The sequence below is a fragment of the Haliotis asinina genome, chromosome 3 (genome assembly GCF_037392515.1).
Source record: "Haliotis asinina isolate JCU_RB_2024 chromosome 3, JCU_Hal_asi_v2, whole genome shotgun sequence".
Lineage (NCBI taxonomy): Eukaryota > Metazoa > Mollusca > Gastropoda > Lepetellida > Haliotidae > Haliotis > Haliotis asinina.
This window is the reverse complement of record NC_090282.1, coordinates 66,335,725-66,588,771: the sequence shown is the minus strand read 5'-3', so window position 1 is coordinate 66,588,771 and position 253,047 is coordinate 66,335,725. Positions and strand designations below refer to the sequence as shown.

The window sequence follows — 253,047 nt, the reverse complement described above, 5'->3', positions numbered from 1 at the left end:
CCTTCACTCAAGTTGAGAAACTTATACTACATGATACCTGCTGGTTTGAGAGTCAGCCAAATCCACAGGATAAACCAAGACCGTGTTACAAAAACTTCACTGAAGTTGAACCCAAGACCACTGTAGCCCTAACCTATGGTGAAACCTCGACACAGTCTTCCGAGACTACCCGCACACTGGTATCATCAGTCATCGGGATGATGGGAGCAGTCGTTGAAACGCCACCCACTGTAACTACTATTGCACCCGAAATCTACCTGGAAGATGCAGATAGACTGTGTTCATTATATATGTACCCTGTAAAGGATGAGATCTCTGCGATGTACCAAAATGCACACTGTGCGTTAAGTGTGCTTGAAAGGGTGACTCTTGACACTCCAATCAGATGTGCATCACCGCCAGTCGCTTCTCAACTCGATACATCCACGAGGACATCCACAAATGGTATTGATCCTTCTGTATTGACGACGACGCCTGACCTAAGAGGAAATGCCAGTGTCGCCACTTTCAGCACGCTGTTTAATTTTGGGGAGAATGACATGAGTTTCACATTAAATGGCCGTGTGGTGAGGACTGAGACCAGGTTATGTCTCAGAGAAGATGAGGTGTTCAACATTTATTCTCACAAGTGTGTGACCTTGCTGTGTGACGGGATGGACATGCGACCAGTCAACGGGACCTGCATCCTAACGGCCAAGCGAGTGGTGAACGGAACTGGACAGCTCTATCCTCACGGTGCTCACACCTTTACCCTCACTTTCAGTGCTCTGGGGGGTGAGGTAAAAATGAATTATTTTGAGAGAGGGGAAGTGCAAGTTTTTTACGATTGGCTTCTTAGGAGAAGAAACGATATTAGTGATAGCATGATGGTGAACATTACAAACGTGATGCAAAGAGAAGCGTCTAGTGCAGTAATGAGTAGTGTCAGTATGGACAAACACGTTACATACACTTTTACAGTTAACATGGAATCTAACGTCCCAGTAGGTATACTCATTAATGCAACTGGGTACATGTTCATGTTAATGGTTTCAAGTTATTCAGATCATAATGTTAAAACATTTAACATTTCCGTGAATAACTTAAAAGTCAACAATGGCTCTGTGAATCAGGATATTTGGGAATATCATGATTATATCAGCAACTCCTCAGAGGCTTGTCCCGATGAACATGTTCCCAAAATATTTCAAGATGTTGAGTTGATCACAGCCAGGGATTCTTACTATGCCAGAATAAATAGGACATACTTCAGGTTAGATAACATCGGGTTTGAAATGCATTATGAAGACAATGGAAGAATACCCAGTCTGATTGACATTATTATCTGTGTTCCTGATCTGGGTAATGTCTCTCTGTATTGTCCAAATGGAAAGTTGTCTATTCATCGATCTGAATTCAGTCTCGTCAGTGACTCCCTGCTATATATTCCCAGTGGAGTCACGCTACCTCCAGGGAACTTCAGTCTCACGAAACATGGTGCTATCATCTGTTCCCAGTTCTCACGGAGTCACACTGACCAGGTGCTTTTCTTTGACTACACCAACGTCCAGATTGTTCTGACCATTGTGGCATCATCAGTGTCCATGATCTCTCTTGTTGGGGTGCTGCTTGTTTATAGCCTTCTTCCCCAACTCAGAAATCTTCCTGGTAAAATCGTAATGTCTTTGTCAGCAACTCTCCTTGTGGCACAGGGACTTCAACTCATGACCAGAGTCCCAACTGGGAAGACGTGCGTAGCAGTTGCCTCACTTGTCCACATGATGTGGCTGTCCACGTTCCTGTGGATGAGTTTGCTGTCTATAGATCTAGCTCGTTCTCTGAGAAGCATGTCACTATTATCAGAAACCGAGAGTCGCAACAAACTGTTTTGTCTTTACGCATTCCTTGGTTGGGGAATCCCCTTCCTTTTGGATGGCATTTGCCTCGGGATCGATCGTTTCAATGTGTGGGGAATAAGCATTGGCTATGGGTCTGATCACTTGTGTTGGATAGCTAATCCCAAAGCTTCTCTCTACGTCTTTGGCCTTCCCATTGCTCTGACCCTGCTTATCAATGCAGCCTGTTTCATTTTGACTCTGATCAGCATCGAGAGGACGGGCTCCAATCTCGCTTCACATTCCAAAAGCTGCAAGAACGAGAAGAAACGCCTGGGCATATATGTCCGTCTATCGTTCATCATGGGCCTCTCCTGGATCGTTTGTTTCATTGCTGCCTTCACCCATGTGTCCCTTCTGTGGTATTTCCAGATCGTTCTGAACGGCCTTCAGGGTTTCTACATCTTCGTGTGTTTCGTCTGTAAGTGGAGGAACTTCGATCTGTTGAAAGAAAAGATCTATTGTTTACAGAGGACGACCCATACCACAACCTCCCGCACCACATAGACAAAAGTTTAAGAACCAAAAGGATAACACGTGCATTTAATTTTCCTTTGAAATGCCATAAGAAACTAGCTTACATTCTGAGATATCTGTAAATATTCATTTAGTTAATGTTGGCGACTGAAAGGAACACTTGTACATTTCCTTATCCTTGGAAATACTGCCGGAAAATGGCTTCGCCATACATATCAGATTTGTGCATGATCTAACTATTCAGTTAGAGAATGTTGACTGCATGTTGTATTGCTCCACCTTACTCACAATAAACACATTGATATAGTGTTTCCAGCACTCACCACATTACTGTGAGATCCTGTAACCATGAAACATTTAGAAACTGATATATGTGTTCGATCCTTAGGTTTAGTTTCAACGACTTCATAAACATGTTGTAAAGAGTTATGTGTTATGTTGCTCCATATTGCTGATCTGATTTTTTTAAAACTATATCAATAAAGTACTTTCCCGCTTTTGGTATGAGCTTTTGATAAAGTTTTCTGCAGTCGTTGAACTGGGCATTGTGGCACAAAGTTATCTGCAGGGTCGCAATTCTCAGTGACTTCGTGACTGAAGCATGAAGTCAGATCGTCAAATGACTTGGCAAGTTGTGTGTGTCTATTGCGTAAAGTCGCACTCAGCAATATTAAAATCTCTAGATACTCGAGTCTGGACCAAATAATCCAGTGGCTGACAGCAAGAGCATCGATCTACGAAACTTGGATACGATGACATGCATACATTAATCCTCTCAATGCTCCTGTCAAACACATTACACGGAAGAGCAGCTTAATGATCTCCCAAAATAAAACTTCCAATAATTATTGGCCAAGCGGGATTTACATTTACATTTCATTTGAATTATGTATGAAATGCATGAATGCTCATCTTTCTAAAGTAGTTTATATCTTTCAAAACGACAAGCCCGGGAATTGAAAATGTATTTGCCACATTTCTCGGCACACAGCCATAAACAACGACCAGTGTTGACGTCAGGCACTTCACTTCGAGTGGTGCTCAGTCAAATATTTTCTTCATAAAAAAATTATTATTTTATGATTGGATTAATTTTTTTGTTCTTTGGTGAAGAGAAAGACTTAAGCTTCCTATTTTCTAAAAATAAATAGAAACTTTCGGTTTTATTAGTTATGAAAAACACAACAACAAACAAAAAACAATGTCAATTTCACATCACCGACTGGATGAATAACAGCGACCATGGCATGGTAAACCAACATCTCCACATGCATAGTGATACCGAAAAAAATATTATTGTCATCTTTTCAATATGCCCAACTAATTTTGCTTGAATTGATTATATGACCCGATAACAAAACTGTTAATATCTTTTAAACCAATATTGGAATTTATTCGAGTTTTAACGATTTTGTTTATAACCTTCCGACATTGATATTGTTGACAGCGGCAGGTGACACGTTAGGACGTGGCTTAATGATTCTTAAGGTGATAAGACACCATGAATGTTTTTAAGAGCACGTTCATAAGCAGAATCAGCACGTTCGGCATCGCGCACATTGAGGTAGAATATCCGCAAGCTACCCGATCTATCTTTTTCTAAAAAAATCACATTCTCTTGAAATGCAAAGTATATTGTATACGATTCATCTGTGACTCGGGATGTTTTGGAATACGACGAATATGTGGGCAACTCGGCAGCGGTTTGTCCGGATGAACACATTCCAAAGATGATGAACTGATTAGGTTCAGGGATTCTCACCACGCCAGATTGAACAGGACATACGTCAGGTTAGATAACATCGCGTTTCAGTTGCATTACGAAAACATTGCAGCAGTACACAGTCCTGGGCCCAAACTCCCAGAACACAGTCCTGGGCCAAAACTCCCAGTACACAGACCTGGGCCAAAACTCCAAGTACACAGTCCTGGGCCAAAACTCCCAGTACACAGACCTGGGCCAAAACTCCAAGTACACAGACCTGGGACAAAACTCGAAGTACACAGACCTGGGGCAAAACTCCCTCCACTGTTCAAAAGGAAAGTTGTCCATTCATCGATCTGAGTTCAATCTCGTCAATGACTCCCTGCTATATATTCCCAGTGTAGTCATGCTACCTCCAGGGAACTTCAGTCTCACGAAACATGGTGCTATCATCTGTTCAGTCTCGTCAATGACTCCCTGCTTTATAACTCGCAATAACTCACCTTGTGGCCGATCGAGGGATCTGGGAAACATGTCATTATCTGGTATTGAGAGTCACAACAAACTGTTCTGTCTTTACGTATTCCTTGGTTGGGGGATCCCCATCCTTCTCATTGGCACTTGTGTTTTGATCGATTGTTTCCATGGGTGGGAAATAAGTATTAGCTGTGGATCTGATCGTTTGTATTGGATAGCCAATCCCCAAGCTTCTCTCTACGCATCCGGCCTATCCATGTCTCTAACCCTTCTGATCAATGTAACCTGTTTCATTTTGGCTCAGATGAGCATCGAAAATACGAACTTAAATGTCGCCTCACATTCCAAAACCCGCGACCCGTGAAGGTCCCGGGGTAGAATAGGCTATCAGCAACCCATGCTTGCCATAAAGGTGACTGTGCTTGTCGTAAGAGGCGACTAACGGGATCAGGTGGTCAGACTCGTTGACGTGGTTGACACATGTCATTGGTTCCCAACTGTGTAGATCGATGCTCATGTTGTTGATCACTGGATTGTCTGGTCCAGACTCGATTATTTACAGACCGCCGCCATATAGCAGGAATGTTGCTGAGCGCGGCGTAAAACTAAACTCACTCACTCACCAAAACCCGCAAGCAACTGCTCAGTCATTACCGCAACCAATAACACGACGGTTTGAGAGCTGAAAGGAAAATCTGAATATTACCTAATCGTTGGAAATAGTCTGAGATACCAAAAAGTGCCTTCGACATGGTGTAAATATTCAGTCAGAAAATGTTGACTGCATGTTGTATTGCTCTACCCTGTTTACAAAAAACCCGTGGTGTAGAAATCTGCATGCGCTATCTACATTACAGTGTGGATTCTACTAGTGAACATGCATTCGAGTAGGTTCAATTTCATAGACATCATCAGCTGCTCAAAGAGTTGTGTGTTATGCTGCTTTGGTGTTCCTGATGTGAAGCTTAATTGAAAACATACGCATTGCAATCACCTATTTTCCGTTTTCTGTATAGTCGTCAGACAGGGCATTTTGGCACAAAGTTATCTACAGGGTCGCAAATGGCAGTGAATGAATTTCATACAGTGTAACTGAAGCTGCATGGGTGTTGTGTAAAAATGGTCTCACCAATACATGTAGACAATCGCGTCTGGGACAGACAATCCAGTGATTGGGCATCGATCTACTCCACTGTGATACCATGGCATGCATCTGTTAATCCTCTCAGTGCTGCTGTCGAACACATACAACGGGAGAGCAGGATATAGAAATTCCCCAAAACTTGCTATAACTATTTACATTCCAACCTGCAAGCTACTTTACTCGAGTAATGGCGTATATTGCCCCTTTAGAGGATCAGGGGGTACAGGGGTATGAGGAGGATCTGGCTGGCTGTCACATGGGGGTACACTCAGTATTGACCTTGGCTCAAGTAACACACGGAAAAGGACATTTTACACTTCACATTCATCAATAAATTAAACCTTGAACATTTCAGGTCCATACCAGTACAGTCTTGGTTTTCTATGAAACTCAGTGTTTTTGGTGAGGAATTATCATCATACAATCAACATGAATTCCAACCATTTTGTCGCTTTTAAAAAGTCACAGGGGTCATTAAAACTCGTGTCGTTCCAGTTGTAACTCGTGAGTTGTAAATGACCAAACGAAAAGCTCTCGGAAAACAGAATGTATCCACCAAATTCCTCGGCACTCAGTCACGGCCATTGTTCACGTCATGCACTTCACGTCGAGTGGTACTTTGTCAAATATTGTTTTCATGATAATCTTTGTTTAACAATTTGATCAATATTTCTGTTCTTCTTAAAGAGATAACAGTGAGGTTCCCAATTTTCTAAAGATTAGCAAAGACAGCCCGTCTGCATACTTTCTCCTGCTTAGAATGAATTTGCAGTTCCTCGACGCAGCACACATAAAGTCAGCGTTCCTTAAAGCACAGGCAAACTGTGGCGCAAATGGGTTGCGCAGCATAGAGAAAATGACCAGTTTCTTACATACGAGCGAAGCCATTTGTAACTACTCGCCGCTTTCCGTAACCTGCATTCGTAACTACTCGCCTCTTTCCGTAACCTGCAAGAAGGCCGGAATGACACGAGCAGTTACGAATGGAGCGAAGCGAGCAAAGGTTGGCAACCTACTTTCCTCGCAGTTCGAAAAATTGTTCATGTCAAAATAAAATATCACCATCAAAAGTATATACCTACTTCTTCACTTGGGTGTGGTCTCACATTTCAAACCCCATGTTGAACAATTACTCACGTGAAATATTTTTTATTCAACATTTTATTCATCTGGCATTTTGAGATGAAAAATATTTTTCGATCCGAAGTGAGGAAAGTACGTTGCCAACCTTTGCTCGTTCCGTTCGCACATATGAAGACCTATCATATTCTCTATGCTGCGCAACCTCATTTGCGCTACAGTTTGCCTGTGATCAAAGAAAGACCGCAGGCTGTGACGCCGGGTCTGTTCGCCCTGTACGACCATTTCGAATCTAAATGGATTCAAAGCAGCGTGTGGAACGTGGCAAATAGGAGCGTCTTTGGGTCTGCTATATGCACGAACAATGACTTAGTTGGCAAAAGCACCTGAATCGGCCCCCAGGAGGGCGTCATTAATTTGCCATTCTACAGGTTGACCCCTCTCATCTTCCTTCAAACTGACCTTATGTCCCTCCAAATTCGCCTTGTGACAGAAAGCAGCTAGAAGGAAGACAACATGCTTTTCATAGGATCAAGTCGGACAATTTCTTCAAGCTAAGGGACTTCCAGCCCCCATGGCACGAAACAACCTTAACTATGGTCAACCTTAAGTTAAGGTTGATAACCATAAGGATTGGTCTTTGTCACCAGTACCGACTGTCTAGACAAAACGAAACGAAGGATATTGGGCATGAGAACGAACGCTGTGCTCGAAAGACTGTGCGTTTTAAATGTAAACAGAGAAAAAATCCGATTTTACACTGCGTAGCATTTTCGGAGATTTTCCGACATCCAGTCGTCTAATCATTGCTTACAATCGCTCAATACGCTTAGTATATTCAGGGGAAGAGTATCGCAGCAGGAAATAGCAAATTAAAAATAGATACAATGCAATCATTTAATAGATCTAATGACGCCATGACTGACGCAAAATCACGCAGAACATTTACAATGTAAACGATAAAAACATATAACAATACACAGATAGTCAGAATAATTCTGATTACTTACATCTCACATTTATGTACAAAAAATCCCTGAATTAAGGAAAGAGTCCTCGCAAAATCCTATCTGTACCCTTGTCAGCGAAACCGCCATTTTGAAAGGAATCTGTCATCGGTAGTGATGTCACAAGTCAACATTATTGCACATGTTAGGCAATTTCTTAGCCATCATTCCGATTGCACTTTCAGTATTATATATTTTGCGTATCGTTCAGATATTTTTTCATGAAACTAATTTCCGTGTCTGCATAATCCTTATTCAACATATATGTTTTATTCTCTGAAAGCTCTTGATTGTTTGAATAATAATATTGAATAATATGGGAAATTGACTCAGTAAGTGTACTATACCACATTTTAAGCCTCTACACAAGAGTTAGGAGATAAAACGTTGCCATTACTGCAACATGTGCTTTAGTTCCTGTGATGCACAGCATTCAGTACGTTTGGACAAGTATTGCAGTTCCATAAGAGCAGGTTAATAAACAGCGATTTAATTCAAACTTATAAGTAAAGCTGATAATATTAATGAACATGATTTGTACATCTTATGAAATATATAGGCACACATATTTAAAGGAATTGTCTTGTTCATTGCATTGGTTTGTGTCGTATTTATAGACACAAAAATGACATTGATTGACCAGGTGCGAGTTTGCCAAAAATGTTTTGAAACGTATTTTGATGGCAGGATCAAACTCAAACAATATTTATACGAAAACTGCTTAAGAATATATAAACCAGGTCATGTCCTAATTTGGACAAACCTTACGTCCATATTCTAATAGTCCCACACTAAAAGAGCGATCAATTTGTGCTTTTCATTGCATACTTATGAAGAAAAATAACATAATCATAAGAAGAAATGTTATATCCCAAATGAATATTGAGGTGTTGTGAAATTTACATTTACCCAAAGTTGATGCCAGACATGTGCGCGTGTTGCTCACAATAAGATACGTAGTAAAAACGTCTAATTGTTGATATATTCAGGACTCTATTTCAATGGTAAAACCATTCGTTTTACATTTTGTCTACAGTGTGTTGAATTCTGACATAGAAGCCGAGACCTTTGACATATTCAGTGGAAATTACGTGAGATATATACTAATCAGCAAACCAGTGTCGTCTTTTTCCGACGTCACAAAATGCACAAAACATGCCATGACGTCATTTAACATTCCGCATTATTTTCAGTTATGATGAAATTACATTTGAAGATGTGTCTGTTACTCCGTTAACAGTGATGCAAAATGTATCAAAATACATCAACACAAATAGGAGAATATGGGAGTCTAAGAACTACATTATGTATCCGATATTGCTATCCAAATCGCTTTCTCATGTAGTACATAAGCGGTATCTTTCCTTGTAAACTATGAAACTACCAAAAGGTATCGGTTCACATTGGGAAACAACTTTGTATTGGAATAGTTTGGTTTACTATGAACAAACATAACGATAATATATTGTCCGTATTCACAGCAAATTCTCTCCATGTGACCTGAGTTACATTGACCTGATGTAAAGCATTGCGGAGTTATGCCCCCTCATCTTCATACGTGCATCAGCTCCCTGTCGACGTTTGACGTCATAGAAGAGAATCCATTTTTGACATTTATTGCGGACCATTTTAATGTTGAGCGTATAACGTTGTGCATTAGCACATAAATCCAGGTAATATACACTTATGTCGTTCTGACATCAGGCTGTATTTTCTTCGCTCACACTTTTCGTAAAGATGATAAATTTAAAAATCGTAGCTGTTATTGGTGCACAATGAAAAACGGAGAAAGTTAATGATTTCTAACGCACACAAACGTTGTGGACAACATGTAGCAGTGTCTATTTCTCAAACCCCTGAGGTTGTCGCAGTTATATTTATACCAACGGATAGGAATTAAATATTCTACATTTCTGTGTAATTTTATAGCCGTTCATAGGCCCACGCTAGTGTGATTCTCGCACAACGTTCTCATTTCAAACCTTACGAAAATGTGTGCCTGAAAAAGGACTCGGCATCCACGGGGTTAGGTTACGGCTAAGGTTGGAGTCTTAAGGTTCTTAAGGTGATCGTAACTCTAACCTTAGTGCTTAAGTTTGATCTTAGCTAAGGTTGTTTTGAACGGAACACAGTCCTCTAATCTCACTCTGCCCCAGCTGCTGAGACAGGCTTCAAACCTGAATGGACCGATAATAACTGAGTGAAACGAGCTGTTATGTGGTATCTGTTGGCAACATCTTATCTGTTATTATTGTTTATCAAACTGTTCCTAAACTTTGTGACCCGTGAATGTCCTGTTTAGAATATTGGCCTTCAGTAACCCATGTTCGTCGTAAGAGGTGACTAACGGGATCGGTTGGTCAGGCTCACTGACTTGTTTGACACATGTCATCAGTTCCCAATTGTGCAGATCTATGCTCATGGATGTTGATCACTGGATTGTATGGTCCAGACTCGATTATTTACCGCCATCAAGGAGCTGGAATATTGCTGAGTGCGGCGTAAAACTAAACTCACTCATTCACTCAGCGTGATGTGATACGCAGTCCCCAAGAGGAATTCACATTCATCCCTCAGTAGTTGCCGTGAGTATTTCAGTGGTTCATCTAATCTTAAGAAGGGGCTGAATTGATCCATGTCATCATAATGCAGTTGTGTAGATCTGTTAACACGATCACTAAATTGTCTGGTCCAGACTCGATTATTTACATACACCCTCAATATAGCTGGAACATTGCTGAGTGCAGCGTAAAACTTAAGTCACTCACTCACTGTCTCACTCACTTCTGAACCTTGTTGAATAGTTTTCATTACGATCGTTTTGGACTTGTGTCTGTGAATGTAAAAGGAATAATTTACCAATAAATGTACGTTTGCAGTACATTAAAGTCTGTTACGTAATGTTACTGTCTATAAATATATGAAATTATTAAATGATCTCTCTTGATCTTGCCATCTCACACTGGTCTGTCTCTTTTTATATTTTACGACGCTTCATCTTAATTCCACCATGGAACACACGGTGACAATAGTTTCGTATCACAAAACAAAAGAACAACACAAGCCCTGCATTATCACATGATTGTTGACAAATGAATTTTATAAACAAAGCCAAATACATTTATACAATAATCGAGATATTGGGAAAATATGCGGTCACCCTTCATCCACACCTTTCTAATACTTAGCCGTCCTTAGTTTCGTATCACTGAAACCAAAGCATAACAACTTCGGGATACACAATCCTAGTGATTACCAAAACTAATATGTTTGCAAAATACTGTTGTTCCATTATTTATGCACGTCTACGAAATCACCGTCTACGAACCAGTGTGTGTTACGAATCCACCGCGTCTACGAACTCGTTCAGCACACAAAAGCACCGTCCCCCCTCTCAACAGCCGTCAATCAGCTCAACAACAAGACTACAGACTGTGGTTACTATAGACATTTAGTTAACATTTTAGAATTGAGACTCAGTAGTAAGTAACTGGCATTCATTGTAAACTTGTTAATTGTTTATTCAATATGTTATTGAGAATAATACACATGTCTGTGTTCTACTTTGCTAGTTTACAGAGGACTCACAAATCCTTTCTATATCGTAACAGTTATAAACAGTGTTTGATGAACAGGAACGAACATGTGAAAGGCGGTCAACAAACAATTCTACAAGAAATTGTGATCTCTCCAAAAAGCTAGTGTCGTCCTTTTAATATACGTCCAAATACTTTTGCTGAAATTAATTACATAACCCGCTTATTAACTGTTAATATCTTTGTAAAAAAAACATACTCATCGATTTTATGATGATTTTTGTTCATAAACCTTCCAACACAGACATTGTTGACAGTTCGTCACATATGACAGTTCGTCACATATATCGGAGGTATATTTTAAGTTAGATATTGCATGGAAGCAAAATACACAAAATAGTATGATACATGGATCCATATATTTTGTTGTATAGTTGCATTGAATAAATACGTCAGATGGTTACTTGTCCACATCACTAATATTCAGATGAAAGACTGTTACTGAAGATGTGTTATTTACACTTGGCCAATACATTGCTTAATTCCTTCAGTCTTTACCCAGGACCATCTGAGACAGAATAAGACTAATGATGTTATTAGTAACAAACATGCTCCCCGTTGTTCTCGGTCTTGGCTTGGTACCTCCTGATCTTTTGGTGCTGATAAACAGAGAATAGAGTGCCCGCGTTCTCTACAATCAGCAGAGACCTCCTGACTCTGGACAATGCAAAATATTACAGTGTTTATATTCTCTGGAAAGTTATTGGTGGGTTCGACTTGGCAGCGTTTCCTGAGAGAAGTCCCATTCGCTGTCAGGGCCCCGATGTGATAACGAGACTTACCAGCCTGTGCCAGGATCATTCGAACAATCGCTATAAAATGGCAGGACCAACATCTTATGGCGGTTTAGAGAGTGTGCCAGATTAGACAGGTACTGATGTGGCAGGTTTCACTGTAATATTAGAACACAATTATTACATCACCAATAATTGATATTTTAGTATATGATTTAAAATATATGCATCATGCATGATAGATACCAATAAACTTGTCTGTGGAGTTTTGATCAAGTACTGTGTTACGGGACCATGCAAAGTCAAACAGGATCTGTGATATCCGATATATATTTACCCTGTCAGCTGTGATTAATTACGCTAAATATCCATTAGTGTTGAATTTGTGAACAGGAAATAAAGAGAGATTTTGCACTTACTAGAAAACTGAACTGAACTGGAATGCAACATCGGTTTATGTGGGCTACTGTCGAATTGATGAATCATAATTAAAATTAGGACTGCCTATTATTCATAAGTCAAATATCACGTAGTATGTTTTGCATTTGACATGACACGTTGGAATAAACCAGACAGTGTCATTTGAACAAAAGATGACATTAAAAATACATTTATGAACGTTTTCAAATATCAGTTTTTAGAAGTTTCCTTCGCGCTGGCACTTGCCGATACGGATATGAGAAATTCTACTCAATAAAATAAGAGGTCTCGGAGATAGGAATATTGAAATCAATCTGCTAATTGATTAAACATGTTGTACAGGCTCTTAATATGACTTGCTTTTCATTGTCACTCAGTTAATTTAGGTCATTTCAAGCCATGTATGTTTACTTTGGTCTTAAGTTCTAAATGAATTGATATATCACATATTTGTCTATCTGTGTAGTATTAATGTCTATATGTTTGGTTCGGTTGTCCCTTTTTTTATTGCCATACCACCAATTTGACTTCACTCAGCTTCTTAACAACGCCTTATGCTGAAATGAATTCCACAAGCAAAAGATTAAGACAACCTTTTCACCCTTGATGATTAGGTTACTTTGGTAATGAGGTGTGAACTCAAATACTCTGTTAGGTTTAAATACGTTAGCAATGGGGTGTTTTAGCATCTCACGTTGCAAGACTACACTACCCTCCATTCCTCTATCCCTATCGTATCACACTGATTTTAGTAGCTCTCACCACATTGTTCTTACATGACACAAATGACAAAATGTTGTGTCTTGATGCTAAGGTGTTTTCTATACCATTGGAACCTATTATTGGTACCTCTAGCAAATCATTGTATCGTAATACGATAAGCCTGCAAATATGCCGAGTCCATGAGCCATTTGTAGTAATCCACTGAAGGGGCTTGGTAGTTTTCTTGAGAACAGAATCCTCAAATCCTGTAAGGTCTTCAGTGATTGGTTTTACAAGAACTAGCTAGTTATGACAGAGTAATAGTATTCGGGACACAAGTTACACACTTCAAACATCTGATACCTTGAACCACTACCTTTCAAGCATATCATATCTTTAACCGCTGTCCTTCATATCACTGCTGACTCTCAAACTGCGTGTATCGTATGCACATGTGATGCCTAAACTCGTTTACCCCTTTTCTAATATTTCCATTCTTATGATGAAAAATACCGTCATCGTGTCTCCATACAATTAAAGCAAGCGAATTCTGCACGACATCATCAACAAAATATGTTTGAACACAATATCACATTCTTACCGTGGTTCCACTGTCCTTGGCAACACATGTGTGACTCCGGAGAGTATCTGTCCGGTGGAATTAGTTTTGATAGTTTCTATCATGATCTACTTATCGCTTTCCATTTTCCCTCCCACCAAAGCTACAGTTTGTACACTCCAGTTGGTCTCACAGAGACGGTTGTGAGGCGAATGTCTCAGATTGGAGAAGTACACCCTTTTCATGATTCCTTGGATTTGGAGACTGGGTAAGATTGCAAATATTTCTTCTGAAACAGGACATATATGTGTACATAAGAACATCTAATGTAAGCGAACACATATATATTTTGCACAATGATAGGTGATTATCAAGAATTCAGTTTCGACTGAACTTTTGAGAACACAACAGAAATCTTTCATTTCAGGCAGATGAGTCGTGGCGATTTCCTGGAGTTTGCCTTGTTTGTTGTTGCTTCATTCTTAAAGCTAACATATCTGTATTTGCTTGTATCACTATATAAAATTTTTTGCGAGAGACTTTGTTCGCTCTCGGCATTGCCGATAGCTCTGATTTCAGCATACAAGGCGCAGCTGAAGAGCTTTTGTTTGGTTGGTTGGTTGTTGTTTTACCCAGTGGATTGCAGGGGAACAGAGGGGCTGGCATGCCTCGCCCCCTTGACCGTCAGTGTAGAATAGGTCTTCAACAACCCACGCTTGCCATAAAAGGCGACTATGCTTGAAGAGGCGACGAACGGGATCGGGTGGTGAGGCTCGCTGACGTGGTTGACACATGTCATCGGTTCCGATTTGTGCAGATCGATGCTTATGGTGTTGATCACTGGATTGTCTGGTCCAGAATCGATTATTTACAGGCCAAATAGCCGTAATACTGCTGAGTGCGGCGTGAAACTTTACTCACTCACTCACTCACTCATTGACCGTCACTTTTAAGTCGATTTAAATTTAACATACTACACAGATACACTTGTCAGTTTTGAATTTTGTAGGATATTATGTTATAGCTATACGTGTGACGGCCCCGCTACCCTGAAATATGACAAAATGGAGAGCAGGTGAAACGAGGCTTAAACTCCTTGCTGGGTTCATGGATCTACCTGTAGTGTTGAAAGCCCCCAGGATGCCAACTGATTCAGCGAATCCGATGGCTAGTCGGACCTCTCCAAAGGTAATAGTGTAACAGTTTCTCATTGGGGTAGACTTTTTCTCAATGTTTGGGGAAATTCTTCTAACAAAATGTTAAAATTCGGCTTGTCCATACGGAGAAATTTTGTCAGGGACCTTTGATCTTTATGTTCAAGCTCTCGAGCCGTGTTCCGACTAAGAATCCAGCCACGGACCCACACCGAACCCATTTCTCTTCCTTTGTTTTAGCGACTTGAATATGTGCACCGACACTCGACGAATCCATGTTGCCGGGAGAGAATATCGCGAGATACGAGTTGTATGCAACTTGAAAGTACACAAATAACAATGTCTTTACGAATTTTTTTCGTTTCTGTTACTACAAGTCGTAAGCTACAAGTTGTTACTACAAGATGGGGGTGAGGTGAGGACGCACGTTTACTGCCGCAACTAATTTATACGCCACAGTCGCAGGGAACTCTGGGTTGGGGAATAGTTATCATCAAGTCCTCAACTTCACTCTCGGGCGCGTTCAAAACTACTCGTGTCATTCCGGCAAGCCGGATGGCGTTTGAATTTACATGACATGTGATCAAACTTTTCGCTTGTTTGTAAACAAATATGTTTATAAATTTAAGTCAGAAGAGGCAGACCTAATGCAAGCTTTCCGGTGCGCACTCGTTATTATTTGGCATAGCTATATGGACGTTTTTGCAACAGTGGGGTGTGGAAAATGCATATTTATTCATCAAAGTGACTCCAAAGCTATACTGAATGCTAGTCCCATGGCTGTATGTTACGTCTGTCCTTTATTTCGGGATCCCAGAGGGACACATATGTTCAGCTCAACCCTTACTTTGATATCCAATAAAATTCTAAAGATATGATGCACACAAATACATGTCACAGTTTCGAACCCTGGGGGAAATTTCCTGTTTCTCAATAACATCCACTATTTTTGTAAGCAAAGCTTAAAACAGAAAAACAATATAGAAATTTTAAGAATTGATTTACATATTGGATAGGGCCATCCAGTGTTTTTAAAGAGGGCATCCTGCGACTATCTTAACGCTAGGAGAGCTTCGAAAATCTAGGCCCAGGCCGGTGTCGAGTGACGTCGTTAGTGCCAGTTATCATTGTTTAGACAGTATGGGTCGACTCACTATTTCAGTGACTTTAGTTCACCACTTACTGTATACATTGAGTTTCAGTTTTCCACTTTAGTTTAAAAGACATGCTCACCACTTTATGAATTTACCCTGGAAACATTTTCAACAAAGGGTATAAAGGAATGATGCAATGACTAAAGCATGCAGTCCCCACAATAGCTCACACACAGATAGATCTTAAGCTTAAAATGATGTGTGTAATGTGCATGCATGAGTGAGTGAGTTAATATTTAACGTCACATCGGCAGTTTTTCAGCCACAGTGTGCCGACAACAATTTATAAATTAAACCAAAATAAATCTATACCATATAAACCTTTTGCCGAAGGTCATTCAAATATACGGATATCTGCTTTTAAATTTGTATGTTGTAATAAAATCCATTACTGCCGAAAACAATACAATATAAATACAGGCTACTGATCGCCAGCAGCTGAAGGTAGATCACTATACATGTACCATGGACCATGGACATTACGTTTGCTTCCTGCATGGACCTCAGTTGGATTTACACCATCCCCTTAGGTTTTATCCATATTTCTTAAATTTAGCCGATCATTAAAAGAATAAATATTGTACTGTTAAAAATATGGTAGATATAAACACACTTTGTGTACCTTTTCAGGGGCACAACAGTTTTACGGTATTGCAACCACCGTCGAAGGTACAGCCACAATCAATCTCTGTTAGTAATTATATCCTACCAAGTTATAAAATACATCATTGTGTACATCAAAATTTCTGAATTAAGTCTATTTCTTTTAATAATTCCAAGATTAAGTGAGAATGAACGTTATTTCTTCTTTTAAAAAAACGTTTAATATGCATTGTAACATATATCCCTTGCGATGGAAAAATCCATACAGCCAAGCAGGACTCTAATCACAGCTAAATACTGAGTCAAGAAAGAAACTGCACAAAATGTTGGGTTTTTTATAAATAATGAATACGTTTTCTCTGATGATACATCTATGTATCCGAAAAGGGATCCCTATCTTTCGAAAAACGTTAGCCAAACCCACTCAAACCCATCCATGCGTCGTGCAAATGATTTTAGTGCCAAATCAGGTTTTGCACGTGCAGTCGATCGTGTGATCTTCGCATCGAAGTTTTCTTCATTTGCACGTGTTTGCATTGGCCTCAAGAGTAGAAAAAACACTTCTGAGCCACAGTTCTATCGGTACTTTAAATGCCCGAGATTCTCAAATGTGAAACGTGAACGTGCCACTGGTGTGTTGCAAGCGGGAACATCAGTTATATTGATGTCGCAAGAGCAATGGGATGCAGCTGTCGTACTGTGTATGACTTGCTAAATCGTCTACAACAAACTGACACCACTTCTGATCGCTCGAGGTCGGGTCGTCCACCTATGACATCACGAACAGAAGAGCGTCAAATCGTCCTACGTCACGTATGTGGCAGATTTCTACCGTCTACACGAACCAGGGCTGAGATGTTTAGAGATCGACTGTCCCCACAGACCATTCGAAATCGGTTGCGGGCTGCCAATCTCCATTTTCGACGTCCATATTGTAACTTGGCACTCTGTGTAGCCATGTTTTTTCTCACGGTGGTGTAGCCCATCGAGTGCACCACACAGATCTCAGCAATGAAATAATAACAATTTAACCATCTTACCATCTCTTGATCTTTTATAGTGCCCTGAAGAAAGAATGTGAAGTTTCTTTTTTGACTCAATATGTATAATTAGTCATGTTCCATGTTAATGTCTAGGAAAGACACATTGCATCGTCTTGAATCGGGACTGTTCCAATGACATGGAAATATACATAGAATAGTATCGGGCTATGATGGGAAAGTGGGTTGTTCGGACTGAAAACGTCTCAGTTTTCCCTGATTATTCTCGTTCCATCGCGCCATATTATTATTGAGCGAGTGAATGACTTAATATTTAACGTCACATCGGTAATGTCTCTGCTGTATAAAGCAAATTTATATAACACACAATGCAAACATTTTGAAGAGTGAAGTCTGTGGACGATGGACAGTAAAAACACAAGGGTATCTCAGACTTGAATATCAAACTAGTATATAAAACATTTTAGTTAAAGAAGACAAAACAATATAAAACACGGAGTACAGATCGATAACAGATGAAGGTAGCTGACCATACTAGGGACCATGACGATTTTATTTACTTTGCTACCTGCATGGACCCTAGATGGATTTACACCATCCCTTCAGCCGCTAGAGGTTTAGACCAAAATCAAAATAACAAAAATACTACGATTAAAAAGTATGGTTCGGTTAAACGGACACTGTGTAACCATAAACTGACTTTGAAAGTTCAATATTATTGACAGAGGCCAAAAAGTCAAGACTGTTTAGCGATCATTCATTTCGTACAGCAAAACAAATATGTTTTTTTCCTTATCACTAGAGATAAGTGGTTTCTGATTCTTTCCATCGGCCGACATAAACAATATTTGTTTCATTGTTTTTTATAATTCATTTATTCCGTTATAATATTTATATTCCAATCGAGGTTGTATTAACTTAATGACCAGCATTGTTTCCCAATATCCTGTCGTGGCCACCAGATGTACGAGCGTATACATTGGTCAAAGCATTCGGGAGACAAAGTCACGCTTTAGAAACTTCTAGCGTTTGATACCTTAAACACCGATCCTTCTTGCATCTTCAACTATCGAATCATTGTTAAATCTAAAACCGCGTACTCACGTGAAGCCCATTCGTTTGTTGTCTTTTCTCACATTCTTCATGTTTGTAATGAAAAATACACAGTCATTGTAACTTCAAGTAATTAAGGTAAACATATTCTGCATGACATTAATAGAATGTTTTTGTTTTATTCTAAAGTTCAATCACAGAACACAAAAGATCAAAGCATACTTCTAATGCCCTTGGAATGCCTGGCTCAAGAAATTGTTTTTTCCAGTGGAATACACTTTGATTGTTTCTATCACGATATATTCTTCGTTTACCACTGGCAATTCATCACACCGTAGCTGCCATTTGTACAGTCCAGCTGGTCTCACAGAGACGGTTGTGAGGCGAATGTCTCAGGATGGAGAAGTACATCCTTTTCATGATTTCTTGGATTTGGAGACTGGGTAAGATTGCAAATATTTCTTTCGGTATGGGACTTATAGGCCTACAAATTAAGTGAACACGAGTGGATTCCGCAAAATAATATGGACAATATCAGGAGTCATCGTATTACAAAGTTCTGATCGAACCATTGAAAAAAAATGAAATCTCTTGTTGAAAGAAATTGATCAGGGTGGGTCAGCTGATAAGTGTATAGTGAGTGTCAAACCTTTATGTAGCTGCTGTGTAACTCCATGAATGCCAGATGGACATATGTCTACACAAACACGTGCAGATCTTTCTTTTCTTTTGTATCCAGAAAATATGAAACATACACAGCGAGATCATTTCTTAATAACTATGTGGATGTTGAATCCAAAATGCATGCAATAGCGACAAAGAACAACAAAGAGAATAACACAGATAAAAGTAGGCAGACTAAAATGTAAGATATATATGTCTTTTATGTGACATTATTAACCCAACTGGTATACATGTGTTTCAGATGCTGCCTCCTTGGCCAACGACACTTCCTACATCAATATAGCCGGTTATCCATGGACCCCTAACTGCCACTACGAGTCATGCCAGAACTCAGACCAGTGTGGGTCTACTCCAGTCAGAATGCATTCACACCGTATCTATCCCGTGTTCCACTGTTACTGTGACAGCATCTGCATCCTCTACGGCGATTGCTGCTTTGACTACTTTGAGAATTGTCTTGGTTCCAACATATCTGACTTTTCCCAAAGCGATGAATATAAGAATATAGAGAGTACTTTGTTGAGAGAACGAAAGGTACTCCAGCACAAAACGTGTTCAGAAACTGGAACAGGAAATCTGTTTTGGACAATCAGTAGTTGTTCCAGAGATAGTGTAACAGATGAAGATGTCCTAGATTGCGAGGTGGGAGGACGGAATGCTATTGGTGGAGTGCCTGTAACGCTAATTCAAAATCCAACCATAACATTTGCCAACTATTTCTGTGCAAAATGTCACGGGTTTGAGAGGAACAAGGTGCGTTTCTGGGGCACATTGTTAGTATGTAAACTTGGTAATATTACGAAAAACATATCCTTCACTCACGTTGAGAAACTATACTACTTGGTACCTGCTGGTTTGAGAGTCAGCCAAATCCAGAGGATAAACCAAGATCGTGTTACAAGAACTTCACTGAAGTTGAGCCCAAGACCACTGTAGCCCTAACATATGGTGAAACCTCGACACAGTCTTCCGAGACTACCCGCACACTGGTATCATCAGTCATAGAGATGATGGGAGCAGTCGTTGAAACGCCACCCACTGTAACTACTATTGCACCCGAAATCTACCTGGAAGATGCAGATAGACTGTGTTCATTATATATGTACCCTGTAAAGGATGAGATCTCTGCGATGTACCAAAATGCACACTGTACGTTAAGTGTGCGTGAAAGGGTGACTCTTGACACTCCAATCAGATGTGCATCACCGCCAGTCGCTTCTCAACTCGATACATCCACGAGGACATCCACAAATGGTATTGATCCTTCTGTATTGACAACGACGCCTGACCTAAGAGGAAATGCCAGTATCGCCACCTTTAGCATGCTGTTTAATTTTGGGGAGAATGAGATGAGTTTCACATTAAATGGCCGTGTGGTGAGGACTGAGACCAGGTTATGTCTCAGAGAAGATGAGGTGTTCAACATTTACTCTCAAAAGTGTGCGACCCTGCTGTGTGACGGTATGGACATGCGACCCGTCAACGGGACCTGCATTCTAACGGCCAAGCGAGTGGTGAACGGAACTGGACAGCTCTATCCTCACGGTGCTCACACCTTTACCCTCACTTTCAGTGCTCTGGCGAGTGAGTTAAAAATGAGTTATTTTGAGAGAGGGCTTCTTAGGAGAAGAAACGATATTAGTGATAGCATGATGGTGAACATTACAAACGTGATGCAAAGAGAAGCTTCTGGTGCAGTAATGAGTAGTGTCAGTATGGACAAACACGTTACATACACTTTTACAGTTAACATGGAATCTAATGTCCCAGTAAGTATCCTCATTAATGCAACTGGATATATGTTCATGTTAATGGCTTCAAGTTATTCAGATCATAATATTAAAACATTTAACATTTCCGTGAATAACTTAAAATTTAACAATGGCTCTGTGACTCAGGATATTTCGGAATATCATGATTATATCAGCAACTCCACAGAGGCTTGTCCCGATGAACATGTTCCCAAAATGTTTCAAGATATTGACTGGATCACGGCCAGGAATTCTTACTATGTCAGAATAAATAGGACATACTTCAGGTTAGACAACATCGGGTTTGAAATGCATTATGAAGACAATGGAACAATACCCAGTCTGACTGACATTATTGTCTGTGTTCCTGATCTGGGTGATGTCTCTCTGTATTGTCCAAATGGAAAGTTGTCTATTCATCGATCTGAGTTCAATCTCCTCAATGACTCCCTGCTATATATTCCCAGTGGAGTCACGCTACCTCCAGGGAACTTCAGTCTCACGAATCATGGTGCTCTCATCTGAGTCACACTGACCAGGTGGTTTTCTTTGACTACACCAACGTCCAGAGTGTTCTGACCCTTGTGGCATCATCAGTGTCCATGACCTCCCTTATTGGGGTGCTGCTGGTTAATAGCCTTCTTCCCCAACTCAGAAATCTTCCTGGTAAATCGTAATGTCTTTGTCAGCAACTCTCCTTGTGGCACAGGGACTTCAACTCATGACCAGAGTACCAACTGGGAAGATGTGCGTAGCAGTTGCCTCCCTTGTCCACATGATGTGGCTGTCCACGTTCCTGTGGATGAGTTTGCTGTCTATAGATCTAGCTCGTTCTCTGAGAAGCATGTCACTATTATCAGAAACCGAGAGTCGCAACAAACTGTTTTGTCTTTACGCATTCCTTGGTTGGGGAATCCCCTTCCTTTTGGTTGGCATTTGCCTCGGGATTGATCGTTTCAATGTGTGGGGAATAAGCATTGGCTATGGGTCTGATCACTTGTGTTGGATAGCTAATCCCAAAGCTTCTCTCTACGTCTTTGGCCTTCCCATTGCTCTGACCCTGCTTATCAATGCAGCCTGTTTCATTTTGACTCTGATCAGCATCGAGAGGACGGGCTCCAATCTCGCTTCACATTCCAAAAGCTGCAAGAACGAGAAGAAACGCCTGGGCATATATGTCCGTCTATCGTTCATCATGGGCCTCTCCTGGATCGTCTGTTTCATTGCTGCCTTCACCCATGTGTCCCTTCTGTGGTATTTCCAGATCGTTCTGAACGGCCTTCAGGGTTTCTACATCTTCGTGTGTTTCGTCTGTAAGTGGATGAACTTCAATCTGTTGAAAGAAAAGATCTATTGTTTACAGAGGACGACCCATACGACGGATATTACCACAATCTCCCGCACCACATAGACAAAAGTATGAGAGCCAAAAGGATAACACGTGCATTTAATTTTCCTTTGAAATGCCATAAGAAACTAGCTTACATTCTGAGATATCTGTGAATATTCATTTAGTTAATGTTGGCGACTGAAAGGAACACTTGTACATTTCCTTATCCTTGGAAATACTGCCGGAAAATGGTTTCGCCATAGACATCAGATTTGTGCTTGATCTAACTATTCAGTTAGAGAATGTTGACTGCATGTTGTATTGCTCTACCTTACTCACAATAAACACATTGATATAGTGTTTCCCGCACTAACCACATTACTGTGAGATTCTGTAACTATAAAACATTTAGAAACTGATATATGTGTTCGATCCTTAGGTTTAGTTTCAACGACTTCATCAACATGTTACAAAGAGTTATGTGTTATGTTGCTCCATATTGCTGATCTGATTTTTTTTAAACTATATCAATAAAGTACTTTTCCGCTTTTGGTATGAGCTTTTGATAAAGTTTTCTGCAGTCGTTGAACTGGGCATTGTGGCACAAAGTTATCTGCAGGGTCGCAATTCTCAGTGACTTCGTGACTGAAGCATGAAGTCAGATCGTCAAATGACTTGGCAAGTTGTGTGTGTCTATTGCATAGAGTCGCACTCAGCAATATTGAAATCTCTAGATACTCGAGTCTGGACCAAATAATCCAGTGGCTGACAGCAAGATCATCGATCTACGAAACTTGGATACGATGACATGCATACATTAATCCTCTCAATGCTCTTGTCAAACACATTCCACGGAAGAGCAGCTTAATGATCTCCCAAAATAAAACTTCCAATAATTATTGGCCAAGCGGGATTTACATTTACATTTCATTTGAATTATGTATGAAATGCATGAATGCTCATCTTTCTAAAGTAGTTTATATCTTTCAAAACGACAAGCCCGGGAATTGAAAATGTATTTGCCACATTTCTCGGCACACAGCCATAAACAACGACCAGTGTTGACGTCAGGCACTTCACTTCGAGTGGTGCTCAGTCAAATATTTTCTTCATAATAAAATTATTATTTTATGATTGGATTAATATTTTTGTTCTTTGGTGAAGAGAAAGACTTAAGCTTCCTATTTTCTAAAAATAAATAGAAACTTTCGGTTTTATTAGTTATGAAAAACACAACAACAAACAAAAAACAATGTCAATTTCACATCACCGACTGGATGAATAACAGCGACCATGGCATGGTAAACCAACATCTCCACATGCATAGTGATACCGAAAAAAATATTATGGTCATCTTTTCAATATGCCCAATTACTTTTGCTTGAATTGATTATATGACCCGATAACAAAACTGTTAATATCTTTTAAACCAATATATGAATTTATTCGAGTTTTAACGATTTTGTTTGTAAACCTTCCGACACTGATATTGTTGACAGCGGCAGTTGACACGTTAGGACGTGGCTTAATGATTCTTAAGGTGATAAGACACCATGAATGTTTTTAAGAACGCGTTCACAAGCAGAATCAGCACGTTCGGCATCGCGCACATTGAGGTAGAATATCCGCAAGCTACCCGATCTATCTTTCTCTAAAAAAAATCACATTCTCTTGAAATGCAAAGTATATTGTATACGATTCATCTGTGACTCGGAATGTTTTGGAATACGACGAATATGTGGGCAACTCGGCAGCGGTTTGTCCGGATGAACACATTCCAAAGATGATGAACTGATTAGGTTCAGGGATTCCCACCACGCCAGATTAAACAGGACATACGTCAGGTTAGATAACATCGCGTTTCAGTTACATTACGAAAACATTGCAGCAGTACACAGTCCTGGGCCCAAACTCCCAGTACACAGTCCTGGGCCAAAACTCCCAGTACACAGACCTGGGCCAAAACTCCCAGTACATAGTCCTGGGCCACAACTCCCAGTACACAGACCTGGGCCAAAACTCCCAGTACACAGTCCTGGGCTCAAACTCCCAGTACACAGTCCTGGGCCCAAACTCCCAGTACATAGTCCTGGGCCCAAACTCCCAATACACAGACCTGGGCCAAAACTCCCAGTACACAGTCCTGGGCCAAAACTCCCAGTACACAGTCCTGGGCCAAAACTCCCAGTACACAGACCTGGGACAAAACTCCCAGTGCACAGTCTTGGGCCAAAACTCCCAGTACACAGTCCTGGGCCAAAACTCCCAGTACACAGACCTGGGCCAAAACTCCCTGCACTGTTCAAAAGGAAAGTTGTCCATTCATCGATCTGAGTTCAATCTCGTCAATAACTCTCCTTGTGGCCGATCGAGGGATCTGGGAAACATGTCATTGTCTGGTATTTAGAGTCACAACAAACTGTTCTGTCTTTACGTATTCCTTGGCTGTGGATCTGAGCATTTGTTTTGGATAGCCAATCCCCAAGCTTCTCTCTACGCATCCGGCCTTCCCATGTCTCTGACCCTTCTTATCAATGTAACCTGTTTCATTTTGGCTCAGATGAGCATCGAAAACACAACCTTCAATGTCGCCTCACATTCCAAAACCCGCGACCCGTGAAGGTCCCGGGGTAGAATAGACTATCAGCAACCCATGCTTGCCATAAAAGGTGACTGTGCTTGTCCTAAGAGGCGACTAACGGGATCGGGTGGTGAGACTCATTGACTTCGTTGACACATGTCATCGGTTCCCGATTGCGTAGATCGATGCTCATGTTGTTGATCACTGGATTGTCTGGTCCAGACTCGATTATTTACAGACCGCCGCCATATAGCTTGAATATTGCTGAGTGCGGCGTAAAACTAAGCTCACTCACTCACCAAACCCCGCAAGCACGAGTAGAAACGCTTGGGCATATATGTTGGAAAGGCGCATCTCTTTAAAGCAGAGGGCTCAGTCATTACCGCAACCAATAACACGACGGTTTGAGAGCTGAAAGGAAAATCTGAATATTACCTTATGTTGGAAATAGTCTGAGATACCAAAAATGTGGCTTCGACATGGTGTAAATATTCAGTCAGAAAATGTTGACTGTATGTTGTATTGCTCTACCCTGTTTACAAAAACAACCGTGGTATAGAAATCTGCATGCGCTATCTACATTACAGTGTGGATTCTACTAGTGAACATGCATTCGAGTAGGTTCAATTTCATAGACTTCATCAGCTGCTCAAAGAGTTGTGTGTTATGCTGCTTTGGTGTTCCTGATGTGAAGCTTACTTGAAAACATACGCATTGCAGTCACCTATTTTACGTTTTCTGTATAGCCGTTAGACAGGGCATTTTGGCACAAAATTATCTACAGGGTCGCAAATGGCAGTGAATGAATTTCATACAGTGTAACTGAAGCTGCATGGGTGTTGTGTAAAAATGGTCTCACCAATATATCTAGACAATCGCGTCTAGGACAGACAATCCAGTGATTGGCTATCAATCTACTCCACTGTGATACCATGGCATGCATCTTTTAATCCTCTCAGTGCTGCTGTCGAACACATACAACGGGAGAGCAGGATAAAGAAATTCCCCAAAACTTGCTATAACTATTTACATTCCATTTGAATTATGTATGGAATGCCTGAATGCCCATCTTTCTAAATATACACAGAGAAGTTACTTAAGCAACCCCTGACATGTCTAACAGTTGAATAAGGCCAGGTTGTCATGTGCAGCAAAGGGATCCTCCTGTGCAGAACCTGCAACCTGCAAGCTACTTTACTCGAGTAATGGCGTATATTGCCCCTTTAGAGGATCAGGGGGCTGACAGGGGTATGATCTGGCTGGCTGTCACATGGAGGTACACTGGGTATTGACCTTGACTCAAGTAACACACGGAAAAGGACATTTTACATTTTACATTCACCAATAAATTAAACCTTGAACATTTCAGGTCCATACCAGTACAGTCTTGGTTTTCTATGAAACTCAGTGTTTTTGGTGAGCAATTATCATCATACAATCAACATGAATTTCAGCCATTTTGTCGCTTTTAAAGAGTCATAGGGGTCATTAAAACCCATGTCGTTCCAGTTGTAACTCGTGAGTTGTAAATGACCAAACGAAAAGCTCTCGAAAAAAAGTATGTATCCACCAAATTCCTCGGCACTCAGTCACGGCCATTGTTCACGTCATGCACTTCACGTCGAGTGGTACTTTGTCAAATATTGTTTTCATGATAATCTTTGTTTAACAATTTGATCAATATTTCTGTTCTTCTTAAAGAGATAACAGTCAGGTTCCCAATTTTCTAAAGATTAGCAAAGACAGCCCGTCTGCATACTTTCTCCTGCTTAGAATGAATTTGCAGTTCCTCGATGCAGCACACAAGTCAGCGTTCCTTAAAGCACAGGCAAACTGTAGTGCAAATGGGTTGCGCAGCATAGAGAAAATGACCAGTTTCTTACATACGAACGAAGCCATTTGTAACTACTCGCCGCTTTCCGTAACCTGCATTCGTAACTACTCGCCTCTTTCCGTAACCTGCAAGAAGGCTGGAATGACACGAGTTGTTGCGAATGGAGCGAAGCGAGCAAAGGTTGGCAACCTACTTTCCTCGCAGTTGGAAAAATTGTTCATGTCAAAATAAAATATCACCACCATCAAAAGTATATACCTACTTCTTCACTTGGTTGTGCTCTCACATTTCAAACCCCATGTTGAAGAATTACTCACGTGAAATATTTTTTATTCAACATTTTAAGCGCCAAACTAAAAGTTGTTTCAAAGGCATTTTAGAAGTTGGAGGAATCAAACTAAAAGTGCTTTATGGTTCAACTTCTTTATTATACAAGGTCACAACGTTTCGAGACAGATTCTAGTCTCTTCTTCGGGTGAGGTGAGGAAAAAACTGAAGGGTTGTAGTATATATACACATAACAGTTGACCGATAACAATGGGTAACAAGATATACAGGTTTGTATTGATTGATGTACAGGCTTCGATTGATTGATGTACAGGCTTCAACTTATGTACAGGCTTCAACTGATTGGTGTGCAGGCTTGTGTTGATTAGGTTAACGAGTTACAGGTAAAGATGTTTGGATAAAGATTAGTCACTGAGGATAAGGTGGTTCCATGCATTGGGTAAGTAAACACCTCCGTCTCTGTTGACTGAGGGCTTGTTCCGCTTGATTGCAATGGCTTCTAGGAGCTTCCGTTTTTTTTAAGTCACTGGCGTTCCTAACTAATGTCCTGGTGATGTCCCAAACAATCTTGTGATTGGGGTTGTGCATGATGTGTTCACATACGGCAGACTTCTGATCCAAATTTTGAACTGATGTTTTGTGCTCTTTTAACCTGATAGTCAGTGGTCGACCAGTTTCACCAATATATGTCTCTTTACAACTACATTGGATCTGGTAGATGCATCCTGCTGGATTGTTGCATTTAGGTGTTGTTGGACCGCGTCCATTAGCTGATAGTAGCGTTTTCAGGTTGGTGTCGCTACGGAAGGTGACGTCTATTCCTGTTGTTTTCTTGATGAGACGGCTGATGCGATGATTATCTGGCCATGGTATGGTATGTTAATTCTGATGGGGGAAGGTTCTGGTTTAGTTGACTTGGGAGTTTCTTTCAGGGTCTTGGTGATGGTGATGCTGACTAGATGGGGTGGGTACTCGTTAAGGTCTTGGAAGGTTGATTTCAGGTGTTTTAATTCGCTGTGGAGGTTGTCAGGACTGCAGACTGCTTTTGCTCAGGGTAGCTACTATGCCTTTCTTGATCTGGGGATGATGGTTGGACTGGTGATGAATGTACTGATCTGTATGTGTTGGTTTACGGTAAACACTGGTGGCTATGGATTGTTGATGGCGATGGAGAAGAATATCCAGGAAGGGAAGCTGTTGGTGTGTCTCTTCTTCCATTGTAAACTGAATTCTTGGGTGTTGGGAATTCAAATGTTGCATCAGGGCCTCTGGATCTTGGTTGTCGTCGAGGAGGGCAAGGACATCATCTGCTTTGCGGAACCAATGCTTTGGGATGAATGGTGCAGTTTTCAGGGCAGTTTCTTCAAAGGCAATCATGTATATTTCTGTCAATAGGTGGTGATAGAGGAGATCCCATTGTCAATCCATGGATCTGTTGGAAGAGCTGGCCATTCCAGTTGAAATATGAAGTCTCAAAGCATTTACTTACGAGATCGACGATGCTTTGGACTGAGAGTTTGGTGCCTAGGTCTGGTAGAGATGTTTCCAGTCTAGTAGATAGGATGTGAATGGCTTCTTTGACGGGTATATTGGTAAATAGGTCTACCACGTCCTAGCTGACTAACTTTTTTGTGCCACTGGTGTTTCTCAGTTGCTGTACGAGGGATGCCGAATCTTTCACGAAGGAGCTGTCAGTTTTTCCCCAGTGGGGCTAGGATGCGGGATAGATGTTGGGCCGTGTTGTAGTAGACGGATCCTCTAGAGCACACAAGGATTCTAGTCTTTACAGGGTTCTTATGGATTTTGACGGTGGCACGGGCATATGGCGGTTGGGAGTTGTTGGGATTGAAGTGGTTGAATATGGAATCACTGATTTCTCGGTTGGTATGGAGGGTCTTCAGAGTTTTCTTTAGCTATCTCTCTAGTTTGGCAGTAGGGTCTTTCTTTAGTGGTTTGTAAGTTGTGGGAACTTTCAAGGTCTTGTCTACTAGCTGTGTGAATTCTGGAGTGTCCATGATAACGGTGGCTTTCCCTTTGTTTGCAGCCGTGATGGTGATCCCCTTGTCCTTTCTGCGCCACTGGCATTTTGAGCTGAAAAATATTTTTCAATCCGAAGAGAGGAAAGTACGTTGCCAACCTTTGCTCGTTTCGTTCGCACATATGAAGACCTATCATATTCTCTGTGCTGCGCAACCTCATTTACGCTACAGTTTGCCTGTGATCAAAGAAAGACTGCAGGCTGTGACACTGGATCTGTTCGCCCTGCACGACCATTTCGAATCTAAATGGATTCAAAGCAGCGTGTGGAACGTGGCAAATAGGAGCGTCTTTTGGACTGCTGTATGCACGAACAATGACTTAGTTGGCAAAAGCACCTGAATCAGCCCTCAGGAGAGCGTCATTAATTTGCCATTCTACAGGTTGACCCCTCTCATCTTCATACAAACTGACCCTATGTCCCTCCAAATGTGACAGAAAGCAGCTGGAAAGAAGACAACATGCTTTTCAAAGGATCAAGTCGGACAATTTCTTCAAGCTAAGGGATGACTTCCAGCCCCCATGGCACGAAACAACCTTAACTATGGTCAACCTTAAGTTAAGGTTGATAACCATAAGGTTGGTCTTTGTCACCAATACCGACTGTCTAGACAAAACGAAACGAAGGATATTGGGCATGAGAACGAACGCTGTGCTCGAAAGACTGCGTTTTAAATGTAAACAGAGAAAAAATCCGATTTTACACTGTGTAGCATTTTCGGAGACTTTCCGACATCCAGTCGTCTAATCATTGCTTACAATCGCTCAATACGCTTAGAATATTCAGGGGAACAGTATCGCGGCAGGAAATAGCAAATTAAAAATAGATACAATGTAATCATTCAATAGATCTAATTCATAAGAAACTGTCAAAGTTTCCATGTAGTGTGACGCAATGACTGACAACGGTACGTATCGGCATTTCTGACTGCTTCCGTCATTTACAATGTAAACGATAAAAACATATAACAATACACAGACAGTCGGAATAATGCTGATTACTTACATCACATATTTATGCACAAAAGATCCCTGAATTAAGGAAAGATACACAATATTCAGTACGTTGGAACAAATGTTGCAGTTTCATAAGAGCAGGTTAATAAACAGCGATTTAATTCAACCTTATAGGTAAAATTGATAATATCAATGGACATGATTTGCACATCTTATAAAATGTATAGCCACATATATTTAAAGGAACTGTCTTGTTCATTGCATTGGTTTGTGTCGTCTTTATAGACACAACAATGAAATTGACTGACCAGGTGCGAGTTTGTCAAAAATGTTTTGAAACATATTTTGATGGCAGGATCAAACTCAAACAATATTTATGCGAAAACTGCTTAAGAATATATAAACCAGGTCATGTCTTAATTTGGACAAACCTTACGTCCATATTCTAATAGTCCCACACTAAAAGAGCGATCAATTTGTGCTTTTCATTGCATACTTATGAAGAAAAATAACATAATCAAAAGAAGAAATGTTATATCCCAAATGAATATTGAGGTGTTGTAAAATTTACATTTACCCTAAGTTGATGCCAGACATGTGCGCGTGTTGCTCACAATAAGATACGTAGTAAAAACGTCTAATTGTTGATATATTCAGGACTCTATTTCAATGGTAAAACCATTCGTTTTACTTTTTATCTACAGTGTGTTGGATTCTGACATAGAAGCCGAGACCTTTGACATATTCAGTGGAAATTAGGTGAGATATATACTAATCAGCAAACCAGTGTCCTCTTTTTCCGACGTCACAATATGCACAAAACATGCCATGACGTTAGCTAAAATGTCACATTATTTTCAGTTATGTTGCAATTACATTTGAAGATGTGTCTGTTACTCCGTTAATAGTGATGCAAAATGTATCAAAATACATCTACACAAACAGGAGAATATGGGAATCTACGAACTAAATTACGTATCGGATATTGCCATCCAAATCGCTTTCTCATGTAGTACATTGGTGGTATCTTTCCTTATAAACTGTCTAACTACCAAAAGGTATCAGTTCACATTGGGGAACTTTGTATCCATATATGTTGTTGTATAGTTGCATTGAATAAATATGTCAGATGGTTACTTGTCAACATCACTGATATTCAGATGAAAGACTGTTACTGAAGATGTGTTATTTACACTTGGCCAATACATTGATAGATTCGTACTGTCTTTACCCAGGACCATTTGAGACAGAATAAGACTAATGATGTTATTATGACTAATGTCTTGGCTTGGTACCTCCTGATCGTTTGCCGCTGATGAACAGATGAATCGAGTGCCCGCATTCTCCACAGAGAGCACAGACCTTCTGACACTGGATAAAGCAAAAGGTTACAGTGTTTATATTCTCCGGGAAGTTATTGGTGGGTTCCACCTGCCAGCGTTTCCTGGGAGAAGTCCCATTCGCTATCAGGGCCCCGAGGTGATAACGAGACTTACCAGTCTGTGACAGGATCGCCCCAACCCTCTCAGTTGCATAGCATCTTTAACCTTAAACCTCATGAAGATATCTGAAAATGTTGAAAGCTGGTAACAGCTGTTAAACATGAACCATCATAAATCTGTCATCCAAATTCGCCAAGGATTTCTATTTCATTAATTACTGTTCTGAAATTAGACGTATAATGTGTAAACGTACCGGATTAGACAGTGTTTTAGTGATAATAATATCGTTGTAAAATGACGGGACCAACATTTTATGGCGGTTTAGAGAGTGTGCCAGATTAGACAGATGCTGATGTGCCAGGTTTCACTGTCATATGAAAGCACAATTATTACATCGTCAATAATTCCTACCATATTTTAGTATATGATATAAAATATATGCAGCATGCATGATAGATACCAATAATCTTGTCGGTGGAGTTTTGATCAAGTGCTGTTTCTGTGTTACGGGACCATGCAAAGTCAAACAGGATCAAAATATATTTACCCTATGAGCTATGATTAATCACACTAAATATCCATTTGTGTTAAATTTGAGTTTGAAGTATCTCCAAATTTACTGTTAACAGGAAATAAAGAAAGATTTTGCACTTACTAGAAAACTGAACTGAACCGGAATGCAACATCGGTTTATGTGGGCTACTGTCGAAAATGATGAACCATAATACTTGTAATTAGGACTGGCTATTATTCATAAGTCAAATATCACGTATAATGTTTTGCATTTGACATGACACGTTGGAAAAAACCCGACAGTGTCATTTGAATAAAAGATGACATTGAAAATATATTTATGAACGTTTTCAAATATCAGTTTTCAGAAGTTTCCGTCGCGCTGGCACTTGCCGATACGGATATGAGAAATTCTACTCAATAAAATTAGATATCTCAAAGATAACAATATTGAAGAATATTGCCTGCTAATTGATTAAACATGTTGTACAGGCTCTTAATAGGGCTTGCTTTTCATTGTCACTCTGTTAATTTGGGTAATTTCAAGACATATTTATGTTTACTTTGGCCTTAAGTTCTAAATGAATTAATATATCACATATTTGTCTATCTATGTAGTATTAATGTCTATTTTTGGTTCGGTTGTCCATTACTTATTGCCATACCACCAATTTGATTTCACCCACCCTCTTAACAACGCCTTATGGTGAAATTAATTCAACAAGCAAAAGATTAAGACAGCCTTTTCACCCTTGATGATTAGGTTACATTGGTAATGAGGTGTGAACTCAAGTACTCTGTTAGGTGTAAATACGTTAGCAATGACGTGTTTTACCATGTCACGTTGCAAGACTACACTATCCTCCATTCCTCTATCCCCACTGCATCACATTCATTTTAGTAGCTCTGACCACATTGTTCTTACATGACAGAAACGGCAAAATGTCGTGTCTTGATGCTAAGGTGTTTTCTATACCAGTGGAACCTATTATTGGTACCTCTAGCATATCAGTGTATCGTAATACATGAGTCCATGAGCCATTTGTAGTAATCCACTTACGTTTCTTGGTAGTTTTCTTGAGAACAGAATCCTCAAATCCTGTTTGGTCTTCAGTGGTTGGTTTTAGAAGAACTAGCTAGCTATGACAGAGTAATAGTATTCGGGACACAAGTTACACACTTCAAACATCTGATACCATGAACCACTATCTTTCAAGCATATCATATCTTTAACCGCTGTCCTTCATATCACTGCTGACTCTCAAACTGCGTGTATCGTATGCACATGTGATGTCTAACCGCCTTTACCCTTTTTCTAATATTTCCATCTTATGATGAAAAAATACTGTAAGTATGACTTCATACAATGAAATCTTCATAGAAATCTTTCATTTCAGGCAGATGAGTCGCGGCGATTTCCTGGTGTTTGCCATGTTTGTTTTTGTTTCATTATTAAAGCTAACATATCTGTTTTTGCTTGTATCACTGTATAAAAAAATTATTGCGACAGCCTTTGCTCGCTCACGGCGATTTCAGCACACAAGGCGCAGCTGAAGAACTCATAGTCGGGATCGAACTTTTGGTTGGTTGGTTGGTTGTTGTTTTACTCCCTGGATTGCAGGGGAACGGAGGGACTGGCATGCCTCGCCCCCTTGACCGTCAGTGTAGAATAGGTCTTCAGCAACCCGGGCTTGCCATAAAAGGCGACTATGCTTGTAAGAGGCGACTAACTGAATCGGGTGGTCAGGCTCGCTGTCGGTTCCGATTTGTGCAGATCGATGCTCATGATGTTGATCACTGGATTTTCTGGTCCAGAATCGATTATTTACAGACCGTCGCCAAATAGCCGTAATACTGCTGAGTGCGGCGTGAAACTTTACTCACTCACTCATCGGCCGTCACTTTCAAGTCGATTTAAATTTAACATACTACACAGTTACACTTGTCAGTTTTGAATTCTGTAGAATATTATATTATAGCTAAACGTGTGACGGCCCCACTACCCTGAAATATGACAAAATGGAGAGCGGGTGAAACGAGGCTTAAACTCCTTGCTGGGTTCATGGATCTACCTGTAGTGTTGAAAGCTCCCAGGATACCAACTGATTCAGTGAATCCGATGGCTAGTCGGATCTCTCCAAAGGGAATACTGTTTCTCATGGGGGTAGACTTCTTCTCAATGTGTGGGGAAATTCTGTTTAAAAAATGTTAAAATTCGCCTTGTCCATACGGAGAAAAATTGTCAGGAACCTTAGATCTTTATGTTCAAGCACTCGGGCCGTGTTCCCCCTAAGAATCCAGCAACGGACACACCCCGAACCGATTTTTCTGCTTTTTTAGCGACCTGAATATGTCCACCGACACTCGACGAATCCATGTTGCCGGGTCATACATGAGAATATCGCGAGATACGAGTTGTATGCAACTTGAAAGTACACAAATAACAATGTCGTTACGAATTTTTTTTGGTTTTGTTTTAAATACAAGTCGTAAGCTACAAGTTGTTACTACAAATCGCAAGGCAACTAATTTATATGCCACAGTCGCAGGGAACTCTGGGTAGGGGAATGGTTATCAATGGTTAGCAAGTCCTCAACTTCACACTCGGGCACGTTCGAAACTACTCGTGTCATTCTGGCAAGCCGGATGGCGTTTGTATTTACATGACATGTGATCAAACTTTTCGCTTGTTTGTAAACAAATATGCTTATAAATTGAAGTCAGAAGAGGCAGACCTAATGCAAGCTTTCCGGTGCGCACTTGTTATTATTTGGCATAGTTATATGGACGTTTTTGCAACAGTGGGGTGTGGAAAATGCATATTTATTCATCAAAGTGACTCCAAAGCTATACTGAATGCTAGTCCCATGGCTGTATGTTACTTCTGTCCTTTACTACGAGATGCCAGAGGGACACATATGTTCTTCAACTCAACCATTACTTTGAAATCCAATTCTAAAGGTATGATGCACACAAATACATGTCACTGTTTCGAACCCTGCGGGAAATTTCCTGTTTCTCAATAACATCCACTATTATTGTAAACAAAGCTTAAAACAGAAAAAAATATTGAAAATTTATGAATTAATTAAAATATATGGCTAGGACCATCCAGTGTTTTTAAAGAGGGCGTCCTACGAGACCGGTATTTCTACCAAATAAACACGCAGAGCAATGCACCTGGCCTGTGTGACGTCATTAGTGTCAGTTATCATTGTTTAGACAGTATGGGTCGACTCACTGTTTCAGTGACTTTAGTTCACCACTTATTATATACATTAAGTGTAAGTTTTCCACTTTAGTTTAAAAGACATGCTCACCACTTTATGAATTTACCCTGGAAACATTTTCAACAAAGGGTATAAAGGAATGATGCAATGACTAAAGCATGCAGTCCCCACAATAGCTCACACACAGATAGATCTTAAGCTTAAAATGATGTGTGTAATGTGCAAGCATGAGTGAGTGAGTTAATATTTAACGTCACATCGGCAGTTTTCCAGCCACAGTGTGCCGAGAACAATTTATAAATTAAACCAAACTAAATCTATACCATATAAACCTGTTGCCGAAGGTCATTTAAATATACGGATATCACATATTTGGTTTTAAACTTGTATGTTGTAATAAAATCCATTACTGCCGAAAACAATACAATATAAATACAGGCTACTGATCATCGCCAGCAGCTGAAGGTAGATCACTATATACATGCATCATGGACCATGGACAGTACTTTTGCTTCCTGCATGGACCCCAGTTGGATTTACACCATCCCCTTAAGTTTTATCCATGTTTCGGAAATTTAGCCGATCATTAACAGAATAAATATTCTACTGTTAAAAAGATGGTAGGTATAAACACACTTTGTGTACCCTTTCGGGGCACAATAGTTTTACGGTACTGCAACCCCCGTCGAGGGTACAGCTACAATCAATCTCTGTTAGTAATTATATCCTACCAAGTTAAAAAAATATATCATTGTGTACATCAAAATTTATGAATTTAGGCTATTTCTTGTATTAATTAATTAAGTGAGAATGAACGTTATTTTTAAAAACCCGTTTTATTTGCATTGTAGCATGTATCCCTTGCGATGGAAAAGCCCATACAGCCAAGCAGGACTCTCTGTTCACAGCTAAATACTGAGTCAAGAAAGAAACTCACAAAACGTAATTTTAAAAAATAATGAATAAGTTTTCTCTGATGATACATCTATGTATCCGAAAAGGGATCCCTATCTTTCTACTCTTTAGCAAAACATTAGCAAAACCAACTCAAACCCATACATTCGTCGTGCAAATGACGTTAGTGCCAAATCGGGTTTTGCACGTGCAGTCGATCACGTGATCTTCGCATCGAAGTTTCCTTCATTTGCACGTGTTTGCATTGGCCTCAAGAGTAGAAAATACACTTTTAAACCACAGTTCTAACGGTACTTTAAATGCCACGATTGTCAAATGTGCAACGTGAACGATTCGCTGGCGTGTTGCAAGCGGGAAAATCAGTTATTGACGTCGCAAGAGCAATGGGATGCAGCCGTCGTACTGTGTATGACTTGTGAGGTCGTCTACAACAAACTGGCACCACTTCTGATCGCCCAAGTTTGGGTCGTCCACCTGCAACGTCACGAGCAGGAGAATCGTCCTACGTCACCTACGTGACAGATTTCTGCCGGCTACACGAACCAGGGCTGAGATGTTTAGAGGTCGACTCTGTCCCCACAGACCATTTGTAATTGGTTGCGGGCTGCCAGTCTCCATTTGGGACGTCCATATTGTGACTTGACATTCTGTATACCCATGGTTTGAAATGGCGGTGTAGTCTAATGGAACTGATTGTAGCACTGTCAGTGTATCGACTACATCACACAGATCTCAGCAATGAAATAATAACAATTTAACCATCTTACCTTCTCTTGATCTTTTATAGTGGCCTGAAGAAAGAATGTGAAGTTTCTTTTTTGACTCAGTATATATAAATTAGTCATGTTCCATGTTAATGTCTAGGAAAGACACATTGCATCGTCTTGAATCGGGACTGTTCCAATGACATGGAAATATACATAGAATAGTATCGGGCTATGATGGGAAAGTTGGCTGTTCGGACTGAAAACGTCTGTTTTCCCTCATTATTTTCGTTCCATCGCGCCATATTATTTTTGAGCGAGTGAATGACTTAATATTTAACGTCACATCGGTAATGTCCGTTATATAGAGCAATTTATATACTAGTAATACACGATGAAAACATTTTGCAGAGTGAAGTCTGTGGACGATGGACGATAAAAACACAAGTGTATCTCAGACTTGAATGTATAACTAGCATATAAAACATTTTAGTTAAAGAACACAATACAGTATAAAACACGGACTATATGTTACAGCTGATTAGGGCGCCAAGAATCACATGAATCGCTGTAGGGGGGTGAGATGTGGTTTATTCAGAATTTATGTCATATTGGTAAGCCCTGGAATGATACAACATTCTCATTAACATTTGCACAATACATAATGTTTGGCTTAGGCAGCACACGCAGTTTGTCTCAATAAATTCTGTAATCTAACAATTACACACGTAAGTTATACAACATTATAACTGAGCAAAGGAAACAATCACATGACACATTGGCTGTACCATCAAGGACAATAATTCATGGTCCAGTAACCTAGTTTGCCCCCAAAAAACTCTTAAACTTAGCAATGTGTACATATATATTGACAGGCAATAAAGTTCACAATTATAAAGACATACAACCAGATAAATATTTGGTAACCCTTCGTAGATACTAGAAAGCTGTACATAAAAATAGACATATATGGGCAAATGATAATACATCTTACCCATTTGTGGAATCGAACCTAATATGTGATCCTGATGATGTGTTCACATGTGACCTGCCAAATGCAAACATCATTCATGATTGTGACAAGACATTCACCATCACTGACAATGTCCATTCACAAAATGCAAAGAAACCCATTGCATGCATAAACCCGGGCAAAGCTGAGCACAATGGATGCAGATACAAATCATTCAGCAATATGAAAACGCTTTCATCAGTATCTCTGCTCTCCACTCCCAAAACAAACAATAAACCCATTGTACATATATACATCTAGACAACTGTGAACCATGGTTGTGAAAAAATGGAACAATACTTGCAATACTATGTGATTGTACACAAGAGCTATAGTACAATACGACATGAACTTTGGACTTAAGCATAAGTTATCAACTTTGTCTAGTTTACATCTTTATCATATGTAACAAATTACCAGACAAGACAGACAGTTTATTTGTATATGTGGCCCTAAGGCCAATAGTACACCTGAGAGAAAATATGAAAATACGTATGAAAATTCGTATTTATCCTAGTGCCCCATATTTCAGAACCACACAGCAAAATTGGTTGAATTTTCCCATCAAACAGTTTAAAACTTGCGTGGATCGGTAGTTCTTTGTATTTACATATCAATTTCTTTATGACATGTAGGGCTCGTTCGGCTTGCATCGATAACGTTTCACAAACTCTGGAAAATATATTTCTCCAAGAAAATATGATACCTAAATATTTATAATCTGATACCACCTCCGATGTTTGGCCGCTGCGAAACTATTTTTCACTATTGGGAATTTTACCTCCATTTTTGAAAACCATTACTTTAGTTTTACTCATATTTATCTCGAGGCCCCATTTCAGACAATATTCATTTAAAGTATCTGTCTTACATTGTAACTGGACAACAGAATCAGCAAGGATCACGACATCATCTACAAATAGCAGCACTACAAGATCTCTGATATGTTCGTTAATAAATACACCTCTCGTATCATTTGATAACAGTTCCTTAACAAGTTCTTCGACATATAACAAGAAAAGAACCGATGATAGAATGCAGCCTTCGTTCCATTAACAGAATCAAACGCTTTCTTAAAGTCTAAGAAAAGGCAATAAAAATTTCCCACTTTCTTCCGTAGGTATTTATGAATAATACTATTAAGAGTCAATATGTGGTCCATAGTTGAATATTCTTCTCGAAATCCTGCTTGGCACTCCGTTAGAAGTTCACGTGTAGACACCCAAAACTTAATGCGATTATCTATTACAGTGGTAAATATTTTATTTAGTGTAGTCAGTAATGTAATTCCTCTATAGGTTTTTGGGTCACTACTTTCTCCCGACTTACGCAGAGGTACTATCGGTCCTACATTCCAGACATCTGGAAAACATCAAGCTACTGGGCATGTAAAAGATTGTGATACACTTTCTGTGTCTGTTACTTCCTCAATGTGATATAAAGCAAAATGGCAAGAAGACTTTCTGAAGCCTTGAGCTGGCAGATTGTTGGCATGCACGCAGCAGGCATGTCCTTCAAAGCCATTGGACGACAACTGGGGTATTGCCACTCAGTAATCAGTCGGCTTGTTCGAAAACATCAAGCTACTGGACATGTAAAAGATCGTCCTAGGTCTGGACAACACAGAAAGACAACACCTCGAAATGACCGCAATCTGGCACGTCTGGTAAATAGAGAACCCTTTGCAACAAGTACGGTTTTGAAACACCTATGGTTACCCCACACACCTCTATCCACCAGAACAGTCAGAAGACGCCTTAGGGCACTTGGTATGAAGTCCAGAAGAGTAATCAAACGTCCTACTCTATCTGATCGTCATAAACGACATCGCCTGCAGTGGTGTATGGTTCGTCAACAGTGGAACTTGAGGTCATGGAGGAGGGTTCACTGGTCAGACGAGAGCAGGTTCCTCCTCCACGTCACAGATGGTCACATGAGAGTCTGGAGGCATAGAAACACAGCTTACGTGCCCAGAAATGTTCATCCAACTGTTCCTTATGGTGGAGGATCAGTTATGGCCTCTCCCATGACTGTAAATTGCAAATGGTGACTGTCCATGGAAATCTCATTGGTCAACAGTACATCCAGGATATTCTCCGTCCAGTTCTGGTACCTCAATTTGATAATCATCCATTGGCTACACGCCCATTATTCATGGATGACAATGCCCGGCCACATCGTTCACGTGCAGTGACGGTATATCTTCAGAATAAGGCCACATCACCACATTACCATGGCCAGCTATGAGCCCGGATTTAAATCCTTTAGAGCATATCTGGGACTTTCTTGGACGTCGTGTGAGGTTGAGGCAACCTCCTGTACAGAATCCTGCACAACTGGAAGCTGCTTTACATGATGAACGGCAGCGATTGATACGTGATCGCATCAGGAGGTTTACAAACAGTATGAGGAGGAGAGTACAAGCTGTCATCCGAGCACGTGGTGGATACACAAAATACTGATGCTAAACTTTTGAGATGGTAACAAATGACCTTTCCTGATTATTAATTTGTCAGACAGTTGGCCATTGATGTTGCCTCAACTATACTTTTTCATTGTTTAATTTCAGCAAGAAAACAGTGTTGTCAAATGTCAAATTATCATTTGTCTTTGAAATTAATGAACAGGAATTCACTCAATTTTCCTTTTTCATTTGCCAAAAGATGGTGTGTGTGTGTGTGTGTGTGTGTGTGTGTGTGTGTGTGTGTGTGTGTGTGTGTGTGTGTGTGTGTGTGTGTGTGTGTGTGTGTGTGTGTTTAATTAAAGTCCAGGTGTATAGTTCCTTCCTTGTTAACACGCGGTTAGTTTGGAACCAAATATCATTTATCCTTAGTTTCACATTGACCTTAAAATGCAATAATTCTTGTAAGTAAACATCCAGCACTATGTTAACGATTTCACGATTTTGGTATTACTATGATTTGAAAATGGCTCGCCTTAACCGCGTCGTTTCTGTTTTAAATTATCGTTCACGGAACTAATGACGAAACTGCATTTGTAAGAAATGTTTTATTCTAATTATGGGAATGCCAAGTTGCGAACAACGACATATCAGTGAAATGCGTAAATACATTAACGAAAGCAACCGATTTGGGGAAGGTCAGCCATGTTTAACGATCGTAAATATTGTGAACGTCTAGCTAAAATCTGTAATATTTCTAGTTGTTTCCAATTCATAGACTTGTTACACAATAACATATTATTTCTTAAATACTTGTAGAACATTTGACAAGAGAAGAATGTAAATATATATGTACCTACATTGTCTTAGAAACATGAAAGAGGACATAGAAAAAAAAATATTTGTTCATTATACCCACAAAACATCTGTAACGTGGGTTGAGACACCTGATGCATTGTTCCTTATGAATGGTGCCACAGTATCCATTCTCGCAGTGTCTAATCACTCTTTGGCTAGCGTACAAATTATTCGAATCCCGATTCTGGTTGAAATATGGAAAAATGTAGGTGTGGGTGTTCATGTTTTTAAGATTTTAATCATGAATCTGAAAATAAAATATTCATATGTACATAGATAGATACATAGATACATGGATACACAGATAGATGCATAGGTACATACACAGATACATAGATACATAGATACATACATAAAACATACATAGATACATAGATACATACAGAGATATAAAGATACATAGATAGATACATAGATACATAGCTACATAGATAGATACACAGATACATGCATAGATACACACATACAGAGATACATACATAGATACATACACAGATACATACATACATACACAGATAGATACATGATACATAGATACATATATAGGTACATAGATAAATGGATACATAGATACCTAGGTACATACATAGATAAATGGATACATAGATACCTACATAGATACAGAGATACATACATAAATATATATACATTGATACATAGATAAATAGATACATAGATAGATACACAGATACATGCATAGATACATACATACAGAGAATCATACAGAGATACATACATATATAAATGGATACATAGATACAGAGATACATACATAAATACGTACATAGATACATACATAAATATATAGATACATAGATACATACACTGGAACATAGATACCTAGGTACATACATAGATAAATGGATACATAGATACCTACAGAGATACATACATAGATACATACATACGTACACAGATAGATACATGATACATAGATACATACATAGGTACATACCTAGATAAATGGATACATAGATACCTAGGTACATACATAGATAAATGGATACATAGATACCTACATAGATACCTACATACATACATACATACATACATACATACATACATACATACATACATACATAGACAGATATATAGATAAATTGATAGATACAGAGATGCATACATATATATACAGATATATATACATACAGAGATATATACATACATACATACATACAGACAGACAGACAGACAGACAGACAGACAGACACACACACACACACATACATACATACATACATGTTGCCGTCGTCATGGTGACATTTAGAGACTAAGCGTTAGCGTAGGTGAGTACAACCACAGACAAACTGTCAATTACCAAATAACATTTATGTTGTAATTAATTTAATGAAGTTATAAAAAAATCCAATGCACTTGAACTTAACATCATCTAAAAGTATTAAACTGACCTGTTTCATGTAAACTGTATGCCTGGGGACCTTCTTCCTTCTTGCTATACTGTGCTATACTGAATTATTGTTAGATGGGAATTTTTAAATTAGCCAATTAGGAGCTATAAATTAGGGTCAGGTGATAAACAATATTCCAAAGTGAGACAATACTCTTGATCCAGCACTTTTCTGAACCACAAATGCAATAGGAAACGTTTCAGATGAATGAAATGCATCTGAAATACTTGCCATACCTTACTTAATGTCAATATGATTGACATATACATAAAACCACAAACTTAAGAACATTTCCACCAACCTTCAATATTTTTAGTGACCTTTTTTTTACTTATAAAATATTTTTTTCTTATTTTCCTTGTAAAGAATAAAACACTGTAACGCCAATTTATTAAGATAGCTATAAAATAGTTCAAAGCAAACAAACCAAACTGATTTATGAAAAACATGAAAATATCTCTGCTACATATATATATATGACAGATGGAGATAGTTCTTCATACTAGGGACTATGACGATTTTAATTACTTTGCTACCTCCATGGACCCTAGATGGATTTACACCATCCCTTCAGCCGTTAGAGATTTAGACCAAAATTGAAATAACAAAAATACCGCGATTAAAAAGTATGGTTGGATTAAACGGACTTTGAAATTGACACTGTGTAATCATAAGCTGACTTTGAAAGTTTAACATTATTGACAGAGGTCAAAAAGTCAAGACTGTTTAGCGATCATTCATTTCGTATAGCAAAACAGATATGTTTTTTCGTTAACACTAGATGTAAGTGATTTCTGATTCTTCCCATCGGCCGACATAAACAATATTTGTTTCATTGGTTTTTTTTATAATTCATTTGTTGTTCCGTTATAATATTTATATTCCAATCGAGGTTGTATCCACTTAATGACCAGCATTCTTTCCCAATATCCTGTCGTGGCTGACCAGATGTACGAGCGCATACATTGGACAAAGCATTCGTGAGACAAAGTCACTCTTTAGAAACTTCTAGCGTTTGACACCTTAAACACTAATCCGTCTTTCATCTTTAACTATTATCCCCCGGGCTCAATCCAGCCGTACACACGTGATGCCCATTCGTTTGTTGTCTTTTCTTACATTCTACATCTTTGTAATGAAAAATACACAGTCATTGTAACTTCAAGTAATTAAGGTAAACATATTCTGCACGACATTAATGGAAATTTGTTGTTTTATTTTAAAGTTTAATCACAGAACACAAAAGATCAAAGCATACTTCTTATGTCCATGGAATGGCTGTCTCAAGAAATTGTTTTTTCCGGTGGAATACATTTTGATTGTTTCTATCACGATATATTCTTAGTTTACCACTGACAATTAATCACACGGAAGCTGCGGTTTGTACACTCCAGTTGGTCTCACAGAGACGGTTGTGAGGCGAATGTCTCAGGATGGAGAAGTACATCCTTTTCATGATTTCTTTGATTTGGAGACTGGGTAAGATTGCAAATATTTCTTTCGGTATGGGACTTATAGGCCTACAAATTAAGTGAACACGAATGTATTTCGCAAAATAATATGCCCAATATCAAGAGTCATCGTATTACAAAGTTCTGATCGAACCATTGATAAAAAAATTGAAATCTCATGTTGAAAGAAATTGATCAGGGTGGGTCAGCTGATCATCATAAGTGTATAGTGAGTGTCAAACCTTTATGAAGCTGCTGTATAACTCCATGAATGCCAGATGGACATACGTCTACACAAAGACGTGTAGATTTGTCTTTTATTTTGTATCCAGAAAATATGAAACATACACAGCGAGATCATTTCTTGGTAAATATGGATATTTTGAAACCATAACACAGACTAAAATGCAGGCAATTGCGGTAGAGAACAACAAAAAGAATAACAAAGATCAGCAACGAACATCAAAATAGATTGAATCAGTTGTTACCGTCAGCAAGTTAGGCATCTCGGCCATCGAAAACTCTTCTTTAATACATCATATTCTATCCATAAGGGAAATGTAGGAAACAAGAGGGTTAATACCCAGTGCTCAGCATTCTGATTTTCATTTTTCTGATTTTTGTTTTAGTTGGCAGATTTAACTAAAATGTAAGATATTTATAATGAAAATAAAATATAAGATATAAAGAAATAGTTATTACAAACTATACATAGGACATATACGGACAGGTACGTGTCTATTATGTGACATTATTAACCCCACTGGTATACATGTGTTTCAGATGCTGCCTCCTTGTCCAACGACACTTTCTACATCAATATCGCCGGCTATCCATGGACCCCTAACTGCCACTACGAGTCATGTCACAACTCAGACCAGTGTGGGTCTACTCCAGTCAGAATGCATTCACACCGTATCTATCCCATGTTCCACTGTTACTGTGACAGCATCTGCGTACTCTACGGCGATTGCTGCTTTGACTACTTTCAGAATTGTCTTGGTTCAAACATATCTGACTTTTCCCAAAGCGATGAATATAAGAATGTAGAGAGTACTTTGTTCAGAGAAAGAAAGGTACTCCAGCACAAAACGTGTTCAGAAACTGGAACAGGAAATCTGTTTTGGACAATCAGTAGTTGTTCCAGAGATGGTGTACCAGATGAAGATGTCCTAGATTGCGAGGTGGGAGGACAAAATGCTTTTGGTGTTGTGCCTGTAACGCTAATTGAAAATCCAACCATAACATTTGCCAACTATTTCTGTGCAAAATGTCACGGGTTTGAGAGGAACAAGGTGCGTTTCTGGGGCACATTGTTAGTATGTAAACTTGGTACAAATTTCAAAAACATATCCTTCACTCAAGTTGAGAAACTTATACTACTTGGTACCTGCTGGTTTGAGAGTCAGCCAAATCCGGAGGATAAACCAAGACCGTGTTACAAGAACTTCACTGAAGTTGAGCCCAAGACCACTGTGGCTCTAACCTATGGTGAAACCTCGACACAGTCTTCCGAGACTACCCGCACACTGGTATCATCAGTCATAGAGATGATGGGAGCAGTCGTTGAAACGCCACCCACTGTAACTACTGTTGCACCCGAAATCTACCTGGAAGATGCAGATAGACTGTGTTCATTATATATGTATCCTGTAAAGGATGAGATATCCGCGATGTACCAAAATGCACACTGTGCGTTAAGTGTCCTTGAAAGGGTGACTCTTGACACTCCAATCAGATGTGCATCACCGCCAGTTGCCTCTAAACTCGACACATCCACGGGGACATCCATCTTGTATGCGACAAATGGCAGTGATCCTTCTGTATTGTCGACGACGCCTGACATGAGAGGAAATGCCAGTATCATCAGTTTCAGCATGTTGTTTAATTTTGGCGAGAATGACATGAGTTTCGAATTCAATGGCCGAGTGGTGAGGACTGAGACCAGGTTATGTCTCAGAGAAGATCAGGTGTTCAACATTTACTCTCACAAGTGTGTGACCCTGCTGTGTGACGGGATGGATATGCGACCCGTCAACGGAACCTGCATCCTAAAGATCAAGCACATGGTGGACGGAACTGGACAGCTCTATCCTCACGGTGCTCACATCTTTACCCTCACTTTCAGTGCTCGAGCAAGTGAGGAAGACATGAGGTATTTTAAAAGAGAGAAATTGCAACAATATTTCGATTGGCTTCTTAGAAAAAGGAACGATATTAGTGATAACATGATGGTGAACATTACAAATGTGATGCAAAGAGTACCTTCTAGTGCAGTAATGAGTAGTGTCAGGATGGACAAACACGTTACATACACTTACACAGCTAACATCGAATCTAATGTCCCAGTAAGTATCCTCGTGAATGAAACTGGACATCTGTTCATGTTAATGTTTTCAAGTCATTCAAATCGTTTTCATAATATGAAAACATTTAACATTTCCTTGAATAATTTAAAAGCCAACAATTGTTCTGTGACTCAGGATATTTCGGAATATCATGATTATATCAGCAACTACACAGAGGCTTGTCCCGATGAACATGTTCCCAAAATTTTCCAAGATGTTGAGCTGATCACAGTCAGAGATTCTTATGCCAGAGTAAACAGGACACACTTCAAGTTAGATAACATCGGGTTTGAAATGCATTATAAAGACAATGGAACAATACCCAGTCTAATTGACATTATTGTCTGTGTTCCTGATCTGGGTAATGTCTCTCTGTATTGTCCAAATGGAAAGTTGTCTATTCATCGATCTGAGTTCAATCTCGTCAATGACTCCCTGCTATATATTCCCAGTGGAGTCACGCTACCTCCAGGGAACTTCAGTTTCACGAAACATGGTGCTATCATCTGTTCCCTCCTCTCACGGAGTCACACTGACCAGGTGGTTTTCTTTGACTACACCAACGTCCAGATTGTTCTCACCATTGTGGCATCATCGGTGTCCATGACCTCCCTTGTTGGGGTGCTGCTGGTTTATAGCCTTCTTCCCCAACTCAGAAATCTTCCTGGTAAAATCGTAATGTCTTTGTCAGCAACCCTCCTTATGGCACAGGGACTTCAACTCATGACCAGAGTACCAACTGGGAAGATGTGCGTAGCAGTTGCCTCACTTGTCCACATGATGTGGCTGTCCACGTTCCTGTGGATGAGTTTGCTGTCTATAGATCTAGCTCGTTCTCTGAGAAGTATGTCACTATTATCAGAAACCGAGACTCGCAACAAACTGTTTTGTCTTTACGCATTCCTTGGTTGGGGAATCCCCTTCCTTTTGGTTGGCATTTGTCTCGGGATCGATCGTTTCCATGTGTTGGGAATAAGCATTGGCTATGGATCTGATCACTTGTGTTGGATAGCCAATCCCAAAGCGTCTCTCTACGTCTTTGGCCTTCCCATTGCTCTGACCCTGCTTATCAATGCAGCCTGTTTCATTTTGACTCTGATCAGCATCGAGAGGACGGGCTCCAATCTCGCTTCACATTCCAAAAGCTGCAAGAACGAGGAGAAACGCCTGGGCATATATGTCCGTCTATCGTTCATCATGGGCCTCTCCTGGATCGTCTGTTTCATTGCTGCCTTCACCCACGTGTCCCTTGTGTGGTATTTCCAGATCGTCCTGAACGGCCTTCAAGGTTTCTATATCTTCGTGTGTTTCGTATGTAAGTGGAGGAACTTCAATCTGTTGAAGGAAAAGATCTACTGCTTACACAAGAAGACCCATACGACGGATATTACCACAACCTCCCGCACCACGTAGACCAAAAGTTTGAGAGCCAAAAGAATAACACGTGCATTTCATTTTCTTTTGAAATGCCATAAGAAACTAGCTTACATTCTGAGATATCTGTAAATATTCATTTACATAATGTTGGCGACTCAAAGGAAAACTCGTACATTTCCTTATCCTTGGAAATACTGCCGGAAAGTGGCTTCGACATTGATATCAGATTTGCGCATGGTCTAAATGTTCAGAATGTTGTCTGCATGTTGTATTGCTCTACCTTGCTTACAATAAACACATAGATATAGTGTTTCCCGCACTAACTACATTACTGTGAGATTCTGTAACTATAAAACATTTAGAAACTGATATATGTGAACGATCCTAAGGTCTAGTTTCAACGACTTCATCAACATGTTGCAAAGAGTTATGTGTTATGTTGCTCCATATTGCTGATTTGATTTATTTGAAACAATATCAATAAAGTACTTTTCCGCTTTTGGTATGAGCTTTTGATACAGTTTACTGCCGTCGTTGAACTGGGCATTGTGGCACAAAGTTATCTGCAGGCTCGCAACTCTCAGTGACTTCGTGACTGAAGAATGTAGTCAGATCGTCAAATGACTTGGCAAGTTGTGTGTGTCTATTGTGTAATGTCGCACTCAGCAATATTAAAATCGCTAGTTACTCGAGTCTGAATCCAATAATCCAGTGGCAGACATCAAGAGCATCGATCTACGCAACTTGGATACGATGACATGCATACATTGATCCTCTCAATGCTGCTGTCAAGCAGTATACGTATTATACACATTTTCTATGAAATGCATGAATGCTCATCTTTCTAAAGTAGTTTATATCTTTCAAAACGAAAAGCCCGGGAATTGAAAATGTATTTGCCACATTTCTCGGCACACACCAACAAACAACGACCAGTGTTGACGTCAGGCACTTCACTTCGAGTGGTGCTCAGTCAAATATTTTCTTCATAATAAAATTATTACTTTATGATTGGATTAATATTTTTGGTTCTTTGGTGAAGAGAAAGACTTAAGTTTCCTATTTTCTAAAAATAAATAGAAACTTTCGGTTTTATCAGTTATGAAAAAAAAACCAACCAAACAAACAAAAAACAATGTCAAATTGGCATCACCGACTGGATGAATAAGAACGACCATGGCATGGCAAGCAAACAACTCCACATGCACAGTGATACAAAAAAATATTATTGTCATCTTGCTGGAATTGATTATATGAATTGATTACAAAACTGTTAATATCTTTGTAAACCAATATAGGAAATTATTCGAGTTTATAATGATTTTGTTTGTAAACCTTCCGACATTGTTATTGTTGACAGCGGCAGGTGATGCGTTAGGACGTGGCTTAACGATTCTTAAGGTGATAAGACACCATGAACGTTTTTAAGAGCACGTTCATAAGCAGAATCAGCACGTTCGGCATCGCGCACATTGAGGTAGAATATGCGCAAGTTGGCATGCTACTGTAGATATCTTTTTCTAAAAAATCACATTTTCTTGAAATGCAAAGTATATTGCATACGATTCATCTGTGACTCAGAATGTTTTGGAATACGACGAATATGTGAGCAACTCGACAGCGGTTTGTCCGGATGAACATATTCCAAAATGTTCCAAGATGTAAACCTGATTAAGTTCAGGGATTCTTACTACGCCAGATTAAACAGGACATACTTCAGGTTAGATAACATCGAGTTTGAGATACATTATGAAAACTTAGCAGCAGTACACAGTCAGACAGACATCATTGTCAGTGTTCCTGATCTGAGCTAAAACTCCCTGCACTGTTCAAAAAAGATGGTTGGCCATTCATCGATCTATCTCGTCAATGACTCCCTGTTTTATAACTCGCAATAACACTCCTTGTGGCCGATCGAGGGATCTGAGAAACATGTCATTATCTGGTATTGACAGTCACAACAAACACTTGTGTTGTGATCGATCGTTTCCATGTGTGGGGAATAAGCATTGGCTATGGATCTGATCATTTGTGCTGGATAGCCAATCCCCAAGCTTCTCTCTACGCATTCGGTCTTCTCATGTCTCTGACCCTTCTTATGAATGTAACTTGTTTCCTTTTGGCTCAGATGAGCATCGAGAGAACGACCGTCAATGTCGCCTCACATTCCAAAATCCGCAAGAACGAGAAGAAACGCTTGGGCATATATGTTGGAAAGGCGCATCTCTTTACATCAGAGGGCTCAGCCATTACCGCAACCAATAACACGACGGTTTGAGAGCTGAAAGGAAAATCTGAATATTAACTTATCGTTGGAAATAGTCTGAGATACCAAAAAGTGCCTTCGACATGGTGTAAATATTCAGTCAGAGAATGTTGACTGCATGTTGTATTGCTCTACCCTGTTTAAAAAAAACCCAGTGGTATAGAAATTTGCATGCGCTATCTACATTAGAGTGTGGATTCTGCGAGTGAACATGCATTCGAGTACGTTCAGTTTCATAGACTTCATCAGCTGTTCAAAGAGTTGTGTGTTATGCTGCTTTGGTGTTCTTGAAAACATACGCATTGCAATCACCTATTTTCCGTTTTCTGTATAGCCGTTAGACAGGGCATTGTGGTACAAAGTTATCTACAGGGTCGCAACTGGCAGTGAATGAATTTCATACAGTGTAACTGAATTTGCATGGGTGTTGTGTAAAGAAGGTCTCACCAATATATCTAGACAATCGCGTCTGGGACAGACAATCCAGTTATTGACTATCGATCTACTCCACTGTGATACCATGGCATGCATCTATTAATCCTCTCAGTACTGCTGGCGAACACATACGACGGGAGAGCATGCTAAAGACTATTACTATTTACATTCCATTTGAATTATGTATGGAATGCCTGAATGCCCATCTTTCTAAATATACACAGAGAAGTTACTTAAGCACCCCCTGACATGTCTCACAGTTGAATAAGGCCACGTTGTCATGTGCAACAAAGGGGTCCTCCTGTGCTAAACCTGCAACCTGCAAGCTACTTTACTCGAGTAATGGCGTATATTGCCCCTTCAGAGGATCAGGGGGCTGACAGGGGTATGAGGAGGATCTGGCTGGCTGTTACATGGAGGTACACTCGGTATTGACCTTGACTCGAGTAACACACGGAAAAGGACATTTTACACTTCACTTTCACCAATAAATTAAACATTGAACATTTCAGGTCCATACTAGTATAGTCTTGGTTTTCTATGAAAATCAGTGTTTTGGTGAGGAATTATCATCATAAAATCAACATGGATTCCAACCATTTTGTCGTTTATAATGAGTCAAAGAGCCATAGGGGTCATAAAAAGCTCATGTCGTTCCAAAGTTGTCACCACGATTAGTTTGAACTACGTCTTGGAAACCTATCACTGCAAAAATATAGGGGAACTAATTAAGTGTACGAATAAACTATGAGAGTTGTAAATGACCAAACAAAAAGCTCTTGAATAAAAAAAAAATGTATCCACCAAATTCCTCGGCACTCAGTCACGGCCATTGTTCACGTCATGCTCTTCACATCGAGTGGTACTTGTCAAATATCGTTTTCATGATAATTTTAGTTTAACAATTTTATCAATATTTTTGTTCTTCTTAAAGAGACAACAGTGAGGTTCACCATTTTCTAAAGATTAGCAACGACAGCTCGTCTACATACTTTCTCCGGCTTACAGTGAATTTGTAGTTCCTCGGTGCAGCACATATAAAGTCAGCATTCATCAAAGCACAGGCAAACTGTAGCGCAAATGGGTTGTGCAGCAGAGAGAAAATGACCAGTCTTCTTACATACGTGTGAAGCGAGCAAAGGTTGGCAACGTACTTTCTTCGCTTCAGTGCGAAAAATATTTTTGATGTCGAAATAAAATATCGCCACCATCAAAGGTATATACTTACTTCTTCACTTGGTTGTGTTCTCACATTTCAAACCCCATGTTGAACAATTACTCACGTGAAATATTTTTTATTCAACATTTGGCCTACCTTTAGAATACAGCACCACAAACTTCAAAGACACGTCATAATACTATTTTACGTAATTGCAGGTGATTTTGTTCAAAAGCACGTTCTTGAAACAATGCTCTATGACGCTAGCATAGCAACAAGGTCGCCAAGCTCAGCGAGTGCGTATAAGCTCCGCTCACTGATGTTTCATCTCTACCAGCCATGTCATTACAGAAACCCACAATGTTGCGAGTTTCCAGTAGTAGTTCCCTGCGGATGCGCAATTTTTCGCAAGCACCAGTCTCAAATATTTTTTTTCAAACGTAACTATTTGGATCAAATGAATTATTACTGTAAATTAATACACATATATATCTTTGTCATTCAGTAATTTACACCATTACAAGGAAATATTTATTTTTTGAAGCGGTAAGAATTCATTACACTGGATACGTCAGCCATTTTAATTCGTGCCGGTTCGGTGAGCGTATTCTATTTATTGGAATTATACCAAGGGTTAGGGTTAGGGTTAGGGTTCAGGGATAGGGTAAGGGACCTAATCCAATATAGTATGCATGAGTACCAGTTGTTTTCGTTTTCCATTTTTAATACTTTGTTCACAAAGAAAAACGGGAGACCACAAACCTCAAAAGTTAAATAAACGATGAAGTGGTTTAATGTCGAAATTTTGGGCTGATGGAAATCGGCCTCCAGCAACTTCACCTCTAGATATACATATTTTCAATAATGATTCGAAGTCTAACTCACCTTCGTGCCGTCACCAAACATGCCCATGTCTCATTCATTCCTTAGCGCGATCTACATTGTCCTTACTGTGTTCCCTACAACACTTTTCTGTCACGAAAGCACACAGTGATGTTTATACAAGCACGTCCTTCATGCATCCACCGTGAAATCAACGTCTGACGCCTGACGTCAACAACCGTTTTCAGTTCGAACCATATCGGCTCCTTTAACACAACATGCTATCTTGTAGATTACGGAATAGGACAATCGTGCAAAATGATATCGGGACCATTCCGCAACCGTCAGTAGATTGAAAGCACGAGAAAATGACCAGTCTTCTTACATGCGAGCGAAGCGAGCAAAGGTTAGCAAACGTACTTCCCTCGCTTCGGTTTCGAAAAATATTTTTCATTTCAAAATAAAACATCCTCATCAGCAAAAGTGTACTCCCTTTCCTCACCTGGTTTTGCTCTCAAATTTCCCACCCCATGCTGAACAATTACTCACGTGAACCATTTTTTATTCAACATTTTAAGTGCAACTCGTGGAAGATCAGACCGTTCTTCGCCACCATTACCCATTCCAGCTTCCGGTTAAAAGGAGTGAAGGAACAAGAGGCTATTATTCCACATGGAATGCATACAGTTACCTCCCCTGCTTCATTCGCCCATTACTCCAGAAGTGTTTCTATGTAGAATAAATGTTACGAAAATTCGAATAATAACGACGACAGATAAGACAAATAAACCCCAAACAGTTTCATGAAAACATTAGGCAATATGGTATTTCTTTTCCATTTCTGCTTATTCTTGTTCCGTTACTCCGTTCAATCGGAAAATTGCAGGGGTAATGGAGGCGAAGAACGATCAGAATACCACGAGTGACGCTTAAAATGTTGAATAAAACATATTTCACGTGAGTAATTATAAAACATGAGGTAGGAAATGTGAGAGCACTACCATGTGAGGAAACGGGAGTGTACCTTCGATGGTGGTGATATTTTATTTTGAGATGAAAATTATTTTTCGATCCGAAGCGAGGAAAGTACGTTGCCAACTTTTGCTCGCTTCTCTCGCATATATGAAGACATGCTTAGTCATGTTCTCTATGCTGCGCAGCGCGGTTGCGCTACAGTTTGTCTGTTTTCGCATTATGGGATATCTTTATTGTATAACTTTTAATTAACAAGGATATTGTTAACATTTGGTCTGCTCTCTAAGTATCTAGTTGTAGTTAGGTGATTGTTATGGTTCTATTTTCAACCTTGTTGAGATCCGGATTCATTCCGGCAGATTCATTCGGGCAGATTCATTTCCGGCAGATTCATTTCCGGCAGATTCATTCCGACGGATTATGCTTGGCTTACGGGAATCAGGTGTACAGATTACAGATACAGATACAGATACAGATACACTCATAGTCACAGTTGTTCATCGCAAGTCAAGTATGATTTATCGCCAGTAGGAAATATTACAGTTTAATTTTATTTTGACAGTCGCTGATTGTCTTCGCGAAGCGGGTGGTCCAATGTCAGTCCGACATGCTATGTCGACCTTATCAAGTTACAGCCTCTGCTGAGTGTTTCCTACACAGGGAACTATTGGAATCATCTAAAGACTTATGTTTTTCAGTGCACGTTTTAATTGGGATTTAGCATCATTCTTACTTGTATCGCATTTTGACAGCTGTCGGAGGTGTGGCCTCCTTGTCATTCATTCCGGATCACGTGACTTCCGGAATACGTTGTTTGCATTATCTGGATCAAGTTCCAGTTGCTGCAAATTCATACACTTTCCAGTTCCAAGGTTTATTGTACAGTTTAATTCATTTAACCGCCAGGAGTCTCAATCAAGACTGCCATACAGCATTGCAAGACTTCTACAACCACGAAGACACGGTTTGACAAGCAAGATATTCAATCCTGATGACAGTCCAGGTGACAGTTTCGAAATCGTGTATTTTCAGTTTAGTGCTCATTACATAAAATCGTTATAGAAACTTTATCTACTTGTTGTGTGATCCTTCTGCATATCGCCAGTTTCTTCATTCTTTATCTGTTAGGTCCTTGTGATATATTTTCACTGAACTTCGTCTCCGAACTCTGGTATTTTGTCTCATTTTGTGACTGGTAGCAGCATCCATTATATTTGTGCAGTTTGTCTACTAGTATTTTGATCAGTCCTTTTCCCTTCCGCTACAATACTAAAACATATAAACACCTGAGTTAGATAAAAACAATTTACAACAAACTCTTTCATATAGATCACTAAGTCTTCAATGGTTTGCAGCAAGCATTTTGAAACAACAGCCTATAAATGGACACATGCATATGTGAAGCGGATGTTGAAGTCAGGAGCCATTCCATCAAAGTTTTATAGGTCCAAAGAAGTAAAGAGACGACCAGGAGTTGCTACGATAAGACAACAGTTGGTGACACACATACCAGAGACAGCAGTCAATACTATTAAGGATCCTATGGAGATGGAATCTGAAGCTGATTGTGCTGAAACTTCACATGACACAAAATTCGAGGGTGATGAAACCGGTGAACTACAGGACATGTTGAAAAGATGTAGTGAGGAAAATGAGAAACTTCAAGCAGAAAATCAATTGCTGAGAGAAAAATTGGAAATTAGTCATTTTGGCATCAATCGTTTCTCATGTGACGATTCAAAAACAAGGTTTTATACGGGATTTATCTCATATCAGGTTTTCATTGCTTTCTTCAATTGGATCCAGCCAATAGGATCAAACATGACAGGTATGTACTATCTGCTGGCTAGTGAGAACACATCTCTTGCAGGGAGGAAACGGAACATGCTATTGATTTATGAACTATTCATGTTTCTGTGTCGCATGAGGTTGGGACTGCTAGAAGAAGATCTATCAGATCTATTTAAGTGTTTAACTGTGCAAACGGTCAGTCGTAAAATTCTAACATTGCTGAATTACTTCTACTTTCGTTTTGGGAAGCATTCCAATGTGACTTTCAAGGCAACAAATAGACTCTCCGATGCCTGAAGATTTCAAGACAAAGTATTTTTCAACCAGGGTTGTTGTACAGAAATGTCAAATCCCTTCATCAATGGTATTGAATACCCAAGCGTATTCAATTTTCAAGGACATAACAACTTTTGAATCTCTGATTGGCGTAACCCCACGTGGTGCCTTGACATTCTTATCACCTTTATACACTGGGTGCATGTCAGACAATGAAATTGTGAAATTATGTGGTATTAGAGATTTACTTGAGGAAGGAGACAGTCTTATGGCAGAAAAGGGGTTTAGACTCGGAAAATATTTTGCAGAGAAGAACATTGGTCTAAACATGCCACCATTTTTAACAAGTGATAATGGACAATTCACACATGAGCAGGTGGAACTGAATGAGGAAATTGCCATTCTACGTGTGCATGTGGAACGATTCAACAGACGTGTGAAAGAAAATCACATATTTGACAATAATCTACCAATGTCAATGGTTGGTTCTATGAATCAATTGTGGTCAGTTGCATGTATTCTTGCCAATTTTCAGGGACCATTAATTGTAAAATGAGATATTGCATACTTTGGTCATTCAGAGTTATTATGGACTTAGATATACATGTCATTTAAATAATCATCAAATGCAATAATGCTATACACATGTTTGGGGGATTACACTATCTTCAAAAGTACCAATTCTAATAGGTGTCCCTCCCCAGATTCGAACAAACACCCTCACAGACAGGCACTAACTGCCAGCACTGAATGTCCCAACACCTTATCCACTCAGCCACCAGGAGTAAATCATGAATTTTCAGGTGAATTCTCAGAGCATGACATGAAAACCTTGGTACATGTCACTTAGCTTCAAAACTAATAAACATAGCATACTCAGTGAAATGTTGATCATAATCAGAACATCATTCCAACTCTGTGAGGTTTTTGCAAAATATTTTTCCTTAAAATGAAAAAGTTGGTTAACAATCTATCATTAAAATAGTGACACAGTTCACTATTTGGTATGAGGGAGGATGAGGAGGGGATAACAATGCTAACAGGATAAATGTTTGCTCCACCAAGTACCCGACTGTATCTATCAATAGCAGTTGGTTCACTTGCTAGTCACTGTTGCCATGGCCTGTGTTTGTATTGTGCTTTTTCGCAGATCTGCAGCTAGTCTTTCACAGTTGTCTCTTCTTGTAAGTACGCTGCGCATTTTTGAAGCACCACGACGATCTTTCTGTGTTTATACCACAGACTACAGTCGCTCTGAAGCCTGTTTTCTTTCTCAAATATATGTATTTCTTCAACAGTGCACGTTAAGGACTCCCATTTCAACTGCTTTTCCTTTGTCAGTGGAAACACAACCATATTGTTTTCTATCTTGTTGGATACTGGTAATGGCTGATACTTAAAATTGTCAAAAATGGAAATGGTATAGTGGGGATTCAATTTCTGATGCACAGCGATAACAGACCCCTTCTGAAATTTACCAATTTTCAACCAATTGAACTGACAACAATTTACCAAATTTTCAACCATTGGGACTGACCCACTTACTCTAGGGATGGGATAATCATAGCAGATGGTGAAACTTTAGCTAGAGATGCACAGAGTTCACCATGATCTGGCATATCAGTCCTGAGAGGGTTCTATAATGTTGATTTCACCATCCCCTTAGATGCGTCCATGGGACTGCGTTGTTGTAACAGCAGCATCTTGCACTTCCACTCCAGATATTTTCTCCCCTCTAGGTTTATGCCATGTCTGTGGCTGAGATGTTTTCACATGACCTGTTGGAATCACCTTCTTTCCCAGTTTCTTCAAGTGACAAATGTCATACAGGAGAGCTCCAATATGGCTACACCTTTGGGACAGTCACACTTTGCATCTTCAACGAGGCCACCAGTCACACAAGTCACACCAACAAAACTCAACAAATATGATGAAAGACAAAATGTACATATCAACAGTTATTATCAAATTGCATTTTAGTCCACACAGAAAATAATTTGCTGGGAAGCAAGCTCTGCAAAAAATATGCGACTGTATATCTTTCATGATAAACTGAAGTACTTTCTTTATTTGGGCATCTGATTTTAAAGAATCCTTAAATACACCCACTGTTCAGTAAATCAACATAGACTCCGCATGAATGAATGAATGAATGAATGAATGAATGAATATGAACTTTAATAGTGCCTTAATTATTTGTAGTCATGTTGCTGTAGTCTGCTCAGTTATGTCCAACAAAGACAAACTATATCATTGATATATATCTAATTCTAAAAAATACTGATTATTTACATCAAAGCATTTCAAAGAGAAGAAAGAAGTGTTAATTGTAATGCTTGCAAACAGTTTTAAAGGAGATCATTCATGTTTATCACCGTTTGTTAAAGGAGTTCAATCAATATATCAATCATATATAATGTGAATTTTAGGTTGCAAACATGAACAGGCTCCTATAAGTTAACACACCTTGGCATGATAAAAAATAAGAGATAGCTTAAAAAGTAAAAAGTTCTTAATCAGTAAATGAACAAACATTACTCAATATGAACGCTTTCAGATAAGCATGCAATTTTTCATTTACCCATAAGGAATATACTTTATTTCTCTGTGAAGCATAGCACTTGGCAGACAATCTAAACCCTGTTGAACATGACAGTGACAAATTTATAATTTTAAAATAATCAATTCTGTATTCATTCTTGACACATATAGAATAAATTAAATGTACTGATCTTACATACATTCTGAGATATGTATAATTCTATTAAACTGGTTCAGAAAACATACTGTACCGATCCTGATATCATATCCCGGTGGGCCTATAATCAGAAACCATATAATTTATGTTCTCTGCTATAATATACAGTTAGGGATATTTCAATGTATGCAACACCAGGATTTTAATAAAGAAAGTATATACTTCTTTTCGACTAGATCAGAATATATTATGAAATAGGGTACGGCATCCAGTTCGGTACGTTTCCCAAATAGACTTTATAATAGTGATACACGCGATATGTTTACCAGCAGATGTTTACTTACTTTGTTTGTTTCCCAAGTACTTCTCGTGGAAGTACTTGTATGCTTTGTGCATGTGATTCTTTCCTGATGCCTTGGATCTTGACTGTAGGTAATTATAAACAAAATCTTGAGATAGAAGACCCTCTGGCAGCAAAGACAAATCCCCCAAACTGTAGAGGACCGCTGACGACGCCATGTCTCTCGCAAAGGATTCCCTTCTCTTGCTCACTCAAACCTCGTTTTGGATATTTATGCTATTTTTAGCTACCTAGTTTAGGAAAGGCCTAGGTGTACCCTTCTCAGCGCATGGGCAAAGTTTAGCGCAAATAGGGTTGCGCAGCGTAGAGAATATGACCAGTCTTCATATATGCGAGCGAAGCGAACAAAGTTTGGCAACGAACTTCCCACGCTTCTGTTCAAAAAATATTTTTCATGTCAAAATAAAATATCGCCACCGCCAAAGGTACACTCTCATATCCTCACTAGGTTGTGCTCTCACATTTCCAACCCCATAGTTAGTAATTGCTCACGTGAAATATGTTTTATTCAACATTTTAAGCGCCACTCGTCGTATTCAGATCGCTCTTCGCCTCCATTACCCCTGCCAGCTTCTGGTTCAGTGGAGTGAAGGAACGAGCATGAGCAGAAATTAAAAAGAAATACCATATTGCCTAATTTTATCATGAACATGTTGGCGTTTATTTTCTTAAGTGTCGTCGTTATTGTAACACTTATTCTACAATAAAAACCATTTCTGGTGTAGTGGGCGTATGAAGCAGGGGAGATAACTCTTTATGTATTCCATTCGCAATAATAACCTGTTTCTTCACGGCGTTGAACCGGAAGCTGGCAGGGTTAATGGAGGCGAAGAAGGGTCCGATGTACAAGTTGCGCTTAAAATATTGAATAAAACATACTTCACGTGAGTAATTATTAAATATGGGGTTGGAAATCTGGGAGCACAACCTAGTGATAAAATGGGCGTGTACCTTTGATGGTGGCAATATTTTATTTTGACATGAAAAATATTTTTTTCAACCGAAGCGAGGAAAGTTCGTTGCCAACCTTTGCTCGCTTCGCGCGCATATATGAAGACTGGTCATTTTCTCTACGCTGCGCTAAATTTGCGCTAAAGTTTGTCTGTGCTTAGACTGGTTCCCCTGCCCTATTCCGCGCTGCGCTATCGCTGCACTTTGTGTAGCCAGCTTGTTGAGCGTAGCATAGGCAGAGTACCAGTCTAGTCTGTACTCAGCGAAACCGCCATTTTGAAAGGAATCTGTCAACTGTAGTGATGTCACACGTCAACATTGTGCACATATTAGGCAATTTCTTTGCGGTGAAGTTCGGTTGAACAAGAGTAAACACAACGGCCATATCATTCCGATTGCACTTTCAGTGTTGTGATGTATATTTTGCGTATCGTTCAGGTATTTTTTTCATGAAACTAATTTCCGTGTCTACATGTACCCTTATTCAACATATCATATGTGGATATAGGGTATGCGGTTTTATTCTTCGGTTTTGGGAACCGATGACATGTGTCAACCAAGTCAGCGAGCCTGACGATCCGATCCCGTTAGTCGCCTCTTACGACAAGCATGGGTTGCTGAAGGCCTATTCTACCCCGGGACCTTCACGGGTTTGCAGTTTCATATGAACAGGTTAATAAACAGCGATTTAATTCAAATTTATAAGTAAAACTCATAATATTAATGAAAACGATTTGTACATCTTATGAAATGTATAGGCGCACATATTTAAAGGAATCGTCTTGTTCATTGCATTGGTTTGTGTCGTTTTTATAGACACGACAATGAAATTGATTGACCAGGTGCGAGTTTGTCAAAAATGTTTTAAAACATATTTTGCTGGCAGGATCAAACTCAAACAATATTTATACGAAAACGTCTTAAGAATAAATAAACCAGGTCATGTCTTAATTTTGACAAACATTACGTCCACATTCTAATAGTTCCACACTAAAAGAGCATACTTGTGAAGAAAAATAACATAATCATAAGAAGAAATGTTTATATCCTAAATAAATATTCAGGTATTGTGAAATTTTCATTTACGCTAAACTGATGCGAGACAGGTGCGCGTGTTGCTCACAATAAGACACGTAGTAAAACAATGTAATTGTTGATATATTCAGGACTCTATTTCAGTGGTAAAACCATTCGTTTTACATTTTGTCTACAGTGTGTTGAATTCTGACATAGAAGTCGAGACCTTTGACATTCAGTGGAAATTAGGTAAGATATATACTAATCAGCAAACCAGTGTCGTCTTTTTCCGATGTCACAAAAGGCACAAAACATGCCATGACGTCAACTAAAATGTCGCATTATTTTAACACAAACAGGAGAATATGGGAGTCTAAGAACTACATTATGTATCCGATATTGCTATCCAAATCGCTTTCTCATGTAGTACATAAGCGGTATCTTTCCTTGTAAACTATGAAACTACCAAAAGGTATCGGTTCACATTGGGAAACAACTTTGTATTGGAATAGTTTGGTTTACTATGAACAAACATAACGATAATATATTGTCCGTATTCACAGCAAATTCTCTCCATGTGATCTGAGTTACATTGACCTGATGTAAAGCATTGCGGAGTTATGCCCCCTCATCTTCATACGTGCATCAGCTCCCTGTCGACGTTTTTTCCATTTTTGACATTTATTGCGGACCATTTTAATGTTGAGCGTATAACGTTGTGCATTAGCACATAAATCCAGGTAATATACACTTATGTCGTTCTGACATCAGGTTGCATTTTCTTCGCTCACACTTTTCGTAAAGATGATAAATTAAAGAAATCGTAGCTGTTATTGGTGCACGATGAAAAACGGAGAAATTTAATGATTTTTTAACGCACACAAAAGTTTTGGACAACATTTAGCAGTGTCCATTTCTTAAACCAGTGAGGTTCAAAACTGGTATCTGTGGTATCTGTTGGCAACATCTTATCTGTTACTATTGTTTATCAAACTGTTCCTAAACTTTGTGACCCGTGAATGTCCTGTTTAGAATATTGGCTTTCAGTAACCCATGTTCGTCGTAAGAGGTGACTAACGGGATCGGTTGGTCAGGCTCACTGACTTGTTTGACACATGTCATCAGTTCCCATTTGCGCAGATCTATGCTCATGGATGTTGATCACTGGATTGTATGGTCCAGACTCGATTATTTACCGCCATCAAGGAGCTGGAATATTGCTGAGTGCGGCGTAAAGCTAAACTCACTCATTCACTCAGCGTGATGTGATACGCAGTTCCCAAGTGGAATTCACATTCATCCCTCAGTAGTGGTCGTGAGTATTTCAGTGGTTCATCTAATCTTAAGAAGGGGCTGAATTGATCCATGTCATCATAATGCAGTTGTGTAGATCTGTTAACACGATCACTAAACTGTCTGGTCCAGACTCGATTATTTACATACACCCTCAATATAGTTGGAACATTGCTTAGTGCAGCGTAAAACTCACTGACTCACTTCTAAATCTTGTTTTCATTATGATCACTTTGGACTTGTGTCTGTGAATGTAAAAGGAATAATTTATCAGTAACTGTACGTTTGCAGTACATTAAATTCTATTACTTATTGTTACTGTCCATGAATACCTGGGATTATTAAATGATCTCTCTTGATCTTGTCATCTCACATTAGTCTGTCTCTTTTTATATTTTACGACGCTTCATCTTATCTCCGCCACTGAACACACATTGACAATATTTTCGTATCACAAAACAAAACACAAAAAAACACAAGCCCTGCATTATCACATAATTACTGACAAAACAATTTTATTAATAAATCAAATACATTTAAACAATAATCGAGATATGGGAAAATATGCGGTCCTTGTTAGACCTCCTCGCTCAGCAATGCATGCCTGAATACGCCTAGGCACACTACCCATCAAAGTTTGTAGGTAATCGTGTGACAGGGTATCCCAATATTGGACCACCTCGGCCTTCATATCTTCAATATTTCTCAGTACCTTTTGGCTTATTCTGTCCTTCATGACTCCCCACACATTCTCAATTGGGTTTAGGTCTGGGCTGTAACTGGGCCAGTCTAAAACTTGAACATTTTCGCCCGACAACCACTGTTTTGTGTAGCGCACAGTGTGTTTTGGGTCATTATCATGCTGGGAAATCCAATCATCTACATACAATGTTTGTGCTGTCGGAAGAAGGTGACCATCTTTCTTTTGTCAAGTTTCCCGTGAAAACACACAATGGCGTCACTCCGCGAGCCGATATGCCACCCCATATGTGAAACTTCGGGCTATGTTTTGGTCGCTGGTAGATAGGTTTGACAGTATCTTTGGTCCAAATTTTCACACAATTAGGGAAAACCCAAACAGAACTTTCATCCGAAAAGAAAACATTATCCCAATCTTGATTTTCATGAGCCCGACACCAGTTTACACGTTTTTCCTTTTGTGCATCTTTCATCAACGGCGAGGGAATTCCACGTTTTTTCACCCAATTAAGTCTCTGTAATTCCTGCCTAACTGTTTCATTGCATACCTGAGGACTTCCTCTGCTAATCATTTCATTTCTGATGTTCTCAACACTTTTCAGTTTGCCCCTACTCACAATCTGCCCAAGTCTTCGGCGATCCACAACACTGAATTTCCTAGGCCGACCTGCCCCTGCTTTGTGCTCTATCCCGGTTCCTGTTTGAATATTCTTCAAAGTTCTGTATACTGTAGACAGAGGAATACCATGTCTACAAGCTAACACTTTAGCATCAGCCTCACCCCTTTCAAAATCATCTAGAATGAGCTTTCTTTTCTCTCTTGCTGTAAATTGAGCCATGTCAACACAGGAAGCCGTCTGCTCAGACAAGGGAGATAACTCTTGACGTAATGAGCTGCCTTCTAAGCCTTCAAGAGTTGTCTCCCTTATTTAGTATGCTTAGTGCATAGTGAAAGCCCTTTTTCCAATCATAGCATCATTAGAAAAAAAACAATCATTTTCTCAATAATTTCTGGGAACACTGTACATGTCTACGAAATCACCGTCTACGAACCACCGTGTGTGTTCCGAATCCACCGCGTCGACGCGTCTACGAGCTGGTTCAGCGTACAAAACCACCGTCTCCCCTCTCACCAACCGTCAACAACCGTTTACTTAACATTTTAGAATTGAGACGCAATAGTAAGTAACAGGCATTCATTGTAAACTTGTTCATTGTTTATTGAATGTGTTATTGAGAATCATAGACATGTCTGTGTTCTATTTTGCTAGTTTACAGAGGACTCACAAATCTTTTGTCCCTGCAGTTTCTAAACCGTAACAGTTATAAACAGTGTTTGATGAACAGGAACGATCACGTGAACGGCGGTAAACAAACAATTCTACAAGAAATCGTGATCTCTCAAAAAATGCTAGTGTCATCCTTATACTTTTGCTGAAATTAATTAGTAATACATAACCCGCTTATTAACTGTTAATGTCTTTGTGAAATAAACATCGATTTTATAATGGTTTTTGTATGTACACCTTCCGACACAGACATTGTTGACAGTTCGTCACATATGGATCCGGGGTATATTTTAAGTTAGATTTTCCATGGAAGCAAAATACACAAAACAGTATGACACATGTATCCATATATGTTGTTGTATAGTTGCATTGAATGTCAGGTGGTTACTTGTCCACATCACTGATATTCAGATGAAAGACTGTTACTGAAGATGTGTTATTTACACTTGGCCAATACATTGATAGATTCCTACAGTCTTTACCCAGGACCATTTGAGACAGAATAAGACTAATGATGTTATTAGTAACAACATGCTCTCCGTTGTTCTCGGTCTTGGCTTGGTACCACCTGATCTTTTGGTACTGATGAACAGAGAATAAATAGACAGGCCGCGTTCTCCACAGAGAGCACAGACCTTCTGACACTGGATAATGCAAAAGGTTACAGTGTTTATATTCTCCGGGAAGTTATTGGTGGGTTCGACTTGCCAGTGTTTCCTGGGAGAAGTCCCATTCGCTATCAGGGCCCCGATGTGATAACGAGACTTTGTAGCCTCTGACAGGATCACCCGAACCCTTTCTGCTGCATAGCATTTTTAACCTTAAACCACATGAAAATATCTGAAAATGTTGAAAGCTGATAACAGCTATTAAACATGAACCATCATAAATCTGTCATCCAAATTCGCCAAGGATTTCTATTTCATTAATTACTGTTCTGAAATTAGACGTATAATGTGTAAACGTACCGGATTAGACAGTGTTTTAGTGATAATAATATCGTTGTAAAATGACGGGACCAACATTTTATGGCGGTTTAGAGAGTGTGCCAGATTAGACAGATGCTGATGTGCCAGGTTTCACTGTCATATGAAAGCACACTTATTACATCGTCAATAATTCCTACCATATTTTAGTATATGATATAAAATATATGCAGCATGCATGATAGATACCAATAATCTTGTCGGTGGAGTTTTGATCAAGTGCTGTTTCTGTGTTACGGGACCATGCAAAGTCAAACAGGATCAAAATATATTTACCCTATGAGCTATGATTAATCACACTAAATATCCATTTGTGTTCAATTTGAGTTTGAAGTATCTCCAAATTTACTGTTAACAGGAAATAAAGAAAGATTTTGCACTTACTAGAAAACTGAACTGAACCGGAATGCAACATCGGTGTATGTGGGCTACTGTCGAAAATGATGAACCATAATACTTAAAATTAGGACTGGCTATTATTCATAAGTCAAATATCACGTATTATGTTTTGCATGACATGACACGTTGGAATAAACCCGACAATGTCATTTGAATAAAAGATGACATTGAAAATACATTTATGAACGTTTTCCAATATCAGTTTTTAGAAGTTTCCGTCGCGCTGGCACTTGCCGATACGGGCATGAGAAATTCTACGCAATGAAATATGCAATCTCGGAGATAAGAATATTGAAATTGATCTGCTAATTGATTAAACAAGCTATGGATGCTCTTAATAGGACTTGCTTTTCATTGTCACCCAGTTAATTTAGGTAATTTCAAGACACATTTATGTTTACTTTGGCCTTAAGTTCTTAATGAATTAATATATCACATATCTGTCTCTCTGTGTAGTATTAATGTCTAGTATATTTTTGGTTCGGTTGTCCCTTATTTATTGCCATACCACGAATCTGATTTCACCCACCCTCTTAACAATGCCTTATGGTGAACTTAATTCAACAAGCAAAACATTAAGACAACCTTTTCACCCTTGATGGTTAGGATACTTTGGTAATGAGGTGTGAACTCAAAAAGTCTGTTAGGTGTAAATACGTTAGCAATGAGGTGTTTTACCATGCCACGTTGCAAGACTACACTACCCTCCATTCCTCTATCCCTACTGCATCTCATTGATTTTATTAATTCTCACCACATTGTTCTTACATGACACAGACGGCAAAATGTTGTGTCTTGATGCTAAGGTGTTTTCTGTACCACTTGAAACTGTTGTTGGTACCTCTAGCAAATCGATATATCGTAAGACGATAAGCCTGCAAATATGCCGAGTCCATGAGCCATTTGTAGTAATCCACTGAAGGGGCTTGATAGTTTTCTTGAGAACAGAATCCTCAAATCCTGCTTGGTCTTCAGTGATTGGTTTTACAAGAACTAGCTAGTTATGACAGAGTAATAGTATTTGGAACACACACTTCAAACATTTGATACCATGAACCACTACCTTTCAAGCATTTCATGTCTTTAACCGCTGTCCTTATCAATGTTGACTCTCAAACTGCGTGTATCGTATGCACGTGTGATGCCTAACCGCCTTTGCCCCTCTTCCAATATTTCCTTTCCTATGATGAAAAAATACCGTCATCATGACTCCATACAATGAAAGCAAACAAATTCTGCACGACATCATCAACAGAAAATGTTTGCACTTAGAGATATTCCGACATAATATCACATTCCTACTGCAGCTCCACTTTCCTTGGCAACCCCGGAGAGTACTTGTCCAGCGGACTTCGTTCTGATAGATTCTATCACGATCTACTCATCGCTTTCCATTTTTTCTCCCACCGAAGCTGCAGTTTGTACACACCAGTTGCTTTTACAGAGACGGTTGTGAAGGCGGATGGTCTCAGGATGGAGAAGTACATCCTTTTCATGATTCTTTGGATTTGGAGACTGGGTAAGATTTTATACATTCTATATGTGTACATAACAACATGTAATGTAAGCGAACACATATGAACTTTGCACAGTGATAAATCAGTATCGAGAATTCAGCTTTGACTGAACCTTTGAGAACACAATAATTGAAATCTTACATTTCAGACAGATAAGTCGCAGTGAATTCCTGGAGTTTGCCTTTGTTTTGTTAAGTTTTTTTTGTTTTGTTTTGTTTTGTTTTTTGGGTTTGTTTTGGGGGGGTTTTTTTGTTTTTCTTTTTGTATTTTGTTTGTTTTGTTTGTATGTTTTTTTGTTTGTTTGGGATTTTTTTTTTATTTTTTATTCTTTGCTTGCTGTTGTTGTTTCATTATTAAAGGTAACATATTTACACTTGCTTTTATCCCCGTATTACTGCGAAAGTCCTTGCTCGCTCACGGCGACCCCGATAGCTCGCTCTGGCTCTGGTTTCAGCCTACAAGGCGCAGCTGAAGAACTCATAGTCGGGATCGAACGTTTGTTTGGTTCGTTGGTTGTTGTTTAAATCCCTGGATTGCAGAGGGACAGAGGGACTGACATGTCTCCGCCCCCTTCGACCGTCACTGCAGAATAGGTCTTCAGCAACCCAAAGGGTCATAAAGGCTTGCCATAAAAGGCGGCTATGCTTTTCGTAATACGGCACTAACGGGATCGGGTGGTCAGGCTCGCTGACTTGGTTGACACATGTCATCGGTTTTCAGTGCAGATCGATGCTCATGATGATGGATTGTCTGGTCCAGACTCGATTATTTACAGACCCGCCGCCATATAGTTGGAATATTTCTGAACGCGGCCTAAAACTAAACTCACTCACTCGCTCATCGACCGTCACTTTTAAGGCGATTTAAACTTGACGTATTGCACAGATACACTTGTCAGTTTTGAATTCCGTGGGATATTATATATAACAGCTAATCGTGTGACACCCCCGCCACCCTGAAACATTAGAAAATGGAGAGCCAGGGGAAACGAGCCTTAATTTAGCATCGGTGTGATCGTGTACCCGTCATCGACAGGTATTCCCCAGGGGATAATCTACAAATAAGTTAACTTACCACTATGCATAATATTTACCACAGTTCGAAAACAAGCTATAAAGTCTATGCGAAAGTTGTTCCCAGGCTGCCATCTGTCAAATCCTAAGCCCGTACCGCAATTTGATCGCATCACTCCCATACTTTAACATGAACTAACGTCAGCCGAAGCGCTAAGTTTGACTTGTGGAACGAGAACGGTATGAAGTTTTGATTCATTTGTTTCATCACTCATCCTTTTCAGTACTATGCAGTTGTTGCCTGTTACAGATGAATGAGTGATTGAGTTGACATTTTCGGTCACATCGGCAGTATTTCAGCCTTATTGTGACCAAATCGAGTTATAGTTATACAATAATTAAATGTGAATTATAAACTCCTGTCAACGAAGGGAGTAAAACAACTAAATTATCACAGGTACAGATATGAATCTAGTAATTAAATCTAAAACAGTTTAACTATGGAAGACGATACAATATATAAACAGACTGTAGATCGTCAACATATGTAGCGAGGTCACCATACATTGGACATTGCCTTTGCTAGCTACATGGACTAAAGCTGGATTTGCACAATTCTTTCAGCCACTGGTGACTGTAGGAATATTTAGCCATAATTTTATGGCACAAAAATATGACACTACGTTTTAAAAAAGTTGGTATCCTCTCTGGATAAAACAGTACTTTAACCACATTGATGATACAGTCACTCAGCTGTGAATTTAAAGTACCAATAATTTACACACACACACACACACACACACACACACATATATATATATATATATATATGTATATATATATATATATCCAAAACATAACAATCATAATTATTAATTAGTTCAATTTCATTTAAAATAATTACATTAAATATGAATAATTAAATGATATCATTGCTAAAAAGACCGGTACCCTTAACTGGTTTTGCTCTGACATATTCTTCCCGTGTGATGTACAAGGAAATGAATCCAGTCTTCATGAACACTGTCAATAATCGCTCTGATTTGACATTAATGATTTAGCATCTAATTTAAGAAGAATGGATTTCGGCGAGTTTGGCTGTTTTCAGTTGTATGCACCATGTATTATCTTAGTTTGAATGGTATCAGAAAATCATTTTCTGTCGTTTTCTGTTCTGTCAGTCAATAAACAGGAACTTTAAATTTTAAAAAGTAAATAAATAAATACTCAGCATTCGGGGGATCAGTAAACCAAAGAGTAAAAATAGATACTGACTTTTTTCTCATATCAACCCAATAAAATTCCGAATGCGTCAAATCAACATTGTTGACAATAAATGTGATAATCTTGTGAAGTCAATATCCTTTACACTTTACCTTATTTCTGGTAAGTCAGATATGAAGCTACTAGGACTCTTAGGAAGCTGCGGTATGTAAGGAAGGGATGTGTGGAGTAGATCACATTTTAAGAATTCCTGATGCTGTCTCATTACCACACTGAAACAACTTAGCATTTATCTCGTTGTTATCGCGCTATAAAGTAGACATAAACAATGTCAAATTTTCATTTGACTATCTTGTGTCAATACTTTAACAATTATGACCGGAGGACCATCGGTGCATGGTATGAATGAGGTTGCGATTAAAATATCAATTAATGGAGGTGCAAACTAGGCTATATCATGCAACTTATGGCATATTTCGGATTTCACTTTCTTAGTAAAGTACAAATTTTAGTAGTTTTTTGGGGGGTTGAATCCCATCCCGGGATTCGTTCGAACCCGCACCCTCAGACTCGGGCACCTAATCGCCATCACACAAAGTCATCCGCCTAGCCTGCTAACCCACCCCTCAAATAAAGGTCCAATAATTCCGAATGCGATTTAGTCCGTATTTAGTACATTTGTTTTATGATATGTATGGTATTTATACGTGTGCAAACAGTTATGATTATGCGTAAACGTATCTCATTACTGATACAATGGGTACGTGTTATGGATTTTATAATCTATAAGTCAACGTTGGCCCAATGTTACACTATGGATGGATCTGTCAAGATTTTATGGCTGTTTGTGCAACTGCTGTGTAACCTACAAATAATCTCTCTCTCTCTCTCTCTCTCTCTCTCTCTCTCTCTCTCTCTCTCTCTCTCTCTCTCTCTCTCTCTCTCTCTCTCTCTCTCTCTCTCTCTCTCTCTCTCTCTCTCTCTCTCTCTCTCTCTCTCACGCACACACATGACGTTATTAAACCCTCTCCCGTATGTTTCAGATGCTGCCTCTGTGTTCAACTTAAACCCTTTCTACATCAATATAGCCGGCTATCCATGGACCCCTAACTGTCACTACGAGTCATGTCACAACTCAGACCAGTGTGGGTCTACTCCAGTCAGAATGCATCCACACCGTATCTATCCCATGTTCCACTGTTACTGTGACAGCATCTGCGTCCTCTACAGCGATTGCTGCTTTGACTACTTTCAGAATTGTCTTGGTTCCAACATATCTGACTTTCCCCAAAGCGATGAATATAAGAATACAGAGAGTACTTTGTTCAAAGAAAGAAAAGTACTCCAGCACAAAACGTGTTCAGAAACTGGAACAGGAAATCTGTTTTGGACAATCCGTAGTTGTTCCAGGGTTGGTGTACCAGATGAAGATGTCCTAGATTGCGAGGTGGGAGGACGAAATGCTATTGGTGGGGTGCCTGTAACGCTAATTGAAAATCCAACCATAACATTTGCCAACTATTTCTGTGCAAAATGTCACGGATTTGAGAGGAAAATGGTGCGTTTCTGGCGTACACATGTAATATGTAATAACGGAAAAAACCTTACCGGCATCTCCTTCACTCAAGTTGAGAAACTTATACTATTTGGTACCTGTTGGGTTCAGAGTCAGCCAAATCCGGAGGATAAACCAAGACCGTGTTACAAGAACTTCACGAAAGTTGAACCCAAGACCACTGTAGCCCTAACCTATGGTGACACCTCGACACAGTCTTCTGACAATACCCACATACTGATATCATTAATTACCCGCTTGATGGGACCGACATTTGTAACACCACCCATTGTAAGTACAACTGCAACTGAAGTCTACCTGAAAGACGCAGATAAACTGTGTTCATTATATATGTACCCAGTGGTAGATGAAAAGTCAACGATATACCAAAATGCACACTGTGCGTTACATGTACTTGGCAGAGGGGTTCTAGACATCCCCCTCAGATGTGGCGGACATAGGCTACCAGGACCTTTCCAATCTACTACAACGTGGACCTTCCCTGCAAAAACTGCTATTTACCCTACTTCTGCTGGGACAAGACCTACTCCTAATGCTCCTGTCTTTTTACCTGGTGGATCAAATGGATCTTTAAACAACGGACTTGTTGGTAATGTCAACAGTTTCAGCGTACTCTTTAATTTTGGGGAGAATGACATGAGTTTGGAAATCAATGGTCGAGTGGTGAGGTCTGAGACCAGGTTATGTCTCAGAGAAGATGAGGTGTTCAACATTTATTCTCACAAATGTGTGATCCTGTTGTGTGACGGGATGGATATGCGACCCGTCAACGGGACCTGCATTCTCAAGGACAAGCAGGTGGTGGACGGAACTGGACAGCTCTATCCTCACGGTTCTCACACCTTTACCATCACTCTCAGTGTTAGTGGGAAGGGCACGTTACTGAGGAAGTTTCTGAGGAAGAAAATGAAACGTTACTTCGAACGGTTTCTCAGTGGCAGAAGCAACATAAGTCATAACACGAGTGTCAGCCTTACAAATCTGATGCTAAGCGTACACCCGTTTGCAGTCACGAATAATGTCAGAGTGAACAAACACGCTGCATACAGTTACACAGCTAAGGTAGAATCTACAGCCCCAGTAGATAATCTCATTAACACAACCGGATATCTGTTCAGGGAGATATCTTCAAAACTTTCACAACATTATGTTAAAGCGTTTAACTTTTCTTTGAATAACTTAAAAACCAACAAATCATCTGGGACACAGGATACTTCGGCATGCGATGAATATATCAGCAACTCCACAGAGGGTTGTGCTGATGAACACGTTCCTAAAATGTTCCAAGATGTTGCGCTGATCACAGTCAGGGATTCTTACTATGCCAGAATAAATAGGACATACTTCAGGTTAGATAACATCGGGTTTGAAATGCACTATAACGACAACGGAGCAGTACCCAGTCTTGTGGACATTATTGTCTGTGTACCTGATCTGGGTGATGACACTCTGCATTGTCTAAATGGAAAGTTGTTCATTCATCAATCTGAGTTCAGTCTCGTCAATGATTCCCTGCTATATATTCCCAGTGGAGTCATGCTACCTCCAGGGAACTTCAGTCTCACTAAACATGGTGCTATCATCTGTTCCCACTTCTCACGCAGTCACACTGACCAGGTGTTTTTCTTTCACTACACCAGCGTCCAGATTGTTCTGACCATTGTGGCATCATCAGTGTCCATGACCTCTCTTGTTGGGGTGCTGCTGGTTTATAGCCTTCTTCCCCAACTCAGAAATGTTCCTGGTAAGATTGTAATGTCTTTGTCAGCAACTCTCCTCGTGGCACAGGGACTACAACTTATGACCAAAGTACCAACTGGGAAAACGTGCGTTGTAGTTGCCTCCCTTGTCCACATGATGTGGCTGTCCACGTTCCTGTGGATGAGTTTGCTGTCGATAGATCTAGCTCGGTCTCTGAGAAGCATGTCACCATTATCTCGAATTGAGAGTCACAATAAACTGTTTTGTCTTTACGCATTCCTTGGTTGGGGGATCCCCATCGTTCTCGTTGCAAGTTGTGTTTTGATCGATCGTTTCCATGTGTTGGGAATAAGCATTGGCTATGGATCTGATCACTTGTGTTGGATAGCCAATCCCAAAGCGTCTCTCTACGTCTTCGGCCTTCCCATTGCTCTCACCCTCCTTATCAATGTAACCTGTTTCATTTTGACTCTGATCAGCATCGAGAAGACGACCTCTAAAGTGGCTTCGCATTCCAAAAGCTGTAAGAACGAGAAGAAACGCCTGGGGATATATGTCCGTCTGTCATTCATCATGGGTTTCTCATGGACCTTCTGTTTCATTGCTGCCTTCGCCCACGTGTCCATTCTGTGGTATTTCCAGATCGTTCTGAACGGCCTTCAGGGTTTCTACATCTTTGTGTGCTTCGTCTGTAAGTCGAGGAACTTCAAACTGTTTGTGGAAAAGCTCCACTGCTTACACATGAAGACTCACACGAAAGACACGACCTCAACGGCAACTGCCAGCACACGCTAAACAACGGTTTGAGAACCGAACGACGACGTGTACATTTCATTTTCGTTAGAAATACCACCAGAAAGTGGCTTCGACACTGATACGTGATTTATGCTTTGTTCAATTATAGGTTTAGTTAATGTTGACTGCATGTTATATTACTCAACCTTGCACTAGATACATTACTCCCTGGTCCTGTAATTAGAGAAACGGTTGCTTCTTGTATTCGATGCTAACCTTCAGTTTCATCTTGTTGCAACGTTTTGTGTACTACTTTGATATTCCTTATGTAAAGCACAATTGAAAATATATGCCACGCACTCGTTTCTTTTCTGTTTTCTGCATGATCCTTTTATACAGTTACTACAGTCTTTGCACACCGTGTTTGTGGCATTCAGTTGCAGTGTTGAAATCGTAAGTGATTTGGTTACCTCGGTACTTTGGTATTGAAGTATGAATTCAGATACTCGAATGATCTGGCAATTTGTGTTTCTTAGCAAAATTATTATATATAGATACTCGAGTCTGGGTTCAAATTTCGCTATAGTAGTAAGGTTTAACTATTAAGGAATGTCCCTCTGGATTACGGGATTACATGTTATTATGAATTATAAAATTACAAAGTTCAAGCACTTGGAAGAAAGACATGCCAGAGACATTCCTTACCATTGTTTCTTTGTGAATATTTCTGTGGAAGCTTTGAACCATTTACTTTTCTCGATAAGGAAACATTTATATCGATCAGGTAACAATCAACACGTGGTGTTTGTGTGAATCATGCTTCATGCTTCACCTTCCAGGGATGGTTGCCCAGAGTAGTGGTTAGCACTATCACTCGTCACCTCGAAGATCCAAGTTAGATTTCCCACTTAAGGACAATTTGTAAAGCCCATTTCCTTTGCCCCACACCGTCTCCAACGGTAAATTAGAAAGATTTTCCCAAGTCATTTTAAATTTTAATCAAATGATGGGTAAGTTTTCAAATAGCATGGAAATGGATTATTCTTGCTATGTACACAACACATTTAAAGCTGTCACAAATAATTATGGACAATAAGTTACGTAGGTATTGTGTCGGTATAGTCATGTGGCAGTGTACTCACTTTTTAGTCGAGCACTTCTCGTAAATTACACTTCTGTCTCTGCTCCAAGTGAAACAATTTTATCTTGCCTCACAATAATATGTACTCATATCATGGAAGCCAGGGGAATACCTACAGCCATACTGCTAAAGACATGCTGTATAATTGCGAGTCTCGTTTCGTGTTAGCATCTGAGCATGCGCATGTGTATATATGTGATCTATCGACCCACCGGCTGTACATATGTCAAACATTGATTTTAGTACCTCTCACCACATCGTTCTAACATGACAACACATCAAACATTGTGTCTTGATGCTATGTTGTTTGGGCTTTTAAAACTAGTTTGGATTTACGTTTTGAATGAACTGTTTTAGCATCAGATGCTTTTAAATTAAACCATTTCAAAATTTTCTCAGTGTAATAAATATTTTGCTTAGAGTCCTAATGTCCAGAAGGTGGAGGCTCATGTGCCAACTTGGTAGGATCAATCTTCTCAAGATAATATTCTGCATTAGTATTCCTTCCTGGTATGTCTGTTGTCTGTTGGAGATCCACAGACGTAAGACATCGTTCTTGATGACCCTCCACGGTAGGTGGGGACGTAGGAGGGCAAATCATATACGTTTCTACAATGGCACTCCCTCCAAACGAAAACGTCCCGATGATTCGCTCTCGCCGGAGCATGAGGTTCCTGACGCTTCCATCAAAACTGAAGATTGTTCCGTTTCGTTTCGTGTCATGTCAGCACCCAATGGTGATCCTCTAAGGTTATCTCCATTTGCCGTAGCAATTGCTATAGACAGTCTAGCTGGTAAAGTTCTGCGATCTGGTTCTCAGTTACATGAGTGTCAGAAGCAGGTGATACTCTCAACCAGATGTTCCTGTTGATGTCTTTTCTCACAGACAACTTAAACCTAGTAAAGACAATTTTCGTGTCATTGCACACTGCCTTTCCCAAATGACAGAGTGTCACATTGTGAAAGAATTATGATCGCAAGGGGTTTCTAGTAACAAACATGTCATAGTACAGATGAATGATGATATCACAAAAGCCAAAACGTATATATATACGATAACCTTCCGCCTTGCTATTCATCCAAATCTTTGAAGTTGGGTACATAAAATGCAACTTTAGGGTGGATACTTTTGTCCTTAATATTTCTATACCTGCCAAAGATATGGCTACGGCTCTAAATAATTACGTACATTTTGAAGAAATTGTTTTGTAAACTGATCAGTGATAGATTAAATACATTTGTTAGTGGTTGTATCCTCAAAGGAGGTGAGAGTATTGTAACTGTCTTGAAAGGGTGTCTAAGAGCACATCTTTAAAAGTATATTTAATCTTACCATATTTATAATATTAGAATATATATTCATTTGAATAAATGGCTAAAATTGCCCAAATTGCCAACAGCTGAAGGGGAGGTGTGAAGTTTGTTTTTATTCATGCATAAATTTACCACTCTCATAGTCACGATATCGCTGAAATACTGCCAATCTTACTTAAATTGTAACTCACTAACTCATTAGAATACTTTCCGTAAATACTCTCATGGCCGGGATACTGGAAAATATACACAGCTTTTTTCAACACTAATTCGTTTATAGTTAAACAATTCGTTAAATCTTAAAACATTGCGGGTTTTAACATAATGGTTTGGAATACAGTCTCGTTAATCCGGACGCTTCTGTTTTTCATCAAAAACGTTCGGATAGTGAAACGTACGGACTACTGAAACGAGCTTTTATGAACAGAACTAATGTTGTCCCTTTGACATAGCAATACAAAAACATATGAACGTATACAAGTTTCAAAAGACTTTATTACAGTTTCTAGACATAATAACTTGAATATTCATATAATAACCAATCAATGCATACAATCATGTCTGGATAGATTATACATACACGTAACAAAACTCACTTGTGAAAGAAATCTACATGACGGTAACAGTTCTGAATGGTGGAGCTTTTTACTTCTCAGTGCTTCACGGAGATTAAGCGTCTGTGGCCGGTCGACACACTGGATGAAATGCTTGATGAGATATTTCTTGTAGTGGGCCTTGAAAGTTCTCATGATGTCAGCATCCATTGGCTGAATGTGCGATGTGGTGTTTGGACGCAAGAAATTAACTTTCACATTGGTCAATTTGACATTGGCACACTTGTGACTGGCAGCATTGTCACGAAGTAAGATCACGTGTCAACCACGGGATTGCATCTGTCTGTCAAATTATCATAGCCAATCACAAAACATATCCTATGTCCGAAATTGTGCTCTTGGCGATAGAATGTCCGAATTCTTGACCAAATGTTTACACATAAGATCAAAATTGGCTTTAGGGTTTTCTCTTTTTTTGTGTGTGCGGCAGTAATTTCACATCTTTTACGCCTAGGGGCGGGACTTGCCATTATGACTGACAAGCGTCAGGTGATCTCATTTTGACACGATCAGTGTTTTATACAGGAAGTAAGCATGACAGGTGTTACTCCAACTAACCAAAAGTGAGACCTACTAATTGATCAAAATCACAAACTAACGGCATCTTCAACTCGCAAGTGTCACTTAACAATTACTTAACAATTTTCCGATGATGTTTGAAGAAGGGAAGAGAAAAATGTAGTGAAATTCATTGTCATCATCACACCTGCCGCAGAGGTTATAGATTAGAGGAATTAGAAATATGTGCGAGGCATGTTTGGATTGCTATATCATGTAAACGTAAGGCGATAATAGTTTAATTTCATTGGGAAAAACAACTTGCCAGCTATAGACAGTTTCATTGAAAATGGTTTCTACAGATTTTATTCATTGGCTGATTTTATACAAGCTCCATTATATAACATTTTGTATAAGATCCTTGACCGCTTTCGTTCTTTGCCAGTTAGTAGTCTCGCCCAGGAACATACTGTAAGACATTTGATAGATACCTGTTTAGGCGTAGCCCTCCAAATTCTCCATATAGCATTGTAATGATGTGCTTCTCTTAACAGGAAGTAATTTGCATAAGAAGTTAACATGAACGGATTCTGTAGATTTACAGTTTTCAAAATACCAGATTTCGTAGCCGAATAACAGAAATGACTTAACTAAGGCCTCAGTGGGTTATAGTGGGCATTTTATGGATAGCTTAAATATGTTACCTTTCCGCAGAATGAAATACAGTATTTAGTAGCAGATTTGCAAAGGGTGTTATGGAGGTTTTAAAAGAACTCTTGTTTGTAAAATGGACTCCAAGATAATTACGGTCTTGAAACCCATATTCGATGGGTGTATCATTTATTAGTACCTGTTTACTCATTTTATTCACTCTTTTTGTACCGCCGGAAAAAAACTTCCTTGCTAGAGTTGATGATCATTCTCCACGTGTTGCAGTAAAGGGTAAATGCGTCAAAAATGTTTTGCAAATTTTGATGGTTGAAGAATAATAGTGTTGTCGGCTTAGAGAAGGCCGAATAGCTCGATGGACGTATCTAACAATCCATCGAGTGACTTTGACGCACCAGAGAGACTGGGACAAATGTAAAGTTGAGCGAGAATAGCATTGGGGAGATACTGTCCCCATGGCGTACTCCGATTAGACAGGGAAACTGAAAAAGTAACATCAGAACACACATGATTGACTGCCATCGTACATGTAACCAACAGTTCGATTTAACTTGCCATCAATACCTTGTACTTGTAATTTGTCCATAAACCAATGCCCCAACACCGTCAAAAGCCTTCTGAAAATCAATAAAACAACGGTACGATTCGTTTCATTCTCTTTTTATATCGCTCAAAACAATCTATAGACTAAGAAATATGGTCGTCAGTGGAGTAACCGTGTCAAAAACGTGCCTGTGATTCTGATAAAATAGCATTACATTCAACATAATTGTTTATCCTTTCATTGAGAGGTGAGGTAAACAATTTACCAAAAGCAACAAAGAATACTTGTAGGTTGGAAATTTCCAGGGTTATCTGTACTTCTTTTGCCTTTGTAGATAGGATGGATAAATACCGTTTAACCACTGTTCTGGGGAAACCTCAGTGTCAAATTGTAAAGTGAATAGTTTAACATTGAAGGGTAAAAGAAAAACCTGAAGATGTGATATATTCCTTAATAATGTCATCCTGACCACATGCCTTATTATTTCATAACAGCTGTATGGCGCATAGTATTTCATGTTCACTTATCTCATTGTGGCTGAAATATTGCCGAGGTTACGTTAACTCACTTATCTCACCGTGCACATTTGTGCCTCATGGTCGTTTTTCCTTTCTAATATTTCTGTTGTTATATTAATAAACCACCGTGGCTTCATGCAATAAAAGAAAACACATTCTACACGACATCATCAGGAAATATTTGTTAGTGCTTAGCTATAATCCAACACAATATCACATTCTTACCGTCCTTCCATTTTCCTAGGTAACAAGTGTATGACTTCAGAGGGTCTGTCCGGTGAAATTAATTTTGATTGTTTCTGTCACGATCTACTCATCGTTTTCCACCAACAGTCCCTCACACCAAAGCTACAGTTTGTACACACCAGTTGATCTCACAGAGACAGTTGTGCGGCGGATGGTCTAAGGATGGAGAAGTACATCCTTTTCATGATTCCTTGGATTTGGAGGCTGGGTAAGATTGCAAACATTTCTTCTGGAACAGGATATATAGGTGCATAGAACAACATTCAATTTGAGTGAGCATGTATATGTGTTTCCCAAAATGATATACCATTATCAAGAACTTTTGAAAACACATCTGATATCTTAGTTCTAAGACAAATGAATCACGGTGATTTCTTCAGGTTTGTCATCTTTGTTGTTTTTGTCTTGTTTTTATATTTTGGGGTTGCATGGGTGTGTGGGTTCGTTATAAATGATAACATGTCTGTACTAGTTTGTATGCGTGAATTACTGCGATATGACCTTGCTCGATCATGGTGACCCCGAGAGCACTGATTTCAGTATACCGGGCGCACTTGAAGTACACCATTTAGGGTTTGAACTTTCGTTTGTTTATCGGTTGTAGTTAATCCCTGGATTCCAAAGCGACGTATTTGTTGGAATGGCTACACTCGACTCCAATCCGAGCAAGTGGTTCCCTCTCTGATAAAACAGTCCTGGACGATTGTTAGGGTTACTCCTTTGGATCCATAAGTCACCATACATCTTAATTTTCAGACACATTTTTGTGAGTTTTGTATGGTTTAGCTGTTAGAAAATTTACAGTGTCATTTAACGACAATCCGTCTTTTTCAAGTTTCACGAGAAACTAACTACTATGTACAGTGTTCCCAGAAATTATTGAGAAAATCTTTGTTTTTTTTCCTAATGATGCTAAGATTGGAAAAAGGGCTTTCACTATGCACTAAGCATACTAAATAAGGGAGACAACTCTTGAAGGCTTAGAAGGCAGCTCATTACGTCAAGAGTTATCTCCCTTGTCTGAGCAGACGGCTTCCTGTGTTGACATGGCAGAATTTACAGCAAGAGAGAAAAGAAAGCTCTTTCTAGATGATTTTGAAAGGGGTGAGGCTGATGCTAAAGTGTTAGCTTGTAGACATGGTATTCCTCTGTCTACAGTATACTGAACTTTGAAGAATATTCAAACAGGAACCGGGATAGAGCACAAAGCAGGGGCAGGTCGGCCTAGGAAATTCAGTGTTGTGGATCGCCGAAGCCTTGGGCAGATTGTGAGTAGGGGCAAATTGAAAAGTGTTGAGAACATCAGAAATGAAATGATTAGCAGAGGAAGTCCTCAGGTATGCAATGAAACAGTTAGGCAGGAATTACAGAGACTTAATTGGGTGAAAAAACGTGGAATTCCCTCGCCGTTGATGAAAGATGCACAAAAGGAAAAACGTTTAAACTGGTGTCGGGCTCATGAAAATCAAGATTGGGATAATGTTTTCTTTTCGGATGAAAGTTCTGTTTGGCTTTTCCCTAATTGTGTGAAAATTTGGACTAAAGATACTGTCAAACCTATCTACCAGCGACCAAAACATAGCCCGAAGTTTCACATTTGGGGTGGCATATCGGCTCGCGGAGTGACGCCATTGTGTGTTTTCACGGGAAACTTGACAAAAGAAAGATACGTTGACATTCTAAATGGTCACCTTCTTCCGACAGCACAAACATTGTATGAAGATGATTGGATTTTCCAGCATGATAATGACCCAAAACACACTGCGCGCTACACAAAACAGTGGTTGTCGGGCGAAAATGTTCAAGTTTTAGACTGGCCCAGTTACAGCCCAGACCTAAACCCAATTGAGAATGTGTGGGGAGTCATGAAGGACAGAATAAACCAAAAGGGACTGAGAAATATTGAAGATATGAAGGCCGAGGTGGTCCAATATTGGGATACCCTGTCACACGATTACCTACAAACTTTGATGGGTTGTGTGCCTAGGCGTATTCAGGCATGCATTGCTGAGCGAGGAGGTCTAACAAAGTACTAAAACAAGACTGAGACTGTAAAAGGATGATGTTTTAACATGTTTATGTAAGTAAAACGCAAGAAGTTAATAAACGTAATGAGTTACATGACGCAACATGATTCTCAATAATTTCTGGGAATACTATACATCCATACTGTTAGACAGTCGGTCAATTAAAGCTCGGTATGTGTCCCGTGGTATAGCGTTTGTTTATTAGATTCGCTCAAACAGTAAAATTGACAGAGCGAGTTTGATCCTGCACTCTGCGCTATTCGTAACCTGAAAGGCTGCTGCTGCTGTTTACTAGTTTTAAATTCGAAAATGTGATACTCCCTCTCTTTCTCACACTCACACACACACACTCTCTCACACACACACACACATACTCTCTCTCACACACACATACACAATCTCTCACACACACATACTCACTCTCTCTCACACACACATACTCACTCTTTCTCTCTCTCTTTCTCTCACACATACTCTCACACACATATGCCCTCTCTCTTTCTTTCTCTCGTTCTCTCTCTTACTCTCACTCTCCTCGCTCTCTCACACACACATACTCTCTGATCTCTCTCTCTCACACACACACGCACTCTCTCACAGCCACACCCACACTTACCCCCTCTCTGAAACACACATACACATACTCTCTCACACACACATACTCTCTCTTTCTCTTTCTTTCTCTCTATCACACATACTCACACACACTCCATCTCTCACTCTTTCTCTCTTTCTCTCTCTCTTACTCTCACTCTCCTATTCGCTCTCACACACATACTCTCACACCCACACATACTGTCTCTCTCTCTCACACACATACTCTCTCTCGTTCTCTTTCTCTCTCACACACACATACTCTCACACACACACAAACATACTCTCTCTTTCTCTCCCTCTTTCTCTCTCTTTCTCTCTCTCTCTCTCTCTCTCTGTCACGCACACAACATGACGTTATTAAACCCCCTCCCGTATGTTTCAGATGGTGCCTCTGTGTTCAACTTAAACCCTTTCTACATCAATATAGCCGGCTATCCAGGGGCTCCTAACTGCCACTACGAGTCATGCCACAATTCAGACCGGTGTGGGTCTACTCCGGTCAGAATGGATCCAAACTTCACCTACGCCATGTCCCTATGTTATTGTGACAGTGTCTGCCTCCTCTACAGCGACTGCTGCTTTGACTACTTTGAGAACTGTCTTGGTTCCAACATATCTGACTTTTCCAAAAGTGGTGAATATAAGAATGTGGAGAGCACACTGGTGAGAGGAAAAGAAGTACTCCAATATAAAACGTGTTCAGAAACTGGAACAGGAAATCTGTTTTGGGTAATCCGTAGTTGTTCCAGAGTTGGTGTACCAGATGAAGATGTCCTAGACTGTGAGGTGGGAGGACGGAATCCTATTGGTGGAGTGCCTGTAACGCTAATTGAAAATCCAACCATAACATTTGCCAACTATTACTGTGCAAAATGTCACGGATTTGAGAGGAACATGGTGCGTTTCTGGCGTACACGTGCAATATGTTATAACGGAAAAAATAATAGCAGCATATCATTCACTCAAGTTGAGAAACTTATACTACTTGGTACCTGCTGGGTTCGGAGTACGCCAAATCCGGAGGATAAACCAAGACTGTGTTACAAGAACTTAACGAAAGTTGAACCCAAGACCACTGTAGCCCAAACCTATGATGAAACCTCAACACAGTCTTCTGACACGCTAAAACCAACCATTACCCATTTGATGAGACCAACACTTCCAGCACCACCCATTGTAAATACAATTGCACCTGAAGTCTACCTGGAAGACGCCGACAAACTCTGTTCACTATATGTGTACCCAGTGCAAGATCAGAACTCCATAATGTACCAAAATGCACACTGTGCATTAAGTGTACTTGGAAAGGGGGTTTTACACATTCCCCTCAGATGTGAAGGACTAAAACCACCAGGTTTTTACCAGCCTGCGATAGTATCGGGGAGCACCTTGACTGCAACAACTACTCAGTATGTTCCTGTTGTTGAGTCAAAAGAACCTTTTCATCAATTACCTACATCACCGCCTGGTGGTAACGTCAACAGTTTCAGCATGCTGTTTAATTTTGGGGAGAATGACATGAGTTTGGAAATCAATGGTCGAGTGGTGAGGTCTGAGACCAGGTTATGTCTCAGAGAAGATGAGGTGTTCAACATTTACTCTCACAAGTGTGTGATCCTGTTGTGTGACGGGATGGATATGCGACCCGTCAACGGGACCTGCATTCTCAAGGACAAGCAGGTGGTGGACGGAACTGGACAGCTCTATCCTCACGGTGCTCACATCTTTACCATCACTCTCAGTGTTAGTGGGAAGGGCACGTTACTGAGGAAGTTTCTGAGGAAGAAAATGAAACATTATTTCGAACGGTTTCTCTCTGACGATAACAGTCACAATGTGTGTGGGAACCTGACAAATCTCATGCGAAGAGTACACCCATTTGCAGTAATGAATGATGTCAGTGTGAACAAACACGCTACATACACTTACACAGCTAAGGTAGAATCTAACGCTTCAGTAAGTACCTTCATTAATGCAACTGGAAATCTGTTCGGACAGATTTCAGTTCATCTCAGTCATCATAACGTTAAAGTCTTTAACTTTTCCTTGAGTAATTTTAAGAAAAGCAATGCTTATGCATCATTTGATACATCTGAACATGACATGAGTAACTCGACAGAGGTTTGTCCCGATGAACATGTTCCCAAACTGTTCCAAGATGTTGAGCTGATCACAGTCAGGGATGCTTACTATGCCAGAGTAAACAGGACATACTTCAGGTTAGATAACATCGGGTTTGAGATTCATTATGAAGACAATGGAGCAGCGCACAATCAGACAGACATCATTGTCTGTGTTCCTGATTTGGATGATGACTCTCTGCACTGTCCACATGGAAAGTTGTCCATTGATCGATCTGAGTTCAGTCTCGTCAATGACTCCCTGCTATATATTTCCAGTGGAGTCACGCTACCTCCAGGGAACTTCAGTCTCACTAAACATGGTGCTATCATCTGTTCCCACTTCTCACGCAGTCACACTGACCAGGTGTTTTTCTTTGACTACACCAGCGTCCAGATTGTTCTGACCATTGTGGCATCATCGGTGTCCATGACCTCTCTTGTTGGGGTGCTGCTGGTTTATAGCCTTCTTCCCCAACTCAGAAATGTTCCTGGTAAGATTGTAATGTCTTTGTCAGCAACTCTCCTCGTGGCACAGGGACTTCAACTCATGACCAAAGTACCAACTGGGAAGATGTGCGTTGTAGTTGCCTCCCTTGTCCACATGATGTGGCTGTCCACGTTCCTGTGGATGAGTTTGCTGTCTATAGACTTAGCCAGGTCTCTGAGAAGCATGTCACCATTATCTCGAATTGAGAGTCACAACAAGCTGTTTTGTCTTTATGCAATGCTTGGTTGGGGAATCCCCATCGTTCTCGTTGGCACTTGTGTCGGGATCGATCGTTTCCATGTGTTGGGAATAAGCATTGGCTATGGATCTGATCACCTGTGTTGGATAGCCAATCCCAAAGCTTCTCTCTACGTCTTCGGCCTTCCCATTGCTCTCACCCTCCTCATCAATGTAACCTGTTTCATTTTGACTCTGATCAGCATCGAAAGGACGGCTTCCAAAGTGATTTCGCATTCCAAAAGCTGCAAGAACGAGAAGAAACGCCTGGGCATATATGTCCGTTTGTCATTCATCATGGGTTTCTCATGGATCTTCTGTTTCATTGCCGCCTTCACCCACGTTTCCCTTCTTTGGTATATCCAGATCGTTCTAAACGGCCTTCAGGGTTTCTACATCTTTGTGTGCTTCGTCTGTAAGTTGAGGAACTTCAATCTGTTGGTGGAAAAATTCCATTGCTTTCACAAGAAGGCTCAAATGAGAGGCATGACCGCAACCAGTACTACCTAGGCAATGGTTGGCTCTGGAAAGAAAACACGTTTTTTTTTTAAAATACCACCAGAGCGTGGCGTCCATATTGATGCCTGATTATTTGCTATTGTAAATATTTGTTGTGTTTGACTGCAAATAGTTGTTCCTGACGTGGACCGAAATTGCTAATAAATGCAACGCAGTACCTTCCTTTGCGTTATTGCTGCTTATGATATGAACCATGTATGCTTATCGTCCATTTTTGGGGACGGGCACTTCAAAACCTCATTTCTCCCATGTTGCATTTTTGACATGAATGAAGCTGAGTAAATTGTTTAGTAGTTGAAGTTGATTGGCTTTTTTCCTTACGCGGTTTTCCACTTAGTACCGTCCTATAAATAGGACAAAATATGCAGATAAGTGGACCTAAATTAGGTACGATATTAGGCTTAAGTGGTGGGAGATCAACCCCTTAAATTAGGTAAGATATTAGGCTTACGTGGTGGGAGATCAACCCCTTAAATTAGGTAAGATATAAGGTTTAAGTGGTGGGAGATCAACCCCTTCAATTAGGTAAGATATTAGGCTTAAGTGGTGGGAGATCAACCCCTTAAATTAGGTAAGATATAAGGTTTGAGTGGTGGGAGATCAACCCCTTAAATTAGGTAAGATACTAGGCTTACGTGGTGGGAGATCAACCCCTTAAATTAGGTAAAATATAAGGTTTAAGTGGTGGGAAATCAACCCCTTCAATTAGGTAAGACATTAGGCTTAAGTGGTGGGAGATCAACCCCTTAAATTAGGTAAGATATTAGGCTTTCGTGGTGGGAGATCAACCCCTTAAATTAGGTAAGATATAAGGTTTACGTGGTGGGAGATCAACCCCTTCAATTAGGTAAGATATTAGGCTTAAGTGGTGGGAGAACAACCCCTTCAATTAGGTAAGATATAAGGTTCAAGTGGTGGGAGATCAACCCCTTAAATTAGGTAAGATATAAGGTTTAAGTGGTGGGAGATCAACCCCTTCAATTAGGTAAGATATTAGGCTTACGTGGTGGGAGATCAACCCCTTAAATTAGGTAAGATATAAGGTTTAAGTGGTGGGAGATCAACCCCTTCAATTAGGTAAGATATTAGGCTTAAGTGGTGGGAGATCAACCCCTTAAATTAGGTAAGATATTAGGTTTAAGTGGTGGGAGATCAACCCCTTAAATTAGGTACGATATAAGGTTTAAATGGTGGGAGATCAACCCCTTAAATTAGGTAAGATATTAGGTTTAAGTGGTGGGAGATCAACCCCTTAAATTAGGTAAAATATAAGGTTTAAATGGTGGGAAATCAACCCCTTAAATTAGGTAAGATATTAGGCTTACGTGGTGGGAGATCAACCCCTAAAATTAGGTAAAATATAAGGTTTAAGTGGTGGGAAATCAACCCCTTCAATTAGGTAAGATATTAGGCTTTCGTGGTGGGAGATCAACCCCTTCAATTAGGTAAGATATAAGGTTTAAGTGGTGGGAGATCAACCCCTTAAATTAGGTAAGATATTAGGCTTAAGTGGTGTAAGATCAACCCCTTCAATTAGGTAAGATATTAGGCTTACGTGGTGGGAGATCAATCTCTTTAATTAGGTAAGATATTAAGTTTAAGTGGTGGGAGGTCGACCTCTTAAATTAGCTAAGATATTAGGCTTACGTGGTTGGAGGTCGACCTCTTAAATTAGGTAAGATATTAGGCTTACGTGGTGGGAGATCAACCCCTTAAATTAGGTAAGATATAAGGTTTAAGTGGTGGGAGATCAACCCCTTCAATTAGGTAAGATATTAGGCTTAAGTGGTGGGAGGTCGACCTCTTAAAAGTGTTTCATGGAATACAACCAAACCGGGCATTCCTGATCCCATAAAATGTTTTCTGATGAACGAAACATCATAGCTGGTGAATGTATTCCAAAGTCCTCTATTGTGGAAGATTATAATGACAGGTTTTCTATTCATCAGCTACATAAAGCTCATGAAGCACTTACAGAATCTTGTTTTGATAGTATTTAGACGCCAGTGGAATTTTTATTCTTCATATGGTGATGTTCCAATTCCTTAACCCGGACGTGACCAAATCGATCCTTCGAATTATCGACAAATTTCACTAACTACTTGCGTTATCACAACCATGGATCGCATGATCAGTAATTGATTAGTTTGGAATTTAGAAACCAATAATCTGCTTACTGGTCAACAAGGTAGATTATGTAAGAAACAATCAGATGTACAGATATACATGATTTAGTATGACATACTAAGAAATACTTACCGTTCACTTCCACTAGGTGTGTGTATGAATGCACCTACCTGACACTGTAAAATAACCTTGTACCCATGGTTTTCATATGTGAGAAATAGCAGGTGACTTTGAGTGAGTGAATGAGTTTAGTTTTACACCGCACTCAGCAACATTCCAGCCATATGGCGGCGGTCTGTAAATCGGTCTGTACAAAAGTCTGGACCAGACAATCCAGTGATCAACAACATGAGCATCGATGTGCGCAATCGGGAACCGATGACATGTGTCAACGAAGTCAGCAAGTCTGACCACCCGATCCCGTTAGTCGCCTCTTACGACATCCTCGCCTTTTATGGCAACAGAGGACTTTGGGACACATTCATCAACTATGATCTTTAGTTCAACAGAAACCATTTTATAGGACCAAGAATGTCCATGAAATGTTCAGGTTTCAATTTGTTAATACACATTGATTCATCTAAAAGCCAGCTTGGCTGGTTCCATGAAAGTACTTTACATTATAAGAGCCAATTTGAGATATCACACCAGCTAAACGTTATAAATTACATAATGAAGTTCATTTATCTGCATACTGTCCCATTTGTGGGACGCGCTTTTGTAGTGTAAAACAAAGTAGGGAAAAATACATTTACTGGCAAAATAACACCTCATTCCTTTCATTACTTGCCCCCTAAAAAAAGCTCTGTGCATACATGGGATAATTTAATGCAGTCATTGGACGCTGACTTTGAGGCAAACAATTAAAGTGAGTGAGTTTAGTTTTACGTCGCACTCAGCAACATTCCAGCCATATGGTGGAGGTCTATAAATAATCGAGTCTGGACCAGATAATCCAGTGATCAACAACTTGAGGATCGATCTGCGTAATTGGGAACCGATGACATGTGTCAACGAAGTCAGCGAGTCTGACCACGCGATCTCGTTAGTCGCCTCTTACGACAACCATTGTCGCCTTTTATGGGTTGCTGGAGGCCTGTTCTACCCCGGGACCTTCACGTGTTGCAAACTATTAAATAGGGTCGCAACCCTCAGTGTACATTCCACTTGTGTCCTGTAGTATATATCAGAAACTAGGATATCTTAGCATGTTTTGTTTGTTGTCAGGAATATCAAGGCCTCTAGGTAATCATATCTGGACGAGATAATCCGGTGGTGGCGTGTTAATAGATCTGCACAACTGCATTATGATGACATGCATCAATTAAGTCGGGTTTTTTTAGTTTAGATGTATCACATCACACTGAGTGAGTGAGTATAGTTTTATGCCACACAATGTTCCAGCTACATGGCGGCGGTCTGTAAATAATCGAGTCTGCACCAGACAATCCAGTGATCGAAAGCATGAGTATCGATCTACACAATGGGGGATACACGTGTCAAGCAAGTCAACGAACCTGACCACCCGATCCGGTTAGCGGTCTTTCACGGCAAGCATGGGTTACTGAAGATCAATTCATTAAGGATTGGATTTGTCTGTTGTCGAGTGCCTCTCTACAAGCTTCTTGTAACAAGTCAAAGGGCAAAAAAGGAAGACATGCTCATCTCTGGCACGGCTCATGAATCTTCAATCTCAGCATCTTCAATCTTGATTTGACTTAACGACTATGTATTTAGTCTGCTTTTAATCAGTCTTGGAATAGACAGTCTACTGTATATGTTTTGGGCTGGTTTCTGGATTGATCTTTTCGTCTTGGGTGAGGGAGGGTGTCATTAAGTGCAGGACCAACAGACTGTAATATGTTGTTTTAAGACTGCAGGCACATTGGGACTACACCAGAATTCATACATGAAGGATATTTGACATATGTCATATTTGGGATTTCACTTTCTTAGTAAAGTACAAATTCTAGTACTTTTTTCGGTTGAGTCCCATCCGGGATTCGAACCCGCACCCTCAGAGTCAGGCATCTAATCGCCAGCACACAAAATCAGCCGCCTAGCCCGCTCAGCCACCGCGACTTCCACAAAAATGAAAGTCGGACAACTGGTAGTCTAGACATCGTGTAATCATTTTTGTGGAAGTCGCGGTGGCTGAGCGGGCTAGGCGGCTGATTTTGTGTGCTGGCGATTAGGTGCCTGACTCTGAGGGTGCGGGTTCGAATCCCGGATGGGACTCAACCGAAAAAAGTACTAGAATTTGTACTTTACTAAGAAAGTGAAATCCCAAATATGACATATGTTGCATTTGACCACTTTCTAAATGGCATCGTGTAATCAAAGGATATTTGACTTTACACGATTGAACAGGTTGATGTACATTGTGATCGCATTACTCTATTACTGTGCCGAGAGCGACTATCAAATAACAGACGCACTCTTAGAAGTTCAGTTCTAAATAACATTGTTTCAAGGAGGATCGTTTAAGGCATCACTGTTGGTGTCCGATGTTCCTTGGTAACGAAACTTCCTTGGGCTGAAAAACAGTATTCTGGTGGTTACTTTCAACGGATATTGATTCTGAAGTTTTACTGTTATGTTAATTGCAAACAATACTGCACAATGGGTTACATACACTAAGGAGAGGTGAAACGACATGAAGTTTGTTTTTAAGTGTCATTACCCAAGCCCTTACGCTCGCTGAACAATAGATTTTACCAATACCAGACTCATTACCAGCACAGCCGTAAGCGTTCGAGCTCTCTTACAATAGAATAGTAATTGACGATGCTTTTGACTTCAGCTTGATTGACTGTTAGTCAATGGCAAGTGTGAAAGAGGCTTAATATGGACGACACGATTGTTGATATGTGACCATGGCAACGACAGTTGTCAGCGTCCCTGACAACGGGACTGGTATAAATGAGCGGGAGGTATAAGCGGTGCCACACATTCGAGATCTCACAGCGACCTGTCACTGTCCGAGTGAGCTATCGTTAAGTCGGCAACGAACCGTAACAACCTTTACCAGGAATCATGGTGAGTAATTTATATATTATCTTACGTATGATTTATAATATACTTCCTTTCTAAAGTTTAGGCTCACTTAAACCACTGTTCATATATAGGGTTTCATCGAAGATTGATTTCTCCACTAACTTGGGGGAAGCAACTGCAAGCCTTATGCATAGGAACCGCACTAGGATCATGCATCAAATCAAAGTTTTCGCCAATATTCACTGGTTTGGTTCAATTATTGAACTCATGACAATAAATTGAACTCATGACAACAATCGCATCAACATTACGAATTACATCAGTTCATATGTAAACTGTAACTTAGAACAGGATGTAATATTTTGCAAAATTTAGTTCAGAACAGTTGCCTGAATCAAGTGGCTTTCTTTCCATTAGTGAGTCTAAACTTTTAAAAAAAGCATGAAGGAAGCATGTAAAACGGTGTATGATCAGATGGTACGACTTGGTACATGAAACATCTCATCTAAATGCTTTTCTGTTAAAATATCCATAAAGAACCGATTTGTGAACAACAGTAAATATGTTTCATTATCATTAAAATGTATCTTAGAAATCTTATCAAGGTGCCCCTCCTTGTATAATGAATATATTATAACCACACTTGGATTTGTCTATGGAAAGTAATATCATAGTTTTATATATTAAATTTAAAGATTGTAAGATTCGAGAACATACTATAATGCTATACGGGAGAAGCTACTTGATGTGACAGGCCAAGTAACACTGGCAAGTTTTATTCATTGAAAATACACGTTTTGCATGCAGCTTCAATTACTATTTTCCCAGAATCTAAAACTGAATAATCATCTTAATTACACAGAAACTATGTCAGAAACTAGTTCAAACAAATGGAAAAGGTGGGGAACTTCGGGTGTCACCTTCTGTATAATTAGGAACACCATTTAACGGAGTGAATTCTGACTCCATGTGATCTCGTATATCATCTATGTTCCTCGTAAATCCACAATTCTTAATTACATTTTAAAATTATACCTCATGGTACCCTAATACTCCAACACAAGATCCTTAGGAAAATGAGGAGACAGAATGGGCCATATATTACGGAAAATAGTTCCTCTTTGACTACCGTTACTGGTACCGAAAATCAATATCCAGGAGATTAAAATCGCGTTACACCGAGGCGATACCAGTCATTAACGTTATAGACAGTTTGACAGCCGTTCTATAGCCCTGCCGAATTAACCAATACCAGGCATCTAGTTACAGTGGCTTCAACGGCATGATAGTATGGATTTAAGGCCATTACGAAACTGTGATTTGTGCTTTGTGGCTCATGAGTAACAATAGCGTCAGAAATCTACAACAACTTCAGACAACTACCGTGCATGTTAAATTAAGGAATGAATCTGATATTGAATCCCTGGTCAGGCTAATATATTAAAGATTATTACCCCGGCACGAGAATTATCTAACCCAGGGATGGATCACAGGAGAGGAAACGTCATTGTTCGTGTTCATGTGACCATGGCTACCAATAATCTACAAAGAGTTATTTAGAAAGATATCGGAGTGCATTTTAACCCAAACCCGAACACATCAGGTGCAGGGTGTGTTCTGCGGCTTTTCGGTCCTACATTGTGTCCATGGCTGTCGTTACTGATCGATGACGTTTACATCACGTGACTCTCATGTGATGGCTCAGTGGTTGAAGTGTTCGTCATCACCCCGAAGGCCCGGTTCCAATACCTACTCACTCACTCACTCACTCACTCACTTACATGCCATGAGCTGAAGTATTTTAAACTTAAAGGCAAACTATCACGCGACACCCTCTCCACAAATCAATATTGCATTTCTGTCATTTATACCGCCATCATTCGCCCCCAGCGAAGCTACTAGATAATTTATTCCCAAGAAATACGTACTAAGAATACCACATGAAAGTAAAAAGTTCGAATGAATTCATGCAACGTTGCCTTAAATCGACCCTCGCGCCCTCTACCGACCGAAATTTATTTCAAGCGAACCCCACGGATTTATGTCCCTTGGAACGCTCTTTACGAATATTCTAAAACACAACCTGAAATTGAGGCCACCGACAGCACCGCGCGCGTCAGTATTAGATGTAAGGAGCAATCGTTTGCATTCCATTTATGTCAAGTGTTGCCTGTCTGGAAGCTGTTCGCCTCAAAGTTTCATTTATCTATTCCAGCCAAGTCGTAAGGAATAATAAGTTTGTTAGTTCATCAATAGGAAGCTAAAGTGAAAGCATAAGCCTCAATACATATACAATAGACCAAATTTTTGTCGAAAATGCGTGACAATGTGGATTTAAAATTCAAAAACTGCCGTAGAGTAAAAGTACGGGGAACCAAACAATAATTGGATATGTGTGATAGTGCGGCCATTGTGACCAGTTAGTTGAGCAAAATTAGTCAGTCGACAATATTGTCATAAATAGTTTACTCGTCATAAATTAATCGAATTTATGTACATCACAATACATTCAACACTCATTGGTCCAGATTTGCATGTGAAGAGACATTATGTAAGCATTAAAGATATTATTACATTACTGGAAGATCTACATACGAGACATCAAGTAATCTAATAAAGACTGTTATATCAGGAAGTCGATGTCGTTTCTGGACACTGAGTGCTTTATGAAGCCAACTGATCGTCATAAACATAAGGTTCTATATTCTCTATTCCTGACAATGAAACTTGTTGTTCCAGAGGGAATGCATCTCCGTCCACGTCGGCCAGGCCGGAGTCCAGATGGGCAATGCATGCTGGGAACTGTACTGTCTGGAGCACGGCATCCAGCCTGACGGTCAAATGCCCTCAGACAAAACCATCGGAGGTGGGGACGACTCCTTCAACACCTTCTTTAGCGAGACCGGGGCCGGGAAGCACGTCCCCCGTGCCGTCTTCGTTGACCTCGAGCCCACAGTTGTTGGTAAGTGAAATCGACCGTGTTTATTTCATTTCTATCGAAACTAAAAAGTGCCATCGACAGGGTGAGTGAGTTTGTTTTCCGCCACTTCAAATGGTATATTTTTTTATTCACCTCCGACTAGACTGGTCTGGACGGAAAGGATTGGAAAGGTGTCGTAGATCGTAGGTGTTCATTACTTTGGTAAAGCTTACAATAACGAATGTTGTGTTACAAAAAACAAGGATTATACACAGGTTGGTTCCCTGAGTCATGGTTACGATAAGGAACAACCCAGCACAGCGAATTGCAGCACTATAGGCTACAGACACAAACAATGGTGGCGTATATTGGGATGACTTTATCTCATATATTTCTCCAAGTGTACAAAATGTAGATATGTATGATTTTTACATTATTGTATCACTAATGCCTTTCTTCTTTTTCAGATGAGGTCCGCACGGGCACCTACCGCCAGCTGTTCCACCCCGAGCAGCTTATCACCGGCAAGGAGGACGCCGCCAACAACTACGCCCGTGGCCACTACACCATCGGCAAGGAGATCGTCGACCTTGTCCTTGACCGAGTCAGGAAGTTGGCTGACCAGTGCACTGGTCTCCAAGGTTTCCTAATCTTCCACAGCTTCGGCGGTGGTACTGGCTCTGGCTTCACCTCTCTGTTGATGGAGAGATTGTCTGTGGACTATGGCAAGAAATCCAAGTTGGAGTTTTCCATCTATCCCGCGCCCCAGATTTCTACCGCAGTCGTGGAGCCTTACAACTCTATCCTGACCACCCACACCACACTGGAGCACTCTGACTGCGCCTTTATGGTCGATAATGAGGCCATCTACGACATCTGTCGTCGTAACCTGGACATTGAGCGTCCCACCTACACTAATCTGAACCGTCTCATTGGCCAGATCGTCAGCTCCATCACTGCTTCCCTGCGATTTGACGGTGCCTTGAACGTGGATCTGACAGAGTTCCAGACCAACCTGGTGCCCTACCCACGGATCCACTTCCCCCTGGCTACCTACGCCCCTGTCATCTCCGCTGAGAAGGCCTACCATGAGCAGCTGTCTGTGGCTGAGATCACCAACGCTACATTCGAGCCCGCCAACCAGATGGTTAAGTGTGACCCCCGTCACGGCAAGTACATGGCCTGCTGCATGTTGTATCGTGGTGATGTAGTCCCCAAAGACGTCAACGCTGCCATCGCCACTATCAAGACCAAGAGGACCATCCAGTTCGTCGACTGGTGTCCCACTGGGTTCAAGGTCGGCATCAACTACCAGCCGCCAACAGTTGTTCCCGGCGGTGACTTGGCCAAGGTCCAGAGAGCTGTCTGCATGCTGAGCAACACTACAGCCATCGCTGAAGCATGGGCTCGTCTTGACCACAAGTTCGACCTGATGTACGCCAAGCGAGCCTTCGTCCACTGGTACGTGGGTGAGGGTATGGAGGAGGGAGAGTTTTCCGAGGCCCGTGAGGACTTGGCTGCCCTGGAGAAGGACTACGAGGAGGTTGGAGTCGATTCTGTTGAGGGCGAGGGAGAGGAAGAGGGCGAGGAATACTAACCGTTACCTCCCTTACATCCAAAATGTTGTTCTGTTGCTATGCCAGCTGTCTGAATAAAAAATGATACCATTCTCTGTCTATGTTCATTTATATCACACTCTGCGACTGACAAAAGGAAAGCTATTTAGCACGAGCCTCAAAGATTTCTGTGATTAATTGATTGTTGGTTCGCTCCGAAGTCAATTTCAGACTGAGTTTATATCAGTGCTATCGAGAAAAATCAACGTTTTAAGATGCATTATTGATGTTCCAAAAAGAGTCGTGTGCGATGGATCAAGCATGGCATCAAAACCTGAATCCATTGTGAACTATATCCCTTTCAGTGTAGATACATACTTAACTTAACATACGGCTGGTGGTCAGTTTAGTGGTTAGATGTATGCCTCGAACACTAGAAGACCTATTGTTACTATGCCTTGCGTCCGGCGTTACGTGGATAGAACAAGGACTTGTAGACAATATAGTGTATCTGAATTCGGTACCCATGTGTTACAGTTATATACCTCTCTGGCAACCACTGTAACACGACTCGACTGGCTTTATAACACTCATTACCAACGGAATAGGTGTCTGGACTGGTACAATGACGCTGGTATATGTCTGGCATTAAAACGCCGGGGTATGTCTGACCTGATACAATAACGCCGGGAAATGTCTGACATGACACTAGAGCGACGGGATATGTCTAGTCTGGCACTATAACGCCGGGATAGGTGTGACATGGCGCTGTAACGCCGAGATATGTCTAGACTGGCACTATGACACCGAGATATATCTAGACTGGTACAATAACGTCGAGATATGTCTGACATGACACTGTAACGCCGGGGTGTCTCTGGTCTGGCACTATGCCGAGATATGTCTGGACTGCCACTATAACGTCGAGATATGTTTCTAGGGCGACCTTGCGCCTTAAAAGGCCTACATGCGCCCAACACTCAACAAACTGTTATATTTTTGTTCAGTTAAATTACATCTTACTTATGCGTTTTAATACAGATCTTCGTATGCAACCATACATGGCATTATCGAGAGATACTGCGTTCAATGTAGAAGTATTTCAGGTTTTGTTGAGTACAGTGTCTGAAGAGAATTACTTTGGTTTTCATGAGCTGTACATTCAATGAGGTAGTGCTGAAATGTTTCTGGGCAGTGTAAGGCAGCATTCACACAGAGCAGACGGGTCTTTATCTAAAATATTTCTATAAGCCTTTAATCCACAATGTCCTAGCCTAAGGCGAGTTAATACAACTTCATTTTAAAATTTTGAAGAGGCATTTATTGACGAAGAAATGACAAACCAGAAATCTCTTGGAGTGGACTTAATTGAGTGAATATCTCTCTGTGGTCTGTTGCAAGCCATCTTAGCAAGTGTGTCAACTACTTCGTTCCCAGCTACACCAACATGTGCAGAAATCCAAACAATATCACAGGTGGTATGCATGGAGTTTAGAACAGTATCAAGATACAAGATGTCGTATAGAATGTCACTCCATGGACCTTTGGAACCTGATTGAATAGCTGACAACGAATCAGTAAGAAATATTGCTTCGTGTACATTATACTTTACCCATTTTAAAGTTTGAAGTATACCTGCCATTTCTGCTGCAAACACAGACAGATGACCAGCAACCTAAATCTTTTGAAAAAAACAAGACCAGGAATATACAATGGTCCACTAACATGACCATTTCTGTGATCCTTTGAAGCATCAGTGTAAATATGAGTAAAACTGCTATATTTGATGTGAATGTAATGTTGGGTTCAGATTTTAATAATGCTTGGTGGCATTTGTTTGATATCTGGAGCTCTGCTATCTTATTTCTTTTCCATGTCTAAAATTACACACATCATATACTCATGGTTTTCTAGTGCTTTTTGTGCCTCATTTTGTGGTCGAACTAGGTGATCTATGCAAGAACGAGTTTTCCTAAACCCACACTGTCGCCTCGATAACAGTTCATATGATTCTGACCCGTCAAGGTCCGAGGTAGAACAGGCCTTCAGCAACCCATACTTGCCATAAAAGGCGACTATGCATATGTTTGTCGTAAGAGGCGACAAGCATAGTCGGCTGGTCAGGCTCGCTGACTTGGTTGACACATGTCATCGGTTCCAAATTGCTGTTAATCACTGGATCGTCTTGTCCAGACCGCCACCATATAGCTGCAATATTGGTGAGTGCGGCGTAAAAATAAAGTCATTTAATTTCAAATTAGAAGCTCAAACGATTTGTGACCGACCTTTCCATGATTTTACATAGGTTAGACGTTAAGGCTATTGGTCTGTAAACAGGCCGAGATGGATCTATACCAGGTTTAGGATCAGAGATTACAACAGAGTGTATCTGGATAACTTCCCATATATCCAGCTTTGATTTATGATATTAAGTTTGACTTCTAAAGTAGAATCTGACATATGTTTAAAGTGTTCGCAGCACAATTCATCGGCACCAGGATATGTATTCTTAACTTTTGATGATGCTGATTTTAATTCTCCCAGGTGGAAGGATAAACGAAAATGTGCATTGCACGGAAAGCTTGCCCCTGATCTTGGCACGTGCATATCTGAAATCAATATATGGTGCTCCCGAAGGGTGAAAATAACCATACAAACAAAACAGTGAGCGAGTGAGTTCAGTTTTACGGCGCTTTTAGCAATGTTTCAGCAACATCACGGCAGGGAACACAAGAAAATATGGGCTTCGGACGCTGTACCCATATGGGGACTCGAACCCGGATTTTGGCGTGACGAACGAACGTTCTAACCACTGGGCTACCGCCCTTAGAACAAAACATGAATATAATATAAACATAACTGGATGTATGGGTGTTAAGAATCACAGATCTAGTGAAACATGTTTCATATGTATATGTAAAGTTCGTATTCCATCACTATTTGTCAAAATGCCTTTTTGCAAAGTTCGACAATTATAGGTTACTTTACCATTTGTATCAGAAACAATAAGAACATCTTCCTGACTTTGGGTTCCGCCTGAGCAAATTGTGTTTTGCAAATAGTTATCCTTGCTGCTCTTTAACTATAAGAAAAGTGGAAATTATATATGTGAAAATAACAGTATATTTGATTTCCACTCGAGAGTCTACAGCATGACCAGTTGTTGCAAGTGTGAACTAGCTATACCCACTTTAAAAACGTTTGGCTTTTGGACATCTGCAATGACAATGATAGATGATAATTTCACAAGCACCAGTTTGTTTGACCCGAAATGGACATATATGAGCATACTGCTGAAATATCGTGAGGTGTGATTAAAAACAACTATTGAACAAACAAACATAATGTGGAAGGAAATAGTTGAATCTTCTTGTATAATCTCACAAATCACGTTCGTGAACTGAATGTTTAACACACATAAATACAAACACTGAGAAACTCCATCATAAGATGACACTTGTCTGAAACAAAGAAACATACAGAGTAATCACAAATTATTTATCCAGGATATTGAGTATACGGGTGGTTGCGGCGGTGTGTGGTCCTGTGCATAGAGCTCAGGTCACGAATCAGCTGTTGCTAAGCAACATGAAACTTGGAGTGTCCTTGGATGGGTGACCGTGTGTAGCAGCTTGACTCAGCCCCACATTATGTAAACGTTTATTTTATCTTTCGCATATATATTTGAAAAAAGGGCAGTGAATTACGGTACGCAATACAGGGTGAATGGATTTTTGTCTTTTTTTCTGCAAAGAGGTGTGTTGTAATCCACGTCCTCATCTGATCTTGCTACGCTGGTATCCATAGATACAGACTGTTTTGATAAAACCGTATGTCGAAAACAGTGAACAAACAAGAACTGTTTTGCTCAACAAAGCTAAGAATTTAAAGGTTAGTCGTTAACGCTTCGGAAAAGTGCGAAGGTTTCTATGGCAACAATATGCGACTTTGGGCCGGCATGGGGTAGAGCTGGCAGTTTACTTTATGCCAGCATGAGTTGCTGGTGCTGTTTACGAGCTGAGGGACCCGGCGAGGGTGTAACTATAGGTAAGAAAGTTTATCTTAACTCTCAAGTAACATCCAGATCACGGAATTTATAAATAATAATTTTAAGAGTACTCTTTGTAATTACTTGAGTAGTTTAGTTTCTATTACCTTCTTATGTGGTCCATCCATTTCTTTGCAATACCGGGGCTTTTGGGGCTTGGGATATATTACAAGGCAATAAGTTATATGATTTCGAAATTTGATTATGGAAATCACATAAATTGATTACAGAAAATACTGAAAAGCAAAAGAAACGTAATTTTCGAAAACTAAAAATCTCCTAAAAGTAAACGTTCATGTCTTACATGACAAAGAGCCAGAGTTGCGTTTCTTTTGCTGATCAGAATATGTCCTGGTCTGCCGATACCACCCAGATATTGCACAGTCTGCATTAAAATATGATTATCAAGGACGGATACAGCTTTTTGACAAAGGGAAGGGGCACAGTCCATTTTCAACCGCTTTCACGAGAGTTCCAATGGCCTAATAAACCCTCAGAACAAATGAGGGATGCACACCACCGCAATCCAGTAAGGATCAGATAGTGATTATCGGTTTGTTCCATGACGCTGCAACAATATAACTAAAGTAGAGATTGAGCTCATATTTCTAATATCGCCTATTTCGTTTGTTTCCAGAGAGACTAGAGTTTGATCCCACGCATGAACAAATGATAGACGAGTTTGTCGCCTCCGTGTTTGCAGATTCAGTTACAAAAGTATCCCAAGAACATGGCTTTACTTCTGAAAGCTTACAAGACGATGTATTTGCTGACAACAGCTCTGAAATCACGCGAGATTTTAACCACCTCGTAGGTAAAGCCGGTTCGAGGTCTGCATCAGCTGAAACTGATGATGGGTTGGGTGACGAACAGCGCATCACCAAACAGGAAATCAGCCAAATCCTTGACATGGGAATAATTCAACCTGGCCTATCCAGAAATAGCGCCGATACATACGACGACACAACTTCGGAACCGGACTCGGAGTCGGGAGTTTCCATGACAGGATCGTCCATAGTGAAATTATCAAACGAGACAGGCACTGGTAGCCATTTTGAAAGAGACGGGAGTCGAAGGTCGAGGCAGAAGGTCAGCGTTCTCTCCAATCCTTACGTATCCCACAACAATGAGTCATCGCTCAAAAAGACGAAACTACGACGTCACGTGTCTTGGCACGATGGAGGTGACCCCGACACTCAAGGTCAGTCCATCATTGACATCATTCAAGGGGACGCAAGCAAACGACGCAATGATTTGATTCGATATGAACCCAGCTCAATCCCACCCCTGACATCAACTGGGATTTCAACACATTTCCTCGATAACGTCGTTTAATGTCATGTGCAGTGAACCTATTCCTGTATAATGACCTTAATTCCGCGGCGTAAGTGGCGTGTCGATGTTCTCTGTGCTGTATGTATAGTGTAGAAGTGACCCTTACAAATATATATATATATATAGATAGATAGATAGATAGATATATATATAGATATATATATAGATAGATATATAGATAGATATAGATATAGATATAGATATATAGATAGATATATAGAGAGAGAGATAGATAGATAGATATATATAGATATATATATATATATATATATATATATATATATATATCTCGATATCGATATATATCTCTCTCTCTCTCTCTCTCTCTCTATATATATATATATACTGAAATACATACCTATACATACATACATACATACATACATACATACATACATACATACATACATACATACATACATACATACATACATACATACATACATACATACATACATACATACATACATACATACATACATACATACATACATACATACATTGACTGCAGTCCATATCTGGTGTTCCCCTCCGTGATATTGCTGGAATATTGCTGACGGCGTAAAAACAACACTCACATACCAGGAATTGTAGTGTCTTCTGAGATTGGTGAACATTTACACATTGGTGATTCTTGTACAGACAGTCTATATATTTGTTGTAAATCCATATATTTCAGACACATTGCCAATTCTCAGTTGTAGTGTTCTGAGAGGAATTCTTTGTAGATTTGTTTCCATGTCTCTGGATCTTAGAGGATGAATGCCTATATTCCTAAAGGGGAAAATAGCAAATTGACGGCATATGCTGGAACTGTAAGTAATATAGAAAAGTCAATATTCGGAAGTTTTAAATTCCAATGAATGATACAGTGATGTATTGGCCACACTATTACATGTGAACGTATAGGAATAAAACACATATTGTGCAAATAGTGTTGTCTTTTGTGTAGTGACCGGCGCCAAAACAAAACAACCCTTATTGGGAGCATTAGGCATAAGCGGTGGATTATTGTCCATTGTAAGTGTATCTACCTCAGCCAGTTTGTAAATGGTTTTCCCAGAAATTACTGAGAAAGTTGTTTCGGCAAATGTCATATGCATGTACATATATATATATAGCCTGTAGATGGTTTACCTGAATGAATATGTTTAGATATGATTCTCTTACCGTTTGCGTGTTTTTTTCAGTAATTTGTGAGCCCCCCTTGCCCAGCACTGAATGCGCCTTGGTACACTACCGATTACATTTTGTAGGAAATAGTGTGACAGCGTACCCCAGTATTCGACCACATCTTCCTTCCTTCTTCCTTCCACACAGCTGGAGCATTGTTGAGTGCGGAGTAAAACTAAACTCACCGACTCTTTATTCATATCCTCAATATTTCTGATTCCTTTTTGGATTATTCCGGCCTTCATTAGTCCCCACACATTCTCAGTAAGGTTGATATGTGGACTGCAGCTGGGACTGTCCAACATTTTCATGTAGCCCGCAGCTTGTGTTTTTGGTTGTTCTAGTGAAGACCAAATTCCTTCATACAGTGTTCAAACCGTTCGAAGGATGTCAACATAATTTTACTGTTCCTTCGTCAAATTTCCAGAGAAAATACGCAACGGTGTCTCTCCACGTGATGATAACCACCCAACATGTAAAATTTCAGGGCATGTTTTGAGTGTTGGTATAGATAGGTTTCATGACAGATATTTTGCCCGAATTTTGACCGAGTTTGGAAAAAGCCACACTCAACTTTGGTTAGAAAAAAACCCCAACATTATCCCACTCTTGATTCTCACGCTTATATTTCATCAGTGGTGGATAAATTATGCACTTTTCCACCCAGTTAAGTCCTTCTATTTTTTTAAATCTTTCTAATTTTTAAGGATATCATTAACACCTGAGGACTTATTCTGTTAATCATCTCATTTCCGATATTCCCAACGCTTTTCAATTTTACTCCATTCAAAATCTGACATAGTCGCTGGCGATCCGCAGTACTGAACGGCCTCCCTGCCCCTGTCCCAACTCCTGACAGAATTCCAGAGGAATATCGTGTCTACCAGCTACCTCTTTTGCATTAGTCACACTCAAAATCATCTAGAACCAGCTTTCCTTTCTCTGCTGCTGTCAAATCCGCCATATTAACAAAGGAGCCGTCTACTATATCAGGGGAGAAAACTCTTGATATAGTAAGGTTCATTCTTAAGCCTCCCATATGATAATTGCTGGGGAAACTGTATATGCAACAAAGGAACATGCTAGTCACACAGTTCAGCCAGTTAATGAACGACGCGCTGCGTGTCGCTTTGAATAATCATATGCTGCATGCCAGCTGAACGTGCCGAACATATGACCTGAGAGGATCATTGTTGGAATGAATGGTCTTCATCAACCCATGCTTGTCCTAAGACAAGGAGCATGTGGTCAGGTTCGATAACTTGGCTGGCACATGTCATCCTATCACAAATGCGTAGAACATGTTGATCACTGGATTGTCTTGTCCAGGCTCAATTATTTACACACAGCCGCCAAAAAGTTGGAATATCGCTGAATGCGGCGTAAAACAACAATCACTCAGTCAATGTTCGGTCTAATATAACTTATCAGTGTTAAAGTCATGTGAAGACTGATGGCTGTTTTACACAACTCCCTATAAAGATTTTCCTCAATTGTTTGGAATTAAACGAGAATGTTATGTTCGTTCTAGTCCTGGCAATACGAAAGCTGCTCAACCAAACATTACATGACTTCTTTGAGAAGAATATACAAGTTGGAGTACTAACTAAGGATAATATACATGGATGAACAAAATATTCATTTGCAGTGAGGAGCGACGTTGTGGTTAAGATACTAACACTTGCTTGATAATGCTGTAGAATCCTCCACCTGGTGGATAGACGTTCGCCCTTCACGCCGAGGACCCGGATTCGCTTTCCCACATGGGTACCAAGTGTCAAGCCCATTTCTGGTGATGTTGCTGGAATAGTGAAACTAAACTCAATCACTCACTCATCCATATATCTTATCCTTAGTTCTCTGGCACCAAAGACTTGTGTAATCTCTAACACGCAATACCACAAGACAAGGAATTGTATGTTTCTTCATGAAGTTGCGACCCGTGAAGGTCTCGGGATGGAATAGGCCTTCAGCAACCCATGCTTGCCATAAAAGGCGACTGTGCTTGTCGTAAGAGGCGACTAACGGGAACGGGTGGTCAGCCTCGCTGACTTGGTTAACACATGTCATCGGTTCCCATTTGCGCAGATCGATGCTCATGTTGTTGATCACTGTATTGTCTGGTCCAGACTCGATCATTTACAGACCGCTGTCATATGGCTGGAATATTGCCGAGTGCGGCGTAAAACTAAACTTACTCACTCACTCATATTCGCCACATAGTGTATTTGTTGCAGCCTTAATGTGAACGTTACACTTAAGCAAAGTGCGTGTTGCTGCACAGTGAAAACCAATATATGGCATGATACTGCGAGTACGAAAGTGCCGCCTTTAGGCCGAATTATCGAAACACACCATCGAAAATATACAGAAGATTCAAACCCAATATCAAAACAAAATTTCCGTTTTCTTGCCTAGTGTCAAACGAACCAGGTCCCGAAAAGCAGAATTCAGGGGTTTGGGGACTCGTTTACTTTATCATATGCATTCACTAAAAGTAAATGCGAGCATTATACTCCATTTTATATATGGATGGTAGCATATTAAGTGGGTATCATTAAAAACTTCAAAACATAATCCGTCTCAATATAATTTATGTGCTGGTAGTAGCGGTTAAGGTCGTGTCTCTCGTCTGATTTTTCTTCGATACGCAGTGTAGTTTTTCTTTCAACAATTTGAAGTTCCTCAACTTACAGACGAAACACAGAAAGATGTAGAAACCCTGAAGGCCGTTCAGGACGATCTGGAAATACCACAGAAGGGACACGTGGGTGAAGGCGGCAATGAAACAGAAGATCCATGAGAAACCCATGATGAATGACAAACGGACATATATGCCCAGGCGTTTCTTCTCGTTCTTGCAGCTTTTGGAATGCGAAGCGGCTTTGGAGGTCGTCCTCTCGATGCTGATCAGAGTCAAAACGAAACAGGTTACATTGATGAGGAGGGTGAGAGCAATGGGAAGGCCGAAGACGTACAGAGAAGCTTTGGGATTGGCTATCCAACACAGGTGATCAGATCCATAGCCAATGTTTATTCCCCACACATGGAAACGATCTATCAAAACAGAAGTGACAACCAAAAGGAAGGGGATTCCCCAACCAAGGAATGCATAAAGACAAAACAGTTTGGTGTGACTCTCAATTCGAGATAATGGTGACATGCTTCTCAGAGACCGAGCTAGATCTATAGACAGCAGACTCGTCCACAGGAACGTGGACAGCCACATCATGTGGACAAGGGAGGCAACTACTACGCACGTCTTCCCAGTTGGGACTTTGGTTATGAGTTGAAGTCCCTGTGCCACAAGGAGAGTTGCTGACAAAGACATTACAATCTTACCAGGAACATTTCTGAGTTGGGGGAGAAGGCTATAAACCAGCAGCACCCCAACAAGGGAGGTCATGGACACCGATGATGCCACAATGGTCAGAACAATCTGGACGTTGGTGTAGTCAAAGAAAACCACCTGGTCAGTGTGACTCCGTGAGAAGTGGGAACAGATGATGGCACCATGTTTCGTGAGACTGAAGTTCCCTGGAGGTAGCGTGACTCCACTGGGAATATATAGCAGGGAGTCATTGACGAGACTGAACTCAGATTGATGAATGAACAACTTTCCATTTGGACAATACAGAGAGACATCACCCAGATCAGGAACACAGACAATAATGTCCACAAGACTGGGTACTGCTCCATTGTCTTTATAGTGCATTTCAAATCCGATGTTATCTAACCTAAAGTATGTCCTATTTATTCTGGCATAGTAAGAATTCCTGACTGTGATCAGCTCAACATCTTCGAACATTTTAGGAACGTGTTCATCGGGACAAGCCTCTGTGGAGTTGCTGATATATTCATCGCATGCCGAAGTATCCTGTGTCCCAGATGATTTGTTGGTTTTTAAGTTATTCAAAGAAAAGTTAAACGCTTTAACATAATGGTGTAAAAGCTCTGAAGATATCTCCCTGAACAGATATCCGGTTGTGCTAATGAGGTTACCTACTGGGGCTGTAGATTCTACCTTAGCTGTGTAACTGTATGCAGCGTGTTTGTTCACACTGACATTATTCGTGACTGCAAACGGGTGTACTCTTTGCATCAGATTTGTGAGGCTGACACTCGTGTTATGACTTATGTTGCTTCTGCCACTGAGAAACCGTTCGAAATAATGTTTCATTTTCTTCCTCAGAAACTTCCTCAGTAACGTGCCCTTCCCACTAACACTGAGAGTGATGGTAAAGGTGTGAGCACCGTGAGGGTAGAGCTGTCCAGTTCCGTCCACCACCTGCTTGTCCTTGAGAATACAGGTCCCGTTGACGGGTCGCATATCCATCCCGTCACACAGCAGGGTCACACATTTACGAGAGTAAATGTTGAACACCTCATCTTCTCTGAGACATGACCTCGTCTCAGTCCTCACCACTCGGCCATTGATTTCCAAACTCATGTCATTCTCCCCAAAATTAAACAGCATGCTAAAACTGTTGACGTTACCGCTAATGTGTCCATATATATTAAGTGGATAAGGGGTTGCCGCAGGAACAGGAGTATATCCCACAGGTATCACATGTCTCCATCTCCACGAGCACCTGAGGGGCGTGTACTGTATAGCAGGGCCCTTATCTACGTAGGTGCAATGGGGATTTCTGTAGATCCAGCCCTCTGGGTCTTTGACAGGATATAAATACAACGAGCACAAGGGATGTGACATCTTGTCGAGAAACAACCCGCTCGGTGTTTCACGCCCTTGCAGCAGTGGGGGTAATGTAGGACGTACCATTGAATATTCAGGCAGGCCAGACATGCACGATCTTGGCTTATCTTCAGAATTCATATAAAGGCTTAGAAAACACCGACCACTATTCATGTATTCTCGGAGGTTTCCAAATGACAACGCAGACATGTTAACATGATTACATGTAGCCGTTGTGTTCCAGAAGCGCACATGTCGGCGCTGTAAACCATGGCATTCAGCACAGCGGTAGTTAGAAAACGTTATGGTTGGATTTTCTATCAGTGTGACGGGTATTTGATTGATCAAAGAGTCGTTCATCGTACAGCTGATGGCGTCTTTACCAATAGTGTTTGGGCACCGTGAGACAAGCCAATAACGATGCGTCTCATCGTCCGTTTTGATAGGAAGACACTCTTTCATTATCAACATCTGCTGTTGGTGAAGGACAGTTGCCTCACTTCCGAAATGTTTCTCGAGGATGCTGACGTTCAGGGTGTGGTTAGCCACTGTATCAGATATGTTGGAACCAAGACATGTCTCGAAATAGTCAAAGCAGCAGTCACCGTACAGGAGGCAGTTGCTGTCACAGGAACATATGCAACTTGCATATGTGCTATGGGTAAAGTTTGGATTCATCCTGGCCGGAACTGACCCACATTGATCACGGTTGTAGCAGGACTCGTACTCACACTGAGGCACACTGGCGAAACCTGCCATCGTGATTCTGGGTTTTTCGATGGCTTCCTGAATGTCGGCACTCGCTGGGGAAAAAAACACAGGAATTTCAGTCAAACCGGGGAACATCAGTTTGCACAACAGCACATATTTCAGTATATACATCGGGAAAATGTTATTTGGGCGAACACTGACGACATATTCATGTGGTAATACATATGATCTGAAACTGCCTTTGATAAGAAATTTTAATGTAATACGGCAGATATAAAGGTCACATAGGGCAAAACCGTCCAGGAATACTCATAAGGATGGGCTAGGTTTTGTTTCCACACTCTACTGACTATATCTTGTTATCCATGTCTGTTTGTGGAGCTATATCCTGATACATACAGACAACAAAAAGAAACGCTACTCTGTTATTTTTTTGTCAAGTGTTTAAATAGAAGACTTAAACATGAACGCTTATTTTATGAGATTTCATTTTTTCACACTCACGAAATAACAGGGGGTTCACAATATTTATTCAACATAATGAAGGCCATGACTACGCTTCAAATGGTTCGAACCTTTGGCAGGGGCACTAGTTTGACAGCAAACAGACGTAAGAAGTCCATAATGAGGCTTCCTGTCATAGCAAAATACATGGAGTGTACATGTATATCGGTTTTTCGATATATCTTAATTATCGACATTGTATGCTGGTTAGGTTAACTGCAAGTATAGATGGTAAGACGTATTGAAGATGGTGAGGAATCCAATCAGGGGTAAGATACTTTGTCAGCGTACTTATATGATTTTTTCGGTCGAAATATTCACCACTGTAGGTAAAATGATAAAAGATGAACTCGCTCTGCTATAATATATAAACAGCCAATGTTCTTAGTTTCATCTACTGATTTGTGTTGTAATGATTTGTTAATCATAACATAAAGCTCCAAATCGGGACGGTCGGGTAGCCTAGTGGTTAAAGCGTCCGTTCGCCACGCTGAAGATCCGGGTTCGTTTCCCTGCATGGGTAACATGTATGATGCGTATCTGGTGTCCCCCGCCGTGATATTGCTGGAATATTGGTAAACGTGGAGTGAAGCCTCATTCACTCACATTCAATGTTAATGACGGCGGTCAGTTAAGAGTCGAAGGATGACAAGACTTTCCAGTAACTGACATTATGACATCATGACACCATGGATGAGCACAATTAAAACATCGTGACATGCATCAAAGATGTTATGAAATCTGACCGCCATACCCCTAGTAACACAATAACGTATAGCATCTAAAGGAAGTTATTACTAAAGGTTTGTAACTTACCCAGCTTCTAAAGCACGTTATTAGTAAATGTTTGTAAGTTACCCAGCTTCTAAAGCACGTTATTACTAAAGGTTTGTAACTTACCCAGCTTCTAAAGCACGTTATTAATAAAGGTTTGTAACTTACCCAGTTTATCATCATATCCAAGACATGCAGTGATGAGATAAAGCAGAAACGCCCTCATGGCTATGTGTTCATCTATGTCGTGCCACATGTTGAAGACTGCTTACGCAATGTCACAAAGTATCTGATGCTGTGGAACTGTCAGTTCTGGTGAGCGATCGTGTTTCTTTCTAAATGCAAGTCAATCCGTTTCCTAAATCGGTCCTAATGAGAACAAACCATCCTGATCCATGTCAACATCACCATCCATCATGGTGTTGACACAGACAAATCGTGTATTAAATGGCAAAGCCTTTGTAAATATGATACAGACAAAACAGGAATTATTGTAGATTGGGTTGTAAATTAATAAAAACAGGTGCCATGCAGCATAAGAACCACAACTACTGCAGTGAGTGAGTGAGTTTAGTTTTAAGCCGCTTTTAGCAGTATTCCAGTAATATCACCGCGGAGGACACCAATAATGGGCTTTACACATTTTGCGCACATGGGGAATCGAAACCGTGACGACGAAAGCTTTAACCACTAGGCCACCCCATCGCCTCCACGAATACTGCAAGACATAAGTCATATGGTGTTCGTCTCTTTTAAGGATGCGGCTCAACACTTAGAAGTTCACGATTTGCTGATGATATTTTTACGGGTGACAAAGTATGTTCATCAATATTTAGAGCACTGGCTTGAATTGTGGGTAAGTGAGTGAGTGAGTTTAGTTTTACGCCGCACTCAGCAATATTCCAGCTATATGGTGGCGGTCTGTAAATGATCGAGTCTGGACCAGACAATCCAGTGATCAACAACATGAGCATCGATCTGCGCAATTGGGAACCGATGACATGTGTCAACCAAGCCAGCGAGCCTGACCACCCGATCCCGTTTGTCGCCTCTTACAAGCATAGTCACCTTTTATGGCAAGCATGGGTTGGTCTATTCTACCCCGGGACCTTCACGGGTTATTTTTGGGTAAGACTAAACCGACATAGTGTAGCATGTTCGAAAATAGCGAGACACGTCACGGTGAGATTCATCTTTATTTAGTAGGAAGAAACAGTTATACGACGCGGGTTGCTCGGAATGCAGGGTCGGGTTCCACAAGACGACGTAATGAATACTAAGATGCTCGTAACTCACATACTTTAAGGTTGACATACCATGATCGTAGCCCTGCGATTACCTTGAGGAACGGGATCTAGGGTGGGACGTTGATGGTATTCCTTTATACTGTACAATATCCTGTTCTGGGTTCTCAAGCTCAAACCGATCTTAGAACTATGATGATTGTAACTCCCATTCTCTAACATAGGCTTAAGATAGTAACATTAAGATCGCGTTCTGCAAGTGGGTCCTGTTACCTGTGACTCTTGTTTCCAGAGACATGCCAGAGGTAGATCTAAAGACACCAACCTCAGATGTAGCCAAATGCAACGTATGTTAAAGTTGGGACTACACTCTCTCAATCAAAATTCTACTACGTTTGGGGGTCGAGTCCCATCTGGGATTTGAACCCACACTCTGGGAGATAGGCACCTAATCGCCAGCTCACAGGAGTTGGGAAAACTAAAGAAACAAGCAGTGTTGGTGGTAAAGGTTTTTTCGCTGGCCGAGTATACAGTAATGTAATTTAATGTAATGAGACAGTTATGAGACTTCTCATTGGCCGTTTTGCTAAGGAGGCACTCTTTCATCATCACCATCTGATGTCTAAGAAAGCACTGTCGAGGTATTCAACGCCCTTCTTATCTCTAGTATCAGTCACAACAGAGGAAGCTTCAGGATATAAGACTGTAGTCCCTCTATGCATATTGTTTATTTGTTGATTTCCAAAAGGCGTTTGATTCAGTTCACAGAGATCCTCTGTGGCTTCTACTCTCATCTATTAGTGTCCATCGTTCTAGGTTCAATAGCATTAGAGGCATGCATTATACGGAATGGTGTGTTTGAGTGGGGTTCGACAAGGCAGTATTTCAAATGCTCTTTTATTTGCATAGTTTGTTAATCGGTTGTATACAGAAATAATTAATTGTGGTGTCAGTGGCGTATTTATTGATCCAGAGTGTATGGAATTCTATTTGCTTCTGTATGCAGATAATTTATGGTTGCAGATTCTGCCATTAGTCTTAAAAGGAAGATAATTTTTTGTAGAAAATGGGGGTAGCGAATTTTGTGAAAACTGGGGTGCTTGTCATTAGAAGCAGTGGTAAATTAAGGAAATGTGAATCATGGAACTTGATCATGGTGATCGTAAGTTAAACGTTTCTACATATTTTATGGTCATGGTCTAAATCGGTTCAAAATCTACTAAATAGAGCGAACAATGCCTGGCTATCAGTGAAGGCTTTTGGTTGGAGACTCAGAAATATTTCTACAGCTATTCTGTTCAGAATCTTTGACGTTCGGATAATTTTGTACGCTTTGGAAATCTGGGATTTTCTGAAATGTAATGTTATTGAACAGCTTCACATTGGGTTTTGTAAGTATGCGTTGTATCGAAGTTACACATGCTCTAATGCGGCTGTTTTGGAGGAATGTGGTAGAAATTATATTTATGTTCACTGTTCATTACGTGTCTTGAAGTATTAGTTCAAACTTTTCGACGGACTGAAATCCAAAACCGTGCAATATTATGTTGCACAATTTAGACAAACTTGGTTGGAAAACGTGGGTATATTTTGCCCATTTATGGTTTTGGGTTCGAAGATCAAGGAGTTGACAACGAGGAACAACTTTTGAAAGATTTTCATGTAAGAGTTGTTAAAAGTCAAAAGTCAAGTCATATTTTCAGAAATGCACATATGTTCATCGCTTGATGTTTATTCCAGTATGAAAAGTGTACTTTCCATTGAGATGCGAGGCATAGAATGTTACGAATCGGTGCAGTTCCAGTATAAACAAATGCCGGTAGAATTAATGTAGTTTCGAGGCACCGAAGTCTTTGTAATATTTGTAATGATATTTGTTAAGCAAATGAATTTCATTTCCTGTTAGAATATAAAATTTAACATGATTGGCGCTGTAAGTGTTTTAAAGCATTAACAGATTACACAGATCAGCATTACTTTCTGAACACATTAACATGTACCAATTTCTGAACAGCAACAAATTGTTCCACTTACATTAAGGGAGCATTGTCATTGCGTTCTTTACACACGTGAATCCGTCGACTGCCACGGTCTTATAATTACACTTATTGTACGTGTGCCGGAGGCGTTGTTACGAAATAAACTGGATTGACTGAACATCTGCTGCAGTACAGCTAATTCCTCGATTTATGTATACGCCTGGTCCTGAAAAACAGCACATACAAACCCTACTTAAGAAAACACACTTACTAAATATGGCGGAGCAAAACGGAAAAAGAAATAAGAAGCTGGTGTCGTAAAGGACAAACATATTGCCTTGGAACTGAACGATGTCACATCCTTTGAGTGTAGATAAATGCTTGACATCAGCCACGGTATTATCTGGTTCAGACTAATTTTACATCATACTCCAAGAACATTGCTGCATGTGACGATGATCAAATTTGATCAAAACCAATTAGCAAAGTATGAACCACAAACAACAAAATCACCTGAATATTTTCTCTTTGTTCTTAAATTGTTATATACAACCAAACATACATCAAATGCCACATGTATTTTGATTACATGAAAGTTGCAGAAAATAACTAAAATCTCCTGGTGGGTAAGAGTACCCAAAGCACTTACACTGGACACATTTGTCTGGCAAATATGAAATGTATTTTACAGAATATGTGAATCACATTTTCATACAAGTTCATGCTAATTATCAACTACTGAGAGCATATTATCTCCATCCTGCCATTATCGATGATCTGGGACTCTATAGTAACTTCACAGAGCTTACATGGAATTTGGGAGAATTGACAATTCATGTACTTTTTCAATTGAAATGTTTCAGTTCTCGTTTCATTTCAATCTTATGACAGGAAATGGAACCAGAGCCTTGACTTTTAAAGTTCTCGAATAGTTCCATGAATAACAGACCAAAATTGGTCGTATCGTTCACTTTGTGAAACAAGAACCAAAATCATCATGGTTGCTCACCAGAAGTTCCCTGTTCAAAACATAACACTGGCCAATCAAAAATCCAAGGTGGCCGCATTTTCCACTGTTTATGCAAACATATGATCTTTTTCTTTTCACTATCTTTTGGCAGATGTTTTTCACCTGGATGTCTAATTCCACTTTTTTTTTAGCTAGCAAAACAATGTTTGAATGAAAAGAATACAAGTAATACATTATACGAATGATTATTTGAATATAGTCAGATAAACTTGAAATGTTATTTTTGTCATCACTCTTGCACATATCAAATGTTCATGGTGCCTAAGTTTTAGATGTTAAAGGATCAATACTGGTAAGGTTACTCAACAAAGATGCATATTGCAGAACAATCCTCGTTAGGCATATATTAGGCCTAGAGGACCTTTCCTTACTCAACATCATCAGCAACAACAGAGTGGTGTGAAAACCATCTCCAGTAGCAATTACAAAGTGGAGAACTCTCATGTTCAGTTCTTAAGAATGGCAGAGAATCTGGAATTTTGAGTGACCAACATTTTTTCCAAAAGTGTACGGAAGTGAGTGAACGTGTGTGCAAATTTTGTTGCCTTATCACAATGTGAACAATTTTTTCATTACCTACCCTTCCATAAGGTCTTGGAGAGTCGTAATTTAATATTAATATATGGCACTTACGACTATCTTAGTTCTAAGAGAGCTTCCAAAATCTGAGTCCAGTGTATTATTTTTATAATGGCGAAATAGTAACAATGGTCGATGAGGATGAAGTTAAATCAAAATAGAAAAGTACATGTTTAATTTGATCCATGTTGACCCGTTTTGCATTATTTTGAACCCATAACGAAACAAAGCATGAAACAAGGTCTCATTTGGACTGCCATGAAATAGATGTTTTCATCAGTTGACAGTTACAGCTTGAAACACAGATACTAAACACTTAGTGATGGGTGATGCAATGCCAACAAGAAATACATTTCAGCTTTACCTCATTTACTTTCTTATGACTCATAACAAAATACGTTGTGTGAAGAATATCCTCCAGTATCACAGGGTTGTACGTTGGTGAGGTGAAACATGAAGCATGTAGCTCTATAGTATGAACAGAACCTATTAGAACTGTTTCCACTTGTCATTCATGATATGGAATATTAACACACAAGCACTATTTGTTACAACATGAAAATGCCATGACAATTATTCGGAGTGTCATAAGACATTGTGTAACTCTGACTGACATCCCGCAATGATGAACTAACTGATGCAGTGAACTCTTCCACAGTGGGTGATGACATTGCTATCTTGCAGCACCACCACCTCCCTGCTGCTGTTGTCGTCCCCGCTGCAGGCCCTGCAACACACAACACTCTCCCTCAGATGCCTCAGTTTTCCCGTATATTATTAACAGCATCCAGCTGGTCAATTGTTTCGTAAACCTCTGATAAAAAAAAAATGATGGTGATTCCAACAGTGCTGAAAATTATGGGAGATCACAGCTTCATCTCCAGCAGTGTGTGCATTCCATGCACAGAGGGTACGGAGTTTTGGTCCCAAAATGGAAAACGTTTGGCTGACAGACAGATATGCTGATCGGCAGGGTTTCAACCATTTGGCAAATATGTGAAAACATGGTCCTTGTCAAAGAACAATCATTGGTTCTGACACATCCAAATTCCCTTCAATATGTAAGAATCCTTAAAATTTTACTTTTAAATAGTGTAAGCTTCAATTTGAGAATACTGCCATACATAATTTTGTTTTGTATCAGAAAAAAGACAATATTTATCACATGACTGGTAAAAATTGATCATTGTCCATGCTCAATGCTAGAAATGTTTCAATGTTCAATGTTTCGGAGTCTTCACTGATATGTACTTCAGTGGATTCTTAACACTAGCACAACAATACACAGCATTTTCGGCTGCATCTGAGAAAACATTTGTTCTTAGTACCTGATAATACCCGGTGTGATATCCACTCATGTACCATGATATCAACATGCTACTAAGGGCTTCATCATCGCTTACAACATCCTCGGACATCAGTGGTGGAGGAGGTGGCGGAGGAGGCATCGGAGGTACTCTCTAACAAAAATGCAAAAACATGTTTGTCATCATACAGTCTAAGTACACTTAGTCTGAGTAATATTCGTTACATTCCTACACCGAGTCTAACACGCCCTAGTAAGAGGTTGTGCCAAGTAGCCTGTACGTGACCTATGACCCTCCAATCAAATGCAAGATGGCCAACTGATTTGATGAATCAGAAAACAGCTACTGTTTAGGGTTTGTCAGGACTTACAAAATTGCTAAGTCACTGAAACTGATTAATCAATAAATGAAAATCTGTATCATTTGATATTTGACCTGCAGTATATACTCTTATGGCCTTCTGATGACATGGTTACTAGTACCAATATTTCTGCAAAGCTGACATCCTTGACTACTGACAAAAGCCCTATTTTCAACAACAGTTTACACACTATTAACAGAGTAGCACGCTCCATATGCAATACCCAGAATCATATGGGGAAAAAGCATTCGGAATTGTGCATGTACAAACCTTTTTAAGGTAAAAGTTCAAAATGTATGCGCATGTGTTCACCTTTGTGATTTGGTAAGCTGTGTTCTGATTGGTCAGTCTTAAAGGTTACCTGACCTCTTACTAGTGTTTGTTAGATTTCATCAGAGGAGTGTAACGAATAATACTGAGGCTCAGACTGGTCATCATACAAAACTAGAACCACAGCTTAAGCATACAGTTGTTTAACTATATCATTACACTCTGAAAGAAAGCAATTAATAGGATTTTATAATCATCTTCCTCAATCAGCTGTGAACACAAATGGCTGACATGAACATTGGAGATGTCTATCAAATTAACGTAATGAAATAAGACTGTGTATAGCTCATCATGATCTGTGCTTATGTTTGGACCAGAAAAGACAGTCAGCACAGCATAAGCATCAATCTATACAACTGGTACACAAAGACATATGACAACCAAGTCAGTGATATTGACGACCCAGTCCCATTATTCACATCTTACGACAAGCATGGGTTGCTCAAGACCAATTCTAACCACAATATTCATAGCTTGAGAATATAGGGAAAAGATAAGGCAAAATGAATGCAGTGACGAGTATTATGTGCTCTCATTTTTCATACGGCATAATTTGCAACAGAATACACATCTGACTTGTCTTAATCCATAGAATATGCTGGTACTGCATTTATCTGCAGCATATGCATTTTTAAGTAATGAAAGAAGACGGGTATATCAACCCATACAGTAGAGACAAAATCAAGGGAGATAACTTTGTGTTGTTCAACTTACTGGTACTCCTGCATATGCAGCATGATTTGAGGGAAACCTGAATGGAGGCTGTGAAAAAGAAGACATGGTCATGATTCATTTGTACATTGTTTAACACAGTAATCAACATGCATTATAGGAAAATGCTAACATTCCAGTGGAGATCAGAAATCATCCATGTCTGACACGCATTCAACCCAGTCCATGACCATGTCAACAGTTTGAGCTGCTATTGCAGGGTGGTGGTATGGTGGACGACCTATTTCAGGCAACCGGCTAGTAAGCAAAAGTTGCCTGGATTGATTCCCATATGTGATTGGGTGTAAGAATTTTGGAGCTAACATTACTTGCTGGCTCTTTCAATGTTGTTACAATCCCTAGTGTGCAGTACACAACCCTGTGCACTTAAAAGAATCCACTTATCCAATCGTAGATGGTAGACACATGAACACATACAGACATTTAGTTGCAGGTGTAGGAACATGTAGTATCACTGGACAAAATACTGTGACTATTAGTCCCAGTTCAGTCAGCTGCAAATGGGTACCTTGTGAGGATGAGGCTGTGCGATAACTTGCTGCACCTAACAGGCTGCATGAATTGAATAGTCCCTAGGGAGTTGAGTTGGTTGAAGAATGGCAGATATCTGTTGATCAAGGGAACACTCAAGTGCCCTGAGAATGTAGTAGTTGTATGTATGTGATCACTGCATAAATGTCCTATCATAACTGCTACAACAAATTGATGAACCATGAATCAATCAAAAAGAGACCACTTTGTATATATGTAAGTTTGCCCTGTCGTAAATTACCTGAAGGTTTGGATTTCAAGAAATGGGTTATAGCTTTCAGGAAAAGATGGATAAATCTGATAAACAAACTGCCATTAATCTGACATAGGCAAATTTGCAATGCTACATATCACCCAGTGATTTACTTATTGTCCTGTCATACACTACATAAGTAGAAACAAAACAGCATGTTCACTGTTTAATATGTAGGGTGACACTCAGCAATAATCTTGGTATATATGGTGATCTGTACATAATGAAGTCGAGACCAGAAACCCCAGTGGTTGATACAATGAGCAACAATTGATGCCATCAGGGTAAACAGGCTGTGTACCAAGTCGGTAACCCTGACCACCCGACCCTCTAAGTAGCTTTTAACAAGCTTAGATTGCAGCAGTTCTATCCCTGAAGGTGTCTAAGTGTATTCAAGTTCTGTATGCTTTAAGGGGAGCTATCATCCCTACTCAGTGCATGTTTGTTTGTTTAACACCACACTCTGCAATATTCAAGCTATCTGGCAGTGATCTATTTATTTGTGAACTGATGACATGTAAACCAAGACAATAAGTATATTACCACCTGATCCCCTTAGTCGCCACTTGTAACATGCATCCGCTGCTGAAGACCAGTTTTAACCCAGATCTTCATAGGTCATGCAGTCTATATATTAAGAAATTACTAAATGTACTGAATTATATTGAGAATGCTAAACATTCAAAATCAGCAGTAGTGAGTTGCTTTTAACAGTATTCCAGTTTTAAAGGAATGTCACAGGAGCCTGAGGCAATGCAGGTCTCAGGTCTTTACGTCCTTGGTGAAACCACTGGACATAGGTATGGTGCTGACAGAAATGGAACAGGGATGAACCAGGATCCAAAACCCCATCACAACAGAAATGGGCAACAATTCATCTGGGCTACCCTACCACCCCTGATACCAAAGTGACAACCTAAAACTTACATATGGCATTCCTTGAAAGAATGGGTGAGATTCAAATGATGCTCTGGTCGGGTGGTCAGGGGCTGCCCCGCTGGACTTGCCCCGCCCACCCATTCTTTGGGGGGCAGCATTCTGCATAGTCACATCATTGCTGTCAGTCTAGGGACAAACACACAACATTACAGACCATGCGTACAAACAGTATACACACTGACAGCATACTCAATCACAACGTTTAACAAGTTTAGTTTTACAACGCTTTTAGCAATATTCCAGCAATGTCATGGCGGGGAACACAAGAAATAGGCTTAAAACATTGTACTCATGTGGGGACTTGAACCCAGACCTTTGCCATCAAGTGAACACTTTAACAACTAGGCTACCCCACTGCAAGTGCACAAGGTTTAGAGTGGCTTTACATGATCACATTGCTCTTCCAGAAGGTTAAACCAATTACCAGCCATACAAACGACAGTTAATCTTGAAGATCTAGTGAGTAGATACCAATGACTACTGGAAATGTTACAAAGACTATTGCTTCTCTCCTGTCATAGTATGAGTACTTTGGCAATGAAATGTCTGAATATTCAGGCTGTCTTCATACTTATTTCATGAACATTCCACAACATTATTTTCAACATACAGCATATATCCATGATGACAAAGCAGAGACTCTTGAATGCAAAGACTTCTGTTTTGAACTTTGAAACTTAATCTACATTCACAAATACAGTGGACTCTGTCAATACCAACGCCACTCAGGACCAAATAAAAATGCCGCTTTTGACAAAGTGCCGGTATAGGCAGTTTGCCTCATGACACCGACACACAACGGAAGTCGTACTGTCTCGTTAGTATGAACAACATGTTTGAATAAGGAACAAGGCAGCGTCAGAATGCAGTCACTTATTACACATTCAAATAATAACAAGCTTGTTCACACTGTAAAAAAGTCACTGATCTTCAAAATATCAGACACTGTCTGTCTGCCGATTCAGTATGTTGATGCTAATGCTTTCTGTGTGGGTCGAGGCGTTTTATCAAAATCTTCCATCAGCTGCACTTTTTGCTGAAGTGTCAACTCACATCTTGCACGTTTTGCTGGCCGAGACATTTTGGCAATACTGACTGTTACACTACTGACATTATACGATTTTACCTTAAATACCCTCTAATTACTCTATGTATGTGACACGTACCACTTACTAGTTAACAAGATACTGATTAACACTTCCCATTTCTAAATAATATTGGGAAATGTGTTGTTACAATGTTTACAGTCAAACTGCCCATTCATCACTCTACGTAAGGGACACGTCTCACTCACTAATTAAATTAACAAAACACTAATTCACACTTCCCATTTCTGAATAATCTCTGGTAGCAACCGCGAATTGTGTTGTTACATCATTTGAACCTAATTGCATCAAAGGGTTGTGCCGTCTTTCATGTGCCATTTTTTACGGATTTGTTTTCAAAACAATTTGTTCATTGGGACTGAAAAACAATGCCGATATCCATAGTAGACAGAAGCCGATGTTTACAGATGTTTCTATATGATAATGGGCGATCTTTTTGAAATTATCTTCCCTTCACTAATCCGCCAGGTGCGCTGATCCGGCTGATTCCAGGAACGTTCACGCTGTTGCATGAACCGTGTATCTTTTTCCTTTTAAGATGATCTGGCAAGTTTTAAGTCATGAAATATTTATTCTCATTTTCTATGAAACACCTGGGATAGTCATGACTGCTTATATTTCTAGAATGTATCGAGAAATAGCAGTTTGAAGCTAGATGGTGGAATCAGCTGATCATCATGTTTTGTAGGTTTGTTGACGTTTCATAATCGCTAATTTAAGTTTGGCACTAGATGTCTCAGTACCACACATTTAAAACTGTGGTGTATTTTCATTGTATATGTCCTCAAATCCCTTAAGTATTACAGTCAATGTGGCTGCATTCATGTAACTCACTGCGGCGAGGAGCTGATGGGGTGCATGAAATGAGAAACACTGAATATCATGTTACGTAAATTTTATCGGGTCATACAAGATCGGACTGAGATTTTTGACGACACAAATGTTTAGCAGGTAGAGAGAGAAGTGAGAAACAATGGTCACGTACTTGTAAGATAACAGTAATGGACGAATTATGTCAATCATCACCTACATGTAGCCATGCAATTTTAAAATACGATATACAGGGGCTTAAATAAAATCTACTTTTTTTTACGTCTGTAACTGTTTGTGATGCATGAAATATAAAATCACAGTATGGATAAATAATGCATAAATCACTGCAAATTTCTACAGCATTTTAATTATCCTGAATTTGGGGCATAGATTAAAATGTTTTGTATTTTTTCTTAATCTGTAAGAAATAAAAGGGAATAATATTAAAATATTCATTTATTAAATATAACATTTCAGACACAGAAGAAGTAGTACTACTAGGATAAGTATATATTCAAAGGCACTTTCCAAATTCTGTCTTTTATTGCATAACTTTAAAAAAGTACATATACTCATACTGATTATAAATTTTGATCTCTAGTATAATAAATGGCACTGTTAAGTGTTGAAGCAACAAAGGTTTTGTTTTACTGTTGTGTCTACATACAGCTTGCCTTCACAATAATCAGATTATCATAATAGTCAGGAAAAAGCTGATATTGTATTATGTCATGTTTTGATAAAATAAATTGATTTTTCAAATTTTAACAAAAATATGTAAAAAAAAGTCAAGAATCTTTTCCCACTTTAAATTGTAGCTGCACTGTACAATTTTGTATTTCTATCTTTTTTTGATGATGATGTATGTGTACTTTAATAATAAATTACAGATGCACGACTTTATTCAGCCATAGTATATAATATCTGTTAAATTTGTAAAAATATAAATAAATGCAAAAACATATCTTCAAAAAATATGGGGTAAATTCGAATTATGTCACCAAAAACATAGTTGATTTTACACAGATTTTCTTTGTTAATGCCTAACAAACCTACAAAACATAAAGGTTTTTTTTAATAACTGTTGATTGAAAATCATCAAACAAATTAAAGTTCGATAATATATGGTCTGTCATGCGAAATATTTGTCAGTATACTGTTATCAAAACAAGAAACACATGTGTAATTCTATATCATGCACATCCTCTTGGGAGGTCAGAATTATTTGTTGTTTGTTGAGACAAATCTCAGTATATGACTATTTATATTAAGAACTTCAAGTTGTGTTATTTTTTGGTAAGAAATGAATCAATAAATTAACACATGTAAAATGCCTCACAACACTGACTGAGGGACTTATTGTACAAGGGGATAATAGGCCTATAGCACTTTTATAAGTATACATAAAAATATACAGTAGTGTCAGAATTAAAACCAAAATGGATTCAATGAGTGAGGAACAGCTGCTTAAAACGTAATTAATATACTAGTATTTCTACCTAACTGTTACATTCTATATGGAATTTCTTCAATTGTCAGGGATGTGTAATAATCACAAATTGGCGGTGAGACCTTCCAGGGGATAGTCGTTGGTTGGAGGTGTATCTCCGAGTATCTCTGATTGTTTACATGGAGATTGTCAGTTTATACTGTACATGGAAATTAAACAAACGATGGCTTTCTAAACTATAAATCAAAGCGAAACATAGGTCAGGTAATGACTTTTCATTGTAAATGATCGTTTTTTCCAATGAAGGTGACCACGGCAAAGCGTTTGCTGGGTTCTGTCTTTACATGTAGCAAGTTATCGCAGCGCAATTTGAGTCCGGAACCAGACCGGAAGCAAGATGTTGGACCATCGCTTATATCATTTCAAAAGGAGAGTTATCGCCCCTCGCCCACTAAGTGCATTTCTGCCGGGACTGAAACTTGGTGCCGTTGCAGACAGAATGCTGATGTTTACAGAGGCCGATATTGCCAAAGTCCACTGTACTAGGACCTAATCAAGTCATACATCACAGGATGATTACACAACAAATAACTCATTTAATTCAGCAGGGTAAAATATTCTTATATATTCTAGCCTCTAAAGTAACTTATTATTGTCAAATACTCAGCAGTTAGCCAAGGAAGTAGCATATTCAAGTTTCCATAAACAAAAACAGCCCATCAGACTGTGAAGTATCAGAGCTTCTCCTCAACAAGCAAAATGAGTGGGACTCTTGTTGAAGAAGTCCGCATCTTTTTCAATTGTTTTCATCTACAAAAACCTACCTCACTCAGTGAAACATTGGTGTGTGTTTTAGAAGTTGGTCGCGGTGGCAGGAGGCGATCCAGGGGCTGGTTTTCTTCATTCTGATACTCTGTGTATCTGACAGTGCAGGTGCTCTCAGCCTCGTCAATGCCAATAACCTCTGCATCATACAGTAGGCCATCTTCGGTAAATACAGCTCGGCAGGAATCTCCGATCTTCCACTGTTAGGATGACAGTATCTTGAAGTCAACTGTTTGAATTTTCCCACATGTAACTGTATGAATTTGACCAGTCAACAAGACAGTAATAAAAACAAGCTATCCTAACAGTAGCACTCAATATCGCAAGGAACAGTTGTAACTTTGCCTTGAAATCACAACAATCACATGGTGACTCCGCTCCTTATGTTCATCACAAGACACTTGGTAATTTTTTCTGTTTTCCTAACAATGTTTATACCCAGTCTCAAAGGCAAAAGATCATCATGTATTTTTGACAATTTGCAGTTTTGATGACATTTCCTCACCTTTTGATGTTGCTTTTTCTTCTTTGGACGATGCTTCTTCTTTTTCTTTTTTGCTGCACCATCTTGTGTTTGTGTCACTGACTCACCAGCCATTTCCCCATTCTCATTGGTGCCCCCTTCTCTTTCCGCTAATCGTGCCTACTTGGACAAAACAAAAAGAATCTTAGTTGGAGTCACTTTAAATAAATAAATACATTAAGCACAACATTCATCCCTGTGCTATGGATATTTGGATAGATAAGATACATTCCTAGCTGTGCTCTACATCCACTCACAAAAATGGAGACCCTGAGGATCCCTAACTAATAGTTATAAGGGTATGTAGGTCCTGTGAAGTAACGATGTAGAAAACTGTACCTCTTGATAACCCTGTTCCTAGTTTTCTGGATAATTCTAAAAACTGTAATACATCTTAAAGGACAAGCCATTGGAATAGGAAGGTCAGAAAGGATATCATAGAAAGGTATACGATTTTTGTGAGGGGAGAGGGCGGATGGACACTCTGGACCCCCCTGGTTTATGGATTCAAGACAAGTAAAGATGAACTGTTCTTGCAGTCTTGATAGTGTCATTTTTCTGTAAAGAAACTCCACCGAACTTCACGGACTACATGACGCTTACTGATTGATTAAACAACTGAAATGATGTTTGAAGTATTGGCATGCTTATCTTTACAAACCCACATCTGGTGCCCTATGCTACGCTTAAAACAAAATGCATTTCTGTCCTTGAATAAACATGGCCACTTGAAAACATATGAGATCTGAAGACATAAGTACAATTAACCCATGATACAATAGTTGCAACAGTTAAAATATGGTGTATGAATCATCTGGCTCATATTAGACAAGATAAACAATGTTGTTACCATGGTTGCAGAATACATACCTTCATAATCGATGCTGCATTATCATATGCCTTTATGAGTGCAGTGTCATCCCAAATGTCACTTTCATCACTCTGAAAAGCAGCAAAATGTTTCAAAATTTATGTCATCAAACATCCGCAAAGGTGCAGAAGTGGTGCAAAACTGACTAGACCATTTGGGCACTCTGATGAAGCATGCAGCTGGTTCAAAATCAGCATGACTTTGGTATGAGTGAGTGAGTTTTACGCCACACTCTGTCATATTCCATCTATGAGCATCGATCTGCGCAAATGGGAACATTTCACATTTATCTCTACTATTTACGTAGTTGATATTTGAAAGTGTGAAATATCTGTCTTAATTAAGAAATACAGTTCATTCTACCACCATGTATAGTATAATAAAGCACCCTTTCGCCCTGAACTATTGTAGTTAAAGCACAAGGACGCTTGCATCTGAGTGCTGTAACGATATAATAGTTCAGGGTGAAAGTGTGCTTTTTTACACTATACATGGTGGTAGAACAAAGTGTATTTCTTTTCTAAGATGCCGTATTTAATAATTTCTAAGCCTAATTTCAATTAATCTATGGCAAAAAACAAACGTCTGTGTCTGTGACCTAAATTAAGAATCCTCGCACAGGGCTAACTGACGTGATGTTCTGTTGACGTGTCAATGACGCACCCTATCTTAAAACAAATCTTAATAGAAAAACAAATGATGAACAGTTTGGTGACTGTTTATGTTCGGGTTAAATATCTTCTCTAGATCATTTTAAATACATCTGTGATTCTCTTAAACCATACAAGGCATTATGAACATCTCATTTCTACTACCAACGAAAGTTTAGATCAGTACATTCAGCTGAAGCTGACTAGTCATGCGACATTCCACTATTGCATTGAGGGAATGTAAACACTGCAAACATTACTGTGTCGCTAAACTTTTGAGTCGAACTATGAGACATTTTATTCTTCAGAAAACATAAACGTAATGTTTCCACCAGTGATGTTAGCTGTGTGATGCAACAGCAAACCAAGAAACGGGATGCGACAAAGCAGCTTACTCTGGGAGGCTGTATGAGGCAATGGCAACTGACATCCACTGTGACATCAGTTACATTGTGAAGTAATGTAAAAAAGTTCGATTACGAACGGGCAGACTGGAATGGTGCAGTGATGTCAACACATTGTGACGCAATGCAAAAAGTGCACATTCTCGTCTGATTAAGTATTGTCAGAGCCTTTGAGGTATCAGAATCTGCAAAGTTGTATTTTATGTTGCATGTGAACTTTAAGGGAATTAAACTGTGGAAGTATAAGACATGTCATAACAATTTACAAATAATATACAGCCCTGCTGATCTTCGGGTAATCATGCTACCTACATATTTGGGCATTCAATACAAAGTTTTTCCATGGGTATCAGGCATCTTACTCTTTTACATATCACAACATAAACTTCATGAAAGAGAGACATGTAAGATGTAAATCAATAGATGCAGCAAGTAGGCAGCACGAGAATTTCATGCCATGTGAATCAACGTTCCGTCGTCATACATGTCTTAACAACCTAATTGCCATCCAGTCTGATCTATTGTTTTCAAATGTCAGCAGCTAGTCATATCTGCCTGATTTCACACGTAAACAAGCTTTTCTGGATAACCTCTCACACACATCAGACTTAATGCCCAGTTAGACCAAAGTGACCTTTAAGTTTAACAATATCAAGATTGAATGTGAATGCCCCATAACTTATTGGCGATACTTATTTACACTAACTTCATCCAATAGACTGTCATGACGTCTTTTCAAGAAACGGTCGGTGTTATGTCTAAGTAGCTGCATCTCCATACTTTCGGTCAAAGATGACGAGAGAACTACAGAAAACGCGATCGTATGGTACGTATGGTATACGTTGGGTATATACTTCGAAACGCTTGTTGTTCGTATTATCTCTTCAGTGCTCTGTGATGGTTAATCTTACACAGATCTATGCATAAAAAACATAGTGCACTATGAAATAACGATGAAAATAGCAATGTCAGCATTTATACATAAAACTAAGTTACAACGTCTCCATTTTATTAATCACTGCACACCTCTTTTCCACGTTGAAATACTACATATCCACTCTCCGCAGCTGCCATGTTGCCTACGAATATCGTCTACATACACGACGTCGTGTATATTGTGGTACAACATACAGGACTGGATAATTTCCATCGCCGCTTTGCAAGGCGCGCTGTGACTGGTAAATTCCTTTAAACTGGTTACAGGCCTTTGTACGCCGGAGGACTAGCGCTACAGTAGGCGGCATCCGGACCTTTTAAGGGTTATTTTAAGGCATAGAGTCTTTCCCGTAATTTCCCACAAGTTACGAATCGCTGTCACTGACAGTTGTTAGCGGAATGCTCATATTGCGCTAATGTTTTGTAAGAATAGTTTGCAGAATCAGTTCCGCGAGTACCAACTTAACTTACCTTCAATATTTATTATTTTCACGTTCTGTATGTCTTTGGTGTATCAATGATAAATGGGATCGAAGGACATGTCTATTCACACAGTCTACAAAAGCCTGTTACCTTTACTTTATGGCATCGTTACTTCTATTTTCTTACATGCATAATGATCACAATCATTCTTGACAATGACTTTTCGTTGCGTTACTATAATGACATAAATATACCCATGCTTGTGTTGTGTTTTCTTTACGTAGTTCTGAGTGTTACATCGAAAATGGGAATAATTTTCTTTTGTATGAATCAGTTTACAGTAAACCAATATAAAATTATTGATGAAAAAAGAATCTCACCCAAGGGTCTACTGATATCAATTATATCAACACGAGTTGATAAAGTTACAAATATCCGATGCTTGAAGGGGATATTTTTACTTTTATCAACGAGCGTTGATAAAACCGATATCACTAGACACGAGGGTGAGATTCTATTTATCATAAAAAATAATTCTTCATTAGTTTTCAATGCAAATTGTTCAACTCTCAACATTGAACAACCATTAGACTTGCAGTGCAGCGATGTTGTAGAAATGTGACGTCATCAAGTTCATGACGTCATATCAGTGTCCTGACATTGTACAAAATCTACTCCCAAAACGATATCTCATAGAAGATGTCGTTTGATCTCACACAAGATATCTCCTCTGGAACACAGTTTTTGATGATATAGAGGATATTATATATGAGTGCCCATGCCATATATACTGTGTTTACGGCACTCCTGCCAAAATGTCGGTATATCCCTTGCTCTCGCTCGGGAAATATCAATATTTAGGCACTTGTGTCGTAAACATAGTATGACATGGGCATTGTTCATTACGTCACGTTACCATGACAAAGTGATATTTTGCCCTAGGGCATCGTATGAAAAATAATATCCCCGATAAGTTTGCCCTCGAAAGTTACTAATAAAAAAATATATTTTGTAACAGTATTACCGACGGGTTGACAGTACCTTGACGCAATCTATTCTGGGCGTTTCTCAAGCAATAAATGTTTTGTTGGGGTTTTTTTTATTTTGTTTTTTTGTTTGTTTTGTTTTGTTTTGTTTGTTTGTTTTTGTTTGTTTGTTTGGTTGGTTTTTTTTGTTTGTTGTTGTTTTAAATTCTGGGGTATTATTTACACCATTACTAAATAGATGAATAAAAAAATGGTACAAAGATTCACTATCAAAGAAAACCATTTTCGTATTCAACAATGTGTTACATTCTAATAAGCGATTAATGTATTTCCAAGTACATGTGGGCAATGAGGTAGCCTAGTGGTTAAAGCGTTCGCTCGTCACGCTGAAGACCCGGGTTCGATTCCACACGTGGGTACAATGTCTGAAGCCCTTTTCTGGTGTCCCCTGCCATGGTATCGTAAGGATGATTTCCCGAAGGATATGCCCGATACAGTAAAAAGGTACGCTTAGGTACAATACCAATGTATGCCATGCAGAGGCATTTTGTACAGTACAAGGATGTCAATCATAGTAAGCAACTGGCACTGAAACGATGTTCGCTAACACTACATGTTGTGTATAGGTATTAAGGATATCCACCATAGCAATGGGTCTCCATGGCATAATTAGAAATCAGGGTGTCTAGTAAAGTGTATGGTTACTATTGGTTTAATCTCATCCTGAATTTAGCACCGAATGACTATGTAACCAAAACATATTACTGATATTGATATTTAAAGCACTTAATGTACTGTATCTCTGTTGACGCCATAAGCATGTCGCCTGTAGGATATTCCATGTGTATCACTTCACATGGATGATATTCCTCCTGTATGAGCGTGATTGCACCTGTATCGGCGCTGTCACACCTGTATGAGTGTCATTCCGCCTGTATGAGTGTCATTCCACCTGAATGAGTATCACTCCACCTGTATATGTGTTGTCCCAACTGTATGGCCTGTCATTCCACCTGTTTGGGTGTTGTCACACCTGCACATCATTAGTGTGTTCTATTAAATTAGAATTATGTCATATTGCATCAATATACTTTGTAACATATGAGGCCTTATTTGGAATAAACTATGTCGGATTGTTGTCATTCAACGTTGTGATCACGTCATTCGAATTCTTTTTAGGGTTAATTAGAATATTAATAATCCGAATTATGCGCTTCCGCCTTAAGTAAGTGTCAATGCGTTTCGAGACATTATAACGTGAATAACGAATAACAACAAGGAACCGTTTTCATAATGAAATATCTTTGTATTTCGGCATTTGCTGTCATTTACCTTTCACTTAAAGATCAACTATACGACGTGCCGAGCAGTATAATTGTAAATCCTACCAGGGATAATCTACAACTATCTGTATATAGTGTCCCTGCTCCTACACACAGGTACCCGCTGCGTTGAAGAGTTTATATCTGCTAATACCCACAGAGGTACCCGTTACGTTGAAGAGCTTCTCCCCGAATACATACATAGGCACTGTTTTGTACAGATTATCTCCTAATACTCTCACAGGTGCCCACTGCCTTGTAGGGCTTTATCGCCTGATACATATGGAGGTATCCACTGCTTAGCGCTGTTTTTTATATCGTAACACACGCATTTACCAGTTTCTTGGTAGAGTTTTATCTCCAAACACATTCAAAGGAAACTGCTGTCCTGTAGAATTCTAACACAGATGGGTGCCCGTTGCCTTTTCAGAGTTATATCTCCTAACACATATATAGCAACCGTTTATTAAAGGGTCATGCGCTTTGACAATAAATACTTACATTAAATATAACGTATGGCATATGAGACAATAAAATAACAGAACATCACAGCAGTACAAGAAAATAAGAGGAAACAATCACACAGAAGTTATAACAACATTGACGCACGCATTCACACACACACCCATACACTATCTCACGCGTACGCTCTCTCAACTACATACTCTCACCTACTCACTCTCTCACGCATACGCTCTCTCGATTATACTCTCTCTCACACATACGCTCTCACACCTACACGCGCTTTTACCAATGCACTCTCTCATGCATACACTCTCTTGCCTACACACTCTCACCTATACGCTCTCTCATCCATGCACTCTCTCACCTACACGCTCTCTCACATATACGCTCCCTCACCCAGACACTCTCTCATCCATGCACTCTCTCACCTACACGCTCTCTCTCACCTACACGCTCTCTCACATATACGCTCCCTCACCCAGACACTCTCTCATCCATGCACTCTCTCACCTACACGCTCTCTCTCACCTACACGCTCTCTCACATATACGCTCCCTCACCCAGACGCTCTTTCATCCATGCACTCTCCCATGCATACACTCTCGCCTACTGACTCTCTCACCCATGCACTCTCTCACCCACACGCTCTCTCACGCAAACACTCTCTCACCCATACGCTCTCTCACCCATACATGGAATCAATCATTCACACACATTACCAATAGGTAATCACGCACTCACATACACAATTATAGGCTTCCGCTATCGGTTTACTCCCATAAGAACATCATCACGGTGGTTTATTCCCTATCACATTATCATTAGTAAATTACTCATAGGTTCCACCTACCCCCCAAATTGGCACAGTCAGATGCCGACTTTAAACATACAAAATCGCCGTTGGGTAAGTCATTCACTTCTTCCGTATTGGAATTACAGTGTTGTTTACACGGGAATATTACTTTTCCTCTTATCAGTTTACTGATGGAGCAATAATCAGAAACATTACTGTATAATATTATATGAATAACATATTATCGAAGTTGACAAAAACTATGTATTTGTGGCATATATTTAATCATTTAAAATAAAGTGACATTTTGACAACCCTTTGGGAAATTTGACCAAAAATCCTTGGCATTTTGACTAAATTTGCTGGGGCATTTTGTAGCTGGGGTGATTTGACGGCCACCCAGTATATATACATACGATACACTAAAATTGCATACATTCCTCACACCAGGTATAGTCTACAACATATATAGTCTCCCTGTTCACACTAACCTTTACCTTGTGGAGTTATATTTCTTAACACATGATAGAGGTACGCGCTGCTTTGTTGAGTTTCATCTCTTAATACACACACTGACACACTGCTTTGTAAAGTTTCATTTGCTAACACATATATATCTAGGTAGCCACTGCTGTCTTTAACACATTCCTGGTTACCTGGTGCCCTGCAGAGCTTTGTCGCATACAACATGAAATATTTACGAGAATAAAAATATTGTTTGCTACAAAGACATATTTCCATAAATGTATGCGCATGTACAAATATAAGGAAAATAAAACTGGTACGCGCGTTGAATGAATTTAATTTGTGTTCTATTTTAGTTGTAAATTCATAAATTCGCAGCATGAAATAGGTCTGTAAAATTAATTTCTTTATAATCCTGGCAACTGATATCCGATATGTATCGAGTGGCCATTTTGACCTGTTCCCTCGTATTATGTATAAATTGTAATGACTGCATTTGAAAGTACGGAAATACATTACAAATCTAAAAATAACATTTGAAGCATAACTTCATTTTTTAAAGATACAAATTTTGAACCCACACTGGGTGTTGCGCAAACAAGTTCTCTATTATAAATTAATCTGCCATTATTTCACCAGTTATAATTTCTCACACAGGTCCTTCTTATATGTGTATGGATATCGGTGTTGGCTTGTTGGACTCAGGACGTATTATTTTCAGCAATACAAGCCCCTGTGATTTCTCACGAATGTATCCTAAGGTTAACACAAACCTAAATTAGTTTTCGTGTGAATGACAGCATTATATAAACGACGTCGTACAATGTATATAGCCACACCCGCCTGCGCTCTCCATTAACGGGTTGCAAACTCGAATGCGATTGGATATTTCACTATCTGAAGCCAATCAAATACGTCCTCACGTAAGTCTATGATGGAACTATTGATTGGCTACTACTGGAATGATTCACCAATCAAAGAACACTTTATGGAAACTATGCGACAGCAAACCAACATGGCGTTCAGGCTGTCTTAATGTTATACCAACTTTCAATAACATTGCACATTCAGTCTTGTTATCTAATTAGTAAACATGTATCTTTGGGGACGCGATCAAGATGGAGGTTGGTCCGGAGGGAGACCACCTACAAATAACCGTGGACCTGGCAATTCTAATCAGGCCAGCATTTTGATTCAAATGTCTGCACAGGAGAAGATGATAGCAGAAAAGAAGCGTCAGATTCAAGAAAAATTGGCTAAAGCACAAATGAAACAATCCGAAAAATCCAATACCGATCCTGGCGTTCAAATGAAACCGACAATGCCGCTGTAAGTGTGATCATTTTATATATGTATTTACCATTTAGGCAGTAGTATTCAAATATTAAAGCATTTATGATTTATTTACAATCCCCAGTTGTGACATATTTCTTAAAGCTTCTTCTTATGCAGATTCATATATTTTTACTTTATTAAGAAATACACCACATTTAGCCCAGCATATTCAGTAAAATGCATCCTCACTACACATTATGTCATACACAGTATATTCAACTTGTGCATGAATATAGTATCCTGGTCTAACGTAAACCTGCGGACATCTATTTTTGTGCACCTATCATTTCTGGGTTTATGCGGTTGCTACACATAAAGTTGTGTTGTGTGATTTTGTGTTTATAAAAATGATGTTATATTTGTTTTCCTCTTGCCACGATTTAGAAGTCCGAAACTTCAACATGTTCAAAGGAGATTTTTTTAACCAGTTTTCCAGCAAATTTATTTTTATGCTACTCCTCTGATGCAAAAACATCAAGACGAAAATGAACCCAAAAAATATTTTCTTTGAGTGGCATTACTTAGAAGTTGCCGAGTAACATAAGCTGGACAACGATACAAGAATCAGTATCAAAACGTTGCATCATCTGAATAAAGAAGTTGTTAATCCACAAAGTTTGTCCTTATAAACAAATAGTTTTCATTCATGACAGCACCGACATGCCCCTCGTCTGCATTGATAAATGGTAATGATAAAGGGCCATGACCCCAGAAGGTGGGGCGTTGTCTGGAGGGGTAAAATAACTATGGAAGCCCCTTTCAGCCACAATCTGTATAACTTTATGACAAATGTTCATGAAAAGTTACTAAGTAAAAGCAATTATAATGACTTTTTATGATCAAATCGAATAATTTTAATTAATGAATTATGAGCATAAGCTTGTGTTTATTCAGTAAAAGTGTCCAAAGTGATGTAGAATATTATTTAAATTTTTCTTTAATCTTGTTAATATTACTGGAGATTTTACTTGTTTAATTTTTTTGTTGTTGAAAAGAGACAAAAGTAGACAAATCCTGAACATTTCCTGACAAAAACCTTCTTATCAGTGTTGTGAGACATGAACTTCAATATTACATCGTTATCCATCATGCTCTTTTAGCTGATTTTAGCTATTATGTATATTAATGAAGTTGTTCGCAGTTGACCTTGATACTATCATGTGGGTGTTGGCTTCATCCCCCTACAATAGTAATGTGTCAATGGCTGGAACTTTTGTTCTTCTAAGCATTTTATATTGATGGAGGTTTGTATAATTGTTGATTTTCATGTGCAATGTTAATTCCACATACCGTGCCGAAACGTGTTAGGTTCATGAATATTGATTCGGCAAGGTTTGTTTGCTGTGGGTGAGAACATGGGACTAACTCTCTGGAAGTGTGTTGTAAGACAGGTAACTGAATTGACACTAATGACAGGGTTTTCAGGCTCTGCTGTTAAACGAGAACCAAAATTCGGTTCTACTTTCACAATATGACCCTGCATCACATTGTAAGGTTATGTCTTGAGTGTAAAACCCCACCATGTGTCTCGGCTAGCTGGTTGCAGTGAACAAAACTGGCTTTTAATCGCTGAAACTGAACTGCCTCACTGAGACTCAGGTGGGATAAACACTTTAAACAACAAAGAACCCATCCTGACAAACTACAAGCTGTCACAAATAAACCATAAGTGTGTTTGGTGATTGGGTATATGCTGCCTTACTGTGTAAGCACACTGTCAGTGCTGTTGCAATGACCAACAGTGACAGAGTGTGAACAACACAAACTTTCATAGTTCTCTTATTGTTCTATATCTTCCTGTGTGTCAAAGGTTTGGAAGGCGTCCAGGTGTAGGATTAAAGGGTAAACCAGCAAGGGCTGTTCCTGTCTTAAAGTCAGGAGTAATTCCAAAGAAAACAGTTACGAGTGAACCAAGTGAAACAAGCACTTACTTTGCTGAGCTAACAAGATTGCAGCAGTCACCAAGTAAGTATTTCATTTAACTAGAAACCAATTACTGTTCACGATGTTAGCATGGTTAGTGGAAATGTTAGTGGAATAATTTACATATGCAGTGTTTGAAATTAAGTAAAAAAGCAAATTATTATGTTTTCTTGTCAAGTTTGTTTAAAAAATTAGCCAATGACTAAAGAGGTAGGGCTGAAACAATTTTTTTCAATTTTTGGACTCGATTCTTCATACAAGTAGAAACATCACATTTCACATAACTCCCAGATTTGACTTTTTTTGCGTGAAATCCATTATCAACTTAATGATGTCTGCTAACAACTATTCTCATTGGATAATTAGCCCTGCATCGACCAATTGTCTTTTGCGCTCAAAACTGGTTGAGTTGGACCAGTCCTTTCTACAATATTAGTGCCCAAAATTAGGCAAGTTTAGATTTCCTCATTTTCTGTATCTCTCATCTCACTTGGGCTTCTTTTCAGTTTAAAAGGACTTTTTTGTTTCCACAAAAATTATATATTTTCAGTGACTAAACCTTTGTCTAACACTGGTTATGTTTGTGAGTTTTTCAGTGTTATACCTGTGCTTGTGGATGTTATCATTCTTGAAAATTTCTCCAAAATTTCACTGACACTTCATGATGTGCCACAAATACTGTTTGGAACAGTGTTAAATCCAACTTGTTATGACCCATATGGGAAAGATGACACAGGGTAGTATTTTTCGAGTAAGTTCCAAGGGAGGTTACATCTTATGGCGAATGCTGATTGTCTGCTTCAGAAAATAAATGATTTCATTGGTTAAAAACAATATTCTGGAACTGCACCATTTATCTTTTTAATTCATTGTTTTAAACTCATGCTTTCTTGTACATGAAAAAAAGAAAAGTAATTACTCAGTAAACTTGGTTATGTTTATTTATTAGTACAGCAGAGTAAACTCTTAGAAATTACAATTTTATAGAAACAAAAAACACAACGTTGCGAAAGGTAATACATTCATTACGTCTTCTTGAGGTTATGTGAAGCCTAAGAATGTCAACATTATTGGTGACATCACACCTTGTGATGTCACAAACCATGCTTCTGCTGTTGTGGATGTAAACAAACGTGACATCTTCGCTATCTCCAAAAAAATGTGAATGCCAAAGTGAAGGTGTGTGGCAGCATAATGGGAAAAGATCTGGATATTGTGCAGCCACTTAACTTGTTCCATGTATTTGTTGTGAGAACTGAATAAGGCAAGATTTAAGTTACCAGGATTCCTATCCATGTAGTTCCTTGAAACTGTCATGTCGCGCCTTGAAGGAACTTAACTGTCACACAAAGTTGATAAGATATGGTATTGTTTGCCATTAGTAATACACATTTCAAGCATACCAAAAAAATTACAAGTACAGAAAACACATGTATTACTATTTAGGAAACTGTACAGTTAGGTTAGTTCAGGAAAACACTTTTCTAAGGGACTATATATAGTCTAGTGTAATACACTTGTATAAGATAGCAGTGATGCGATGATATTCTTAGGAATGAAGATGCATCACATGTGCAGGGATATGGGGCCCTGTACGTTACACTACTTCATTACTTAACTTTTTGTAAGGTTCCTTGAAATTAATAATTGGTGCTAGTTTGTTATGACAAGGTAAATTCTGGCTATCACGTAACCTACGTTTCTGTAAGACCATGTTTATTTTTTCATTTATTTCATCTCATGTATCATATTTTACACGTAGAATTAACTTTTCCAACAGTGACAAATGCAGCAGTTCCAGTAAAAAAGGTGCAGAGCGCTGCTCTCCTTGAGGCTGTCAGGGCTAGGGCCCGATTTGGTAACATCACAGGAGACAGTGAACCACCACCTCAACCAACACCACCCCTGCCCCCACAACCACCCCAGATGGTCTTTCCACAGCCAGAAGCACATTACAGACGTGCACGATCAGAATCTAGATCCAGGTCAAGGTCAAGGTCAAGGTCCAGATCAAGGTCCAGGTCCAGGTCAAGATCCAGGTCTAGATCAAGATCTGCGTCAAGGTCATATAGCAATTCCTCCAGTAGTCGTAGCAGAAGTCGAAGCAGAAGTAGAGGGAGGAAACGAAGTCACAGTAGTAGGAGCAGTAGTAGAAGCAGGAGTAGAAGCAGAAGTAGAAGCAGAAGTAGAAGCAGGAGTTCCTCACGGAGCTCTAGTTATTCCCGAAGCAGGAGCCGGAGCCGGAGCCGGAGCCGAAGTCGTCACAGTCGAAGCAGAAGTCGTGATCGATATCAGCGTGTCCGTGACAGAGATCATGGGGGGTATCGAGATCAGGGCAGAAGAGATTTTGACAGGCAGACTAGCACCAAACATGAGAGATTCCAAGAAGCTTATGATCCTTCTGCACCCACTGAGGATAGTCCAGGTTGGATATACTGTGATGTACAGTGATATTTGTATAAATGTTCAAATACATAACTGCAGCTACCAACTTGATTTTGATGTTAGAAATAACCCTGTGCAAACTCTTTTCTTTGTTATAAGATTTTACAGCTACCCCAGGGAATAATATATGATAATGTCTGAACAGCTTCGACATAGGTTCTCATTCTATTTCAGAAGATACAAATATAACAGCAGGGCATTATTGAAAGAAATGAAATTTGCTGGCAACCAGTGCAACCTTAGGTGATAATCTTTCTGCACCAGACAAAACCTGAGTACCTGCTGCTCAATATGAAATTGTGCATATTGTTTGAAGGTCACATGCAACCAAAAATCAAACATAATTAAATCATCTCAGTAGAGATGGTGGACTACTGCGTGGCTGGAAACTGTCATTCGTCCAAGTACAACTGAAACTGACAAGAGTTTTCATCAGTTTCCATCACATCCAGTCATCCGAGAAAAACAGATGTAGTTTGTTTGCAACCCACAGAAATAAAAACATGTCATGTGTACAGGTATCACACCTGTCTAATTATATAATGTGGCAGAGACAGGACTCTGCACGAGTCATAAATCAATTTATTTTGTTTATGACATATAGCCTGATAGCTGTTAATTTCAAACTGCATGTGGTCAATGATATTGTTTTTAGGAGACAGGCAGGCAGACATATAGGGGTCAATAAACCAGACATTGAGGTTTCTCTGTGACGGGCTGCTTACCACAATCAACAAGCTTTTTTATGTAACAAGTAGATTATTTACTTGTTTGTGTACACAACCAAGATTAGACTACTGCTCACAACCTCATACTCTGGGTATACATACTGTTTCAAGCCCCATGAACCTATCCACTGCACGTGCGTTATGTGTGCTGCACAGCTGTTGAAACCACTTTTTGCCCCAGCGCTGGGGGAAATTTAGTGAATCGTTTGAACTCCGATTTCGTTGGCTTTTTTTCATCATTTTTTTTTTCAACTTTATAGGTTTTTGATGATTTGTTTCGGGAAGTGCATACCGAAAGGTTTCAGAATCTGCAAAGTTGTATTTTACGTTGCATGTGACCTTTCACGTCACTTTAACAAAGTTATTCTGAATCTTATAGATCATTTAATTTACTTCATATAAATGAATGAAATGAACTGTTACAGTCTTTCAATCACTGTATATGTCATCAGAGTCACAGTTCCAAGCTTGTGTCTCATCGTTCTGTTTTCCAACTGAATTCTGTATTCTTTGAAAAAGCAAAATATAAATATGAATGCAAATTTGTATATACAGTCAAACACCGTTGTCTTGATATTTATGGGACCAGTAAAAGATGTCAACTTATCCAAATATCGACACATCCGAGTTGGGCATATCATCACATACCAACATGAAAGAAATGAAAGAAAACAAAAGAAAACAGTAGATAGCATGTCTGTTATTTATTTGTCTTTCGTAGAGATCACAAATACATATGGTAATCTTGTCACATTGTTCATTTTGAAACATATAAAAGAAATGAAGAAATCACAAAGTTTTAACTGGCAGGCATTCGGTACTGGCATGAACACAATACTGGTCAACCACTCTTTATACATAACTAGTCTTTGTGTCATTCAAACTCCATCTCTCGATTCCACAAACTGAGTCAGGACATCTAGGGTGTCAATTGCTTGTGCAAGTGAGGGCAAGGTTTGGGCTAGTTCCTCAGTGTCAGTCTCACTGTCGCAATCACTGTTCCCAGCTGGTTGTCAGGTGGCGATGACATCATCCACAACGTCATCAGTGGTTGGAGAACAGGTTAGGAGTTTGTCATCAACAGATGCATACTCTTTCAGAGACAGAGACAGAGTTTAAGAGAGAATTATCTTGTTATCCCAGCAGCTAAGCCAGGTTCTTTGCTAGATTGCTCAGACATGATGATAATCGTATTGACAAACCTCCCATTTGGTAACATTTCATAGCCCAACAACACAATAGTGTTCAGTTGACTCCTAATACTAATTTCAATTCAGTAATAACTCAATACATTTAACTGTCACAGTTCAGGTGGATACTTGGCCCAGAAAGGTTGGTGCATATCCACTTTACATGCAGATATCGAGGTAAAAGTTTGCTTGTCAAGACCATGAAATCGTATCGAACATATCGAGATATATGAAATGTAGAGACATCCGTATAAAGTGAAAAGGGTTCAGTAATGATAAATAAAGAAAGGTTTTGCTGGGACTGAGAAATAATATTGAGACAACCAAAATATCTACTTAGAGTTCGACACCACAGTGTTTTACTGTAAATGAGGTTGCAGTTTCCAGTGTCAGGTTGCACTGTTGCAAGGTATAAAAGCATAAATTCAGCCCTGAACATTCTGAATGCTGATAAATATACAATATAAATGACCACACTGTTCTTTCGTATTACAAAGCATGACAAATTAACTGTAGTAATGTGAAAGAATTGATGGCTCGTAACTTTGTCTGAGTAGTTTATGTCAGTAAAGTGTTTATGATTTTATCGGCCATCGTGACAAGTTAGAATGATGTAGCTTACTGAAAAAGATGCAATATAGGAAAACAAGGAAAGTGTTATTTGTATGTCTGTGTTTTTTCAGTGAAACATGAAAAAATAGCTTTTGGAGATCCTGAAAGAAGTTCCCCTCTGATCCCAGTAGCCTTGTGAGTACAAACATGGTGTTTTGTTTTTGAAATGTTGCAAAATGTTATATTTCTTCCACTGCCTGCCCGTGAAGATCCAGGGTCTTTAGCAACCCATGCCTGCCACACGAGACAACTATGCTTGTCATAAGAGGCAACTAACAGGATTTGGTAGTGAGGCTTACTGACTAGACTTCCACTGGACCATTGGCGAATCTGCTGGATTTGTCTGAGAGTCTGACACTATTCATGAATGCTAAAGGATTATGTTCTTTAGATGTAGATATAGTGCAGTGCAGTGTTGTGTTATGTCACACAGGTACTTGCTCAGGCCAGATTCACTCACTCACTTACTCACTCACTCTTTCACTCACTCTTTGCTTCAGTTCGGTGGGTCATGGCACTGGCAACGTCCAACACAGACCTCCACAAGTGAGTCTGCCATCACCAGCTGTAGGGCCGTATGGGACACCCATAGAACCTATGGCGAAGAAGGAGAAACTATCAGATGTGTTTGATCTCCAACCCACATCTCCAGCAACAGGTAGATGTGTAGATCAGTATTTAACAGTACTCCAGATAATATCTAGATTTGTGTTTTATCCATTAAACAATCATCTGTAGTTAATACAGAATGCAGTCTCTGAAGCTAATTATACACAGACCTGTTTTCCTTAAAAAATTCAAATTCTACTTACTGTTTCAAATGTCCACAAAAAGTTGGATAGTCGTCTATCTTTTCTTTATTTTACATAGTTTATCTGGAGCGCTGATTAGAATAGGTAGTAATACTTCATCTGTTGTGCTAAATTGTTTAGATTAAGTGAAACCTTGGTATTTTCACCACAGCTGTAATTGCAATGTTGATTATCTGGATTTCACTTATAAAGCATGACTTATTATCATTGCAAAAGCTCACTGTGCTCATTGCTGCTATAAAAGAATTAGACTTAACATACATCATTGTTTGTGTTGTGTTTACTTGGAAATGATTTCAAACTGGTGAAGTCACAGAAATTACATGACAGTGTTATTACCTGATCAGCTGATACTCTTAACAAGGTTCCACTTTTCATGTTGTGTTAAGTAAAAAGAAACAAACTGGAATATCTAAATCATACGTTGGTCTGTTTGTTAAATAATCATTAGCATGCGAACCAAGTTACATAATATGCGAAACAACTTAAAGTAATTAATAAACATGATAAAGTGTTGATTCCCAAAATTGATTGATGTCAGTGTGAGCCATACTTATCAAGATGGACAGCGCTGTTTGCATTGTATTGCTAGTGGTACAAACTGGCAAAGTGCTGGCTCTTTATTAGCAACAACACACGAAGTAATGTGAGAGGGGGCTAGAGTACTGATAAGGGTCTTCTAGTCTTACCACCAGACAACCCCGTCACACGAGAGGCCTGTGACAGACTGGCAGTGCAGATTGCTGAGGGTACTCCAGAACTGGAGGAGGTCTTCAGAGAGCAATACAGAAGTCAGCATGCCAAATACTAGTAAGTGTGTATTAGTGGTGCACTGTTTGATTTATTGATCATTAGACAATTAAACTTCAATAAATGATTGAAAAAAATGTCTAATCGAAAACACTGTATACTATCTTCATGAATAACATAACTGATTGGTGTACATGCAAGATTTGTAAATACCTCTAGTTAGGCTCAGGATTGCTGCTGTAATGGAGGAAGTCAAGTCTATTTATAGCGTGCCAAGGGAGCAGTAAGTTTTAGCATGGATACATATATTATTTAGACCCATATTTGATTACATGTTTGAGTGTGCAAGCATTGATTAAGGTTTCATAAATGTATTATGTAATGAAAACTTGGTTCTAAAAACAGCCTGCCAAATACTGGCTAGTGTTTATTACGGGAGACTGGTGATTCCAGTGTTTAGTCTGTGTTGGTTTCATTGTGATGTGGGGGGTATGATGGAGTAGACTGGTGGTATCCAAGACAAAGGACTGGGTTCAATTTTCCACATGGGTACAACATGTGAAGCCTATTTCTAGTGTGCCCCTGCTTTGATATTGCTAGAATATTGCGACATTTAATCATACTCGCTCACTTAATGTGATTTGACCACCTGTGGATTTTTGCATAAGTGTCTGCCAGAAGGGAAAGTTGATGCTTCAGTCCCTGTTCTTGTCAAACCAGAATGCAAAAAAAGATGGTACTTGTTGCTTCCCTGCCTAGAATTAAGCATGAAGGGAATAAGAAATGGCATTTCATTGGATTAGCAGTTCAAAGTTAAAGACACACACAACTGTGTATGTCATTAAATAGAACAGTTTTAAACTACATTTTACAGCATATTATCATGATTGTATCTGGATTGTATTGAAATCCTGTTTTTGTTCAATGTGGCCACAGGATCAATGTCTGCAAGTTTACTATGTCATTGACCTGTTGATTTGTGATTCACCACAGTTTAACTTATACGTGTGCTTTGCACTTGTGTTATTTGTATCGACATGTGAAGTAGAAATTTGAAGAAATTCTAACTGCAATCCAGGTCAGGTTTTCACATATATATGCCAGTTTATGTGAGAAAATTCCATTGCATCACATGTCTGGTGTCTCCCACCAAGATATTGGGGGAATGTTGCTAAAAGCAGCCTAAATCTATACTCACTCACTCACTCCAGTGCATCTTACTTGTAGCATGAGCCTATTTTTTAATCTCACGGATGTTTTGATATGTCACATGGATAGTTTGAAAAGAACACCAATTTTTTGCAGCTTTTTGTATGATACCTCGTGTGAGGCATACAAGTATTTTCGTCAAAAGATCCAGGAAGTGTCCCAACTGACTGCAGATACGGGCAATGCAGCTGACACAGAAGGAGACAAAGGTGGGTTGTGTGTGTCACTTGATGATCAAATGAAGGGCAGTTTAATCCCCGGGCTATAACGGCCTCTTCTGTAGCAGCAGGAGTTCCCTAGAGACTGGTTTTAGGGATGTAAGATGTACATTCATGATGTCGTTTAGGGCTATAATGATTCACCTCAGTTTGATTCGATTTTTGATCCTTGACCCTCAGTTTGATCATTTTCGATTCGATTCTTCATACAAGTGAAAACACCTGATTCTTTTAACTCTCAGAGTTCAAGTGAGTCGGCCTTTAAGCATGAAATCCATCATCAACTTGGTAATGTCTACCAACAGCAAATCTCATTGGATGATTAGCCCAGCATTAAACCAATCACCTTTCGTCTTATTTCAGCACTCTCAACTGTTTGAGTTAGAGTCAAAGTTACATTCATGCTGTGTGGAAGTAATTTAAACAGAAATTCAAATACCGAATTGAAATAGTGATAATGGTTATTGAAAATCGAATCTAGTGTCAGATTCGATTTTTGATGGCTTGAACTTAGTCTTTGCAGCCCAAATATTCTTGATGGCATGGACAGTAATATCTGTCTCTCCACGGGTGATACCACAGTATACATTATCACAGACAAGCAAGATACCATTGTATATTCAATTCATACAGACTACAATGAAGTCTCAAATTGGTCTGAAAAAATGGCAAGTGAATTTTCAGTTCAACAAACACTGAAGCTGCATTAATTTTGCAGAAAATTAAATTGTGTCCAAAGCCCGGTACGAAACATGAAAGACTTTGACATTTGCTGAAGTCAATACTCTCAAACATTTAGGATTATGTTTACAAGAAGAGTTACCTGGACATTTCACATCTATCAACTCTCAAAGAAAATAAATCTGAAATAATTGCTTACGAAACTTCCAGTACAGATTAAACCAAAAATCAATAGAAATCAAATATGAATTGTACATTGTCATAAATTGACATCCCAAAGACTTTGGTAAGGTCAGACCAATTATATTTCTTGTTTTACAGATCTGCCTGCCATATTTTTTCAAGAATAAGAAAAAACATTTAAAATTGATTTTCCCACGCAAAATATAAAATCCTAAGATTTTCATTGGCTAGAAATGTAAACTCACAAGAAAATACTTTTTGGGTGTTTTTTCACCCATATTCACATAAATTGCCAAAAGTAAAATACTTTGAGTATTTAGAAGGAATATTACTTTGATTGGAAATTTTATGGGTTTTTTTCCCACCTGCCTTGGGGTTTCAGAGGACAAAAATCCGTAAAACAAGAAATAGAATTGGTCTGGCCTAATACTGGATCTTAGGGACGCTAGCTTGATTAAGATCATGGTCTGTGAGTAATGTTATTGGACTAGAGTATGGTATACTAGGCAAAGCATTGGAGGAAATAAATGTTGGCTTGGGTTCTCTCAGGGCTCTTTTAAGTATGTCCGAAATCCTCGAGTTCACTCACCCATTCACCCACTCACTAATATAAACAAAAGGGTGGCTCTGTTTACAGAAGGTACAGATGACAGGAAGCCAGTGAGGAGGAAGAAGCGTAGTCGATGGAGTGAGGATCCTGGTGCTGGTGCTGTTGTAGTACCCACCCTGCCCGTACCAGGTGTTGCTAATCCAGTTTTGGGTGCCCCAGGTTTGGTCAACCCTCAGCTGGGGGCACCAGGATTAGTTACCCCCCAGCTCGGAGTTGGAGGTGTTATAAATACATCTGTAACACCCATGCAAGGTGTGTATTTGAAAATAGATTACTAGACTGTGGTGGGTAGGAATAAAAACTTCTTTTATTCCATGAGTACGAAACCTGTGAAGGTCCCAGGGTAGAATAGGCTAGATGACTATGCTTGTCGTAAGAGGCGACTAGCAGGTGGTCAGGCTCGCTGACTTGGCTGACACATGTTGTTGATCACTGGATTGTCTGGTCCTGACTAGATTATTTACAGACAGCTGCCATGTAGCTGGAATATTGCTGAGTGCGGCGTAAAACTAAAGTCAGTCACAGTAACAGTGTACAGGAATCTATATTAAAATGTCACTCAAAATAAAAGAATGGAATTAAAAAAGTTGTTATCCACAAAGTTATTAGATATAAGAAATATGTATGTTATTGAAAATGAACCATATCAATTAGTTTCCAAAATACAACCTTGGGGATCTGGCAGGGGTTAAAAAATCCCATTGTCCGATGTCCGGGACTAGTCAATTTTCATTTCGGGCAATCAAATAATGGTATCTTACTAGTCCATGGGCTACTGTAATTTCCACTTACAGTTTCAAACTGCAAGTAAACTTGGATTTCATTTCATATCTGCTCAAAATATACCTATTAAATTCCACAATGATAATATAGAAGAGTTATCCTTCTTGGCTATTTGTCACTTCTCGAGAAATAGTCCAGTAAACATTGTCATCAAACACCATAATTACATCATCATGATTATGTCATGAAAATCAGGGCAAGTGGAAAATTAGTCGGGACAAGGTACTTTTTTACAGTTACTTGCCCTGTGTGGCAAGTGGTTTTAGCACAAAATTATGAACCCATGTCTGGGCCCAGTGTATTCAGAGACCAACTTCTGAAATGGTACTCAAAGTAGTTTTCAGTAAACTTACAATATACATAGTTTACAAAGGATGTCGTTATGAAAGAGAGCATGTAGAGTAAACATAATTCTGGAAACTGAATACATTCTGGATTTATATTAATGACCCCTGTGACCTCCTCAAGCCATGCCAGCTAGACATGTGATGCCCACCATACAAGACTTTGCGCGGAAGATGGTTGGCAGTGAGGACATCTCCCCTGAGCAACTCAAACAGATTCGGGAACAACAGGAGGTGAGTAATGGAACAGTGTTGTACAACACACTTGTGACAGACTGTACAACACTGAATCTGCAAGTTTTCAGAAACAAACACATCACAGGTTGAAGAAAATGATTTGGTTTGAACTATCAGTATGCAGCTATTCACACAGAAATGAATGGTAATGGGAATACAAGATTTTGTTTGTTTAAAATTAAGAAAAATTCCATATTTTATTCAAAACATTTTAACTTATGGAAACCTGAACATACAAGAAACACCTTCAGTACAAGTGAAACACTTGGACACTTAAATCTCAGAAGAGTAATAAGAGAGGCTGGGCTTCTCTAAAATATGATAAGGTACATAAGTGCATGCAAGTTGTTTTGTTTTGTTTTTGTTATAACTAACATGAAAATATCTGAGTTTGCTATTGACAATTGATTGTTTCATAGTGGTGAACTTGAAGCACTTGCTTACAGTTGAACAAGATGTATGAGCTGATCCTGGCACAGAAGAAGGCAAAGGAGGCTGCACTGATGGCTGATCTGCCGGGGATGAAGGTGAAACCGAAGTATGAGTACGACTCTGATGAGGATGTTGAGGGGGGTACATGGGAACACAAGAACAGGAAACTAGAGATGGAGGCTACCAAGGGTATGTTCAGAGGAAACATCTAACTTGTACCCCATGCAATTACTGTTTAATATTCTGCATGATGTGATCTTCTTCAGACAGTGCTTGAAGACATAAAGATTCTCTTTGAAAGTAGGAGACCAACATGTTTGCCAACAGAATATGTTTGGGAAGTTCATTTCCGGCGCAGAAATTAATTTACTGTGATACTTGAGGATACATGCCTTTTTCAGTTTTATCCAGAACGAATCAATTTTTACAATATATTGAAACATCATCCCAGTTGTGGGAGCCTGAACACTCCGGAGTTAGATGATAAATTGTCATTGTTTAACAGAATGGGCAGAGCAGCTGACAGATGTAAACAGAGGGAAGCATTTCATTGGAGACTTCTTGCCTCCGCAGGAACTGGAGAAATTCATGGAAACCTTCAAGGTATGGCTGACATTGTTCTAAAATATTCCATATGGGCACAATGTGTGAAGCCCATTTCTGGTGTCCCATGCTGTGATATTGCTGGAATATTGTTAAATGTGGTGTAAAACCCAAACCACTCACACTCTAAATTATTGGTTAGCCATACCAAGTTTTAGTGTTCTCCTGTTGATGGTCTCACAAGTAGCAATTAACAATATTTTAAAAATAGTTTGTGATTGCATCTGAGCTGTCATAAGGAGGCAGAGAATGGTTGTAGGAATTCAACAGCATGTCCTGGACCCAGGTGGATCTGTAAGTGTTATGTACATCCTCATGAATACATAGAAGTCTGACTGTGTTCTGTGTGACTGTGTTGTAGGCTCTGAAGGAGGGCCGAGAACCTGACTACTCCGAATACAAGGAGTTCAAGTTGACATGTGAGAACATCGGCTACCAGATGCTGCAGAAGCTGGGCTGGAAGGAAGGGGAAGGTCTCGGTAATGAGAACCAGGGCATCACTACACCTGTGGGAAAGTAAGTCTCTGTGTCAGCCAGAGCTGACCTTACAGTAATAGTTACAGATGCTGAGCTGAAAGAAAGGGGAAGGTCTCAGTAACAAGATCCAGGGCATCACCACAGATGTGGAGATGTATGTCACTGTCAAACCTTACAGTTTGAGAGGTACTAGTCTGAGTGACTTTCTTCTTTTTACCAACACTTGACTTTGGGCGTTTGTTCAAGAAGGGAGGTAACTCATAAAAGTGTTGATAAGGTACACAAGTGCATGTAAGTTGTTTTGGTCCTTTGGGGCTAAGAAATTCTTTTTGATATTATGAAATATACTCTTCAGTCTAAATTTTGTGTATTCCCCTCCAAAACATTATAGGATAAACCATTTGTGTTTCAATATATGTTGCTTTGAGCTATATATTATTTTTTTAACATGAGTGACATCAGGCAACAACATATGTGAGGCCCATTCTGGGTGCCCCAATGTCATGATGTGGCTGGCTGCTTTTCAAAAGAGATTTTTTTAAAATAACTCACATTCACTGTTTATTACAGGAATGAAATTGTGTTTCCTTACATTAAAGCAAATATTGACTAGTCATCTTGCTGTAATGTTGTATTGCACAGAGGCAACACTGCCGTGGAAGGGAGAGGTCTGGGCATAGAGCGGCCAGCAGAGCTCGGCAAAGATGATGATGAGTTTGATGCATACAGAAAGAGAATGATGCTGGCATACAGGTTCAGGCCAAATCCGTTGGTGAGTCAACCACTGTTTTCCTGTTTTCCACATTTTCAAATAATCTTTGAAATGCTAAATCACGTCGGTAGAGCCTTGACTTACACACACTAAAGGTGCATTTGGGTAGCCTGGTAGTTGAAGCGTTCGCTCATCACATCGAAGACCCGCATTTGATTCTCATCATGGATATAATGTGTGGAGCTTATTTCCGTTGTCCCCAATTATGATATTGCTGGAATATCCCTAAAAGTGGCGTAAAAATCCAACTCATTCACTCACTCACTCACTCACTCACTCACTACACATACTTAAACACTTAGATTTTTTCATACCTTTTTTTTTGTCATTTCTTACCAAAGTTATTTCTTGGCAATGTCAAGGTCAAATATCCCAAATGTCAAGTATATTTTGAAAGTCGTTACCATTCATAACCAGTTCATTTTTTACTTTTACAAGTCCAGGAACTTTGGAAATATTGCAAGTGAAGTAGATGTCAAGATGGTTGTTGAGTTCTAGAAGTAATGTTTTGGAGCTGGTAGAACATGTAGAATCTCTAGAAATGTTTATGAACATATTCATATGGGTTCTTTCTGGCTTTTAAAAGTATTTGCAAAACCTCCATCAGATTGTAATTTGAGAAACTCTGTCATCTGTGGCAGGAAAAACTGTTTTAATGCTTTGTGCTTTATTTTACAGAATAACCCAAGACGACCATACTATTAGAGCATCACATTCGGGGGAGAGGATTGCCTACTTACTAATGAAGTTCTACAGCTTATTCAGTTAACAGCAGTTGAGAGTACAGATATTATATATACAAATGTACAACATTCACTCATGTATTCCACTTCAGTGATGATCAGAGGTTAGCTTATATTAACTATGGTTTGTGTGGCTGGGTAACAACCTGTGGATACAAGATGGTGTAAAGCTTTACATGTGGTGTCATTCCTACCTGTAACTGCAAGATAGCAGAAAGCTATTCCTGTTGAGCGGGTACCATGGGTACCAGCAGTTACAAGATGTTGGAACAATTCTAATGCTGGTATGATTGGTACCTGTGCTGCAAGGTGGCATAAAGCTTTACATGTTATGCTTTAATTACATTTACCTGTAGCTGCAAGATGGTATGCACCTTACTTGTTTCCTGAGCTGCAAGATGGCGTAAAGCTTTTTTTGTTATGCTCATATCACATGTACCTGTGGATACAAGAAAGTATATAGCTTATCATGCTACCTGTACTGCAAGATGGTCTACATATTCACTTGTTACCTGTGGCTGCAAGGTGGTGTATAGTTTACTTGTTATGTTTGTATCACACATACCTGTGGCTGCAAGATGGTATATAGTGTCACATGTACTGGTATCATCGTTACATTAACTGTGAGAGGGCACAAAGCCTCACCTGTTACCTTTGGTTGCATGATGCTCGAAAGCTTCACCTGTTACTTGTCGCTGCAACCTGGTGTAAGCATCACCTGTTACCATAAATGCAACATGGTGCAAGCTTTACCTGTTACCTGTAGCTGCAAGGTTGAGCAAGTTTCACCTGTCAACTGTATCTTCAAGATGGTGCAAGCATCACCTGTTGCCTGTAGCTGCAACCTGATATAAGCTTCACCTGTTACCTTTAGGTGCAAGATGGTGCAAGCATCACCTGTTACCTCTAGCTGCAAGATGATGCAAGCTTCACCTGTTACCTGCAGCTGTGAGATGGCGCTTCACTTGCCAGGATAGCATTGGGTGTGTCATACATAAAACACAGAGGTGCAAGGTTATCATGCATCATTCATTTGTTGGCAAGCTCTTAAGCCCATTTGATTCAGATCTTTAATTTCATTATCTGATGACTATCTTACAAAACCTTGATGTAAATAAGTTGTGAAAATGCTTGTTGTATGAAAGTTAATGCATGAATATGGTGTTTGTAATTCAGTCCTAATCAGGTTTTCATATCATTTGTGTTATTTCTGTAAATATCCTTTTACATGTAGTTTGATTTGTGCTATTTTACCCAATAGTGCTCGAAGAAAATAATAATCTGTAGAGGGCCTGCCAGGATAAAGGCTGATCAGGAATTAAATTGATTTATTGACTAAATTCAAGAAGATATGGTTTGGGTTATTGTATGTTCTTATAATCTATCTTCATATTATTTTTTTGTCAGAAGCGTAGCTTGATGCTGAAGCAGTGTGAGTTATGGCTGTCAAGCAGACAGTGTTCATTGTTTTGATCTATATGTGTAAATACAGTTGAATAGTAAAATCTTTGTGATGTTAGTAGAGTTTTATTTGTTCTTTAATTATGCACTCCTGATAGCTTGTAAGTCATGACACATCTATGCACTTCGGAGTACAAACATCACTTCAGGTGTTATCTGTTTCATGTATAATTCTAATGGCGCTATTTCCAGTGATTAAAATGACAAGAATCAACTTCAGTGTCCGTGTTTGTCTAACTTCAGAGATGACCTTGGCAGCAGGGCTGCAAGAATTTTGTTCGATTCACAAAAAATTGAATCTGACACCCTACTTTGATTTTCAATAACCATTATCAATATTTTGATTCAATATTTGAATACCGGTTAAATTATTTTCATACAGCCAGAAATAAATTTTGACTCCTACTTGTGTAGTTTCAAGCACTGGAAAAAGGCGAAATGTGATTGATCATGTCAGGCTAATTATCCAATTATCCAAATTGGAAATGGTCATATCAAGGGTCATACATCAAAAGTCGAAATGGAATCAAATCTAGGTCTTGGTGAATCGTTGCAGCACTACTTGACAGATTTGTTTTTTGGCAGTGATAGAGTTGATAGCTTGTGCGTAAAGAACACAAGGTCTGGGTATCCTGCCTGTTGACTTTGGAGTCTACTTGTTAGACTGTCACCTGTCATATCAGCTGGCTACCTCTACAGATCCATAGAGTTGGAATTTACTCAATAGGTAGAGGCACCCATGGCCTGTGTTCAACTTCCCACATAGGTACAACATGATCAGTACATTTCTGGTGTTCCCCAGTGGTATTGCTTGAAGTTTGCTGAAAGTGACACAACTCCAAATTACTCACTACAGGAAAAGCATAAGCCTTGTCAAAAATGTTACACTAAGACATGAATCTGCATTGTTATGTACGTGAAGAAATACGTAATATGATATCAAACATGTCTCCTTATGATCACATCTCATCTCCAGTCTAAGTAAACTTAGCCTTAGTGTTGTTCTTTACACTCCTACACAGAGTCTAACAAAACCTAGTAGAAGTTCACATCAGATAACCTTTGAGCGACCTATGATCGTCCAATCAAAAGTGAGATTTAACCAATCTGACATTGGCTACTTTAGAGTTCGGTGTGACTAACAAAATACACCAGTCACTGACACATATCTCTCAACGAACGAATATCCGCACTGGTATTTGACCTGCAATATATAGGCTTTTTGGTTTCTGTTGACACGGTTGCCATTAGTTCATATTTCAGCAAGCTGACATCCTTTAATATTGCCAAAAACGCTATTTTCAGCAACTGTGTACTCACCTTTGTGGCATGTTCCATGTGCATCATCCAGAGGTGAGTGTAGGGATAATTGCTTTCAGAATCGTTCGGGTACAAAACTTTGCGTGGGTAAAAGTTCAAAAGGTATGTACGAGTGTCCACTTTCGCAATTTGGTAAAGGTGTACTCTGATTGGTCAATCTCAAAAGGTTACCTGACACAACCTCCTAGGTTTTTTGAAACCCAGAGTAGGAGTGTAACAAATAAGAGATGGGGCTAAGTTAACTTAGACTGATCTCATCTCCGGAGGGTGTGAAGAGTGTTCCGTTATCATAGACATGAAGATTAATGGTTTGTTTGATGCCACACCAGTCAAGGGAAAAATACAAAAATAACATAACAGCCAAGAACCAGTTGGATGTAACTTTACCACAAATGTCCATAGATGGTCTGGTGAAGGTTGTAGCTCGGATTTCCAAAAATTATTTTATGGAAAGACCAGATACCCAGTCAGGGCAAGAACTGAAAGGAGGGGAAGAACATTTTTTTGTAGGGTGAGAAGTAATGGTCTGAACCAATCAGTTCAGTAAATGAAATTAGTGGCTTCATGTTCCACAACTAGGATATGTGCCAGCCAAGTCAGTGAACTTGACACCACCTAATCCTCGTAGAAGCATGTGTTGCTGAATACGAATTCTAACCTTCACTGTCCTGATGTAGAATATTGGTTGTAATGTCAATTCCAATGTTCGCGGGAGGTTTTGTACGAGTACATGCAGAAATAAAATTGTAAATTCGTAGTCCAAATTTTCATTACAATCATGACTCAAAAATTTGTTAGACCAAAAATTTATTCTTTTTCTATATATTGCTCTTTCCATATTTAAGTAAATCAGAATCTATGCGTCCAAAACAGGCACCCAAAATATTTGCTTGCATGAAAAATTCAGGTTTCTGCATTAATGGAAACACTGAATCACCAGTTGGCCCTGTCCTTAGTGGAATTTGCCAACACACCAATGTGATGTAGTCAGATTTTTGCTGACAACTGCAAGTATGAACCTTCTTGGACACTAAATATAGTATCAGGGTAGGGTTTGTATACCAGTATGTCTTTCTAACACTGTTTCTATGCATGACACAACCCTATAGGGATAAATGTTTCTCGAGCATTGGCGCATCACTTTTACTTGTGTGCGTAACAATATTTTATTACCATTTAAAAAAAATAATTTTGACTTGTCCGCATCCTGATCATCCATTTGTTCACTATAAGAATGAGTGTCTGTAAGAATGAGTGTGACTAAACTACAACTCATTGACATGTGCTAAACTTTCCAAGCTGTATTTGCGAGAGAAAAATAACAAGAAGACAAAGTCATCAATATCCCCCGCATTACCTCCAGTTTCAGTCTATGTCACACTTGTTGCCAAGGAAACAAGAAAAATATTTTATTTAGAATACCCAAACTACCAAAAGGTACTAATACACAACCAGATCTATCTATATGCCAAGTTTGGTGAAGAAATATTAAATGGTTTTAAAGTTCTGCTACGTGCACAGACGGATTGACAGACGGACAGGGTGCATTGTAATATCCCCAGCAAAACGTGTTGCGGGGGATAAAAATGTCTTCCTCCGTTGTCTCATTTTTTTCTATTGAAAATGAAAAATAACATCCTACTGCACTCGTCAGTTTTAACATTTTTATGCAGCCTAGTGTAAGGGAGACAGTTGAAATCATATTGGGCATCATAGACAAAGTATGTCAACAATTAGATGATGTCATAGACAATCATTCCATTGAAAAGGAACACTGCTGGTAGGCGCATGTCTTATCATGTCTTCATGTACTGCACACGTTTTTTCTGGAGCGACAGGAAGGGGCACAGATATGTCACAGTTTTCATCCCTAGGGCTCAGACCATTTTTGTTTAGTATTCCAACGTGGTCTACACTTATCTCCATAACTGGGTGGAATTTTCAACTGCATCTTATGGGTGTCTTCTTAATTGGCACGAAGTGAATGATGTTCAAGAGGAAACTGTTGTTAGGAGTGTCAGCATGATTGTCTTACAGTCATGGGAAGCCAAGTGGTTAAAGTGTTGGCTTGTCATGCCAAAGACAGGGGATACAATGTGTGAATTTCTGGTGTCCCCGGCCATTATGATGCTGGATTATTACTGAAAGTGGCCTAAAACCAAACTCCTACAGTCAGCATGAAATAATGTTCCTCTTACAAACCTGAAATTGTAGCTAAAAAGTGTAGGAAAATACAAGGTTCGAATTTGTGTCATGACTGATAATTGCTGTTACATATAAATGTGTAAGTCTGGATGAAGTTATGTAGTTGAAAAAGAACTAACTATGTATTTCTGTTACAAAAACGCTCACCATAACACAGTTGATAAATAATTAAAGAATTTCATGTTTATGTTTCAGTGTAACCTAAGATAGCTGATGCATTTTAATAGGTTGGCTCTGAAGACAAGAGTCATCAGAAGATGACATATCCCCCCGGCCCCCACATATTTGAAAGGACAAATCATCCGGCAGTTACTTATTGTGTTCTTAGAATTGTTTCCGTGGAATTCATGCAAAGTATAAATGCCATATATCTGTGATCAGAAAAAGTCACCATTTCAAGATCTGTCTCATATATGTCAAAATCTTTTGAAAGATATGAAATGGTTTTCGAGCTGTGCTCTGGAAATGAAGTCAGCAACATGTTCATGGAACCAAGAAAATAATACGTAAATAAAAAAGGAAATAGCAAAAGGCACCACTTTGGGGTCTGCCACACATATCTACCAAGTTTTACTGACAGATATTAAGAAGTTTTTGAGTTCTGCTCCGGAAACGAAAGACACCTCTCACTTTTGAGAGTAAGTCAAAAACGTTTCCATGGGAACTGAGAAAATGAACTAAATCACTAAAACCTGGAAATAGTAAAAGGCACCACTTTAGGTTCAGATTGATATATATATACCAAGTTTTGCTGAAAAATATTGAATGGTTTTTGAGTCCTGTTCCCAAAACGAAGCCCATACCTCCAGTTTGAGACTAAGTCCAAAATGTTTAAATGGAAACCAAGAAAATGATAAATCACAAAAACCTGTAAATAGCAAAAGGCACCACTCTGGGGTCTGCCACACATATCTACCAAGTTTTGCTGAAAGATATTTAGAAGTTTTTGAGTTCTGCTCCGGAAACGAAACATGCATCTCACTTTTGAGACTATGTCTGAAATGTTTCCATAGAAACCAAGAAAATAATAAATCACAAAAACCTGTTAATAGCAAAAGGCACCACTTCAGGTTCTGACTGATATATCTACAAAGTTTTGCAGCAAAATATTGAACGGATTTTGAGTTATGCTCCAGAAATGAAGCACTTCCTCCATTTTGAGACTAAGTCCGAAACATTTCCATGGAAACTGAGAAAATAATAAGTCACAAAAACCTGTAAATAGCAAAAGGCACCACTTTAGGGTCTGCCACACATATCTACCAAGTTTTGCTGAAAGATATTTAGAAGTTTTTGAGTTCTGCTCCGGAAACGAAACACACCTCTCACTTTTGATACAAAGTCTGAATCATTTCCATGGAAACCAAGAAACTAAGAAATGACAAAATCCTGTAACTAGCAAAAGGCACCATTGCAGCTTCTGATTGGTATATCTACCAAGGTTTGCAGAAAAATATTGGACAGTTTTTGAGTTATGCTCCGGAAACGAAGCCCATTCCTCCATTTTGAGACTAAGTCCGAAACATTTCCATGGAAACCGAGAAAATAATAAATCACAAAAACCTGTACACAGCAAAAGGCACGACTTCGGGGTCTGCCACATATATCTACCAAGTTTTGCAAAACAATATTGTTTTTGAGTTATGCTCCAGAAACAAGCCTGCCCCACCATAAGACTAACACCAAAATGTTCCATGGAAAAACAAAAAAAATAAAAATGCCAAAACTCTGTAAACAGCAAAAGGCACAACTATGGGTTGAGATCATTATATCTATCAAGTTTGGTCTAAAAATATTGAACGGTTCCTGAGTTATGCTCCGGAAACAAAATGATTATGGATGGACGGACAGAGGACAGACAAGGTGTCGACTATATCCCCCCGCATTACATGCCAGGGGGGATAACAACAAATATTTCTTGACAAAATGTCTGTTTTTCTATTTCCAGTCATGTTTCATGATTTGTGCAAAATTGTACAACTTGAGAAACTTGGTCTCTATTTTCGAAGCTTAGTGCCAAGATAACTGTAAGAGCCATACATTAACATTAGATTACGACTATCTTAGCGCTAAGACAGATTCTAGGCCCTGGAAATCAAGACAATCCATGGCAGAGGACCATAAACAAACAAAGAAATATAAAAGTGTAAATAAGTTTATTTAAATCTAACACATCAATACCAGTATGTCTTGGCTGGCTTCCTGTCATCTTTAATACCCATCTTTTCCATTATGTCCTGTTCAAATGTGCATAATTTGGGTTTGAAAGTAATTTTCTTCAGTTCTTTATCTTTTGTGTCCTTGTCAGTCTCTGCAAAACAAAAAGTGGGATGGACACCTGTACATATATCTTTCTAATTTTTAATCTATATCTTGCTACAGACTTTCCTATGAACATATAATGCTACATGCTTTAACTGTAGCAGTGAGATCAGGAGATCTTCAGGATCCTCAGGACACACAGGCTAGTTCGGTGGCTCTACTCAATGACAACTCCTCTTTTGTTGGAGCAACATTTTCTGATAATGTATACAATCTAGAAAATGTTATTTTATATTGATGATTATTGCATCAAACATGCTTACAAGTTTCAATACTTAGATTGAACCACAAGGTCTATTGTTTGAAACAAAACCACAAAAGGATTGGCCACTTATCACAGGGTGATCCGTATGTTCTTTATGGCATCCCATTGTATGTAACAAATTCTCACAACACCCAACCAGTGTAATAGTTTCAGAAGTTGGGAATTACAGTATGAACAACATTTACAGATAACAATTTCACTTATTTTGTTTCAATTGTAGATTCCTACCTGACAATGGTACAAGAAGAATCTGTATTGAAACATTGCACTCACGAAATAAAAGAAGTTGACCAGTATTTAGACAGTATTCCAGTTTATAAACATGTTTATAAAAACAACAGCCATGTGTTCATCAACCCACACTGAGTTGTGATAAATTTTGGCGGCCCCTCTTCATTACATTTCTATTTTTCCCCAAACCCACTCTTTTATCTCACCAGTGACTCCTCCCCTATAACAAATTAATAAATCTGCCAAATGATGACAATACAGTGAGTGAGTGAGTGAGTTTACTTTTACGCCGCACTCAGCAATATTACAGCTATATGGCAGCGGTCTGTAAATAATCGAGTCTGGACCAGACAATCCAGTGATCAACAACATGAGCATCGATCTGCGCAATTGGGAACCGATGACACGCGTCAACCAAGTCAGCGAGCCTGACCACCCGATCCCGTTAGTCGCCTCTTACGGATGACAATACAGCATGATAATAGGTTAAGATAACATACCAACAAATGAGCTAATCTGCACCATGTCGTAGGATTCATCTTCTGCTGTCTTTGACAAAGGAACGACTCTCCCCGTCCGAGTGGAGACTCGTACCCGGACACCCTCCTCCGTGTACCGCCACTCTATGTCCGTTGCTTTACTGGAAATAAGACAGCATGCTTCAGTCAATGAGATGGTTACTGCCCCAGTCTGTAGTCACAGATTTCATCAGAACTTCAAATGTCCTAACTGTTTTTCACTTTCGTTTGGCGAAATACACAAAAATGATTACCATGTTCACAAAGAAACACATTTAGGGTGAGCCAGAATCCAATCTATATATGATCATGGGTTCCTGGAACATTTTAGGAATGCAACTCTGCACAGAGGACTAGAGCACCTTGCTTCCCTAAAACACCTGCACACAGCTACACAACTGATATAACTTTCAAAAACAGTAGGGTATATTCCCTTTTGCGAGCATACCACTAGCCAATGCCAATGCATATGAGAACAAGAGTCATCCGAAGATGACATATCCCCCTGGCCCCCACATGTTTGAAAGGACAAATAATCTGAGAGTTACTCATTGTTTTTTTAGACTAAGTTTGAATTGTTACCATGGAATTAATTAAAATTATAAATGAGATATATCTGTAACCAGCAAAGTCACAATTTCAAGATCTGTCTCATATATCTGCCAAGATCTGTTGAAAGATATCAAATGGTTTTCGAGTTGTGCTCTGGGAACGAAGCCCACCCATCCATTTTGAGACTAAGTCCGAAACGTTTCTATAGAAACCAAGACATTAATACATCACAAAAACCTTTAAAAACCAAAAGGCACCACTTTGGGGTCTGCCACACATATCTAGAAAGTTTTACTAACAGGTATTAAGAAGTTTTTGAGCATGGGTTACTGAAGATCAATATTCTAATCTGAACCTTCATAGTCTCACTTCACAACAGTTGCTTGTCAGCAATTAATTCTAGACTAGACAAGTAATTGATATCGTAAGCAATATGTGAAAAGAGTATGACATGCAAGGGACCAAGCCAGATCCTGACCCATTTAGTTACCTCAAATGATCAGCAAGCATATCTGGCAAGGAGACCTATTCTAACCAGGAATCTGCATAGGCTAAAGGTCACTGCTGAAATGCAAAGTTACAGACCGTGTCCTGCAGGATTCATCAGGAAGGCTAATCATGAAAGCTTAAGCAGCTATATAGGCCTTCCAATATTTAACTAACAAGCCTTACCAACCCAAACTGGTCTTGGTAAGTGCCTGAAAATAATTGTAACCCAAATCTTCTAGGGACAGAAATATAATGAGGACACGGGTATGTTTGAGTGAAGAAGCCTTATCAAACCTAATGGGTACGGACAAGCCTTAATGAAATGTTGCAAGACGGATGACAACTTACTTATCTGCAGGGTCAATAAGTGCTACTTCTGTGGTCACCAGGAGTGGTTTCTCTTCCTTGACGAGAGTGCCTGGACTGGTTGCGGACTTATTCAGCCACCTGTATGACTGCCAGCAATAGAGAATCACATAAAACTACACAATCTACTCACCAATTATTTATCGAAACATGTTATTTGCTTTCTGTGGCTTTTGACCAAAGAAACCTAGAATCTGTTTCCTGACATCCAGTGTCGGTAATCTGAACCTACAAATTCTGGTCCGTAGAATAAAATCTGCAAACACTGAGAACAAAACTGAACAGTACTATCTTACTAAGGGGCCCTATCTGAAATGGCAGAGATATTTCTGCTCACACTGGTGAAACTTCTGGTTCATAAGACATTTAGCACACAGAGCACATCATATTTGCGAATCGCTGCGCTCTATAAATGCATTTATTATTACAATTTTTGTTCACAGGTGTGCTGAAAACATTATTTCATGACTGAGACAGGTGATAATGTTGAACCTACACAGTTGAGACCCTCTACAAAGCACCAGTTCCTCTCCTTGATGATACAGTTAATGAGTCCTTGCTTGCCCTTGTCTGGACCAACCAGAATCTCCACCTGGAATATAAATCACCACTGTATGGCTCACTGTTGGTGTCATACACAGTGACACAACTCTTGTATAAGGCTCTAAACTTCCTATACATAGTGACAGACTCATTGTATGATTCTCTATGCTTCCCACAAACAGTGACATGCCCACTGTATTAAACAAAGACTCTACATACAGTGATACACCCCTTGTGTAAGGCTCTATACCTCCCATACACAGTGATATATCCCTTGTATAAGGCTCCTTGCCTCTGATAAACCATGACACACTCATTGCATGAGGTTCTATACTTCCTATACAGTGACACACCCCTTGTAAAAGTCTCTGTACTTCTTATACACACACACACACCCATTGTACAAGGATCTGTACTTCTTATACACAGTGACACATCCCTGGTATAAAGTTCTTTGCCTCCCATAAACAGTGACACACCCATTGTATATTAGGCTCTATACTTCCTATACACAGTGACACACCTATCGCATAAGACTCTATACTTCCTATACACAGTGACACACCCATTGTATAAGACTCTATACTTCCTATACACAGTGACACACCCACTGTATAAGACTCTATACTTCCTATACACAGTGACACACCCTTGTATGATATAAGTTACCATGGGTTTGATATGGAGATTTATCTTGTGTCTAAGTTAAATATCAAATGAGAACAAAGTTCTATACTTTTTATACACTGTGACACACCCATTGTATAAGACTCTATACTTAATATACATAGTGACACACCCCTTGTATAAGAGTCTAAACTTATTACACACAGTGATACACCCATTGTATAAGACTCTATACTTCCTATACACAGTGACACACCCTTGTATAAGACTCTATACTTCCTATACACAGTGACACACCCATTGTATAAGACTCTACACTTATTATACAGTGACACACATATTGTATAAGACTCTATACTTATTATACAGTGACACCGTAACCCATAGCCCTTCATTTATTGGCTTGGCGGTTCTATCCATTCGGTCAAAGGACAACTGTGAAGATAATGAGATGGATAGTGCATGCTGAGCATCAGCATTGTGTATACAAGACAAAGTGTCAGCTGCCAGTCTCATCCGAGTAGATCAGGGAATACCAAATATTGAAATTATATCTAAAGTATGTATCTTCGGTTGGTTTAAATATTGGATATAACATGACCTGAGGGCATTACTGAAAAGTAAGCACTCTTACCTTGGAAATGCCTGTGGGTCTTCGGCCCTTGGGCATTTCCTGCGGGAAGCGGGCTTACTTTTCAATAATCCTGCGCATCATGTTATGTCCTACCCTAACACTTTTGAAGTGATATCAGTACACGTTCACAGGGTTTTACCTTGACTTACAAATTTTGGGTCCAAGGGACCTCAATCAATTCATTTTACAGGTACTTGCTGGTAATATGAAGATCGTGTAAATTACTGAAATGGTGTAGTACAGTAACCATGCATATGGTATTTTCAAAAAGCCCCTTTTGACAAACGACATCCACAAGAAATACTTGCAGCTCAAAAAGAGGTTGCATGAATCAGTGAATGTGTGGACAGTAATCATGTCTTCTGGGTGAAATAACAGATTACTCATGATGCACTGTACATTACATATTTATATATATATAACAAGTATCTTTAACACGGAGAGAAGATCCGTGTTATGTTATTATTTCTTTGGAGAAGATCCGTCTTGTGTTACTATTTCTTCGGAGAAGATCTGTGTTGTGTTATTATTTCAGAACCTACTTGTTACATATCTACAACTGTATGCTTGGTATTCTCATTATATACATATATCATGCTCTCTCCATTCATTCTGTACATTTGTGCATACCAGAACCATGATTCAAAAACAAAACAGATCATTTGACGAGTACATTTCCATACAATACCCAGAGATCTTGTTTCACTGTGGATACTTTAACACTGTGAATTAAAAGAATGGCTCCCATTTGTCAGCAAAGTTACACTATACAATGCATGAACTATTCACCCTTCATATTTCAATGAAATAAATGCTTTGTTACACAATAACAGAAACCTCATGTGCAATGTGTATGAAGAGAGTAAACTGTCAGCTTCAAATGAAATTAATGAGCATAAAATTGGTGTTACTAACAGCACCCGCAAATGAGAAATCTCATAACCTCTATGTCCTCATAGTGCAGGAATGCTCAAACATAAGTGCTTACAATGGTTTGTGTTTTTACGAGTGAGTGAGTGAGTGGTTCACTGGTGTGGTATTCCAGATAAGTGCAGTTTCATAACTAAAGTTAGTTTAAGTTCATCTGACCACTGCAAGTAATAGTCATGTGGTTCGTTGTCGTAGTCATCACAAGTTACAGTAAATTTAGAGTGAGCATTAAGGACTGAAATTTTGATCTGAAGGAAAACAAATACACACTTTATAACAAGAAACATTCTCTTCCCACAGAGGTTACTGGTCATATCTTCCTACAAACATCTTTTCTAATACAGCCATATTTGCTGGTTCTCATAAAATCCCCTAGCGGCAAATAATCGCAACTCAAAGCATCTCCCTTCTTTCTATCCAATCAGAATGCGTGATACATCGACCTACATCCAGCTTGACTAACCTAAGCAAGTTGGCGACTTGTGTTGATGTGACACACAAGTTTAATAGCTAGCTTGTTTGTTGTCAACGAGGGCGATGGAGATGCCATTGAATCACCATTTCATGGATGTGCTCTCTCTGAAAGAAACATTTGCTTTTCTTGTTGGGGAAGAGGTTCTAGTTTTCCCGATGCATAAGGAAATTACTGAGTCCTTACGAATGATTACTTTTGAAAGAATGTTGCTGATTACACAACCAAATCAGATGGCAACCAATCACGAATCTTGAACACTTGCAACATGAAAAAGCCGTATTAGAACAGAGGTTCATAGGAAGATATCACAAGTAACCTCTGTGGAAAGAGAATGAACAAGACAGTGAAGCTACATTCCTGTTGATGATTCACTTCATACAGTAGTTGTGAGCATACATTTTCACAATACATAGGAACAGCCTTATTTATTTACATTTGTAACTGGATGTTTGACTTTGTTTTCAAATTACTGGAATCAGATGTGCAGATTGGAGAGCTTATGTATCAAGAACTAAGACCCAAAATGGTGAATATTTGTAACTGGATGTTTGATTGTGTTTTCAAATTACTGGAATCAGATGTGCTGATTGGAAAGCTCACGTATCAAGAACTGAGACCCAAAATGGTGAATAATTGTAACTGGATGTTTGATTTTGTTTTCAAATTACTGGAATCAGATGTGCTCACTGGAATGCTCAAGTATCAAGAAATAAGACCCTAAATAGTGAATGAGTTCAGACTCCACCATATCTTCATGTCATGACGCATCACATTTTGGAAAAAGATCTGATCTGATACATTATGAATAATACACATGACTGGATTTTTATTATTTATCAAACAAAAACAAACACAACTTGGTCAGGTATGTTTATTCAACCAAACAATCCTACATGTGTCCAAAAAATTACAAGCCAACAAAAGCAGCAACATGCAAGCTAATGAAAGTTTTCTTTACAAATTCAATATCAACACAAATTCCTATTGACTTCATAATCAGCTTACCACAGTGGTTTCTTTCAGAATGGACATAAAGAATTACTTCACTCGAAAAACCAAATCTGTCATCAGGCAAGAATTCCAACAGATCAAAGACCAAAAGATCATGATAACACAGAGATTTCATTCAGAGACCTACAGCTAAGAGTGGGAAGATCATCGCTTGCCTTAAGCTGCTGTCAACTGAATGACTAGAGAGTTACTGGTTACTGGTAAAATGGTGAAAACATGGTGGACACTGCATTGGAAACATGGGTTCTGTTTATCCCCTTGATTACATGGCACAGGGTATACATAAAAAAATATTCCAAACTCTTCTGACTTCAAAACAAAGTTGAAGAAAAACAGGTCTTACTACCTATTCCGTATGGTCAAGGGTTGTCAGAATCCATATGTATTTGAGGATCTACACAAACATACTCAAATGAGGGGAATCAATCTCAAGCCCCTCGTGTGACAAGCTAATGCTAGAACTACTGGGCTAGTCCACCACTCATCCAAGTTCCAGAGGCGAAAGCTGACCAGTTCAATCTAATGTTGGGTGATAGTCTCATTATGCACAAGGAAATCATGGCATTGACAACAAATCTGGTTTACTCGCTATAAGCATGTTTCCTACCATTCCATCAATAGCTGTAGTTAAGGACTAAACTGATAGAATAGATATCACAGATACATATTATATATATTTATTACAGAAAACCTGGAATTCACAACTGACCTTTCTTCATTTAATTTTGGGAGTGAATCATCAATGACCAACTTTTCACACAATACTTGACACGACGCAGTAATCATGACAATCAGGACATTAACAGAAACAGCTGGAATAAATAAATTCTATCCATGGGAACACTTCTGAACACAAATAAACAAAACAAACAGCACATTTTTTGTACAAGAACAATAAAGACAGGAAAGTAAACAGGAATCTGTCTAAAGGACTGACATAATTAAGAAATTGTGTTAAGGTCATACAACATACATCGTTATTTTTTGTAATCATTGAAAAATTCAATAACAAAGCCTTCAATTTTTTCAACATTATTCGCAAAATGTTAACAATTTATATTTCCATTGAGATCATCAAAATGATAGATTGTGTGAAAAATAAATTACAAGAAAAGGAAAGAAAATAACAGCAATTATTGATGAAACAAGTAAATCAGCAGATTACATATCATATTCCATATTGCAAAAGAATACCTTTTATACACATCTGGCATTTTTTTTTAACCTACATGAATATACAATACTACCAAACTCCTGAGCAAAACACATCCACTCTCATGTTCATGATAGTGATTATAAGAGATGTTAAAGTTTAACGTGACCATGTCCACCTTCTGGAGAAACGGTCAGATTGGTGACAGCAATATTGAATCAGCTATTCTCTGGCAGGTTATAACTCGCAATTCATATACTGCATGGGATGAAGAGATAGCTTTATCAAAGCCATTCTATATTCCTTGTATCAACACCCAACTCCAGGTCATCCAACGAGCTCTCACCACATTCTTTGGTAGGATTCCACAACCAACATATCTCCTTTCTGTACAATTGACAGAGAAAATAAATATCCGTCCATCAAAAAGTATATTTACAGAAAGCATGAATATCCCTGCATGGATGCCAAGATGCAGCAGCATCTGATATGAAACTGACACAGCCATGTGTCTTTAAGTACAAGTCAATGATAAATGCTTGAAAAAACGTCCACCCTAAGATGGTGTTTATCTGTACAACCGGGATATTTCATCCTCAGAGTCTGGACCTGGATTGAAATCCAGGAACCAGGGTCTTTGCAAGTTACAAGAAATAATACAATGCATAAACAATACACTAACCCATCCTGAGACATTAACAATGAAGCTAAGGCCACCCCTCAAAGTATTATGTTTCTGGTATTTGTCATTATTTTTGACACAATTTTCATCTTTTCAAAATGTTTTACCTGTTTTTCCTAAAACGATAGGACAAACAGCATGTGACCCTCTATGCCTTCCTATATAGGTTGTGTGTGGGTGAGATTATAAGGCGTTCTGGTGTTGTTTAGTGCAGTTCAGACTGACAGTGCAGTTCATGGGCATGACACAGCAGACGGCGACCTGCATCTTTCAAACACAAAAAACGTTTACGGCAAGAAAAACGATCTTTCTGAAAAAACCTGTGTCTTAGTGTCGTTGGGCCAAAAAACGAATAATAATTTGGGGGGGCCAAGGATGTTACAAGTCGACCTCTGATGGGAGGAGTTCTACAGGTGGACTATCATGGTGGTTAAAGTGACGTATGATGTTGTGCTATTTTACAATGATGTGCATAGATTTTAATAATATCAGTTTCATACTCATGGCATGAACACACTGCTAATCATCACCTGATATGAAACAGGACACATATCTCTTCATCAAAAACATTTTTGCAGACCAATTGTGTTTTATGCATTCACTAATTGGTTTTTTAACGAATGAGGGAGAGAGTTTAGTTTTACGGCACACTCAACAATAGTCCAGATACATGGCGGCAGTCTGTAAATAATCGAGTCTTGACTGGCTTATTAAAGACAGGTTTTAGGAATACAGCATCATTCTGGAAATCAATAAATGCAGAACTGAGACTGAGATAGTATTCAATCACAGTTACGAACAGGTTCCTTTTCAATAAAACTCTCCAGAAATTGGTAATAAGTATGGTTTCACACAGACTGAAGACAGTCATTAGGCTAAGGTATTTTTGGAAGCCAAAGAGTTTATCAAGCAAATCATAAGGCTACAAATGTCATGACTCCTATTTTTTTCAATAGATTTACAGGTCAAAGTGAAAAGATCTTATCAATAAACAGGTCCTGGGCCTATATCCACATAGCTGTCTCAACACTAAGATGATCACTAGTCCCATTACTTTGCATGGTCCTACCATAATTGTATCACTATGACCTCGTTATGGAACAAGATATTAGACCCAGTTTAAAAAATTTATGTTAGTGGTAAACATGTACCCATTAACGTCACCATAAACAGCCTTAAATGCATTTTTGGAAGTTATAATCAAATCACTATGGTCTTTTGACGCCATAGGGTCTTGGATCCAACTGTACAAAGTTATGTTAGTATTAAACATGCAACCCTTCTCACCATAAACAGCCCTTAAACATATTCCTGGAAGAGGATTAACACCTTTATCAGTAGAAACAAGAATCAGTATAAACCACACTTGATGACTAGCAGCTAGTGTCATATAATATGCCTGTAACAGTAAATACCACATTGATATAAAGTAAACTGACACTCCATATACAGATTAACAAGCTGGCTACTGAGTCTCAGTACAAATCACTCTCTTGTCCATACCATAGAGGAATCTGTTCTAATCCACAGATACTACAGTAACGCTTGCGGGTACAGTATTCATATGCATGATTGTCATAAGTTGAACATATCCATTGAGAAATTATGATACTGTGTTACAAAACTTCATAATGATAAACAGGAATATCAAAACATCAGTATTTGTTAAAATCAGTTTTCATATATATCAGTTCTGAGAAAAAAATGGTTGGTATCCCATTTTTAGCATTAGTTTTGTAACAAAGAGCTCATTTTCAGCAATCACATAATATGATTCCAGTGTTTTGTATTGTTTCCATTGTAGGTGAAATTTAAGATGACCTACATTTACTGACACAATGCATTTTTTAAAAAAAAATATTACCATGAAGATCCTACTACATTTACTAAGAAACAGTGCCTTCTAATTTAAAATCATAAAATCATAATATCTCACTGAAATAGCCAAAGAGCAAGTATGCATCCTTGTTGCACACCTACATCTCAAACACAGTCAAACATGGTAATCTGAGGATACTGCACATTTCACTCTCACAACTAGAAACCCAACACATTGCTGTTAAAATGCAGTGATGAGGAACTTGCATTTTCTGTCACTAAAACAAGACTGTTTGTCTTAGCTGGAGACTCCCACTTAAAAAAATGTGATGGGACTTTGCTTAAATCAGCAGGAAACCAAATGCTTCAAATGTCATAAAGCCTACACATTAACATAGAATTATGAAAGCTGTACCACTATGATAGTATGAAAGCTTTCCATAAATAGGTGTTCATGCACATATAATTGTTGCAGTTTGTGGAAAGGTGGCCTGTTGTTGTCCTACACTAAATACCTAGCAACCAGCATCGTTCAATCAGTGCATGCAAAAAACTTTCAGCTGATTATAAAACTAACGTATTCAGGACAGTGTTGGCACTGGGATGTGATTGCTAAAATAGTTCTTTGGTAGACATTTGAAGGACTACATTGTCACTGTATACTGCATTTTGTGTTAACAGTGTGCTGTATGAGAAATGTGCAATATTCTCCATCTGCCCTGTGCTATTGAACCATTGAGTTAACCTTACAAAATAGCCTGTACATCTGCTGCCTGGGGAGCTGTTTGGAGTAGAATGCTAGGCAAAGGACCATCATAGTTGTCTCCCTTTGGTGTAGCTCTTTAGGCTTTACAATCAAGTTATAAGGCAGCTGATTTTGGTATACATCACAAAATGTCAGCCCCTTTCACTTATTTGTAAAGTAATTTTTACATAGAGAAAAAGCACTCAAACATATGTATTTCTTATTGAATTTGTTATTATTGAAAATGTTACTTAAATCAAGTTAATCATAAGTCATCATCAACTTTAAACTATGTTAGTAAGCTGATTAGTTCCATAAATATGTTCTGTTTTTCTTTTTACACCTTTTTCAGTTTTATTCCCCAACCTTTGCTTATGACCATGATGGCTTTGCTCATATCACATCTCCGTAATGCCCAACTCAAAATATCACACACTTTCCACCAGACGGGGACAACAAAAGATGGCATACATTAAGGCTAGGAATGACCATGTCATTGTACACTATTTACAATCATACCATTCTCAAAATATCATGCACCTCATCCTTTACACATCACTGCTCAAAACATATCTGTTACATATTAATCCAGCTTTCCCCAACAATTATTAATTGAAATTTCATGAAAGCAAAAAATAAACATTATATTCAATGCTAAATAAGAAATTAGAATGATGAGGGCTAAAATAAAACTTTTCATTAGGAATTTTTCAGGTAAAAGAATAAATATCACACCAAAATGTATTTTCTTTTCTTATGTAAAAGTTTTAAGATTATCAAATATGCTAGTCCACATTAATACATACTAAAACACACATCTGATCAATATTCTTTCAAATATTTTGCACAAAAAAACTGTGTAAGAAAACAATTTGTAATTTTGAAGCTTTTTTAATGCAAATTAAAGAACTCAAATTCAAACAGTTTGCCTATCAAGCGCTTATATCAGATTCTGACAACTACTGTACAACTTGAGAACTGCTCCCCATCATTCGTACTTATAAAATTAAAATATCATTTTATTTTTTTCAAAATAAGGCTGCAAACAGAGTGTCCCTACTTCAATAAATTCATGAAACTGAAAAGATGAGCATGCTTTTGGAACAAGGGGAGAAAAGAGAGTAAAATGTAAGATGATACTGTGTAAAGGGATGATATTGAATATATCCACCTGTGGCCAAGTCAACTCTTTGATGTCAATTTAGTGCACAATGAAACTGGAATTTCTACCAAGGTAACTATATATTAGTCTACAACACACACAAGTAAGTCCATTAACAATACACATTCAGCACTGAGGTCTCCAAATCCAAATCCCAAACAAATTCTTATACACACTGCCATTTCTGAGTCACAACCTGGGAATATGTCTGAGAACATCAAATCTAGGGAAATGTTCAAGAAAACCAACCCTTGATGTCAAAGGTTCTTCATTTTTTAATGTTCCGCTGGAGGCACTACAAGCTCTGGTTAGCTTGCTGTAGAAATAGGGATGACGATTTCAGATACCTGATTTGTTTCAATCAGTCTTTTCAGTTTGAAATTGTTACTAAACATCCTACACAAAATAGCATTGGACTGTAAAGATCTTATTATCCAAATAAGACCTTTGGACTGTAGAAAGACTTTTCACTTGATTCTTAACATAAGAAAATCTTAGTAGCATCTAGAAGCAAAGATTATTTTCTGTGTTAAAAAAAGAATCCTTGCAAAGTACCATGAACGAAACAAGTTGTTTTGGGATTTTTTTCTGATTAGGAGAAAACGAATACAATCTAACAAATGTCCTAGATTGTTGTTCATGAACATTTCCTGACGACTTTTGTCTCTATTCCAATGATTAAGATGTAATATTCCTCTATAAGTATTTCATAATCAAGACTATATACATAACTACAAACAAAATCCAAATCTTTCAGCAATTTCTGAAACATTCGCTAATTTCTTCATCACCAGGTCCATATCAGTAATGACCTTTGAATTTCAGTTTATAACCCAGCAACAGACCGAAAACCTAGCTTTATCATCATAGTAGCCAAAAAAAATTACATCAGTAATAATTCATCTTGATTATGAATTGAAAAAAACATGAAGTAATATATCCATAAAAAATCTGAATCAAATGGTGTTGTTGACAGTGGATGGAAACATCTGGTGCTCTTGTGAGTATTGTTGTAGTTAAGAAAACTGATCATGGCATTTATTATAATCTATATTCATCATATTCATCCAAAATTCCCCATTCATTTCCCATACCATAAAAATATAGCACTATTATTACATATATAATACAGCAATATGGCACTTTGATTCAAGACTAAATATTTGACTAATATTCCTATAAAAAAACAACAAATGTGGCTGAAAACAAATAATATGAAAGAGACCTGAATAGAATGAGAAAAGTATCACAAGGCCACAAATAGTCCATACACAATTTTACAGTTTAATCTACTTGCTAAAATGATTCAATAACATATATAGTGTTTATATTGAACTAACAAAAGCCTTGAAACTGCAAGTCATAGGCCAAAACCTAAACCCACTATAAAATACTTTCTCAAACCAATTTTTCTTAATTTGAAGTACTGTCCAAGTGAAAAAATATTAACTAAATAACTTACTGGTAGGTTCATGCAAATCACCTTCTTTTTGACAATGTGTGGATGAAATCAGAGAGATGAGCAAAGATAATTGTCTGTCAACCTATTTCCCTTTTAGCTAAAGCTTTCCATACTAAGTTAAAGAATAATTGTCTAGATTCACATTTCATCAATGCATGCTTTGCAAAACTACTATCACTGTGATCCATGTAGAAAGAATAGTTTGTGAAGAAAATATCGTTTATTTCAGAATAATTGTCTACACATTATCACATAGACTATGTTCAGTTTGTATAAACTTGATCTTATCCCCTTACAAACGGGGGCTCCTGTGAAAGGAAGATGTAAAACTAGATTGTCAAAACACATTGTTCATTGTAAATGTTATCCCATATGCATTAATGTATAAGAAATATTTGGTTATTTATCAATAACATGGCTATGAGAAATATATCACACAGGTGGAGCTGGAAGAGACACTGAGATTCACTGAGATCTGACCTGGTTCATACACAAATTATCAGTAACATTTCAGGTAGGGGGTTACATTTTATATAATGAATTAAATCTAGACATGCATCATTTCTGTTTTTGTCATAATTACTCCTCAAAATGTCTAAAACATCTGCTTTGTCAACAGATTTGATATTTGTGGAAAATGACAAAAATTATCTTTCTTGTGAAATTAATAAATGATCATTATTTTCTTTGGCAAATATCAGGCAGAGAAACTTGGTTGTATGTGAACTTGGTAGAGCACTGGCAGACTGGCACAAGATGACTCTTCACTTGAAGTCAGGCTTGGGAGGAAAGGTGCAGCCATAATGCTGAATGACAACTTTGGCAGCATAGGACCCACATCGGACACACTCATCAACAGATTTACCCTGGACAAGTTGAGACAAGAAGCCCCCTACAAAAGAATCTCCACATCCATTTGTGTCTTTGATGATACTCGGATCTACTGGCTCGACTGGATATACCAAGACCTTCCCATCGTGAGCAAGATAGGTTGGGTCCCTCCCCTGAGTGTAGACCACAGTGCGAGGACGTGATGCATTGATCTTTGGCAGAGCTGCTGTCCTGGACGCTATTTCTTCAACATCTGATGTCTCAAATCCGGCATGTTTGGAGAATTCAACAGCTTCATCACCATTTCCAAAGAGGACATCCACATATGGCATAACATTCAGGCTAGCATCAGTGAAATATTTGCAAAGAAATGTGGCATGTAGATTCATGATGACGGTTTTCTTCTTGTCGGCAGCATGCTTCAGAACCTTCAGAACAGAAGCTGGACTCACTGGTAACAGGAATCCACCTATGTAGAAAAACTGAGCCTTTTCAACAAATTTCCAGTTTTCTGGTTGTTCTAAATAATCAAGCGAAAACATTTCTGCTGCCCCAAGCTCTGTAACTAAAGACCGATTTTCTCCAGTGATGATGGCTCCACACACACCTGTCTTTTTCCCTTGGTGAACTTGGTAACAGACATGGACTCCCACCTCCCTCGCTTTCTCCTCCTGGACCTTGCAGAACTGATCATCACCAACCCCTCCGAAAAATGTGGTTGCATCTTGTTTCTCCAACAGCCATTGAGCAACCCGGATGCTGTTCTGTGTAGCCCCTCCTGCTAAGTAGCTTGGGTGGTAATTTTCGGTCATCTCAACGAACATGTTGTGGTGCTTGTCCTCTGCAATGATGGCGTTGTTTGGGAGAAGGTCATACTTGTCGAGGAATGCCTTGTCTCCCTGAATGGAGATGTCCAGAAGAGGATTTCCGAGTCCAAGCAGCATACCCTCGTATATCCCACTGGAAGCAGACGTACTGAAGGCCATCTGAAACAGCAGGAAACTTTCAATGAAGCCTCATCTGAAGTAAACCATCCTATCACATATATTCATGTGGTTTAAAATTGAATCAACAAGCAAATCACTGCATCTGAAACACCCTGAACTAACTGAAGATGTTACTCAAAAAAGTGAAGTAAGGTTCACATTAAAAAAATATTTCTTCCTTTTCTCTTAGAAAGACAGAGAGTATTACACAATAACCTAATTAAACCTTAGTGACACAACCGAAGAGTTACAACAGAACTTGTCAAACAGGATTTCTTGTCACCTGTATTATCTGATATCAGCACTGCACAAAGTACTCGAATCTAACTTTGGACTCTTACAGAGTCGATGAAGTGTCACTCTATCTGAGTCACTTTATGTATGCACATGGTGGGGATGATGGGGATGATGTGTGAAATAGCCACTCGCCTGTACCTAGCAAAATTCAATCGGGCTAGCAAATCTCCACAGTCACTGGTCCGACTGGCTTTCGGGCTGGTAACTTTCTGACATATCTAGCCTGACAGGCTTGCAAAATTGCAAAATTTGGAAGCTATTTCACACACAGGCCATATCCTTTTTGGCCTCACTGAGACTCTTCACATAAGTACAAATGTCTATATGTTTATATGGTAACAATTTGGTGAAACCCACAAGCATGGGTATAGCCGTGAGTGAGTGAATGAATATTTCATAATGCTGTATAAGCAATGTTGCAGCTATCTACAGGGTTGGTATGGTTGTAGGAACATAATAACTAGATCAAACACATGTTCATTGGTTTCTGCCATCATCCACAGTAGCATCTGTTTCAGTGCACTGCTGTTATGCCTCAGGCGACAAAAATGAAGACTATGATTAACACAATACATTATAAAGCTATAATATTTGATTATATCATGGAAATGTCACAAATATTTAAATCAAAAGCATAAACCATTACTACGGATAAAAGGTGTTTGATACGTGTGACAAGATACATGCGAAACTGAAGGTCACCATAACCCTGGTAAAGGACACATGTAAAGTGAGCCAGTGTCCTTATCTAGATATTTATCACTTTATCATATGACCTCAAGTGGTCATATGACCCGCTAACCTAAATCTCAACACCCAGGTCAAAATGTCCACCTGTAGTATGCTACCCAGAGTAAATCATGCAAGCCTCTTGAGGCACTTGTGTACCATTCAAAACAAGTAGGATATATTGGATTTACAAGATAGATAAAATGCAAATGATGAAACCAAACTAATCATGTAATCATGTATATGATTATTAACTTTCTGTATTGTTGTATTCTGTTTGCCCTGAAATTGTGTTTTGTTAGCCTGTTTAGTGTAAAGTTAAGTGCTTACATTGTTGTATGTGCAGAATGTTAAACGTTCTTACGTATCTTACACGTTTCACAGGGATGTGCTTCCACTACCTTAGTCTGTCTCAAAGTCCCTGAACCATATTATTTTTCCAACTGTCTGGCCCTCTCTGCAATTTTAAAGCCTAGTCTGTCTCTCAGTCCCGGAACCATATCATTTTCCCTACTGCCTATATCTTCTTGCAATGATAAAGAAAGTCTGTCTCGGTCTTTGAACCACAATCATGGTCTCTACTGCTTTGCCCTCCCTGTGATGCTAAAGCCATAAATGAAGTAAGTCTAGAATTCAACAGGTCCCTTCTGACTGAGGCTCCTTTTCAATGTAATGGGTTTATTTGTTTCTATCAAAATTATATATTCAGAGACGATTGAGTGTTTTAAGTCTACCACAGCTCGTGAACCCCTCAACATGGCACAGTAACGGTAAACATCTACCTCCCAGCTAGTATTCAGTAGAAACCTGACACTGCACCAACTTCACAACCAGTCCCTCTTGGCTGAAAACCAAGCCTCAGTGCCTCTATGGCAGTGATTACAGCACAATGAAGATGCTCACAGAGGGGTGATACTGTTACAACAACCAGGATCCATTGCAACCAAAGGAAACCTGAAGTACCACAATAACAGGCATACACAGTTAGAAATGATCATGATCATATAATAAGAGACCTGATCATTCTGGACTTTACCTTATGACAACACTAGTCTCACTGTTCTCTGTTCAAGATCTTCCACCACTGTGAACAGCAAGCAACTGCCGAAGTTCTTCCCTCACTGTATATATGTAACTAACCTTACTGTCACTGCCTACTCTGGCCCTATAATGTAATCCCACATAACAGCTGCTCTCAGCTTACTGTCTGGAGTGTTGACTCAACAACAATCATGAATATCAGACACCATATAATAAACTATTACATGGTCCCTGTGAATATCAGATAAGCCACACATTTTGATGCACCAATTCTAAAATATAGAGAAAAACCACATGGTGGGCCCAATTCTTGTCATAAATTCACAATAGCCTTTCAAGGTTAAAATGAGTTTAGTTTTACTCTGCTTTTCTGGCAATATCACAGTAGGGGATACCATAAATGGGCTTCATACATGTGGGAAATCAAACATTGGTCTTCAATATGATGAGAAGATGCTTTAACCACTAGACTACCTCGACACCACTAAAATGACTACGGAGGAACCTACAGTTTGCAGTATTATGAAAAAGAAAGACTTACTGAAATACAGCCTGCATTCTTCTAAAGTGAGGTCACTCTTTCAAAGTACTGGTTTCGAGCAGTTTGAGCAAGTTTATCATTTAAGTCCAAACAGGGTACTAAGTTCAAAATTCCTTCAAAGTTAACTGGTTCCGTGCTAGTACTTTCTCAAACAATCGCAGACAACAGTACCAAAATCAAGCGAGCAATTGAGTGAGCAGGTCAAGTGAGCATCTGTTCAATTTTGTCCATTCATCTGTTTTTGAAATTTTCACACAATATGTTCGTCCACCTTTCTGTTAGACACCCATAGAACCAGTAGCAAACCTCTGGAAAAAATTATTTGTAACTGACTAACAATTTACGTTTTCAAGTAATATCTAACCAAACTTATCAAAGCGCTGTACATGAAGCAAGTGAGTGAGTTTAGTTTTATGCCACACTCAGCAATATTCCACCTATACGACTGCGGCATGTATATAATTGTGTCTGGACCAAACAATCCAGTAGTCAACAACATCAGCATCGATCTCTGCAATTGGGAACCAATGATGTTTGTCATTAGGAGCTTCTGGGGTTGTCTACTTAAAGTGTCCGCTCAACCCACTCATGACCTGGATTCATTCCCAACATGGGTATACACAGTTTGTCTTACAGTCCCTGACTGAACCATATCATTTTCCCTACAGCCTAGCCCTCTCTGCAGTGCTAAAGCTCTAAAAGAGTGTCTGGTCTGCCTTGGGCTCCTTTTCAGTATACATAGCTTTGTTTGTTACTATCAAAATTCTAAGTGATAGACTAAGCAGAAGTCTAATGGCTACAATGTGTGAAGCCATTTGTGGTGTCCCCCATTGTGCTATTGCTGGAACACTGCTAAAAGCAGCGTAAAACTGAACTCACTCATGTGGTTTTGCTATGAACAGAGTCATCAAATGAACACAGGAGGCAGTTAGAAATGATCACTATCATATAACAAGGCACCTGATCATAATCTAGTCTTGCTGTCCTCTGTTCAAGATCTGCCACCACTGTGAACAACAAGCACCTGCTGAGTGAGTGAGTAAGTTTAATTTTGCGCTGCACTCAGTTATATTCCAGCTATATGGCGGCGGTCTGTAAATAATCGAGTCTGGAGCAGACAATCCAGTGATCAAAAACATGAGAATCGATCTGTCATGTGTCAACCAAGTCAGCGAGCCTGACCACTCGATCCCGTTAGTCGCCTCTAAGGACAAGCATAGTTGCCTTTTATGGCAAGCATGGGTTGCTAAAGGCCTATTTTACCTTGGGACCTTCACGGGTCTAAGCACCTGCTGAAGTTCTTCCCTCACTGTGTTACTGCCCTTACTGTAACTGAAGACCCCTCACTGCACTCCCTGGCCCTATAATGTAATCCTACACCACAGCTGCTCTAAGCTACCTGTCTATAGTGTTGACTCAACAACAATCATGAATATAAAGTAAATCCACACATTCTGATGCACCAATTCATGAATATAGAGAAGAAACACATGGGGCCTAGCTTTTCAAGGTTAAAATGACTGTAGTGAGTGAGTTTAGTTTTACCCTACTTATCTGAGCAATGCTTTATCCTACTTTACCCAGCAATATCACAGCCCACCAGGAGTGGGCTTTACACACTGTGTCCTTGTGGGGAATCAGGTCCAGGTCTTCAACCTGATGAACAAATGCTTTAACCACTAGGCTACCTCATCTCCATGAAAATGCCTACAATGGCACCTACAGTTTGCAGTATTATGAAAAGAAAGACATACTTGAACACAACTTGCATTCTTCTAAAGCGAGGTTACTCTTTCAAAGTATTGCTTTCATGCAGATCTGGCATGTTTATCAAGCAAGTGCGGACATGCTACACAGATTAAAATTCTTACAAAGTGGTTTGGTTTGGTGCCCATACTTCACCAAACAAGGTCAGAGATCTGTACCAAAACCTCTGACTGACAGAATCAAGACCTTGTCTTCAATGTTGAAGTGATATGTTATGATAATATTAACACTGAGTAAAGTTCAAGAGGTTAATTATAAGGTGAGTGATGCTCAGCTGCCATAGTGATCGGCACTTAATTTGAGTTAATTTAAAGTTAAGTACAGTAGCCAAGTTGAGCTGCTCTGGTATGGACTGCAATTTGAATACATCAGTATATACTATCACTACCAGAAGGAGCAAGGGGGCATTTAAACTATTTGGTGGTCAGTGGTGGATGCTTGGTGCAGTGAATGAGTGAGTGAGTGAGTGAGTGAGTGAGTGAGTGAGTGTCCATCCAATTCTGTCCATTCATCCATTCTTCAAATTTTCATACACTGTATTCATCCCCCTATTTGTAACTTCAGTGCTAAAGCTCAAAATGAATGTCTAGTCTGCCTTGGCCTCCTTTTCAATTTAAATATATTTGTTTGTTTGTTTATACTATCAAAATTATATATATTAAGAGACTAAGCATTAGTCTGATGCGTACAAAGTGTGAAGGCATTACTCAGTTGGAGTCCCCCAAATTGATATTGCTGGAATATTGCTAAAATTAGGGCTGGGACAATTCATCAATGCACCTATACATAGCGATTCATATAAGTCTCAGACAGCTATCATATTGTCAACTAGTGTACTGATACAAAACGATACATGACTTTTCTTTCAAAACAGTACTATCTCTAGAGAAAAATATGCATGAATGATGAAATAAATCATTTTAAATCAAATAATGTATGTGTCATTCTTTCAAGGTGTATGTATTGTGATAAGTATCAGGTAAAATATCGAGGATATGTATCGTATCGTGACAGAGTGTATTGTCCCAGCCCTAACTACAAGCAGCATAAAACTATACTCACTCACTCATGTGGTTTTGCATGAACACTGTCATCAAACAAAGATAGAAGGCAGGTAATTGATAGGAGGCAGGTAACTCAAGATCTGAGAAGTGTTGTACGAAACAAGCTCAGTGCTACAACTTTTATAAGACTTTGTTACCTGGGTGATGGTCACCCCTGCACTAAGTTTGCCTTGTACAACGACACCCAGGACACGAACAGTACTCTACCTTGGTCAGTAATAAGTTGTCAATGTTGTACAATCTGTCAAATGTGCTGTGGCAGGAACTCTGTTTGTCCTTGCCCAGAGTTAATGACGGACTATATGTATTAGATGAAGTCTGAGGCGACACTATGCATCTATGGTCCATGTGAGGAGTGAAAATTCCTGATGTGTCAGAAACACAGGATCTCCATGGCTGTTGTGATAACCCAGAGTAGAAAGTGGGGCAGTGAGTGACAGGAGTGAGTTTAGTATTAAGCCGCCAGTATTCCAGATATATGGCAGTGCTCTGTAAATAGTTGAGTCTGGACCAAACAATCCAATGATGAACAGCATGAGCTTCAATCTGCACAATTGGGAACAAGAGGGGTGATTCGACTGACGAATAAGGACTTTGGGGCTGCATAATTAAATTTGTGTGAATTTTGAATTTGGAAAACTATCAGAATTGATGGAAAGTGCGTAATTGATGGAAACAGGCAATTGATAGAAAGCAGGTAGTTGGTAGAAGCAGGTAACTGACTGAAGGCAGATAATTGGTAGAAGCAGGTAATAATAATAGAAGCAGGTAAATGATAGAAAACAGGTAATTCCTGGAAGGCAGGTAATTAATAGAAGCAGGTGATTGATAGAAGCCAGGTACTTGATCGAAGCCAAGTAATTGATAGAAGCCAGGTAGTTGATCGAAGCCAAGTAATTGATAGAAGCCAGGTAGTTGATCGACTGCAGGAATTGCGTACTGATAGAGAGGTACTGATAGGTACTATCAAGGGATGTAGGGTAACAATACATGCAGATATATAAATCACCACCATTCTGACAAGTACACCTGGCCGTCCTGTCCTTCTGTCCAATCAGGCCACCATCAGCTCATGTCAAGGCACCAAATGGTTTCACCTGATCTGGGCTCCACAGTTCACTATGTTTGATCAAAACTTGAGCAGGAATCATTGATGTTCAGATCAATGGAGCAGACGCTACTGTAACTATTTCCAGCCGACACGATACAGCAGCAATTATCTGGGCTGTCAGAAATAAACTGCACAGTCACATCAGCTCATGGGGTTACAGAGCATCTACAGTTTCCAGTACTTCGATACACTGTATTACCATGGTTAATGTTTTGGTGAATGTGGACTTAACCTTGACCAGTCATTATGTGGAAGACTTAATTGTGCATTTAGGTTTCTTTGGAAGGAAGGATACAGTTGAACTTTGTTCAAGCACTTTGTTTTGTGTATTCTAATTAACTTTTGGTGGGAGAGAGGTTAGGGTGATTGGACTCTTTAAAGGGTGGAAAGATTGGGGTATAGGGAGTTTGGTGTCACTGCGACACTAGTTAGACTATTCTGTCAGACCCAGTGATGCCCCATTTAATAGTGAGGGGCGAGGTAAGGCAAGGCAAGGCAAGGCAAGGTGAGATAGGCAATGTCATGTGATGTGATGTTGAGGTGAGGTGAAGTGGGTTAGGTAAAACAAAATACAAATACTAGCACCTAAAGTCATCTCTAATGACATTCTCACATAAAAAAATAAACAACACATCTGTAAAATGACCTGTAGACATTGCTACGATGTCATATGTCTGTAAACAACATGGAGATCTATTCACGTTGATATCTTGCAAGGTGATTCTCTTACATCACTATCTCCAAAACCATCTCTACTTGAACACATTACCAACCTTCAAAATAATCTCTACTGCCTTGTTTTATATCTACTTTATAGGCATATGTCCGTCAACACAGACAATTAAATCTTCTGGAAAATCCTGTGGCCCTGTGCTTTTGAGTCAAGTCAGATTCAATAACTGCAATTCTGAATACAGGAATAATTTGACCTGACAGAATTTCATGGAACAAATTAATTACACCACAAATCTAGAACGTCAAACGTTTTTGTTACAGGCTGTCCTCACAGTACAGTAAACATCTTGTGATATCTTGTCAACACAAACTATATCAATTATTAAATTAAAAATAAGTCTGAGGATACTTAGAAAAACTTAGCTTAGAAAGCAAATTACGTGAGACGTTAAAACAATGACCTCGAAAGGTTTCATCAATATGTTCATTAAAAAGAACCTTAAAAAGATATACCAAAAAATGACAGATTTTGATTTGAGCTGGGATGGCAAGAGGAAAATCTATTTTCAGCTGAAAATTGAATATTGTGTCATCAAATGAGGGTTCAGAGGGATTCAAAAGATTAGACAATTCACAGAATTGATAAATTTGAAATAAACTTGGCAGAAATCTGCGGATCAGTGGACAATTGTCATCGTGGGGAATATTTTTGCAGTGATAACTGAGCACAAAATGTTATAAAATGTCCAACAAACTATTCATAATCTGTAACGTTTAGTTCTGAAAATCAATGTCTGTCAACTTTCCAGTTACTGTCATGCCATACATATAGCAGATTAATCATGATGAAAGAAAATTACAATCAAGGACTTAACTTCAGGATATCAGTTACAGTGGTACACGTTAATCATGAACTATTCTAACTTATCAGACATATCATACATGTCACTCAACCCTACATACATGAAAGATCACTTTGCCCTCAGAAATAATTATAACCTTGACATAAAACTGTGTAACATTTGCCATTTTCACATTACCCGACAATATACTGTTCTACTTTCCATAAGGATATCTTTATCTTTCCATGACACACAAACATGATTCTCATAATCGTAGTCAAGTGTGTACATATTTGTTAAATAGAATCACCTTTCATCACAAACATTTCCTTGAGATTAAAAAGGACTAACTTTCAGTTCAGTTGTTGAATCGTGTATGTAGCAGTATTCCAGCAATACGTGAGTGAGTGAGTGAGTTTAGTTTTACCAATTAAGAATTAAGACCAATTCTTAACAAGATCTTAAAGGGGCTAACATTTAGCCTCCTGGATTGCATTTGGTTATTAGCATAATAGGGAGGAATCAAGACTAGTATTGTCAACATTTAAGGTGTTTGAGAAAATATTTTCTTGAGTGTGTGAGTAAGGTTTCCTGCTGCTTTTAGCAATACTCCAGCAACATCAGAGCTGGGAACACAAGCAGAGGGCCTTAGTGAGAAAAGCGTGCATCGACAAGCCTTTAGTAACATGTGGTGCATTGAGGTCAAACGATCAGCTGGTGTCAACATGACAGCAATGAAACGTCTTGTGTTGCGTGTTGTTTTGTTTTGATCTAGTGAAAACATTCAGCTAGATAAATGCCTGCGGCTCAGGGAATACAACCTTACTTGGGACTGATAAAACCCTGTATTTCCCTCAACACGATGTGATAACTTATACAATCAGAGTGACATTTGTTGGCAAGCATCTTGAAACATTAGGTTGTGCAAAAATGTTTCCTGGACAGGTATTTTTTACAACTGTTTCTGGAATTATTTCAGCTGTATTATCTTGATCATGTCAGAATGTTAAACTGGACAACACAAACCAAAGGCTAATAGCATGAGTGTCATGATGTTGTCAGGGTGAAACATCCACAATCATCAATATGAAAAATTGCAGTTGCCCCGTCTGATACTTAAATGTTTCCTTGATACACAGCTGTGACAATAACAGGTTTGGCTAAAATGATTGATGATCGGAAATATCCTTGGTTGAAAAACAATAAATGATTAACGATCTGAAAAGTGTGTCACTGAAAATAGCATACGTTACCTTTCGTGATAGAACCAAGTTATCTTCTCAAAGAAAATACAAATTTGGGACTTTTTTTACGGCCTGATTTAGCTCTAAATCATGTTCAAGAGGCAGTTTTGCAAAACATGTCACCAGTTTCAAGACGTCTTTATCGTTTAGGCTTGATGTTTCGTCTCCAATATCTATAAATCATTGATTGATATTCAGCTATTGATCTCAAGATCTATACAGAAAGCCCTAGAAAATAGATGGGGCTAAATAGGTGGGACAGTCTTTGTGCAGATGTACTTGCATAAACAGAGCTAGTATAACTGTTATCTGTACTTTGCTGAACACACAATCTTTGATAATGACAACCGTCGATCAAAACTAACACCTGGGGAGAAAAAAACCCACATCCCAATTACTCTCCATGAGAGATAATATCTGTGAACTCAGAGATTTTCTTCATTTTTATTAACTACAGTATTTTGGACCTAACTTATTCTGCACTTGTATCAGCTGATTATCAAAGCTCTCTTTGCTTTAAGATAGTCATAAGTGCCATACATTAACATTAACTTACAACTATCTTAGCACTAAGACAGCTTTGAAAATCAAGGCCCTAGGTATTTAGTTGTTTCACTGTTAGAATAACGCTTAGTCACTGAATACATAAAATTATGATAGTGGGAAAGCATGTCTTTGTTTTTATAGTTAGTGGTTAAGTCATTTGGTCATCAAACGGAAGACAGTTCAATTCCCCACTTGGGTACAAAGTTGGAAGGTACTTTCTGGTGTCCCTAGACTAATGCTTAGTCCCTGAATGTACATAATTTCAATAGTAACAAATGAACCCATTTAATTTGAAAAGAAGCCCAGTGAGATGTGAGATTCTCTGTTCCTAATACTTGGGGCATATCTGACTATAATGCACAGACAAAACTTCTGGATGTTAACAAAGTCTTCTGCCTGTTCAACAGTTTCCTTGGCGCTCTGATGAAAACGTTTAAGATTGAGAAACAACGGAAAACTGTGAAAGGAGGAGACAATATTTAGGGATAAATGGTGTGACATGCTCCATTTCATGAATCAGGGTTTATGAAAATTTACTTGGGCCAATATTCAGCCCAAATTTGCAAATAATAGTAAAAACTGCTAATTAATTAATTAATTAATTATTGTAATTAATTACAAAATTCCCAGTACCTCAGAATTTACAAAAATAATAAGTAAAGAGATCCAATTCTAAAATATGACCATTTTCCCTCAAATTTTCCCATAGAGGCACAACTGGAATCTTGCTAAAATCCTGTGCATACAACCAGAAGCACACGTGACTGATGTGGGTAGCTGTATATTAGACACCATTCTAGAAGATAGCACAGCCCTCAAGATATAGGTCAGTGTAATCAGAAAATGAAATGACTGACAGGCATATGGCTATTTCTACAGTCATGCAGAGTCCTGGTTAATATCTCGGTTAATGGGAAATAAATATTGATTAGTCAGCACTACCAGCTACCCTGGACTTCCCGAAGTACTTGAGTACTTAAAATTGGCCAAGTTGCTCCTGATTGACACTAGTCTTACACAGGATTGAAGAATTTGCTAATTAATTAGCAAACTGGAAAATTATGTATAAGAGAGAATAACTTGCTGTAGTTATACAGCTACAGCTACAGCTCCAGCTAATATTCCAGCAACATCACTACAAGGGCCACCAGAAATTGGCTTTACACATTGTGCACATGTGGGGACCTGAACCTGAGTTGATCTTGACAAGTGAATCCCTTAACCACTAGACTACCCCACCACACCTCATGTTGAGGACATGAACAAGATATAACATATGCACATAAGGCAGCATTTGAAATTCAGTTTTAGACTCATCCTACAGTATAGGTGAAACTTTATTTCGTTAGTCACCCATAAACATCCAAGTTAGAACTGATCTTTAGTAAACCATGCTTGTCCTAAGAGGTGACAAATGAGATCAGGTGGTTGGGCTCACTGACTTGGTTGACACATGGTATCGTATCCCATTTGTGTAGATTTATGTTCTTGATGTTGATCCCTGGATTGTCTGGTTCAGATCTGATCACTTACAGACTGTTGCCATATAGCCAGAATATTGCTGATCGTGTTGTAAAATTAAACACACTCACTCATTCATTATTTCAAAAGTCCTCAGTCTTTGAAGCTTGTCCCCTTTGAATGACACAAAATGTTGTTTGTTTCCTCTTTCAGTTTTAGTCAGTTCCAATTTATAGGAAAATCGAAATATTGTGAGTTGGTTGAGAACAACATGTCCATGTCCATGAACGTTACCACCATAATAGTTTCAGCTCGGACACATGACTCATCAATATCTTTGTCAGCACACTGCAATGATTTGTGATCAATATTCAGTTTATCAATGACCAGAAAATTCATCACACCTCTCCATCAGTACATCTCTACATTATTGGACAGCAGACTACAATCAGTATTATTAATGAAAGAATCATTAGCTTGGATTTCGTGACACAACTGAATTATTTTCTTTGAGGGGCATTTCAGACGTAGTGAAGATGAACTGGACAACCAAGTTCTGTGGATAGTCAACTTCTTTATTGCAATGAATGTGGCATTTCAGGAAAGCAAACATTTCTTGATAAACTGCTCCTTGAGTAGATTGATATAAGGCACTGAAAGGTATAGTTTATGTTTGAATGTCCTGTTACATTTTAAACACTGAAAGGCATTCGATTTTTATCAGTTGGGCTGTCAAATGATAAAATGCTATGTCAGCACTATAAATAGCACCTTAGATATCCTATCACCCTGAAAACTGACTACTGTTCCTAATCTCTGTCCATGGTAGTCAGTTTAGGAGAGACTAACAATGTTGTTAAAAAAACTTTTTTTTTTCTAATAGTTCCTACTGTCCTATTTTTAAATGCATAATATCACTGAATTTTCACAATAAATTCAAAGAAATAACTAAAGCATTACAATCTCAAGCTCAGTGAAATACAAGCCCACTTATGACAGGATGAATTGGTAAATGTCCGATACAAGTTTGGAGATTATTATGGACATCAGGTCAGGACTCAGGGCCAAATATTAGCCTATAAGCAGATTCAGCTAAATCCCTGGTCACTAAAACCAATTTATTTCACTGATCCCCAAGCAATGCCCACAACGAATACAAGCATGAAAAGACTTAATGAACACTGCCATGATAAGGCAAGGTGTTCACAATGATGAGCTTGAGTGTACAGGTACTCGTGTAGTACCTCCACTATATATAACCAGGCAGGCTTGGGCTGACCTGATTCCTCTCCACCAAGTACAATATGACCTGTTGACCTATTTCTCGGCTGTGGGCGAAGTGACCTCATTTACCGCATTCACAGTATTGATTTGCTGGGAGATCAATGGTAGGCTTGGCAATGTTGTACCACAACATGTTCCTGGCTTCAATCTAGACCACACTGTATATAATAGCATTCAACTCTCTCAGGACATCAGTGTGAAAAATAATCTAAAAGATGTTAAATTAGCTATATTTTCTGTGCCCCAGATTTTTAGGTTGTGTATATAATATGACCAGCAACAAGTTGTTGATTTAACTGAAACAATTTAAAATGTGTAAAATACACACAAAAATACTATATTGTGTGTAAGTTAAAAGTATTACAGACAAAATACCCTTCAACCTTTTCAGACAAACATTTAATAGTAAGTAAACATTTCTCACCTTCATTTCAGCGAGTCTCAGCTGTTTGATAAAAAGATCTGTCACAAAGCTCCAACCAAATCCATTCCTCCCGCATACTGCTCTCTTCAGCTCGTTGTGGTCTTCTGTCACTCAAATTTTCACAAGCCATCTCTCACGGGCTTGGACAACAATCAAAGAAACTCATTTAAAAGTCTGTGACAGCAAAATGAACCAACAGCCACCTGAAGCAGTCTAGTCCTCCTCCTCCTTCTCCCCTTCATCCTTCAAGCATCCTGCATTACATAGTCCCAAAGAGGAAGATGCTGAGGCAGCTCGGCCACCTCACATCATCTTCATCACTACACACATTCCTAAACTCCATAGCCAGTCTAAGATTACAAATCCAGTGTGAAATCTGTCCTAAAATCTCAGTGTCTTCTCCAGCTCCTACCTGCTTCCCTACAAGTTTGACGTAACCTACATTTGGACGAGGCCTAGTTAGTTTTTGATCCTGGGACGGCTTGGCGATTTGCCAGCCTGGCTATCCCTGAGATTATCAGAAAGTGTGTCACACATGCCACCGATATGCTCATTCTCACAGTGTTTGCATCATGCATGTCATGTGACACACATTGTGATCATTTCAATGAGGGTTGCTAGGAGAACACCACACTACCTACATTATCATAAATCAGGCATAAATTTGTATACACACTGATGTCACACACATTTAACCCTTTCACAGCCACAGTCAAGATTTAGCCTCCATCAAGGTTATATTGCTTTAGCAACTAGTTAAAATTTAATTTGTCTATTGTGCATTTTTCAAGTTTTATTTGAAAATTCAAGGTATTCAATATAAAAAATTTCTTCAGACAAGAAACTAAATATTTATCTAGTTATTCAATATGATATATCATATTTTCTATATAATTCATCACAGAAAGTCATTTTAACTAAAAAAGGGAATTTGCACTAGATTTTCAATGTTTTCACTGATCAAGCTTGAAAAATTAACATGAGTCAAGCTTTTAGTCATTACTACACTAATTAATATTACTAATTAAATGATTTTTTACATTAATACAATCTGCGAGAAAAGTTTGAGTTGACTGGCCCGGACATGTTTCCACATTATTTTCACCATATTTTAGTCTTGGTGTATGTGTCAGTATAACTTGATCTTGCCAGTGTTCAAAATACAGTGGAAACTGTCAAAACCAGCATCTGTCTAATTCAGCAAGTTGTCAACACCGGCATAAAATCAAAGCCCCTTCCATGTCTTGTACATTTAGCATCAGCTTTACAATCCAGCACATTGTCTAAAACAGATGATTTCTTCAGTCCCAGTGAGTGCCGGATTAGACAGATTCCACTGTACCTGCCTGTATGACTGCCCCTGACAGCTTATTTTCAACACAGACTGCCAGATTCTAAAATATACCTGCATGGCGGTTGGGTTACATTTAGACAAGAAGATATTCATTGTAATTAGGACAATTATCATTATTAATAAATGAAATGATGAATTCCAACTAGACAATGAATTTGCTTGTCAAACCTAAATAATTTGTAGGTACAGGGAAGACCCCAAATATTCAGAAACCCTGCCTTCCAGTCAATTCCCCTATAAAAACAATTTCTTACTCTAGAAAAGTGAGGGTCCATAACAGATATTTGTGTTCCATTTCCAGATGCTAAATTTTACAAACAAACCCACTAAATCAACACAAAATTGAATCACTTATCCACACGAAGCTTTGATCTACCACTGTGTCTATCATGTGACGTGAAGCACAAGTGTCCATGTGTTTTGACACAAGACAAGGTCTGCTAATCCAGATTAATGATCGATCAGCAGGGTAGTGGTGGTGATAAATAGGCCCATCTGAATTGTAACTGGCAAATCAAGACAACCATGCTGTTTTGGAAGTGATTTTAACCAAGAAGTGTATGCTTGGTACTGTTTCAACAACGAAGCCTAGATCACAGAAATCAAGATACATGGGTATTCAGTTATCCAAATGATTTATGCAAAAATGAATGTGTCCGGATATCTGTGGTCTCATTGTATACTGGGAGATATTTCATGATAATTAGGTTTTGGACTTATGGCTGAAATGACAGACAGCAAACCATCCAAATTTAAGCTCTGTCTATGACAAACATTATGTAAAGTGCTAAATATAATATACCTACATGTTTTGTGCTGCAAAACCAACATTTGATTACATTATAAATTTACAATACACAAATGTTACTGGTTGAAGTGTCAAATATAGGGTGATATGAACCACAACACATGTATCATGTGTATGAAGTTTAGTTTCAAGACCTGTAGGGGTGATCTCAACCAAGAATACCTGTTTGTAGCCTAATAGAAAAGCACAATGCGATGTGAACCACATCACCTGATTGTAGCCTAATAGACAAGCACAGTGTGATCTAAGCCACAACACAGTCACTTGATTGGAACCTAACAGACAAGCAGTGTCATCTGAACCACACCACCTGCTTAGCGCCTAACGGACAAGCAGAGTGTGATCTGAAACACATGGCATGTGTTTTGGCAACATACTCCTGTTTAAGCATATTGCAAAAACAATGTATGACATTAATTTATCCATAGTGGCTGTGGAGCTTGACAAAAAGGTCCTGTGGGCTTACTTCCTATGTATAATTATCAAATTAATAACAAATATTCCATTTCATTGATTTCATTAGCAGCACAAGCCTTAATATGATAACGTATCAGTATCCAGGATGGATAGACCAGTAGCTTTCAGTCATTCAGTTATATTCAAAGGTTCTGTTACAAGATCAGATCATGTTATTGACTATTTGGTGAGTATTTAAATTTGTACCTGATCCTCTGAGCACAATGTGTGACTTAACTGAAACATTTTGATTTTGTACAATTCCTGCCATGTAAAATGACCATCAATCTCACTGGCTCACACAGTCATTATATAAAGGGTGGTTTGAGGTCCTATGCAAAGAGTATAGGCCACACATCAGTAGAAGTTAAGCAAAATTGTTGCAAGGAATCATTGGACGGGCGACTGTGTATGGCAGCTGGCCTCCTGAGTGTAATTTCTAGGACTTCTGTCCAAAGCCCCACAATTTTACTGTAAGAGGCCAGAATGGAACTGAACGTCCAGGAACCAAGGAATAGTAAGGTCAAGTACATGGTGTAAATGGCCAGAATGGAACTGAACGTCCATGAACCAAGGGATTGTTAGGTCAAGTACATGGTGCAAGTGGCCAGAATGGAACTGAACGTCCATGAACCAAGAAATAGTAAGGTCAAGTACATGATGTAAGTGGCCAGAATGGAACTGAACGTCCATGAACCAAGGAATAGTAAGGTCAAGTACATGGTGTAAGTGGTCAGAATGGAACTGAACGTCCATGAACCAAGGAACAGTAAGGTCAAGTACATGGTGTAAATGGCCAGAATGGAACTGAACGTCCATGAACCAAGGGATTGTTAGGTCAAGTACATGGTGTAAGTGGCCAGAATGGAACTGAACGTCCATGAACCAAGGAATAGTAAGGTCAAGTACATGGTGTAAGTGGCCAGAATGGGACTGAACGTCCATGAACCAAGGAATAGTAAGGTCAAGTACATGGTGTAAGTGGTCAGAATGGAACTGAACGTCCATAAACCAAGGAATAGTAAGGTCAAGTACATGATGTAAGTGGCCAGAATGGAACTGATCGTACATGAACCAAGGAATAGTAAGGTCAAGTACATGATATAAGTGGCCAGAATGGAACTGAACGTCCATGAACCAAGGGATTGTAAGGTCAAGTACATGGTGTAAGTGGTCAGAATGGAACTGAACGTCCATGAACCAAGGAATAGTAAGGTCAAGTACATGGTGTAAGTGGTCAGAATGGAACTGAACGTCCATGAACCAAGGAATAGTAAGGTCAAGTACATGGTATAAGTGGCCAGAATGGAACTGAACGTCCAGGAACCAAGGAATTGTAAGGTCAAGTACATGATGTAAGCGGCCAGAATGGAACTGAACGTCCATGAACCAAGGAATAGTAAGGTCAAGTACATGATGTAAGTGGCCAAAATGGAACTGAACGTCCATGAACCAAGGGATTGTAAGGTCAAGTACATGGTGTAAGTGGTCAGAATGGAACTGAACGTCCATGAACCAAGGAATAGTAAGGTCAAGTACATGAAGTAAGTGGCCAGAATGGAACTGATCGTCCATGAACCAAGGAATAGTAAGGTCGAGTACATGGTGTAAGTGGCCAGAATGGAACTGAACGTCCATGAACCAAGGAATAGTAAGGTCAAGTACATAATGTAAGTGGCCAGAACGGAACTGAACGTCTATGAACCAAAGAATAGTAAGGTCAAGTACATGGTGTAAGTAGCCAGAATGGAACTGAACATCCATGAACCAAGGAATAGTAAGGTCAAGTACAGGGTGTAAGTGGCCAGAACGGAACTGAACGTCCATGAACCAAGGGATTGTAAGGTCAAGTACATGGTGTAAGTGGCCAGAATGGAACTGAATGTCCAGGAACCAAGGGATTGTAAGGTCAAGTACATGGTGTAAGTGGTCAGAATGGAACTGAACGTCCATGAACCAAGGAATAGTAAGGTCAAGTACACAGTGTAAGTGGCCAGAACGGAACTGAACGTCCATGAACCAAGGGATTGTAAGGTCAAGTACATGGTGTAAGTGGCCAGAACGGAACTGAACGTCCATGAACCAAGGGATTGTAAGGTCAAGTACATGGTGTAAGTGGCCAGAATGGAACTGAACGTTCATGAACCAAGGAATAGTAAGGTCAAGTACATGATGTAAGTGGCCAGAACGGAACTGAACGTCCATGAACCAAGGAATAGTAAGGTCAAGTACATGGTGTAAGTGCCCAAAATGGAACTGAACGTACATGAACTAAGGAATAGTAAGGTCAAGTACATGGTGTAAGTGGTCAGAATGGAACTGAACGTCCATGAACCAAGGAATAGTAAGGTCAAGTACATGGTGTAAGTGGCCAGAATGGAACTGAACGTCCATGAACCAAGGAATAGTAAGGTCAAGTACATGGTGTAAGTGGCCAGAATGGAACTAAACGTCCAGGAACCAAGGGATTGTAAGGTCAAGTACATGGTGTAAGTGGTCAGAATGGAACTGAACGTCCATGAACCAAGGAATAGTAAGGTCAAGTACATGATGTAAGTGGCCAGAATGGAACTGAAAGTCCATGAACCAAGGGATTGTAAGGTCAAGTACATTGTGTAAGTGGCCAGAATGGAACTGATCGTCCATGAACCAAGGAATAGTAAGGTCAAGTACATGGTGTAAGTGGTCAGTATGGAACTGAACATCCATGAACCAAGGAATAGTCAGGTCAAGTACATGGTGTAAGTGGCCAGAATGGAACTGAACATCCATGAACCAAGGAATAGTAAGGTGTAATTGGCCAGGGTCCTGTTCCACTAACCGATCTTAGCTAAGACCAGTCTTAGCGACGTACGCCAATTTTACAATCGTCTTAGCTAAAGGTTACAGTCCCCGTTTCACCAACCGATTTTAGGCTGATCGTAGCCAGTCCCGATCTTACAATCCGATCCTAGTTAAGATCGAGACTTTTTCGAGTGAGAGTTAGAAAAGAAAGAAACCTCGTGTGAGAAAAAGCAATTTTTCAGCAGAAGAAATGGCTGTCATTGTTGACGAAGGGATGCACCATTACTCCCTGTTGTCAGCATCATCCCTATTGTCAGCATCAAACTAACATCCATTTGTCAAGATCGTTTCTAATGTAAACAGGAAGTGTGTCGCTCAAATCGGTATACCTAAACTCTTGAATTCTATTTACTACTCGACAACAAAAGTATCAACCATCTTACCTGAGGGATGCATAGCATACAGCCTGTACTTTAATGGCATGGAAGCCTATTCTGCACACAAAAGCAGCCTGTTCGTCAGTAAGGGGCATCACAATCGGGATCAAAGTCCCATCAATGGCACCAATCACCTTAGGAAATCCTGCATTTTTTAAAAAATCACTCTTCATTTTCATGATACTTCCCCATGTCAGATCAAAGGTAATGTTATCCAACACGTCACAAATGGCCTGAATGGTTGGATACGCTTGACTTGGATATCCCATTAAGATCTCCAAGTTCAACAAGAAAGTCCAGCCTTCCCTAGAAATCATAGGGTAGTCAGCACCTTGGTTTCAGGGGAAAGTGCGTGTGAAAGCTGAGTATCTGGCATAATATGTGGCTGTAGCTCGACGACGCATCCTGTACCTCGCCACAGCGATATCATCTGACATCGTGTCTAGAATCTGTAATCGGTCATAAAAAACATGTTCATGGTTTAATGCTCGCTGTTCTTCTTCACATAGAATAAGGAAAGTCACCATTTTTGTTTCTCTATGATTGATTTTAGCGATGCTAAGTTGGTTATAAGGAACTTCGACTTTTGATCTTAACTCTACGATTGGCTTCGGTAAGATTGGTTAGTAGAACTGGGCTGCTTTTGTTCTTGCGTTATAAATAACCATGATAATTTGCACCAGAAGCTCATTTATCAAAACAGGAATGACAAATAAATATTTTCGAATATACTTATATACAGATTATGTTTTTTGCGCATTAGTCAACTAAGTTACTTGTATAGTACAAAAAGAAAACATGATAATTTCAGATAAATTGAGTTTATATATTTACCATATACTATATGTTTACACATAGTCCATCTCACACTCCCAGAATGATATTATTTTCCCAAATGCCTCCCTCTCCCTTCAATGCTAAAACCCTAAATGAGGCAAGTCTAGATTTCCTCAGTCTCCCAACTCACTGCGGGTATTTTTCAATTTACATGGGTTTGTTACTATCAAAATTATGCATACTGAACAACAAAAGATAGGCAAGTTTGAAAAAAAATGGTATCTCATAAATGCAAGTATTCACATTCATGTCGTCTATTTAAAACTTGACAAAAAAAGTTCTGTTTCTTTCGCTTTTCCATATACAGTATGGTTCAAAATTATTGAGAATAGCTAAAGCATTTCATATTATTAAACGAGAACAAATCAGATAAAATTGAATGTATTGTGAAAGTGAACTGACCTTTTCATGTTGTGTAGGTAACAATTTAATATTTTATCAAGTCTCCTTGAGCTTCACGGCACAGTCTAAGACGGGTAGGCATACTTCCTATCAGAGAGGTTAGTGTCTCGTGAGTTATGCTGTCCCAGTATCGGACCACTTCTCTCTTCATGTCTTCAATTTTTGTCAACCCCTTTTGATTCACACATTCCTTCATCATCCCCCAAATGTTCTCAATGGGATTTAAGTCAGGACTATATGCAGGAAATGGTAATGCAGTCACATTTTTCTCCTGAAACCACTGCTTGGCATGTTTTGCGGTGTGTTTAGGATCATTATCTTGCTGCAAAATCCAGTCATTTCCATAAAACACATGTGCACTTGGAAGGAGAAAATTATCTAATATGTTAGTGTAGCGTTGACTTGTCAGATTTCCCTCAAACACACACAGCGGGGTCGTTCCTAATAAGGATATCCCTCCCCATACATGAAACTCTGGGCTGTATTTAGGTCGTCGATACAACGGTGCTGACGCAGACTTTGTCCATATTTTCACATTATTGGGATATACCCATACTGAGCTTTCATTAGTAAAAATCACATTTTCCCAGTCAAAGTTTTCATGTGCCAAACACCGCTCAACACGACTGTCTTTATGTTCTTGTTTCATGAGAGGAGAAGGAATTCCAGTCTTTTTCTCCCATCCAAGATCAATCAAATTTCTTCTAACTGTAGATTTTGATACAACTGTTGATCCCCTTTCTATCATTTCATACCTGATGTTGGAGATGCTTGCCCTTTGCTTTTTAGACGCTAAAATTCCCAGCCGGACGCGATCTGAGAAGTCCAATTTTCTGGGTCTCCCTGCTCCTTTCTGGTGCCCAAAATCCTTTCCCTCTTTAACATTCTTCCTAATCCTATACACAGTAGAAAGAGGAGTTCCTGTTCTCTCTGCCAATGTATTTACATCATCAATTCCTTGATTACACAACTCAAAAATCAACCTTCTTTTATCTTCAGCAGACATTGTTGACAGTGCTGAGGAAAATGACGTCTGCTACAAACTCAGGGGAGGTAACTCTAATTGTACTATACTCAGTAGGCCAAGATGAGTTACCTCCCTTATACCATTACTTAGTTTTAAGTATCAGTGAATCAGTTGAGGTGTTAGGATAGCTCAAAGTAAGAAGAAAAATTCTCAATAATTATGAACCAGACTATATATTCAGAGACTAAGCATCTAATTTACATATTGATTGATATGCTTTGTTTCATCTGTGTGCATTCTTTTATCTCAATGTCTCTGAAAAGTTGCCACTATAAACTTGAAACATTACACTGATTTGATGTTAAACGATTTACGGGCTCTTTGAAGAATGGCTATCATGATTATCATGATAACAATACTAAATAATACATTATGACAGGCTGTTTAATGCCACACTCAGCAATAGATGGGAGTGGTGTGTAAATAATCAAATCCAGACCAGACTTTCCAGTGATCAACAACATGAGCATCAATCTATACATGATACATCATACAGCCTGATATAATCCTTTATGGATTTTCAGTTAGAAGTCAACTCACACCAGTCATTAGAGGTTTGTATCCACCGACATGTACATGCAGATTGGTGGTACATTATCAATACAAGTTGATGATGCATGTGGAGATACAGACTGACGATGCCACAAGGGGGAGCCACTTGTCAAACACATGTTGCAGTGCCTTGCTATTTTTCTAACATAATTAGATTTGGGACACATTTTTCCACAAAATGATACCAAATTTAGCAATTTCTTGAAGTTTCGATATTTTACATACAACCTCCTTTAATGTGTGCTCATTGTCAGCTTTATTTTTCACGATGTCAGCTCTTCTGAAATGCTTACTGGCAACACTATGCTTTAATAACCATAATGGTAGTCATAATTTATTTCTTCAGCTGTCGAGTTATATCAAATGTAGCATTAGTGAATTGTTATGACCCAACATGTCTCAACAGGCAACTGTATCAGTCCGAGACGTAACATGTACGGCTGTTTACATGCAGTAAGTTCTGGGTCATTTTGAAACTAGTATCACCCATACCGCCATTGCATCTAGCATGAATAAAACCTTACTTCATCAAGAGAAACCCTTCAAAAACAATTATTATATTATATTATTTTATATCATCAGATGCAGCATGTTCAGGTTTGGTGAGTTAGTTCAGGTAAGCATGTCATCTCCAAGTCTTGATGTGGGTTGGTTGTCTACAGCTGAGTGCAGTAGAAAAAAGCCAATACATAGATCCTGGTCTAGTATGTTTAAAACCATAAAATACATTAAACTAATTTATCGTCAGTCCAGAGACCATATGGTCAATCACACCAAAAAGCTACTTATCAAAATATATATTTCAATATTTTAAACAAGGTTAGAGTATCAACTCAAATATATTTAACATCTTCAATTCCCACAACATCTCTGAAATATACCCTGCGCATACAACCATTGGCAACATACCAAAAATACTTATGCAAACACTGTGATCGTTTCTAGGTCAAGTTTTTAACCCACTCCTATGGAGCCTCAGCAAATGGGCGGGGTTACTCCTGGAAATAGGTCAGAGTACTACTACAGATCTATTTGTCCTTAGGCAACTTCACCACTGCTGGTGCCCCAGTGGCCATGGAGAAGCTCAAGCTGGGAAGGTGGGCTAAATTAAGCTGTCCTTCCAACCTGACCTACCAGATAGCATACAATTGTATGTAATGCTAGATGCCTGGGGTCGATCTGACATTGGGATTGTGCTCATGGTGTTAGAGGGGCTTACAAGGGCTAGAATTATGGAGAAATGTCCCAAAATCAATATCAGCTGTATTAACAAGATCATTCTTGAATACAGACAGCATAATTGTGTCCCCTGGGTACATATTAAAATGTAATTCAGAAGTTGATGAAAGAATTCTTTTGAAAATGTATTACCAGTTAACAGTGAAGTGAACCAGCCGTTTATTTAACATTTTCAACCAAAACATCACACCTCAAACATCATGCAAGGATTACTTCACTAATGCTTCGTCTTTGAAAATATGTAATTTTGATAGAAACGAATAACTCTATTTTAACTGAAAAGGAGCACAAGCAAGAAGGAAGACGAGCAAAATCTAGACTTGCTTCATTGAAGGTCTTTTCTTAAGTCTTAAAGTCTTTATTTAGTATAGGAGGCCTTATGGTCCAAATTAGAAACTGTTGAAACACAAATTTCTGTGATGAATACTTATATACTGTTTAGAAGTTATTGGTGATTGAAATTGTTTCAGGTATCCATGTGCCAGGTATAACCATTTTCCCACAAAAACAATAAAGGCCCTTGTTCAGGCATTTCTCTCAAATAATTCTGTATGCAAATAAAGTCTGAACACAAACAGTTCTGTTCAGCATATACATGTATCTTCCCAAAAAGAAACCTGACATGATGTTTTGGAATTTATTTACTGAAAGCATATACCTGATTGAAACATGACATTATTGTTCAGTTACAGTAAAATCATCTTTTTACAGACTTCCAAAACCTGATAATCCATTTGGTAAAACCATGGAGTGCTAATTAAGCCACTTTGTCAGAGTAAAATACCAGCATCTAGTGTGACCACCATGAGCATTGATAACAGCTTCGCTGTGGTGATGTATAGAGGACAGGAAATGATGAATGCTGTCTTGAATGTTTTGAAACTGTTGCTGAAGTGTTGCATGCAGTTGTAGTGTCTGAGGTGGCAGATTACGCTTATGCAAGCGTCAATCAAATGTATCCTGTAGACGTTCAATGTGGCACAAATCAGGTGATCGAGAAGGCCATGGTAACTGTTACACCTGAATGTTGTTTTGCTGGAGGAAGTCCAGGCGAACACATGCAACATAACGTAGAGCACTGTCATGCTGACAAGTTCCCCACTAATGTTGTGTCATGACATTACATCAAGACATTACGTCAAACTGGTCTTCCTGTAGCCAACTGTGGACTGTCTCATCAGAGATTCGGTGCTGTCTAGGAATGTGGGTTGCTATGGATGGTGCAGGCTCTGTGAATGATATCTCAACTGGATGTAACGATACCTGGCTGTGGTGGTTATTCTTGGTCCATCTAACCTGGGTCAGTCATTAACCCAGTATTGTTGTACTGGGCCCAAAGGTTTCAGTTGGTATGGGATTCCTTTTCATTTTCTGCTCATTCATATTCCTTCACTCCATTGAGCCGGAAGCTGGCAGGGGGAATGGGGGCAAAGAACGATGAAGTGGCATTTCAATGTTGAATAAAATATATTTCATGTGTGTAATTATTAAATACTTCATAGGGAATCCGAGGGAACAACCCAGTGAGGAAATGGGTGTCTGCCTTTGATGGGCACAATATTTAATTTTGACATGAAAAATATTTTGCAAACTGAAGCAAGTGAAGTATGTTGCCAATCTTTGCTCACTTTGCTTGCTCACATGAGAAGACTGGTGATTTTCTCTCAGTTGCATAACCCTATTCGCACTTTCACTTTATCCAGTGACTGACATACACAAGCAGGCTACAGATTCCAGTCTCTGGCTTATGGCACAATCATATCAAGAATGAAAATGACATTCCAGTAACTGTAACTGAACACAATGTCAAACAGTTTGGCATATCAAAATAATTCTTCTTGGTCAACTTTTGCAAATGCATGGTCTATGTCCCCACTAACTCTGACAGCTCTGATAACTTAATCTGACATGTGTCTTCAATGTCTTGATGAGAGTAACCAATGCTATCATCATCAAACTGAAGATTTTGATCTTTCCACTCTTTCTCATACTCACAATATTTTTCAGCTTGTGATTTCATTTTAGATCTGATATCCATTTACTAGAATGACTGCCTCCCTCTCTAATCCCAGACTGGTTCATCCAAATTGTTTATAAATTTCTGCACTCTGTTCGCGAACTTCTCCTCATACAGTTAAATGCTCTACGACTAGCTGTAAGTTTACCATTCAGCAAATCAAAGAACCAATTACAAATATGCAGCCTTTACTACAACTTAGAAGTAAACAGCATTTAGTAATTGTCATTAAGTCACATTCACGATATATACGTATCACTCAAAATTAACTTTGTTGATAGTTATGGGACTTTATGAAAACTATAACCTCAGTGTTCTAGATGTCCACAGGCAAGCAAGCCAAAATTATTCTGTTGTCCAGCAATTCTGAGTAATGAGTTGGGCAAGTCTGGCCCAATACATTCAGATATACCACTATACCATGGATGCATCTACGGTAATTACCTCCCTTGGCTGGCTTTTTATCCAATCAGGTGCCTACACTGGGAAGTTGTGTGAACCAATCACAACTCCCTTTCGCTTTTTAAATTATCTAACGATTAAACTTTACAACACAAACCTTGCAGAGGTTCTCTGAAAGATGTAAAAGGAGTTCTTGCATATATTATTTTAGTTTCATGGCAAACAAATACTGCAAACTTATTTCATACTGCATGTTGTATGCTATTAACAGTACTGCGCTTAGTCTATAATGAATGTAATGAATGCTAAGTCTGTGGACTGTAATTTTCACCTTTAAGAAAGTCTAAGCAGAACACACACAACACCAGCCTGTTAAGGTCATATTTATATTTTGTAGAAACTATCATTAAAACTAATATCTATTACCTTAAAGACTGCCCTATGATAAGACTGCAGTGCAAACTTTAAAAAAAATAAGACATGGATTTCCAATTTGTCTCCCATTGGCTACTCTTGAGCAGTGTGGATAGTATCTTCCCAGGACAGGACCGTAACGATAGCAAGAGCCTGGTGATGTCAAAGGTTAACCTTAGAATTTATTACTAGAATAAATATGTGTCAAATACCCTTTGACTACATCTTTTGAAAGCTTAAGACACACTCATCTGATAAACATTCTTATTATGGAAGCATATTTTTCTTGCTACCTGATTGGTCTAGAGGTGGTCACATGATCTGGCATCTATGGAAAAGCATACTGACTCCAACCCAGGTCTGACCAAAAGTGATATTACATGAAACAGTGTTGTTTGTTATTGGTTTGTAGTGACAATAAAATTAGCTTTCTTGACTAATGGATGTTTTGGTTTTTAGAAACGTTTATTTTTTTTTGTGATCATATAATAAAACAATTTCAGACTGATAAGCTGGTCAATACCTGCTTTCATGGACCCATGAAAAGTAATAGTCTACAGTTGTATAATGAAACAGGGTTCCCCTTGACGTGGAAAACCTCTGTATGACACTGAGTAAAGTGAAATATGCATAAAAATGCCAACAATGCATTGCTTCTGATGCAAAAAAATGACTGATTAAAGCCACACAATTCAATGTTATACTTACAGGTAATAAATGTAACTATATTGATTTCTGATTTCAAACTGATGCAAAAGCACACACGATAATTCTTTACAATTCAGGCTTCAAGGCATATACCTGAAAGACATTATTACTTGAAAACCAATTATCCTCGTAAATTGTTTGACCCCTAAACTTTTATTTTGACTCCCCATAAATATTGGGAGAGTCAACTGGACCCCAAATATATATGTCTAGGGGGAACCCTGTATGAAATAATAAATTTTACATGAAAGTGTATATTATTTCAAATTATTTCAAATACACTGAAGTAATATTCACCGTAAAATTCAATAATGTTACTTCAGGCTAATATTCCAGATTTCTTCCTATTATATTTTGGATCAATATTTTGGATCATATAAACTGGCAGCCCTCTAATCCAGCATACTCTCACTATCAGCACTAGAATTTGGTCCCAGAAAAAGGTAGTTAATCTTTGAACATTTACACTCTCTTTAATCCGACATCAGTCTATTCTATATTTCTGTGCAACAAAGACTGCACAATGTTTTTGTGAGTTTTTGTGAAGAAATTAATGCTCTTTAAACTGGCATCCGGTATCTCGTCTCTCGTGTTGATTTCATGGTTGGCTGGACATGTTTTCTTAGATGCTTTGGTGAAACATCAAAGATGCAGACAGTACCTTATCAGACGATAATGTGCACTTTTTGCATTACAATGCAATGTGTTGACATCATTATGCCAATTTAGTCAGTCGATCATATTTGCACGCTTTTGCATTATGACGCAATGTAACCGATGTCAAGATGCATGTCAGTCGTCATCGCTTTGTACTGCCGTACTCCATTGCATCCCATTTCTTGGTTTGCAGTTGCGTCACTCACTAATGTTCGTCTTTTCACGAGGGGGCAGACACATCAAATGAACAGCTTGTCAGTTAGCGCTGTGTGTGGATTCTTAATTTAGGACACAGACACTGTCATTTGTTTTCTGCCTTAGATTAATCGAAATTATCCTTCGTATTAAATCTGGCATTTTAGAAAAGAAATACAGTTTGCTCTACCACCAAGTACAGTGTGAACTATCATAACATTAAAGTTCTCGAATGTACACATCCTTATGTACTAATTATAATAGTTCAGAGCAAAAGTGTGCTGTATTACACTACACATGGTGGTAGAGCACACTGTATTTCTTAATTGACAACACAGTGGATTACCATCAGCATTAAAGCTCATTCTAGTTGCCGGATACAATGAGTATGGATAAGGATTAGTCCCAAGTAGGTTAGGTAAACTGTGTTATAAATTAAGTGTTGTGTCACAATTTGCCAGTCGCTCACCATGTCAAGATGGTTAGACAAGTCAAGGGGGGCTAGATTGATGAATAAAGAATGAATACTGGTTTAGAGGGCTTCTACTGTAGTTACATACTAACTGGAAATGTAACTACAACTATTCATAAGATGGGCTTGACAGGAGTTGACATAATTTCATCAAACTTCTGTTAGTTTATGGTGGTTAAAATCTTACTCCAGATTAAGGAGATAAATAAGTGTGAGACATGCATCTGTCAAATGTGCTTGTGTGAGTTAGTTAGCCATGAGGTTGACAGAAATAGATGCTGAAGGTGAAGGTCAAGAAGGGGAGGGATTGGTGTGTCTTCTTGTACTCGATTCTCTTCTCTGGAAATGATTCACATCTAAACACACTCTTGTATACATGCCTTGCACACAAAGTTCCAGAAGTGAAGTAAACTCCAACATAAACCTCCAACATCTGACGCAAGGCAAAATCAGAATATGCTCACGGGTGATTGTTTTCTATTTCAACTACTAGTCAGTATCCTGTTTGTTGCTCCACAAGCAACATTCAGTGCACTTATATCCAGCTGCCTGTAATTGAGATTTACATACACACACTTTGAATCTAATGGCCAATTTCCTTCACTAGAAGTGATGACAAGCCAAGCAAAGACATTTTCTCAAATGTTGGACAGATATTCCCTTCTCTTTTACTGTATCAATGCACACGCATATTCCTGTGATATAAACCCCTCAGTAAGCAATATTTCAGCTATATGTCATGGTGGCCTTTGATAAATACAAGTCTGGATATGGTAAACCAGTGGTGGACCTCATGAGCAGCATTTCAAGCAGTCAGGATGCAATGACAAGGTCACTATTTCTGGCCACCTAATCCATTTAGTCACCTCCTACATGTAACACAACTGAAGACCAATTTTATGAGAGAGTAGGAATGAGATAAGGTACATGTATATAAAAAACTAACACATTTTGATATAGGAAAGTAATATTTTTACTCACCCTGTCTCCCTTGAATAGTTTCCAGTTCCTTTTTGATATAGGCTCTACTACAACATGTGGAGGACGTTTGATGGACATGTTAGTTTCCTTGGCTGCTGCTGTCCATGGTCGATTCTCATCATAATGCCATTTTTTTTTGCGAATGTCTCGGAAACCTTGGAAGGGCTTTCTAACTGTCACACCTGTTGCCTTGGCAATCTCCCGCTGTACATACTTCTTGAAATAATTACACGCAACCACGGTGAGCCTCATTATGAGATATTCCCTGCAGCTGTCGTCCTTATGATCACTGCCTACAAGATGAAAACACATCTGAAATTCACATTCCACTATTCTTCATACAGTTTAAAGGTCACATGCAACGTAAAAACACATTGCAGATTTTAATACCTTTCGGTATGCACTTACTGTAACAAATCAACAAAACTGCCAGTTCAACCTATGAAGTTGAAAAAAATGTGATGAAAAAAAGCCCACGAAATTGGAAATCGAACGATCCACTAATTTTACCCTAGTGCTGTCCGGAGTATGAGGTCATGAGCAGTAGTGTAATCTTGGTTGTGTACACAAACATGTACATAATCTACTTGTTACGTAAAAAAACATACTGATTGTGATAAGCAGACTCAGTCACAGAGAAAACTCAATGTCTGGTTTATTGACGCCTATATGTCTGCCTGCCCGTCTGATAATGACAATACGCAATGCACAACTTCAATCACTGACCACATGCAATTTGAAACTAATACCTATCAAGCTCATAAGCCATAAACAAAGAGCCAGATGTGCACATCGGCAAATGAACCAGTAGCCAATGAAAAGGCTTTGTTACACTTCAGTGTACACCCATTGTCTCTGGCTGGGTTTAGTATCGTGTCTGCTTCGTTTCGAGGGAAGTAAACCCAAGTACAAAATATTGCACTTTCGATTTGCAATTATACGCTTATAATTTATTTATTTGTTTTTCTTAATCAGCAATGCATTTTATGTATCATGAATAAGTGATGACTGCGTTTTAATTATTTTTGATTTTCTGGTTGCCTGTGACCTTTAACCTTTGTTCAGAGGACAATGTCTGTCTGGAGAGCAGGTCACGGTATGAATGAGAAGGTCTAAACCAATTTGGGAAAGAGTTCTTTCTGTTCCCCCATAGTACTTCTTGTACAGATTAACAGAGGTAGTGCTAAGTGGTTTGACCCTAAATACTGTATTTACTTTTGGTACTTTAAGATACTTTTGTGAGTTCTCTAGTAATTGTTGTAAAGATTTGTTAATACTTTTAGTATATATTAATAGGCTGGGATATAACATAGGAAATAAGCGGCCTTGAATTGGTCAGTACACAGTTTTGCAAAATGTTGTGACTACAGTAACTAGAATTATTCCTATGATTAAAACTATTTCAAGACATCAAGCTGAATCAGCAGGGCCTGATCAATATGAAAGCAAACACATATATACTCATGTAACCATGATTCGTGGATATGATGGAAAAGAGTGAGTGAGTGAATGAGTGAGTTTAGTTTTACGCCCCACTCAGCAATATTTCAGCTATATGGTGGTGGTCTGTAAATAATCAAGTCTGGACCAGACAATCCAGTGATCAATAACATGAGCATTGATCTGCGCAATTGGGAACCAATGGCATGTGTCAACTGAGTAGGTGAACCTGACCACCGGATCCTGTCAGTCGCCTCTTACGACAAGCATAGTCGCCTTTTATGGCAAGCATGGGTTGCTGAAGGCCTATTCTTCATGGGTCTATGAGGGAAGTCAGGCGGAATTCATATTTTAAATGCATGATTTCAGTTTGTATATGCACTGATTATTTTTATCATTCATTCAGCAAACTGAAAAATGCCTAATATTCCACTCGTGAATGAAACGGGAGCCATTTGCAATCATCACCCATCATATGCCCACAAAATGTGATGTCATGTTGTTTCATGGATTACATAGCTGGTTACTTTATATCACAATGTACGAAAGCCCACTGCAGTAAGTATTGCTACCAAGGAATGCAGACAACGAGAAGTGAGAATGTTGGAGCTAGCGTTCAGTATCTTCTTTACTTGACATTTTGTAAAAATAAAATTTGGCAATGGTGGTATTACTGACGTGGGGCTATTTATCCCAAAGTTGGAAAATTATGTTAATGTTCTTCTGTGTTATGCAGAGATTTGGAAGTTTTTCGTCAGCGAGGTGTGGCATTGTATGCACATCAAAAGTACAGGGCTGTATACATGTTTTCTGATGAGATCGCTGATGTGTGATACTTAATTGTTGTTTCCATCACTGCCCAGTAACCATGGTAACCAGGAGGTGGCCCAAGTCTGCGTATGATCACAATTTTGCAATGTAATGAATATTGGCGAGTTTTTACCAACTTGCACAAATTATAACCTTTTCCAGCCCTGTCTGACAGGATTCCGCATTATGCCATGAGAATGGGAGGGGAGACACCTCGATAAGTCAGTGGCAGATGACCTTGTTTTTCATTCAGCTTAAGAGTGGCAATACATGTGATGGATGATTTAAAAACAACAAGCATTCTTACGATAAGTACTGTTTGTATTATTTTTTTAGCTGATACCCTTAAGTATCGCGAGAATAGGAAACGCCAGTACACGTCAGCCGTGGCTTAATTTATGATCTGGCACAATAATTTCCGCAATCCACGAATCATGGTTATGCACGAGTTACAGTTACGGCTTTGTAGTGATGAATCTACAACCATAGATGTAGATCTCAAGTAATGAATGTACAGAACTAACAAATCTTAATGAAAAGACTTATTAGATATTATATTATTATGAGAGTACTGCACTTTACCTGGCGCTCTTAATCAGATTAATTAGCACTCCCTCAAGATCGGCCTGGGTACATGACACTAACCATAAGACCTAATCCATATGATCGTGAAGGGTTCATAACCCTAAAACCCAAACCCTAAACCAAAGGATCGTAAAGGGTGCTGTGCATTCCAGTCTATTATTACATGTGCTCTTATTGAAAAAATACGTAATATCTTTGATTTTGAAAATGGGACTCATCTCCAGACAGTTCATCACTGTTTACCTGACACCAATTACTTTTCTGTTTATGTAACATGTAAGATTGTTCAGTTACTTTCATGCAAAGCTTCCTCTTCATATTTTATAAATATAGTTACCAAATTTTGTAATAAACCATGCCAATCTTATTCGCTGTTTCAAGCGTGTGCTCGTGCCCTTGGATAAACAGGAAGTAGTACTTGTGCCAAGATCAGACATGACTAGGCCACTGGCCATTCAAACTTGACGAAAATACATTAAGCTGGTTCCCGGTTCCCATTGCGCACGCCAACGGTCGCCAAAACTTTATATTGCATTATTCGGGACGGGCCCCAGCTCAGAAATATGGTCGGTTGCGCACATAAATGAAAACCCCATTTGAAATAGGAGAACGTTTTATCAAACAGGTTTCCGATTCCCATTGCGCACCATAACGTTTTGTTGCAATGACCCGAGACTGGGCCCAGCTAAAAGAAACCCTCGCGTTAAACGTATCCAGGGGAGATAAACTTCTCTTTCGCTACTTCCGGCATTTTCTTATCAAACACACTCCAGTACACACTCTTGTTGTTAAGGCATTTATCGTTGTCACTGCGATATCTGACCGCCTTTCTGTACAGTCACACATTTTTCATCAAATCACCTGACTGCAACTACCACCTGAAGCTTGTCTTTTGCAAAAAACTTCAAAATGGGTGTCTCTGGGCCGACTGCTGTTTTCTTTTCCTCGTTGACAGCAATCCCAGTTTCGTACATGCTGAACAAGGTGTCTTCCATGACAGACTCAAGGCTAATACTTCTGTGTGGGGTTCTCGTTTTGATATTCGTGACACTTATCCCATACCTCACTGTCAAGTATCGGCCACAGAAAACCGATTCCTTTTTCTACGGTAAGGTTGCAACTTGCATGATGTCTTGGACTTAAGGACTTCGCTCATCTATCAGTTTCAAACGTTGTTATGAAAAGTCAGAGGAATGATATTGTTATGAGAGACAACCTCTAAAGTTCCATGCTTAATTGCACACCAGGCTCAGCCTCTGTAAATCCACACTAAACAATGACCATTTGCACTCATGCAAAAAGTAGATATTTTACATTGTTAATGATTATACAGTATAATAACTTTTAAATGAGGGATACTTGACTTACCACAGTTAATAGCCATACTCTTGACATACTGATCTTACCACAATTAATGAAGTCATCACCTCAATCATATAAAGCACAGTCTACCAGGCAGATGGTTATACTCAGTCAGCTTGCAGGTTTACTGGCAGTTATTATTAATCCTTGCCTCATTAGCCCTTTTATGATTTGTTTGGGTGATTCATAATGCAGACCTTAAGGTACATACTTTTAACTGACAACCGAAACACAAACTTTTCATCTGCCTACATCACAAAGAAAAGTCTATTTTACATGAGGCTAGTATGTTAAGTTGTTGAGCATTTGAAAAACTGACTAACGTTTATTAAAAATTGTTGTATGTAGTAGCATGTATGTCTAAACCCTTTGTATGTTTACAGCATGTATCTGTATGTCTGTTGCAGTCCTCAGCATCTTCACATTCAGTTCTGTGATCGACCTGGTCATTGCACTGGAGAACGATGGCATCATTGCAGATTTCATGGCCTTCTACCTACGAGAAGGGGAACCATACCTCAAGACAGCCTATGGGACTATGATCTCCTACTGGGACGGCGTTGCCCACTACGCCATGTACCTTACCATATTGGCAGCACAGTCCTGGGGGTGAGGCTCAGAGCATACAACATATAGTTTCATCACTTTGCAGATTTTAGGGTTCTTAATAATAGAGAACATATGCCCTGAATAAGTTGCATGTCCAAGATAATGGCAAGATTGTGACTTTATACTAAATGTTTCTACACAAGCAAAATGAACTGTAAACATGGGTAACAAAGAACATATTTGTAAATATTTGTGATCAGAGATTTTTAATGTCATTTGTGATTTTTATGAACACATTTATCTTATTTGTGTCTTCTAAGCTTTTGTAGGGGCAGTGGGTTACCCTTTGGTTTTGAAGCAATCACTTTTCAAACAAAACTCTTTATTTAGGGTGAGTGATAATGGTTTTACACTGCTTTTAGCAATATTCCAGCAACATCACAGTGACGAACCCAGAAATAGTCTTCACACATTATATCCATGTGGGGAATTGAACCAGAATCTTTGGTGTGACCAGTGAATGCTGCCTCACCACCCCCATAGCATAATGGGGATCAGAGAGAGAGTGAGTGAATGAGTACCCACACATTGTACCTATGTGGGGAATCAAACGTGGGTCTTTGGGGTGACAAGCAAACGCTTTAACCACTAGGCTACCCCACCGACCCAATAGATAGAGTGTAATAGGATAGAGAATTGCATGTACGGACTATCTCAGTGACGTGCCTGTTGGATTCGTTTCTCAAAAATACTATGCTTTAATATACACATGGAAATGTCACTGCACCAGACACTGTACAGTGATAGTTGTCTCCCAGAACCTGTGTTCATGTTGGCTGCAGCCAAGTGTGATGCATGTTTCTTCACTGTTTCAGTCAGAGCTACAGGGAGGTGGGCCTATACTGGGCAGGTTCAATCGGACACAGCATGTTTGTCTTCATGCCTGGTATCCTGATGGGTAGGAGATCTCAGCCGGCCTCATGGTTTCCTACTGCATTCATTAACTCAAAGACATTTGAATACAAGGACTGGTCAAAAAGTTCACCTATATGCTTCTAGACTGGTGACAGCAACTAATCTAAGGAGTGTTGTTGGTTTCAAACTAGTTGATCTATTTGAGTAAAATAACTAGTAAATGCTGATGAAGAACACTGTCCAAAAACACTGCCAAGTTTAGTTGGTGGCACCAGTCTAGAAGTTATGTAGGCTCAGAACTTTTTGACCAACCCTTGTATTACAGTTATAAAGAACTCAAAGGAACCACAAATACAGCCATAGTCAACAAACTATTTTGCAGTTCATCAGAATGTTATGAGCATGTTCCTTGTGAGCATCTTTTACTGAAGTAACATCATTGGAACTGTAACATCATTTTTCAAGTTGCTCGCCTCTACAGCAGTTCAGTCGTCCGTGTTGTAGAATTTATATTCACAGCATGTGAAATTTTCATTGGGTCATTTTGTAAATATACCACACTCTCGGACTTACTAAGTTATAATAAATATGTTCATCATGTTAGTAGCTTAATGATAAAACTTGTCTCTTCATTCAAACTTCAGGCTAGTGAAATGTTTTTGTGAGCTAGTAACTATCAGACTTAACTGGCTAGCAAAATTTGGAAACTGTTTTGCACACTGTTCACATCTTGTCCTCGAACTGTGTTAGTTTTCATTAATGAACTATAAAAGCCATATTAAAAATGTGGGACACATTGTGTAGCATCTCTCTCTACAGCTCTGAAGGCCTGTTAAACAAATCTGGAAAAACTATTGTCATTTTTGCCATCTTTCAGATGATCTGTTTTCAGATTAACATTAAGCACAATAACAATATGGGTTTTTAGCAGATCTGTGAGTTGTTATGGATATTTATTGCCTCGCTGTTACAGGGGAGCACGGCATCCGATGGCCATGTCTGCTGAACTTACCTTATCTCATCATCCCAGCAATTGCTGCAGCCAAGTTCCTGCGGGGAAGGCCACAAGAGGTGAGGGGGAGGGACATTGTGGATATACTTGTTCTGTAGAGGATCTGGGTTAGGATCTGTCTTCAGAAACCCACAGTTGACTGATCTTATGTTTTCTGTGTTACTCATAATTTTGCAGCCAGTAGTTCTGCATATACTTTTTAGAAAATGTTTACAATGTCTGAGAAAGAAGTTCTTTGCTTTCTGTAAATATTATATTTACCACTATGACTGGAAATTATTTGATCCCAGTAAGTCAATCAGATTTGTTAAATCACCATAACAACCTTAGTAAGAAACAGTTGATTTAACAAACATGTCAATACGGGAGCTAATAAGGCAATGCAACAGAAAGTGCAGTAATTTAACCGAAAGTAACAAGTGTGTGTTCTTACAGGAGACCACCAACAGATCGGATGCCCCCAGCATCTGGCGCAGACCAGTTGACATCTGCCTCATCCTGTACTTGGCAGCTGCCTCAGTACTGGCAATAATCAGGTTCATAGTAAGTACTGATGTGTAAAGATCCAGGCTGGTCTTCAGTAACCCATACTTATTATATGTGGTGAGTGGTCGGGTGGTCAGGGATCGGGTGGTCAACCTTGCTGACTGGTGGACACATGTCATCGTTGCTGACTTGGTTGACACATGTCATCGCATCCCAACTGTGTAGATCGATGCTCATGCTGCTGATCAATGGACTGCCAGGTCCAGACTTGATTATCTACAGACTACCATCATATAGCTGGAATATTGCTTAGAGCAGGAGACTGATGACGCTTAAAGAGAATTCTGAACACCTGTCCTTTATACGCAAGTATATACTGTAAATTTTCCATTTTTTTGCAGGCTGCCACGGGTGGTAATGTGACAATAGGCAAGTACTACTTGGAAAAGTTTGAGCCGTACATGTCTGATCCTTCACTCTACCCCAAAGTACAGGTATGTTGATGGTCTCGCTTGTATCATGATAATGTTCTGCTGAGGGTCATTGTAGGGACTACATGGAAAGGAACCGTATTACATCACAATCAAATACTGTACTTTCAGTGTATATACAGAGACTAGTGGTGCTGAGGTTCTCAGAGAAAAGCTATTCTGTTTCAGTTTATGTCTGACATATTTTACAGAGGTAACTTCCATAGGTATATAACTTTGAGTTTCAAGGCAAGGTCCTCATTGAACATTTGGAGATACTTCGTCAAATTTCCCAAGACAAGCTATCCATAAATCTGCATTGTCTGTGGAGATGTACCTCCTGATGATCACTGGGCATCCCTTACATTCAGTACTAACTTTAAGCTTAATTTTAACTTTCAACTTCATTTAGTAGCTGTTAAACTGATGGCATGGAAATTGTTTATTGCCTGCATCACTGTGAAAAGTGATTGTTTTTTGTTTGGTTTGGTGTTTAATGATGCTCTCGGCAATACTCGAGCTGTATCAGAAAATATAACTCTTGGGATGCAATTATGCAAGTGTGAATTTCCTTTCTTCTTGATGGAATCCAGCTTTTCATCTCACCATACTGACATTGGTGTGTGCATGTATATATATATGTATATACACTTGACAAAAATAAAAACTTTACACTCATTTCAAAGTAATTTTGGAAAATGGGTTTGAAATAACGAAATAACGGGAATGTGCCGCCATATTTGTACCAACATGGCACCAAGCTCCTGCAAGTTCTGTGGAGGGTTCCTTACTTGACGGAGCTGTCTGCCTAACACATCCCACACATGCTGTATGGGGTTGAGGTCGGGAGATCTTGAGGTCCACTCCATGATATTGATGCCAGCGTTCCTGAGGAAACTGGCCGTATGAGGTCTGGCATTATCCTGTTGGAAAGTCAGACCTGGGCCATGAGCTGCCATGAATGGCACAAGCTCTGGAACAAGCACCTGATCCATGTATGCTGCCGCATTAAGGTTTCCCTGGATGACAATGAGATGGGAACGAGCATGACCATTGATAGCACCCCAAACCATAACACTACCGCCCCCAAATCCAAATCGATCCACTTCCTAGGCATTGCGTTCTCCTCGTATTCTCCAAACTCTAACCCTTCCATCAGCAAAGGTTATTGTGAACCTTGATTCATCACTAAACCCAACCCTATTCCAATCTCACAGGATCCATCTCAGGTGCCATTGTGCCCAGAGAAGACGTTGGCGTCCATGGTAATGGGTTAGAACTGGTCCATGATGTGCATGAAGACGAGCAGAGCGCAGGCAATTTCGAATGGTTTGGGCAGTCACTAGACCTCCAAACAATACATTCCCAGTAGATGTGGCAGTGACAAACCGATTACGCAAATGACGTAAGACAATCTGTCGGTCTTCTGCGTGTGACGTCACACATGGTCGACAAGGACAGGGGCAGTCAGCTGTGGTGCCAGTTTGATGGACCCGTAGCTGGAGATTATGGATGGTCTGTTGACTGCATCCCATAACACTCACAAGATCAGTGACGGACGTTCCCGTATTCAGCATGCCAATGGCACATTCACACTGAATGTTTGACAGTCGTGGCATTGCAAATTAACGAATAATTAACCATAAAACCGTGTCCTTCTGAGATGACACTCTACTCTGCTACCGTGAGATCAATTGCACGTGTATCAGTAGGTCATGTGACTTGTAGAACTTGGAAACATCATTTTAGCGTGTAGTGCTCTCGTACGTGCTACGTAGGCCCGGCCAGTAGAATGAATGTGTGACGTAATGCCCTTGACAATGCATTTAACCATAATCACAACAAGAACTCTTTCAAGAAAAGTTTCAAGACACTATTTGAAAAATAATGAGTGTCAAGATTTTATTTTTGCTGAGTTTATATATAATTTTTCCTTATCCTGACTCATGCTTAACTGCTTACGTCATGACTCAGGACAAGTATAAAATATCAATTTTATTCAGAAAATTACACATTTTACCTTATCCTGACTCATGACGTAAGCAATTAAGCATGAGTCAGGAAAAGTATAAAATATCACTTTTATTCAGAAAATTACATTATATATACATACCATGAAAAAAAGCAGGGGATATTCCATTTTACAAGCATACCACTGGCCATTGCCAGTGCTTATGAGAAAAAGTAATACATATAGATACAGATGAAATGTTTCCAAAGGAATGAAAGAAACTGTCACTTTTTACCTTAATCTCTTTTCATCATCTATTTCTTCCTTGAATTCGTCATTGCACACTTACCAATCTTGTAAATCCAATATCCCCTACTTTTTCTTAATGGTATATGTATTCCACACAGACTTGGTTGGTACTGTTATGTGGATATAGTCTCCCCTTATTAACTGCTGTTTTCTGTGTCTAGATGATTGTGTACCTCTACTACTTCCTTCCCTACTATGGCGCCTCCATCTATGGCCTCATCTATCCTGGAGAAACATGGATGTCTGACTGGTCCCTGTTACACGCTGGAGCTGCAGCACAGGTACAGGAGTTATCTGCCCTTGATGACCCCCCTTGCCCCCTTTTTTTGGGAAGTTTTACACTGGACTCAGGTATATCCCAGCTATATGGCAGTAGTCCGTAAATAATCAATTCTGGACCAGACAATCCAGTGATCAACAGCATGATCATCGATCTACGCAACTAGGAACCAATGACATCTGTCAACCAAGTCAGCAATCCTGACCACCCAGTCTTGAGCCTCTTATGAAAGCTTATTTGTTTTCGTGGCAAGCATAGGTTCCAGAAGACCTATTCCACCCCAGATTTTCTCAGATCCGCTCTGTGTAAGACTCCTAAGGCTCCTTTAAAGGGGCAGAAAGGTACAGTTGCAAGTACTGAGCATGACACAAAGATAGGCCCTAGTGTTCTCGTAACCATTGTACTTAACCAGTTATCCAGTCAGTGTTTGCTCAGATTTAATAAACAGAAACTCTTGCTCCGTGCACATCAGCATCACAAGAATAGTTAGAGCAAACAGCACTTAGATGGTCCATTGAAAGCCAGCAAACCAGGGATCTATGTTATTGAAGTACACAAACAAAGTTAACCCTTTTCAGTCCTTTTTTTTTGTCTAATGGGAGAAAGAGACAATGTATGTCCAGACGAAATCACATTTTTGTGTGTTCCTTTGCTAGATATAACTTTTGTACTTGTTTGACTGAAGTAATTGCATGTTTTGATTGGTGCTTTAGGTATAGGACCAGTATATTAATTTAATTAAACACAGAAAACTTTCATAAACACTATATCTGCAAAAGCATGATTTGTCCACGGCTAAGCTCACTTCTGTCAGTTTGAATCAATGTTATTCAAATCAAAAGCATTTATGTTTTGGCACAAAGGCTACTCATGGAACAGTGAGAGGTGTCAACTTAGTGTTGGTATTTTCGGAATTTGGCAATTTTTTTAAGTACAAAAAATGACAATAATGCTGAGATCATACTACTCCATAGACTTCTTGCATATTTTAGCTCAGTTTTACAGCAACTATTGACCTAAGATGACTTTCTGGATGGGAACAGGAACCTAGAATGTTTTTTGTTGCCTTTGGGGCAGTGTGGTAGCTTAATGGTTATGGCATTCACACTTCCCTGAAGGTTCGATTCCCGACATAGGTACATTGTGTGAATCCCATTTCGAATGTTCCCTGCTGTGATGTTGCTGAAATATTTCTAAAAGCGTCATAAAACTAAACTGAATCACTCTTTGTTGTCTTCAGGCTCAGTTCTCCTACATAGGGGCATCACTTCACTACCGGACTCCATATATCCATCGCGTCCCACAGAACTCCTCTGCACGACTAGTGTTCTGGTTCATCAACCTGGCCTTGTTCTTCGTACCCCAGCTGTTGGCCTACAGGTGCCTGTCCAACAAAAATTTCTTCAAGAAGCAAATCAAGAACAAAACGTCGAAGACCAACAAGAAGAAAGCCACATGATAAAAGTTGGTTTGTGGGTAGAAGATCTATACTATACACTAAGTGACCTTTTGACTTGTTGATATATTAACTGCCCGGTTTATGATAAACAGTATTTATCAAATTATTTTAGATTTTTTCATAATGGATGCTTGATAAATGTTGACTGGCTCATCATAACCAGCAGTTGATATAGATGAGGTAGCACATCTATGTGACCAAATTTTGTACCAGTGATCAGTAATGAAGTCGCCTTGTATCTACCTCAAGTTTTTTACATCTTGGTGTGGGACAACGTGTTCGATACTTTACAGGTTTTTATTTAGGTTTTATCTAGTCGTCTTCAAAGAACATGCTTAAATAATGTTCTAATAATCAGCCTAGCTCAAATGATTGAAAACTGCAGCAGAAGCCTGAGCTGAACAGTCAGGGATCAGATTTATAGGAAGATATCTTCATGAAACTGTGCGCACAGCATTTACATCAAGAACAAAATATTTCCAAAATTAGTCATCCTTAACATTTTTTGTTGATTTTTTTTTATTGCACCTCTTTGGACAATTTTTTGGTTAAAAATTTGAAACCTGACTCAACATTTATCCAAGGACAACATAAAACATCGTAAGGAGGTTGAGGGGACAACTTCAGTCTGTGTTAGTGTGTAAAACATACGCTCATTTCATGTAGTGGAACAAAGCTGTTGAGTCACAAATTTAAGCTGTCCAAGGTTTTGGCATTTAATGGTTGTTAAATGTGTTTTGAATGTGGCTTCCTGGGAAAAAGGACGTATGTCTTTTACCATGTCTGAGATCTGTATCATGGCACATCAACAGGAAGTCTTCTGTCTGCGTTAGCCTGTCTCTTATAGTGAATGAAGGCCCTCACTCATCAACAGGGGATGTATGTATGTGTTACAGATCAGCCTACCAGTTTTGTGACAAATATTGCAGAATATGTGAGCTTGATTTCTTTTTAGCAGAATATGTTATCCTTTGTAATATGGAAGGTGCCAATTTAGTCAATGTGACAAGGGAGGTAACTCTTAGATGCTTTTTTTTTCTCCAAGGTGCATATTTCTCAAGTGTCTTCCATTCTAAGATAGCTTTGTTTATTTTTGTGTCATTGTGCTCTTTGATCATATTTCTAATGGGATTATTATATTTGGTTTTGCTCTTTACATATTTTATATTCAAAACAAATAAGCGGGCATGTAAAATTGCCTTGCACATGTCGTAGGTGGTTGACTGATTCAAACAAAACTTTAAGGAAAATAGTTTTTCTTAGTTTTTGTTTTTTTAAGAATATATTGGTTAGTTACTGTAACCCATTTGTTTCAGTACCTTCCATGGGAACATTTCTGGCTTTGTTTCCATAGTGGTTCTATGACTGTGGGAAAGTCTAGTAGATATAGCATCACTGTTCCTACCAATGACCCAAGTTTGATTCTCCGCATGGACACAATGTATAGAACCCATTTTTGGTGCCCCCAGCTGCGATATTGCTCGAAAATTGCTAAAAACCGCATAAAAGAAAAGTCCATGACCCACCGCCAAGAAGAGGATTCTACTTAAATATTGTAGCTTTAAACCCCAACTGCTTACAGTAGGGGTGGTGGGGTCGCCCAGTGGTTACATCGTACGGTCATCACACCAAAGTCACGGGTTCAATTGAGTACATGGGTACAATGTCTGATGCCCATTTCTGGTATGCCTCTGCCATGATATTGCTGCATTATTGCCAAAAGTGGTGCAAAACTAACCTCACTTACTCATTCACTACTTACAGTAAAAGGAGCTACCAAATCTTTGCAGTTTTGGAACAGTTTTGTATTCTGAATGTTGCATTTTAGTTATGTTTTCACTTTTGAATTTGCTTAATCCTGAAAGTTTTGCATTACACAAAGATTGTTTTGTTTGTAGTGAATTAAGATTTTTATAATGGGAATTTATCTGTTCTTTTAATTCAAGCATAACAAAATTCAGTTCATTCACTCTATATATTGTATTTATTTTGAATATATTTGGATTTCATAGATTATTCAGTGACATTATTCAGGATACGTAGTATATCATACAAGATGGATAACTTAAACCTCCAGCCATGCTTGAGGGTCAGGCTGAGATATTTTGTAATAAATGAAAAAAAACGGACGCAGTTGGTTCTTAAAATTTTTATCATAATAGATTAATGTAAAACATCCTTCAAAACATCTCTCAGAACTTAAGGTTTATCTTATATATGATAAAATCATATCTTATGTATTGCCAGATCATAATCTTTTATTATTAGTCAAATAGAAGAAGAAAGTTAATTGTTCAATGTTTGGCTTTGGCAAATCATGAATTCCCATGATTAAACAAAAGCAGTCCCTGGTGTATTGCCATATGTCTAAAAAGATGATAGTGCTCATTACCCATCTTTATGTTTTATTGCTTTGGTTATTTCACAGACGGAGCTGTGGGGTAGCCTAGTGGTTAAAGTGTTGGCTCATCACGCTGAAGACCCAGGTTTGATTTGCCACTTGAGTACAATGTGTGGGGCCCATTTCTGGTGACCCCACAGTGATATCGCTGGAATACTGCTAAAAGCCTCATTAAGCCATGTTCACTCACTGACTATTTCACATAGACTTTTAGTTACAGAGTTACACTGTAGCCGTCCATAACTCAGTTCAGTGCTCATCAAGGTTTCAGCATGTGTGGGGCAGAAGGGTAGCACAGTGGGAACGTGCTATCTCATCACACAGATGACCCAGTTTTGATTTCCCCTGTGTCAGTTTTGTTCAGAGGTCAGTTTTGTTCAATTGTTTCTCTGTGATTGAGTTAGTGACCTTAGTTACACATCACTTTTACCAATATTTTAGCAGTATAACGGTAAGGGACTCCACACATTTTACCCATATGGAGAAACAAACCTTGATCTGCAGCAAAACAAGTGAATACTTTAACCACTAGGCTACCCAACTTCCCCTGATTCCCTACCTGTACAGATGACTCAGATATTAAGGAATTGGAACCAACCTCACTGACTCAGCTACAGTATAAGAAGCTTTTTATATGTGGGTCCTGTGATTGGATATAAAGAAAGTAAGAATACACAAAGAATGACATTGTTTCTCTGAATACAGTTCAAGGTGTAATGTTCATATTAGCATTTGCTTATCAGTTTTTCCTGCTTAAGATTTTTCTCAGGTGTCCATGGAATTTGGTTATCTATTATCTTTTTCAAACAGTAGCAAACTCCAATTCTGTTTCTTTTCCAGGTCAGTTATATTCTGGTACATGTCTTTTATCATGCTGCCTATGTACACTGCATTTCATAAGGTGCATTTTATGGTCAATTTTGGCTGGACATAGGTTTATTCATAGTTGTTAACTTTTAGGATGATAACTGTCTGAGTAGAAACCTCTTCATGTGAAAAATATGATGATATGATGCTTTTCATTTAATGATACATGGCGAAGGATCACAACAGGTACTGATAGATTCACTGGTGTGTTCTGGACATATTAATTACTGTGTTCTTTTAATTTATAAACTTACGATTAAGTATTGTGGTAAGTATTTTCTTTATTTACTTATTTAATATCTTCCATGTAGTTCAACAAAAGTATTTTGGATAGAATCGGAGACCAGAGTGGTATTGACACAGTTTGTAATGATTGACTATAAAGGCATCTAGCCATCCTACATCAAGTTTAGCCTCACTTAAAGCTCATTATTTGTTATGTAGTTACATTGAAAATGAATGTCTGCACTAACTTGGAAACTTTATTCAGATGATTGCATGACGATCATGAGACAAACTGCAAAGAAACATCTGCAGATATAGTGTATGTGAACAAATGTGGGTTTTTTTGTGAACTCATGACATCAATCTCTTCAGCGTCATGAGTTTGTTTTACAATACATCAGATCATGTGTAAACGGTGCCTTTAAACAGAATGTGATATTTTGCAAACTCTAGTTTCTAACAGTTGACTGAATTAAGTGCTACATTTGTATTTGTGAGTCCAAACTTTTGGCGAGCTGTCACTTGTCAAAGCTGTTATAAGCATTCCCTTGTCATGCCAGAGGCTTGTTTCATGGGTACAATGTGTGAAGCCCACTTCTGCTGTCTAAGTAAACCTAGTCTCAGTGTTATTCATTACACTCCTCCACTAGTAGTGGAGTGTAACGAAAAGTACTGAAGCTAAGTTTACTTAGACTGGCCATATCTGGAGCCCATAGTCGTGATATTGCTTGAATGCTGCTTAAAGTGGCTTAAGTTAAACTCATTCACTCACTAAGTGTTGTGAAAACAACAGGAATGTCTGACTCTCATATGTCAAAATGGAACACCAGTGTTGTTGCGCCCACAACATCTCCATTGAAGACTTGTCACACATTAAAGCTATCTGTTATATAGTGTTCTACAGCTATTGTATTCAGTGTGAACCAAACATGCAGTTACACATTTGTCATGGTAAAGAGCACCCACTTGAGACTTGAGATATTTTGTTAACATGTACACTTATTGTAGCATTACCTGTAATTTAGGAAAAGAACAGTTATATTTTGTGAATATTGTTAATGTTTTTCTACTGCTTGAACTGCACAGCCATATTTACATGGACATTTTGTTAGGTCAGATTTTGTACGTACACATTAGATAGTAGTCATCATGATTCAGTATGTATTTGGATTGATATTTTAGTGTTAATAATGGGGCCATGCTCACTAAAATTGCCAACCCTTGCAAGTTTTATTGAAGCTGATGAAACACAACTCTATTAGTAATTTAAATATTGTTGTAGGTACAAGTGTTTTTGTTAATGACTGATGTTATACTTACAAGCAGGACATCATTGCCACACAGGCTAGTTATCATGCCATGTGACATGGCTCCTTTCTAAGGCTAAAACAGTAACACATGTTTCTCAGACTCGGAACACTGTTTTGGTATTATGAGGACACTGAAAGACTTCCTTGATGGATGACAAAAGCTGAGAATTTATGGATGTCTGCATTACAACATGTAAGGAGCATGATATATGAATATATATACTTGAAAAGAAGTTGACATCAATAAATGCAAGCCTTTGTGTGTAATACTGCTCAAAGACTTGATGGAAGATATTTATGCTGCACAGTGAACCAGCACTATATTATATTTATTACTGGAATACAACTGTTATGCAAACAGTGACTCATTGAAGATGATTTATGTGTAATTTTAACAATATTACAGCAATATATATTTCAGCATAAACAGTGAAAAGGTTAAAACCAACATTACTTTGTATATTTTTTCACAAATAAACGTTTATTTTACAACACAATTTTACACTTTGTTTTCATATATTATGGAAGTTTTTCATGTCTGTCATGAGGCCAGAGGCTGCTTCAGTGGATTATATGAACCATTAACATGCTGGATAATTGTCCTTGGACCCAGAGGCTTTTCCAGTGGATGATACAAATCATACAACATACTAGATAACTGTCCATAAGTCCAGAGGCTTCTCCAGTGTGGATGATGCAAATCATACAACATATTGGATAACTGATCTTCTGTCCAGAGCCTTCTCTAGTGTTGGTGATAAAAATCATACAACATACTGGATAACTGACCTTCTGTCCAGAGCCTTCTCTAGTGTTTGTGATACAAATCATACAACATACTGGAAAACTGACCTTCTGTCCAGAGCCTTCTCTAGTGTTGGTGATACAAATCATACAACATACTGGATAACTGACCTTCTGTCCAGAGCCTTCTCTAGTGTTGGTGATACAAATCACACAACATACTGGATAACTGTCCATACTCGTAAGTCCAGAGCCTTCTCTAGTGTTGGTGATACAAGTCATACAACATACTGGATAACTGATCTGTCCAGAATCTTCTCCAGTGTGGATGATACAAATCATACAACATACTTGATAACTGATCTGTCCAGAGGCTTCTCCAGTGTGGATTATACAAATCATACAACATACTGGATAACTGATCTTCTGTCCAGAGGCTTCTCCAATGTGGATGATTTGCCCTTTCGAGAGGTTTCTCCAGTAGATGATACAAATCCTAAACTAGACTGGATAACTGGTCTTCTGTCAAGACGCTTTTCCATTGGATTATGCAAACCATAAAACATATTGGATATCTGGCCTTACCAGGGACTTCTCCATCAGATTATACGAACCATAAGATATCCTGGATAATACTGGCCAGAGGCTTCTCCAGTGCATTGTTCAAACCAAAGGCAGAATAGACAAGCAGCTTTTTGAACACGGTCTTCTCCACAGGTTTATCTACACCATAAACATAATGGATAATGGATAACTAACTATATGGATGTATGTATGTATGTATGTATGTATGTATGTATGTATGTATGTATGTATGTATGTATGTATGTATGTATGTATGTATGTATGTATGTATGTATGGATGGATGGATGGATGGATGGATGGATGGATGGATGGATGGATGGATGGATGGATGGATGGATGCATGCATGTATGTCTACTGATTTGGTTCACACATGCCATCATATCCCAAATGCGTTAATTGATGCTCATTTTGGTTCTGGTGATCACTGGATAGTTCGGTCCAAAATCGAATATTTACAGAAAGCCGCCATGTAGCTGGAATATTGCTGAGTGCAGCGTTAAAGAACAAACCAACTATCAGGTAAAAGAAAAGGTTTTCAATAGAAATAAATGCTAGTGGGGACACGTTGAGGGCTGCTACGGACCTCGTCCCAGTCACGTTCAGTTTCTATCTCCACTTACAAAACCCATATTTTATTATGTTTTTACGTTTCTTTTGGTGTCAGTATATATGAAGCGAGTATTTAAATCTCTACTTGATATGCTTATAATGCCTTCCAACGTCAGCTCTACGTTATTGATGCTGCACACATGCTTTCATCATGGTTGCTAATTTGGTCCCAGCGCTGATATTATGCCTGACCTTCCTTTCCTACCAAGTGGAAGGTAAGTTAAAATTTATCTCGTTCTCTTTATACCACTAGATGGAAATGGTTCTTTTCATAAGATCATTTCCAAGCTTTCCACATCCTAAACAAGAAAGCACTATCAGTTTCAAAAGTCTAAATATACATAGGCCACTTTAAACCGCGGTGTTCTAATTTGGGTTTGGTTTCAAAGTTTCGCATAAGAGTAAAGATGGGGGTAGATGAATTGTTTGTGTATACCTGTAGGGAACACCTGTGAAGATCCGAGTCAGAACCAGCAGTCTTCAGTGAGTGTGAGTGAGTGAGTTTAGCTTTCCAGTGATCATGAGCATCGATCTGCGCAACTGGGAACCGATGACATGTGTCAGCCAAGTCAGCGAGCCTGACCACCCGATCCCGTTAGTCGCCTTTTACGACAAGCATAGTCGCCTTTTATGGCAAGCCTGGGTTGATGAAGGCCTATTCTACCCCGGGACCTTCACGGGTCAGCAGTCTTCAGCAGCTAATGGTTGTCGTAAAAGACACGGCTTACCGAACACGGTGACTTGGTCGACTCATTCAGTGGTATCCCATGTAACGTATTTGTCCCTATTTTCTAACATGTTACTCAGATGTAACGTTTAAGTTTAACTCACTCACTCACTCTATACCCGTGAAGATCCGGATTAGAATTGACCTTCAGCAGCCCATGCTTGTAAGAGGCGACTAACGGAATCTGACGGTCGAGCTCTCGTACTTGGATGGCACATGTCATCATATCCTAATTGCGAAGGTCAACGCTAATGATTTCAGTCATTTGGTTGTCTGGTCCAGACCGGATTATTTACAGACAGCCTTCAGATAGTTGGAATACTGGAGTTAAACAAACAACCACTCACTTTAACCTGCTGCGATAATCCACGGTTAAATCGATTATAGTGACGAGACGGGGTTGTTTTTCATATATAAACAACAACGTAGAATATTAGAAATTCCATTTTTTTCCAATGCACAGCCACATCTCTGCTTTTTGCTGCCTAAACTGACGAGCAAAAGAAAGTACACAGCTTGTGTTTCTTCCAGTACGATGAAAATAACAAATCTTTTGATGAAAATGTATATTAAAGCACACTGCAATACACGTGTTCTATCAGCAAAATGAAATTGCAACAACAGACAGCGATGTATTAATGACCATTGTAGAAGGTTCCTACGATGCCGGAAGGTCAAAGCTCACAGCAGTCGGTGAGTCTATGTGCCAGCAGCACGACATCGTCTTGTCACTAAGAATCGGCTTATAAATGTGATGTGGCTGCTGGTAACGTCACCGTCAACATCCGCTTGCGACGGAGAATAATCCGCACTTAGCGATCCTCTTTGGATGTTGTGACTGGGTCGATCATATGTCTGGCCTGCCATATCGAAACGGCTAAAATTGCTTGTGCACAGGACAATAAAAACAATTTTGCAAAAAATAGTACAAATGTGTTTGGTTTCTTTTTGGCAGATGAAACATACATGACAGTTGCGTTCTATACAATCGGTCCTCTTCAATAATTATATTAGTTAGAAACGCAATTTGGGATTGCATCAACAAATACACCTGTGTACTTTCTTTTACTCGTAAGTATAATTTGATTGTATTCAACCAAGGCATTTCCAGTTCACATCGGCGACATATCACATGTGATGAATATTGCAGTGCAATTATGAGCAACTTCCTGGATGGCCCACAACAGTAATTTGTATGTTTCTTAGTTGTCTGGTTAAACCCCAGTCACCATTAAAATGTGGCTCAATGCATACTTAAATAAGCTACAAAACAATTTCCACATTCTCCACTTTAAGCAGAGTTCCTATTACACTTAAGCCTACTTCCTGTTTACGGATTAGTGTCAAATGCAGTGGAATCTGTCTACTACGGACTTGCCCAGGGATGGATTCATTTGTCCGGTTTGTAAGGCCGCAATGATTGGATAACTCGTTAGTTACCGTAGACACTGCCACAAATGAGTTAGCTCCCTTTGTTAAGACAACCAACTACTCGAATTGTTCCTTTTGTGATTTATTTATGCTCAGTATATTTCTATACTTTCAGTGGAAAATGTCCGTTGACATGGTTTGCTTTTGTCACTGTAAATAACAATGTTTTCAGTCATGTCTTCTAAATTGAGAACATTGGGGAACATATCGGAACCGGTATTCTCTTCAAAATGCATAATGTCCTTCAAAGTCAGTACTTTTCTGAGTCAGTGTCCTTGACAGCTGATAGTAGAATGTCAGAGTCAGATGAAAACATTCACTTTTGTAGACATTGGGTGTGATTGTAGAGATCAAGTTTGCTAGAGGTGGATTGTCTTCTTCATCGTCGTTTTCATTTCCTTGGACAGTATGAAATCCACATTTTTTAAAGCACTTAAAAATTGTTGAATGTGTTGTCTCACGCCTTGTTAATCCAACAGAGTCACAGTCTTGCTAGCTTCACCGACATTTTCTCTGTCCTAGATCCTCGTCAGTAATGATTTCAACATATGTTTTCTATATCGAGTTTTGGAGGCACGGGTGATCCCTTCACCCAGTGGCTGTAGCGTTGCTGGCAAAAGCTTCACTTTCAACATTGCTTAGATTGCGCTCAGTCGATACAATAGTTCTTGGGAGGACGCATAGAACGTGTCCTGCCCAAATGGTGTCATGGTGACCAACATGCAAATGTAACGTATATTCCAAATAGGGAATTGTACTGGTCATCATACTGACCACTGATGTATCACGACTTCAATATGCCTGGTATAAAACTGTTTGTAAACTTTATAAAACTGTCAAGGACAACTGACAATCAATCTGTTCTCTGTTTTCCTGTTGGTCATAGCGGAAATATTCTTTGTGAAACACGCATATCCAAGATATGACAATTTATTCGTCTCACGACCCGCGAAGGTCCGTGTTGGAATATTGGCCTTCAGTATCCCATGCTTGTCGCAAGAGGCGACTAACGGGTTTGGGTGGTCAGGCTCGCTGACTTGGTTGACATATGTCATCGGTTCCCAGTTGCGCAAATCAATGGTCACGCTGTTGATCACTGGATGGTCTGGTTCAGACTCGATCATTTGAAGACCGCCGTAATATAGCTGGAATATTGCTGAGTGCGGCTTAAAACTAAACTCACTCACACACTATTAGTCTCACAATCCCTGAACTATATTATTTTCCCCACTGTCTGACCCATACTGCAATGCTGAAGCCCTTTATGAAACAAGTCTCGATTTCCTCAGGCGCAAGATTTCACATTTTACTGGGGTTTTGGGGGCGGTGGAGTAGCCTAGTGATTAAAGCGTTCGCTCGTCACGCCGACGACCAGGGTTCGATTCCCTATATGGGTAACACGTGTGATGACCATTTCTGTTGTTCCCTCTCTGGTGCTGTTAGAATATTGGTAAAATCGGAGTAAACCCATGCTCAACACTTACTCACTCAGTGGGGCTCCTTTTCAATTTGATATGACTTTATTTGTTACTATTACAATATATACGATCAGTGACTAAGATTTAGTCTATCAAAGAATAGAAAATCATTCCGAAGTCAAATACTTCTTAAAAGACGAATCCTGAAACTGTCTATAAAAGTTTTTAGCCTTTGCAAAATGCAAAAGCAGACAGTAATGAATCCTTTCCGGAAGATCTAGACTGAAAAACGGCAATTTCCACAGTAATTATTGAAAAGAATATGTAACATTTCCTTACAAACACACATTTAACGCGCATCTCTTATGTACATTAATCTCCACTTATTTAGCAAGTGTCATGTGTGGAATGAATTATCAAGAGAAATATCATGACAGACATGCTTTGTGATCCATGGGTACATGCACAGGCTAATTAGATTATACAAATATGGTCTGCACATGCACATAACAGACCGGTCTGTAAAGAAAATAGAGTCTGGACCATACAATCCAGTGATCAACATAATGAACATCGATCAATGCAATTGCAAATAGCCTAACTACCCGATCCCGTTAGTCACCTCCCACCACCATGAGTTACGGAAAATAAATTCTAAACCGGATCTGCACGAGTGCGTCTCTTACATCAAACGAGATTGATGGAGATCCTGTCGACAGTACCCACCGCCCGCTAGTCATCTGTTGCAGCGTGTACCAAACACAGAATCAAGCATATGCTCATTAGTGCTAACAGCAATACCAAGGGTTTAGCTGAATTGGAATGGTGACGCCTCGAGCTTAGGTCACCCAGCTTTCTCGAGCACCGGCATCAGGTAACATACGTAGTAATCCTGTCTGATGTAAAAACAAGCTCTTCATAAACAGGAAGCATTACCACTTTAGGAGATACGCTGACTTAAAACGCAAATTAAACGTGTGTTTCACAATCCCAGAAGCATATATTTCCTCCATGCAACAAGGCTAAGCAAACCACGAGTAGAATTTTCCGGGAATCTGCGAGCTGTAGAGCTCCTTTTCAATTTAATTATAGTTATTTGTTTCTGTCAATTCATTTTTAGAGGGTAAGCCTATACGTGAGTGTTGTTAATAAACTTTGTTGCGTCGGTCGGACAGATCCAGAGAAAAAAAGCCCGTCACACATGAGAACGGCAGGTCGATCCCCGGCCTCGTCACGTCAAAGGACGTTAATGCACATGGTACTAATTGTTACCCTTCCTGGGATTTGGGCCTTGAGAGCATAAAGCGAGGATTATCTGGTTTAGGGTCAGTATAACGTGCAATAGTGGGACCAGTGCAATAAACCCTCGTGTCCCTCACCTCAACTCATTATATTTCTCCGCTGCAAGTATCCGTCCAAGAATCTGCTGGCCAATATAAACGGTAGCCGAGTAGATGTTCCCATAACGCCAAGGTTTCTCATGTTTGTCTTGGCCTGGTACGATTATATATGATCGTTTTTCATAGAGAACGGTGCTAAAGAGCATTCACGAACGCACACATCAGCGCCTTTTCTGTTTCTTTGTTGTTTAACTCCACACACGCACTATTTCACCTAAGGCGGCACACAGTAAATCATCAACTCTGAACAAGACAACGGAGTGATCAACATCATGAGCATCTAAGTTCGCAGTTGGGATACGATGACAAGCCGCCTCTTTTTACAGATTACAAATATAAACTGACGTCAAAAAGGAATTACACACCCGGTGCTTTAGCTTTAATTTCCAAACTACAACGTATGCATTTTGATGGCGACTATCATTAGCGTTGTAAACGTGTTGTCAAAACACCACAGACATTGTTCTCAGAGTTTAACAATAATTGCTTCAGATTGTTTATGGTCGACCAGTTAGCGGCATATTGCAATACAGAGATTACCAGCGAGAATAAGCCCCTCGCATGTCGCTCAAGGAGCTTTGAACAGCACAGACCATCGTCATTCTAATTAGACGCGTGAACCAGGCTGGCTAGACATCTAACATTCCCAGAACTGCAGGACCCAGAGTGACCTCCACGCAAAATGACCATCAACTGCGATTTCTCAACAACATGCTCAAGTTGAACTGCTCACAGTCGTCACTCAGGTCTATCGACATGTCGTTAATATGGCAACATTCACTGATTCGGCCTCGACGGTTTAGGTACATTAGGAGCTCTAACGTTGTATTTGACTACGATCGATGCCTGTGGTGTTTCGGCAGCTCGTGCACATCTGTGACTTGTAAGTCAAGACACGAAAATATCTACATCGTGTAAAAAGAATCCCAAAGTACCCAGTGTGTACTTGCTTTTGTACCTCAGTTCATGTGTACAAGCGCGTGTTAAAGCTAACTTGTTCTAAGTTCTACTAAACCAAATCAGAATCCGTAGAGTAGCAAATATTTCCCTCAGGGTGCCCTCAGTACTGATCGACATGTCAAACCATTGATTACAGAACAGTCTCTTTTTGTTGTTTACTTGGTTCCGTCTTGTTGCGCAACTTAGCGCTACAACCATTCCAGAATTTTTAGACTGTCATCTAACTGACTGCATAAATAATAATCAGTATGATTTGATAAGTTTACGCACTTGTATATTGCAACACTAAGCTCCTTCTAATCCTAGCAAACACGTCGTATAGCGGGCTCTGTCGCACGGCGAACTCTAACAAACGGAAACCTGGAAATCGTGGAAAACGAAACTCTGCCGCTAACATTTGGCGATCTGACGGAACTGATATTACATCAACCTCAACTACATTGAATAAGCGCACCTAAAAGATTTAACCAGTGAGCCAGATGCATTATGAATCATTTTACGACCTCATCAAACAGGGGCAGTCAGTGATTCCATAGTTAAAGCACGCTGCCTGAACCTTGACATAAAGTATAGAAAGACGGTGTTATTAAAGTTTAAAATCACAAATCATTTGTAAATACCATTTTCTTTTCTTACATATATATTGTTATGCAATGCAATTATGATGCAATTATGCAATGGCTGTTGATGGCTTAGTTGATTACAATCAAATTACGTTATTACAGTATTCAACTGGAAAATATATTATGTGGTTGTGTGTCTATGCATTACTTTTTTTATTGACAGGGAACTGCCCTTTTGGACGCTGGGGAAAGGACTGTCGTCGACGATGCAACTCAAGATGCGTCGGACGTTGGTGCGAGGTGTCGTCAGGGAACTGCAAACTTGCGTCGATCGTTTCTATGGAGACCGCTGCGAACAGCGTTGTTGGAACTGTGGAGGATTTGGCAGGTGTTACAGGGACGGTAGATGCATATATGGCTGTTCAGCCGGGTTCGCTAGACCGATTTGTTTCAGCAGTACGTTGGTGACTTCGCGATGGATTTACTTTTCTGTCCAGTAAACGAAAGTATACACTTGAAAAAAAAAGTTTTGACAAAAACATTAACGTTTAGAAAACGGAATCAATGCGCTTCAGTGACTTTCTCTCATATTCACCTTTAGGATGTACCGATGTGTTTTGGCCATTACGTGTATTTTCTTTAGCAAAACATACTGTTATTCCCCGGGATGGTTTTTACAAATGTACCAATATATAGCAACAACTGTATCATTAGGTTCTGTGATGATGATTCATGTTTGTTTTTACAAAATGGTTTCGAAATGGAACGTTTCAACAATTGTAAATCCTGATGGTTTTACCTAATATTAAACTACCGGGCAAAAGAGAGTGGTCAGTTTGAAAGTAACTGTAATTAAAACTAAATTCTGACACAGGTTTGAATTCAAACAGAATATACTTCTCACAAAAAATCAAGCAACAAGTGTTTTCAGTGTAGTATCATTATCAGTCTCCATAGTGATTTTGCCGGCATATTTCTGAAAGGTAAATATTCAAAGAATACATAACCGTTAGTGATTTTCAAACTGATTTATCTCATAACATTAATAGCATCACCCGAATACATTCATCCTCAGGAACAACCTCTAAAATGTGTGGCATGAATGTAAACCACATTCAGCACATGCAGTCTGACACAACACATGCAAAGGTAAAACCTATCTGTAATCATTCCTGTGACACAACAGCGGACCTTAACTTCAGTTTTAGTTATGATAATGCCCGTCCATGGATGATAATGCCCAAGAAAGAGTTGTTCATGATGTTGTTTAGATGAGCAACATTACGCACATAGGCTGGCCTCTAAGGTCACCTGATCGTAATCCCATTGAACCTGTTTGGGACATTATTGGAACTTGTGTTTAAGGTCTCCATGTTCACCACAGACGCTGGATGAACTTGAACAGGCGTTACAGATAGAATGGCAGAACTTTCCACAACAGCAACTTTAAAGGCTCATTTGGTGAATGGAAAGACGTGTAGACACTTGCTTGCACACGTGCTCACGATGGCCATATGGTTTACCAAACACTCTTTCACTGTCCAAAACTGACTTCAACCTTAATGTTAATATTTTGCTTCATCAATATAACACATTTTGCACGATTGTTTCACGGGTTCATGCTTTCAATGAGTTGGAAGTCTATTATTGCTCAATACCATTTCATTTCTTTTGGTGAGTACGTATGTTTATGTTTCACCTTAATACTATTGCATCATTCAATGACTTGCAATTTCACTATTGAAAATGTAATGAGGCCACAAATATGTGTTACTTAACTTTTTGTGAGTACATTTTCGCCAAAACTTAACATGGGCGCGAAAACAGCGCAACTGTCCGAAAACTATGTAAAAAAAGAGTAATTTTGAAACGTAATTGTAGGACACTGGTCCAAATGCACGGACATGATTGTGGTGGAAAAAATCAAAGACAAAAAAAAAACATAAAACAAAATAAAATAATATAACATAACTAAATAAAAAAGCCAGAACAACCGAACATGCCAAAATTAATGCAAGCACATCGAGACTATCGGTAATCTGAATGACCAATATGGGGACTTCACAAAGTTAGCTGGCGAAACTTCCCCCAGGCCGTCGTTAGAACACTGATAAACCGTTACCAACAAATTTGAATGGCCCAATATCGCCCAAGATCGGGAAGACCGAGAGTCACGATACCGCTATCTGGCAGGTCTGTCATATCTGTGAAGGCGACGTCGTCGACGGTGACAGCGCTAAGGCACGCAATTAACAGACTAACAGTCTTCGATCTTTGGTAAGGCTGGTATAGGAGCCTACCACCTTTCCGTGGAACGGCCCTGACCCAGTTACACCTATTACGCAGATTGCAACGGGTACGAAATATACATCGGTGGCAGCGATGTGACTGAGAGAAAGCGCTCTGTATAGATGAAAGTAGGTTCAGTCGGGTCAAAAACGATGACAGAGTTATTTTTTTTTCGACGTAGAGGCTAGCGAATGGTGCCAAACTGCGTTCAGGAAGTTCATCCGTTCGATGATGGAAGCTTCATAGTATGGAGTGGAATTTGTGACCAGAGAACAAAACTGTTTATCATCTGAATGCCCATCGATGCAAGGATGAAGTGATGAGACCTTTTTGGCCTCTATAGAAAAACCTCCAAGTGGAGTCATTTTGCAGCACAACAACGGAAGGTCTCACACCGCCCATTCTCTTCCCACAGAGGTTACTTGTCATATCTTCCTACGAACCTCTGTTCTAATACGGCCATAATTCGCGGTTCTCATAAAATCCACTAGCGGCCAAAAAGGGCAGCAGATTTATTGCCCTTTTTTCTGTCCAATCAGAACACGTGTTACATCGACCTAGATTCAACTTGACAAATGCAAGCAATGTGGAGAAACATAACTGAGTTCTGTCTAGAAGAAGCATTTGAGTATCGCGCTTGGGAAGAAGTTCTAGTTTTCACGATGCATCCGGAAATTACCGAGAACTTGCGAACGATCACTTTTGAAACAAGGTCGCTGATTGCATTACTAAATCTGATTGCCTCCAATCACGAGTCTTGAACACTCGCACCATGAAAGGGTCGTATTAGCACAGAGGTTACGTGGGAAGATATGACAAGTAACCTCTGTGGGAAGAGAATGCACAGCGCCAGAACCGCCCAAGAATGTCTGCACAACGTTAGCGGCAACGTATTGCCAGTGCTTTCGCAAGACAAGAACCCCTTTGAACATCTGTGGGGTCATCGTGATCGTTGACATAGCGAACAAACTCTTTTGGGCTTGAGGAACATAATTCCCCCCTGACGTCATCCGCCGACTGACGACGTCAATGAAGAGACGTGTGTTGGTGTGTGTGGATATCCAGGGTGGTCACACTCGCTATTGATGACGTGCCTACTAATGAGTGTTTCGCTATATGACACTTTTTATGTATTTTTCTATGAACTCTGATGTGTATAATCTATACTTGACTCTTGACTCAAGTATTGCTGCAAATACAATATCAGCATTATAATGAATTTCAGTCAGATTATTGGAAAGTGATATGTTTGTATAATAATTATCATTAATCTCACATTTTTCTTTGTCTCTATTTTATGGTCAACTCAAGTCAGTGATAACTTTCTTTTGACCGATAGTTTACATATTAAGTATCATTACTGAGTTATATTTGGGCGGAAAATATCAACAGGATGGAAACAGCCGCCGAAAGACAAACAAAAACACAACACAACAAAAAAAACACAACCATGTTTGCACATAGAGTTGCCGTTGATTTGAGTGCCGTATAAATCTTCAGAGACTAACCGTGGACAACCAGCTCCTATCGCCAATATGGTAGTCAATGGAGGATATACAAACTATGGAGACCGAACTACTTACAGATGTGTCAGTTGTTAAACTGGGGTCGGGAGTGGAACGAGCACCTGTCAAGAGAACGGAACCTGGACTCAACCGAGACTAGTCTGCAACAGTAGGTATTGATACACAGCTAGAGAGGATGGAATCAACTGGACTATAAGGCTTCAGATTTCGGCTGTTTGTCTTTTACCCTTTTTGAAATTTAATGTGGAGAAACAACTCCTGTAAATAGGATAGTCAATAATGGCGCTGTTTCTTTTTAAATCTTCAGAGATTGATTGTGGACAACCAACCCCTATCACCAACATGCTAGTCAGTGGAGGACGTACACACTATGGAGACCGAGCTACTTACAGATGTGCCAATGGTTACACTGGAGTCGGGAGTGGAACGAGCACCTGTCAAGAGAACGGAACCTGGACTCGACCGAGACTAGTCTGCAACAGTAAGTATTGATACACAGCTAGAGAGGATGGAATCAACTGGACTACGAGTAAGGGCTTCAGATTTCGGCTGTTTGTCTTTTACCCTTTTTGAAATTTAATGTGGAGAAACAACTCCTGTAAATAGGATAGTCAACGATGGCGCTGTTTCTTTTTAAATCTTCAGAGATTGACTGTGGACAACCAACCCCTATCACCAACATGCTAGTCAGTGGAGGACGTACACACTATGGAGACCGAGCTACTTATAGATGCGTCAATGGTTACACTGTGGTCGGGAATGGAACGAGCACCTGTCAAGAGAACGGAACCTGGACTCGACCGAGATTAGTCTGCAACAGTAAGTATTGTTATACAGAGAGACAGAACGGAATGTACCAACCACCATTATGTCAAATTTCATGCGTATCAAATAGTATCGTTTGTATCAACGTGTTTTGTGAAATTGTATAATTTATTTTACGCATGCATTCGTATTCGACACTCCACTGACTTTCTCTTTCCTATAGAAGCATCTTGTAAAGACGACTATTCCATCTGCCAAAAGAGTTTAGAGAGCTGTTGTGCTCCGGGTATAAGCGAGGTGTGTAAGAAGACCTGTGGAGCTTGTGAAGACACAAATTCAGGTGGGGGTAGCCTTGTAATTAATGCATTCGTTCATCACGCCGAAAGCATTAATCGTTCGATTTCCCAGTCGAAAGTGTGAAGCACATTCCTGATGTCCCTGGATTCCTGATGTGAAGATGTTGCTGGAATATTGCTAAAAGAGCTGTAAAACTAAAATCACTTCCCCGCTAAGCTGTTACAACAAAAGTAACACATTACCCGCATATGGTACAATGGAACACCAGAGTTGTTAGGGCGAAAAACAACAACAACATTTTGACTGAAATTCTTGCACAAGTTTAAGCAATCCATTAAATGATAATTGATGGAATATTACTAAATGCAGTGTCAAACCAAAACCACACACCTGTTTTCTCATTCTCAGTGTCTGCAGAACCATGCGGTGACCCTGAGCGATGGGGGTGGCACTGCGGTCAAGCTTGCTCCACTGCCTGTAGGGAACGACGGTGTGACGGAATATCGGGACACTGTCTCGGGGATTGCGCGGTCGGCCACTACGGCGCGGCCTGTGACCTACATTGTGAGAACTATGATGGAGGAGGGTGCTTCAAGAATGGAACTTGTCGCACAGGATGCAGACATAGATGTAGAGGGCCACAATGTGATCACATTGATTAAACATTCTGCATCACTCCGGTAATGAAGGGGCGGTGCGGACGCTTGGTGGCTAAAGCGTTGGCACGTCATGCTGAAGGCCCAGGTTCGAATCCCAAATGGGTGCAGTGTGTCTATTCCACTTTTAGCATATACCTGCAATATCACGGCGGGAAACACCAGAAATGGGCCTCACCCATTGTATCCATATGGGGAATCGAACGTGGCTCTTCGGGTTTACGAGCAAGTGCTTTAACCACAAGGTTAACCCAGCGCCCCTAATCTGCAGTCACTTTGTCGATTCGGAAACAAAATGACCAGACACACAGCTCGTGTGCCTTTAAACGTCATTAAATGTTACAGGGAAGGCAAAATTTCTATATAATTATGACTAACACTTACTTACTATGTCACTCATACTGCATGGACATGTATATAGTAATTGTTTTGAAGTCTGATGAAGTATTTTGTAAGAACTTAAATCTGAAATGTCCAGAACGTTTACTCCGGGATGTCCAGTTCCTTGTGAAATCATTCAGGAAAGACATAAGGATCGGAATAAAGGGTTAACTAGTCAGTGTTACAAACTTATGTCTGTTTATATATAGATACCGTTACGAACGGTGGTCACCCAGAAAACAAGGTAAGAATGCAGAACCAACAAAGGGAGGTACTAAACATTACAGAGCTGAACCGTGGATGCAACAGAGTATAGAGGAGATTTAACGAAACGTATACCCTGGAGATATCGAGGATGACTTGAGAGCACATCAGATCATACATGACAGTACATCGGACTATAGTGTACAATAGAGATCATACTCTAGTACACGAGACCATAACTGAGAGTACATCAGGACATATGAGAGTACACCAGACCATACAAGTTACGGTTACGGTTAATAATTTGCTATGAGAAATGGTATAAGAAATCCCGTATGAACCAGCAAAATATAATGACAAGTCTAGAAATATCTAATAATATGTATTGAGCAGACAAATAGCAAGATGCAACTATTCACAATAGAAGTTTCTAGTGCAATGCATCTGAATCACATCTATAATAATGGGTCACAAATATAATTTCAACTCAACAAAGTTTTGGTTTTCAGTGAGAAACAGTTCTAATGATGTTTCACAGCGGGCGGTCTTGAATGTAGGTCAAGTGTTGACGAAGAGGCAGACAGACGTAGGTAGGCCGAATGATGACACAACTCAACTATAACTCCGAGTTGTGTGCGTGTGTGTGTCCCGTCAACACAACAACCAACCTTATATATACAGTCACTGATTCTTGAACATTCGAGCATAGCGCCACCGCTTCGCCATTAACTTTCTCGTTCGGCCTCGTGTTTTCCAACAGTCAAAACACATACTCATATACAGAAGAGCGCCTAAAGGGGGGCAACTCTAAAGCGCTACCTTAAAAGGCGTGCCGCTAAAATACTATTACCGTGATGCGAAAAGTGACCCATAGTAACTATCACTCAAAACTCTATACATTGTGACTCAAAAATAACTATCGCTTAATCAACAATAATACAAATTACAGAAAACACACTCTCGTAACGGTTCATGGGAGTACACCAAACCATACATTAGGCCATACACGAGTGAGTGAGTGAGTTTAGGTTTAAGCCGCACTCAGAAATATTGCAGCTATATGGAGGCGGTCTGTAAATAATCGAGTCTGGACCTGACAATCCTGCGATAAACATCATGAGATTCGATTGGGAACCGATGACAGGTGTCAACCAATTCAGCGAGCCTGACCACCCGATCCCGTTCGACGCCTCTTACGACAAGCATAGTCGCTTTTCACGGCAAGCATGGGTTGCTGAAGGCCTATTCTACGGCGGACCTTCACTGGTCACACCATACATGAGAGTACATTAGACCATACATGAGAATACATAAAAAAATATGGGAGTACATCAGATCTTCTGGCATTATGACTGAATTTGATTGTAATGTCCATCATGTGAGCTCTCCGCATCTCATGTTTCACTGGCTGCATGCGTCTTATCACCATGACATACAGCCGATATGCCAGCAACAAGTTACAACTCCAGGGCAGTGTGTGTTGACGCAACCTCCTCTTGTGGCCGCCCCTTGTGTTGTTAGACCCGTGATGGAATTGTGCATCCAGTTGTGGTTTTTGTTACTGCTGGAGTCCTTGTTGCTTGACAGAGGATCAGGTAATGATTTCTACTCAGGAGTTCATTATAAATAATTAATACCTGCGACGTATACTTCCCTTGCAGCTAGAATCGACTACACATGTGATTATTGTCAAGTAATGCTGCACGGTAGAGTGTTCGGTTCTAGCTATACTCATAAAAAATAAGGCTGCACAATATGCTTATAATATATATACACATAATATACTGTGGTTTGAGTCATAGTCATAAGAAGTAACAACGTTAAATATTAACTCACTCACCCACAAAAAGTGTACTGTACGGCTTTGGTCATCCAGTCACAAGAAGTAACATTGCAGAATATACTGTACGGCTTTGGTCATCCAGTCACAAGAAGTAACACTGCGGAGTACGGATTTGTACGGATTTGTCCTTACAGTCATGTTAAACAACACTGCACATCATATTGTGCGGTCTTTGGTCATACAGTCAAATAAGAAGTAACTATGGATTCGAATGTACGTTTCGAGACGGGGATGTACTTTGTATTAACCTCTTACAGGTCATCCTGTGGACAGCTGTCAGGACCAATACACACAAGAATGTCAACAATATGTGACTATGACCCTGTGTAATTACCCAGGCATCACCGCAGCGTGTAGACACACGTGTGCAGCCTGTGTGGATCCCGTGGGTGAGTATATCCACTTGGGGTACTCAAACTTAGAGATACATTGAGTTTGAACGGAACTACCGACGGGAGTTTGGGCTCGAATGGCTCCCCAGTGCTTGTCGTAGGAGGCGACTATTTGTCATTGTTTTTCGATTTAGTGCGATGTCCATAATATACATATTTCATACAATGTGAAGACAAAAGATTTAATACCTAGACTGTATGGAGAAAGACTGGGCTTAAGTAGTAAGGTATGCAAGGACTGATGCCAAAATAGCAGTTATCTCTGGTGGAGTAGCCTCGTGGTTAAAGCGTCCAATCGTCACATCGATGACCCAGGACTTGTCAGCTCGGAGTCAGTATACTGTGTCTGAGTGGGATATTCGTGCTTAACTGCGGCATTACAACCATGTTCGTTATAACTGTTAGCCCTTTACAGCTATGTTCGTTACATCCATTTGTTCGTTACAACCATGTTCGTTACAATCGTGTTCGTCATAACTGTTATTTCGTACAAGCATGTTCGTTATATCCGTTAGTTCGTTACAACCGTTAGATCGCAATTTGCTGTATATAATATGGAAACATACAGCTAATGTAAACACAAAGGAAACATGACTAATATATATATTGCAGCACCCTGCGAGGACCCCAAAAGATGGGGGCGTCACTGTGATCACCTTTGTAACGCCGCTTGCTCTGGACGACGATGTCACAGAATGTCGGGGTTCTGTCACGGGAGGTGCAGGGACGGACTCTATGGCCTGGCCTGTGAACTTCACTGTGAGAACTGTATGGATGGACAGTGCAACAGAGTTGGGACATGTCTTTCCGGGTGTAAGCCCGGGTGGAGGGGTACGCGCTGTGATCAGAACGATTGAAATGGAACGGTTGGTGATACAGTTGTTCGTCCAGGGAAAAGAGTACATGTTTCTTTTTAAACATATGTCATTGTCCAAGAAGTCAGAGGCATTGCGCACAAATGAGCCAAACGTTGTCGCCTTATTGGCAGGAATTGTCTCTCGACCGAAGACACTACTGTCGGAATCCACAGATAGAGATTTGGTACCATGGTATTTGTAATGTAATGTTTGTGGTGGATTGCATCAAACTGACTGACGTAGATCAGCACACAGAAAATGTCACACTGAGAATCAAATACATATGTAACAAACCTAGCCCGACATCATTATACATGTCACATCTTAGTTACAGTCATCAGCAACACTGTTTTTAGTATAAATCTGTGCATCACTTGCTTGATAACGCTGTCTGAACCTACACAGAAACGTCTCTCTCACTGTAATAAAGAGGCAACTCATCCATCTATTGTTATCCTTCTTTGTATCTATCGTCTAGTCAGACCCTGTCTGAACCTACACCGAAACGTCTCTCTCACTGTAATAAAGAGGTAACTCATCCATCTATTGTTATCCTTCTTTGTATCTATCGTCTAGTCAAACCCTGTCTGAACCTACACCGAAACGTCTCTCTCACTGTAATAAAGAGGTAACTCATCCATCTATTGTTATCCTTCTTTGTATCTATCGTCTAGTCAAACCCTGTCTGAACCTACACCGAAACGTCTCTCTCACTGTAATAAAGAGGCAACTCATCCATCTATTGTTATCCTTCTTTGTATCTATCGTCTAGTCAGACCCTGTCTGAACCTACACCGAAACGTCTCTCTCACTGTAATAAAGAGGTAACTCATCCATCTATTGTTATCCTTCTTTGTATCTATCGTCTAGTCAGACCCTGTCTGAACCTACACCGAAACGTCTCTCTCACTGTAATAAAGAGGCAACTCAGCCATCTATTCTTATATACGGCTGCAATATATACTCCAAATGAAAAGTATGTGAACATTCTGAAATTTAATACTCATACAGAAAGTTATACTTAGTGAGGTCATGTATACTCTAAAGAAAATAAAACCTTTTGTGCTCTGTCTTCAACGAATATGGATTCAGTTGCTTCACTGCAGGTTCTAGCATGTCGTTTAACGTGTCCATTAAGAGCACAAAAGTTCCATTTACCTTACATTATAAATGACCTCAATTTCATTATAAATGACCTCACCACGTATATATATATATATTATTTAGTAAATAAGGCTTTGGTTGGGCCCTTAGCTCTTGCTACTATTACCCCTACTACTTAACGTGTGTTGGAGGTAACACTGTGCCTATGTCACGTTTATATCAATGAAACAGTTTAACGTGAACCGCCTATGATCTCTTTGGTGTTCGTAATAAAGGCTTGCTGGGCTTTTTGTATCCCCTGTTCTATGTACTTTTTTTCCTCATCCTCGCTGATAGCAGACTTACGAGATTTGGACCGAATATCTTGTTTCATTCCGTTATATTTTGTGAGTTCAGAGTGGATTGAACGAAACTCCTCTTCTGAGATCTTACTATCAGAGAGTGCCGTGGAAATACGTCCACTTACTGTGTTGAGCTTTGCTTCGGCCAGAACCCTGATCTCGTCGTGTTTCAATGCCTTACGATGCAGTCTGCGTGATACTAACTTAAGCGCCAACCCTAACACCCCTGCCACCCCAGCTGTTATTTCAATACCTAGCACTATAGGTGCAGCCACGATGGTAGCCAACAACCCAACACCTGCCGCCCCTAGTCCCATGCTGGTTGCCATAAGGGTAGTGTCAGCCCCGTCCACGATATTGAAAGCTCTATGGTACTTTTTACATAGTGCTTTCCGCGTGTCACGGTCTTGTTCTAGTTGACGTTTCACATCACATAACTGCCTCAAGCGGAACCCATCTACGGTTTCCAGCGTCTTCGCTACTTCCTCTACGACTGGGTACAGACCCATCCTATAATATATATTTTGAAAGATATTTTAATTGGGTTTCAGTTAATAGTCTATCAATGTATTTGAAGTCTACAAGATCTAGACTATTAGTCAGGGTAATAGGTGAGAGGCTAATATACCTTTCTGTTGTAATAAAAACCCCACTGAGGCTTATTAAGTGGTTTATAGAACCCGTGGTATCCCGTTGTATAACAATACGACAATATTGTTGCATGTGTTCGTTAGACCAGTGTATTGACACCCCGGGTAAAATTTGGTGTACTGTTGGGGGGTTTTCATTGAATAAATACGTAAAGACGACTTCTATGATGAGTGTGAAAGGGGGGAATAGTCTATCAGGATTACAGCTAAATGTTAATCTATTGTTTGACCCAGTACTTAACCCCTTTTTTTCCCCGTCCCCAATAGTTATCATGCGTAATTCACTCTCCGGAATGAAATCCCCGGCCCAGATACCGTTGTTCCTAATCTTAGAGATATCCCCCCATTCGTCTAATGTGAGATAAGGTGAGGCGAGTGTTAAGTTGATCAACCATTTGGGCTCTTTTAAATCTGATAACGACACCCGTCTGTACACGTTGTCTTTGAAGTGCAGGATATATAAGGCGTCTTCCTCACCAGGCTGATCGAATCCCTCCGTATCTCCTAGGTCGTTAAGCGTAGTGTTGGGATGACTGGTCATTATTATACTATTACGATATAATTTCCAACTGGTTTTCTGATAATAATTCAGGGGTGAACTTCATACCCATGAAGTGTATGTTGTCAGGCAGGAAGATCTTGGTTAGTGATATCTTGTTTTCCACGATCACGTTGACCCCCTGCAGACTGGTGTTGGAGCCGACACTCACCCGCACGTAAACGTTGCAAACTTGATACTGGTGTCGTTTCACCCACCCGAGTTTGATCCCCTTCACGATCTCGACATCATTCACCGATGGTTCCCCTAGGTAGACTTTGATGATCAGTGTTGAGTTTGCCGGTAGACTCTCTAGTATCTTGACCACGCCTTCGAATTCAGACACCAACTGCAATGCCACGTTTTGTATGGCCGGTTTACTCGATAGCATGTGGGCTGCCATAGTGTTGAGTGGGCTGACGACTACGCTACGTCTCTGAGTTGGGACGTAAGCCACGAGCAGGGTTCCATTGTTCACGACTTTGTTTAGGTGGTTGTCTTTGTTATCCCTGAATACGTAGGGGGAGCCGAGCCTAATATTGAGAAACCAGTCGTTATCGGGTAACAACACCCACTTGTCATCTTCGGTGAAGACGAGCATATATGGCTTGTTTCGGGCGACGGTAGTGCTCTCAACATCGTCTAAGTCGAACAGTTTACCCCCGAACGATGGGTATATTATCCAGTTATCACCGGTGTTGACAAGGGCGTACTTAGTGTTGACTGTTGCTCTTGTGGTATCTACTATATCACTTAGGGTTCCACCGGAGGGGACTTCAACGCGTTTGTAAATGTTGTTTTTCAGTTGCAAGGCGTACGATTTACCATCTACTCCGGGAGCGTCGAAACCGCGCGTGTCTCCAAGGTCGGAGATCCCGATATTGACGCATTTTTTCACTCCGGGCCCTTGTGCGCTGGTCATTTTACATGAAGCGTTAAGCTGAGGTATCCTATATTTACAGGATTATGATTTATATCTAACACCGATATTATCAGCTCAGGTATGTTGCCCTGGGTTAATCTCTTATACTGCCGTGGTGAAAACGACTCGGTTCTACCGTCGTTGTATTTCTCAGTTTTCACCGGCACTGCTCTCAGTATAGTGGAAGGGTGACCTCCTTGAATGTTGTACGTTGTGCTCACCTGACCGAGATGAATGTACAGCTCTCGGTACGGTACTAGATCGGGTAACTTCGTGCCTGTGACGGTTGTTGTTGGTTTTATCTCGTCAGGAGACATACCGAGTATCCTCGCTAATGGTCGGCCGAGCCTCAATGAGGTTCTTCCGTTGTTGATTAACACCACTGTACCGTTTGAGTCGTTCATCTTGAGTTCGGCTCCCAGGGGTTTGAAGACCTCGTCGTTTAGAGAGCACACGCTGTAGTAGCCGTCAGTTATCTGACTGCGAGTTCCACTGACGAACAGCTTATTGTTGCTGGCGTTGATGTTAGTCCATTGCGGTAGGTAGGTGATATCGCAGAGTGCGACTTCGAGTTGGCCTGACGTGTTATCGATCGCGTGCGTCAGCTGAACGGCCTCACCGCTCGTTATTCCTGGAAGTGTTATGTACATATTATAATATATAAATTATATATTATAATATGGACTTAGCACACTTGAAAATCGTGGTGGTAGGTAGTACGGGGTTTAAAACAACCTTTATTAATATCTTTGAAAACTATATCGTGACCGTTAATAACGCGCAGGCGGTGGTAAACTGGAATCAAAACCCAATGCAGTTTTGGCAGAACCAACTCAACTTTGCTGTGTGGTGTGCGACGACAGGGTCGGGTGTGACACTAGACTACGGTATAGACGAACTGAGTAAGGCAGTCATTTTGTTTCATATTTATTATCAAACGAGACGAATATTGAAGGAAATAAGTGCTCCTCTTCCCCAAGATAAAGCGTGGAGTATGACGAATAACCCCTATGATAAACGCGCTTATGAACGTGTTTGTGGGGAGTTTGAGATTCCAACGAATAAAGACTTTCGCCTTCCTGGTGTGAACCATGGTCTCGGTATAGTTCTCGTGTACTTCTACAGGTCCGGAACATATCAGGCCGGTTCTAAAGATGGTTCATACAACCCAAACCGTCATACATTTACAGGCCCCACAACGAATGAAAAGATCCATGTCAGCTGTATAAAGCAAACCAATCCTGATGCAGCCACAGCCTGGACTAAAATGATCTCAAAAACATCGAAAGAATTCACTCGTGCTGGTACAATACGCTTGAACGACTCGATTCGAACGTACGTGTGGGCGCTGTTGGGTGCGCAGTCGATGACGCGTTCCAACATCCTCGGTAAGGGAACTGCTTACGACGCTCAGAAACAGTTCGTTGCCAACGTTGAGGATGCTATCAATTCTCCAGTTGATCTCCCGCGGGCCATCGACCGTTACCAAAACGTGTTAGAATACGCCAGATCGAAAGTCAATTACGTGTTCGGCGTGGGGCTGTACATGGCTCCGAGTGATATGCAACTGAGAGTAAAAAAAGTGGTGGGTTATAACAACAAAATAGTCATAGCCACGGCGGATCAAAAGTTGGGTATCAACCCCGATATTAACACCCCCTATATCCCACACATCCCACCACGTGAAACGGGTATAGTGGCGCCACCCCCGGAGTCTAAAGTTCATGTGGGGGTACCCCCCACACACCCCCATATTCAGGCCTCCAATCACATCGATAATAAAACGGCCCTGGTGGTTGGTGGGGTAGCTTTGGGACTTATTTGGTTAAAAATGTCTTAGCCGCTACGTACACCAGACCCGCCACGGCGACGATGGCTGCCCACAGGTTTTGACTGAGCCACGTGGCAGTTTTAGCCAGAGCGCCCAACAACCACGAGACGATGCTACCCAGGATGCCGGGAAGGGCTTCGGCGGCTTTACCAGCTAGTTTAGCTAGGCGTTCCCCGAGTTTTTTTTATCCAGTCTTTAACCCCACCGCCACTTGGGGTTCCGCCGCCGGCAGGCCCCACAGGGGTACCCCCTGTCAGTGACACCACCAGGGTTGATATGATGAAACCCAATGCAGTCAGAATGCTGGCGATGGTGATCCCTTGCTCCCGGAACAATATCCGAATCCTGTCTGCTAACGTGGTGTCTCGGTGGAGGACTTGATTGATGGTTTCCCGCACACGGTTGGTCTGGGATCTAAGCTTTTCTTTGTAGCCGGACGCTGTCTCCAACCAGGTCTGCCTTTCATCTTCCAAATTACGTATTCGTTCCTCGATGGTGGCTTTCATAGACTCGTCCTCAGTTTCACCGAGTTTTTTCTTTTCATAGGCGATGTGGTCGTCTATCTCACTCATTTTGGCCGTGCTTTTCCAGAGCTGACCACGAATGGTTTGCATCAACAGGTCCAACCCCTTCAGTTCCCGAAAGGTAATTTCGAGACCTGGGAAGGGCTTGTTCTTGTAGTCGGCCAACACCTTTTCAATATCATAAGTCATGTTTTGATCCGATGTGGCGTCCCTGATGCCTTCCAGACTTTGAACTAACTTCGGAGGATACTGCTTAGGTCGCGCGCCACCGTAATCTATGAAGCCTAGTTCATCGCGGACAAAGTTACTCCCATGTCGACTGCTCAGTGTTGATAAAGCAAGCGGTTCTCTCGTGCGTTTATGCACGAGATCGATCTCCGGGTGAGCCTTCAAACGCAGCGTGCCATTGCTGAGGGTAAACCTGGAATAGTCCCTTCCCAACGGCTTGAGTTTGGATTTATTTTCAACTGCGTTGTAATAATCGTTGACGGCGCCCTCCATGAGTTCGTCACCTTGCGAGAATGAGGTCTCCTGGTCATCATTGAATGCCTGGGCACTATCGTCCCACATATCATCCATAGGTATGTCTTCATCCATTAGTATTAAAAATATATTTCCTTTATATAACAATGTACGGCAGAAAATTAGATCCTTTCAGAAGATTGAGAGAGCCACTAGGCGCCAGAGCCGTGCGCCAGTCGGTGACCATTACCAACAATCCCAGCAAGATAGACCAGAATCAAACTCTGCTGGTTAGATTTCCAAAACTTGGTGAGAATGACCTCATTGTACCAGGCACTGTTCGACTGGCGTTCAATATCACGTTGACCTCCGACAACGACAAACGCGAGCTAGTGCGGAACGTGGGTCGAGCTATCATCAAGAAAACGACCGTCAAGATCAGCGGTAACGAGGTGGTGAGCATCGACGACAGCGACGTGTTTCACTGCTACGGGGATCTCTGGAAAAGCGAGGGAGAACGAGTCAATGATGTGTACCAGGGCATCAGCAAATCAACCCGGTCGCGCATAGGGTATGCCTTCACGCCAGACCAGCTAGACAAGCTATCGGAAGGTGAAAAGGCCATCGCTCGAGCATACGGGAATCGATTCTGCGTACCGCTCGACTTCGAGTTGCTCACGGGACACGCGCCGTTTTACCAGGCCGCGCTGGGTGATAGGCTCGAATACGAGCTCACGTTTAACGACTATAGCAAAGTAGTGCTTACGCCGAACGGTGATGAGGCCAGTTATGCCATAGACAACATCTCTCTGGAGTTCGACATGGTCACTAGCCCGGAGCTGGCCAGGCAGGTTCGAAGCCAGTACTCTGGGAAGATGGCTATCCTGTACGATCGCGTACTGAGGCATAGATCAGTCGTGCGAGATAAGAGCGACACTGTGTGGAATATCAACCTGAACGTGCCTGCGCGATCGATGAAAGCTATCCTGGTCGTCCCCGTGGAGGATTACGAGCCATTCCGGAGGGACAGCGAGAAGTTTTTCAACCCCGAGATTGAAAAGGTGGAAGTGACCATCGAGGGCGTGCCCAACCAGCTGTTCAGTCATGGTATGAGACCACACCAGCAGTGGGATGAGATAAAAAAGCTACCAGTGGGGACCCCACATTATATAACAAAGAACCTGGACCTCGGCTCCGTGCAGATCGGTGAATACCTGACCACCAAGTACGCCCTATGGTTGGACATGCGATCCACGGATGATGATAAACTGCACGGTAGCGGGCGCCGTATAGATAACGGCAGCGAAGGGATAACCATCCAGATTACTAAGAAGGCTCAACCCGCTGGTAAGTTGAAATTATATCTGTACGTTATTATGGACGCGCAACTTAATATAGACAATGGGAGATTCGTGCAAGCCATCTACTAAGTGGGGGACACCCCCACACCCCCAACTACCCACTGACCCACACTGCGCCATAGTGTGCGGGCAGACTGGCTGTGGGAAGACCGTTTTCGTGTTGGATATGTTGGAGGGTTACTACAAGGATGTGTTCGATAACATCGTTATCATGTGCCCTACTCTGAGCATGAATAAAACGTACGCGCGACCTTGGGTGATGACGGACCCGGACGTACACAAAATCGACCCTGGAACACGCCTGCAGGACTGGTTGAAAGCTCTTCACGAGAAATTTAAAGGGGAACCGACGCTGTTCATACTGGACGACTGCAGCGCTAATCGCGAGATAACAAAAAAGAGAGACATGCTATCGTACCTGGCCTTCTCCGGCCGGCATGCAAATCACAGCGTCTGGGTGCTAACGCAGAAGTTCAACTCGGTGTTGAAAGACCTCAGGGAGCAGACGCGATGGGTAGCCTTATTTCACTGCAAGGACAGGGATTCGTTCGAGGAGTGTTTGAGAGAGAACGATGTGATGAGCAAATTAGAACGGGAACGGGTGAAGAAACAGCTCGCTGAAACTAAACACGCTAAGCTCGTGCTCAAGACCGACCAACCAGTAGCATATAGGGTGTGCTAAACCTAAGCAAAGCTAAGCAAAGCTAAGCAAATGCTAAGTATAGCTATGATATTTGAAGTGTTTGTCGTGTGCAACTTAACCTTCATTTCTCTGTGTTTTGTCTGCATCGGGTATTATATAGTTAAAACTAAATCTTACTTGTTATATTATAAGATGGAGTGTGAGGAATTGCTCGAACAATTGTTGGTGGTCGACTACCCCCCACTGATGATAAGCGAGAGAAACTGGTGGCGTTGGCTGTTGGTGGCAAAGCCAAACATTACTTTGGAGACTACACTCCGGATAAAATTCACAAAATGTCAGCCGAAGAAATCGATAAGCTGTACGCTAGATACGAGTCCCGGCTCGGAGCAGAAATGACAAAGACAATAGGATCGGCTATGACCCAGATATACACCGGTATTGTATCATACTTCCTTCCCATTCCACCAGAGCGCCGACTTTACCTGTGGGAGGACCTCGAGAAAGACCCTTTTATCGAACACGCCGTGAGTTCTATCAGCTGCGGGCTGTACCACAAATATGGTATGTTGTTGGCTCCAGTGACGGCGGCGATTATCACGGCAAAGCATTGTCAATTTGAGAGAAAAAATAATAATAATAGTATAGATGGATGCTGCTCCCGAGGTGATACCCCCCACAGTGAGGGAAACCCCAGTGGGGGTACCCCCCACACCCCCAACAGTGAGGGAAACTCCACTGGAGGAAACCCCCACAGTGAGGGAAGTGACCCCAACAGTAACCAGGCAGAAGAATCCTAAGAGAGTAGCTGCCGGTAAAAAACGGTGGTGTAACCAACATAAAATTATTACAGTGACCAACCCAACCCGACTGTTGTTGGTTGTAGGCGTAACTGCTGCCTTGGCTATCTCGTGGTTATATACACGTGAGGGAAACCCTCACCGTGAGGTGGTACCTGAGGTGGTAACCCCCACTGTCGACCCGCATATCATGTTATAATTTAAATAATTTTATATATACATAATGTCTGAGGGGAAAACGTTCGTCAACGATGCATACCACGCCACAGTGGTCGCCAGTCTAGCAGTAGGGTACGCTCGGTTGACTAAAATGGTGCTTAAACAACCAACTATCAAGCTAGATTTCAACCTGCAGGATATGGGTATGCTCATAATGAACCTTGGTATGGCGATGGCCACAAAAGACATCCTAGTAAAACAAGGGATAATACCTGATAATATAATGAAATAAATATAGGATGGCCACGATAGCTATGATGGTCGGTGGGGCGTTAGTGAATGCCCTGGCATTTTCCGGGAGTAATTTCCTCTTCTCGAAACTACGAGATGTCCACGCGGCTGAAATACAGGAAGAAAGGAAGCGGCACGATCTCGCTACTGAGAACTTACAAAAGGCACAGGCCGAGTATGCTAAAAAACGCCTCCAGAGGATCGATTTTATTAACGAACAACTCCAGCGTGAAAACCATGCCGTTCAAACATTCAACGATGTCGATGAAGCAATGAAAGAATACTACCTACTAACTGGTAAACGATTGGAACCGCTCAATAAACCCACACTCGCTCAGTACTACACACCATCCAAGGGACAAATGAATCGTGAACTGGGCTTCATAGTGTTGGGTATAGCAGCTACTGCGTTGGTTGCGAAGCAATTAAATTAAATACCTATATAAGTAAACATGAGACCCGCTCCATACCGATGCGAATACATACTTATGGGGAAGACCGAGGCCTGTGGTAGGAAATGCAGGAATCAGGGGTTCTGTTGTTTCCATATGGGAAGTCCTAACTACACGTGTTCTGTGTGTGGTATCGGGGTTAAAGGACACTACTGTCTATGTAAAGCTCACGGAGCGAACGTAGTCAGACATCAACTCATCTACGAGAATAAAAAGGACTACATAAAAGAACGTAGGCGACTGCTCAAGATAGACACCAAATAAATGCACAAGGAACAGCCACATATTTTTATCAAGGGTTACCTCCCTTTACTGTGACCCAATTAGACATTGGTTATGTTAGGTGTAAACACTATGACTACTGTACGCGAGCTTAAGCGGGTCGCAAAACAGAGAGGTGTGATCGGGTATTCTCGAATGCGGAAGTCAGCATTGTTGAGATTACTAGGTTTAGAAGCCCCTCCTACGGTAAAACAATTAAAAGCTCAAGCAAAACAGCTTGGATACACGGGTTATTCAAACCTGAGGAGAGCCGGGTTAGTCGAATTGTTATCACATACCCCAGTGGTGGTGCCTACAGTAAAACAACTGAAAGCCAAGGCACACGATTTGGGTTTAGGCGGGTATTCCCGTATGAGAAAACCACAACTTTTAGAATTATTACGACAGAATAGAGCTATTGACCTACAGTTCGTGCGCGCTGAGCGCGCTGTAGGCAACTATTTGAGAGGTTGGCGCATGCACGTTGATAGAAACATAGACATTACAGATATCAAGCCTCTGATAGCTGATAAGGTCAACCAGGAACTAAATAACCTAGGAAGTATCAAGTTTCAGATCACAGTGAAAATGTCGCTCGATAAGCAGGTTGGGAGTACCACTGAGTATGTTCAGCCTTACTTCCGAGGTAAACAAGAGGTTGTCACACATACAGAGACCATTGACGAATCAATCGATACCAGTTTTCAGCAGATACGAGAATACCTAGAACGCTACACACACTTGGGGTCCGGGTGGGCTGTAGATAAAATCGATAATGTCTATCTAGACATAGCTAACTACGTGCCATTCAGAGGCGGGTCATACCTAGCCTTGCCCCCCTACTATAGGAACAAACATGCCATAGTAAACGTTAAGAATAGAGGAAACGATTGCCTGAGGTTAGCTATCAGGTCAGCCTTATTTCCAGCTGACACTAATCCGAACAGGCCTTCTAATTATCCTCAGGATGATGGGCTCAACTGGGATGGTATAGATGAACCCACCCCCATATCCCAGATCACTAAAGTAGAAAAACAGAATAATCTGGCTATAAATGTCTTTGGGCACGAAGGTAACACAACAATAGTACACAGGGTCAGCCCGGTGAAGGATCGCCAAGTTATCAATATATTCATGATCCAGCGAGGTGACAAGTATCACTACACATGGATAAAACACTTTAGCAGGCTGTTGTATGACCAATCGGCACACAGAGAAAAGACCCACTTCTGTGAACGATGCCTACATGGCTTCACACGAGCTGATTTATTAGAATCCCACCGAGATGATTGTCAAGGTGTGGGGCAGACGGCCATACGAGTCGACATGCCTAAGGAAGGTGATAATATCCTAAAATTCAGTAACCACAAGAACCAAATGTCTGTGCCTTATATCATATACGCCGACTTCGAAGCCTTAGTTGTGGGGGATTCCCCCACACCCCCCAGTGGTAGCTTTACCCACAAAACACAAGAGCATAAAGCCTGTGGGTTTGGATACATTGTCGTCCGTTGTGACGGGGAAACGAAAGCTCCGGTAGTGTATAGGGGCCCTGACGCGGCTGAAAGGTTTCTAAAGTGTTTGCAGGAGGAAGAAAAAATTATTAGGAATACATTGTATAGAATCGCTCCCATGCGTATGACCCGAGTCGACAGGCTAGCTCACGCTAGTAGCACTAACTGTCACGTGTGTGACTCACCACTTAACGGTGATTCGGTGAGAGATCACTGCCACATAACTGGTAAGTATAGAGGCGCCGCTCACAGCGCGTGCAACCTCAAGCTTAAAATCAACCCTAAGACAATAAACATCCCCGTTGTCTTTCACAACTTGAGAGGGTACGACTCACACTTGATCATGCAGGCCATCGCGAAAATCGATGGTAATATAACGTGCATCCCCAACAACATGGAGAGATACATCTCCTTCAGCTTAAACGGACTTAGGTTCATTGACTCGTTTCAGTTCCTCCTGTCGTCACTCGACAGTCTGGTCAAGGCCAACAATACCTTCCCTATCACCGATCGATACACAGACGCCGAGACTAGACCCCTGCTTATGAGGAAGGGTGTGTACCCCTATGAGTACATGGATAGTTGGGTCAAGTTCACCGAGACCAGACTACCCCCTATTGACTGCTTTTATAGCAAGCTGAATGAGGCGTCCGTCTCACGAGATGATTACTCGCACGCGACTAACGTATGGAATAAACTGGGTTGTAAGAACCTGGGTGATTATCACGACCTGTACTTGAGGACAGATGTACTGCTGTTAGCCGACGTGTTTGAGACGTTTAGGCGAACGTGTTTCAAGCAGTATAAACTCGACCCCGCGTGGGATTACACCAGCCAAGGTCAGTCGTGGGACGCCTTGCTTAAAAAGACCGGAGTTAATTTGGAATTGCTCACAGATTACGACATGCACCTATTCATTGAGAAAGGCTTGCGAGGTGGGATTTCCATGGCATCCAAACGATACGCGAAAGCAAATAATCAATACATGAAAGGTTACGATCCTAACAAGCCAACCAATCACATTCTCTACCTCGACGCAAACAACCTGTACGGCTGGGCCATGAGCCAGTATCTACCTACAGGGGGATTCGAATGGGTACCCCACGTTGATGTTATGGGGGTTGCACCAGATTCGAACAAAGGTTATATCCTCGAGGTTGACTTAGAGTATACCAAGGAATTACACACATCGCAACCTGGTTGCCCTACACATGAAGAAAAGCCACATAAAATTCAACCGGCCTGTTTACGTGGGGATGAGCATCCTTGATTTATCCAAACACCTGATGTACGACTTTTACTACAACGAGCTCAAGAAACAGTACGGTGACAGGTGTGAAGTGCTGTACACTGACACGGATTCCCTGCTGATGGAGATTCGAACCGAGGACGTGTACGAGGACATGAAAAAACACCTCGATTTATACGACACCAGCGACTACCCTAAGACCCATGCCATACACAGTACGGTAAATAAAAAGGTCCTAGGTAAGATGAAGGACGAGTGTGCTGGCACGCCCATAGCCGAGTACATAGGTTTGAGACCTAAGATGTACTCCATACTGAAAGCCAACAATAGTGAGATCCGGAAGGCTAAGGGGGTTAAGAAGTATGTGGTGAAACAACACATCAAACACGCCAGATTCAAGGAAGCCCTGTTCAAGACCCGTACCTTTAGGCATAAAATGAACACACTTAGAAGTGATGGACATAAGATATACGGACTGACTATAAACAAGACGTCCCTGTCGCCTATGGACACGAAACGTTGGATAGCTATTGATGGGATAAACACATACGCGTATGGACATGAAAAAATTTGAGGCTATTTACTACAGCCCGCGTGGGTACTGGAAAGGAGCTAGCGCAGTAGATAAGCTAGCTAAAATAGCGCGAGTACCCCCGGAGGAAGCCAAAGCGTGGCTTGAAAAACAAGCCCTGTGGCAGATCTATTTGCCGGCACCACGCTACGTGCCTAGAAGGAGGTTCGGTATTAACATACCTAATAGCGTTCACCAGGCAGACCTACTGTTCCTACCCCACGACAAGAGGTACAAGTATGCCTTAACCGTAGTGGACGTAGCCAGTCGTTACAAGGAAGCCGAACCCTTGACCACGAAAGATTCGGCCCAGGTAGCCAGAGGATTCGAACGCATATACAAACGCAGTCCGCTGACGTGGCCAACAGAGCTGCAAGTTGACCCCGGACGGGAGTTCATGGGTGCCGTGTCACAACTGCTAGCCAAACACGATACAAAGGTCAGGCGTGGCACGGCCGGAGCCCATCGCAGCCAAGCCATAGTTGAGAGATTTAATAGGACTTTGGCTGAGCGCTTGTTCGGCCATCAGTATGCTAGGGAGATGGCCACCCCTGGAAAACGATCGACTGAATGGGTCACGAGGTTACCCAAGGTGGTGTCGGCAATCAACCATGAAGTCACCCGTCTCACCGGTAAGAAACCGGCAGACGCTATCAAACTAAAATCAATAGTTGCAGAGTCGGCCGCTCCATTGCGTGGGAAGGAGAAACAGATACCAGATAGGGCCCTAGTGAGGTATCTATACCAGCCGGGGGAACACGAGGGTGATAGCCGTAAGCGGGCCACCGATCCTATATGGTCAGTCAAAACTTACAACATAGATAAAGTGGATATGAAAGCCGACGAACCTAACTTATACTACTTGAGGGATGGGCCGGGTAGGGGGTTTGTAAGAGAAGAATTATTGATCGTACCGTACGGCACAGTGTTACCTCCAACACACGTTAAGTAGTAGGGGTAATAGTAGCAAGAGCTAAGGGCCCAACCAAAGCCTTATTTAGTAAATAAGGCTTTGTAGAGACTTTTCTTGAAAGTGTTTTAAAACCCCCATTGTATATACTACTGAGAGAGAGAGAGAGAGAGAGAGAGAGAGAGAGAGAGAGAGAGAGAGAGAGAGAGAGAGTGTGTGTGTGTGTGTCCCCATACTTTTTGTTATAGTATATATGCTATGTACTAAACTTCGGGACTTCAGTGGAATCCAACAGTCACAGCAGCAGCAGCAGCAACAGCAACTCCAGCTGCAAGTATATAGAAAGTTGGCGCGAACATTTCGTATTCATTTAGGAGAAACTGGACACCGAGCTTGAAGACCATATTGTCCTGTACTGCGACGACTACATCGACAGTGATGCACTAACGTTTGTTTCTGGAATCTGTAAAGTTGGCTTTGTCACGAACGAACGGCTGTATGGCTCAGTGACGAATCACGCTTTCTGCCTCAGTACGTGTCTATCGACATCGAAATGAACGTTTTGCCAATTTTTGTGTCGTCCACATTGGTCGATCTGTTAGTGGAGGAGGCGTGATGTGGGGAGTTATATCCTACACGTAGAAACATAACTTTGTGCGCCTTTAGGGCAATTTAACTGCTGTTCGGCAGTGAGATGAAATCGTAGTGGTTCACATGGTCCTGATCATTGGCCGCCAGAGGGAGCTGTTCCAGGAAGATAATACCACGCTTCACACAACACAGGCTTCACACAACACTTGCTTCACACAACTCAGGCCACTATGCAGTATCTTCAGAATGAGACCATTAAGCTTTCATCGGTATGTTAGAAGATGATATTTGATGAACATTGAGAATATTCTGGGCTTCATTTTCTGTCTATTGTTTCAATACAACGTTTCAGGGCTTGTTCTGGCCCCATCTTCAGGTTCTATGGAAACATTACAACCCATCCTTGGCCTTCCCAATCGCCTCAGTCCCATCGAGCATTTAGGGATTTAGGGGATGACTTTGGCAAACACATACATTAACGCCCAAGACGATATATCAATAGTCGCAGAATTCCAAGTATTGAATGATAACAGACATTTTGATCTTTTATAATGTCAAATTTGGCTGTAGCAGGCCTATAATAACATCCAGATCGTATATAGATTCTCTGAAATACTTCAACATTTAAATGGATACAATCTTGAAATATATATTAAAATAGACCTACTTGAAGCCTTGTTGTAAAACACCTATATTACACTAGAAACGTGTGATCTTTAAGGAATAGCAAATTGTGGGTCCGATCTGTCAACTCTGACGTCACGGCATCAGACTTCGCAGATCAGACACACAATTTGACGACAATGATGAATCTGCTGAATCTGTAATCACTTGAGCTTAGTTTTCAGACAATGTTCCTTCCTTCACCAAGAATGTTGAAGCAAGGTTTTTCCACAATTCTAGGCCTCGGCTCATAGCCTAAAGTTTCAGTCAGCGGGTCGGGTCGGGTCGGGTGGGTTAGTGAAGGCAACATACACTGAAAACTATCGCCCATAGGTAGAGACTTCTCTGTATTTATGTATGTATGTATCTCCATACCTTCCGCCTGAAATGCACTGTGAATGGTGTTTCTGATTATGGCGGCGGTGCTGACAATTCTCAACATGAATTCTCAACGGCCAGTTTGAAGAACACAACATCAAAGTTCTGTCATGGTTGTCAAGGGTTCCAGATCTAACCCCCACAAACGTATATGGGATGGGGTTGACCATTATCAGCGATCACGCCAGATCGAACAGTTGACATTCAATTCCTTTATGTATGCCTTCATGAACCTCTGTAAAGTAACGATGATTTGAACCAATTCATATATAATGCATAAAGCGTTCATCCGAAAATAAAATATCTTTGTACATCTGTTGGGGGTTGTCTTTTCAGTGAGCATATAGAAATAGCATCACCCACAATTCGCTCAATCCATTATACTGCCAGGAGGTTGCATGGTAAACGGACACCGTCCCGTGATACAGGAGACACACACTGACAAGGATACCCTGCTACAGACATGGTGTCTGCTGTGTTCTTTCTCTCGCTGTTAGCTTGGTTTAGTTTGTGCAGCCAAGTGTATGGTAAGGATACATAAATATTTAGAACCTTGTCATCTGACTTACTATTAGTGTATTATACCTTCATATCAATTTCTCAGTGGAAGGTTTTTATGGCCGTTGTGCAATCAGTCGTTTTGAGGAATTTTAAAAGCATCGGGTAATTTATTATTATTATTAACATATTATTTTTGTGAGGAGGGGCGGTGGGATAGCCTAGTGGTTAAAGTGTTCGCTCGTCACGCCAAAAAACTGGGTTCTATTTCCGCATGGGTACACTGTGTGAAGCTAATTCCTGGTGTTCCCGCCGTGATGTTGCTGGAATATTGCTAAAAGCGGGATAAAACATTTTTTCACTCCTTCATTCAAAAATATAAAGTAATTATGATCGTGGTGATACGTGTGTTGATGTAACGTTTATATTTCCTCGGTTACAACATATTGCCTTGTAACATGCTGATAAAATGTCTTTAGATCTTTGTTTGACTTACCTGCCTCACCATTATACAACCTACAGGTCTGGACTGCCAAGACACGTCTCCCGAGTGTGAGAGAAACGTCACCCCAGAAATATGTGACCAGCCAGGGATCGCTCCAGCATGTTCGAGAACCTGCCACACATGTGAGGCTAATGGTAGGTTTGTGAGTCAAGTGAGTCTGTTTTGTTTAATGCCGCATTTAGCAATATTCCAGCAATGTCACGGCATCCCACACTGTACTCATGTGGGGAGTCGAACCCGGGTCTTCAACGTGTCGAACGAATGTTTTACTACCCTTCCGCCCCTTCATTCGTTTAAACCAATACTTGACATATGTATCAGACAATACAAACAGAACATACACAACTGGATAAATCATTCAGTATACAAATTGACTTCGAAGACCCATACCACGGCCACTATGGCCAATCATGGAAATATCCACTTTGTTCTATTCACTGAAGACCAATTCATTACTGGGGATCAAATCCAAGCACCCGGAATTTCCACTATGGAACCTATCCAATCTATATGACGTCTTTAACTAATCGAGCCAGTATTCCAGTGATCAAAAGGATGACCATCAATCTACATTCTGGCATACGATGACATGCATCAACTAGGTCAGCGAGCTTGACCATCCTATCCCGTAATAGTGGCCTCTCTATTCCCAAGCATGGGTTACTGAAGATCAATACCAATTCGGACCTTCACGAGTTACCACGGGTATAGCTTAAGTTAATCACTGATATTCAAACACGGAGGAAGAAGACACTCTACCTTGGCCATGAAACTGGTGGAACTAATGTGAATTATATATAGAATCGTATCTGCGAACCGACTCGATCATATTTGTCTCTTCAAAATATGAGGGGCGATGGAGTAGCTTAGTGATTAAAGCCTTTGCTGGCCACGCCGAAAACCCGAGTTTGGTTTCCCGCACTGGTACATTGTTCTGGTGTTCCGTGCCGTAAATATTGCTGAAATACTACTAAATTACCTCGTAAAACACAACCCACTACAGCGTTAGCAATCGGTTGAAATCTCACAGATGATGATAGCTTAATTACCAACGAATAATCATTGAAAAAATTGGTTAGCGTCATTTTTTTAGAGTTTCTTATCCAGGTTGTTTTTTTTTCAGATATCTAATAACATGAAGCATCTTGCTACTTTAAAATGATGGCTAATACATCATAAACATAAAAAATCCTGTAGTCTTCAAGAAACATTCATTCATGACTTTTCAGTTAGTGAAGTGAGGTTTCAGGTCCTGACAACATGGGGGATATGTTCCATCATCAAGTGTTTCAAAAACGAAAAGAGTAGTTCGACAATGATTTGTGCTCAATTATGAGAAAATGTGATTGATTGCTTGGTTGTTTGTTCAATGCATCCAGTCTTTGATTATTTCATTTAGTCGGAACACCACTAACCCACTCTCTTGTCCTAATTCGACGTAGCCAGAGTTATCTCCCTTGGGCACACCAGAAACCATGACCCTGGGTCCGAATCCCGGTTCGCTATCTGTTATTGTTCTCGGTTTGTTAGCAGATTAAACGTTGAACACCTGGATCACATGACACTTCCTCTACTCATTAATCGGGAGATGGGATAGTGGTAAAAGCGTTAATTTTGAATTGTTTTCAAACGTCCATAAGGTTTGTTACCATTCATTCTTCAGGTAATCAGTGTGCGACTGGTTACGTGGAACAACGGAACAGATGCAGGACCTGCGGCAGCCTGACTCTTCAGGAAATCTTCCAGAGTAGAGAATGTCCTCAAGACTGTCCTCAGAATAAGTGGGGGAGAAACTGCTCCAGAAGCTGTACCCCGAGTTGTTTTAGGGGATGTGAGAAATGGTCGGGACAATGTCTTGGAGGATGCAAGAACGGCTTTTATGGTAACCACTGTGATCTACATTGTGAAAACTGTGGAGGCAATGGTCAATGTCGCATAGATGGAACATGTAAATATGGTTGCAAATCTGGTTTTCATGGAAATTTGTGCTCGCAACATACTGAGATATTAAGATAAACGCTTGACTCTTGACTTAAAGGCCGAAACTTTGATATTCGGAAATGGAGTCGGAGACATGGACGTAGATGAATGGTATTTTGTCACTTATTGTTATGTAAAAGGACTGTTGTAAAGAAACAAATGCGCGACAGAAGACCAATCTGACGTTTGACTATGCCCGCTCCGTGGACCATAAAACTCCTATCTGCCTGATTTGTCAACTTGTCTTTCCTACCACTATAGATCAGGTGGACATTGTAACAGTTTGACCGTCATACTCATGACACAAAAATAGAATGACCTAGCTCCTCTGAGCAAATACCGTAACAGGTGGGACATTTGCTTTGACTGCTGATGTCATATGGCCCGTGTTTGAGTAGATATTTATTATTAACTGTTAGAGAGGCATTCTTGAAGCTGCAAGTAATAGGAATGGTGCGTTATGAAGCATAAAAACTAAGAGTAGTGGCGGTAAGAGTATGACGTCGCCACTGTACAATAAAGAAGCTGATCATCCGGAAAGACTTCTCATTGTTATTTATTATTATTTATGTTATTGTTATTTTAACGCATGCTCGGAAAATTGCTCTTTTTCACAACTTTGATGTAATGAATGCTTCTTAATTCCAGAAATTATTCTTGTTTCTCTATGCCTAAAATGGCCCTAACGTCAAAACGACGTACAACTGATAATGTAAATTATTCACTCAAAGATTTGCATATCTTAGTGATATGCATATGTTTCCGTGTAACCTTTAATACAATACATTCATACAATACAAAGAATACGTTGTATCAATACAAAGACACACCTTGTAATGGCTAATGCTGCATTTATTGTGGAAACAACAAATGGTTCATTTGCTCTAGAAACCTATGTTCGCGAAAACCCCCTATCATCATTGATCGTCACTGATCAATTCAAAGTATTTCCACAACGAAAAGGAAACTGAATTTTAATAACAACACAACAAATTTGCTATAATCAAAAAGTGTAAAAGCTGTAGAAATTATTTTAACATGTTTGAATGCCTCTCATAAAAGTGAGTAAATATAGATTTATGACGCTTTTAGAAACATTCCAGAAATATCACGGCGGGGAACACCAGAAATGGGCTTCACTCACTGTACCCATGTGGAACAGATCTCGGGTCTGTAGAGTGAGGAGCGAACGTTTTAATGACTAGGGTACCCCAGCTCTTAGTAAGGATGAGCGATGGATATCGTAACTGTGAAGCAACTCGTAGCTTAAAACGCACAAACATCCGTGATCTTGTTTTGTAATACATGCATACAACATATGAGGTATATGATGTTGATTATACCGACGGGGCGACATGTGATACTGCAGGACAATATCACTGACAAGGAACTTGTTATGATATAATTAACATGTCACAGATGGGTCTTATTAATACTATAAAGAGTAGAATCTCACAGTCTACTCAGTCAGTTAGTGATAATGTACATGGTTATGATGCATTGTGAGTATAATCTCACAAAATAGTCAGTCTATTATAGACAAGGTGCATTTCTGCATAATCTGACAATGTAGTCAGTATCTTTTGCGATAATGGACATTTCTGGCATAGTGCGAAGTGGTCATTTATCCTCTTTATATTTTTTCCAGAGAACGGGGGTGGGGTGGGGTGGGGTAGGGTGGAGTGACGGATGTAGCATGGTTGCTTACCCCTCTCCTTTTATGCTGAAAGGTTATAAAAAGACAATTGAAACACTCGTGCAAACGGGTGGAAATGAAGTGACCAACGTCAGAAAACGTCTGCTTGTAAGCTGCTATTTCAAACAGGTACCTAAACGGTGAAGAGCAGTGAAAAAGCATCGATGCGTGCGTGTTGTTCTCAACTTTATACGAATAATGTGACTTGTACTTGCAAACCATTGACATTAAGTGGCAGCTGTATTTCCATTTGAATTTGATTAAAAATGTACCATTTGTATCGAATGCATCGAACGTTAAAGAACGTAACAGTGAGAATTCTACGACCTGATGTGTTTTCCCATACCTTTAAAGAAAGTTTGCAAAACATTCATTTGCATATATTTCAAACAACACGAAGATTTTACTTTTCAGATATAGGGTTACCGTAGATCGACCCATCGTTAATGACGCCGAGTATATATTTATTCAAAGCAATGTTCACATGAACTGGACCCGTAAATCTCCGGCTTCATTTTTTGTCTTCAGCAAGAGACGACTGACAAGATCGGTTGGTCATGTTCGCTAACGTAAATGTCACCGTATCCCCATCTAGAGTAGATTGATGCTCATGCTGTTGATCATTGGATTGCCTTGTCCAGACTCGATTGTTTACAGACTGACGCGATATAGTTGCAATATTGCTGAATATCT

The 253,047-nt window shown here is 39.7% G+C and overlaps 7 protein-coding genes and 1 pseudogene across 10 annotated transcripts; 5 read left to right on the top strand and 3 right to left on the bottom strand.

The window, feature by feature from the left end:
* Window positions 1-89,651: 89,651 nt before the first annotated feature.
* LOC137278327 (tubulin alpha-1A chain-like) lies at window positions 89,652-94,292 on the top strand. The gene is made up of 3 exons (XM_067810598.1): window positions 89,652-89,745; window positions 92,443-92,665; window positions 93,091-94,292. Exons 1-3 carry the CDS (start codon window positions 89,743-89,745, stop codon window positions 94,218-94,220), a joined length of 1,356 nt encoding a protein of 451 aa, XP_067666699.1. The 5' UTR covers window positions 89,652-89,742; the 3' UTR covers window positions 94,221-94,292.
* A 16,860-nt stretch (window positions 94,293-111,152) lies between these two features.
* On the bottom strand, window positions 111,153-124,462 carry LOC137278326 (survival motor neuron protein 1-like). 2 transcript variants are annotated; one of them, XM_067810596.1, is made up of 8 exons: window positions 124,374-124,462; window positions 122,293-122,364; window positions 121,405-121,542; window positions 120,899-121,099; window positions 116,694-116,831; window positions 114,965-115,012; window positions 113,581-113,712; window positions 111,153-112,979 (listed from the first exon to the last, which is right to left on the bottom strand). In XM_067810596.1, exons 1-8 carry the CDS (start codon window positions 124,419-124,421, stop codon window positions 112,926-112,928), a joined length of 831 nt encoding a protein of 276 aa, XP_067666697.1. In that variant the 5' UTR covers window positions 124,422-124,462; the 3' UTR covers window positions 111,153-112,925. The 2 variants fall into 2 exon arrangements, with proteins under 2 accessions (XP_067666697.1, XP_067666698.1); XM_067810597.1 differs by lacking the exon at window positions 116,694-116,831.
* A 5,258-nt stretch (window positions 124,463-129,720) lies between these two features.
* On the top strand, window positions 129,721-147,499 carry LOC137278329 (uncharacterized). Its single transcript, XM_067810600.1, has 14 exons — window positions 129,721-130,066; window positions 131,883-132,037; window positions 133,776-134,420; window positions 137,042-137,105; window positions 137,471-137,628; window positions 138,466-138,592; window positions 139,838-139,950; window positions 141,461-141,685; window positions 142,685-142,794; window positions 143,244-143,418; window positions 143,735-143,832; window positions 144,194-144,348; window positions 144,952-145,081; window positions 145,760-147,499. Exons 1-14 carry the CDS (start codon window positions 129,831-129,833, stop codon window positions 145,784-145,786), a joined length of 2,418 nt encoding a protein of 805 aa, XP_067666701.1. The 5' UTR covers window positions 129,721-129,830; the 3' UTR covers window positions 145,787-147,499.
* A 5,452-nt stretch (window positions 147,500-152,951) lies between these two features.
* Window positions 152,952-200,648, bottom strand: LOC137276995 (large ribosomal subunit protein uL24m-like). The gene is made up of 6 exons (XM_067808651.1): window positions 200,553-200,648; window positions 197,381-197,673; window positions 156,050-156,145; window positions 155,536-155,642; window positions 154,129-154,268; window positions 152,952-153,121 (listed from the first exon to the last, which is right to left on the bottom strand). The coding sequence occupies exons 2-6, from the start codon at window positions 197,630-197,632 to the stop codon at window positions 152,985-152,987; spliced, it is 732 nt and encodes a 243-aa protein (XP_067664752.1). The 5' UTR covers window positions 197,633-197,673; window positions 200,553-200,648; the 3' UTR covers window positions 152,952-152,984.
* Window positions 166,997-182,166, bottom strand: LOC137278325 (uncharacterized). 3 transcript variants are annotated; one of them, XM_067810592.1, is made up of 2 exons: window positions 181,639-182,166; window positions 166,997-168,612 (listed from the first exon to the last, which is right to left on the bottom strand). In XM_067810592.1, exons 1-2 carry the CDS (start codon window positions 181,642-181,644, stop codon window positions 167,560-167,562), a joined length of 1,059 nt encoding a protein of 352 aa, XP_067666693.1. In that variant the 5' UTR covers window positions 181,645-182,166; the 3' UTR covers window positions 166,997-167,559. The 3 variants fall into 3 exon arrangements, with proteins under 3 accessions (XP_067666693.1, XP_067666696.1, XP_067666694.1); XM_067810595.1 differs by lacking the exon at window positions 181,639-182,166 and adding an exon at window positions 174,259-174,354; XM_067810593.1 differs by lacking the exon at window positions 181,639-182,166 and adding an exon at window positions 168,829-168,887.
* Window positions 200,649-200,946: 298 nt separating the features above from the next.
* LOC137278324 (transmembrane 6 superfamily member 1-like) lies at window positions 200,947-214,302 on the top strand. Its single transcript, XM_067810591.1, has 8 exons — window positions 200,947-201,323; window positions 201,985-202,186; window positions 203,002-203,084; window positions 204,015-204,112; window positions 204,489-204,596; window positions 204,941-205,033; window positions 207,431-207,550; window positions 208,790-214,302. Exons 1-8 carry the CDS (start codon window positions 201,125-201,127, stop codon window positions 209,006-209,008), a joined length of 1,122 nt encoding a protein of 373 aa, XP_067666692.1. The 5' UTR covers window positions 200,947-201,124; the 3' UTR covers window positions 209,009-214,302.
* A 1,600-nt stretch (window positions 214,303-215,902) lies between these two features.
* On the top strand, window positions 215,903-227,789 carry LOC137278974 (sushi, von Willebrand factor type A, EGF and pentraxin domain-containing protein 1-like; annotated as a pseudogene).
* Window positions 227,790-248,118: 20,329 nt separating this feature from the next.
* LOC137278322 (cell death abnormality protein 1-like) lies at window positions 248,119-251,309 on the top strand. Its single transcript, XM_067810590.1, has 3 exons — window positions 248,119-248,202; window positions 248,696-248,812; window positions 250,342-251,309. Exons 1-3 carry the CDS (start codon window positions 248,139-248,141, stop codon window positions 250,692-250,694), a joined length of 534 nt encoding a protein of 177 aa, XP_067666691.1. The 5' UTR covers window positions 248,119-248,138; the 3' UTR covers window positions 250,695-251,309.
* The last annotated feature ends 1,738 nt before the right edge of the window (window positions 251,310-253,047 follow it).

Bases quoted from the DNA above. Each gene is read 5' to 3' on its own strand.
- LOC137278322 (XM_067810590.1), top strand. From the start codon at position 248,139: ATGGTGTCTGCTGTGTTCTTTCTCTCGCTGTTAGCTTGGTTTAGTTTG. The intron at 248,203-248,695 runs GTAAGGATACAT...TACAACCTACAG, and splicing joins TTTGTGCAGCCAAGTGTATG to GTCTGGACTGCCAAGACACG. The intron at 248,813-250,341 runs GTAGGTTTGTGA...TTCATTCTTCAG, and splicing joins CCACACATGTGAGGCTAATG to GTAATCAGTGTGCGACTGGT.
- LOC137276995 (XM_067808651.1), bottom strand. From the start codon at position 197,632: ATGAGGCTCACCGTGGTTGCGTGTAATTATTTCAAGAAGTATGTACAG. The intron at 156,146-197,380 runs GTGAGTAAAAAT...TTTATATTCCAG, and splicing joins AACTATTCAAGGGAGACAGG to GTGGAGATTCTGGTTGGTCC. The intron at 153,122-154,128 runs GTATGTTATCTT...TTTGTTTTGCAG, and splicing joins GCAGATTAGCTCATTTGTTG to AGACTGACAAGGACACAAAA.
- LOC137278324 (XM_067810591.1), top strand. From the start codon at position 201,125: ATGGGTGTCTCTGGGCCGACTGCTGTTTTCTTTTCCTCGTTGACAGCA. The intron at 201,324-201,984 runs GTAAGGTTGCAA...TGTCTGTTGCAG, and splicing joins AACCGATTCCTTTTTCTACG to TCCTCAGCATCTTCACATTC. The intron at 203,085-204,014 runs GTAGGAGATCTC...TCGCTGTTACAG, and splicing joins CATGCCTGGTATCCTGATGG to GGGAGCACGGCATCCGATGG.
- LOC137278326 (XM_067810596.1), bottom strand. From the start codon at position 124,421: ATGGCAGCTGCGGAGAGTGGATATGTAGTATTTCAACGTGGAAAAGAG. The intron at 121,100-121,404 runs GTGAGGAAATGT...TCATCCTAACAG, and splicing joins AGAAAAAGCAACATCAAAAG to TGGAAGATCGGAGATTCCTG. The intron at 113,713-114,964 runs GTAAGTTGAACA...CATTTTTGTTAG, and splicing joins CTGCATATGCAGGAGTACCA to AGAGTACCTCCGATGCCTCC.
- LOC137278329 (XM_067810600.1), top strand. From the start codon at position 129,831: ATGTATCTTTGGGGACGCGATCAAGATGGAGGTTGGTCCGGAGGGAGA. The intron at 137,629-138,465 runs GTAGATGTGTAG...AGGGTCTTCTAG, and splicing joins ACCCACATCTCCAGCAACAG to TCTTACCACCAGACAACCCC. The intron at 141,686-142,684 runs GTGTGTATTTGA...GACCTCCTCAAG, and splicing joins ATCTGTAACACCCATGCAAG to CCATGCCAGCTAGACATGTG.
- LOC137278327 (XM_067810598.1), top strand. The intron at 92,666-93,090 runs GTAAGTGAAATC...CTTCTTTTTCAG, and splicing joins CCTCGAGCCCACAGTTGTTG to ATGAGGTCCGCACGGGCACC.